Source organism: Vulpes vulpes, chromosome 14 (assembly GCF_048418805.1).
Source record: "Vulpes vulpes isolate BD-2025 chromosome 14, VulVul3, whole genome shotgun sequence".
Lineage (NCBI taxonomy): Eukaryota > Metazoa > Chordata > Mammalia > Carnivora > Canidae > Vulpes > Vulpes vulpes.
In genome coordinates, this window is record NC_132793.1 from 21,224,340 (window position 1) to 21,512,697 (window position 288,358).

The 288,358-nt window shown below is 44.7% G+C and overlaps 1 protein-coding gene across 3 annotated transcripts; it reads right to left on the reverse strand.

Moving 5' to 3' along the window:
• Window positions 1–24,594: 24,594 nt before the first annotated feature.
• CTNNBL1 (catenin beta like 1) lies at window positions 24,595–187,879 on the reverse strand. 3 transcript variants are annotated; one of them, XM_026009708.2, is made up of 17 exons: window positions 187,613–187,844; window positions 158,084–158,272; window positions 154,204–154,310; window positions 143,111–143,250; window positions 133,833–133,930; window positions 125,868–125,961; window positions 123,083–123,174; window positions 113,917–113,989; window positions 113,623–113,681; window positions 112,001–112,149; window positions 90,395–90,576; window positions 54,589–54,686; window positions 52,474–52,554; window positions 36,957–37,094; window positions 36,666–36,738; window positions 33,025–33,163; window positions 24,595–26,508 (listed from the first exon to the last, which is right to left on the reverse strand). In XM_026009708.2, coding segments are annotated over exons 1-17 (1,743 nt in total). In that variant the 5' UTR covers window positions 187,643–187,844; the 3' UTR covers window positions 24,595–26,507. The 3 variants fall into 3 exon arrangements, with proteins under 3 accessions (XP_025865493.1, XP_025865494.1, XP_072591981.1); XM_026009709.2 differs by lacking the exon at window positions 33,025–33,163 and having other exon boundaries at window positions 187,613–187,879; XM_072735880.1 differs by lacking the exon at window positions 187,613–187,844 and having other exon boundaries at window positions 26,315–26,508; window positions 133,833–133,928; window positions 143,109–143,250.
• Between the last annotated feature and the right edge of the window lie 100,479 nt (window positions 187,880–288,358).

A 288,358-nucleotide genomic window follows, 5' to 3' on the forward strand; every position in this document is an offset into this window, starting at 1 on the left:
GGCCCCGCGGAGCGCAGCGCAGCGCAGCCGGCCTCAGAAACGGAAATATCACCCAGCGGGGGGAGGAGAAAGACCAGTGTCCCTGCCGCCAGCCCGGGGCGCCGAGCGAGTCCCAACTTGGCCAGCAGGGCGGTGCCGGGGTAGGGGTCGGCGGAGGAGGGGCGGGGCGGGGGGAGGCCGAGGCCCAGGCCCAGGGGACCGGTGACGGCCCCGCCGAGGCTTTAGCTCCCCTGGGATCCTGCCCGGATGTCTATCCCCGTCGGAGCCTCAACGTTCTCATCTGAGAAATGGGAATAGCAGCCACCTCCAGGGGTCCTGGTGAGGATTTGTGGAGTCGTGTGTTAAAGCGCTTAGCATAGCGCCGTCCTCATGGCTGGGAATGAATAGGTATGGCTGCTAGTGTCCTCCTCTCCGCGTCTCAGTTTTCCTGTCTGCATAGTGGGAGCGAGGCAGGCCGGTTACGGGGGCTCCTTCCAGCGTGAAGACGCTGGGCCCCACGCGGTGGATTGGATCGCCCCCTCCTGGACTGTAAGCCTCTCTTCCTCGGACGCTGGGCCTAGATGGAATGGATGTTGGAGGGGCGGGCAGGTAACAAAGCCACTCCCGTTCCCAAGATCAGGAATCCAAAGAGAGTCTCCGCTTCCTTCCCTGACGGTTTTACTGGGGCTGTTGGGACAGACCTTCAGGACGGACGTGAGGGCAGACAGGTGGCCTCATTTAAAAGATGAGGAAGCGCATTAAATCAGAGACATAGCTTCTCCCAGGTGTCACAACGAGTCTGAGACGAGGTCCCTGATGCCGGGCCAGGGCCCCCTCCCGCTCTCATCCCGTGTCCTTCCTCAGGCCTCGCCCCCGCCCCGGTCCTGCCCGCCGCGGCTTCAGCACCGCGGGGGAGGACAGCGGCAGCTCGGCCCCCATCCTTTTGGCCTCGGGGACCTCGCCTGGGCGGGCGCTCAGATTCGAAGATTCAGCACCATGGACAGACCTTCCGGTTTCCTCTCCCGCCTCGCGGAATGGCAGTGAGCACTGCAGTCCACCCGCCTCTCCACAGACTACAGATAGATCCAGCATTGTGGACAGAGCCCCAAGTTTGAGAATGAGGCTAGAGCCCGAGGGACAGCTCCCCACCCCATCTTTATTCTGCCCTTGCATCCCCCCCCCCCCAGTGTTATGGCGGGCAGCACACTGGATGGGGCCTATGGCCTCCAGCAGCAATCCAGTTCGTTCAAAACTGTGGACAGACCCCTGACGCCGCCAATTACATGTGCTATGTTTCAGCACAACGGAGCTCCCACAGGACGCTGCTTTCAGCACCGCGGACAGATCCCCGCCGTAGCCCCAACACCTTCCTGCCCACAGTCCCTGGAGGAAGAGGTTGGTTTTGCCTGATTGACTCACTTCTTTTCACTTCCTTCCCACACAGAGATGGTACTTAGGTTATCCTGGCATGGCCAGGTGTCTTGGACTCTACAAATGCATTTTCTCATTCATTAACTTGAGCCTCACTCCCAATAGAAATGGGCTCCATAGCCCCCATTATAAAGATGAAGAAACAATCTTTGAGATCACGTAGCAGCACCAAGCCTGAAACCCAGACTCTCAATTCCAGCCTGAGATCTCTCCAGGACAATGTGGTGGTTGAACTGGGTCTCAAACCCAGCCAGGGCTTTTTCTTCTTAACCCACAGACTGCAGGCAGGGGGGCACAGGGAAGGGGACAGGGAGGAAGAGATTAGAAGAGGGAAAACGAGAGAGTCCACTTGGGGGCTTCCAAGGAAGAAGGTCAGGGTGGGACAGCAGCATACTGCTGCTCTGCCACTAACTCAATGCTTGACCTTCAAAAATCATTTCTCCTCATAGTTCTGGAACAGGGTTAAACACAGTGACCTCTAAGTCTCCTTCCAAGGCCAGACCTCCAGAGATTGTCTGACTTTGAAAAGGTGTATGCTGTGAAGGCTCTGCCCCAAACCTTCCAATGGCCTTTTTTATTACAGAAACCCCAACTTCTCTAGCTTGCACTCAAGGTCCCAGCCTCACCTCCTGCACATGCCCTCTGCCCAAATACCATTTCTGCCACGGTCCCTCCCTGAACATGCCTGAACTTCATGATATCCTTTCCCTTTCAGGTGTTCCCCCTCCTCTTGCGTGCCTTCCCCTTTGTCTAGTTGAGTCCCCCATAGACCAAGGTCCAGTCTGAGTCCCCCTGGAAGGTAATGACTTTCCTAGCCCCCAAGCCTCTGTTGGCCCATCACTGTGTGCCCAGCACCGGGCTAAGAACTTACCTTATCCGACTTCATCTTCAGAACAACCAGGCCACATACAGTAGAATAGTATGGTTGTAAGTATGGATACTAGTTTTGAATCCTGCCACTTGCTAGCTGTGTGACCTTAGACAAGTTACTTAGCCTTTCTGTGCCTCAACATCCTCATCTGTAAAATAAAGATTATAATATCCCCATCACAAGATGATTGTGAGGGCTAAATGAAAAGCACTACATGGAAAGCCCTCAGAACAGTGCCTGGCACATGGTAAATACACACACGTGTTGGCTATTATTATTATCATTATTGCTGTTATTATTTACAGACAAAAACAGATGCTCAGGGAGGTTAGGTATCTTGTCCAATGTCACACAGCAAGGCAGTTTTAGAGCTATTCTGAGGCTAGCTATTCTCTATTCTCTCTTCTATTCTCTAGTTTTCTAGAGCCCATGATCTTAGGCAAAATACCTAAGGACATCTAATTCAACCGCCCTCTTTGCAACATAGGAAACTAAGGCCCAGAGAAGGTAAGTGACTCCCTCAGAGTCACACACCCAACCATGACAGAACTAGATCCAGGTCCTTTGTCTCCCAACTCGGGGCTCTCTCACTATACCATACTGTCCCATTTGCGTTTCCTGAAGCACCTAAATTGCAGCTAATAAATCACATTCACATCTATGATCTCATAATTCATACAACAAACCCTGAGGCCAGTATTATTATTATTACCTTATTTCTTTTACAGATAAGGAAACTGAAGCTCAGAGAGATAAGGTAACAAATACGAAGTTGCACAGTGAGGTGAGGGGGAAGCTGGAGGTGAAAGGAAGAGTCCCCAGCTTGAATTTCTCCCCTGCTTAATTCTGTCTCTTCTGCTCATGGATCCACGTGCAGTCACTGTGGAAGCTAAAAGCCCAATGGAGGCAGGAGGTAACCAAATACCATCCCAGAAAATAGTTGCCACGAATTCACCTGGGTGGGTGATTCTTGTCACTCTCTTCACTCTGGGAATGCTCCAGAAGAGAGTAAACATCCCATCCCTGGAGGCAATTAAACAAGCATCTAGTAGTCACGTGGATGCCATGAGGCAAATATCACTGCTATTCCCATTATCCAAATGAGACTCAGAAGGTGAACATCATGTCAGGTATTGCAGGTGGGAAAGACAATCCTTTTATTATTATTTTTTTAGATTTTATTTATTTATTTGAGAGAGAGAGAACACAAGCCAGGGACAGAGAGGGAGAATCAGACTCCCCGCTGAGCAGGGGCTGGATCCCAGGACTCTGAGACACTTAACTGAGCCACTCAGGCGCCCCAAGACTATGTTTTTCAAGTTCACCCTAAGCAAGGCATCTTGCACTATCGCCTGCCTCTGACCCAAGCTCCCTGGAGAGCCTCCACCCTCCCCTTGACTCAGGGAGGCCACCCTCTCCCTCCCCTCCTTGAGAAGTGTCACTTGAGCACCATGGCTCTGTCAGTGGTAACAGCCGTAAGATTTGTCCTTTTAATCCAGAATCAATAACAAATTTCATTTAAAAATAAATTAAACCAGGCATTGGAAATCATTCACCGTGTGGGCCAGGGCCCTATATAGCGCCGTCTAAATGGCTTCCTTTCGCTCATCTATCAATGCCAAGAGGGGGGAAATACCTAAGCTGCCTGATTCATGGAGAAACTACTTAAATGTATCAGCCCCTAACAATGAGCAATGTGAGCCTGGAGTTGAACCTTTTAACACACCAATAACATGTGGAGCGCAGCTTCATGAGAGCTTATCAGAGACCCCACGGTCACTGGCTTCGAGGGAGCCCATTTATAAGGGGGAACAATGGCTTCAGGATGTAGTCGCCTAATTTCCAGAATGCATTACTGAGCTCAGAGGAGCACTGGAATTCTATTAAACTCTTATCTGCCAGGGGAGGGTGTGAAACCGGCAGGGAAATCCAGACTTGGCACCGACATGCCCAGAAAGCACGGGGGCTGACCCTAGGAGGTGGCCGAACAAACCCAGAGGAAGGGAGGTGGCAGGCGGGGCCCCGGATGTGTGAAAATATGTGCGTTAATAGCGCTCCGGTTTCCAGAGATTACGTTTACATCAGCGAATAAAACTTGGCAATAAAACATCGGAGCCGCGTCTCAGACAGCATTTCCTTTTACAGCCCGGTGTATTTCACTCATTATAACAGGAGGCAAGGAGCTTCAGGTGTCCCCATTTCTCCCCCTTTAATTAAATTTCCTAAATTACTGCCCAAGATTTGGATAAAGCGAAAGACTTACGGCTCCGCTAATCGCCATCGCAAGCTCCCGCCCCTCACGGTGGTGGCCCTGACTGTACCAAGCTCCAATATTATTAAAGTGAAATACTGTGAGCACTGCCTGCCTGGGCCCTGGTTTGTGAAAGGAGATGGAACCTCAGGAGAGGAATTGGTCCATGTCCAGGGAAGAGGCCTAGGTTCCAGGACTGGTTTTTCCATCACCTCACTGTGTGACCTTAGGCAAGTTACTTCCCCCTTCTCTGAGCCTCAAAGGTTCCCCCCCCCCCCCCTTACCCTAAACATCCATCTTGAGGCTCTTAGGACTGATCTGGGGCTGAGGTAGCCCTTGAATGCACACTGGCATGACTTGGGGAGCTTAAAAAATTTTAATGCTGAGAGATACTGACACAATTGGTCTGGGGTGAGGCCTAGGCATCAGGCTTTTATAACATTCCCCAGTGATCCCAGCACCCAGCTGGGGTTGAGCACCACTGGCCTCAACACAGAGCTATGAGATGTTCATGGTCTTACGCCTCTGAGGAGTCTGGCTGTGTCTGCAGAGGCCCAAGCCCCACCCCTGGGGCTTCTCTTTCAGTCTGACTGGAACATTCCCAGGCTCCTGGGAATCGGCTCACTCCCCAGGTACCCAGGTGGCACCCGGTGGGCCACAGTGAGGACTGCAACAGCTGAAAGGACAGTGGCTCTTCCTCTCCTGTTCCTTGAATTGGGCCTAGCCAGCCTCTTGGGCTGAGGAAGCCACCTGCCCCTGTGCTAACTGGGAGGGTGGCACAGGCGGCCAAATGGTGACTGCTACCCAGGTCTGGGGTGCTCCTCTCTTCTGCTGATGCCTTTATCTGTTCCCCCACAAGTGAGGCAGGAGCCTGGAGTGGCCTCTACAGTTGGGTCATGTCCCTGTCATGTGAGCCTCCAGGTTCTGAAGTCTCTGTCCATGGGTGCCACCCTTGATGCAGACCCAGGTTCTCGTCTGTGTGGACTCGGAGCCTTCATCTGTACTCTGCTGTACTCTGCCTCTCTCAGAGCTCATGTTCTGACCAGGAAGGGCTGAGGCCAGAGGCCAGGGGAGGGGGAGGTCATCCAGCCAGTCCCATCGCTGCCAGCCTGCATGACCCCATGAAGACCAAGGGGCCACTTGGAGGTTTTGCTTCTGGATTCCAGCCTGGGTGGACCACATAGAGTGAAGGCATCCTCTAAAGCTTAGAATTTAAAATATTGAAGGGTCATCCAAGATCAACCACTACTGCTCCCACTGTATAGACTGAGGCCCAGAGAGGGATGGTGACAAGCCTGAGATCTCACAGGGAGGAAATGGCAGAGCCACGCCAAGGACCCAGGGCTCCTGACTCCAGGAGAGCTTTTTCCTCCACGTGTCTTTGCCTGAGGAGGGCAGATAGGGCCCGAAGACCTCCCACCCTGTGGCTCCCCAAAGGGGGCACCTCTCCAAGGTCCAAAGAACCCTTATAGGCCTTACCCCTCAAATTGTAACCCAAGCCCATAAATTGTGCTCTACCAAGGCCAGAAAGATGTGCATGTGGTGTGTGTCTGTGTTGTCCCAGCGAGGAGCCTAGTGATAATCTCCATCAAAGGCAATTAATTGCATCAGAGAGACGGGGTTCCTGGGCCCTTCACCCTGCAAACCGGGTGCTTATTAAACACGACGGGACAGCAGAGCCTCTGCCAACTCAAGGCTCTGCTTGTAGGAGTGTTTTTTAAAAATCCTGAAATGACTTTAATGGCACGGTTAACGCCAGTCTAAATATCCCATGGCTGTGACTAATTAGCTAGACCAACACTGTCCAATAGAAATCACATGCAGACTGCACGCGTAATTTTAAATTTTCTAGTAGCCACTATTTTTTTAAAAAGAAGGTAAAACAAACAGGTGAAATTAGTTTAATAATATATACATACCCCAAATATTGTCATTTCAACACGTAATAAATAAATATAAAACATTGTTCCTGAGGTAGTTGATGTTCCTTTTGCATAGCAAGTCGTCAGACTCCGGCGTGTATTTTGTACCTGGCACCCCTGCGCTTGGGCTGGCCACGCTTGGATCCAGGGCCCAAGAGCAGCACCCCCGGGGGACTCTCCGCAGCGCTGCTCTCCTCACTCAGGCCGCGGCCAGGGCGCTCGCCACACCTCACAAGCCCGGTGCGCCCGGGCTGGCCCCCTTTGCCTGTCTGCCCTCGTCTCCCCTGTGCCCCCTGGGCCCCCTGGGCCCCTGGCTCTGGTCACACCGGCCTCCTGGCTGCTCTTCAAATGCTCCAGGGACGCTCCTGCCTCAGCACTTTTGCATTTGCTCCTCGTGTTCTTTCACATCTTCTGGTCTCTGATCAAACGTCACCCTGGCCATCTTCCCTAAAATGCTGTCCCTGTCCCTCTGAAGCCCCTCACCTGTCCCTGTCTCAATGCTCATCATTACCTGCCACTGTACGTGCTTATTTCTTGACCTGCCGTCTCCCTGACTGCAGTGTGAACCCCACGAGAATGAGGGGTGGGTCTGTCTCCTGCCCCAGCCTGGATCCTGGGGCACAGCATGCACCTGATACATGATTACTGAGCGAACACACAGATGTGGTTTTTGAAATTAATTTGTGCCCATCTCCCCGACAGCTCAAGTGACCATCGAAGGGGGGACCCAGCTGGCTTTGCTCATCACCTTGCTACTTCAGGGCCCAGTGCACAACAGGCCCTCAGCAACTGCTGAGGAGCTAGACACCCAACATCCTGGGAAGGGTCATTACTTCTGTGTCACCGTGACCCGCACTCATCATTTATTGGGGACCTAGGACGTGTCAGGTCTCATGCCAAGTGTTTACCATGTTTTTTAAAATTAAATCCCCACAGCAGTGAAAGGCATTTTCATCCCCATTTTATAGATGAGGAAACTGAGGCCCAGAGAGGCGTCTAAGATCTTACAACTGGCAAGTGGCAGATCCAGGGTCCAGTTTCGATCTTCCTGATTCCAAATGATAAGCATCACTTACTGTGTTGACCCTTGCTGGTCCCTGAGTGGAGCACACTGTTTCCCTTGTCCTTCCGGCCCACACTGACCCCGTGAGGTTGCACCACTGACATGCCGTTTGCTGAGGAGGAGTCCAGGACAGGGATGCAGAGCCCATGCTGAAGATGACACAGCTGGTGGCCACCAAGAGGCCTGAGCATTTCGCCCCAAGAAGGAAGTCTCTTTAGCTCCAAGGGTGTTGTATGGGGGCCAGATCTCAGCTGGAGGGAGGGGAGGAGTTAATCTCGTCCAGCTCCTTCTGATGTTGGGATTCCGTGCCCCCACTGGACGGACCGGGGACGCAGGCTCACCTGGCCCAATGAAGCCCTCTTGCTCAGAGTTCCAGCTCCAGCCACCCCCACCCCCCTTGCACCGCAGCTTTCCCCATCTCTACGGTGGGAAGGTACAGCTTGATCATTGCAGCAGAGCCTTTCCAGCTCAGTGCTTTGGAGGGAAATGAGGGGTAGTGACTTGACCAAAATACACAAGGTTTCCAACTCAGATCTTCAGAGACCCAGGCTAATGTTCTCCTCACTGAGGCAAATTCTTTTCAAAACCAGAACTATAGCATTACACCAAAGGAGTTACACTCTAATAGTGAAATTTCAGGCAAGGATGGGGTTGGGCACAGGCATGACCTACCTGACCCAGACTGCTGGGCCTGGGTCAGAGCAGAGGGGTCTTCCCAGGGGTCCTTGCTGGAGCAGAAGCACCAGTGGGCGTCCTGGGTCTCTTGTATGGATGATCTATTTGCAGAACCTGGATGGAGGTGCTGGAAATGGCTGGAAACTGCTCCAGTCTTTCATGGCACTTGCCAAGGCCAGTACATCAGACCACAGCAGCTCAAGGAGGAGGTAAAGTCCTCTCTAACCCAGGAGTATCTTTAGCTGTGATCCAGAAGGCAGAACAGCATCTGGGGCCTTCAGACCCTCCCCACCCCCAAGGGAAAAGCAGCCTTCTAGGAGCAAAGCCCATGATCCTGGGGCTAAAACCCCTCCACCTATCATGAGAAACCAGACTAAGAATATAGCAAGGCAGCTTCAGAGGGCAGAGAGTTCCCAGGGCTGCATGCACATTTTCATTTTTCTGTCCATCCATCCATCCATCCATCCATCCATCCATCCAAACACCCATCCATCCAGTATCTTCTCTTTGCTGGTGCAGTGATGAGAGCTTGCCCATAGGGTCCAAATCTTAACCCCTGGGACCCTGGGTGAGTCTCCTCACCTCTCTGAGCCTCCTTTTGTTGTCTGAGAGATGTGTGGTTCCTCTCCCGGAACCCTACGGCTGTTGCAAGAGCAGAGGGCATGGAATCCCAGCACCGGATTTAACAAGCAGGCTGGGCCAGCTTTGGGCATACCAGCTCACTGAAATAGCCCTGGATGGGGGGGGGGGGGGCATGATTCTTCCTGTTTTACTGGAAAGGTCAAGGGCCTTGACCAGAGATGCGTATTTGCTTGTTCTCACTCACTTCCACTCATACCCACTGCACTTTTCTCCCCATCTCCCATCCAGGCCCTTCCCCAAATACTGCCTGCCCCAAACCCCTGCAGGTGTGGCCCTGCTGGGGGTACCCATGCTTGTACCCATGCACATGACTGTGTGGACAGAGCGGACACTGGCTTCATCTGAAGCCAGACAGAGGTGGGCTTGAACCTAACTCCACCTCATCCCAGCTGTGTGGTCCTCGGAAAGCTACTCAGACAAGCCTCAATTTCCTTGTCTCTAAAGTGGAGATTCCGCCCCCTGTCTTATTGTGTTTCATGAAAATTAAGTCAGCGATGCCATGAGACATCCTTCCTCTGCCCCTGGCACACAGGAGAGGCTTGGCGAATGTTAGCTCCTGATTGTCTTCAGTCTCTCTAGGATAATCTATAGCTGCCAGGGACTCTGGACCCCCTCTTATTGCACTAGCCCATTGTACGGGTAGGGAAACTGAGGCCCAGGGAAGGATAGTGACTTCAGAGGCCACATATCCCAGAGGGGGCATAGATAGGCGTGGATCCTGGGGCTGCACTCCTCCCATCATAGTCCTCCACCCTGTGCCCCACTGGGCACTGTCGCCCAGAGGAACCAGAAGCCCCAGTATTGACCAAGGAGGGGACTGGAAGGCCTACGTCCCCAAGGAGGCCACCTCTGGTCAAAGGTCAGGTGTGTGACCTTTGAGCCCCCACTCAGCCTCTGCCTCAGCATCTCCTGAATCCAGTGTTCAATCCCTGCCCCTGCCTCCCTGCCCTCTGGAGTCTGAAGCAGGAGCTAGCTGGGTAGTTTCTAAGAGTTGTCACTGCTTCCTCTCCTGCTCCTGCCTCCCCTCAGCTGGGAGGGAGGCAGTGGCACCCTCTGAGCAGGAGCAGGGGCTCTCTCCCAACCCCCACCCACCCCACGAGGCTGGGAAGGCCCAGCTGATCACTCAGCTGGCTGGCCAACTGCCCCGAGCGCACACTGTGGCCTGGGTTTACATCCCGACTCTGTCTCTTCTGGGTTGTGGGACCTGGACCCCTTCCAGGGGTCCATCCCTGAGCCTATTTCCTCATCTGTAAAATGGGAATAAAAACAGAGCTTATCACGAAGGTTGTTGTATGAGTGAAACATCCATCACTCACGGTGCCTGGGAGAGGACGAGCACAGGCTCAGGGAGGGTAGCAGTGTATCATTTGTCACCCTCTGGCCATGGCCCACTTCCTGGGTCACCAGTCTGATTCAGTGGATGTTCCCCAGGTGGGCTCCTGTTCGGGTCTGGAGAAGTCTGAGGAGTGCGGGAAGCTGAGAGTTAGGCTGGGCCTCAAGGCCCTCAGGAGGCTTCCAGCCCCACCAGCAACCATTGGAATGAGGCTGTTGACCAGGCCATGTGGCCACTGGTAGCATTAATAGGAGCATATAACCTAAAACAAGGGAGGAGACGGTTTGTCCTGTTCTTCTCTGTCCAGCTCTGGTCTCCCTTGCCCCAGACTCTTCTGCCCCTTTCAGGAGGGTCACTGACCCACTGACCAGGGAGGGGGGCCTCGGAATGGGATGGTCCTACAGATCACATGTTTTCAGCATCTGGGAGGACGGACACGTCTGGCTCTGGCTCTCATCAGCCCTGACCCGGGCATCACCCTGTCTACAGCACACCTCCTCACACCCAACACGCCTCCATCCAAGGTTCTGCACTTCCCCTCAAGTCCTGTCCTACTCCAGGTCTTCCCTGTCTCAAGTGTGCCCCCTTCTCGAACCTCCACCCCAGGCCATCCTGCACCCAGAGATGGAACCCATCCCTGAGCCCCACCCACGGGACATGGCTGGTTGTCCCCGCTGTGTCCCCACTTTCCGTGCTGGTGGGTTGGTGGGCATCACCTGCCGCAGGGACCTCCTGTGTCCCCTGTGCCCACCCCACATCCCACCAGAAGTTGGAGGGAGCATTTTTACAAATGCAAATCCTACCATCCTCCCCCACTTAGAGCTCTGGATGGTTTCTACTGCTTAGAATAAAATCCAAACAGCTTCTTTAGGTGACCTCACCTCCCACTAGCTCCCTCTCACTCTTGCTTCCAGCAATTTGGCCTTCTGGCGGTTTCTGGAATGTACCACGCTCCCTCTCACCACAGTTCCCTCTGCCTGGAACATGCTCACACCTCTTCCAAAGTGGAAAGCTTGGCTCCTGTGCCAGTTCCTGCAGGGCCCAGGCTCCCCATAAAGGCTCTCCTGTAGCCCCTGGTCCTCTCCTTTGCAGCCCTGCCACCCTGACGGGGCTGTGAGCACCTCCAAGGGAAGGTGGGATCTTCCTCACTCCTTCTCTGGCACAGAGTCGGGCCCCAGTAAATCTTGCTGAATGAATAGGGGAGGGAAGTTGTGGATGGATGGATGAAGAGCTGAAACAGCTCAGGGAGTAGAGGATATGAGCCCTGGCGGGGTTTGATCGCTGTATTTCAGACATGGGGGAGTCAGGTCCTCCTGTGACACCAGCTCCCTGTGTCACTCTGGTGTTTGGGTCCTTCTCTGGGTCTCAGTTTCCCCCGGGAGAATGAGGGAGTTGTGTGAGACCTTGAAGGCTTCCCCTCCCCTTGGGGGGTCTCTGTCCTGGGATGTGAAGGAGGCAGGCAGGTGGCAGAGCCGTGGAGGTAGGGCTGGGGAGAGTTAGACTAGGTCCACACAGGCACAGACGTTCCTCTCATCAGAGCTGACCTGCCGCTGGACAGGCTGCCTTGGGAGAAAGTGAGCTCACCATTGCGGGAGGTGTGTAAGCAGGGGTGCCATGGGGAGGACCCCCGTGGTGCCTGGGCAGTTGGACTCATGACCGGGCACGCAGTCTAGAACTCAGAAAAGCACAGGCTCCAGAGCTCAGTCTCTGCTCCGTTCTTATTAGCTGTGGTAACTTGGGCAAGTTGCGTCAGCTCTGAATGTCTCAGAGTGCGTCATCCAGAAAACAGAGGAGCGGCATCAACCTTGCGATGTTTTGAGAAGATGCACAGGGCCTGGAGCGGTGTAAGTGTGTGGCAAGCACGGGCACCTGCCCTGGGCCGGGCTGCACATCCGGGATAAGAGTTCTGGCCACACACGGAGTCCAGCAAGCGCCTGGCCCCCGTCACAGGGCGTGTGGGTGCTCACCTGGAGGGACCTAAGAGAAAGGGGAGGCTGGAGCGGGCCCCTCACCTTGCTGGGGTCCCCCCCACGTTCATGGGCTTGTGAATGCTCCCTCCTGCACCCCTCCTTCTTCACCTCCGTGCACGGAGCCCCATCCTTTCCACGCCTCCCAGTCACAGCAAACTGCCTCATCAATCATGTTCTCTCTAATTAACTTCTAATTTACCTCTTTAGTCAAATCTGTTTACAATCAGAGACAAGAAAACACGCAGCAGCTAGAGGTGCGGACGTGGGGACCGGCTCCAGGGACCGTGGCAGATCAATCAGCCCTTGACCGGGGGTGGGAGCCCCGGCTCCCCTCCCCTCCCCGGGAGGCCTGAGGGCTTGAAAGGGCAGGGGAGGGGGGTACCACTTGGCCCAGCGCCCTGGCATCTGGCAACCCTGGCCTGTGAGGCCTCCCCGCACCCCTCAGCCTCCAGCAGCCTCCCTTCCCTCTGGTCTTCACACCCTGCCGGGTGGGGAGCCCCCCCATGGGCAGGCGTACTGCCTGGCTGTGTGGCCTCAGAAAATGCCTCTTCTACTCTGAGCTTCTATTTCTCTGTCTGCACAGTCAGGGGTAAAATAACACCCCCTCCTTGCAAGGCAGCAGTGAGTACAAAAGGAACCTCCATCACCAGCCCAGCCCTTCTGGGTCTGAATACCGAGCCCAGCATGGAAGGTTCACAGGCTTTGTTTGTTTGGTTTTAATGTCCATATTGTGGATGTTTTAAAGTTTTAAAAATCTGATTTCATCTTCAACTTATGGGGCGGTGGCAAGACCAGTATGTGGCACAGCACCACCTCCAAATATTTTAGCGTGCACTTTCTAGAACAAAGACCTATTCTTTTTCTTTCTTTTTTTTTTTAAACTCAACAAAGATATATTGACTTTAATTTTTTTTAGATTTATTTATTTATTTATTTATCTGAGAGGGAGAGAGAGAGAGAGCAAGTGTGCACATAGAGGGAGAGAGAGAGACCCCCCCCACTGAGTAGGGAGCCCCCCACTCGGAGCTCGATCCCAGGACCCCTAGATCATGACCTGAGCCAAAGGCAGATGCTTAACCGACTGACCACACAGGCACCCCCAAAGACTTATTCCTACATAACCACGGTACAGCCACTGGAATCAGGAAATTCGTGTTGAAGCATCACTACTGTCTAATCTACCCCAGGCCTGATGTTAATCCCACTGCACCACTGACCCTCGGCCAAGCCACATGACCCCTCCTGGGCCCAGCCCCAGCCCCCGCATCTGTGAAGCGGGTGAAGAGGTGATAACTCTAACTCTACTGTGCAGGGCTGCTGTGAAGTCAACAGCTGGTGCACGGGGAGCAGCACGCGGCAGAGGCGAGAGGTACCGACCGTCACTGTCCACGCTGGAGGCAGAAAGGGAGGCTCAGGGAGGCCAGTACTTGTTCCAGCAGCAGGATGGCTGGAGTCACATCCACGGCCTTGAAGGGCCAGAGCCCCGCGTCATGTGTGGGTGCATGTCATGTTCTTCTCTCAGAGATGGACAACCCGGGCCTCAGACAGCCAGGAGCCTTGACCTCCACTGAGGGTGCAAACCTCATGGGTGGAAAGACAGACGCAGGGAGGAAGGTGAGGGGCAATGATGATTAATGGCACACCAATAATACTAACAATAAATAATGAGCAAAGTCACCTTGGAGGAGGTCCGTCCCGGGGCGGTACACGGGTGGGGGCTGTGGCGGAGCGGGGCCGGGGGGGCAGGCCGAGGGGGAAGGAAGGGGGGATGCCCCACACCCAGGGCACAGTGCCCTGCTGGGGGGGGCTCCCCGGGAGGGGGGCGGCTGTGAGCCATCAGGTCACAGACCCCTGCGGCAACAGTGAGGGACACCGGCCGCCTCCAGGCCTGTCTTCCCGCAGCGCACGCCCATATACCCACTCGCTGGTTCATTCAGCTTGGGCTCACCTAGAATGTTCCTTCAGCTCCACCCCAGACTGCCCGCGGCCCGCTGGTCAGTCTCAGCTCAAACATCTCCTGAGAGGCCTTCCAGGACCATCTTATCTCCCCAGCTCTCTGATTTCTCTCTCTCTCTTTCTCTTTCTTTCTTTCTTTCTTTCTTTCTTTCTTTCTTTCTTTCTTTTCTTTCTTTCAATATTTTATTTATTTATTTGACAGAAAGAGAGAGGCAGCACAAGCAGGGGAAGAGGCAGAGGCAGAGGGAGAAGCAGACCCCCACTGAGCAGGGAGCCCGACTCGGGGCTCGATCCCAGGACCCCGGGATCATGACCTGAACCGAAGGCAGGTGCTCAACCACTGAGCCCCCCAGACGCGCCACCACCTCACTTATTTCTCTCTGGAGTTTGTCTTCTTCTGGTTGGTCTGCCTTGCTCATGTCTGTGCCCCCCTTCCACACTCGTGGGTTCCTCGACAGCAGGTGCCCTGTTTTGTTCAGTCCTGTCTCCCCAAGCCCGGCATGAACACAGGGCCGTGCTCAACAAATATGGCCAAACGAATACTGGATTCTCCTGTCATCACTGTCTGCTCAGGGCCCTGTCGAGGTGGAGGCTTGGAAAGGGAAGAACGGAATCAGACAGGGCCCCCCGCCCTCGCCGGCTCACCGTCCTGCTCGATACAAAATGACAGGTCCTCAGGGTGGGGGGACAGCCCCGCCCAGCCCCTGTTCCCAGCACTGCTTTTGGGACAGAACCTGCCGGGACACCCTGTAGCCGAGAGTCGGAGCCCGGGGCTCCAGGGCCAGGCGGGGGTGGCTCTGGCCCAGCTCTGCCCCACCTTGCTGCCCCGATGGCCGGCCTGGAGGCCTGGGACAACACCTGCTCCCCACGGGGTCAGAGGTGGCCCTGAGAGGGGCTCCGGCTCACACACCACTGTGCCCTGGCTGGTGGAGGCAGGCGGGGGTCAGCACAGCTGGGGGGCCCCTTCCCGGAGCGGGCACCTTATCCGAGGAACAGGAGGTGTGTCCTGTGCTCCCGTCTGGAGGCCTCGGGGAGATGACAGCTTCTGGCGCTGGGGGGGCACCGAGCTGCCGCTGCACTGTTTGTTCATATTCCCTTTCCCCTGCCCATGTTTCTCGTTCCAGACTGTGTAATTAGGTGTCCAGGGGTGTCTCCGATTCTGTTCCGATAGAATTTGCCTTGTTTAATCAGTAACAGGATGGCTGCCTCTGACAGCTGTTTTTCCTAGGGAAAAAAAAAAGAGGCTGTTAGGGGTGGGGTGAGTTGGGAGGTGGGCTGGTATCGGGCTCCTTGGCTTGAGTTTCCCTTTGTCACAGACTTGAGGGTGACCCCAGGGTCCGTCATGTCCCCTTCCTGGGCCTCAGTTTGCTCACCGGTAGAACGAGAGTGGGGGGAGTGGGACCTTGCGATCCCCCCGTGGTGCCTCTGAAACACGAGGAGTGGCTGTGGCCCCAGCGAGCAAGCGGTGCTGCCGTGGGGGCTGGGCTGAGCTCCTGGAAAGTCATTCGTGGATGCATTTAAATCCAAGGTGGCATTTTTTTTTATCACTGTGTTCTTAATTGTAATTGCCATTTAATTAATGATAATTAATAACGCTAATAACGTACTGTCCTTTGTTTGGGATGATGACATTGCAAACCCACCGTCCAGAGGTGGAGGGGGGCGCGCTGAGCCCCCTCGCCCCCCTCTTCTCTCCCTGCTCCCTCCGTCCCTGATCACGTGTGCTCAGCACGCTGGGTGGGGACCCCCTCTTGTCGCTGTGGTCTTCCCATTAGACAGAGAAGTGCTCCAGAGGGGCAGGGACCAGGGCAGGCGTTCCTGTATCCTACCCGCCTAACACGGAGAGGGACCAGCCCGGGCAGTGTGGGAGGTGGGACAAGCGGTGGGTGGAGAGTGGTCAGAGAGGTGGGTGAATGAGTCTCTGGCCCGGGGAGGTGGCCAAGCTAACTGACCCTCTTGGGGTTGCACCCTGTGCTCCCACCCCTTCTCCCCAACCAAGTCCGGCCCACTCTAACTCCATGATAGCTTTCAAACGTGCCCTCTCCTCCCGGTCCTCAAGGTCACCACCAAGGCCTGCCCAGACTACGGCAGCAGCCCTCCCCTGACCTTCCAGCCTCCTGACCTACCCCCTTCGGTCAGTCAGGCCGGAAACAGGAGGGACTTTCAGACTCTCCCACATGACCTGCCCCTCAATGGTTCAGAGCCCTTCCAGGGCCCCTCTGCACCTTCCAAATAGAGTACACCGCTTGGCCTTGGCATTGCAGCATGCCCAATCTGCCTCCTGCCCACCTGCCAGCCCCCTTTCCTTCCACCCCCTCTCCTCCCACCTATTCACCCAGCACATCCTCTCTGTGCTTCCTCCCTCTGCAACCTCCTCCCCTGCCCCCTTCTCACCCATCAAAGCTCACCATCCTATGTGGTTGGGTTCAAATGTCACCTCCTCCACCATACCCCCAAGATACTCCAAGAAGTTGCTCAGCAATGCCTGCAGTGTGTGTGTGTGTGTGTGTGTGTCTTTAACAGTATCCTCCCTCCTGCCTGCTGTGTGGACTCCCAACACCCACAGGAGGGTTGGGATACATTTTATTGATCACTCTTGGGCTTTCAGGTTAAGATTCAGCTCTTGCCCAGAACAGTTGTGTGACCATCCAGCCTCTTCCCTCTTCCAAGCCTTAGTTTTCTTATCTATAAAATGGGCACTGGGGAGCAGTGCAAGCAGCAGCTTGCCTTTCACAGAGTTGTGGTGACAATTACTTGGATTTGGTTTTAGGGACGCCTGGGTGGCTCAGTGATTGAGGGTCTGCCTTCAGCTCCAGCAATGATCCCAGGGTCCCAGGATCGAGTCCCTGCATCAGAGTCCCTGCAGGGAGCCTGCTTCTCCCTCTGCCTATGTCTCTGCCTCTCTCTCTGTCTCTCATGAATAAATAAAATCTTTTTTTGAAAATTGCATTTGGTTTTGTAAGGCCCCCAGCTCAGAGCTGGGCTCTTCCTGCCTCCGTGCCTCTGCCACTCTCGGCACCGCTCCTGGGAGCCCTTCCAGGCTTCTTACCTGGCGAATTTCCATCTGCCATGGCTGCTTCCCGAAGTGAAGCATCAGGGACTCCCAAGACATAACTCAGCTCAGATGTTCCCAGAACCGTCACTTCCCACCCTGACTCAAGTTGGTTTTGTGCCCGCTGCTCTGACCACCATGAGCCCAGGCTAGGCGCCGGCTGCTCAGACAGTGGGCCAGAGGGACATAGAGGTTAACGACAGGAGGGACCCAGATCCTGCTGCATCCATGGTGGGATCTCCTCCATGCAGACAGCCAGCGGTCCTCTGCCTTTTGCTCTGCCATTCATCCTTTCATTCCCTCCTCCTTCACCCATCCTCTCCCTCCTTCCCTCTTTGACTCAGTCATTATATTCCACACATATTCTCTGTGATCATTTCCCTCCTCTGCTTAAAACCCTCTAATGGTTTCTTATTGTGTGTGGAAGAAAATCTAAACTCCTCACTGTGGCTAACAAGACCCTGCCCCTGACCCAGCCTGCTCCCTGCCCACCTCTGCAAACTCATCTCCTAGCATTCCTCATTCATGTGGCACCTGGCTGTTCCTTAAATATGTAAATCACACTCCTGCCCCAGGGCCTTTGCACTTGCTATTCCCTTTGCCTAGAATTCTATTCCCAACTTCTCTTGGCAGCTGCTCTGCTTGTCAATCTTGTCTCAACTCCAGCATTACCTCTTCAGAAAGCCTTTCCCTGACATTCCAGACCAGAGGAGCTCTTCTTCCTATTTTATGTACAGCTCCCAGTGCCATCTTGAATTGCCTGGCTGGTTTGCAGGACAAGGAGCCTTGTTTGTTCTTTATCCCCACAGCTGCACATGGGGCCTGGCACATGGTAGGTGCTCAGAAAAGATTTGCTGAGGAAATGTTGCAGGGCATCCTGGTGGGTGGCAGCCCCGTGCTGGGCACTCAGTGCAGAAACGGAGGAAGGCAGCCCCCATGCTCAAGCAGCTCACAGGGCAGATCAGGAGAAGCAGGCTCAGGGAAGGCTCACTGGGGGCCTGGGCAGAGCAGAGAGGGGGCAAAAGAGGAACTGGGGGTCTCGGGGCCAAGGGCAGAGTGTATGGGGTTCTCAGGACCTCTGCTCACTGTGTTCTGGTTGATGAGGGGTGTACCTGCCGCTGTCTCTTCCAGGAGGCTGAAGCCCCCTGAGACCGGGCCCCACGCTCCCACCCCCAGGGAGGGTGGTGTCTGGCCCTGGGCGAGTCCTGAACAGTAGTAGAATCATCAGCAGCAGAGTGGGAAATGGGGGCAGGTCACAGAGCAAGAGCACATGGACTAAGGCCTGGGGCAAGGGGGCACAGTCAGGCCTGCCCAGGCACTCTGGTTCAACTGCCCAGCCCCTTAGGGAGCACCTGTGGTATACAAGTACACTGCTCACTCTTTGCTCCTAAAGGACCTTGGCACGGGAGTTTGCTGATGGAAGGACCAGTGCCCTCACAGGTTCGTTCATTCATCCTGGAAGGTATAAATAAAGATGAATCAGCTTACAGTCAAGTGGAGAAAGTGAATAAGAAAATCGTGACATAAGGATGTCACTTATGTGATGGTATGACCATTGATCAGCACATAACACCTAGTGGGTCAAGTGCTTTCTACGTATTAGCTTGTCATAGGCCTGGGTGGTGAGTGGTATTGTACAGCACTATCTCCCCATTTTTATAGACAAGGAGACTGAGGCTCAGAGCATGAAGTCACTCAGCCGGGTCACACAGCTGGGGAGGAGCAGGGCTGGATTTGAAGCCAGGAAACCTGTCGTCAGCACCCATGCCCCATTGCCCACTGGGCCATGGGGCCAGTCCGGTGAAGCTTGCTTGCATATCTTTTGATCTTTCTCTTTATTTTATTTTATTTTATTTTATTATTATTTTTGATCTTTCTCAATTACAGAGACACTGGCATGGCTGGTAAAAACAGAAACCTATCCTCGGGCCTTGCTCCCAAGAGGGTTGGAGCGAGGTGAGGAAGGAAGGCAGCTGGCCCAGGCCATGTCCTGTCATGGCCACTTAATGAGCTTAACTGATAACCATGGGCTCAGGCAGGTTGCCAGCTGTGCTCGTCCACTTGGCCAGGCTTCCTGGCCGTACACCACTGGCTGGGAGAGAGTGGCAGTGGGGCCAGGGGAGGGGGCCCGAGCATCCCCAGTTCTTCAAGTGAAGAGCTGGCATCCGTGACACAGCTGTGTGACCTCGGACACACTCTTTGACCTCTCTGTGCTTCCTTTTCTTGTTTATAAAATCGAGGGGAGGGGAGCATGGCAACATTGGAAGATGCTACGGGCATGCAGCAAGGTGCTGGGGACAGTGGCCTTCCGTTCAGAGACTCCTGGCATATACTCCATCAGTACATTTTCTACTCCAGTCTTTCGAAGGCTTGAAAAAAAACAATCCCAGTTCCGGAACGCTTGCATAAAGGAGGAAAAGGCTGCTGTGGTGGCGCGGAGACTGACTCTCATCTGGCTGTCACTGACGCGGTGACCTGGATCCATCTGCCAGAGGGTAGGGTGCCAGTCTCCACACCACAGGAATGTAGGGAGGGGTCAGTGAAATGGTCCCTATCAAGTGCTTTGTACAGAGCCAGGCATTTAGTTGGTGCTAAATAACGTAGCCGACACTATGGTAGTTTGGGAGGCCCGGATCGGCTGACCATGAGTGATCTTAGGACAGTCTCCTACTTTCTTGAGGCCTCTGTTTGCTTGTTTGGAAAACCGTCTGACCCCAGGTATGTTTTCCCCCAGCTCTGTCGTTCCTGGAATTCAGCAGTGTTGATTACTACCTTCTCTGAAACACATCTAATCTGCATTAGTGGGGAGGGGATGAAGTCTCTGTCATCCTGGGGAGGGGGTGAAGGCGGGGGTGGGGGGGGGAAGAGAGGAGTGGTAGGGGCAGTAATTGCCCTATTCCCAAGGGAGGTGAGGCTGTGGTTTTCAGTGTCAAGCTGCACATCCCTGCTCACAGCTGCTTCTTGCCTGTTCTGGTTGGGGGGCTGGGGCAGGAGAGGACCAGATTTCCTCGGAGCCCCAGGAAGGCCTGGGGAGGAGGGCCTGGGTCTGGATTCTCCAGGGAGTGGGGCTGAGCGGGCCCAGAGTGGAGGAGGGCCTGGGGGTGGGCGGGTAGATTTATTACAGCCATTCCTCTCCCCCTGCAGCGCCTGCTTCTAATGAAATTTTACGGCAGGTGGAAATGATACGACTCCGCCAGCCCTAAAAGCACTTCTATTTATTCATTAAAGATATTTATATACTGAGCAGCTCTCTCTGCCGGCCCCACCCGACTCTGGTTGGGCCGTTCAGTGGCTCCCAGCCCTCAGTGCTGGGGAAAGGCTCCCGGGCCAGGGGCCCCTCCCTGCAGGGTGACCCGTTGCTCTGCCTCAGTGCGTCCACCACCTCCTGGTCCACAGCATCAGCATCTCCTCCCCGGGTGCGTGCACCAGCCTCTTCTTGGGGCTCCTGCTTCCAAGCTATTCTCCACCATGGGTCCTCCATCAAGCACTGGGATCTTTTCAAAATCAGATCACACTCCTTCCTTGCCAAACCTGCTCTGTGGGCCCCAGGGCCCTGCAAGATCTGGCCCCTGCCCACCTCTCCGGCCTGCTCCCCCAGCAGCCCCTTGCCTCACTCTTGGGTCTAGTCACCATGGCTTCTGCTGGCTATTTTCTGGAGAACGATGGTGCTCTCTCTGCCCCAAAACCTTTGCCTCTGTGCCTCTGCTTAGACTCCTCTTGTCTTAGTTCAGGCCGCCGGGCTCCTTGGGGTCATTCACAGCTGAGCTCCAAAGCGCCTCATCCTCAGCCCCATCTCCATCGCCTGGTCTCTATCACTTTGTACCCTATTTGCTCAGTTATTACCAGGGCATCTGGGGCCTGGGTACTTCCTGGACACACTTGTGAGGCTGGATCCCGCTTTAGGGGCCAGAATCTGTTTCCCCATCATTCCGGGACTCTGAGCCTGCAGGAAGGGGAGGTGATGTGTCCCAGAACAAGCTCTGTGACTAGACATGACCTAAGCTCCCAGAAAGGACAGGGAATCAACATGTATGTGGGTCTCTCAGGTTCTGCCAATGCTGGGAGCTCACTCGACCCTCGCTCTGACCTCAGGGTAGTCTGGGCACCCCCAAAGGTCCCATGTTTTACCCAGTCCCCACCCCTTTGCCTGTGCAGTTCCCTCTGCCTCGAATGACTTTCTACCTCTTATTTTTCGAGACTCGTGACCATCTTAAGACCCCCGTGACGTCACTTAAGATAGAGACATGGTGCAGTGTCCTGTCTTTCCTGGTCCCTCCTGCCAGGTTTGGGGGCCCTTCCTGTCCCTCACTTCTATTAAAGCTTGTTATTGCTTCCTTGTGACACCCTGTTAGGCAGCTATGGGGAGCCTGGGGTGCATGCCCAACACGGCGCCCTGCACAGAGCAAGTGTGCAGCAGGCACACCCTGGGAGGTTGCAGTGACATGTAACGCAGGTTGGGGGGTACAGAGTGAGGAGTCTGAGCTCAGTAGACAGGCGGGGCGTGAGGAAATGGGGAAAGGTAGGCAAGGATCCTCACTTACAAGCTGCTTGAAGGCATTTCCTCCTCCCCACTGCTGCAGAGAGAAAGGCTAACTTTCCAGATGTTTCTTGGACTTCCTTCTCCGCATGGTAGAGCAGCCAGGGCCACATTCATGTGATCGCCCATCCCCAGCCAGAAAGCCTGGTGTCAAAGCCCCCACACAGGCGAGAATTGCAGCCAGCTGCTCAGATGCAGGCGTGAGGGGCTCAGGGAGCAGGGGCCCTGTGCAGACACTGTGGGCTTCCGTCACAAGGCTGCCGATGGGCTGCTTCTCTGGGGCTTCCTGTACAACGGCGCCCAAGGCTTCTGCTGCCCATGCGTTCTGTACAGACAGGGGCTCCCCAGTGGCGGACCGCTGCCTCTCCATTCTCACTTGAGCCCCTTCTCTGCCAGTTGGTTTGGAGGCAGAGCAGCTCTGAGGTCAGCAGCATGGAATCTGGAACCAGTTTGCTTATGTTCCAGGCTCAGTTTGGTCACTTTGTAAGCCACAGGCTCTGTCATCTGCTCTCATCTGTGAAAGGGGGCTGGTGACAAAGTACCTGCCCCTTAAGAATGAGGGTTAGATGAGCTAATTTGAGAGAAGCACTGAGGCTCATAGAATGAGCTCAATGAGTATTAGCTAATATGGCACGCACGCCATCAATTCATTCTTCTAAAACACTAAATGACTTCACTCATAAGAGAAATCCCAATTAAGATGACAGCCACTGTTCCCATCAGAAAGGCAGAGATGAGGGCTGCCGCCATGCAGAAGAGGGTGCAGGGTGGTGCCCGTAGATGCTGTCGATGGAGGGTGGGCAATGTGGCAACATGTGTCCCAGTGAAAAATGCACATCCTCTCTGACTTAGCAATTCTGCTTGTGAATTTAAATTCATACATGAATTTATGAAATGTGTGAAATGACCAAGGATGTTCACTGCCACATTGTAGTAGCAGAAAATGGGAGACCCCTAAATGTCCCTGAATGTGATTAGCTAAATTCTGTGTGGCCCTGCCATTGATAAGCTCAGCTATGGAAGGAGTGGGGCCACTGGGTGCATTTGGCAGGTGTAGAGCGAAAAGCCAGGTGCAGGATAGAGAACATGATAGGTTCCCATTTGTATTAAATATATTTTTATTCACTTGAAGACACAGCCTTGAAAGGCTATTCCAGCTGTTTCATAGTAGTTGCTTCTGGGGAGAGGCACTGGGGGGCCAGGAGATGCAGCTGGGAGATTCACACACTGGAAGCCCATATGGACCTTCTGAAGTTGACACCAAGGGCATGTGTCACCTAATCAAGAAAAAGATGGCTGGAGGAGCACTTGCCTTTTCTGCACCCCAGATAATGGAGGCCCACCACTCCAGTGCAATGGAGACACTTGCCATGTGCACCGAGGAAGGCCGATTGAAAAATGTGGGTCTGCTCTTACCGCTACTGTTGGGTGAGAAAATCTAATCCAGAAGTTTCTGCCTTTAGGAAAGTGAGTCTCATCTTCCTGTTGACACTAAATTGACGTTCTTGGTAATGGCCGAGGACATCACCTGGGCACAGGTGCTCCTGTGGGGGTGACCAAAGGGTGGCTTCTAGCTTGCCTAACAAAGCACTCCCCCCAGATAAAGGAGGAATGCAGCCTGCATGCAAATCCCTTTAAATTAGATGTGGCCCATCTTGCTGCCACTGAATTCAGGCGTGTGGACCACTACAAACAGAGCAGCAGGCTGTGGAGGAAGAGGCATGTGAAATCCTCATTTCCTCTATGAGGTAATTCTGGCTAATAGTGCTTATGGGCTACTTCATTGCCATGTTTGGACAGGAAAAGGCATACTGCCCTGCTGGGAGGCAGGCGCCGGGACTGCTCAGCTCTGGGCACAAGGAGGGCCACAGAGGGCTTTGCTTCAAGGGAAGAGCTTGGGAACCCCAAAGGAGGGCAGACACAGAAGTCACATTCAGAAGTGTATGCATGGCAAGGGCGGCCTTTACTGGAAGCCCAAGAAGTTCTTCTGGGGGAGGGGGTGCTGCTTGGTGAGGAAGACAGGGTCTCAGCCACGAGCAGATACAAAAGGTAAGCTCCACACCCCAGGAGCCAACGGGTTAGCAAGGCTGGTGAGAGAATATCTTTACCTTGCTCTCAAAGGCTTTTCTTAACCTCATGTGGTGGGTTGTTAAAATCAGACAGAGGGCCAACACTTCTCATCCGGTCTTCTGAACTGTGACCTCTTCTGAATCCTAAGGGATTATACCTTGTGTTCCCCCCAAACCCTCCTGTCAACAAAACTGATGGAAAAGGGGACCACTTCCTCATCTGTAAAGTGAAGGTAGGAGCTGAAACCTGCTTTTAGCAGAGGGACTCGCTGCACAAAGCTCAGGAGGCACCCTCTGAAGCAGAGCAGAGGGGAGTGACTGCAGTTGAAGTGGGGGGGGGCGTTGGGAGTGGCCTGCTCCCCCCTCCCCCCATGCAGGCTTCTGATGCGCTGGTGGAAAGCCTGGAGCTTCGGGAAGAGGAGCTGAAGAACCACTGGACAGAACTTCTCTGGATGGGTGACCAGGCGACAGTGGCTGCCTCCAGGGAGAGAAGACCTCTTGCTGCATACCTTTGTGGTGAATTTTGAACTTCTGTACCATGTACAAGCATTACCTGGCTAAAAACAAATACAATTTTAAGGAACACCTGGTGGCTCAGTGGTTGAGCATCTGCCTTTGGCTCAGGTGCTGATTCTGGGTCCTGGGGTCAAGTCTCACATTGGGCTCCCCATGGGGAGCCTGCTTCTTCTTCTGCCTCTGTCTCTTCCTCTGTTTCTCATGAAAAAAAAAATCTAAACAAAACAAAACAAAAAAACCCCCACAAATAGTTTTAAAAAGAGTGATGCTGAAGGACTAATGCTCTCCGAAGTATCATCCAATTCAAAAAATCTAGGATTCTGCAGGTTACATCTAGACATGCTTTATTCTTTGTGAATTCATTACACCACATATCGACAGTGGAACCGATCGAAGTGTCATGTCAGTCAGTGATCCGTGGTGGTCTCCCAGACAGAGCAGCGGGTGGAGGGGAGAGCATGGACTAGGGGGCAGGCAGACCTTGCTTTGAGCATAGGTGCTGCCGCCGATTGGCCCCAGGACCTTGCACAACTTCCTCACCCTCTCCGAGACCTCACTCTCAGCTTTAGTAAATGGGGGATAATGATGCCAGCAAGGCTGCAGTGCATGTTAAAAGAAAGGCTGTACAGCAAGGAACACATGGCAGGTGTTCAATACACGGCAGCTATTGTAGTTACAGAAAAATGAACTAAAAAAACTCAAACACCTGAATCCAAAATGAGACTGTAAGGCAATTCTGTAGGTCCCGTTGCACCTACCTGCCACCGCTCTGGTGGGATGCCTACCTCACGGGAAGGACGGGTACACTGTCTTTCCACCAGGGTGGACAAGAGCACCAGGCAGGCAGGGGTTGTCTTACTCGATGCCCCACCACCTGCCCAACGCTGGGCACGATGCAGGCGCCGTCTTCCTCAGAGTCCTCTCGGGCGGCTGCCCAGAATGGCAACCGGGTCTCCCTTGGCATGCTGACTCGGGCCAGATGGCAGTGGCGGCCTGCAGCCCTGTACCTGGTGTTCAAGGAGAAGCAAGAGCGGGGCTGCCTGGCAATGTTGGCCGTGGGCACGGGCAGGGTGTGCGGCATCCCGCTGTCGCTGCTGTGCTGACCCTGGGCAACACACTTCAGTTTCCTGAAATACTGCCTTTTTGAACTGCCGCTCTTCACTTCCTCACTCAGGAGGATGCTATTCTTTGTGACAGACTGGACACATGCTACGGGACCACTAGCTTCTATAAAGGAGGAGAGCAATCTTTTCATGTAAGATGGTTGTGGTTCCCATGCTGAAGCCCCAGCTGTGAGGGAAGGACACAGACAATCCCAATTCCTAATGTGTGCACCACGGGCAGCATGCTTAGGGGACTTAGTTCACCCTCTGAAGTACCAGATGGGTATTACCACCCCTAGTCTGCGGACGAAGGAAGGTAAGATGCTGTAGCCAAACTGCCACAGCTAGTGGGCACAGCTGGAATTTGGACTCAAGGCCTGTTTCCTCCCCAGCAGGGGTGCTCATCCTGATGCCTGGAACTGCCCGGGAGTGAAAACCCATCCCAGCACTTAGGCCACACCCCAGATCCTGATTTCATCATTCTGTGGTGGGGGGCCGACAATGGTATACTTGTTCACACTCCCCTCCTGACCAGGGATTCTGATGTGTGGCCAGGGTTCGAAATGCTGCTCCATGGTCTGTGCTGTGTGTGGCTGGTCTCACCGTGCCATGGAAGCCTCCCCAGGGGTGCTCCTGCCCGAGCCACGTGCCTTGTGTTACCCTTCTGGTCAGGGCTGGAAGCCCCAGAGAGGTCAGCAATCCACACGCATGCCCCTTGCCTGCTACAGATGGGCAGCCTCACTGCAGTACCACCAGAGTAGCCCTGTGGTCACTGTAGGCTGCTCTGCTTGATCATTGAGACGCTCTGTGAGCCTCAGGTTCCCTCATGGGCAGAGTGAGGACAACCACTGACCTTCCTCAGATGTGTCCCATGACAGCTGCTGGGATAGTGCCGGGTCAAGAGCACAGGGTACTGCTCTGCTACAAAGAATGCCAGCCAGGAATACCAAAACTAGCTTTAATTTGTCCAAAAGTCACATTGAGCGGTGTAAAAACTTTCTGGGACGGAGGCCCAGAGAGAGTCCATGCTGCCTGGGGCCCTGGGGTTTCTAGAAGTTCTCTAGCAGGCCCAGGATGCGTTTTTGCTCGTTCTCCCGGAACTCCGGGCTCCGGCCGTCCCCGATGTTCTCCGCGTACTCTGGGGAGACAAAGGCAAAGTGAGGCATGGATCCGAGGTGCGTGCTCTGTCGGAGCTGGGTCCCTTTGTGCCTTTCTCTAAATCCCAGCTCCCTCTACGACGCATGCTGTTCTAATACCTCCAATGGCTCCAACAGGGCAGCTGTGGCCAAACTCCTTGGTCTTGTATTCGAGGTGCTCAGTGAACAGGGCCCAGCTCATCTCTCCTCACCCAGAGTCCTCCCCAGCCACACTGCTTGCTTGCTCGCTCGCTCACTCACTCATATAGTCACTCAGCATGCGAGAAGTGGGTACCTGCCCTGGGTACCTTTGTTCCAGCCAGTGTTTGTCAGAGTGTGGGCCTGGAAGAGCAGCAGCAGTAGCAGTAGCGCACAGGGACTTGTTAGAAATGCGGCTGTGGAGGCCCCACTCAGAACTTAGAGGCCCAGTGGTCCATGTGAACAAGCCCTCCAGGTAACAGTGATGCAGTCTGAGAACCACTATTTGAGGTAATGGGGATAAAGTAATGATATAGATGAAAATCTCTGCTCCTATGAAGCCTACTTTCTAGTAAACAACCAAGTAAGTAACACAGATAGAGCGGCTGTTAGAAGGCCTCACAGAGATTGGATGGATGACCTGAAGCAAATTCCCATGGGCAGGTCTGGGAGTGACTGGCAGACAGCCGACCAGTGAAGAGGCTCGCCTGGCCTAGGGGAGGGTGAGTGTGGGGACATCCGTGTGGCCGGAGCTCAGCACCAGCGACAGAAGGGGCAGGCGCAGACCACAGGGCCAGTGGGCTGCTGCAAGGACTCTAGCCTTTCCCCTGTGACCAGAGCTGTGGGAAGGCTCTACGCAAAGGAGTGACAGCTCACTCCAGTGGAGGTGTGGGAGATGCCCTGGAGGGGACAAGGGCAGAAGGTGGGAGATGTGATTTGATTGCGGCTGGGACCAAGGTCATTGTGGGGGGTGAGAAGTCTTCAGATTTTACATGCGTTCTGAAGATAGGCTGGAAGTGGGGTGCCAAAGAGACACATGGATACTGACATCACCAAGAAGTATGACAGAGTAGTGGAGATGGTGACAGTAAGCCTCAAATTCCCCCCATAAGGGGAACAGGGTTAGGGTATAGTCCCCTGGTGTGAGATTCAAACAGCTGGGAGTTTTTAGGTAAATGGGGAGTTGGGAGAAACAATGGTCTTGAGATGCTCCCCACTGTGTTAGTGGCAGGGGGATGTGGGAGAAATGAGCCACCACTGGGGAAGGCCCACCCCCAGGAGAGGTGGGTTTCCGTTAGAGCAGGAAGGCAAGGAGAATGCTCCATGAAGGTGGAGGATACAGAGCATGACGGTGAGGACAGATCTCCAGAGAACACATCAGAGTGTCAAGGTAGGTCACCACGTGATCCATTTTACCTAGTTACCCCAGCACAATACTTACAGCTTTCCATTTCATTTTCAAAAGTATCCTCTCAAATTACACAGTCACCCTGGTTTTAGGAGGTAGGGGGGCAATGGTACAGAAACACCATGGAACTTAGGGATTGGAGTACAGGGTGTGAGGGTGGGGGTGTGGTTCCTGTAGTGACTCCCAGGAGGAGGGACAAAGGACATGTGTGAAGGGGAAGGGAGGGACAGAGTGCTTACTGCCCTCAGACCCACAGATGGGAGACGGTGTGACATCATGGGCTGGGTGTGAACTCTGTCTCTGACTCACAATCCTAAGTGACCTTGGGAAGGGCCTCCTCTGGAAATAACAGATATTCAAGACAAACTGGTTCCCTCCCTGAGCTTCCTTTGCTCAGGCCAGCAGTGTCACGTGCAGAGAGCCCACATATTCCTGCAGCCCCTCTTAAGGGCCGTCTTCTCGGTGAAGCCTACCTGGTCATCTCTTCCTCTGGCTCCTGTCCTCAGGCCAGGGTCCCCATCATAAGTCTGACTCTTAGACTCCCCCTAACTTGTTCTCCTTTTCCTCTAGATGGGTAGTTTCGGGAAGGCAGAGGCACGTGCCTTACTTTTAGCTGAATACCCAGCAGAATCTGGCCAAAAGTCAGCAGGCAGCATGGCATGGTGAACAAGCCCTCAGAGTAGTGGAAGAGGGTGACTGTTTGCATCCCTGCCCTACCCCCTGCTCCCCAGACTGGACAGCTTCAGGTAGAATAGACAACTCTGGGCAAGAGGCTTTCACATAATAAAACATCTGCTGATCTGAATCTGACAAAGACTGGGGAGAGAGAAGAAAGTGTGCAACCCCTCCCCTGCTCCCTCCCACCCCCCACTATGCTGGGGAATAACTCTGCTCTTGCCACTTCTTCATTTTCCCTCCTTCCTCTTTATTACTTTGGACATGTGCCGGAAAACGGGACTTGGGATTCAGACATGTGCCAGCTGTGTGTCTCCCCCTGGAAATCATCCTCTTCTGTTAGATGCATCCATCACCTCTACCAGCAAATGGTTGTGATGCCTTCTATTAAGGCCCATTAAAGAGAGGGCTGGGGTGATGAGAGAGCAGGATCTGGGCTGCGGAGACAGCTATGAGGCTGTATGTAAGTGCTATCTCTTACTCACATGTGAATGATCTAGTAGTTGCTGCCCCGGGAGACAGAGAAATGACCATTACAGCATTTAATACCCCCAGAGGCATGGTCTAGAAGCAAGAGTCTTAATGGATTGAACTAACACTTTGCTCTTCTAATGTATTCTCAGACCCAGGAGGGAGGAAAGTGGAGAAACAGTCTGATCCTTTGGGGCAGTGATTTTCCAAGTCAAGCCAGCTAGCTTCCCTGTAGGAACTAATCTCCTTTTAGAGACCCACAAGGTAGAGGAGGAAACCAAAGTCTGTATCGATTCCCTTGCTGAATCACCTCTGCCAAGGCCTTAGAAAAAGTACATGCCACCACAACACAGAGAGCACCCGTCCCACGGTGTGTCTCCCATCACTCTCTGGGGGGAGGGAGAAATCATCACATGAGCTGTTCTCTGGATATGGGTGGTGTGTGGGAGAAGAGCTGTCTCCTCCACAGTGTGTGCTGGGCATGTATGTATGGTGGCTCATCTGATGTTTGCAGCAATCCCACAAGGGAGAGAATGCCATCCCTGTTTGCACATGAGGAAACTGAGGCTTATTAGAGAACTGGAGCAACGTGCCCAAATCTGGGATGGCAGAGAGGCTGAAATTCAACCTGAAATGCGTGAGTCGGGAAAAAGGCACTTAAAGAACCAATGAGTGGGGAAAGGGGGGGGAATGCCAGTCCCCAAAGTGGCATCCACTTACCTAAGCAATATCCCCCCCTGCCAGTTCCCCATCCTCTAGGGAGAAACTGCTCTGTGAGCACTCCGGAGCAACCCAGCCCCACAAGGTCTCTGGCTAAAAAGTCCTCCAAAAGGGTAAGACTCCAGATGCAATGTCCTGTGGTAAAGGACCTCAGTGGCCACAGACGTGGAGTGGGTCAGAATGTCAGAACTGGCAGGGCTCTCAGAAATGTAATTTCTGAGAAACTCTGATGGGCAGGTGACCAGCCTGGGTCCCACAGCACGCCAGACACGGAGCCAGGTCTGATGAGGCCCTAGTACTTTTCCACTGCCACTGGCAGCTGGCACCACGCTATGCCCCGTGCCCTCACCCTCCGCCCCATACCCCTACTCATTCTTTGTTTCCAGAGCAGAATCCTATTTGGAGCAAATCTTGGTGGTGCCAGCTACCTCTGGTTATTATAGCTGCTGCAGCAGTTTATAAATATTGAACAGATTCCTCCCAGAGGTCTCGGGGAGGAGTTCTCTTTGCTGTGTGTGTGTGTGTGTGCGCGTGCCTGTGCACATGTGTGCAAACACGTTTGTGTCTGTGTGTATAAGAAAGGAAGAGAGAACGCCAGAAAAAGAGATGCTAGATGAAGGGGGATCTAGGAGTTGGGGAAAGGGAGACTGGGCTGGGGAGAGCGGGAGAGAAGAGGGTGAGTTGGGCTGGAGAGAGTGAGAAAGATGGTACACACATCAACTCCCTTCTCTACTGTCCCAGCATTTTCAAATGCTCTTATAATAAAGGCTTTGATGGAGCTCAAAAACAGGCAGCAGTGCTGAACGCATAAATATTAAAGCAAACTTTAGACAGCAGGTTTACTATTCAGACATGGAATACAAGCTGTTCTGTTTATGTTAAGAGGGAGAGGGAGGGGCCCTGGGGCTGGTGGATGGGGAGAACTATCTTCAGGGCATAGACTTGGGCCGTGCTCACAAGCCTGGTTCAGATCCTTGAGCCTGAAGCCTTAAATGCTCACCCTTTAAAAAATGTAGGAGGAAGGGGCTGGGGGGAGGAGAAGAATGCTCACATTTTCACACTGGAAAGTCTGGAAAATACAGACATAACCACAGATGAGAAACTGGGAAAGGAAATCCATGTTTAACAGATTCCTTTATGACAGTGATGAACCTGGAAGGTCTAATGTCATACTTCCCCTGGAGAGGAACACTCATTTGTAGCTACAGTACCTAAATGCATCAGGGATTCCATGAAAATGGCACTCAGTTAAAAGACAGGCATATGTATCCTTTGCTTATCCTGCTAACAGAGGTCACGTTCCCACAGGACCGAGGACACTTTAGCTGGTGGGAAAGCACCCTCCCCACCCCCACACCAGGCCCTGAGGAGTCTGGTCTGGGTGCTGGCTTTCCTGATCTCAGAGTCAAAGGATTAGGTTAAGGGAGCAAGGCAAGGTGTCTCCATTTGCTGAGCATGTACTCTGTCCCAGGGACCCAACTGCAGGTCAATGTGAGCCTTCCTGAGGCTCAAGTGCATATTCACTCCAGATCTGTGTTTTACCGAGAGGAAATCAGGGCTCACACATAATATCTACTAATGGACCCAAAGTTCGACAGAGAGCCAGAATTGTGGGGGTGTGTGTAGGTCCCATCTGTTTCTTACTGGATGAGCTCACACACGGATCACAACGGTAGAGCGGCTGACAGGTAGCAAGCACGAGCTATGCACCGGCCGCATATCAGGGCTGTGTGGGCATACGCTGCCTCAGCGGATACCCACAGGACCCGGTGAGGCTGGTTATCTCCACCTCACAGATGAAGGGCTATGGCTTAGAGAGGGTAAGGAGCTGCCTGAGGTTAAATGCATGCCTCTCTCCAGGATTCTCTCCTGCCTTCGAACACCCTAGTGGTCACAGTAGCTGTGACCTGGGGCAAGTCACATGCACGTCAACATGTTATCAAAAGAGAAATCCTGTCAGCTTCTGCAGCTTCAAAATCACAGAGGCAATGCTCAGGTTACCAAGAGCCCCAAATCAATATGGAAATACATGTTTATGAGCTTCTGGAGGAGATTTTAAGCCATAAAGAACAAAAGCAAATCAAAGGGCCAGGAGCCAATTTCTGAAGCACTTTGAAGCCTTTGGCTCAGTCTTTTTGCCATCAGTGAAAGAGTTTTGAGTCAGTAATCTGAGCTTTCCCCTGCACCACAGCCCAGCAGCCACGCAGTTTTCCGGACAACTTTTGCTACTGACTAAGACATTGAAGAGACTTGCTAGCAACTTCCACAGTAACCCTTGGCACAAGTATTTATATTAAGTAGTATTTACAGGTCACAGCTCCTATGCCACATCCAAGAAGGTGGCCCCTTGATGATGGACATCTGTATCTGCCCTTAGAGGTCTGTCATGTGCTTCTAGAAGCCACCTCCTTAATCAGTCATTAGCTTCACAGAGATAGGAAGGACAACGGTGGCTGCCAGGGACTTGAGGAAGAGGGGGAGGAGGGATTGGGAGGTGAGTGTTTAATGGGAACAGAGTTTCGGTTTTGCAAGATGAAAATTAAATGTGTGGATAAGTGGTGGTGGTGGTCCTAATGGTTAAAATGGTAAATCGGACATATATTTTACCAGCAAAAAAAAAAAAAAAAAAAAAAAGGCACTTCCTCTGTGCAGCCTCCCTGGATCTTCAAGTTCCTTTTAATCTGCAGCAGAATGAACCGTGTCTTTGTGATTCCCGCTCTGTGTCTTAGCACTGACTTCATACTGCTTCGCGTAGTGATTAGTCATTTCATCTGTGATGGGCTGTATGCCCCCTGGGAACAGGGCCTCCTAAGCATCTCATTTATCTTAGGAGCCCACCTAGTGCTCTGTCATGCCAAGTGGGTGCTCTATAAAGTTGGATGCCCTAAATTTTCTTTCTTAAAAGATGGGAGGACTGTATGAGCCAATCAGCAAAGTTAGAGGTTTCCTTTCTGCCAGATGAAAGACTGAATGTGTACAGTTCTGAGTTTTGATCCAGTTTCCAATATTATTATTGACTCAACTAATGACCCTCAACCTCTGCAAGTCTTGGTTTCCTTTTTTACAAAATGGAGATTGTAATCCTGCTTTCTAGGGCTGTTGTGAGAACCAGAGAATACATATTAGAAGTCTGGCCCAGAGGATGTGCTTGGGAGTGACCACTCTACCTACTGTGGTCCTGGATTTCTGGAATAGCACAGAGAAGCCTGAAGCACTACCTCAGCACATAACCCTGGGAAGCATTCACTGAGCCCCTTCTCTGTACCAGTCATAGGCCAGGCGCAAGATGACCGGCAGGAAGACTGTCGCTGCCCTCATGGAGCACATGGTGGGCCACAGGCTCAGACCTGGAGCAGCTGCCAGTTCCAGAGAAGGCTGGACTTTGGGAGCGCCGAGTAAGCAGTCTGCAGAAAGAGGGACTTTAATGAGCCATCAATTATTCCCAGCTCTCTTGGCACCCCCAGTAGAAGAGGAGGGAGGAAAATGGTGAGAAAGGGGACTGAGATACAACGGGAAAAGTCCCCTGCTGGGCTTGCCTCATCAGCGTTTTCCTGGGACCTCAAGGGATACATCAGCTGTCATCCTGCCAGCAAAACTTAGGAAATATGTAGGCCATAAAATCAAAGAAAAAGCTTGCATCTAATTAGTATGTTAAAAAAAAGGAAGCAACCCAAACTGAAAAAACAAAATTAAAATCAAAGAGGACAGACTGATGAGCTGGTTTTCTTTATGAGGCTTTGTTTTCCCATGCTTTTTGATGGAAGGAAGGGTGGAGGAAGAAGGGGGAGGGAGCGAAGGCTTTTGACGGGAAAGGCCTGAGCAGAGCCTAGCCATCCACCCTCGTTTTCTAACACCAACACTGCCCTGAGGGGCTGGCTGGCTGCAGACAACACCACAGGCAGAAGAGCTTCCCTGAGGTGGGAGTGAGCCAGGGCAGGTGCCTGCCGGTGGAAGTCAGGCTGAGAACCCTTGAGAAAGAAAAGAAAAGGTGCATCTGCAGAGAAGTGGTCAGCATTCTTGAGAGCCTCTTTGACCTGGGCAGTGGCACCATAGTATCCCCTCTATACTCCTTACAAAGGCCACTGATGTCCTGTCCTACTCCTGGGCCTCTACTCCCTCTGCCTGGGATGGGCCTTTCCCTCTCTTGGGAGTCCATGGAATGGCCGGTGCCTCCAGTACTGCTCTTACCACTCCGTTAGCACACCGTTCACAACTTCAACTAGCACTTATCACATTGTAATTAGTTTCTCGAGTATCTCTCCTCACAAGACTGTGAACATTTCAAAGACATGGCTCTTGGTTATTCTTTGCATCTCTAGTCCTCAACACAGAGCCTGGCACCCAGCAAATGCTAGCTGAGTAGCTGCTGGAGCGTGTCTTTCATTTAGCTTGAATTATGGCTGGTCACTTACACATCTGTGTCATGTGGCACCTAAGCACAGTATCTAGCCCTGTGCTTAGCCCTGAGGAAAGTCTCAGCAAACATCTGCCAAATTAAATTTGCATGAGGGTGGGGCTGAATTCAACAATACGTAAAATATTCACTGGGTTCCCATTACGTGCCCAGCATTGCTGTGGGTGCTGATGAGGTGACACTGAACAAGCTAGACAACGTCCCTATGTCAGAGCTTATATTTTAATGTATGAGACCCACAAAACGGTAAACAAAGACATAAATAAAAACAATTACAGATTGTGATAAGGGCTAGGAAGGAAATAAACTGGGTGGTATGATGGGAAGTAACAGATGGAAAGAACGATTCAAGATGGAGTCTAGAGGCGGAACTGGTGGATTTACTACTCCACTGGCTGTGCAGGGTGATGGAGGGAGAACCAAAGGGCTGGCTCGAGGCTCCGGCAGGGCTAGGGGAAAAGGAAAACAACAGAGGAGAGGACCAAGAGTGGTGGGAATGAATATGGCATCTATGTAGGCCGCTCCACTGACGGAACTCCACTCAGCACCCGGTCTGAGGGTGGGGCCTGATGCCCCATGAGGCACTGGGGGGCTAGACAGGGATCTGAGGGACATAGAGGCCGGGTCACGACAACTGAAAATACCGAATAACTGAAGGTTTATGTGTTAGGATTTCACAAAGGAAAACATCCACCTACTACGTGTCAGTACCCGTGAAAAACACCTTTTCTTTCTCAATTCACTGTTTTGATTGCAGGGATGGAAATGCAGGAAGCCTATATGCCAGAGAGAGCTGAGAGTGATAAAAAGTCCTAATTGAACAAGTGGGCGTTAGAAGTAAATGCCATTTAAGAACTGGAGTTGCAAATCACCATAGTTACACCTGAGGGAGGCGGTAGGCCATGCTAAGCAGTAATTCATGCAAATGGAGGGGAAGAAGCACCCAGGATGCCACCATGGAAGGCAAGGTGCTGGGCTTGCTTCATGAATTGTTTCCCATTCCTCTTTCTCTGAGGGAAAAGATAAGATTCCAATATCTCAAATTCTCCATCTACAAAATGGACATGGAGGTACCACTGCCACCTGCCCAGGGCGGCTATGCTAAACACAGGGTTTCCTGCTCCCATGCCTTCATGCACACTGTTTCTTTATTCTGGGATGTCCTGCTCCCAGCCTCTAAGACCCAGTTTGATGCCACTCACAAGACTTCCCACAAGATTGTAGCCATGCCTCACTTATAATAATGATGATGACAATTATCATCATCATATTTCATAATACTCATAATAGCTAACATTTACGGAGAACTTATTAAGGGTCAGACATTTCAATCTATCATCTTATTTAATCTTCTCATGCATCCTATGAGGTCACAGAGCAATTGGGTATCTCGCCCCAGGTAACACAGTAAGTAACAGAGCCAGGATTCAGTTCCAGGTGTCGGATCCAGGGACCATGGCTCTTAACTTCTCTTCACTTTATTATATGTACCATTTATCTTCACATTTCATCTCCTACCCATAATGGGAGTTATAAGCCACTTACGGGCAAACCCAGTGAGGACATCTAGCCTATTCCTTCACCTTAAAAATGGGAAAAACATGGGCCAGAGAGGGAAAATGAAAATCTGCTCAGAGTCACCAGTCTATCCTGGCTTTCTCTGAAACCTGGCATTATCACTACTGCAATATAGGCCAATACAGGCCTCAACTGCTGTTGTGTGTGAATCTGTGCTAAGTGGCCCACGGGCACAGACGCATCAGAGTCCAGGTCAGGTACACTTGTGATTGAGAGCCTGGTTCACTAATGGAGGCCTCGGGAGCCACTCCAGTTGAATAAGGTCCCAAAGATGTGATGCTATCTTGAGGGACTCCCTGCAGTAGCTGAGGGAAGGAGGGATGCTCATCTGGCTGAGCACTGGCTGTGTGCCAAGCACTATCCACCACTGGGCACTAGACTGAACGTGGTCATGTAGTATCTCCTGAACCTTTGCATACTTTCTTCTAGATCACACTTGCACAGCTGGGGGAAGGCAGAGTCGAGGCTGAAAGGCAGGTATGCCCTTTCTGTTACACTACAGTGGTACAGATTGACTTTCTGCTGTCTGGAATAATTCCAGGTATTTCCTGTTATTTCCTTGTTTTTTTCCCCCCTTAGAAAGCAATTTCATTCCACTGCATGTAGTTTGGAACTGGATTTTTTGTTTCGTCTTCTTCTTTTTAATTTTTAACAAAGATTTCTAAGCCCCACTGCCTCTTGTTTGTTATGTGTTTTTTAAATGCTGGAACTGAAGTGTCAGAGGCATAGAATACCTAGGTTAGTCTTTGGTATCCTGACAAAGATGACTGGGACACACAGTGCATGTGACAACACACTTAAGCCTGCAGTCACAGAATGCTGTGCACCAAATGCCGGGGATACTGATTCAGACTCAAAAAGTTAGCATCACCTAGCAATCCCGGAGTGCCAGACACAAACAGTGCCCAACTCACCCTTGATGATGTGCCTGACGATTTTGATGGAGCTCCCTCGCATGTTGAGGATCTGGTGAACCCTCTGGCGAATCTAAGAGGAAGGTGAATGGAGGGGAGAGAAAGGAAAATCACTGTTTGTCCTGGCAAGCACCAGCATATACATCATCTAGAAAGTATGAACCTCGTGCTGGCCCCTGAAGGAGAGGGCCCACGTGGAGTACAGGGAGTCAAGCAGAGTGGATCTGCCTCCTTCTCAGAGTCTCTACCCAGGCAGGCATGGACAAAAATGTCCAGGGTGGCCCCTCTTACCTGGGGCACATTGGCATTGCAGATCTCCGCCATGATGTAGCAGATGTGCTGAAGGACAAAGAGACCTGCGTCCAAGCGCCGGAGATAGAACTCGTCCTCCGTGTCATTGTCTATGATCTCCCCACGCCGGACCATGTCCTAGAAGCAAATGAGCAAGTAGGACAAGTGAGCTGGCCAGTGAGCCCACAATACACAAAAGAACAGCAACTACAACACCACCACCAGACTATTCCACACTGATGTATCTCCTGCTTCTCCCATATCTTCTAAAGTATCTTTCTTATATTTTCATTTTTAAAGATTTTTAAAAAGATATTATTTATTTATGAGAGAGAGAGAGAGAGAGAGAGGCAGAGACACAGGCAGAGGGAGAAGCAGGCTCCATGCAGGGAGCCCGACGTGGGATTCGATCCCGGGTCTCCAGGATCAGCCCCTGGACTGAAGGCGGCGCTAAAGCGCTGAGCCACCCGGGCTGCCCATTATGTTTTCATTTTTAAAGGACTAGAGGCCTAGGGAGTCAGATTAAAGCCCCCCTTTTTTTCTCTTTGCAACGAGTCAAGGCCAAAATGATCTCATCCAGATATTCAATCTAAAAAAAATAAGCTGACAGTGACACAAATCTCAGCTATTTATCTGCTTCCTCTCATTCTCTACTCTTTGCTTCTGGACCCCATAAATCACCTCTCAACAGGACCTCTGGAGGTCTCTTTCCCTTCCAAGTCAGGTCAAACTCGGGAAGAGTGGTCCTATCCCCATGACTGTCTTGCTGATGGCACGGGCATTCCCCATACATACATGTGTTCCTTTGGGCTCACGTTGCATCAGTAGCAAAATGCTACCACCCTGTCCACTTGGCTTCACCAGCAGGCACTCCCCTAGGCTAACGTCCCAACAAGCAACAGGAGTCTCTCCTCAACCATTACAACCCCAGACCTATCAGACTTGCTGTCCCCAAATCTATTCCTCTCTGGCAGATACTTCTACGAAAATAGCTTTATTGATATACAATTCACATATCATACAATATGCCCATTTAAAGTGCACAATGTAATGGCTTTTAGTATATTCAGAACTGTGCAACCATCGCAACTGCTGTAGGCCATTTTCACCACAACCTCCGAGCTCCCCAACTGCAGATTATTACTGCCTCTGTCAACAGAGCTCCTCTCTCTATCTCTGGGCCTTAGCTGCCTTCCTTCCTTGGGGTTCTAGGGTATCTCTGAAGCCAGCACTGCTTTTAAGCTACCTATACCACAACGCCTTTCCTGATTATGTAAGACTAACAACTGCTCCTTTCTGAACTTTCTGAGAGCACCTCAACACACTTGCCCCCCACGCAACCTCTTCTCACACACAATGCTCACACTGATTTCCATCATCATCCCCCTTTGTTGACAACTCCCATCTACAATTCCCTTTATTTCATAAGGGTAGACTATGAACTCTAGTAGGGCAGGGACTGAATTTTGTCTTCGTGTTCCCATTCAGTAAATATCCAAGCACTGAACGAAAGGGAAAAGACATCTGTTTTGGGCTGTTGGCTCTCAGGAGTAGAACTGGGTGAGGGACTCGTTCTGCATGACTGGCAGGCTGGCTTGAGAAGACAGGTGCCTGATACATGCTTTTGATGACAACAATCCATTTCTTTATTCCATCAGTAGTTTTATGGCCACAGTTCCCTCTGACAGCTCAGGCTCCTGTCACTGGTAGAAATCCTTGGGGACCTTGCTTTCTACTCTCCCAAACTTGAAGGACTTACCACTTGGTCATCAATCTCCAACAAGAATCCTTCAGAGACTATTTAGACGCAGATAATGCACTTCTTTATTTGCCCAAGGGGCCGGCCTATAGCAACAGAAGGCTACTTTTCATCTCACTCCTAAAGGCTTCTGTCTGAGGCAAAGGAGGGCTGCTCTGTCTGGCAAATCACCATTGCTAATTCCCAGTTTCATTTAGTAGCAAATTCCTTGGTAATCTGGTAATAGTGTTAATGTTCACAAGGCAGTCACGGAGCACTGGACTGATGTCTGAGGAGTTTAAAACTAGAAGGGTTGCTTTAGTTTCTCATTTACTCATAATTGTAACTTCCTGTTCCAGAACTCCTCAGTGTTCAGCAGCTGGGGGCACTGGCACTCGTGCAGAAAGCACTTGCTGCTAATATTTTACATTTCTATAACGCTGCAGAGTTTAAAGTGTTATCATATCATATATATGGTCCTTACTACCAAATATAGAGACAGCACGGAGGGGATTATTAATCCTATTGTACAAATCAGAATCCAAGGCACACAGAGGTTAAGTAAGTTGCTCGTAATTACATGATTACCAGTTATGAGAATATACAGACTCCCTGGGGACAGGAATCCTGTCTGATTCACCTTAGGTGAAAATGATTAACATTATGCTCGAATCCCAGCCCAGGTAAGCGCCCAGTGGCAAGGCCACCATTCTAAGCAATGACTTAAGGCTGATAAAGAATGAAAATGAAGGTAAGGGGATGTCTTGGTCTTAGTCACAGAGGGGCCAAATGTCTGGGGAGGCCACAGTGACATAGGAAGTGACCAGAGAGTAAGGGGATACAGTGTACACCCAAGTTTAAGATGACAGGTGGTGGGTGCTAATCAGGGTTGGCTAAGATGGGAAGGCATTTGGGAAGAAGGGACTCTCAGGTAAGGTTTCCAGGCTCCTGAGAGAAACAGAATGAAGGCCTTAAGGATGAGGGGTCTGAGGCCTTGTGCTGCTCATGCTCTCTGCTTACCAGCCACCCATCCCCAACCATGCACACAGCACAGACAGGCCTGCTCTCCGCTCTCTAGTCTCTTCACTTTTGCCTGTGATGTTGGGACTCTCCCTACCCCTCAATCTCTATCACAACATAGTTAAAGTCTAAAATGTGACGTTCCTTTCAGAACTTTTCCTGAGATCTTTGAAAACTTCTCAAAGCCTTCCAACTTGAAAACTTTTCCAATCAGATACAAGGATTTTTCAGACCTGAAAACTCCCCAAAATTGGATTTATACTTCTTTAAGGCATTTCCCATGACCTGCCTTATAGCAGGTATTCAGATGTGTGCCTCTTCCCTGTCAAGGTTCCTTGAAAGCAAGAGTGTGTATTTCAGTTTTCTTTGTACCTTAGAAAGCATCCTGGATAGTACTTTGAGCACAGTAGGCTCCTGGAAAGCATGTGTCAGGACTGAACAAATGCAGGTAGAAGTTCAGTGCTGTTTAATGAGCTGTGTGTGCTAAGACTCTTGTGGATGGGGAGAAGGGGAAGCATCAGGAAATGGTGAGGGACAGGACCCTGGAGGGCCAGCTGGTGGGAGGCCTAAATGCTGCTCAGAGATGTGAGACACGATGGGCAGGCTACATGTGCAGGACAATGTCATGAACAAGAATATGCAACATGTATGAGATGGACAGCAATGAGCGGCAAGCAGAGCACATGGCTGGAAGGGCACAGTATCAGCAAACGAAGAAGAGAAGAGGTGATGAAACCTTTAGAGGTTTGCAAACATGGATACTGGGAGTAGAACACATTTCATTTATCCACCTGATAAAGATTTCCTAAACACCAAACTGTGGGCCAGGTATTACATGATGTGTTGGGGGCAGAAAAGATTAATTAAAAAGTCCACATAATCAAGGAGATTATCGCCTAATAATGTTGCCAAATATGAACAAATCATTAATTTTTTAAAATATGGGAACGCCTACTATCAAGGACTTCTCAAATTGTACCGCATGCTGTGGGCACCCAGAAGGACACATACATTTATCTGGGGGTAGTCAAAAGACATCAAAGGAAATGTACATTTGAGGAGGACTCTGAAGGAGTCTGAAAGACTGGAAAGGACATTTCGGAGCAGAGGAATAGCATGGATCAAGGCACAGGAAAGTCAACTTGGCTAGGGTGAGAGAGATCAACAGTGCAGCATCAGTGTCACCAGAAGAAAGGTCAGAAAGGAGGAAGGCAGTGTGTTTTTTTGCTTATAAAGATCCTGGCTATCGGCAGATCGTAGTATTTTTGATTGATTGCTATATACGAGGCATTGTGTGAAGCAGTCTGAATAAAGAACACTGCCATCTAACCACTTAGGAGGAGCAGCCGGTGTTTACTGAGCGCTTGTCACGTGTCAGACTGAGTCTAAGTGCTTTTAAATTCCTTTGCTTTTCACAAATATCGGAAGGCAGGGATTACCACCCCTATTTTATTTTATTTTTTAAAATATTTATTTATTATTCATGAGAGACACAGAGAGAGAGAGAGAGGCAGAGACACAGGCAGAGGGAGAAGCAGGCTGCATGCAGGAAGCCTGACATGGGACTCGATCCCGGAACTCCGGGATCACGCCCTGGGCCAAAGGCAGATGCTCAACCACTGAGCCACCCAGGCGTCCCACCACTCCTATTTTAAATGAGGAAAAGGACTCAGCAGAGCAGCCTCCCCAAGGCTAGTGGGTGGCAGAACTGGGATTCCAACCCAAGTATGTGTTCTTTTCATACCTCCATGTTTGTGTGGGTGCAGATTTCGGAGCTATCTGCGAGAACAAAGTAAGAGTGGTAGAGGCTCAAGAATGGAGCACAGCAAAATTAAGTTTCTTCAAAGAGGTCAGAAGAGCCCTGGTGAGTTATCCTTTTTCATAGTGCCCCCCCCCACAATCTGACCTTCTTTTAACCAAGCGGGAATATACTGTATCTTCCCATTTCTCTAAATATTGTCATCCAGAAAGGATGGACCCAAGAGAGCAATGCCAAACTCCATTTTTTCCTCTTTCCTTAGAACTTCAAGACTCTGACAACGTTCATTTCAACATTCTACTTTTAGATATACGGCCAGATGATTTGAAAGTGAAAATTTCAAGTGTAGATCTGAGATATGACTTTAGCTCATCTCCAAGAAAGGCATCACCATTGCTGCGTTGAACATGCACAAAGATGAAACAGAGATTGGCTTCTAAGACGAAGTCTCTGCCCTGACAGTTATAGAAGCATCATAGAAACCAGCAAGCAGAGAAGGTGACTGCTGTCAGGATAGCACCTTATCTAGACTGTTACAACTCTGTGGCAGGGAATATTTACTGCTGAAAGGATTCAGAAAAGTTGAGCACAAACGTGCATTCTGTATTTAAAGGGAAATAAAAGAAGCAAGGTGGTTATGTATCGTTCTGAAGGAAAATAAGAAAGTTTGGGTACAGTTCTTGTAAGAACATCTTCTCAAGTTTTGGTCTGTCTTAAGAAGAAGTAGGACCATATATCACCTTTATTATATATGGATTAATGAGTTTCTGGCTCCTTTTCTGGGATTCTAAGACACCAGATTTAAAAAAAAACTGATCTGGAGGTAAGGAAATAGAACTACCGCTGAAAGACTTCTCAGGGTATCTGAGACGTGAAGAATAGCTGCCAGTACCACCCAACCCATGATCATCTGGCTAGGATTCAGCCTTTGAAGTAATATAAAAGTAACATAAACATCCTAGGATTATCACAAGTTTCTCCCAGCCCTATTATTTCCCTCATAACAGAACCTCTGGAAGAACCAAAGGAGTCTGATTAGGAACATGTGGATGGTTACATACTAGTAACACAGAAGTGGATTTGCTTCACTAGCAGTAGGGAGGAAATTGACTTATGCCCAACTGACCAATAAGACATGCTTCAAAGTGACCTGACAAAGAAAAGAACGAAGCTGGCTGGCCCATGTGCAGAAATTAAACCTGCAGCTCCATGTTCTTAGCACATGGGTACTGAACTTAGTACTTGGGTACAGCAGGCCACAGATACCTCATTCTAAAAAGATACCCAACCTCCTTGCTTTCTTTCCCTCTTAAGAGACCCTTTGACATTACAAGAAGCATTTAATTATACATTGGGAATTTTCTGAATTATGATGTGTTGATTCTACAAACAAGTTTCTCTGTCAATACAGGACAGAGTACTGAACAAACACTAACTTACTCCTGTCCTGAGGCAGGTCATCTAACTTTTCTTGGCCTCAGCTTTGCTTTGAAATAAGAGGCCTGCCCTGGATCAGAGAAGGGAAATAGGTTTCATTCTGAGTGCCCACTCTAACTCACCACAGTGGCTGTCAAGTGCTCTACGTGAAAAAGGGTCAGGGTCATGGGGCCAACTGGAGCTTGTGGGGTAGGAGCTTTGAGACCAGTCAACTGTGTTTGGGCTGACTGCAGGGTGGGGAGTGGCAGGAGCCCCACCTGTCTTCCCTGATATCGTGCTCTAGAAGGTTCCTTTTAGCTTTGATAACCTAGAGTGAATCTAGGACTGAGGCACCTCCATCACCAGATGGGATGGATTTCTGCCTGTATCTGGGTATCTATATGGACAGACTGAAGCTGTTGCCTGGCGGAGCTCCCAGACAGTCAGAAGAGCCACTGCGACAAAGGCCTCAAGTAGGAGGACATCAAGCGTCACCCTGACACGACACAGTGGTCAGCACTGACAATGAGCTCATCCTCTCACAATAAATTAAACTTCCCTGCGACAGAAAGACAAGCCCCTGGATCTGCTGCTACATTAGATAGGACATCTTAAATAATCTGAACATATAAATCGAGTGCTCTTCAAATGGCAATACTGTTAATAGAGATTAAAGAGAAATTCTAAAAATCAAGTAACTTCCTTAAGTATTGTAAACATATCTTACTTTAAAAACTTTCAGAGTGAAAATCTGTACATACATTAAACTGTACCTGAAATGAGACAGGAGAGTTAAGATTTAAAGGAAGTCTTTTACAAATTAATTCATTCAACTCTCACCTCTGAGGAGAGTGAAGGTGACTGACTGTCTTCTTTGTGAAGTAATGACAATTTGACATCCACATGAGCGCTTTCTACTTTTGAAAGCAGAGTATCTTCATTAACCCCACGTGCTTGTATGTGCCCTGTGTTGGGTATGCACATTTCAAATACCATTTTCAGATTTCACAGATGGAAAAATTGAGACAGATGTCAAATGACTGTCACTGAGTTTCGGTTAAAGACTCTGGTGAAACATGATTTCCTTGTCCAAGACCGTTTTCTATTTGTCCTTTTGCTCTGGCAAGAGATGGGATGCAACACATGGATAATGACAACGGTGCCCTTTCCTGAGTTCTCCCTGTGTGCTAGGCACTGGGCTAAGGCCACAAAGCTCACAGTTGAATAGGAGTTGGAGATAGGATGAAACCCACACAAGTTAGGTTCCGAGCCTGTGATTCCTTTCATAGTTCAAAGAAGGAAAAAAGAAGGAAAAAGTTTGTTTAATAGACCTTTTCCAGTATTAGCAATATGAACAAATAGACAGGACTTTTTTCTTGATGCCATTTCTAGGGTTTAATGCAAACCAGCTGCATTAAGGACATCTGGCCTCCTTATCAATTGAAGAAACTTAAAAAAGGGCGGGGGGCAGGGTGGGAGGTGGTGGGAATCTACAGCTTGGCCAGCAAATTCCACATGCTGTTTGGAAGAGTTGAAAAAACAGGAGACACTCTGAAAGCTTTTGTGTTGCTCATTCCATGAGAGTGGGCTAGAATAAAAACTTCGATGGTAATTCAGTGAATGGTGCATTAAGAAGAACAGATTGCAATTCACAGCAGCATGAGACTGTTTGGGGGCTGCGAGAATAAAGAGATTCATCTCCAAAAATACACAAGGACGTGGTACGGGTGGTGTCAAGGTGCCATTTCTGCAGGCTTGTGTGTTGTTGTCCCCTCCCCCAGCCACATCCTCACTTTAAATGTTAATCTGTCATCAGGAGTGCTACCGAATCACCACCTTTCTACGCACCCCCCACCCCCCCAGCAGGCAAGTCGCAAGCCTCCAAATGAGCATGTGGATGCCATTTCTAATCTGCCCCTGACAGGCAGCGAGCTGCCCCTTGCTGATGGAAGCAGACAGTCATAAAAGAAGCTGCTATGAAGCCAATAAGAATCCTTCTTGCCTTAATAAGAGGGGATGTGACTTGGAGCCCTGATGGGTCACAGCTACTGTCTACAGTCAGGGGCAAGAATTGTCCCACCATTTACAAAAGGCTCATTTCTTTTTTCTTCAAAAGCAAGGGGAGAATTTAAGCCAAGGGAGAGAGACAGGTAAGTGGAGGTGTGTGTGTGTTGGGGGGAGAGGGGGCTCTGTGTACAAACACAAGCAAATAAAACCTTCTTCTAAGAGCTTCTAAAATAGGGCAGACCATTAGAGAAGGATCCTGAAGACTGCCACTCATTTTTAGCTAGGGAAACCGAGGCTGAAAAAATAACAAAAGGGATTTTTTTAAAGAATGCATAACTACCTGACAGCAGCTCTGGTAAGAATCCAAGACTCTCAGGTCAGATCTTTGCCCCCATAGAAGAAACAGACTATATGTCAGGCCAACCCTAGCACATAAGCACATGGACTCGTTGCTATAAACAGTCTCATTAATCTTCAAAATGACCCTCTGGTAAAGTTACCATGAAAACTGAAACATGCATAGGGCAAGTCATCTCCCCCAAAACAGAGTTCTTGTGTGGCTGAGCTGAGATTTAACCTTGGGCCATATGACCTTAGGATTCATGTTCCTTCTACACTACCAGGATGCCTCCATGATGGGTTTGTCTTCCATTTCTGAATCTACCGAAAAAACAAAACAAAAAATACCCACGACTGCTCATTTGAATCTTGACAACATATAAGTCAGCCTTGAGAGAACCAGAGCTTCTGTGACAGCAGATATAAGAACACAAGGCCAGAAAGTAACAATCCTGTTTGGAGCACCGAGGAAGGAAGATCAGCCTCTGCTTGTGGAGACTCAGCTTTAGAGGAAGAGACAAGTATACAGGCCAAAAACACTTTCAATAATAGCTACCACTTATGGCATACTTCCTTGTGCCAGAAACTATTCTAAGTGATTTCTATATATTAATCTATTTCATCTTCCCTGCAACCCTTCAAGATAGGCATTATTATTCTCCTCCTTTTCCTGATGAGGAAACTGAAGCAGAGGCAAGATTTGGGTCTATGCTGTGCAGGCTGCAGCACACAGGGAGCTCCTGGGAGACACGGCAGGGGGTGGGGGGAGGGCAGGGGAGGCTTTCTGCAGGAACTGGCACAGTAATCCTAAGCAGCACACTTGGCACATGGTACATATTCAACATGCATCTAGTGACTTTTCTGCCAAAGCTCTTGAGGATACAGAAGAATTAGCTAGCTATAGGAGACGGTTGTGGGAAAGATGGCACAGACAGGTATTCTGGGTAAACAGCAATGGGCCTTCTCCTAGAAGGCTCCAGGAGAGAAAGGTTAAGAAGGCTCAGGTGCCACAGAGCGGCTTTTGCACATCACAAGGAGAGGAGTGGTGAGGGATGCAGCTGGGGGGAAGGGTGGTGCAGGCGGGGGGCCTGAGTGGGAGAGCCTGGCAAGGCCTGGAAGAAATTCAAAGCATATCTATCCTGCAGGTAATACAGAGCCAGTATGTACTGGGTTTGGGTAGGGAAGTGGCATAAGTGCATTTTCAGCTTAGAAAAATCTCTGGTTACTGTGTAGGAAATGGATTTGGAGAGGACAAACCTAGGGACAGGGAAACTAGTTAGTGAGGAACATGTTACACTCATATAAAAAGAAAAGACACTGGCTGCTGGAGTGTATGTAGTGGTAGTGAGGACAGGGGAAATGTGAAGAGGCCAGAGGTAAAAGGTATCAGAGGTAAAACCTATCAGGTGCATGTGTGGTGGGAGCAGGAAAGAAAGGAAGAAATGGATGCTGCCCAGGTTTCTGACCTGGTGAAACTGGTGACTGGCCCTGGTATGACGGGGAGGGGTTAGGGCCAGAGACGTGGCTTTGGACTCACTGAGTCTAAAAAGTCTAGGTGATGTCCTGTGGGAGGGGCTATGAGAGCCTGTAGATGCTTGGGAGTTGCCAGTGCATAGCCCTGATCTTACCAGGCCTGCAGCAAGCCCATGAAGACAGTAGCAGAGGGTCTAGGAACCCCTCTAAAACAGGAGGGCAGGGAAGATGAGAAAAGCCAGAGCACGCAGGACCACATTGCAAGGTAAGTGGCAGAGGCACAAGACCAGAACTGAGCCCCTCTGACTCCTCCACTGGCAGAAAGGATGATCAATTGGGAAGGGGGCAGGCAGGGTGTCTCAGGGAGAGGAAAAAGCACCAGGACGTACCCTCCTCCACCATAACTGGCTTCTACAGGCTGTCAGCTGTGTTCTGGCAAATTCTTGGACAGGGAAAGTATGGGAACTACTGGTTGAAAGAATAGCTGGAAGGAACTCTCAACAAGATTCTCTCTTCTTTAAGCATGTCCCAGAAACCTCCAGCATAGTTAGCAGAGGAATCAATGGCAGTCTCCTGTCTACATCCGTACCCAGTGCTCTGGGATCACATACCCCATGCATCCATTGCTGTGCTCCACCCCCTTCTGTACATATCTTCAAATGAGTTTCAAATGCTAAGGAAATAGACCAAGTCTGTTTCAGAAGTCAAGTCCTGTGGATACTGTTTCATTACAAGGAGTCCATCTTTCTCTTTCCAGGATAAAGCCTAGAATAATTTAACTGTGGCAAAATTAGCATGCAATTTGTAAGTCATTACAGTGCAAAGTATGTGGTGAGAACACTTTATTGAATAAACCTGCTGAGTATAATTTTCCCAGGAACTAAAAAAGGGAAACCTCTCTGCAAGGCTCTCCTCCCTCTTTTAAAATCCCTGCCAGTACCTATATAATTATGTCTCACTTCTGACGGTCAGAAGCCAGGCATCTCTGTACATTTAACCAAGAGAAGCCAGAAGGAACCAATGAGAAGTCAGGACATCTTCCCAATAATAGGGACCTTGGTGTTTTCTGGGCTTGGTGTTGTTTGGGGAGTCAGGTGAAATCTGCTGAGACAAGCATCCTGGATATTTACAGATCACGGAGAATTGCTGCTCACTAGAAGAGTCTAAGAATTACATGCCCTTTAAAAGTTCAGGTCAAATCTAGTTAACCAGGAGCCCCGAGGGCATGTCCAGATACACTGTGGCTCTGGAATCGAACAGTCACTGAACACAACATGAAAGCAGTGGGCCATTGCCCCAGATGTGGGAGTCTTTGACAGTCACAGATTACTGCAGTAATGTGATTCAAACTAAATGTGTGTAGAACTTATCAGCTTGTCCTGTAGACTCTTCTAAATAGGAGTGTTTTACCTTGGTGAACACTGCCACAGGTAGGCCACAGAATCTACAGAGATGTCCTTAGGTATTTTTGATGATGGGGCTAATCATAGAGCAAACAAAAAAGAGGATTAAAAATGAGAGTTAAGGAATAATGTAGAAAAAACCATGGACGTTCAATTTTCCTTAATACCCAGGGACAAATATTAATTTCATCTCATGAGTGATGGTCCTTCCTTTAGTGCATGTCGGTCACTATGTAAGTGCTGAGAAAATGATGAAAAAGAGAGATCACAGCCCCAGAGGCAGACAGTAAACAAACAAATACTTAGAGGTTATGAAGGGGCCTTGGAGATGGGGGTGACACCACCTTACATATGGTGATCACTGAAAACTCTGAGGAAGTGACATTTAGGCTGAGACCTGAAGGTGGAGGGAAGCACCAGCATGAGAAGAGCCAGGACAGTGGGGAGAAGCAAATGCAAAAGTGCTAAAGCAGGAAGGAGTGCACAGTGGCTGGAGAGGATGCTAAGGAAATAGGGAGCTCAGATCCTGTATAATGTTGCAGTACTAGGGGAGTTAGAAAGTATGTGTGTATGTAAGGGTGATGGGGTGCAGAGTCCTTAAAGAGACAATGAAAGGTTCTCCAGCCATGAGCTATGTGCCAAGCCCTGTGAAACAGCCTTCAGGTGTTATTTCACCAAATCCCTCCTTTTGTGATTCCCCAAAGTACACTAAAAAAGAAAATAAGATAAGTTAAGCTGTCATAGTCAGCAGAAAGAAGCCAGGCTCTAAAGCCCATGTTCCCCTTCTCACCCTCTGCTCCTGGGGTTTTAACTTCCCACTCGCTCCTCCTTTGCTCCTGCTCCTCTTCAGTTAGAAATGCCTGATGCAATTCTAACTTTTAACGTGTGGCTTGAACCTTGCCTCATGTAAGAAACTGCTGAGGGTGCCCCGGGCACAGTCAACTGCTCCCTGCTTCCTGGTTGCCTCTAGCCCTTGTCAGCAGCTCCTGGGCCCCTTCTTCCACAGGCACTTCCAACTCTCACCCCCTGCCAGTGGCTGGCCCAGTGCCTCGCATAGAGCAGGCGCCTGAGAAACATTTGCCAAATGACTGGATTCTCTCCAGTGAATCTTGGTCAATTGTGAACCGGGGCCATTTGCATTGTACCCATGGAAGTCTGAAGTGTGCGGGGAAGATAGGGGCTCTGAAACACTAAAACTGTCAATACCTGACCCCCCATTACCTGGGTCAGTATCTGACCCTGTTATCTAGGGTGTTTTCTGTTGCAGGCTTGGTGAAGTGTGGAAGTGTGGGAGATATTTATTCATTACTGATCTGACAGTCAATGTCATCAAAAGCCTGAGAAATAAGCCTTCAATCGAGTCAACAAATATTTGCTGAGTTCCCAATGGGTGTAGGACATCCAAGTTTAATGGAGATGAGGTGGGGTGAGGCACAAATTGTTTATGACTTAAGAGAGAAGAGTGCATGAAGGAGAGGTGAAAAAGAGGTCGTTTTGTTCTGAGTCACTTTACACCTGCCAGGCGGCTGCATCTGCCAGGACGGAGCCCAAGTGCTGGCAGAGAGCACGGCTCATAAATGCATCCCTCACCCCCCACCCTGCCCTGTCTCTCTGAGCAACACTGAGGCTGCTGAGCACTAATGGCCTTGGAATGTTTGCCAGTGCCCAGCAAAATGGCCTTGGCATCAAGGAGACAGATGTTTGTCGGGGAATGGCAGGAGCCCTGGTGCCCAGGGCACACAGCAGCTCTGTGAAGGCTGGGGGAGAGTAGCTGTGGCCATTACTCTCCGTCAGTGCTAATCAATTTCACACCCTCTTCAGTGCTGATAATAGATAATCTTGTGGGAAGCGGGCCAAGTTTCCTAACAGCCACATGCAAGCTGCTCCCTCACGCCCAACAGCTTACTTGGTCTCCATCAGAAAAACGTCTACTCCAGCTTCCCCTCAAATGAAGTCTATGATGGTGCCAACACTCTGGTCTGTTAGGGGGACTCCTTCTGGGACAGATGGCGAGGAGGATACCCTCAGGAGAAGGGCTGCCTGGCTAGCTTAAAAGCTGTAGAAGAATGACAAAGGAAGCTAGGAGCACCAAGCAGCAGCAGCAGTATGCTTTACACTTTGTCTTTATAACAACCCCAAAAAGGAAGTGTTATTTCCATTTTACATATGAGACAAAGTTAAGAGATCAGCTCATTTGTCCAAGGTCTCAGAGCTAGGACATGGCAGAGCTGGAATCCAAATCCAGGGATCTGTGACTCCCCACTCACCCAACCTTTTCTTGGAGGTTGCTGTTCCTCTGATCAACCCCTCACTGCACTTTAATCCACCCCGCTGCTAAAGCTGGCAGGGTTACCAAAGGATGTGCACTTGAACCTGAGAGACAACATTAAGTTGAAGGGATCACCTGAGAGATCACCTTTGCTGAAACCATGTTATAGCTAAGAAACTGGCTACATGAAGCCTGGTGACAAGCCATGGCCACACAGTGACCAAGAGATGGTACCTGCTTAAAATTATTAGGTTCCCTCAACTCCAAGTGCTCTTCCTACCCCTGAAAATCTCCAGCAGGCAACACAGGTCCTCTGTCAGAGCTGGAGTTCTGTCTTGTGGCCAGTTCCCTACAAAAGTCTCAGGAAATTTCAATTTCTTTCTAATTATCATTCAGATGAAGAGAGAAAGAAGACATTACTCTGGGACTTAAATAGGCACTAAGTGTCCAGCACACATAAGTTACTGTAAAGGGAAGAAAAGATGGAAAAGGAAACCCTGTCAAAGAATAAAATAAAGGGGGCGGGAGAGTAGAACTAAAGAAATGTGTTTGCCACATGCTAGCATCTGAAGTCCAGCCTCAGAATGCAGAGTCTCTGCCTTTCTTTTCTTTTTTTTTTTTTTTAAAGATTTATTTACTTATTTATTCATGAAGGACACACAGAGAAAGAGATAGAGAGAGAGGCAGAGACACAGGCAGAGGGAGAAGCAGGCTCTATGCAGGTAGCCCGACATGGGACTCAATCCCAGGTCTCCAGGATCACGCCCTGGGCTGAAGGCGGCGCTAAACCGCTGAGCCATTGGGGCTGCCCGAGTCTCTGTCTTTCATCTGGTAGGAGTATCACTGTATAAATGAAGAATGTCCCAGTCAGTCAATTCAATCAATCAACAAACATCAGAGGACTTACTAGGTGGAGGGAAATAACGAGAACAGTAACCACAGCTACCTGTCCACCAGCATTCATAAATGAAGGTATAGCTTATGAAAGGGGAGGGGTGGATACGAAGGGGTGAAGAGAAGCAAGACACAGACCCCAGGGTCACTCTCTCTTCCCAGGCTCTGGGCTCTCGCCTGGCCTGAGGGCAGATGCTAGTGTCGCTCCCTGTGCACATGGCCCCACCCCATAGCTTCACTGCTCTGACAGAGCCAGATGCAAGCAGGTGCTGGAACCGGCTCTCCCACTGATGAGGGTCAAAAGCCTCCAGTGCATCTTTAAGGCAAGAACGAAAAAAGAATGGAGTGATATAGTCGATAAAGATCACAAAGAAAATGAAGTCTATTATCAACTTTGAAAAAAAGCAAGGAAAGGATCCTTCAGCAATGTGACCTAAGACTGAGGAAGGTCTTATGGGGATGAGAATACAGACTGGACATTAAACAACATGAATGCTTGTCCTGATGAAGGTGATAAGTGAGAAGGGTAGAGGCCAGAGATGGCAGAGAACAAAATGGAAGCAGGTGGAAAGTACAGAAGGCAGGACACCAGCACCACAAGCACAGCTCCTCGAGAAAAAAACCTGACAGGTTTCATCTCCCTCAGCAGCCACGAGCAGAAGCAGTTCGGGTAGTCCTCTGAAACCTGACATGCAGGCTTTGCTGCAGTGCATCTAAGCCTTTCTCTGGGTCTCCAGTTTTACATCCATCAATGAGAGACCTCGAACATTACTTCCAGTCCTCATGCCCTGTGATCACCCTTCCCTCGATGCTTCCCTTATGGCTGCAGAAGCCAGCAGGAGTGTGAACCAATATGGACTCTGCTATCTCTGCCAACGTGGTACCAAGTCACAGCACTGCACTTGGCCAGATTTTCTGAGAGCAGCTCATGTCAGGGGTACTGGTGCTGTCCCCCAAACCCCCGGGGCCAGACAGGGATCAACCCAACACATCCCTCTTTAATAACTTGCACTGCTATTAGAAGAGCAGGTATAACCACTGGCAGACTGTTACCTGCTCTGCTCTAACAACAGGTTAGGTGGCATGGGAGGGTAGACGACACCTGTACCCTTGCCTGTCCTGTGGGCACAGAGAAGGTACAAAGGGACCCAAATGGAACGCAAGTCAATAGCCAGCAGAAGATAGGCAGGGATACGTACATGTTTTTCCCCTTCAATCTTCTTGTCCGCCACCTGCATTGCGTCCAGATACTTAAAATGCAACTCCATCAGTCTGTCAACCTGAAAGAGAGATATTTCAGACATGAGTGAGAAGGAAAAAGAATACCAAGGCAAGAGAACAGTGGGGCTCCCATTCATCTCACTGTCACTCTTTACAAGAGGAGAACCACTCTCCCACTTCTAACATCAGGGATGAGCTCTGCTTAAGGAACACGGCAGGAATAGGTTGAAGAGCTGGGGCAGAACAAGCCAACACCTGGGTTGGGTGTGGTGTGAACATGGGCCATTTCCCAAAGGACGCTGCATTCCCAGCCCTTCTAGGGCTCCTGTGATTTTGAGTTGTTAAAAGCAAATAAATAAATAAAAATTCAAGTCCCTTCTTGCAAAGAGAAGGAGCTTGAAGTTACATACTTGGTATTCACTTAGAACTTTATAGAAATTTTTTTTCGAACTGAAACCTTTCATGTTCAGATCCTACCCCAGAGCTGATCTTTTTTTAAAAAGGTCTGAGTAAAATCTCTTTAGTTGCTTTCGAGTCAGAAGAGAGTACAGGAAAAAAACTCTTTCAGCAACTTGAAAAAAGGCCCTGACTTCTGCTCACCAATAACTTAAAAATCAGTTTTCAAGTTAGCAAAAGTCATACTTCAAACATGGCCTGAGGAACATTTGGTGGGTTTGAAAAAGTTTCATTTTCCCTAAGACTTCCAAAGACTGAACAAATACTGTGAAACCAGCCTAGACTTCTAAACTATCTCTTTACTAGGTTGGCACCATCACGGCTCTTGGCAACCCTGGTATTTACTCAAGAGCTTATAGTGGTTAACAGCAGATGGTGCTTCAACACGGCTTGAGAGTCCAGGAGGACTGTGCCCAAACCCTCTCTGGATAACAATGATGACCCCAAGATCTTACATATTTCAGTTTATGGAGTATTTTCATGTCTATTATTTCCTTATACCTTAATAAAAAATCTGAGAATGTAGGCAGGAAAGATAGTGACCTTAATTTTAAAGATGAAACTGAAGCACAGATGTTAAATGTCAGCAGGGTGACACAACTGCTAAGGTGCTCTGTGCCTAACCTCATGACAGCCTCTTCCCTGTGCTATGCTGCTTAGTGAGGCTGGAAAAAAGCTCTGACGCAAGCTCAGAGAGATAGTCATAAACCTCTCTCCATAGGATGATGAGCTTTCAGTCTTACCTTGGACATGGGAAGGAAAGAAATTATGGTAAGTCATAAAAGGGGCTTTGGTCCTTGATTTTATTCATCTAGAATGAGCTAACTCATGAGATTGGTATGACTATGGTAGACTGTGATCATGGACAAGTGACATAATGTCTCCAAGCTTCAGTTTCCTCATCTGCAAATGTGGACAAAAGCCATACAGAAGGTAAACCCCACGGTGCTGGGAGAATACATGCAACAATGAAAGGAATCTGCTGAGTCTATCAATCCACAGGAATTATTAAATACATGGTGGCTCTTGTTACTGTTAAAACTCTTATGGTTTGGCCTGCTAAATCACAATGTGAACGATGCATCTAATCTCATTCACGTGATCATTCCCTATCCCCTGGGCCACTGAGGACAAGTTCACAGAATCTTAGCTTCACACCAGTATCTTCCATCGCTGCCACCTAGGAAGGCCTCATTTAGTCTCCCCCTCCTTGACTCTTCGATATGGGAATTAATGTGTCCATTTCAAAGACAGGGAAAACGAGGCTCAATGTGGCACACATGTTGAAAAGAGCAAAACCAGGTTCAAATTCAGCTATCTGAATCCAAAGCCTACAGTTCCTGATCACTTTGCCATGCTGTGCAACCTCCGACCCAAATCCAAGTTCATCCCACTCTCATTGGGTCTAAAAATCTCCCTAAGATACTAGTTGCTGCCACCCTAGGTGCTACTTCTCCCAGAAGGATGTATGTGGAGAAGAGAGGCAGGATCACCAGAAAAACCTGAGACCCAAAGCCATGCCGGCAGATATTTTAGGGCAGGGGTGCTCAGCTCAGCACCTCCTGGATTGCAGCATAAAGAGCAACCCCTGCCCCCCGCCCCCAGCTCCAGCCTTACCGCACAGCACGCACACCCACCTTCTCACTGTCATTTTCAGTGAATTTATTCAGAAGCCGGGTTCGCTGCTGCCCTCTCAGGTTCCGCAGGAGGGAGGCCAGGATCGAACAGACATGCTCTGGGTTGGGAAGGAGAAAAGGGAACATGCTGTGATCAGAGCGGTAATTATTACCTCTCTTCAAGCCTGGTCTGGTTCTATTGGAAGAGGAATAAGTAGGCCTTCCCTGACTGCTGCTATTGATTAATAAGACAAGAACTTAAATTGTGTCATTCGAAACCTGAACTGATCTTCACATGCTGCACAAGAAACGTATTCAAAAGGGGTGATATCCTCAAGGACAACTTGAGTGAGTGAATCAAAACTAAAAACTTCTAGTCTGCCTGGAATTAACTGATTTTTATTGTCCACAACAGAACCTTAAACTAATGTCCCATTTATAGAAATAACCTGTGAACAGAGCATGAATGTCAGCTCTGAGATGAGTACATAATGAACAAACAAGGGGTCTTCAATCATATTCTCAAATCACCTCATCATTTCCCCAGGTAAAAATCCCAGAATTAAGTAAGAGACACGATAGGGTGCCAGGGTTATCACTTCCATTCTGGTACAGCTAAAACTCCTTCAAGTTCGAAAGCAGCTGGCCAGTAAGTACTTCAAAATGGTAACAATGCTTTTTGAGTTCAAATAACCCCCAGGCTTCTATTATGAACTACTATTTTTCTACCTTGGGAAGAAGAGGGTAATTGAAGGGTATGTTATAGGCTTTAGCTGTGAAGAGATTCTTTTCTTTAAAAAGAATTTTTAAAAATCAAGAATAATGACCTTGAAAAGGAAGCGGTGAAAGTCTAGTCATGGAGAAATGGCAGAGTGAAGTTTATTTTGAAATAATGCCCACAGTGTGGGCAACAAATATTCTATTTGAAAAGTGACTGACGAACATCTTCACATGTCAAACCTCCCTTGAGTTCTCAGAAAGTCACCCATTAATTAAAGCCACTGGTAAGCATGCACCACCATAGCAGACAGGTGTTTCTCTCTCACTGTGTCAGACGCATTCCCTGCCTCTTCATGTCCCTAGTCCCCCACTGCTGGCAGTAGCCTGGCACCCTCCCGTCTATCTACACTCACCTTTCTGGGAAGCCAGAAGCTAGTCCCACAACTATAAAAACCATCTACATGCTGACGGTTCCGAAACTTGGGTCTATGGGCCAGTCCTGTTCTTTGAGCAAAGACTCAAGTGTTCACCTTTCTACCTGCTCTCTCCACGTGGTTGTCAATAGGTCGTTTAAACTGAACGTATCCCAAATCTAGCTCCTCATCTTCCTCCTCAAACCCCTTCCCCAGTCTTTTCCACCTGGTTAATGACCATCAGGTTCTCTAGTTCCTCAGGCTGAAAAAGGAGATGTCTCTTATTCTGTCCTTTTTCATATGTCCCACAGGAAACCTTGTCAGCTTTACCTTCAAATTATGTCCAGAATCCCACTTCTTCTTCCTGCTGCCTTCACTGCAGCTACTCAGGTCCACACCACCATAATCTCTTGCTTGAAATATTCAACAGCCTACTAGTGGGTCTCTGTTTCTGCCCTTGCCCTCTCTGGTCTAATCTCCAAGAGCAGTCAGAATGATCCTTTACATTAGAACCCAAAGTCAGATCCCATCATTTCTCTGTTTAAAATATTCTGTGGGCTCCCTGACTCACTCAGACTAAATGCTGTTTCTAACATCAGGCAAGCTCATGGTCTGGGGCCTCTGTACTTGTTTTTGCCACCTAAGATACTCTTCATCAGCGTACCTGCATGGCTCCATCTTCACGCTCAGTTTTACTCAGCTATCATTTTCTCTATGAGGCTCTTCCTTGCCCCATTAAAAGAGAAAAACCCACCCTGACATTGCCTAGTTCCAAATCTTGGCTTTATTTTTCTCTTCAGCATGATTACCTTCTAAAACATTGTTTTATTTATTTATTTGTTTAGTTAGTTCATGATCTCCCTTCAATTAAAATATCAGCTACTCAAAGGCAGGAATTTCAGCCTGCTTTTTTTTGTTGGTATATCCATCTCTGGTCCCAAAACAATGCTCCAGGTTCACCCCAATAATCTGTGTGAAGTTGAGACTGAGGTGGTACAATCAACATCTTGAACAAAGTGAAGGGGGTAGAGAACAGGGAGTAAGATGGGGTGAGAGCAGAAAGTCGGAGAGTGGACAGAACAGGATCTGTCTTCACAGGAAAGCAAAAAATGTCACGGAACCCAGGGTAAGGATAGTGAACCCAACAGCTCCACTCAGGGTAAGAAAGTAGAACAAGCAAAGGCTGTTTTTGGAGGCACATGTCAGGGAAAGCCCTCTGACCTCTGTGCATGCCAAGGAGAAGAGACAAAGTCAGAGTAGGGGACATAATCAGTTCTACAATCTTAGGCTCTGATCTCTTCAGCCGGTGAGCAGTGTGGGACAGGCCATAATCAATGCAGTGAATTCTAACAGCTCAGTTCTGAAAATTTGAAATAACTCAGCAATAACAACTGGCAACAATCTCCACCTGTATATAGGACAACCACAGAAGAAAAAGAAATTAGCGAGAGTTCTCATAGATTATCTGAGCCAAATCTCTCATTGAATAGACAGGGGGAAGAGCCAAGTGACTGGTCTAACTGGTGAAAGAGGCAGAACTCAAACTTCAGAATACCCAATCATTCACCGACCATTTTTGTGCTTGACAAGCACTTGGTGCTCAGGGCCTCCAAACAAACAACACATTATCCCTGAGCCCCTTATTTAGTGGGGAAACAAAACAACAATTACAGGGCAGTGTGACAAGTCCCATCCTCAAGGGAGGCAGAGGGGACTTGGGGAGCACAGAGAAAGGAATATCTCACCTAAAGGATTCCCACTAGAGGTAACAAACAACAGAAAATTTTCGAAAAGCCCCAAAACAACACCTATGGCTGACAACTAGGTAGAGAAGAGGAGAGAGCATTGCAGGCCAAGGAACAATACATCAAAGGCCAGCTTGGATAGAGTGTCATATCCACATGGAGGAGGTGGCAAGGCTAGATCATGCAGAAAAATGGCAAGGATCCATCCATGAATTTTAAGCTGGGGAAACACAAGATGAAATCTGAGTTTAGACCAACCCTTGGCACTAAAGTCCTTTTAGATACGAAGATCAGGAAAATGTTTTCTCTTCTCTTCTCTTTCTTTTCTTTTTTTTTTTTTTTTTTTTTAAGATTTTATTTATTCATTCATGAGAGAGGCAGAGACACAGGCAGAAAGAGAAGCAAGCTCCCTCCCTGTAGGGAGCCTGGCGTGGGACTCCATCCTGGGACTCCAGGATCACGCCCTGGGCCGAAGGCATGCACTCAACCACTGAGCCACCCAGGCGTCCCAAGGTTTCTCTTTCTTCTTCTTCTTCTTCTTTTTTTTTTTTTTTCAAAGATTTTATTTATTTATTCATGAGAGACAGAGATTGAGAGAGAGAGAGAGAGAAAGAGAGAGAGAGAGAGAGAAGAGAGGCAGAGACACAGGCAGAGGGAGAAGCAGGCTCCATGCAGGGAGCCTAATGTGGACTCGGTCCCAGGACTCCAGGATCAAGCCCTGGGCCAAAGGCAGGCGCTAAACCACTGAGCCACCCAGGGATCCCCTGTTTCTCTTTCTTGATGAATTTTTTGTGCTTATCAGGGTTCCCTCTTTGCTTCGGCTATGAGAAAGCTCAACTATAAGATGCAATTTCTTTTAACGCCTTATTAGTGATTTCCTCCATGATCCACCAATGGATTTTGAAATAAAAAGTAATGGGGGTGCCTGAGTGGTTCAGTTGGTTAAGCATCTGCCTTTGGCTCAGGTCATGATCCCAGGGTCCTGGGATGGAGTCCTGCATCAGGCTCCCTGCTCAGTGGGGGAGTCTGTTTCTCCCTCTTCCTCTGCATTTCCCAGCTTTGCATTGTATGTACTCACTCTTTTTCTCTCTCTCAAATATGTAAATAAAATCTTAAAAAAAATAACAGTAATGGATACACATGGTAAATCCAGACTATACCTACACAAAGGTATAAAATTCACTTAACAAATATTTATTAAGCATCTAATATTTGTCTTTTCCTATATTCCTTTCATTACCTTTTCTTCTCTCCCAGGGGGAAAAAAAAAAACCCTACAAGGTATCTTTTGGGGTACATTCTCAGAGGACAGGGGAAAAAATATATCTAAATATATATTTTTTACATTTAATATTAAAAATATTTATATATATTTTTCCCCATAAGTACATACTTCTTTTTCTAATGGCTATCTAGAATTTCACTGATCTTTTTATCATAATTTAACTAGTGCCCCACTCCATCATGAGTATTTTAGGTGGTTTCCAGGTTTTGGTTGTTTGTTTTGGTTTTGCTATTAGAAATAATGCTGTTGGGGATCCCTGGGTGGCTCAGCGATTTGATGCCTGCCTTTGGCCCAGGGCATGATCCTGGAGTCCTGGGATCGAGTCCCATGTCAGGCTCCTTGCCTGGAGCCGGCTTCTCCCTCTGCCTATGTCTCTGCCTCTCTCTCTCTCTCTCTCTCTCTCTCATGAATAAATGAATAAAATCTTAAAAAAAAAAAAAAAAGAAAAGAAATAATGCTGCAATAAACATCCATATACACAAATTGTGGCATGTGTGCTTTTTTTCTCGCATGAATACACTTCTGCATTTGTATTCTTATGGCGAATTACTAGCAGAATTGGGTGAGTCAAAAGGTATTCATATAGAATACACTGAAAGACACTGACAAATTATCTGAACAAAAAGGTTGTATCAATTCTATGTCCACTCTCAGTGTCTCACACACACATAGAATGGAATCAGAATATTATATATATTATTCTGTATAATTGTATATATAATTATATATAAATTATGTATTTATATACAATATAAATAAATTATATACAATATAAATACAATAAAAATAAATTATATACAATATAAATATATTTATTTATATACAATTATACAATATATATAATTTATATACAATTATAAAGAATATCTGTTTTCTCCTATCTTCACTCAGATTGGATACTATCCAACTTAAAAATTATGACAGCCAGCTGGTGAAAAGTGGATCTTCTTCTGATTAGCATGTTTTTGTTCTTAGTATGAACAAGGTTAAGCGGCTTTTCTGATGTTTACTGACCACTTGTATTGCTTTCTGAGTGAGCTGCCTGGCCTTACTGCCAATTTGATTTCTATGAGCTCTCTGTAAATTAAGAATATTATCCTTCTGTCATATATGTTGCAAATATTTTCCTCAGTTTGACATTTGTGTTTTGACAAATTCGTTTTCAAAGCTAAGGTTTAGTATCACCATACTGTTTCACTATAAGCAGCTTTGAATTCCTAGTTGAAAGTAAGTAGGGTACAATAATAACTGTTACCAATTGTGTATCTATGACAGTAGGCTTATTTGAGTCTATATATAATTTTCTCATTGAATCCTTACTACTAAGCTAAGAGAAAGGTACCATTCTCATCTCTCTTTTATAAATGTAGAATCCAAGGTTCAGAGAGGTTAATTAACTTACTTAAGGGTCACATCCTTCAGCCAGCAGTGGGAGCTTAGAACCCAAGATGCCTGACTCTAAACAGTAAGCTTTCCTACTATGTTGTTATACGCTTTCTAGATATAAAAGATAATCACCAAAGCTTTTAAAGAAGAAAGATAAAAGATACCAGAAACTAAACCATTCAAAGCCTGAATAATGTGCTTCATGTGGGGCTCATTGTGTCCAAAAGAGTGGCACTATGTAAATGTGGATTTAGAAAAATTTTAACAGTTTTAATGAGAGAAAATGAAGTAAAAGACCATATGGAATAAGATGTGAATAGCAACTCCTCTTCTTTTACTGAATTATTCTTTCCAGAAGTGATTTCTACCAGAGTCCAAATAAAGAAGACTTTGGGTTTTAGGCATTCTGCAAATACTGAACCAGAACTTATAAAATTTCCCTTTTAAGCTTGCTGATTAAGATGGAGCAGAAACAGCTGTAAGAGAACATTCTCTCTATCCCTGAACAAGATGGGAGGGTAGGGTGTCAATGTAATAGTGAGGGTATCAGGAACTGTAATTTTCTTTTTCTTTCTTTCTTTCTTTCTTTCTTTCTTTCTTTCTTTTCTTTCTTTCTCTCTCTCTCTCTCTCTCTCTTTCTTTCCTTCCTTCCTTCCTCCCTTCCCCTTCCCTTCCCTTCCCTTCCCTTCCCTTCCCTTCCCTTCCCTTTCTTTCTTTCTTTCTTTCTTTCTTTCCTTTCTTTCCTTTCTTTTCTTTTCTTTTCTTTTCTTTTCTTCTTTTCTTTCTTTCTTTCTTTCTTTCTTTCTTTCTTTCTTTCTTTCTTTCTTTCAGATTTTATTTACTTATTCATGAGAGACACGGAAAGAGAGGCAGAGACACAGGCAGAAGGAGGAGAAGTAGGCTCTATGCAAGGAGGCTGATACGGGACTCGATCCCGGAAATTGGGATCACATCCTGAGCCAAAGGCAGACGCTCAACCGCTGAGCCACCAAGGTGTCCCAGGAACTGTAATTTTCAAAGAGGAAAATGTAATATACAGAATAATCATCTTTTTTGGCACTGGATCATATTAGCATGCATTTCTACAGCTCATCCCAGCCTGGAGCAGGAGATACCTTGATCAATTGCAGTGGTATACATTAAGAACAAATGGCATTTACCTATTTGGGATTTTAAGTAAAGAACAAGTTGTCAATTTCAAGAGCCCTGAAGCTGCCTAAGTACCTTCTTTCTCTCTCTGGGTACTGTGGCTGGGTGTAGGTCACTGGTGCCTGACAGACAGGAAAACACTTCAGCCACCCCAAGTTTTACACACACACACACACACACACACACACACACACACACACACACACAGAGTTTCATTAGCCACTAATAAATGTAGCCTCCCTAGGAACAGATTTCAGCCCACGGTGGTGTCAATTTTTCATGCACCAAGAAGATGAGGAGAGCTGCCGGCACAGAGAGCAGGGGAGATAACAGGTTTATCTGCGGGCCAGCACTGCTCAGTGGCTCTGTCATTTCGACAGGATAAAATGGAGGCGAAGGATGGCTATGGAGCTGTCAACGCAGATGGGGTGGATGTGGTGACTCCCACTGCAGAGAATAACCTCTGAGGCAGGACCCAGGGAGAACAAAACACACACAAGGAATTCACAAAGCTTCCAAGAGGGTAAGGTCGAACAAATCTACATTTTCAAGTCACTAGGTAGGGAGGTTGGGATCTTGATGGAGTATTATGGAGCCAGTCTCAAAACACTGCCAGTGTGAGACCCTGCCTGCCCAGTGCCAGGCTCAGCAGTCAGACAACTGGCAGCCTCAGATACTAATTAGTGAAACTGCCTAGAGGAGTGGTTCTGGCCCCTCTTCCCTAGCTCAAATCTCTTTAAGGGCTTCTCAAGGGTGATAAGCAATGGGTTAGAGCCCTGGGTATCTGCAAGGGAACTAAAACTTTGAATCTCTGGAGTCAGTCAGAGCTCTGTTATTTTCAGAGCTGGAAGGAGAATTAGAAATCTTTGGTTCAACTCCTCTGGAATTTTGAGTATAGAAACAATAGCCCTGATAAGGGATGTGATTTGCTTCAGGTCAAAAGTACCGTTGTGGGCCACCGGAATCTAGATCTGCAATTTATCTTTTTTAAAAACCATGACAGAAACTTTTGAGAATCTGATGAATCCTTATGCATGCTATCCCTTGCAAAACATATACACAAATGTGACATTTCCATGGAATTTCAGAGTGTTCCCATCTCTTGGCGGTGGCTCCTTGGTTATGGGCTTATGATCTACTATACCCAGATCAGAAGTGTTTCTAGAATGGCACAAACTAGGCTGTGGCAGTCACTCCAACTAGTGTGTCTTACAGGGTGTGCTGCTTTTGTAAAGAATGAGATGGACTGTTTCCCATCCTCATTCTTAAAAAATGGTGGTCAAAATCCCAGCAGGATTTCCTCTCTCTGTGAGGAAAGCTATTTATCCATAGATAAGCCCATTAACAAGCAGGCCTACTAGTGGCCCACCACTGAGAAAGACACATGGGTAGGGGTGCTTGGGTGGCTCAGTGGTTGAGTGTCTGCCTTTGGTTCAGGTTGTGACCCCGGGGTCCTGGGATCGAGTCCCACATCAGACTCCCTGTAGGGAGCCTGCCTCTCCCTCTGCCTATGTCTCTGCCTCTCTCTGTGTGTCTCTCATAAATAAATAAATAAAATCTATAAAAAAAAAAAAAAAGACACTTGGGTACACCAAGAATTCTAACTTAGGAGTTAGAAAGGCCGACAGATTTTCTCAACAAAATTTTTATTTACTTATTTATTTATTTATGAGAGAGAGAGAGAGAGCAAGAGAGAGCACAAGCTGCAGGGGATGGAGGGAGGCTGAAGGAGAAGGAGAAGCAGACTCTCCCCCCAGCAGGAAGCCGTCACAACCTGAGCGACCTGAGCCAAAGGCAGACACTTGACTGACTGAGCCACCCAGGTATTGCCAGAAAGACCAACAATTAATTAATTAACTTTATGTGGAATTTTAGGGTCAGACAGACTTAGATGTGAATCTTACTAAACCATGGGCATATTATTTAATTAAGCCTCAGTTTTACTGTGTGTAAAATGGAGCTGTCCCTTCCATCTATTAAATCCATTGTACCAAATAAGACGAGTCCACAGTAGGTACCCAATAGACATTCATTTGAGATCTGCTGTACTAAAGAGGAACATCACAAGTGAGTCTTTTACCCATGCTCCTGTGGTAGGACAACACCTAGCCCCTTCCTTACTGATCCTGATCGTATGCCTGACACTGAATGTGTTTCGGCTGCCTGTGCCATCCTCACTAACCAATGCCGAGAAAAATAGGAACTTATGTGGCCTGACTTCCTCAGATGGTAGGGTTATTTTCTGTAACTTGAGATTTGTTCTAACCTTAAAATGGAGCAAGGCCAACTTCACTCAGACTCTTTAATCCTACAATAAATTAAAATAAAGTGCTTATGTGTGACTGCCTATAATAAAGTCAAATAATACAAGGTCTAGGAGACCTGCAGACAGCCCTGAGGTGGGCAGTGGCTCTTTACTAGTAAGCTGAAGGACACAGCATATCGAAGCAGAGATGGTCCTAACTTTTAATAAAAATAAATGTACTCGGCCATGGTAATCATTTGCCTTTTGATCTTGCTGTAGAACTGAAAACACAGCACGTGATCTGTAGAGGAAATGAAAAATATCTTCTCTTTTATGAATCTTGTAACCACAGGACAATTAATTACAGGGTATGAAGTGGTGCATACACCAGCTATCCTTTACTTAAACTGCTGAGTACCTACTATGTGCCCGGCAACACAGCAAGTGCTGGGGCTACAGAGAGAAAAGAAAATAGTCCACCCTAAGGGAACTCATAATCCTATAAGCAAGGCTAAGAACTACACAGCTTCAACTGAGTACACAATAACCCAGCACACAGGGACTAAGCACAGCACGTGTGTGAAGGGTCTCTCTTTCAGTTGGGGACAAGGTAGGAGAAAGGAAGGAATAGGTAGGGGTGGCTATACAGATTGAGACAAAAGGAAAACATCTTTCTCAGAGACCCCTAGGAGTGATGCAGAGCTGGGTGCATTACACTGGCAAGTGAACGGCTATGAGCTCATAGCTTCAAGGTCTCTGTGGTAAAGTTGGTAGAGAGACAGAGGCCAGGACTTGGGGTTCTATGGGCACATTTAGTTCTTGGCAGTACAGATCTAGATGTACTCTTAATCAGGGATAAATGGACTATAGTGCATTAACAGGTCTCCCAAGGTAGGGACTGTGGTGGGAGATGGGGAACAAGGGCAAGAAGATGATGGGGAGCACAGTGACAATCCCCAAACCACTTCCCTATCTTTCTGTACCAGATAAGGGCCTCTAGGTGTCAGAGGTGTCCTGCTTGCACCTCTTGAGGTTTTGTTTCCATAAGGCCACCAAAAGGAATGGAGAGGCACTAGTAAGCTGAACTGCACCCCAGGAGGCAGCCTCCAGGGGTCTTAAACACAGGGACGGACACAGATTCATTCATTCATTCATTCATTCATTCATTCATTCATTCATTCATTCATAAAGTAGAACCCTACAATGTATAAGATACAGTGTTTGTGGACAAAGACATCCAGACACTGAATCGGCCCTCCAGGTACTTGTAGTCCATCATGTCTAAAATTACTCAACAGGAAGTAGTAGTGAATGAGAAATGAGAAAGAGGCAGAAACTGAGAGGGCAAATACTCTCTTAGTCTGGGAAGACTGGTGGCAAGATGCCACGTGACCTGAGCCTGGGAGAAGAGAACAAAGCATGAAGAGCCTTGAACAGGGAAGGGCAATGGGAACAAGGGAACTCCAAGCAGATGGACAAGCATGAACCAAAGGAATTCAGCCGGAATGCATGGGGTATGAACAAAGAACCGGGAGAAGATCCGAGTAGTGAAGGGAAGGGGAGGATGAAAGGTGATGAGGCTGGAAAGGTGGGGGAGGAGGGTACATCATGGATAAACACAAATGCTGGACTATGGAAAGTGTACCCTGATCAGTGTCCTGATGGCCTGGCACTTAAATACTGGCCCAGCCTGGCTGTTTGGACAATTAATTCAGGGCCCCTCTGACACCCACCCAGCTTCAGAGCCTACAACTGTCTTCCAGCAGCCCAAATGGTTAAGAAAGATATGGGTCAGGCACAGCTCTATTCTTAGGATGGAAATGGTCCCTGTACTTCAACCATCAGCCTCATGCCTTGGCAAGATCTTGCAGGGCCACTTTAAAATTCAAGGCCATGTGTAGGGCTGCCTTTGTTTCCATGGAACATCTAAGGCCATTAGCTCTTTTGTCTTAAGGAGATCATACAGAAGTATTCTCTCATTTCTAAAATTAAAACCATCTCTGTCTTACTCCCTGTCCTTGCTGCCCACCTGCCCCTGAACTCCCCCGGATGGACAGATATCTTACGTTCTGGTAAGATTCTAGATGCAAACAGGATGTTTAAAATACCCTAATTAAACCGATCTTGACTTCAGCAGTGGTGTGCTGGAATACAGATGAATCTGCTTCATGCCCAGCACTAGCAGCTGAAGTAGCAGGAGGCCCTGTCAAATCAAGCCATAACATTACACTCCTCTGCCTTTATTAGTATTTTTTTCCTTTTTTTACATTCCATTATAATGGACATCTGCTAAGCAGGGGATGTGGTAACCCGAGAAGAGTCACGCGTATGTGCTCAGCCACTCCAATTGAATATTGATGCAAGTCAAATCACTCTTCTCAAGACAGATGGATCTGTGTTAGCATCTATATATAGCCCTTTAAACACATATACAAAATGCATATATTCCTATTCTTCATAAACATCCTGAATATGTGGTAGGCACTGGGCTAGTGATTAGGGACTTAAAGAGGGACTATTTATTATAAACCTACTATGTGCCTGCCTCTATGTACTCTGCATGTATTACTTCATTTAATTCTCACAACAATCCTTTCAAACATGTTTATTATTCTCCCCATTTTATAGATAAGAAACTAAAGACTCAGCCAGGAAAGGAAGCTTGCCTCCCAGGGTTTCACAGCCAGGAAATGACCTAATTAGTTCCACTATAATAAAACTTGATTATCTTCCTCATGAGTTAAAAATAACCCATAAGTGTATTTAAAAAGCATTCAATCTCACTAGTATTGTAGATAAAGTCATAAGGCAGAGTCATCAAATGAAATTTTCAAAACACTTGATGCCTGGAAGGCTGTAGGGAGGTGAGCACTCCTATACTGCTGGCCACACAAGTCCTAACGATGTCATACTGAAACCACTCTGCTGTATGAATCTCCACAATAGATGGCAAACTCCTCAAAAGTAGAGCCCGTATCTTATTCATCTCTATACCTTCAGCATCTTGTCTTGCGTTAGCAGATTCAACTAATACTGAATGTGACATCCGAAGAGAACACCATGGCTTAAGAGTCAGCTGTCAGAGATACATATGCATAAAAAAGGGAATAACTGATTCCTTGAGAGGGTGTGGATGAATCAGGGAATTTTCAGTCTCCTCTGAAGAACGAGGAATTTATCAGAGACAAAGGAGGAACATCATTCTAGACAAAGCACAAGAGGCTAAAAGGCATGGAGGTATGAATACAAGGTAGGAAAGGCTGCAGTGGGTGGGTGATGGGGTATAAGAGGAAGCCACAGAAGCAAACAAAAACCTTGCACACTCAATTAAAGAGGCAGGACTTTATCCCATAACACCTACAGATCGCATGATGGAGAATAAGCAGTATGATCAGATTTGTGTTCCAGAATGATCTTTCTGGAAGATTTACTAAAATTACACTGGAGGAGAAGCAGGACCAGATGCAGATTATTACAGAAACTTAGGAAACAAACACAATATACTGCATTTGGGTATATCTAACAGTTACTTCTCCCTGAGCAAAAACCGGAATAGTTAATGATCTTTCAGAAAGAAGCCCAGTTTCCTTGCCCCCTTCTCATGGGAAGAACGAAAGTATGACATAAAGAACACCAGAAAAGCATTAAGAGACAGGGATTTCTAGTCCAAACTTTGAAAAAAATCTCTTATTTGGCTCTGAATAGGTCTCTTGTCCATCTACTCTCTGGGTCTCAGTATCCTTGTCTGTAAAGGAGAGAAATGGCCTGGATGATATGTAAGTAAGGTCTTGGGCAGCCAGGGTGGCTCAGAGGTTTAGCGCCTGCCTTCAGCCCAGGGTGTGATCCTGGAGAAGGGGGATTGAGTCCCACGTCAGGCTCCCTGCATGGAGCCTGCTTCTCCCTCTGCCTGTGTCTCTGCCTCTCTCTCTCTCTGTCTCTCATGAGTAAATAAATAAAATCTTTTAAAAAAAAATTTTAAAGTCTTCCCTAAATTGAATTACAAGATTCTACTTATCAAAAAGAGATGTGAACCACTAAGTGCCCCAGCAATTCCACTCTTAGATATTATTCAAGAGACAATGAAAATACATGACCACAAAAAAGACTTGTACACAAAACAGTCCACAAAAACAATGTTCATGGCAGCTCTACTCAGGATGGTCAATAGCCTAAGATAGCTTGTCAACAAAATGGAAAAATATGCCCATGCAATGGAATACTACTCAGAAACAAAAAAGAGCAAAGTACTGATACACTCAACATGGGTAAATCTCAAAAAGAGTATGTTCAGTGAAAGCTTTATCCCCAAGGAATATTCATTCCCTGAGTCCACAGACATGAGGTTCTAGATGCAGTTCACCTAAGACATGGTGAATACCTCAGAACAGTGGATGCCTTTGTGAGATAGGGCAGGGACTTGACTAGGGAAGGGCATGAGGGAACTTTCTGGGTAGTGAGAACATTTGGACCTTAACAGAGTATGTATTTGTCCAAATCTGCCAAAGTGCACTTGAGATGTGTACATTTCACTCTATGTGCTTTTATTTTATTTTTTTAAAATTGAACTCTAGTCTATTAGCCTACTCCTAGGCTAATACTCCTGATGCGTTCAAGGTGAAGCATACTGATATCCGCAACCTCCTTTCTGCATCAAAAAATAAAATGGACAGATGAGAGAGATGGCACAGAGGTGCCAAAGCAAATAGAGTAAAATGCTAACTGTGGAATCTAGGTGGTAGGTATGTGAGCATTTACTGTACAATTCTTTCAACTTTTCTGTATGTTTGAAAATTTTTGTTAAGAATACATTGGGAAGAGGGCAAGAAAAAAAGTGAGAGATGAGTACTTGGAATATAAATGATGAGATTCCTAAAGGTTATTTTTCCAAAAGTACTTTTTAATATGTCTGTTGTTTGAAATTTTGAATGCATTTTCCATTGAAATAGGCCCACTGAAACCCATTTAACCTGAAATATAGCCAAAATTAATTCAGTATTCTCATTTTTCAGTTGCGATGAGATTCCACAAACACTGCCTAATCACCTACTGACTGCAAAGCAATATGATAGGTGTTGCTTTTGGTTGATTTATTTTTTTTTTCCCATGGGATTTTCCCCCTCCTTTCAGAGTTTGAGCACCACTATGGATTTAAAAAAGTGTTTAAGTGCTAGCTTAACTAATTTACAGCCTTGAAACTGTGGGAAAATATGCCTTGCAGCAAGAAAGGGATATATATGCTCAAAAAATACTTCTTTCTGCTATACAACTATTCTCCAAGGGCTTAGAGTGACAAGAACAGAATGATGTGGTAGCTGGTAACTAACATTCCCTCTCAGGGTTTGAGCTGAAAGCATGAAGCTCCCTAGGTCAAGTGTTCCTGTATCAGATAAGGCCCATATCTCAGATGGGTTGAAAGAGAGGTCAATGAAGCTTTAAGTGCCTGCTATGTGCATACCCAACCATCTCTGGTGGAAAATTACTCCGACCTATAGTTTTCAATGGCTCAGACAATGTGCTTTGTCAGTGAAGCCACCCCATCACTCTAGTGGCAGCAGTGGGGGTTGGGAAATGATGCTTGTTCTGGTGGACACCATGAAGAATGGCCACCAGGGACTTTAGGAACTCTGAGAAGGCTTGGACAAACTCTACTGAAGAGAGATATTCTATGCCAACTGGCAGCATCCTGCCAGTTATCCACCCATTTTCTCTGATTCCTTACTAATAGAACCCATATATATGTGGTAATTTACCCAGTTTAAAAAAAACAAAGGCAGAAAAACAAACTATAGCTTCCCTTATAGCCAGGTATGGCCATGTGACTCACTTTGGGTCAAGATTTACAACAAACGTGTATTTGGAACTTGTAGGAGGGGACATGTCCCCTTCTGCCCTGCCCCCTCCCCTTTTTGCTTTCGTGCTGTTTGGAATATAGACACAGTAACTGGAACTCCAGGCACGATTGAGACCATGAGGCAATTTTGAAAATAGAAGCCAGGCACATTTATCTATGTGTGCTTGAGGCACATTAATAAGCAAACAAATATCCCTGGCCCTCTGAGAAGGATGGCAGAACAGAATGACAGAAGGAACCTGGGTTCCTGATGACATCTTAAAGCTGCCAGGCCAGGCCTGACGTCTGGACTTGTTTTATGTGAGAGAAAAATAAACCTCTATTTGATCTATTTTACTTAAGTTACTGTTATTTCCAGTCTCTGTTACTAGTAATCAACTGCATTTCCTACCTGATAAAACTAGCCTGGTAAGTTGTTTTCTAGAAAGTCCAAAGAGACAGTGTGTGCCTAGAGGTCAGGTATTTACTCCAAGAAAGCGGAGTATACAGTTTCACTCGTTTTTGGAACTAACCACACATCCCAGTGGGGAAAGTCCTAGAACCAGGAGTAACTACTAGTAAGAAGGTACATTCCCCCCCTTTTTTTTTCACCTCTTTGTCTCGAAGGGTTTATTATCATTATTTTTAAATATTTTGTTTATTTGACAGAGAGAGAGAGAGAGAGAGAGAGAGCACCCGCGCACGAGCAAGCAGGCACACAAGCAGGGGGAGTGGCAGAGGGAGAAGGAGAGGCAGAGGGAGAAGCCAAATTCCTGCTGAGTCCAGAGCCAGACATGGGGCTGGATCCCAGGACCCTGAGATCACGATGGGAAGCCGAAGGCAAACACTTAACCAATTGAGCCACTCATGTGCTCCTTTCAAAGGGTTTAAACACTTTTCTACTATATTCCAGAGAACCTGGCTGTAAGCACTAACATGTTTTTGTTTTTTTAATTATTAGTAATTAAATCCTCATCCTTGTAATGACAGAAATAAATGCCTGGGGTTTCAAGACCTGTTTCCTCTCTGCGTTCCCACCAATACCTGGGTTAGCAGCACCCCCCACAACCGGCAGTATTTTGAAGAACTGTTATGAGATGATGGTCAAGACTCAGGGTTTCTGACTTCCCAAACTTATATTTCTAGTGATGAAGACAGCTGGATGTCAGGGGTGCAGCTGGTTACAGCTTATTTTTCCGTAGTATATCACCTTTAGGGGTATTCTACTTAATATAAATGGATTCTGTGGCCTAGAAGCTCTCTTGGGGTTTGAAAAGGACATTATATAGTTACCATCACCCTACCCACACCCAACCAAAAACAGAAAAAAAAAAAAAAAAACCCCAAACCCTTTAGATCCTAAAATGAGACAATCCTCCTGAATATGTGTAGTGTGATTTTTTTTTTTTAAGAGTCTTTTACAATGGTTAGCTTACTGTATTCTTAGATGGTCCTGAAAGTCAAGGAAGGCACAGCACAATCCAGGCAGGTTCTTGACTACCTGGGTTTGGATATACCTGGGCCTAAGCCATGGTGCCAGAATTCCCCCACCTTCTCCCCTCTCCACGATCTCTCCACCATTCCAATTCCCACTTTCCAAGTATTCACCTGCGAAGGCAAAGCACAGCTGATCATCACAGCCCCAAAGCAAGGGCAGTGTTCTCACACTCTGAAAGCCATTCCTTGGGATCCCTGGGTGGCGCAGCGGTTTGGCGCCTGCCTTTGGCCCAGGGCGCGATCCTGGAGACCCGGGATCGAATCCCACGTCGGGCTCCCGGTGCATGGAGCCTGCTTCTCCCTCTGCCTATGTCTCTGCCTCTCTCTCTCTCACTGTGTGCCTATCATAAATAAATAAAATTAAAAAAAAAAAATTAAAAAAAAAAAAATTGAAAGCCATTCCTGGATGCCTGCTTTAGATGAGAAATCAGTTTAGAAAAGAAAAAAAAAAAAAAAAAAAAGAAAGGAAGAAAGAAAGAAAAAGAAGAGCCTGTTTCCAGGGCCTTCAGGGAATGATCTAAACCTAGCTCTTCACTCCTTTCATCTGGTTCTCCAGGCCTGCCTTAGTGCTCTTCAAACAGCCGTGGGCTCCTCCTCCCATTCTTCCCACAGTTAGCAGCCAGGCCCTCCTTCCAGCTGCTGAGCTCTGCACACTCTTCCTCCAGACTCCAGGGCTTTGGCTGATTTCCACAGAAACCAGAAAACCCTGCTTTCAGACCCAAGGTGGCCTTATGTTCATTTTCTTGAAGTCTGACTTTTTAACCTTCTTCCATCAGCCAGTAACACAGCAGAGTGAGAGGACAGAAGCATCTCAGTGCCACACTAACACAGTACTTTCATTTCCAGTTTGAGGCTAACGAACTAAACTGTTCTCCAATCTTGCACACACAAAACCACTGCAGAAACATGTGGTGATCTCTGCGAATATGCTATCCAATCATATTCTAACAGGGAAGAGACTCATAATAGGGAGAAGATAAAGGAAGCTGGTTAATCCTAAGAAACACTGCACTTGTGAACAATGACTCCATGCTTTCGTTTACTAAGAGACTATCATCACCAACTGGCAAATAGACAAAGTAGCCTGCCACACCCAGTACAACCATTTTACAGTTCAAATAGTGAAGGGCCTGAAAGGTCTACATGCTTCTCCTAAAAGTCTTTCTCAAGAGGAAAAAAGCATTTATTATGAGTCAAGTTCCCATGCTAGGTGCTTTAGATGCTCTTTCTCACTTAATATTCATGATAACCCTGGAGTGAATTATTCTCCCCAATTTAAAGATGAGAAAAATAAGGCCCACCAGCCTTACCCAAGTTCTCAGAGCTAGTGAGAAACTAATCTGACCCCCAAGTCCAGCTTTCTTTCTGTCCTCCAAATCCGCCTTTCCTAATGGTGAACTAAATTTACTAGCACCCAAATTTTCAGGGTACTTCTTAGCAAACTGAGTTGTGAGAAATAAACAAACAGCCCATTTTGAACAAAGCTACAAACTGAACTGCCAATGTACCTTTGCTTTATATTAACAGATGGTTTCTCGCAAAAATTGACTTCAAAGTAATTTCCGTGAAACAAATCCTACTTGTTTACCACTGTGGAACCCAAGATGCATTCCCAAGGAAAGAATTCCCTAGCCTGCTTCATTATAAATATTTGGTAAACGGGAATGATGAGCAGCCTCTGGCAGATACTGGGCATGGCAGCAAATCATCAGCAGTGGGTCCTTGCTGGTCGTGGTATTCCAGGAAACCCCTCAGCCCAGCCATGTGATCTTCCCTGCTCAGTGAGACACCTTGAGCAGGCCTCTGACATCACCCAGGTAGCTCCTAGAAACTATGTGTGGTAGGAGTGGGACACACATTGACGCAGGGATAGGGAAGCATTTCATTCTCCAACATGATATTCATAAGCATAGTAATAATCAGAATGACATTCACTGTTCCTCTCTGGGACCTCCAACTCCAGTTTCCCCAAGTGTCTTTTCTGAATAGTCCTCTCAGCTCTCAAAATCTACAAAATTCTTCTCTTTCTCTATTTTAAAGGTTCTCAATGGAGGGGTGGGGTGAAAGGAAGATTCTATTGCCTGAAACGTTCTGCAATTTTTATGTGTGTGCTGGTGACATGAGGGGGGCTACGGCATCTACTGGGTAGAGGCTAGGAATGCTGCTGAACACCCTACAATGCACAGGACAGCCTCCCACCACAAAAGTATCAAGTCCACAGTATCAGTAGGGCCCAGACTGAGAATCCCCATAATCTAAGCTACTTCTAACATCTAACTGTATGAGACTAAACTATCAGCAGATCCCAATGTAAGTATATATATTCTAGCTAGAAAAATGCCTAAGGCCAAAACTCTCATTCATATCACTTATTAATTTTGTAAATTACAAATTCCACACATAAGGTGAAATTACAAAATATCTAGTATTATCTTAAAATATTCCAAGGAAAAAAAAAAGGGAATGAAACAAGATTGGCAAATGCTAATCACTGAAGTTGGGTGATAGGTACATAAAGTTCAGTGTATAATTTTCTCTACCTTGTGTTTTTGAAATCTTTCATAATATAAGCCTCCTCCTCCTCCCCCTCCTCCTTCTTTTTTAAGGACACTTTGACCCCATATGACCAACATGGGGCTTGAACTCACAACCCTGAGTCAAAAGTCCTATGCTCTGAACTCTGAGCCAGCCAGATGTCCCTGAAATCTTTCATAATAAAAGTATTTTTTTTCTTCCAAATGAGTTTTTATTCAAAAGTATATAAAAGATAAAAGGGATTCTATACCCCCCAATCCACATACTCCACAGCAGGGCAAAGCTCACAGATGAATGGAAAAGAGCCAGCCAATGACCCCCCCCCCCCCCAAAGGATGTTACTGAGAGCCTAAGAAAGGGACTAGTCTAAATACAAATGAAGAAAACCAGGGAATGCTTCAAGGAAGAAGCCGGATTGGGGAAAATTCCAAAGAATAAGTAATTAGTCTTACAGAGAAGGGAGTAAAGGAGTGTCTCAAGTAAAGGAAAGCATCAAGTGTCAATACATGGAGGTCAAGACATGGAGGAACTACAATAGTTCAGGCTAGAGAGAGGACAGGGGATGATAATGGGGGAACAGTAACAGAACGCTAAATGGGCAGGTTTTCAATGTCATGCTAAAAAAATCTAGACTTCATCCTAGACCTGCATGAAGAAGCCCTAAAGAAAGGAGCAGTGGAGTCATGTGATCAGGTGTGTGTTTTGGAGGTACCCAAGCAGTTCACCTGTGCTTTGCAAGGGTTTTGGAAGAAGCAAAGACAGACTGGAGCAGGGCAAGAATTCCAATAGTGAGCCCATTAGAGGAGAAAAATGTTATAGTCATCTGAGAAAGGAATTAAAGGGGATTGAGGGTTAGTGTGGACAGCAGGAATTACACTGAGATTAACTTCAGGAGGTATTCATGATTATAACTAATGTCATCAAATGAACTTCAAAGAGAGAGAAAGAGAGGTATGCCTTAAGGATACCAAAATTGGGATTAACAAAGAAGACTCTACAAAAGATCTAGAAAAATAAGATAAATTTAGTAGATTTATAAACCATAGCCAAGGAAGACCATGATACGTGCTGTGGCTCTTCCTTTCTCAGTGATACTGCAGCTAGGAGTGTCTGCTGGGGCTAGGTTAGGAGAAGGCTGTCCTGGTGCAGGTCCTCTGCCCCCTTGGTCACCCCAACTAGCCTTGGTCAGTAATCTGTTCATTGTGCTTATTAGACTCTAACCCTAAGACCACAACACTGAATGCCTGCCTTTTTCAGAGCACCACTGACACATCCTCTGGTACCTTTGTATATGTTATTCTCCCCCGACCTAAAAGCTCTTCCTTTTCTTGCCTACTTGGGACATTCCTACTCACTCTCAACCTCCATTGGGATCAGTGAAGGTAATTAATGTGCCTCAGGTGACTGTGATATTGTGATTTATAATAAGATATTTACATTTGATCTTTGTCCACCTGCTGGCATAAAACTCCAGGAACTTCCTAAGTGAAGAGAGCCATAAAGGTGTCTTTTGTTTTGTTAATTAGGTGACTTTTGGAATACTCCTAAGGATGGGGAGCTGACTGCCATGGAAAACCAACCCTGTAATTAAAGGTTATAACTTTCAGTCCCACCCCTAAACTTTTTGGGAGGGGAGAGAGGCTTCAGGTTCAATCCACCATACCTATATAATGAAGCATCCTTAAATACCCAAAGGACAAGGTTTGGAGAATTTCTGGGTTGGTTTCTCTTGGAGGTACTGTGAGAGTGGCAGCTGGAAAGGGCATGAAAGCCCTACTCCCCTTCCCCAACCTTGCCATGTGCAGCTCTTCCATCAAGCTGTTCCTGACTCATCCGCTGGTAACTGGTAAGTAAAATACTGCTGTGTTTTGTGAACTGTTCTAACAAATTAATCAAACTTGAGGAGGGGGTCTTGGGAACCTCTGATTTTATAGCCACTTGGTCAGAAGAACAGGTAACAATTTGGGCTTGCAAATGGCGTCCAAAGCAGGGGGTGGGGGTGGGGTTAGTCTTATAGGACTGAGCCCCTAACCTGTGGAATCTGAAGCTATCTCTGGGTAGATAGTGTCAGAACTGAGCTGAGTTCTTGGAGACCATGCTGGGGTCCAAGAATTGCTTGTTGCTGTGGGGAACCCTCCTACATTACACTGGAAACTGAGTCTCAAAACACAACTGGCATGGGATTTGAACTCAAGTCTGCATGTTCTTTCTGTAAGGCTGTGCTATTCTGTTATTAAGAACCATGCCAAGCTTCTGGCTTAGAAAAACATATCTAATTTCATATAAAATGTATAGAAAAAACTTGGGATCCCTGGGTGGCGCAGCGGTTTGGCGCCTGCCTTTGGCCCAGGGCGCGATCCTAGAGACCCAGGATCGAATCCCACGTCAGGCTCCCGGTGCATGGAGCCTGCTTCTCCCTCTGCCTGTGTCTCTGCCTCTCTCTCTCTCTCTCTCTCTCTGTGTGTGTGACTATCATAAATAAATAAAAATTTAAAAAAAATGTATAGAAAAAACTTTATTATTAGAAGGGTCATTTTCTCAAAAAATGAGATTGAAGTCATAAAAAAATTTTACACTCCCACATTACAAAATACACCCTACCCTAAAAAAAGAAAGAAAAAATTCACATACCACATTATCAAATACCAAAAAACCTGGTAATAGGACTGCCCTGCCAGTATTATAAATCTTCCTATTTTATTTCTAGAAATAACTAAAGTTATTGGATTGTTGCTTTGGTGATTAAAAGTCATTTAACTTTTTGGTTTTCAGATGTCTCCTTGGGAAATTGAAGCAAAGGATCAAGAATATGACTTTGAGTTCCAGCAGATGTTCATTTAAATCCTGTGCATGATTTGAAAAGGTACTTAAAAAAAAAAATGAAAAGGTACTTAACTTCTTTGGGGCTGTATCCTCAGTAATAAAATAGGCTAATGACACCTGACACTGGGCTGATGGTAGGGATACTGATATCACCTATACAAGGGAACACAGCAAATATTCCATAAACATGACACCATTGCTGCCTTCATTGGCAGTAGTAACCTCACATTGCCTGACACATCATCAGGAAAATCAGCCTGTTACTGAGGCTAGCAAACACTGTTATTCTGCAAGTTTGCCAGCCAGCAGGTGTACTTAACAGAGACATGATTTATTAGTAATCAATACATTTAAGAAAGTTGTAGGCATATTTTTTAGTGATTATCAAAATGATACACTTAATTTATTTTATGGTAACCCTGCAGCAAATAGGGAACAAATTAACAATCATTTGCTTTCTATTTTCGGGCCAGGACAAGGAAGAAAAGTATGTAAAAAAAAAAAAAAAAAAAAAGCAAGGAATGCAGGAGACCAGAGAAAGATCCATGTGATACACACCACCACACTAGACCCTGCATAATTTTATGGTATACAAAGCACTTTCTCCATATATTATCTTATCTGATTCTCACACACTGAAATGTATTTGCTTCCTTCTTAAAAGTGGGGAAACAGGGTGAGAGGGGACAAAGTACTTAACCCAAATCACAAAGCCTGAGCCTGAGTTATGGCAGAAAACAGATCCCCTGAACCCAGGCCAGGGATCCTTTCTAATAGGCTACTTAAGGGATTTAAAGTTACTAATGCTCAGAGGCACTCAATTGCAGAAAATTACCCCCATGATGGTTCACAGCAAGACTCTCTTGCCCCATTCCCAGTGGTGATGGTGGAGGCCGAGAAAAATCAAGGCCATTCCACCTCAAGTTTAGCATTAGCACAAGTACAGCCATCTTAGGCACCTGTGAATAAGAGCTCAGAATTGCCCTCGGCAGAGAATCCCATATCAGAAAGACAACAGAGCCCACGCCCATGGTAGAAAGTCCCATATTAGAATGAGAACAGAGCTCAATGTCCTTGAAAGCCTGTTTACATCAGAATGTAAACAGAACTTGAGAAATTCCTCCACCCCTTCTGAAAATCCCCTAGACCAGCCTATAAAAAAAAACAGCTGTAACCCACTTTGGGGTCCAAGTCCCTGCTCCGCTGTGTTGGGTATACTTGGACCCAAGCTCAAGCTTGCTAATAAACCCTCATGCATTTGCATCGGTGCTCCTTGGTGGTTTCTCGGATTTGCAATCTTGGGCACAACAGTGATCTCCTCAACTAACACTCCTATCCTTTAATAGACTCACATCTGAAAGAGAAAAGAGCTGCTTCTCTTGGACCTGATACCTGAGAATAATTTCTGTTTGGGGATCTCTGGTTACTAGAAAAGAATGTTCAACATCTTTCCAACCTCCTTCTTATGCTAATTACAGCTCATCAGCATCTGGACACCCACAAGCAAAATCAATCTGACTAAAAAAGCAAGCCAAAGACATTTTCTTACCATAAAAAAACCCAAAACAAACAAAAAAACCAAACCAAACCAAACCAAAACAAAACAACCCCAACCAAATAAGACTGCAACATGATTAAATACACAGAACATTTCTCCAGCAACCTGCAGGCTGTTGCCTATAAAAATCACATCCAATATCACAAGAGTCCTGGAAGGTGGACACAAACATCTCACACATGTAATCGTATTCTTTATGAGCAGTGAAATGTATACAAGTTTGTTTTCAGTTTATCCCCTTCCACATATCTACTGCTAGATGCCAACATGTCTAACAAAATAGCCACACACGCGCGTACACACACACACAACCTTTTGAAAGGCCTTCTCACCTCTTACACTACATCCAAGGGGCCTTAGATGTGTTAGCCTTTAGTCTATGCCTCATTTCCTTACTATCCTGAAGTCCTAGCACATTCACAATACTTGGGAGAGCCAACATGACCATCCAAGCACAGCTCACCTTTCCAAACTATCACCTCCACAAACTGATCATGTAACCTGAAATCTAGCCTGCCTCCTACAAACATAGTCTAGCTTCCTAACTATATTAAAAGACTTATTACCCCAACAAATATGCCCTAGACGCACTGAGTAAAAACAGGTTACAAAACAGCATAAACACCATGATTCCATATACACAAAATGATGTGCATATATACAAAACCCCTACCCCTAACACAGATGTCTGAATGGATGGTGTCCATGATGCTTCCAGTAATTACTTCTGGGTAGTGAGACTGGGGGTGATTTTTACTTTTCCTCCATCCCTTCTCATGATGCTTGAATTTCCTACATTAGGTTATTTTATTCACCCTCAGAAAAAGCTACAAAGCCATTTCTACTAGCAAGCCTCCTCCTAAGACCCACCATGTCAAGAATCTTCTTTTGGCACAGAAAGCAAAAAGGGCACTTCTCTATGCTTGTACTCTGAACATTCTGGCCAGTGGTTCTTAGAACTAGCTAAGTGACAGCTTCTGAAGCTGTTTAAAATATACATGTTTGGAGTCCCTGTCCTCAGAAATTCTGGAAGTGGGGCCCAGGCATGTGTATTTTTTCAAAGCTCTTGGAGTCATACTGATCAATGGGGGTTCAAAAACTATGGATTTATGTCTCATTCCTAAAAGGGGCCCAACAGAGGGAGAAAACAGACCAGTGCTGAGTAAAGTGTTTAAAGGCCGAGTTTGCAAGGGAAGCAGACAGGAAAGTTTAGGAATAGAAACTGGTGAAGTGGTGTTGAGCTTCAAGTCTGGGAGGCCATGAGGAGAGAAGAGGCTTTCAGTAGATAGATACACTCAAAGTTGGAAGCCAAGAAGAGGTGAATAAAGTGTGGCAGGGCAAAATGTTCAGGACGGAGAAACAGAGGTTATTTATACAGTACGGGGGTGGGCAGGGGGAGCAGGGCTACTGAGGACTCAAACTGATTAGAGAAGACAGTGAGCAGTTTAAGTTAGGCCCTGATTTATGAATTTTAAAAAAGGAGAACACACTGTTTATGATTCAACTTTTGAAAGCCACAGAAAAATTCCTAGTAAAGGCTATGTACTAGCTGTGTGATTTTTCAAGACAATAACTTCTCTGTGCTTCAGTGTTCTCACCTGTAAAATGTGGGTAATAACATACGTTTCACAGGGTTATTGTGGGGATTAGGTGAAATGAGATAATGAATGTTAAAACTTTCCAGAGTACTCAGAACAAGAAATGGTCCTAAATGATAATATTAGGAAGCACATCCGAGTAAAGATTATGTGCTGAATTTCAATAAACCAGAGCCCACAGTTGTTTCCTGGCCCCTAAGTTAGTACCTTACTTTGGCACCACCTAAAAATGCTGGCAAAATAGCCTAAAAAGGTTTGGTTACTTCTCTATTATTGCTTCTACACCTGGTATTTGTCTGTCTTCTATAAAGGCAATGCATTGCATGCTAAAACAGTTCTATAAAACTTAATCAAGATATAAATGAAAACTAACAGAGTTATATTGACAAAATAATAAATGTACTGGTGGAAAATTCTATATCCAAAATAAGAATTCAGCTAATGCTGTCACTAGAGAACTAAGTTTCTACCTGGCAAAATGAAAAACACAAAGAAAAACAGAAATGATTGTTTCTCCTTCATCCTCTCCACTCAGATTTGTGCCAAATTAGATGAGATAGCCAAAATAACCAAAAGTACTACTATATCTATGATCTGTAAAAATTGGAGGGAATTGTTTCTTCGTATAACATAATAAAATAAGAACAGCAATAACCACCCACATCAATGAAAGCTTCCTCTGTTGCAGGTACTCTCCTAAGCAGTGTACACGTATTACCTAAGTCCTCACAACAGCTCTGCAGTATCCTTCAAGGTCTGGCTTCTGCTTAACCACCTTACCTCCGATTCTATGCTCTTCTCACCAAAGGTTGGTACCAGACTGGTCTCAGAGAGTACTCCTGGGAAGCCTAATAAAAGTATAGATCCACCAACATCATGCAGACCAGTAAAATGGGAAAGTCTGAGAACGTGTCCCAGAAGACTACATTTGAAACAAGATTCCAGATGATTCTTATCAGCAGCCAGGTTTAAGGCTCACTACAGTCTTATCCCTTCCAACCTTTATTAATACATACTGCTTTATTCACTTGACACTCCTTCACCTGGCTAACTCATACTGAACACTGGCTCAAGAGCTATGTGTCTGAGTTAGAGTGGTTTCTAATCTCCACTTGCTTTCTCACCACCCAAAACAGATAGGAAGCCCCTGCTCCCACAGTGCTTCACGCTTGCTTCTGCCTTTTACCGTGCAATATAAATACAGGTTTCTATGTCTCCCTAGATGAGAGGTGAGCTTGTTCACCTTCCATCTACAGCACCAAGTCTGGCACAAAGCAGGGACTAGTGGTCTGTTAATAAAAGAATGAATGAAGCCTCATTAACCTACCTTCAGGGCTGTTAACCATAGAAACAGACCCTTTACTTGTGAGTCAAACTCAAACAGAAGGGTCTGGTACTTCATTCAAGACTTGATACATTTTGACAGGGCTAGCATGATCAGAATTATAACTGAGGGTCCGTGTTAATAGGCCATCGAGATAAAGAGTGGCTGCCCTATCTCTTTGAAAACTCTTGTTATGACACAGCCTGTCCATACATGAAGTCCTGGTCAACTGAGCTTCACACCCACAAAAGCTAATGAACTGGCATCCCACATGTAAACATGAAAAGTAGAAGAGGCTGAGAGGACTATTTTTTTTTTAAAGATTTTAATTATTTATTTATTAATGAGAGACAGAGAGAGAGAGAGAGGCAGAGACACAGGCTGAGGGAGGAGCAGGCTCCATGCAGGGAGCCCGACGTGGGACTTGATCCCGGGTCTCCAGGATCATGCCTGGGCTGAAGGCGGCGCTAAACTGCTGAGTCACCAGGGCTACCCTGAGAGGACTATTTTTGAAAGGAAAATGATACGCAGTACTATATTATCATTAAACTGTTACAAGCTAGGCTATGTAGGATGATCACTCTTCTTTTTTTTTTTTTTTTTTTTTTTGATCATTATTCTTCATACAACTCTTTTGAGAAAGAGTTTATCAGGATTGTTGATTGAAGAGGAATTCAAAATCCAGAGAGAGTAACTTGTCTAAGGCTACCTGCTCGTTTGGGAGTAGAGCTGGGATGTGAAGCCAGGTCTCTCTGCCTCCAAAGACAATCCTCTTCCCTCTGCTCTGTGTTGCCCATGGATGCCAATCAGAAGACCATTGGAGCCACCCTGGTGAAGGAGCTTTGGAAACAGACCAAGGCTCAAATTCTGCTTTTGTCATTTACTTGCTAAAAAGTATTTGGTAATTAACAAACTAACACTCATTTCTAAAAAAGAAGATTAAGATGCCTAATTCATAAAGTATAGACACCTACAAAGCCCTGAGTCTCTTAGTAGATGCCCAATAAATGTGAGCTGGCCATAAGCCTATTTTCCCTCTTCCTCCCCATAAAAGAGCAGTTTCTTCCAGGATGGCAAATAAAGCTTGTTTCACGGTCTTCCTCATTGGCAAACAACTATGTTGTGCTCTAGTTGGGAAAGGCCTATGGGTAAATCCTTAATATGACTGGAACCAGTTAGCAAACCAGATGTGCAACACTCAAAATCATCCCCTGTAGCCTGATGAAAGGAACCCAAACACATTGCTTATTTCAGCATCCCTACATTTTGTCATCTGAGGTCAGGAATGAGACAAGTAGCTGGAGGGAGAGAAAAGGAATTGATCCAGAAACAGTTCAATTATGAGGTTTTCAAACAACAAAAACAACAGCAAGACATTTCCATCCTTGTTTAACGTAAAGTGCCCATTAGCACATGACTTAATGCTATTCTTAAAATTAAATACGGTTTGTTCTTCACTTGCTCACTGTTCTGACCACTATAACCAACCTTTTTTCATTTTCAAGTTTGGGGAATATAAGGGGGACAAAAATCTTTGACATCTCTTTTTACAGACAGTATAGAGAAGTGGGGACATGGAGCTGCCTTGGTATGTCTTCTCTGGAGAAGGTTTTTGTGTTACTTTCCACATGGGACTGACATGTTCACAGTCCACCTCTATGAATGGCAGATTCAGGGAGGGAAGGCATTTCTTTAGGTAGATACTTTAAAAATCACCCACAGAATGGAAAGAAGAGGAACACAAATGGGAAAACCACGTTCATCCCAGCCACTAACATTAAGGAAGCAGAAACTGTGCTAATAAGCACTTGATTTGTATTATTTCACTGAATCCTCACATAGCATCCTTTTGAGATAGAGTCTAATATCACCGCAATTTTACAAGTGAGGAAATACAAGCTCAGAAAAGTTAAGCAACTTTCCCAAAGTCACACAAACAGTAAACAACAGGACCAAGACACCAACATAAGCTTTGTCTTAATCAAAATCCCATATTCTTAATCATCCATATCACAATAACTAGCTATATATGTCTTAGCGCCCACTCTCCACTCTGCCATTCCCCTCACCGGTATAAGAAGGAATACTATGTATCTTTTAAGGAACAGAATGTCCATCTCTTCTCTTAAGCATTCCCAGAACTCTAGAAAACTCCTTCCTAGACTTCTACAACCTCTAATATAACAAGTATTAGTATAGTATGATGTCTAGGGTCAGTATTAAAATAATAATATATATAAGCTAACATTTACCAAACCTCTACACTATGTTAGACCTGCATAAGCCAGTCACCTCACAGTAATAATTCTCACACTAACCTAAAGAGGCAGGTATTAATCTATTCTTACAGGTGAATAAACAAATATGTTTTAAATGTTACTGTGGAACAGTAAGAATTCCTTAAATTATGCAATGCTCTTTACTACTGATACATGCCTCGATCCTGACTATTGATGGTTAATGCTATACTGGTGTTAAATAAATTCATTTATTCACTCCACCAATATTTATTTATTTATTTATTTATTCATTCATTCATTCATTCATTCATGAGAGACACACAGAGAGAGAGAGGCAGAGACACAGGCAGAGGGAGAAAGAAGCAGGGTCCATGCAGGGAACCCGACGCGGGACTCAATCCTGGGTCCCGAGGATCATGCCCTGGGCTGAAGGCGGCGCTAAACCGCTGAGCCCCCAGGGCTGCCCTCCACCAATATTTATTGAGCACCTACCATGAGTGAGCTCCATGAAAGGTATTAGAAATGTCTAGACACAGTCTTCCTGCGTTATTTTGCTATTAGCTTCTAATAACTTATGCAATTTGAAAGGGTTAAGTAAGAGTCTCCACCACAATCATGACCTCCCTGGGTCAAAGCACCAAGATTAGAACCAAGGTCTTCTGATCAAGAGCTTTTGATTTCACCAGCAACCTAGAGAAGAGCAAGCTGGCTTCGATCCAGAAGAGCACATACCAATGGCGTAGCTTCATGAAATGTGTGTGAGATTTGTGGTCACAAGCTGAGGGTGTAAATCTTAGTTTAGACACTTACCCACTATATTACTTGAAGTCATTACAATTTCCTCATTTTCAGAATGAGAAATAACACCTCCCTTGTATGGGGTAGCCCTAAGACTCAAACATGATCAAATATGTAAAGACACTCCTACAGATGCTGAATACAGGTTAACGACAAACTGGTAGGCTGAAATTCTGGCACCGTCTGTTCTTAGCCTATAGCCCTCCTCTCCCTTGCACCAGAAGTGCCTTCCTCGCTAAGCATTACTGTTCTCCCATTCCCCTGAATAATGAAGTAATTCTTGCTTGGTATGTTTTTGTCCTCGCTAATATGGTTTTCTGGTAAATACATGTAAGCTTGCTTTATTCCCCATGTTTATTTCCGTCCTTCCATAAACTGTAATTTTACAGTTGTGGGCTGGGAGTGTCTCTCTCATTTGGGTGGTGGCATGCAGGACAGACTGAGGGGACAGGAGAGCTGGGAAGCTAGGGCAGAGAAAATTATTAAGGCTATAGTGACAGGAGAGATGATAAGAGCAGTCAGTGGTACTGGAATCAGTGGAGAGGACTGATTAAGGCAGAATTTATAGGATTTATGACCAATTACATGTGAGGACTATGAGAGTCAAGCATGGATCTCTGCTTTGGGTGGTGGAATAGAGCATGGTGCTGTGGTGACCATTATCCCATACAGAAAAAGCAGAAGAGCCTTGGGCAATGAAGGAATGAATATAGTTTTCAATGAGCTGAGTTGACCTGTCTGATAGAGTTGTCTGCTGGTTAATTAGGTGAACTGACTAGAGCCTGGGAGAGACACAAGGTTGAAGATTTGGGGATCAACAGCAAAGAGATATGGGTTAAAGCTGCAGTAAGTAGACGAAATCAAGGAGAGTATATAAAAACAGAAAAACAGTAAAACAGTAAAACAGAAAAATAACTGAGGGAAGACACTGCCAATCCAAAGAAAAGAATCTGGAGATGGAACACTGGGGAAGAGCAGAGTCCCCCAGGATTTCATTCGTGTCTTTGTTAAATTTTGAACAAAGCAGGAGCCCTGATAAAAGGCACCTCCAAACGATGTCATGTCATTGCCACAGCCCACTGTGGAGGCATTAAAAATGTTTCTTTTACACTCATGCTGACCAAACTTGGTTCTCTAATGACTATAGGAAAGGTTTTGCCATTTCCCTCTTCCAACGCTGGTAAGTGGCAGGAGCTCTGGTCTACACTCCCTTGGTGTTGGGAGTCTGAGAGGCACCAGGTAACATGCTTCCAGATGATTCCTGATTCCTCCGCAATCACAATTCTTTGCAGATGACAGAAAAATATTCTTTAGAGCAGTGACCTGTTATCAACTGCTGTCATATGCTGAGCATGCACACCACACACCTACACACGGCTTTGTAGCTCACCCCCCTAAAGCTCCTAACAGCCTCCGGGGGAACCATGTTAAAACAGCGCAATTAACTAGAACTGCTACAAACTCAATAACTCACCTACCTAATGAAGCAATACAAGGAAAATTGGACCTATTTTAATAAGAATTTTAAAAGAGACAAGAAGTAAAAGGTCAAATGCCACTTCTGGATTCCAGTTCTTTTCTTCTTCCCTCCCATTCTGAAGCAGTTAATACCAAGGAGACAACTCATTCTGTACTAATTCTTATAAAACCTAGGAGGCAGCCAATCATGCTATTATACCCAAGGGCAAATTTTTCTTTCCAACCCATCCCCCAAGCTAAGTGCCTCCCCTGATCTATTTCTGAAGGTTTTATTATGCAAACCTGAAAGGATTTCAATTATAATAATTCTTGTCCTTCTCCAGCCCAACCCACAAAAGCGGAACTAAATTACCAGCAATTCTAGGCCTTAAGGGTGGTTTTTGCTTTTTACCTCCTCTCTAGAGTCACCTTAATCTAGATTCTCCTCTCAATCCCTTGTGTTGATTTGAGGAACATAGCTGTTTTTATGCTACCCTCTATTTAGCATATCATGACACTTGACATGCCCATCAACAATCAGCTTGCCCAGTCTCATGCAGCTACAGAGCATGGAGCTATTACACCACAGGGCGGTAAAATCCAGTCATAATCTCCTAGTATCTACTCCCCCCCCGCAGGCATGGGCAGCCTGGCTTTCCAGTGACCTCTCAGGAGGATGAGTACATGGGACAAAGGCCACAATGGGCAGAACTGAAGACAGGTTTGGTAAGAGTTGAGAACTTGAACTTCTTAACGTGCCTACTCTATTTTGGCATCCACATTAAGTTTATATAGTTCTTTTCACCGGACCCTCACAACCCCCCATGTAGTAGATCTAGCATTTCACGGGGGCAACTAAGGCCCTGAGAGTTTAGGATGATCACATGGTTGATAAGCAGTGGATCTATCTGTACCATACCAGGCTACACTGCTACCTCTAAGAGTTGGGGAAGGTGCTGATGTTGGGGAACAGAAGGCTAGCTGAGGACAAAGCACAAGCTCACACCCTGCAAATGCCTCCCACCCCCCCCGCCCCCCCCCCCCCCCCCCCCCGACTCCTGGGTGGGATATGTTTGACATTCCTCAGGCACTCTTGGCTGCCCTAAACCTAAGGGAAAGGAAAAACAAATATTTACCTTATAGAGATTACAGATTATAGTCCTATAGACCTAAGTCTCCCTCAGTTTATAAAATATCTTAGTGATTTACAAGAAAAAAGCATTCTTATCAATAACCTAACTTCCAGAAGGAAACTCCCAACTATCTTAATGTTAATGCCTTACTAGGAGAAAAACCTTTAACTGGACAATGGCAAGGCCTTCAGTATCTTATAGGTCCTCTTTAATATATGAAGGCTATTTTGAAATCTCCCTTTTCCTTATCTTGGGAGTTGAGACTCCCAAGTATACAGTCAGCCACCCCACACAAGCCCAGGACAACATCACTTCCTGCCCACGGGTCTTGTCCCCATGCTTTAATAAAACCACCATTTTGCACCAAAGACGTCTCAAAACTCTTTCTCGGTCATTGGCTCTGGACCTCTCCCCACCAAACCTCACCTATATTCCAAAACTATATTACTGAGAGGTGACAAGTGCTGAGACTGGACCTGGTTGAACTTAAAGCAGTTACCTCTCATATGTGATAAGTCTGTGAAGTTGGACAAGAAAGGCAGGAGTGCAGAGCAACCATTTAGAGGTTCTAGACCGGCAAGCTAATTCCCAGCCTATAGTGCTTATTTAGGAGTTGTTGGATTACCAAAAGCAGCTTGTCACAGGGTGGCCTCACTTGTACAAGGAAGTTCTATCCATAATGTATGTTAATCTTAAATATAAAACTGTTAGCTATTTTACCAGCAAAAATAGGTTTACTAAGGAATAATAGGGAATTACAATTCAGGCCATTCAAGCTATGGCAAAAACTATAAGCAAATCCAGAACAAAGGAGAGGACTGCTCTTTTATGGGGGAAAGGAGGTGTTCTGAGGGGATGTTATAAACAAAAATCTACCCAAATAAACCAGGAGTTCAAAGTGTAGTGGCTTTTCATTGGCTAGGCTGTTGCTGGGCAAGGGGAAAATCTTCCTCCTACTAGGGTAGTTAAGTATAGGTGTTTTCCTGTGGGGAGTACAAGATATGTCTCTTCCTGTGGGGGTCTGCAATTAACAGCAAGTGTTAGGGTGTGAGAGCTCCCCCTCCTGGCCTCCTTGCTCCATTTTAAATGAGGTTTCCTTTATTCCATTTCAGACCTGATTCTTAAGGGCACGGCTCTAAAGAGGGGGCTTCTACCATAATTTCAAAACCAATGAGACAAAGTAAAACTTATGGCTAGCAATCCACCCATTTATTTTTGCTTTCAAACAATCTACTAGGGTCAACTGCATTGACTTCAACCATGCAGTGTTCTAGGGAGAGCCCCAAATCCATGTTTGCTCTTACTGATCAGTCCTTCAGAGAAATGATTGTTCATTCATGCAGTCAACAAACATTTATTGTGCATCCACCACCACGCTGAGCATGAGACTAAGCCCTGGCACCCAGAGGTGACAAGGCCATTGGTTCTATATTCTAAGTGCTATGAAGGCAAAGTCATAAGACCAAGTCTCCATGTAATAGGAAGCTCTATTCTAGTCTAGGGGTTCATCATCTGCTTCCCTGAGAAAGTGACATCAAAACTAAGGACCTGAAGGCGCACCTAGGTGGCACAGATGATCCTGGTTTTGGCTCAGGTTGTGATCTCATGGTCATGAGATTGAGCCCTGTGTCGGGCTGGGCGCTCAGCCGAGTCAACTTGGGATTCTCTCTCCTTCTTGTACTCTATCTCTCTCTCTAAAATGGATAAATAAATCTCTAAAAAAAAAAAAACAAAAACAAAACAAAACCCAAAACTAAGGACCTGAAGGATGACTGAAAGGTATCCAGACAGCAGACAGGTTAGAGAAAATTTTATAGATGGAGGGAAAAGCAAAGTAGAAGCCTGGGGGCAAGAATGAGCTGGGTAATGTCTATAAATACTCCTGGTGGTCTGAGGCTGCTGTGTTATAGTTTTTAATCACACAAACCTGGTCGGTCCTCTTGCATCAGAAGGGCCAGCATAGGGAGAATAATCCAGAGGATAGAATGGGACAAAGAAACTTGCACAATGTGCCCCTGCCCTGCTCTGCCTCCATTCTCACACTCCCATCAAGGCCTGAGGGCCAGTTTGCCAGGAGCAGCAGCAGCAGGGGCAGGTAGAGGCCCAGGGCTGCATTTTCTCCCTGGAGTTCATTTTTCTCTGGGTGCTGGTGTATTCAGAATGCAGAGCTCATCCTCACCAGCCATTACAGGCCAAACATGCCTTCCAGGAGCTGTCTTACCAAGCCATTGCCCTCACTAATATAATGTTATCAAATTCCTAATGCTGGTACTCTAAAGCAAATGTACTGTTACCAGCACGCCACTGGGCACATTTTTCAAAAGGAAAACAGCTGCTCACTGAGTCTGTCACTTTTCTTCTTCTCAGTACCATGCACACAGAGCAAAAGCCTGCTAAGGGCTGTTTTCCTATTGTACCTTTCTTCAAGCATGCTGAAGATGCAGCATCAGGTCTCTCAACAGAACCCAGCAGGTCAGCCATAGCATAGTTCCTGAGGAGTTTCCTGGATCACAGGACAAAACCTTGACAACTAGGGCCTGTGCCTCAGAATCATAAGGTACAGATATCAGAGCTTCTAGTTCACTAGTCTAGTTTCCTCATCTGACAGACCTGAAAGGAGAATGCAGTCCAGAGAAGTTAAGTAAAAGGCTGTTGTCACATAGCCAGTGAGCTATAGAACCACAGGTTGGTTCCTTTCTCAGCTGATTTCCTTACCTAAAAAAAAAGTCTACTTCATAGGATGTGAAGCCTAAATAAAACAGTCCACAACCCAGTAGTGCAGAAATGTGGCAGGTATTCAATGACTGCAAAACTTTATCTGTTAGATCTCCAAAACTATCCATTCCCTTTCCCAGGGCCTTGTTTTGCTCAATTCCCATTGAGGAAAGAAAACAGACTGGCAGTGGGGTTAGCATGTCCACAGCTTGTATGTGGCCAATAACTGACCAGGGTGAACAGAACTCTCTCCTTGTTCTCAGATCTCAAGTCCAGTCCTTTGCCCTGCCAGTTCCAACCCTGCCAGACTTTCTGTTGTCTCTGGAGAGCTCAGGTGATCAGAGAAGACACCACTGGAAGTGACCTCTGAAGACAGTCACATCACCTTCCCTTTAGCCACTCTGAGTTGATAGAGGCTAAACCAAATTCATCTGAGAAGGGATAGACAGGATCTCTCAAACTTTTATCTAGGAGGGTGAGGAATGCAAAAGACCCTGTAGATATCCACATCAATTCTACCAATCACTGACAAAAAAAATCACCCAAACCATGGGACAAATGTTAACTTCTAACAAGACAACCAAATGGGCCAATCGGCCCAGGTTTTTCTCCTTTCTCATACACACCAGTTCCTTGGCTCCCCTTCCCCATGCTTTAAAATAACCATCCAACCATGTCAATTCCCTGGTGCAAGTGTCTGTTAGTTTCCAGCAGAACTGTCAATGCTCATAAATTCCTGGCCTTCCAGGTTGCTCTGCAGCTACTTACTGGGGGGAGGGATGCAGCAAGCTACCAGACAATAGCAGGAGGAGATTGGCGAGCAGTAACTACTCCAGTTACAGCATCGCAATTCATGGCAGCATTTTGCTGGGAGTGTGCACCATCAGGGAGGAGAAACATAAAAAGGGGAACCTGAGCTGTAAATAGTTTATTTCGGCAATTCCTGATGTTGGCTGAATCATACTCTAATACAGAAATACATGAAAGCACCGCTCTGGAGGTGAAAGCACTGCTCTGGAGGTGACATGTGTTGCCATCTCATTACTCTTTTCAAAAGGGTCTTCCATCAGAGAGACAAGTCACTACAAATTACAGTGAAGAAAACAAAACCCTCATGCACAGACTTATTAATAGGCCAGGAGGAAATGGAACCACTAGGATTTAAGGAAGCAGAGAACGAATGCAACAAAGACCATCAGTGATCTAGGGTCTCCAGGCTGTGTTTCCACACAGAAAACAGAAAGAAAAGAAAAAGGTAGCACTCTTGGGCCTCAGAGTCTGCTCCTCAACCTCACATCAGTTTTTCAAAGTCGCTCTCATTCTTCCCATTCCTCCTATACACCTAAAGTAGGCTGCCTTCTCCAGTGAACCCTACCTTCATGTTCCTTCTCAGTGGTTCCCACTTTCTTGATCTTCCTGGGAGATTTCATGAACAGGGGAAAGATGGTTCGTAAGCCAAGAATATCAACAAACTTATGGCAATTGTCTGTGCCTTCGGGTCCAATCATGGCATGGTCCAGCACTTTCAGGGCACTGCTCCGGGAGATCTTCTTTTCTCTAGGAACAAAAGAGGTTTCATATAAGGCATTCAATGGGGATGTTCTAGTTTCCAAAAAAAAAAAGAGAGGGGGAGTATATACTGCAGTACTCATTATAATGGGGGGGGGGGGGATGAAACAAAGAAAAAACAAAACTTAAACGTCTACCAGTGAGAAAATTATTACATAATGATAGATTTACATGGAGTATTACATACTTTTTAATAATTAAGAAAGTCTATAATAGAATGAACAAATTTCTATGGTCAGAATGATAAGCATATAAGGTAATACTCAAAATTCTATATGAAGCATTACCTCAAATATGTGAAAAATATGCATTAAAAATTGGGGGAAAAAAGATTGGGAAGAAATAGCTCAAAATGCTAATAGAGATTACTTCAGGGTGGTGGGATTATGAACTGCCTTATTTCCTTTTTCTTTAACAGCTTTATCAAAATATAATTCACATACCATCCAATTCACCCATTTAAAATGTACAATTCAATGAATTTTAGTATATTCACAGATATATGCAACTATCACCACAGTCAATTGTAGAACATTTTTATTATCCTGACAAAAAGTCCCCTACTCTTTAGTGGTCATGTTCCTCCCCTCCCCACTCCCACTCCCTTGCAACCACTGATCTACTTTCTGTCTCTATGGCTTTGCTATTCCAGACATGTCAAGGTAGGGGCATCAAACAATATGTGGACTTTTGTGACTGGCTTCTTTCCCTCAGCACAATGTTTTCAAGATTCATCCATGCTGTAGCATGTTTCAGTACTCCTTTCTTTTCTGTGGCTGAATAACAGTTCATTGTATGGATATGCCACAATTTGTCTATGTGTTCATCCACTGATGAATATTTGGGGTGTTTCTACCTTTTGGCCATTATGAATAATGGTGCTAAAAACATTCATGTACAAGCTTTTGAGTGGACATATGTTTTCATTTCTCTTGGTTGTATGTATACCGAGAAGTGGAATTGCTGGGATATATGGTAATCCTGTGTTTAACCTTCTGTGGAACCATCAGGCTTTTTTCCAAATTGGCTGCACCATCTGACATTCTCACCAGCACTGTGTATGTTTTCTGACTTTCCACATCTTACCAACACTTGTCAGCTGACTTGCTGGTTCTAGCTACCCTAGTGGGTATAAAATAGTATCTCACTGTGGTTTTAAGTTGCATGTCCCTGATAACTAATGCTGTCAACCATCTTTTTATGTGCTTATTACACATTTGTATATCTTCTTCAGAGAAATGTCTACTCAGATCCTTTGTCCACTTTTAAAATTAGCTTACTTATATTTATTATTTGGTTGTAAGAGCTCTTTGTTCTGGATACAAGCCCCTGATAAATGATTTGTAAATATTTTCTTCTTTTCTAGGGGTCACCTTCTCACTTTCCTGATGGTATATTTTGAAGCACACCAGTTTTTACTTTTGAAGAAGTCTAACTCATCTGTTTTGTCATTTGTTACTTGTGCTTTTGGTGTCATAGCTAAGAAACCATTGCCAAATCCAATGTCATGAAGATGTACACTTACGTTTGCTTCTAAGAGTTAAAAGTTTAAGTTCTAATATTTAGTTCTTTGATTCATTTTGAGTTAATTTTTGTATGTGGTGTGAAGTTATGGTACAACTTCATTCATTTGCATGTGGATATCCAACTGTCTCAGTACCATTTGTTGAAGACTATTCTTTCTTTCTCTTTGCATGGTCTTGGTATTCTTGTTGCAAGTCAGCTGACCAGAGAAACACATTTTTATCTTTGGATTCTTAATTATATTCTATTAATTTATGCCAGTACCACAATATCTTAAGTAGCACTGCTTTGTAGTAACTTTTAAAATTGGAATTCTAGGGCAGCCCTGGTGGCGCAGCGGTTTAGCGCCGCCTGCAGCCTGGGGTGTGATCCTGGAGACCCAGGATCGAGTCCCGCATCGGGCTCCCTGCATGGAGCCTGCTTCTCCCTCTGCCTGTGTCTCTGCCTCTCTCTCTCTTTCTGTGTGTCTCTCATGAATAAATAAATAAAATCTTTAAAAAAATAAAAATAAAAAATAAAATTGGAATTCTACATTATTTTTCTTTTTTCAAGACTTGGGCTATTCTAGATCCCCTGCAATTCCATATGGATTTTAGGATTAGCTTGTCAATTTCTACAATGAAGTCAGCTGGCTTTTTGATAGGGATTGTGCTGGATCTGTAGATCATTTTGGGGAATACTGCCATCTTCACATTATTAAGCCTTTTGATCCATGAATATGAAATATTTTTCCATTTATCAGCTCTCCTTTAATTTTTTTCAACAATGTTTTGTAGTTTTCAGAGTATAAATCTTGCATTTCTTTTGTTATATTTATTCCTAGGTATTGTATTCTTGATACTATTAGAAATGGAACTGTCTTTGCAGTTTCATTTTTGGACGTTTCATTGCAAGTGTACAGAAACACAACTGATTTTTGTATATTAATCTTTATATTATCCTGCAACCTTGCTGAACTCACTTATAGTTCTAATAATTTTTTGGTAGATTCTTTTAGATTGTCTTAAAAATGACAAGATAACGTCATTTGCAAACAGAGATAATTTTACTTCTTCCTTTCCAATCTGAATTCCTTTAATTTCATTTCCTTGCCTAATTCTCCTGGCTAGAATGTCCAGTATAATGTTGAATATAAGCGGTGAAGGAGGACATCCTTGTCTTGTTGCTGATCTTAGGGGGAAAGCGTACAATCTTTAACCATTAAGAGTAATGTTAGTTGTGGATTTTTTGTAGATGCTCTATATGAAAGGTTGGAGAAGTTCCCTTCTATTCCTAGTTTAGGTATTTTTATCATGAAAGGTGTCGGGTTTTGTCAAATGCTTTCTGCATCTTATTATTCCTTTTTCTATTTTTCAGTATCTTTTATTTTTCCATAATGAACATGCATTATTTTTTAGAATTAGGGAAGTTAAATTGTTTTCAAGAAACAATAAAGGTGATATTTTTCCCCCTGAAGTCCAAAGGTCATAAAATAATTCTGCCACTGGCTACTGTTCTTGCAAATAGTTCTCTAAGGAGTGTAATTTTCTCTAACTATACAGTGTTTAACACACTATGTGATAAGAAGAACAAATTAGTCATTTCATATTTTAGTATACCTGGTAAATCAACCAACCAAGCCAATATTTAATATTTACTGAGCACTTACTCAGTACTGTGGTAGACACAAGAAAAAAATAAAAATTAAGACATGACTTCTGCTTTCAAAACCATGTAAATCTATTTAAGGAGACTAAATTAGTATGAAATAATCAGGCAAAAGCAGAAGACGGCAAATAACTTTTCCCCCCACTCAATCTGCAAATATTTACTGGATACATCTCATATGAATAGGATAGATGAAGTTCTGGTCCTCATGGAGCTTACATTCTAACTGCAGGAGACAAATGGAAAATCAAGATACTTGGTAGTGTTAAGTGTCATAGAAAGAATGCAATATAAAAGAATGAATGGAGAGGCTATTTTAAATTAGGTTATTAGGGAAGGCCTCTTTAGGGGTAACATTTGTATTGAAATCTGAAATTGGTGTTGTACATTTTAGGGGCAAAACATTAAAGGCAGAAGGAACAGCATGTGCAAAGGCCCTAAGGTGGAAATGGGTTGGCAAGGTTAAAGAACAGACAGAAGGCTGGCATTCTGAGGCATAAAGGAACAGTATCCTAGCTTAGATCTGGGAAGAAAACACAGGCTATACCAAAGGCCATGCCACCTTGTATGACACAATTTAAGACCTCCCAGTAAAGAACTAGTTCTAGGAGTTAAGAAGATATAATTCAACATACTTGTTCTGAGACCATTATGTGTTAGTTACTTTAGAGGGAGAGAGGTTACATGTATTTGGGAAAGTATAGGAAAAGACAGGTATATATGTAAATATTTGAAAGCACAGGTGAGAGAGTAAGAGGGGTGAGCATGGGCTACTCCTAGTAAAGCCTAGAGAAGAAAGTCCATCAGCTTGAGAGGGAAATCAGGGTAAGATTTTTTTAAAAAATTATTTTTAAGAATATTGATAATTCGATCACATTTTAGAGTGTCAAGAAGCCACTGGTAATGAGGATACTAAAGCTATAAAAGGGGAATACAGACAGGTGGAGTAAGGTGATTATTAGGCTGGGGGAGGCATGCCTGACCAGAAAGGTTGTAATAGCGTAACCCAAAGCCCTTCAGCCAAGTTCTTGCCTTAAAGCTAAAAACAGGAATCAGAGATAACATCCCTTTGAACAGTCTTTTGTAGAGGAAACAATATTAAGACATTGCATTATTAAAGTGCTAAGGATGACAGAGCATGTTTATCCAAGGTCAGACTAGCCAGCCAATATTGGGTCTCAATGGGTGAGAAAAAGGAGAGTATGTAAAAAGCCTGCTGACAGTGCCCATTAGTGCTAGCTCATTCCAGTCTATCTGAGACTGTTGCATTTTTGGCAATGAAAGTACCACATCCTGGGAAACATCTCAGTCCCAAGCAAACCAAGACAGTTGGATATCTTACTTGGTGCCAACCTCAAAAGACCATGGACATATTGTAATTATTCCTACCTTTACTCTTCTTGCCATAGAATTAATCAAAACAACCCACAGATATTCACAAATGACATTCAACACAATTACTGAGTTTAAAAGAAAAAAAAGTTTACTACTGAGCACGTGCCTTCATATAGCAGGCACTATACTAGCTGCTGGGAATTATAAGCTCTTTGTCTTTAAGCAATTTAACAGTTAAATAACGATAATTTCAAAAGCCCAAAGCAATGGAAATTAAGTCCAAGAAGGTGAGAAGGTGGAGATAATTAATTTTATCTGGGAGAAGTCAATGAAGATGTCTCATGGAAGGTAACATCTCGAACTGAGTCTGAAGAATGAGCAGGCATTTGCTAGGCAGAGGAGAGAGTGACGCCATTGGTGACAGTGTGGGTACACAATACATGCAAAGGTACTGGAGGCCATAATACCATGCCACCTAGGGGAAGCTGAGGTAGCTGTTAATGACTGGGGTGGGCAGATGACTAAGGAGAGGCAGACAGAGGTCATAACAGGCCCTAGATGTGCTGCCAGGACCCCTGGGCTCCATGCCACAGATGCTGAGAAGCCACAAGATGTTGAAGAAAAAGAGGGCTCCAGATGGATACATTCTAAAAAACTGTGGCAACCATGTGATGAAGGGACAAGAGCAACAGAGCTGGGGAACAGGAAGGACAGTTAGACCATGACACTGGAGTAAGTGAAAAAATGACAAAGTGCTTTGTGCACCATACTGGTATAAAAAAGGGCATGCACGTGAGACATGAAATCTTAAATATCAGGAGCAGGGTAAATAAGGCTCCAAATTCAACAGAAAAGGGTTTTTTTGCACAAAGCTGAATTCTCACAAGAAACGAGACAAATAATGTATTTGTTTTCACTGCAACTGGACTTGAGCAACCTACTTCACAAACCTCAATTTGCAAAGGTTATGACTAGGGCAGATAATGATGTGAGCAGAAATTAGAAACTGAGATATAATACCCTCATTGTTTAGTCACTCAGGAACAGGCCTCCTGAAATGAATGATGGTCATGTACCAGGACACCTTCAATTACCACACAGCATACGTTCAAACCATTTCACAAATAACACAGAATTGCTGGAAGTGCTAAAGGTAAAGGACTCTGATTTAGCCAAGTCTCTCTCTCTCTTTTTTCTTGCCTAAGCAAATCTAACACACAAAGGATTTAAAAAGTAAAACCCTTCTTCACATAGGCAGTGTGAGACACGTTTAAAGGGGGGCAGTAATTGCATATTGATCACCATTTAGGCAAGCTGCATGGAGGTGAACTTTGGAATATTCATTGGGCTTAAGTTCAGGCTTTTAGCAATCAATAGCTGTTTGGCCTGACTTTCTTGGGTTGACTTTATTTGAAATATTTATTCTACTGGAGGACAAGTAGTTTATCTTAGTCTTGTCTGGGTTCATCAGGTTGTCGATCACGCCAGGACCAAAGTGAATGCTAACCTCTATAAAAGTGGGTGGTAGTGGGAAATGATACAGAGTCGTCTACTGCTCCTTATTCTGCCAAAGCAAACCTTCTGATGAGGAAGGGATGGGGAAAGGCAAGTTTCCACTGTTGTTTTAATTAACTTGTTCTTTATTATATAAAAACACTTTTGCAATGAACACGTGTTCTAAGTATAGTTTTTTTTTGTTGTTCATTTCTTTCATCAAATATTTATGGGGTACCTAACAGATGCCAGATATAAGTTGAGGATGTAGAGGCAGGCACAGCTCATGTTTGTGAGGAACTCTGTTCACAGGCGAGACAGATATACAGACAATGGGTATACCGAGAAAAGCCAAGCACCACAGTGAAGGTTTTGTTCTACAAAGTAGAACATGAATGCAGAAAGGAGGGCTGACTGTGACTGAGTCAGGGAGGCCTCACAAAGATGATGCATGAACCAAGCTTCACTGGATGTCTTTCCCAGACAGGCAAAAAGGAGAGGGTATTTCAAGCTGATGGAAAGTACAGGATATGCAAAGACAAGTAAGCAGGGAGCATTCAGGGAAGTGGTGTGTGGTACTGCTAGAATACAATGAGCAAGAGGGGGAGCAGCATAACATGAAGCCTGCTGATTTTGTGTTAGAAAGATTATACCTGCCACAGTGGATAGAACAGTAGTTGGGGGGGGGGGAGGGGAGAAGAAGACAGAGGGAAAATATATTAGAGGCAGATAGATGCGGAAAAAAAAAAACAAAAAACAAAAAACAAAACAATAGTAGATTAAGAGTGAAAACGACTGAATTCAGATTGAACCTGAGATGCCTATGAGACATGGCGGCGATATCCAGTGTTATGGGTCTGAAGTCCAGGAATGAGATTAAAAATAGGGGCAAATCTGGAAGGATTATTAAATCTATGGGTAGTGTCTGAATCAGTGGTGTAAATACGACTACCCTCAAAGGGTGCAGAAAAAAGGGGAGGAACCCTGGAGGAAACTGACTTGAAGAACAAGTAAAAGAGGTAAAGTCCACTCCTCCCTAAGTGAAAGGGACTGATGAATGGGGAGAAAAAAGGCGACAGGAAATCTTTAAAAGATACTGTGAACCACAAACTAATCCTGGCAAGAAATTTGGATAATACCTATGAAGTCACTTTTGTTTGCTTTACAATGTACATGATAAAGTTCATTTCCTTTTAGCTCCCAGAATACAAGATCACTTTCCAGTATCCAAGACTTCTATGAATGAGACAGTGAGATCAATGTAACTAAATTCATAGTTACTCTCAAACCATCATGCCAAAGAACACTGGTGCTCTGGGAGATACTAAGAGATACTCCACTGCTAAAATAGAATAATGGTGGTCTTCTATGTTGCTAGACACAGTTTTTCAATTTTCCATTTCTGTTCCCATTCATTTTTCAAAAACTACTGGTACCAACTACTGCTTGACTAACTTTGCCAGAGAACAAAACAAATATGTAGAAAACAGAGGTTAAGTTTTTGGTGTGTAGCACTATGGTGGGTCAGTTATGCAGAGAAACTACTCACAGTATGGCTGAGCTGATGGTGAAATAAGATGAACAATCAGTGACCAAACCCAGGGCTCTAGAGAGCACAGGTTGGCAAACTTTATGCAAAGGGCCAGAGAGAAAATACTGTAGGCTTCTGAGCTATTACATGGTTTCTGTAGCACATTTTTCTTTGTGTGTGTATATGTGTTTTAAAATATATGTGACACTTTAAAGATATGAAAACTATTCTTAGCTTGCTGGTCACAGAAAAACAGCCCTTAGCCAGATTTGTACCACAGGCCTTAGATGCCAATTCCTAATAAAGAGGATTAACAAAGCTTAAATCTAGTTCTTCAAAAAGACCAATATACCTCTCTCTCTCTCTGTGACTATCATAAATAAAATAAAATAAAATTCTTTAAAAAAAAAAAAAAAAAAGACCAATATAATGGACCTTTGGCAAGAGCAAACAAGAAAGAGAGAAAAGGCATAAACAAAAACCCCAATAATGGGAATGACCAGAAGGGAAGAGAACTACAGATAGAGCAGATATTAAGACAACAGTACATAAGGAATAATTTTATGCTAAAAACTCAAAAACCTGGAAAACAGGTGAGATGGACAAACTCCTAGGAAAATATAAATTTCCCCAACTAACTCAACAAAAATAAAAAGAAAACCTGAATGGGTCTATAACCATTCAGAAAACTCAATCAGTTTCTTTCTTTCTCAAAGAAAATTCCAGAAGCAATCACTATCAAATATTCAAGAAGGAAATAATTGTAGTATTACTTAAACTCCTAGAGAAAACAGAAAAATAAGGAGCATTATTTGACTCATTTACTAAAGCTAAAACAAACAAAACATTTCTGAGAGTAAACTTACAGGCCAAACTCACTCAGGTAGAAGTATCAAATTCCTAAATAAAATACAGAATCCTAGAAAACATAAAACAGATGGGCTTCTCCCAGGGATGCAAGGTCGGTTCAACATCAGAAAACCTGTTAATGTAATCTTCACCATATTAACATTAAAAACTATCTCAATAAATACAGAAAAAGCATTTGATAAAATTATTGATCATTATGTAAAATCCGTGACATCAGAAAGAGAAGAAATTGCCTTAATCTGATAAATGCTATCTCCAAAAACCTCAAAACAAACATTACACTCAATAAAATACATTTCCTTTAACACCAGGAATAAGAAAACTCTGCTGCCAATCACTACTCCTTCCTATTCAACACTGCATTAGAAGTTACAGCTAGTAAAATTTAAACACACACACACAAACTAACAAATTCTTGAAATGAAATGTGACAGAAAATAATCTTGTTCTCACCTCTTAACCGCTCCTCTCCAAAAGGTGCATATACACAGAGGTTTGCGACTAAAAGTTTAACAATTAACTCTCCAGGAAAAAAAAGTGCTGATTTGTTGTATTTTCCAATTTACATGGTTTAAATACTCCCACCATTACCTACTTTCATTCAAATTACCAGTGTGATACCACTGGACATGATGTTGGAAAGAGAGGTGCACAGTGAGCTTTCACGAGCCTATATGAGATAGTTCAAACATATCACAGCTGATACATCCCTCCCCGCACCACAGACATCAGGCTTGGCCATGTGACTTTTTGTGGCCAATAAAATGTGAGCATAAGTAATATATGTATCTTTACAGGAGAAGTTTAAAGATTTATTACGTTATTCAGTCTGTTCTCTCTGCTCTGAGAAAGTCATGTTCCATTGAACACTGTTCTTTAGCATGAATCCCAAAATAAAGATGTGGAGCAGAACTTCAGATGGCCAGTGATGGATGTATCGGGAGTGAAAAATAAATATCTGTCACTGAAAGTCCTTGAGGTTGCAGAATTGCTATTGCAACAAAACCAAGCTGATACGTGATATAGTAAAGTTGCTTAATATAAGATCAGTACATAAAAGTAATTTGTATTACTTCCACGAGCATTAAATATTAAGAAAATGTATACTAGAAAGTATTTTAAAAAATAGATAATATGCTCTTTGACTTCCACTTTGGGCCAAAATGGAGTAAGAGGGACTAAACTGATATTCCCTCCCACACCTAAAACAAAGAAACAAAAGAACAAAATACATAAAACAATGGTTTTTAGACACTTGACATAAGGTAGCCCAAGATAGTGATCCTTAAGAGAGGGAAACACAAGGAATGAGCCCAACTGGCTGCTTGGAGAGTCTCCAGGGCTCAAAGCAGGGTGGAGACACAGGGTAGAGTAGGGGGGACCAATGTACCTGGAGCTCACAGGGCAGGGTACCAGACCAAGAGCTGCACAGAGATGTGCAGAGGGTCTCTTTGAGTCTTCAGTGGAGTGCTAATTAGGACATCCATGGGAAGAAACTAACCAAGGCTGCTGAAAGGAGCCACCTGAAAGAAGAAAGGGAAAACAATGCCTAGAACTCACTGAGGGCCAGGAATAGTTTGTGTTCCCACCAGCTGGAGTGGGAAAAGCTTTGTGAATTCATAGTGCATCAGGTGGAGTACTCAGGAGGTACTGCTTCAGTCCTGAGGCAAAATTAGCCATAGACTTACAGTGAGTCTGGTCCCACCTAACAGAGCTTTAAAGTAGGCCTCCAAGGAAGGAAACTACTCCCAGTAATTTAACTATATCCTAGAACAAAGCTCAAGAATATTTATAAGGAGACATGGACACACACATAAACACGCACACACATCCAGAATCCAACAAGTTTGTAAAATTCACAATATTTAAATTTCAGAAACAGGCATTTAAAGAGGCAGGAAAATATTTTATTTTTTTAAGATTTTATTTATTTATTCATAGAGATGCAGAGAGAGAGAGAGAGGCAGAGACACAGGCAGAGGGAGAAGCAGGCACCATGCAGAGAGCCTGACGTGGGACTTGATCCAGGGTCTCCAGGATCATGCCCTGGGCTGCAGGCGGCGCTTAACCGCTATGTCACTGGGGCTGCCCAAGGCAGGAAAATATTAACCACAAAGTGGACAAAAATAAAATAACATAGATGACAGAATCAGAAGACATTAAAATGGTTTTATTATAACTATATTTGATATATTCAAGAAGGTTAAAAAAACTTCAGTATGCTAACTAGAAACAGGGAAACCAGAGAAGAAAAATACAATGTCTGGTGAACAGTATACTGCATGAGATTAAGTGCAGAAGAAAAGAGTGAGTTTGAATATATAACAATAGAACTATTTAAAATAAAACACAGAAAGAAAAAAAAGACTGAAAAAAATTAATAGATTACCAGTGAACTGTGGTTGGACAACTTCAAATAGCCTAATATACATGTAACTGGGGTTCGTGACAGGAGAGTGGGGCAGGGAAAAAATTTAAAAATATAATGATTGAAAATTTTCCACATTTGATGAAAACTATAAGCCCACACATCCAAAATGCTCAATGAAGCTAGACACAAGAGACATGAAGAAAACTACATCAAGATATATCATAATATGGGCAGCAATCAGGCTGCCCAAAATCAGCAAGAGAGAACCTAAAATCATCCAGACAAATGGGGACGTATTACATACAGAAAAACTAACATATCATTCAAAAGTGAAGAAGGCAAGTATTTTTTCATACCCAAGCTGATGAAAGACCTCACCAGCAGACCAGCACAAGAGATGTGGAAGGAAATCACTTGGGAAGAAACTGATACCAGATGAAAATCTGAATCTACACAAAAGAATGAAGAGCACCGACAATGGCAAATGTGTTGGTAAAAATAAGACTTTTCTCTAACTTTAAAAATCTCTTTAAAACATAATTGATTTAAACAAAAAGATAAACAGTATGTATTGGTATTTATAACATATATAGGAGTAAAATATATGACAACAATACCACAGAAACCAGGAGGGAAAAATGGAAATTTATTGTTGTACTACAGATGAAATGGTGTACTACTATTTGAAGACAGTGATACGTTAAAGATGTATACTATAAATTTGGTAATAGATATATTATGCTTATAGTAATCAGAAAGTTGCGGTGGCTATGTTAATATCAAGCAAAGTAGATTTCAGATCAAGAAACATTATCAGGGATAAAGAGAGTCATTTCATAATGATGAAAGAGTCAATTAAGCCAAACAGCATATACTCCTAAATATTTAATCACCTCAAAGAATTTCCAAATACATAAAGCAAAAACTGACAGAACTCAAAGGAGAAACGGACACATTTACAATTATAGTCAGAGGTTTCAACACCCCTTTTAATAAGTGATAGAATAAGTAGATAGGAAATCTGTAAGGATAGAGAAGATTTAAACATCACCACTAACTTAACCTAGTTGATATTTACAGAATATTCTTTTTAGATGCACAAGGAATATTTAGCAACATAGACTATGTTCTGGGCCAAAACAAATCTCAATAAATTTAAAAGGATTCAAATCATATAGAGTATGTTCTCGGACCACAATGGTATTAAAGTAGAAATAAAAAACAGAAAGATCATTTGGGAAATCCTCAAGTATTTGGAAACTAAATAACACACTTCTAAATAATTCATGGGTCAAGGATGAGATGAAGAGAGAAATCTGAGTATTTTGAACTGAATAAAAATATTTTGAACTGAAAATACAATATATATCAAAATGTGTATCACACATTAAAGGTTTAAGGCAGCAATTAAGAGGGAAATTTATAGCGTCAAACATATTAAAAACAAGATCTCAGGGCATCTGGGTGGCTCAGTTAGTTAAATGGTTAACTCCTGATTTTGGCTCAGGTCATGATCTCAAGGTGGTAAGATTGAGGGATCCCTGGGTGGCGCAGCGGTTTGGCGCCTGCCTTTGGCCCAGGGCGCGATCCTGGAGACCCGGGATCGAATCCCACGTCGGGCTCCTGGTACATGGAGCCTGCTTCTCCCTCTGCCTGTGTCTCTGCCTCTCTCTCTCTCTCCCTCACTGTGTGCCTATCATAAATAAATAAAAATTAAAAAAAAAAAAAAAAAGGTGGTAAGATTGAGCCTCACATTAGACTCTGTGCTCGGGGTGGGGGGAGGGGGGAGTCTGCTTGAGATTCTCTCCCTCTCCCTCTATCCCTCCCATTGCTTGTACACTTGCTCTCTAAAATAAATAAATCTTTTAAAAAATACAAAATCTCAAATAATGATCTTCAATTTCTATCTTGAGAAATAAGAAGAACAAATTAAATCCCAAATAACCAGATGAAAAAATAATGATCAGAGCAGAATCACTGACATAAAAAACACAAAACAGTAGAGACAAATCAGTAAGAAAAACCTGATTCTCTAACAAGATCAACAAAATTGATAGCCAGCCTGATTAGGAAATAAAGACATCAATGCCCAACCCTGGGACTAAGGGAGGGCACATCACTACAGAGTCTACAGATATTAAAGAATAAGGGAATATTCACAAACAACCTTAAGCCACTAAGTTTGACCAGTAAGATAAAATGAATTTCTTTTTTTTTTTATTTTTTTTTTCAATTTTTATTTATTTATGATAGTCACAGAGAGAGAGAGAGAGAGGCAGAGACACAGGTGGAGGAAGAAGCAGGCTCCATGCACCGGGAGCCCGATGTGGGATTCGATCCCGGGTCTCCAGGATCGCGCCCTGGGCCAAAGGCAGGCGCCAAACCGCTGCGCCACCCAGGGATCCCTAAAATGAATTTCTTGAAAGATACTACTTAAGTTTACTCAAATGCGGGGGGCGGGTGGGGGGGGAATCACTGGAACAAGTTTAAAAATTATTTCATCAAAATTTAAAACTTTTCAAAAGACTAAAAATGAAAAGACAAGGGATGCCTTGGTGGCTCAGCGGCTGAGCATCTGCCTTCAGCTCAGGGTGTGATCCAGGAGTTCTGGGATCAAGTCCTACATCGGGCTCCCTGTGAGGAGCCTGTTTCTTCCTCTGCCTATGTCTCTACCTTCTCTCTGTGTCTCTCGTGAATAAATAAATAAAATCTTTAAAAAAAATGTTATGGGCTGGGAGAAACTATACGTAAAACATACATCTGACAAAAGATTCTATGATGTATAAGGAACTGTTATAATTCAACAATAAGACAAATAAACCCCCTTCCCCTGCCAAAATGGGCAAGAGATTGAACAGCCACCAACAAAGAAAATATATGAATGGCAAATAAGCACATGAAAAAAAGCCCAATTCATTAGCCACAAGGGAAATGCAAATTAAAAGCACAAAATACCTATAGATACCCACAAGAATGACTAAAACAAAAATGCTGACCACACCAAGTATTAGTGAGGATATGGCGAAAATGGAAGTCTCATACACTGCTGGTGGGAATACAAAAATGATATGGTTTAACAGTCTTGTAAAAATAAATCGATAGTGTCTTAGAAATTAGCCATAAGCCTATCATATGACTCAGAAATTCAACTCATAGGCATTTATCCAAGAGAAATGAAAAATACATTTACCCAAAGAAATGTATCTGAATATTCATAACTATGTTCATAAGAGCAAAAAAATGGAAACCCAAACGCCTATCAACAAGTGAATAAAACCACGATACATTCATAAAATGGAATGCTACCCAGCAAAGAAAAAGGAATGAACTATTGATACACATGAACAAATCTCAAAATAATTATAGTTCAATGTGCCAGACCAAAAAGAGTACATACTGAATGACTCCATTTACATAAAGTTCTCGAAAATGCAAACTAACCTATAATGGACAGAAAGTAAATCAATGGTTGCCTAGAGACTTGAGGTAGAGGGAGAGGAGTTATGGATTACCAAGGGGGCACAAGGAAACATTTGGGTATGATAAATATGTTTGTTGTCATGTTTGCAGTGATGGTATGATAGGTCGACACACACTGCAAAACTCATCAACTTGTGTACTTTAAATATGTGCAATTTAGCTGTACTGGAATGATGAATAGCTATGAAGTCTGATGGAAGGGCTCAGACAGGTCCTCTACCATTTCCTGCCAAGTAATCTTGCTTCAGTTTAATCTGCCTTCTCAGCCACAGCACTTTCCATTTATGAAGAGGTAACGCCAGCCTGGAGGGCTGTTGGAAGGATTACTTTGTGCTTTGAAGCGTTTTTCTGGTTCCCAGAGAACAGGTGCAAACTACTATTATCCATCTAAGAAAGAATGATAATATTCAGTGAATGGGGAAAGGGAATGCTTGTTTGTTGGACAAACAACAAGCAGGATGAGTGTGTGCAGCTTGGAGCACAAACTGTATATAACCCCACTAGGAAGCATAGCTGATTTCTAAAATGTTTGCATTACTATTTTGCTTTTGTAGTTGAATCCTGGAGACTGAAAGTCAGAAGAAAAGGCTCTAGCTTTTAAAAAACAATGAACAAAAACCTGAAAAAGATCACAAGAATAAAAATGCAATTAAGTTTGAACCTTCCCATGTTCATTAGGAGCAAAACCAATACAGAACAAGGTGAAAACCAAGGAAATAAAATTTCAAGGTTTAAAAGAGCTCCCCAGGCTGGCCTGCCTACCTTTACACTTTGGTACAAGCTCACAGTCCAGAACCAGGCCTGCGAAAGCTTACTTTGCAGAGGGTATACCATAGCCATTCTATTTGTTTTCTTTGCCAGAGACACTTTTCTTTAGATTAAGGAAAATCTTACTGAGAAATCTCAGGGGGAAAAAAATGGTGGTTCCTAAAGGGATGTGTCTATGTACCCTTCTCTTTCTTTTTTTTTTTTTTTTTAATCTATACAGTTAATAACCAAGATGGGTTCACTCTGTTTCTGCTACACAACCCCAAGCTGCATTTGTACACATCCCTTGGGATCTCAGTGGTCTCTTCTCTTTCTAACTGGAACAGGGTTTTACAACAGAAGTAATAAGCTTCATGTCAACATTTTCAAGGAAACTGACAATGTAATTCTTCTGTCTCCCACTGGCTTTGTTGTTTCTTAAAGAACACTGAGCCATTTGAAACAAGGGCATACTGTTGTTGTTTTTTTTTTTTTTTTTTTTAAAGTGCTTTGTGGTGGTAAGAAGCAAACAATTTGGAGTACAGTCTATAATTAAAGCTGATATATTGAAATCTTCAATTTGCAGCAGCCATCTTACCAGGGAGAGACACCTGTAACCAAGAGTGTAGAAATGGCAAACCAGTCTCCATTCAGGGGGCAATGAGAGCATTTCTATAGCTCTACTCTCATGTCCCACTAAATTCTAAAATGTCCATTCCCCTATAAGTATAAATTAGTCTTATTTCTAAGAATTGGACACTCTGAATCTGATCATTCTGTTAAGTTGTATAATAAATTGTGACTTTCCTAAATTTTCTTTTTTCTCTCATCTATCCCCAACTCCAAAAATACCACTGGGTTCATATTTGTATCTTAACTCTTACTACTGGCCAAAGACCACGCAAACATCCTCCCTGTACTGTAACCCTTGACACTCAAAGCAAAAGAATGAGGACCCACAAGAAGCGGTATTTTTCTCTATCGGGGGAGTATATATTATATACACACAGTATATACTGTCCAAGAGGTTCTGTGCCTTCTACTCTCGTCCCATCTTTTCTCCTTCCTTATCAAAACACTTTGACTAAATGAGAAATTCCTTTTGGGAGGGCGGGGGTTTCCTAGATGCTAGAGGATGGCTATCTGCTGCTTTTTCCATAGCATGAGTACCATTTTTAAATATCACCTCAAAAATCTTTTCTTCTTTTCCAAAATGTCTTCATCTGGAAGAAGAAAAATAAAAAATAAAAAGCTTTTTTTTTTTGACAGAAGAAAAACAAAAAATGAAAAGCTTTTTCTTTTTTTTTTTTTTTCCTTATTGATTCTGTCAAGCACTGTAAAATCCAAATACTCTTAACACAGGAGTGAAAAAAAGTCACCTGACAATTAAACTAACACCTGGGTGGGAGGATAAAGCAGAGGAGAAAGGCCTGTCCAGTAAGGGCAAAGAGGTAGTAGACTTCCTTACAGTCCCTATAAACAAATGCTGAGAAATTATAAATCTGGATGAAGAAATTCTCTGGACCTTGAGTAGAAAGGTTGTAAGAAATGAATGCCTAAACCATAGCCCTCAAATATCTCAAAGGATGATGGCAGAAGATTGTTGAGAGGTTCGAGTGTCCCAAAGGGGGATAAATTGAAGTGTGGACACTTGTGCTGGCTTCTGCTCTGCAGCATAGCAGGAGCATGGGCCAGACAGGGCAGCAAGCCCAGGACTGCAGCTGACACCTGGCTTCCCCAGAGCCTTGAAGATCAGATTCACAACCACCCTGTGGCCTATACCATGTTCTTCACATGTTAAAAGAATCTAATAGGGAGGGGTGCCTGGGTGGCTTAGTCAGTTGAGCAACTGACTCTTGATTTCAGCTCAGATCCTGGAATTAAGCCCTACATCAGGGTCTGCACTCAATATGGAGTCTGCTTGAGGATTCTCTCTCCCTCTTGCCCTGAACATATATGTTCTCTCTAAAATCAATCAATCAATCAATCAATCAATCAATCGATCTTTTAAAAAATCTGACAAGGAAAACCAAGACTAAATATATCTAGGTGGAAGACTGAGCTCTCAACTATAATGGCTTTTAGTAAGCCATTCCACATTCTTTGGGTCTATGAATGGGATTTGCTAGAAATTCTATAACCTGATGATTTAAAACAGCAAAAATGTTTCTCAGATTTTTCTCATTCATTTAGAAAATATTTACTAGGAACCTTAATATGTATCTATTGCTAGGTACTAGGGACAAAAGAGGAAGAAGACCTGGTTTCTGTTCTCAAGAGTCTTATAGTACAGTCAGAGATAAACATACAGGATGGCAAATGCTCCCACAGTGGAAAGCCAAGGATGCTAGACCCTAATCCTCAACGTTTGGAAGTGGGTGGGTGGGTGTAAGGGTAGGGTTGAGGAAGTGACATAGTGAGAGGATTCTTAAATAGATTTCGCCTAATCACCAAGTGTTGAGGAGGCTAGAATTCTCATGTCTTATTGGGGTGGGAGGAAGGCAGGGAATAGAAAATGATACAACCACTTTGGAAAACGTCTTGGTGGTTTCTAACAGTGAACTTACATTTCCAATATGACCTAGTCATTCCACTCCTAGGTATTGATATGAAAATATATTCAATCTAAAGACTTAAGCAGCTTTATTAATAATAGCAGGACACTGGAAACAACCCAAATATTCATCAAAAGGTGAATAAAGTAAAAAATGGGTACACTGGAATGCAGAAATATAATGGAATACTATTAAACATGAACAAGAACAAATTACAGATACATGCAAAATGAATAAATCTCAAAAACAATCTGTTGAGTGACACAGGCTAAACAAAACAGATTCAATCAATCTAAATTTAAAAACTGATACTTGATTCAGATTAGGAAACATTTAAGTATGTCTGAAGAAACTCAGGTGTGAGAATCTACCTTTTCAACTGTAAATTTTATGAAATCTAAATACAAAGCAAGTACTTTATGAAAATTTAGCACTGAACTGAGATGTAAATATGCACTGGACTTGAAAGACTTCGTAGGAAAAAAAAAGTAAAATGACTCAATAATCTTTTTTATTGATTACCTGTTGAAATTATTTTTATTAAACTAGGTTAAATAAACTGCATTATTAAAATGAATTTTGTTTCTTTTCATCTTTTTTCCATGTTACTACAAAATATAAAACTATACGTCTTGCTTGTAATATATTTCTATTGGACAGGGCCATTTCATATCTTCATTGTGCTGAAAACAAAGATGCACACATCTGTCAAAATTAAAACCGTACACTTAAAATGGGTTTATTATAAATAAATTATGCTTCAATAAAGTCGATAAATATCAAATTGGGTAGTATACAGGGGTATGTGTGTGTGATAATGTGTGTGTGTAAATGACTACCTTGCTAATGACTTTTGCTTATCAATAATCAGAAATGTAAAAGAAAAGTCACAGACATGCAAACACTTAAGAGGAACAGTTTATATAACACATTAAACTATATTGCAGTTACTTACGTCAGCCTCCCTCACTAGCAGTTAAGTTTCTCAAAGGCAAGAATCCTATCTTGTTCAGCTCTGTATTAAGCCTAGCATTTAACATAGTAAGTTAACATGGTACTTTATCAGTGTTTTAATAGCTGCAGAACTGTCCCAGGCACATTAATTTAATTTCCACAAAAATCACTGCAAATTTGGCATTGTTATTTCCATTTTTCAGATGAAAAACTGAGAGTCAGAAAGGGGTCAGAAAAACTGAGAGGTCAGAAAGGTTAGCAACTCACCAAATATCCACTAGTCAGTGAAAGAGCTATGTTCCAAACCCACATTTACCTCAACTCCCAAAGCCCATGCTTCCATGCTGTCCCACACTGCCACCTTTCCAGGAGGGTATTTCATGACTGCTCAGTGTCTGAATCACAGTAAGAACCGTACTCAGGAGCAGTGAGACCACAGAAATTTTCCTGAACTTCTAGAGCTACAGCCTCCAGGTCCTGAACGGGTCTCTCTCTAGACAGAGAGCAACTTGGCAGCTCTTGCTAGAAGATCAGGATCAATCTAGTAGGAAAAAAAAATTCCCTCCCAATTAAATCTTCCATTTGGGAGTCTGAAGAAGTAAAATAACACAGAACAAAGAAGCATGGGAAAGAGAAAAAAGGGAATGCTGAGTCTGCTAAAATAGCTAGTTAATGCACAAGAATTAATCTAACAGTAACTTTGGCATTCAAAAATGAAAAGTTAGGAGATCCTACAGAGGTACGGTTTCTAAGGCTTTTGGAGCACCTTTTTAATTAGGCTCCCAGAATCTCAGCATTCCTGTTTGAATAATCCATATTTCTGGTTATTTATTCAGCTCCCGACTGCTGCACATTACCAAGCCATATGCTACAGGAATACATCACTTATATTTGTGCTCAACCATCCAAAGACACTGGCAGTTCAGACCTTTAAGAAGCTTAGGGAAAAGTCCCTGTAGAGTACAGTTTTAAGGTTAGAAGGCCCAGGAAGCCAAATGCATCTTCTTTATATGCTATTTACTTGAGAGAAGGTGGGTCATTTCAACAAAAGGACAGGCAATTAGAAGGGTAAAGGAGATAAACAAAAGACTCAAGAGAGTAAAGCTAGCAAAAATCAGTGAACACTAAAGGCCTCTGAATAATTCCAATACTCCTTTCTGCACTTTGAAATAGATTTTTTTAAAGCAATTCCACAAAAGAAGATTTTCAATCAATTCAAGGTCTGGAATGCACTGGACAAACGAAGAGGTCTACTGTGCCCCCAGCCCTACATAGGCCTTTAAAGAGAAGATATTTTAGAAACATATACCTTGATAATTTTAAACACAAAAATAGTTTTAAACAAAAACATGGTCATTGTAGAATTTGTCATAATATCAAAACAACAGAAATTGTCTCAGTATCACCAACAGAATACTAAGTAAGCTCTATTTCCTTAGAGTCCATTATGCAGTTATTGAAAACTCTCACAAAGATCATGTCACAGCACAGGAAATGTCATGTTAAGTTTAAAAAAGTACTGAAATTACATGTGTAACAGGACTAAAAAGCTGGTAAAAACAAAAAAATAATTACAGGAAAAAGGAGTGAAAGAAATCTACACCCAAAATTGGGTTGTGTTTTGGTAACATGGCTGCTTTTTAGCTTTGCAGAGGCAGGAATCTTGTCTCATTCCTTTATAAGCACAGCAAGACACTTAACAATAGTACCTTATCAGCAGTTTAACAGCAGTTTCACATGTCTATATTCTAAATTATATTTAATAGATATATTTATTGAATTATAAACAATTGTTTTCAAAGAATTAGATTTTTTTTAATAAGATTTTATTTATTTACTAAGGAGAGAAAGCACGCAAACACGCACAGAAGCAGGGGAAGGGGCAGAGGGAGAGGAAGACTCCCTGCTGAGCAGAGAGCCAGACTCAACACAGAGGCTGGATCCCAGGACCCTAAGATCATCACCTGAGCTGAAGGCAGACGTCCAACTGACTAAGCCACCTAGGTGCCCCTCAAAAGAACTAGTTTAACAGAAGTTTCAAGAGCACAATCTCTAGCTGGATTTCATGAAGAATAATAATATTTAGCATCTTCCAGGCACACAAACTCACTCTAGTGGCTCTCAGTTTAAAAAATGGTCCCTTGACCCCATCATATATTCTGGTCACCCCCCACTCCCATTTTCCTATTCCTCTTCCTAGCCAGATTTCCCAAGAGTTACTGATACAAGCTACCTCCCATTTACTTCCAACATTAGGATTCTATGAAATATACTAAGCACGATAACCATTTTAAATACCTTAAGGAATTAGAGCATAAATAATAAAAGATCTAAAAGGAAAGTACTATAAAGAAAAGTTCTAGAACTGTCTTGCACACTTTCATATCTCCTATGCTAGCCACATAGCATATGAGCAATTCGCAAAAAAATCATATATAATGAAAAATATGTATAAATAAAAATGATACATAAAAACCAAAAATACAAATATATGGCATAGGTAGGTCTACGTGTGATATAAAGTTTAGAAATTGACATAGTTTAGAAGGTCATGACTAGATTTTCCAAAGCCAACGGAGTAAACTGAGGAGGAGCAAAAAGACATTTCCCTTCAATGGAATGGTCATATCACCAATTGACACAACAGGGCACAAACAGACCAAAATGTACTTTCTATTCATCCACTCTAACTTCAGAGAGGACTCCCCACCCCCCCAACACACACACCCACACACAGAGAGGCACACGCCACATGTGCACATGTACACACCCCTAAAGGCCTTACTGTTTTACATATCTAGGAAATACAATGGACTAAAAGACCACAGATATGTGTTCTGGAATTTGGGCCAACAGTGAGGAGCTGGACGAAAAAGATGGAGCACTAGGAACTAAGAAACATACCTGAGCATGAGATTCATCAGCTGCAGACCCTCGCCCTTCAGGAAGCGCTCACGATTGGAACTGAGCATTAGGCAGGAACAGAGTGAATCAAACAGATTCTCCATCATCTCCTGCTCCTCAGCAGTGCTAGGATTGTGTCTTTTAAACACCTGTCCAGCAAAAACACCAGAAAGCACAAAGCCTTAAGTGAATGTCAGCCAGCACTCAACAATTTCCAAAGTCAGCCTGTCCTGATAATCCCGACAACTTGAAGCAGAAGCTCACTAAACAAAATTCTCACCAGCTTCCACTTTAGACAAACTTGACTTTCTGAGTCACAGGTATTAGATAGCTATCAGTTCAAACAAAAAAGCAAAACACTCAACTGACTACTGGGTCCACGAGTGATTGAGTTCCACTCGTGTTTTTTTTTTTTAATCTGCCTCAGATTAAAAAAAAAACAACAAAAAAACCAAATGAACAAAACCCTCTTGCTATGAAATAGAACACAGATAGAGAAAATTCCATAAAAGGCATGTACAGCTAAAAGCACCATCTCCAGGTCAAGGAATAACTTTGCCAGCTATCACCAATGCTCTCTACTTACCCAGACCAACCATGACCCATTTCATTCCTTCTAAAAGAAACCACAATCCAGAAGGGCCACAACCTAAGGAAGATATCTCTAACCATCAGGGCTACTGAGCTGTCTCACACAGCAGGTGTGGTTCTAAATCATGGGATTAAATGAAAGCCGAAGTTCTGTCTCTGCCAGAAATATATGGCAAGTTAAAAGGAAAGCCTTTTTAACTGTATATGCATACCCATAGAGTCTACAACAAAATGATCAATAATCTTGCAGAACAGGACTAAGCACCTTCCCAGAAAACTGGAAACATATTCACATTTCAAAGCACTATGTTTTGGGGTAGAGGCCAAGCCACTCAGACTGCTGCTGGCACCAAGATGGCAGCTGTATGCAAACTGACATCTCAGACACTCCCAACACTCAAGATTTTATCCAAATGATCTATTTTCAGTCTTGGTTTTGGAATAGCACAGATGAAATTTGTTAGAAGAAATCTTAACAGTGTTTTCAGAATGCCAGCAGAACATTTCAACTAGACTTACATTTCTTATAATGAGAAAATGGCATTTTCTGATTTCTTATTCCAGCTTCTAGAACCACATCCTTCCCTGTCCTCCTCTGTGACCTCTATCCCACTGCATTGGAACTTGTACTCCTTGAGCTTATCTGGATTCTAAATGAATAGAATCCATTTTACTGGCAGATTGAAAGGAAAGGAAGTGAATAGTCTTGGGAGTGGGTCAACTGAAAATAATTTGGTATTCTTGGCCCAAGAATATACACTTGAGCTGGAAGCACACCTCTCCTGAATTGACAAATATCAGAAGATGGAGAAAATCCATAGCAGATATAGCCAGTGATATCTGGCCATAGAGAGCAAATGACTAAGAAAAGGAGGTAAACTATGTAGCTCCACTGTAACCTCAAACCTGCCAACATACTCCATATGGTTTGCAACACATGGCCTATTTCTTCCCACAATTTCCAGCTCCACCTCCCATTTAAAGCAGGCCATGTATCTTCATGGCAGACAGGAAGCATAAGAATTACTCACGGATAACTGCTGAAGAAGCACATCGATTCCATCCAGCTCCCCAAGCAATTCCCTGTTTTCTAAAAGGGGAAAAAAAAGAGGAAGAAAAAAATGAAGCTAACTGTCAGATTTTACAGCCGTCTAACACTGATACATCAGCAAACAAAATCAATACAGCTTGACAGAGTACAAAAGCTGCACAGAGAGCGAGAGGGAGAGCAAGGGGATGCCAAAGGCAAGAGAGCTTGCTGTCATGATCTGAAACAAGCCTGGCTCCTATCCTAACAGAATATCAATACCGAGAGGGAGCCTCACCATCATTGTCCTGGAGCAGTATGGCCAGCACTTCACTACAATACAGTTTGTTGGCATCGAAAGGCATCTTTGCCTGTGGGGAAATAGGAGAAATAAGGGAAAAAAAAACGTTAACAGGCCTTGCTTACTTCCCCAGAAACCAATTTTTCATAAGAACTAGGATCTGAGTTAGAGAACAGAAGTTAGAAAGCAAAAAGGGAGGTTAAGGGAAAAAAAAAAAAAGTCTGCCTCTGCTCTCAAAGAGATCAGACTCAAATACTACGCAGTAAAACCAATGGCAGATGTACACAGTGGCTCTCACATTGCTAATGCCCAGGGATGAAAGTCACCTCCTCAGAGAAGCCTTCCCAGATTTCCCATTTTGAGCCCAGGGACTGCTATCTAGCTAGCACATAGTATATACTCAAATGTGAACTAGTGGAATACTTGAAAGTTTTGAAATTGTAAGACTAAAATCCATTATGAAGTTTTGTTCACATATTACAATCATAAAATTAGGCTGTAAATTAGCTGACAGATGATCAGAGAAGGTAAAAAGAAAGCAAGTTCTTGTTTAGATTAGTTGAATGTATTTATAACAAAGTAGTTCCTTTTGGATTTTTTTTTTAATGCTTAAAATTTAATTTGAAATCATAAACCTATCTGCTCATGTGCCATAATCTGCCTACTATTTAAAAAGGAAACCACATTAAAAATGCAGAAATGTGTTAATATTTTAACACCCAAATTACTACCCACAATTCTTTCCCTGATGCATGCTCTGCTACTTGGTGTTTCAGAGGGAACATATCTATTGCAGAGACCATCTTTTATGGCTGTCCACATCGTTGCTTCAGCAGAGAGATTCAAATATCTCACCATTAATAAGGTACCTTCGGATAAAGGTGCACAGAGAGGAGCAAATCTCACTGATATGTTTTTATTTACTGTCCCTTGATCCTTAAAATGCAGGCATGTAGACAACAACTGTTAATCAGCAGCAGCCTTGTTACCTATCCAGGTTTTTGAAATGACAAATAATTTCTGTCCCTGGAAAGGACAGGGAAGTGTTCATCTTACAGCTAACACCTCCGTCACCTTAGTGCTATTCACAGTTCTGTTTGGACATTGATTTTGTACTCAAGAAGGAAGAGTGGCCCCTAATGAAGCAACGCCCAGCAACTTTTCAGTTTTCTATGCACGTCTTTCTCGTCAAGCTTAAGTGCACCCCATAGAGTTTCAGGAAGCTGACCATCTTAGGTTAAAAGATCTGTTAATGCAAAGTCTTACGTGTACTGACTGCAAGGTATGCTCCCTGGGCAAGCTTGAGGCCTTGTTTCAAGAAATTCAGTATAACAGCCAGGGTTTAAATGCAATCTATAGTGTGTTCCACTTTAAGGAAAGCAGTTGTTTAAAAATCAAAATTCAAAAGTGGTAAGCCTAGAGATGAGCAACTCTTATCACATTCAAGTATTTGCTAATAAAATTATCTACTCATATTATTTAAATCACAAGTATTGGAATTTTAAATTATTTAAGCCACACCACTTTACTTATATACAGTTTTTAAGTACAAGTGTTCTCTTTTGAAACAAGATACACGGGGATCCCTGGGTGGCACAGTGGTTTAGCGCCTGCCTTTGGCCCAGGGCGTGATCCTGAAGACCCGGGATCCAATCCCACATCAGGCTCCCGGTGCATGGAGCCTGCTTCTCCCTCTGCCTGTGTCTCTGCCTCTCTCTCTCTCTCTCTCTCTCTGTGACTATCATAAAAAAAAAAAAAAAAAGAAACAAGATACACTTAACTAAAAGAAGCCAAAAGACATCAAAGCCTGTCTGTGGTTTCAAGGTCTCTTGTCCTTTATTTGATTTTATAAATCCTGTCTCCAAGATAAAGGGGAGATTTTCTCTCTCTTTTTTTTTTTCAATGAGTATTTATTGGGCATCTGCTATACACAAGACAAAGAACTAAACATGAAAGTACACAGGTAAATAAGACATGAAACTTGTCCGTTGTTACGGCATTTAAAAATACTATTAAGGGCAGCTCCGGTGGCACAGCAGTTTAGCGCCGCCTGCAGCCTAGGGTGCGATCCTGGAGACCCTGGATGGAGTCCCAGGTCAGGCTCTCTGCATGGTGCCTGCTTCTCCCTCTGCCTGTGCCTCTGCCCCTCTCTCTCTCTCTCTCTCTCTCTCTCTCTGTGTCTCTATGAATAAATAAATTTAAAAAAATCTTAAAAAAAATAATAATACTGTTAAAAATATTATATGGTTACGTTAAAAAAAAAATAGAACATGAATCTAGGATCAATGCACCTATGTCTGACTCATGAGCATGTACTACCTATGGGACACAAAGTCTGTAGTTTCCAAACTGTGTGCCGAGGTACCTGAAGTGTGAAACTCAATTGACAAGGGCACTGCAGGATATTTTAAAATTTCCAAAGAAAGCACAGTGACATTTGACATCTGTTGAGCACTGCATTAACTACTAGCTCCAGGTAAACTCTTTTGATGACATCCTATCTTTGTGAAGCTGGGTTTTAGTGGTTGCTGTAATAAAAGAAACTGTGAAAATCAATGTAGAAAAGGAATGAGGGTAATGGTATTCAACTGGATTTCAAGGTTTTAGTTGTGCAGTACTCAAAAGGCACACATATCTATTAGTAAGTAACTGTGGTATTTAAGTATAAAAGAAAAAAGTATTGTCTTTTAATTCATGTGTATTACTTTTTCAAATGGCTACTAGACTGTTAGGACATAAATATGCATTAAATTCCTTGGACCTAAAACAAACATGATTGTTAGGTCCTTTCTGGCATAGGAGCACTGTAAAAACAAAATTCCCAAGACATCCAGGGCACCATGAACTTAAGAGTGGCCATTTATGACTCAAGAAATATTTCTCAGTCTCGTTTCCTTATCTGTAAAAAGCAAATAATAAAAGAACAACCTAATAAAAATTAAAAAATAAATAATAACACAACATCAGGAGAGTTACTATGAGAATTAAATAAGGTAACATGGAAGTATCTAACACATATTAGGTACTACCATGACTGGAATCAGAAATATCCAGGTTAGAATCTCAGCTCTAATGTGACCAGCTATATGATCTTGGCCAAATTACTCTGTCTCTTTCACCCAATTTCTCTTATGTTAAGTAAAAATAAGTAATAATTTCCCGTTGGGGTGGTTGGATTAAATTAACCAATATACAACATCATCGGCACTCGACAGCTAGTTCTCCTCTATTGAGAATACCTGATTCCCCCAGGAAATCTCCAGTTTTTGCTGTGATACTTCAAGGAGTTTACAATTTGCCCAAAGTAAATTTTTAAAAATCATAATAATCATTATTTCATCACTTTTTCTATTAAAATATAGGTCCTTCGAAAAACTGGTATGAAGGAGGAAATCTAATCAGAAAGTCAAAATGATTAGACCCCCCACTGAGCCCTAAAATGATTAGACACTGAGCCCTAAAATGCTTCAGAGCCTGAAAGAGGTACCAGCTGGGAAGCACCCGGGCAAGAGAGGGAGGCTTTCGAGATACCCAGACCAAACTGTCACGGGCTCTGCCACATATTTCACATGGAGTTGGGGTAATCACTTCCCCTGTGTGGAATTCTTCCCACATCTGTAAATGGAGGATAGCAGCACCCACTTGGAAGGTTGTGAGGATCAGAAATAATGTATGTGAAGTATCTAGAATAGCAATTCCCATATAGTCAACAGCTAATGCATTGACACTCATAATCAGATGGGGAAAACTTATGGTGATGGTAATGACTACCAAAAATTTTAATCTTGTGGGAAACAAATAAAGGAAACTGTGGGCCAGGTGGGAAGGAAGTAGTCTAATCTTAAACATTTAACCAAAGACAAAGAGTCATCAAAGAAGTTTTATTTCTATTTAAATCTCAGCCAGAGGTGATGGCCTCCAAGCCTCCAAAATATCAAATTGCCAAATATAAAAAAGCTATTTAGTGAAAATCAGGAGAAAGGAGAATTCATTTAGTAGGTACAGTCTATTGGAGTTTGCAAAGTTAACCGATGAGTCCCATCGGGACTTGAAGCTTCTGTGGGCTCTCTTCTATCCAAGAACGTGGTGATCCTAAATCTTTCAGCTGTCAGAGTAATTATAGAGTCAAGCATAGGTTTGTACTCAGCATGTACTAGCCTTGAATAAAATTAAACTTCACCTCTTTGGGAACTGCTGCTTTTTTGGAAAGTACAAAACAATTATGTTGCCACCCGCAGCCAGAATCTGCAGGTTATTTCTGCAGCTCACCTCTGGTACCTGGAACACATGGGGCAGGTTCAGACACATCTAGAGCTCTATACAATTGCTGAAGCAGATTGTGCCCTGTAAAATCCCAGCTCCTGGTCATAGGAGGCTAAGAACTTCCCATCAACCAGTTGTACGTGTAGTATAATGTAGCCAATTCTCAATTCATTAGCTCATATGCTAAATGTTGCAACTGTTTTAGAAATGGTGATTTAACTGGGAAACAAAGGGCTTTTTAATTGTGTTTTTTAGAAAAGGAAAAACAAAACTTTGGGTTTTGGTGTTATTTTCAATAGTACACAACATCCTAATAAGCTTGTATTTCCCATAAAAATGAACTGTGATGGTCTCATACTCCTGTTATCTGCTCACTTGCTAACCCATTTAATGCAATACTCTGCAATGGGTTTCATCCTCTTAGCACAAATTAGTGAAATTTCATTTAGTGGATGAAAAAAATCCATGAGTATCTCTATATACTGCTAGGCTACCAGTGCAAAAAGAGGCCTCATCAAGGTACCACTCACTGAAGAATTACTCAAAGACAACTGAATAAATATGGGATGATCAGTTAAACAGTAACGTTTAACAAGAAACGTAAATGTTAAGTATTCGAGGATGGTGGTTCTCTGATGTTAACCTGCTTCCAAGTCACATGGAGCGCTTGTTAAAACAGATTGCTAGTCTCACACAAGATGGGCAGAGTCAGTGGGTCAAGGCATAGGTTCAAGACTTTGCATTTTTAACATGTTGCCGGGAACCACACTTAACAATTGGGAGGAGATGCAAATGTAATGGAGACCCAGATCTTGCTTTTAAAGAGTTGAAGGATACTTAAAGAAAGACAATAAGCACGCATACCAAAAAAGTCTGTCAGGTGATAAAGAAAAAAATGCTTCATGAGGATAAATGTCACAGTTATAGTACAGGTCAGAACCCAGATCTGCTGCCTCCCACAAAAGAACCAGGATGGAAAAAAGTAAAATGGCTGAAATTCAGACAAGATAGAGGGTGGTATGGGCTGGAAGCAAAGTAGTGCCATGGAAATAGTGTACAAAGAAAGTCTGGAGTCTTGCATTTAATTCTAGCTCTTCTCTAATTAGCTGTATGAATTTGGGCAAGGCATTTACTCTCTATAGGTCTTGATTTTTTTTTTAATCTGCGATAGAAGTTATAAATTTCCTTTCAGTTGTAAAATTGATGGTGGCTACATGGAAGAGTAGGGACTTAAACTGGTTAATGAAGGCTGCGTGTAACTGAGAAGTATATAAGAAAGACAGGACTCATTCCTGGTAGAGGGAGGGGAATGAACAAAGACAGATACAGAGGTCAAAATAATTCTGACCTTTGCAGATCAGGGGGTAGGTAAAAAAGATGTCTGAAAGGTAGCAAGGCTAACGTTTAAAAAGTGAGACATGAGAACGTCAAATGAGGCCAAGTACAAGGGGACTTTAAAAGTAGGCAGAGGATCTGAGGCAGAGGTCATCAGCATCGTATAGAGGGAGGTCCTTGAACAGGGAATAGCACACTGAAAATGGGAGTTTTTAAATCTAGTCCAGTAGTGCGGAATTAAACTGGGTAACAATAATGTTCACATCTCCAGAGAGCAGAGGGTATTAGTGAAGGCTGTCCATTAGAATCATAGGTGGAACTTCTCTAAAATATACCAAAGACAGAGACTGAGACAACGTGTCTGGAAATCTGTATTTTTTAGAGATCCAGCACTCAAATTCAGTATGTTTATGGTAGTGAAAATTATAACAAGCACTTTCCCAGATTATGAGAAAAAAGTGAAAGGCATTATTTTTAAAAACATACCTTCTTGCTGGCTTCACCCTTAAGCAGGATTCTCATTAATGTTCTGGGCAGACAGGATTTTTCTAAGGGTATTTGCTTACTAGTAAAATAACCTAATAACATTTTAATGTTTAGATACCCCGAAACCTCAAAAAACTGTTTTAGAGAGAGCAACATGGCTATTTATGCCCTGAGGATTACATTAACACTGTGCCTAAAAGGCAAGAATCACTGCCTTGCTAGACTATTGAGTGGGACTCTTTATTACTCTCATTAGGGTAATGGAATCCAAGGAAAACCCCCAAAGGTCTCAATTTCCCTTCCTGTTACCGTTTCAAAAAAAGACTGGCAAGTTTCAACACCTTTCGAAGGGCAGAGGCGGCCTAACATCCTGGTTTAATGACGGATCCCTGAAGCAAATGAAGGAACTCTCAAGGAACTTAAAGAAATTGGTCTTGACTTCAGAGACAAGAGCTATTGGATTGTTTTGTATATTTTAAGGTTGGAGCTCTCACCTATGGCCACCCCAGCAACAACTCAGGTCCCTGCCGTCTATCCTGTCCCCTCAATTCTGTGTTGGGACTTTCTTCTCCTCCACTCCTCACTCCCAAAATGTTTTAGGCTTTGGAGAATAAAAACGTGTTGAATGTTGAGGAAAGAAACTGAGAACTACATAGGAAAACAAGTCTAGTCCTAAAACCAAAGGACATCAAGACCCTTGAGAGGAGGTCAAAAGAAGTTCCAAAGATGACAATGCATGAATTAATCAGACCTGATTTTTTTCCCCTAAAAGGTAGGAGAGAGAGAGTGTGTGTGTGTGTGTGTGTGTGTGTGTGAGAGAGAGAGAGAGAGAGAAAAGGAGTTGTAATCTACTGAACTATGCACTAAGTTTATACTCTGTAAGGCACATGTGCCCATATCCACTGACGGTAGTATCAGCTGAATATCAAGTCAAGCTGTAGAAGTCTGTTATAGATTTCATGAGAACAAATGGTTAAATAAGGAGGACCATAGAAGACTTCAATTGTCAAGAAGAAGAGTAATTGTGGGGCATATGCTATTTTAGGCAGAACATTCTTCTTGAGCCCTGCCAGACAGTAGGGGGTAATCTGACCTGACATACCTCAGACTTTCTGGATCTCTGTAAGGCTGTGAAGCATAGCAAGGCCGTGAATACTTCTAGCTGTAAAATGCCTCCTTCTCACAGAAAAACTGGGGATACTTGCTTGCCTGAGGACCCATTCAGTAGCATATAAGCAGTCCCAAACTGCCTCCCATCACACCTGTGATTAAAACTACTCTTTTTTTTTTTTTTTTTTTAAGATTTTTATTTATTTATTCATGAGAGACACAGAGAGAGGCAGAGATATAGGCCGAGGGAGAAGCAGGCTCCCTACGAGGAGCCCGATATGGAACTCGATTCCAGGATCACGACCTGAGCCGAAGGCAGATGCTCAACCACTGAGCCACCCAGGTGCCCCTAAAACTACTCTTTTAGGAGAAGCTCTGGCCTCTCTCATTTCTCATTTACTCTATGGGACAGCACTAATTGTTAAAAAGACAGCAAAAGATCTATACGAAGAAAAGAGAATAAATAATCTAAAAGAAATATAAATATGAACAAAGGCTATAAATAGTAAATTAAAAGAGATGAGTAGCTAACAAACAAGCGGTAGCCAATATTCTTTCCCTGATTTTAAAATTCCAAAATAAAATAAAATCTCAGTTTTCATTTAGCAGATTAACAAAATTTAAATCTGATAGTATCAGATGTTGCTAGGGGAAACAGATACCCTGAAATCAGTGGGGCAGCTTTTATGCAGGACAACTCCCCCAAAATATTAATGTGTGTATCCTCCAATCTATCAATTCTACTTCTAGGAGTTTATCCTACAGAAAAACTAACAGAAATATGCAAGGAAAAAATGTGTATATGAATATTCACTGTAGTACTTCTTACAACAGTGAAAAATTATTATGCAACAATGAAAAAGTGTTATAAAAAGGGGAATGGTTAAATTAATTTTGATATGTGCATAAAACAGAGTACTGGGACATTTGAGTGGCTCAGTGGTTGAGCAGCTACCTTCAGCTCAGGGTGTGATCCCAGGGTCCTGGGATTGAGTACCACATCAAGCTCCCCGCAGGGAGCCTGCTTCTCCCTCTGCCTAGGTCTCTGCCTCTCTCTCTGTGTCTCTCATGAATAAATAAATAAAATCTTTAAAAAAAAAAAAAGAATATTAGGCAGCTCTTAGTTCAGTGAAAAAACCAACTTGCAAAATAAAATACTATATAATTCTATTTGTGAAACACACACACTCCCAGATACCCAGAAAACTTCTTGAAGGACAGGTAAAATATTGCTAATAGTGGCTGCCTCTGGCAGGTGGAATTAGAAGGAATCTACTGAGGGGAGCTTTTACTTTCAGTTTTAAACCTTCTGTACCATGGGATCCCTGGGTGGCGCAATGGTTTAGCGCCTGCCTTTGGCCCAGGGCACAATCCTGGAGACCCAGGATTGAATCCCACGTTGGGCTCCTGGTGCATGGAGCCTGCTTCTCCCTCTGCCTCTCTCTGTGTGACTATCATAAATAAATAAAAATTAAAAAAAAAAATAAAAAATAAATTAAAAAAATAAAAATAAAATAAAACAAACCTGTACCACATGAATTCGTATTTAAAAATGTTTATAATATTTTCAGAGATATTAAAGGCTACTTTTTTTTTTAAAGGGTTTTATTTATTTATTCATGAGAGAACAGAGAGGCAGAGACATAGGCAGAGGGAGAAGCAGACTCCCTGCGGGGAGCCTGATGAGAGACTGGATCCCAGGACTCTGGGATCACAACCTGAGCCAAAGGCAGATGAGCAACCCCTGAGGCATCCAGGTGCCCCTAAAGGGTACTTTAAAGCCTCTTCTTTAAAAAAACAAAAACAAAAACAAAAAAAACGAAGAAGCAAGAAAGAGACAAGAGATACTGAAAGATTCCCAAACTAGATCCCAAAGCAAAAAGGACAAACATCTGTGCCAGTGACCCAGCTTTAGCCAGGCCCAGAGCAAAGAACAATGTGAGCTAGGGTCCCACAATGCCAAACTGACCTTCAGCCTCTTCAATAGCCACTGCAGAAGACCCTGCTGGGCAGCCTCAGTACACATCTCAGGTCGGAACTCTGCCATGTTTTCCACAATAGCTGAAAGGAGACAGGCGCAGGTCATTTGGGAGGGCAATTTTGTTTCCATCTGCAACAAGCTTGCTTCCTTTCCCATGACACGCCCCATATTCCTCTGACTTCCAGTATTCCTCCTAGCCAGATGCTGTATTGTCATTATTAGATTAACCAGGGAGATTCTATGGTTTATTTTTAATTCAAGTAACATTGCAAGTAAAACTCATAACTGAAAATGATGAAATTCACAAAAGGAGTAAGTGATAGATGTTCTGTGCTAATAGGGAACCACACTAGAGCAGAACACACAGAAAGGTGGCTATTTGCCTAGGAAGGCCTTCTTAGTCCTCACTGTACTGCAGTCCCAGGGACCTGTAACCAAAGACACAGGGGACTGGGCATGAAGCCTTAGGGAAAAAAATCAGGGGATGGTGAATTCAGTCTCTTCCCTTTCTGATTCATTCATTTTCAGTTCTCTTTCTCTGGATATTACAAGAGAAGCAAGCATGATCTTCTTAATTGAACAAAATAATGTGCACAGAGGGGAAAGGCCATGCTGGCAGGGGTAACTGTCAGGTACTCGGAAGCAAATATAATTGGTCCTGCTATATCCTACAATGGCCAAATTGCTGCTTAATAGAAAAATTAAAACTTAGGAGGCCAAAGGAAAAAAAGTTATTACATGACCACAATATTAAAAAAGGGAACTTTTTTTTTAAAAACCCCTATCGTTCCATTCTAACACATCCTATGCTTTCATTTCCATTGGGGCCCCTTCAGCTCCCCATCCCAGGATATGTTACTATTATAAAGGAGATAGGGTTAGTTCCAAATTCTCTAAGGCCAATGCCCAGAACACATCAGGTCTGAGTTTTGAAGGAGAAAGAGCTAAAGAAATCACCGTATGTCTTAGGTTCTTCCTCACTCCTCTGCCCGTGTCAGCCAGTGGCAAGTTAAAGACTCAGTGGGCAGCCCTCTCAGGTAGTGGAATACAAATCCATGTTAGCAGAGTAGCAATGAGACCCCTGAGAGCTGAGGACCACCACAACACCCTAAGTTACTTTCTCACATTTTCCAGCAAAATCAACTCATTCATTTTAATCTCTTATGCCCTTATTCTTCTGCTTATACTGTAGATGGCTTCCTGTTGCTCTTTAGAGTTGAATCCAATCATCCTGCCTTGGTTTACAAGATTGTCTTCCACAATCTGGGCAAACTCATGCCTCAGGTCCCATCTTCCACTACTGCTACCTCCTACTGCCACAATACATACCTACTCTTTTCCCAAGCCCATGCCCATGAACAGCTTTGCAATTGTAACTCTCTCCCATCCAAGGGTCCTTCTCACATTTCTCTGTCAAAACGCACCTGTCTTCACGTTCAGCCTCAATCAGCTACCTTTAGAGACCCTTCCTCACTTCCATACTGCTGTCCACTGACTCCTATTATACCATTTGTCATTCTGTATTATCTTTCCTTTCTGTTTAAGACTTTCCCATCAGTCTGCTTCTTAGGAAGATCATGCTTAATTCATCTTTATTGTACCCCAGCATCCAGCACAGGGCCTCACAAATAGCAGGCATTCAATAAACGAGAGAGGGATGAACCTCCTGAGCTGATGGTAGGTGACCAATTTGAAACTAGACAGATCTCTAAAGCCTGCCAGCCTGGTGCTGTTTTCATTATACCAGGCCCTTTTTATTAAGTCAGTTAAGACTTTTGATAAAGTTTCTATTCAGCAAAATCCAGCATTAGGCTAACAGATGGTAATGCCAAATTCTAGCTCTAGACTGAAGCCAACCCCCAAAGTTACAGATTGTTGTGTTCTCTCTTCTCTTAGTCCCCTGGTGCCATGTCTTCCCTCTTCTTTATGACAATGCTCACAGAAGAGAGTATAAAACAAGAGAAATCTGTGGTAGACAAAAGAGCTGAGAGGAAAATCTAATCTAATCAAAATTTCTGCTTCAGCTGGGCCTCATTCATTTCTCAAGCTCTGTTTAAGATATGTCACCTTTGTTTTTTTTTTGTTTTTGTTTTTGTTTTTAATAAGACAATGACCAGTGTTAAAGAGGACTACCCAAAAGCATAATTTTAAATAGGCTAATGGTTTGGCAACTTTGCAAGGAAAAAGACCTGGGAGATTCAAGGAGGAAGAAGGGAAATACTGCAAAGAAATCCACTTAAATTAACATATGATGAAGGTGCACCCAAGTTAACAATAATACTTCAACTCTGGTTACATGGCAAACTACACATAAGACAAAGAAACACTTAACTCTTTTTAAAATAAACTATCTTATAAGGGTACTCCACTGTGCCAAAGTTTGTAGTCCCACTGAAGGAAAGAAGGAAGAAAAACCAATATAGGGGGATTAAAAATTATAAAATACACACTTTCTAAAGCTTAAAAAAAAAAAATCACCCTGCATAGGCATGACTCTAACATTTGGAGGCAAAGGCCTGCTAACAGAAGTGTTTTTGTCCAGGAAGTTATCTACTTAATGGACTTCCAATTTTATTACTGCAAGCCAAACCAAACCAAACCTGCAGTTATATGAAATTTACACAAGGGTCTTCATTTTTGGAAAAGCAGTCTGGGAGCAGAAGGAAAGAAAATACCACTACTGTTGATTCTATTATGAAGGAAGAAAGAAATGAGCACAAAGCCCCAAAACAAACAAGACGGTTTCAGGATCACTGGTCGCCCTGCCCCTCACCTAGAGTATTATGGACACCATCCGCCTCTTCTTTCACAGATTCATCCAGGCGCTCCAGATTCTGCACAAGCAGGGCCACCACTTGCCCATCCACCTTCAGCAACAGAGAAGCAAAAGGAGGGATACATGTCACAAAACAGTCTCTCAAATGCTCCCATTCCCATACTCTGCTCTCCTGCATGAACAAAATAATTGACCACCCATGGTTCTACAGTGTGTTCTCTCATCCCATTATCTCTTTGAGTCTTGAAGTGACTCCAAGGTAAAGAAAAGGCAGGCTTCATTATCCCTAATTTATGATGAGTAAATCTAAGCTTAAGGAGACAAAGTAAAATTCAAGGTTACAAAGTTAGTGAGTGCTAGCACTAGCACTTGAACCCAGGCCTTTGGAAATCAAGTTTAGCACTCTTTCTACTTCTCTGTGGTACTGAAACAAACACCCTGGAAAGCACCATCTGAAATCAGGTCAATAGTTTGTTCCAGGGGAGCCTGAGTGGCTCAGAGGTTTAGCGCCTCCTTTAGCCCAGGGCCTGATCCTGGAGACCCGGGATCGAGTCCCATGATGTTGGGCTCCCTGCATGGAGCCTGCTTCTCCCTCTGCCTGTGTCTCTGCCTCTCTCTCTCTCTCTCTCTCATGAATAAATAAATAAAAATCTTTAAAAAAAAAAAAAAAGTTTGTTCCAGTCAAAAGCATGGTTCTAGACCACAGCACCAAGAGATGTTTAGTTAGGAAGTTTACTCACCATACTTTACACAGACCTCAAAATTTAGGGTTAAACTCAAAACATTCCTAACATTCTATACTAAGCTATTATGAAACTATTACTTCTGATGAATTTCTAATTCCTTCTTGAGAAGAGTATTAACATAATAAAATGCCTGACATTTGTATTACATTTAATGCACAGAACAGCAATTAAATTTCTTTAATTTGATTCACACAACCTTATAGAAAACTCTCAGTAGCCACATCACAGAGCTGATATTCAGAGATTAACGGTTTAGCCAAGACCAAATGGCTACTGAGCAGTGGCAGCAAAAGCAAAAAACAAGCTTCCTTCTTTGGTAAAAGAACCCTTATATTACTTCACGCTTCCCTCTGTGCACAGTTTGTACTTTAGGGAGACTGCCCTTTGGGTAACCCTGATGCAAACCTAGGAAGGTAACTAAGGAAACACTACAGTGATTATCCACCTGGTAATGACTTCTCATCAGGAGCCAGTCAAGAACCTGTACAGGAACATAACACCTGCTGTGTGTCTGTGGTATACCCTCTCTGACTGCCTCACTGAGGAAATGGGAATAAGTTATAAAGATTAAATAAAATTATGTGGCATGCCTTACCCTGGGTCTAGATTAAACATTAACTAGAGAGTTTGAAAATAGTTCTCGACCCTTTCTGACATCTGATCATTCACTATTTGCATCTGCCACAGACCAAGAAAAACTCCAGTCCTTTGAAGGAAGTCACCAAACCCTTGTTCATCCTGGCATACTTTTCCAAGGGTAGTACAAGGGTACGGTACGTGACAGACAGTCATTTTGCTAAATTCAAACAAACTGACAAAACACTTACTTTGTGTAAATGCAATCAGGTCTTTTATAAAAACTGTTCCATCTACTCTCATGTAATCCTCATAACTTTTATAGATGAGTAAACAAAGGTCCAGAGAGATTAACTAGCTTGGCCAAAGTCACAAATGTTGTGGCAGTAGTGATTGGCTCTAAGCGCCTATTTTTTCCAATCAGATCCTGTTACTTTGGGGAGGCGAAAACAAAGGAGAGAGAAGGAAACATCTCATTCGACTGACACTGCCGGAGCACTTACATATAAGACACCCTATAACACAATTCAAACTGAGCCCGAGAACAGAACAATGGCAAGAGAGACAGATCTTGAAATAAGACCCCTTTATTCTTTATTGGTGATACTTAAAAGAAGCAGCTATCAAGGAGAAAAAACTGAAATTATTGACCAATATGCAAACCTGAATCATACATGAGGTAATTTCTAGGCTCTGCCGTTTATGGTGTGAAGAACAAAGCAAGACACTAGCTGCAGATTTGAGAGGGTACTGATGCCAGAATTGAGGGTGCCCATAAATACAAGAATGAGCTGTTTTCCCCTCTTATTCCAAGGAGATACATAATCTAGCTCTCAAATCTCACAGCCAGCAAAAGCTTCACTGAAGAAATCCACTGCAATGTTTTCCTTAATTAATTGGACAATTTGAGGATGTGAGAGGAAACAGAAAAACATCTGGGGGGAAAATATGAACCATGTCACAGTTTGTTTTTCCCTAAATCACCCTGATTGACTTATAATCTCCCTGAATCCTAAAGCAGCAGACACTGCAAATCCACTGGGTATCACACTGCTTGTCGGTTCTACAAACTGCCTCACTCATTTCAATTGCTTATTACTGCTTTATCTGCATTATTTTTCCCTCTTTCCTTGATTCTTAGTTAACGTTTCTCATCTCTGCTGTCTGGAAAATGGTGGGGGGCGTAGTGGGGGGAGGACAGTGGCAGTACACAATGCATTCGAATCCCAGAACTGAATGGGTCTTTGGCTGAAGGAATATCTTTTTCCTTGCCACGGAAATCTAACTTCTAACAGACAGCTTTTTCAAGCTTGCAAAATGTGAAACTTTATGTTTAGCTGGGTTAAATGCAATTTTATCTGATTTTAGGAGGGCCAAAGCAGTCAAAATACATTCAGCTCAGAAAACTCTTGGGAAAATATTTGTATTATGCATAGCTCTGGATATCACCTAGTAGGAGCACAAAGTAACATTCTGTCTTAACCCCCTAGCCCCTTGGGTCTACCACATTCATGCCAATGTTTTGGACCTGTGGCTAAGCCTGAAACCAAAACAAATCCTGGTCAGGGACCAGAGCGTCAGCCAGAGCAACCCTGGCCTTGGAAATCATGACTGTCTGAAGCCTGATGTCTTCTGGTAAGTCACTGGATACTTCAGCTTGTTAGCAGGTCTCCTAAACAATATTCTGGCAGGTCCTACTGAGACCAAGTTCAAGGGCATGTTCAGATATCCTTTTCCACTTGACCAGGGAAGAATAAAGAGAAAAGGAGGAAACTTTTAAAAAGGACAGATGAGAAGGTTCGAAGGATTCTTTTTCTATCTTGTACAAACTGCCAATAACCTTTCTTAAAGAGTGTGGAGTAAAATTTTCTACCTGCTATGAGTTCTGGAAATTTCATATTTGAAAAACTAGGAAAAAACTTTCCATATCCACTGAATCTTGATCACCCAGTAAGTTTTGAGGATACATACGGCAATATGGTCAGAATGCAAAACTTCATTCCTGCTGTCATTTATCTAGAAATATTTTAGCTTCCCCTGTTGCTCCTCCAATTCATTATCCACACAGCTGCCAAGAATAGTCTTCCTAAAATGTTAGGCCAGACTATGTTACTACTCCCTTGCTCAAGATACTCCAGTTACTCTCCTTCATACTGGCAATTCCACTCCACCTTCCTACCAAGGCCTACAAAATCCTGAGCAACCTAGCCCTGGCCGTGCTCTCTCCCCTCCCCCAAGCTGTCTGTGCTCAGACAATTTTTCTGTTCCTTGAATCTGTCAAGCTCATTCCTGCCTTAGGTCCTTTGCACTTGTCCCATCTTGCCCTCAGTCATTCTGAATGGCTGGTTTCCTCTTGTCATGCTGAGCTCAGGCCTTCCCTGACTGTCAAATCTAATGTGACTTCCCAGTCACCATACATCACATCACTGTATTTTAATCCTTTATGTAACAGAGAATCACTAACTAGTTTCTGATCTGTTTACTGCTTCTCCCTACGCTAGAATTTGAGCTCCATAAAAGCAGACTCTGTCTCTTGCTCACCACTATATACCCGATTCCTGGAATGTGGAACATACAAAGCACTCAATAAGCATTCAATGAATGAACGAACAAATGAATTTTGCTTGGGACAAATACAAATGAAGGTGAAGACATTAAAAGAAATGAGAAGGGATAAAAATGATAGGATCCAGACATTTACATAATAAATGCCTTTAAGGGCAACCGCAAACCTGCCAAGCTCAGCCTATGCATTGCCTGTGCCTCAGTAGCACAAATGCATTGCCAACTAACCCAAGCCAAACCACCACAGAACCTCAAAGTTGAATGTTTACGTAGGGTTAATTGAGTGCAAGAATGGGTATGGAGAGCAACCCCTGGGTCTCCATATCAAAGCCACTTTGTGAAACTCTTTACCAAATGGTGGCTCCTAGCCACCATGGCCAATGTCATGGCTCAGCCTCAGAGAGTCCACCTCTTCTCCTGGGACACCTGCATGCATCCTCCTGTTAAAGTTCCCTTTGAGGCCACAGAAAGTACCTGCAGTCTTTCCTGATTCTTTCCCATCACAAGTGATTTGCTCCTTCTTCCCCACTTCCAGAGAAGCTTCATCTCTCACAACTGTTCTTAATATTCTGCCTCACAGTATCATTACTTATTTCATCTTTTTTTTTAAATCAAACATCTATCGTGCCTTATTTTGGTCCATTCTCTTCAAAAAATTTTTTTGAGTATTTATTCAGTGTTTTTTGAACATTTTTTGAAAATGAAAAAAAAAATGCTTGTTGAACTCAACAAACATAAACCTCTTGCTACACGGTAGATGATACAAACTGTTTCAACTTGACACTTACTAAGTACTTAGTATGTCCCAGGCATAATAACACCCTTATGAAGATAATGGCCAACATTTACTTGGTGTTTATACTGTGTTGGACACTGTCCTAAAGATTTATTAAATATCTCATTTATTCCTCACTTCAGTGTTATGCAATAGGCACTACTGGTACCCCCATTCTACAGAAGAAGAAACTGAGTACAGAGAGATTAGGTAACCTTCCCAAGGACACACAGTTGGTAAATGATAATTTGGCCATTCCTTTGATGGGAATCACATCTCACGAAAGATTAACTTATAAATAGATGGTCTCTAAGCCAATGTGACAAGTGCTATTACACATAAAGTGCTAAAAGAACACAAACTCCAGTCGGGGGATGAGCTTAAAAAACACTAAGAGACAAGCTTTAAGTCAGGCTTTAAAAGAAGAGTGGAAGTATTGCAAGTAGTCTAGGAGAAGCAAGGCTTGCCATGCTGAAAGCAGGTCTATGCAAAGGCATGGGGCTGCCAAACACATGGCAAATTTGGGGACTAGTAAGTAAGAAATGACTGTAATCTAATCATAACCCTCAAGAAGTCCTAAGACTTCTTTAGAGAGGTATGCCAAAGAAGTGTCATTAAAGCAGTATACCCCTGCATTTACTACTCTTCAGAAAAGACTCTATTTTTCCAGGCTATCAAATCAGTTTGTTACAAAGCACAAATACTCACCTTTTGCTTAAGTAATAACTGTAGATACGGACCAAATTTTAAGCCCCAAAGATCCCCTAGAATGCCAGGACAGCACTCTCTCCCCACAAATGTGCTAGTCTATTGCTTAGGACTTCCAACTGGGAAAAAGACCAAGGCAATAACTGCAAACTGCACACCACAATAAATTCTGCTCTGTGCCCTCTAGCCTCTGCTCATGCAATTCCAAGCCTCCGATATTGGCCCCAAATTAAAACTACAAAGACAACTCAACTCTTGTAATATGAGAATACTTATCAAACTTCTACTGAACGCAGTGCAAGGGTGGAGAAAAAAAAAACAAATGAAAGACCATCCACCAGTTCTATTCTCTGTTATTTACTGATGGCTTCTGACTGGCTACAGACAAGTAAATAATATATAGGAGTCTAGGAACACTCAATTGTGATTCACACCAACCCCACCAGTATAAAGCTGTTAAGAGTCAAAATCTTAAAATGATAATAATAAAAAAAAAAAAAACCCTAAACAAACAGAAAACCCTGTGTAGCAGCTACCTAACAGCTCCCCAGACTGAGGATGAACTGTTTCTTTCCAAACAAACAATAAAATCTGCACAATCCAGCTTTTGTTGGTGGGCTTAGCAACACAGAAAACACAAAGGGGGCTTTTGTGTGAATTGCTGTTTCTGGGTACGTTTTACAGGCAGCAGCCAGGCTAGCTGCTCTCTCTCTCATCTCCCCTATTCACACAGGCAAAGGACGGTAATTAAAATCAGCCCAGGGACCAGGCAGGAAGGCTCACTCAGGGCCACTATAATTAACCTTTAGTAGGTAAGACTGCACAAATGCCACTGTGGGGACCCAGAGCAGGAGCAAGGGGGCCACAGCCTTCCTTCAGATGCTCCTCAAAACAAAAGGACAACCCAACATCATCCTTTTCTTTCTGCACAGTGGTTCAAATGAAAAATAAAGGTCCTGAATTCTACAAAAGTGGCAGTTCGCTCTAGGAAGGAGCTTGAAAGAAAAATGGCAATAGAAATTTTCATCAAACTCAGTCACAAATAGCCCTGCTGGACTCCAGCCTCATGCTCTGTAGGAGACAGTCCTTCATATCCAGTGGGTTCACAGCCTTTCCATTCACACCAAATACCAGTAACAAGCATGGCACATGGAAAATTTCTAGTGTCAAGGACCTTGAGAGAGAAAGAGTGAGGAGAGGGTGGGTGGAGCAGCAATGGGGTGTCAGAATCATTTGGGGCCCCAGTCGCAGCCATTCTGATTCAGTGGGTTTGAGATGGGGCCAGAATATAGCCTAACAAACACTCCAGTGCTTTTAATACAACCTACTGCAGCCATCTTTGATAAACTATAAACTACATCAAAACCAGATTTTACAGACATTCTTAGAAGAAAAGACAAGATAGCAGAAGATAACAGAGGGAAACTTAACAGAGCCTAGAGGGAGACAGCATGCTGGGTGGACAGAGCCCCACAGGAAGTATCAGGGTATCAGGGTAAGAGGCTGGACCAGACTCCCTCCACCACTTGCCAGTTGTGGCACCTTTCCAGTCTTGGAGGCTTCTACAATCACTGGCTAGAGAGGGAAGCTGGTGTGGTGGGGATCTGAACAAACAGGCTCTGGTGTCAGGGCCTGGCTGATTGACCCAGTGGAGGGCTGTCCTTCTGTATCTGGGTTTCCTCATGTGATGAGTTAAATTCTATGTTTAACTCACACAGAAACTCCTTCTGACTGGCTGCTGCCTAGAAGACTCTGAAGCCTTGCCCAGGCTCCACAAAAAAAGCACAGAGAAAGCCATCGGCCCTGTCTCTACAGGCAGGGGATGCAACTCTGGCTGGATGAGCTAGAACATCTGTCCTTACTTTTAACGTTCCCCAATTCCCCATCTGTAAAATAATAATGGTATCTATATTCACTGGTGCTTGGAGAGGAGAGAAAAAACATCTGTGAAAAGGTTAGCAGCACCATGGTTAGGGTTAGAACAGGAACACGGAGTCCAGGAGAACACAGAGTCAAGGAGAACATAGGTTCAAAGCCCAGCTATGTGACCAGGGCAAACTGTCTTTGCCTTTGTAAGCCTCAGTGGCACAGCTGGAAATGGGGATATGGTAATATCCATGTGAAAGGATATGGTGAGGATCACATAAAGTGAAAGAAATGAGAAAAAGGGGATGCCCTGAGTAGCTCAGCGGCTTAGCACCTGCCTTCAGCCCAGGGAGTGAACCTGGAGTCCCGGGATCGAGTCCCACATCAGGTTCCCTGCATGGAGCCTGCTTCTCCTTCTGCCTGTGTCTCTGCCTCTCTCTCTCTGTGTGTCTCTCATGAATAAATAAATAAAATCTTTAAAAAAAAAAAAAAGAAATGAGAAGAAGCCTGCCTACAGTAGATATTTAGTAAATGCTAGGCCTCTATAACTCCTTCCTTAACACAGTTCCAGAGTTATCAAGTACCACCCCCCCAAGTTGCATTTCTACTTTCTCACTCTCCTCATTCAGGAGTCTCACCACAGAGCCCACACCCACCTGCTGCCACTCACAGACACAACAGGGATGATGCACATACCCACAAAGTCAACCTGGATGTGCAACTTACCAGAGCATCAATGAGTACTTCCGCTCCCTCTTCACTCTCATGAAGGGTGTCTATATCTGTTAATTCCTGAAGCAAATCAACCACAGCTATGGACACATGTGAAAAGTGTTAAGGGTATCACGTACATATTGAAACCCTACTGACATTTTATCAAACTCTTTCCTTCCCTCCTGTTTCCTTGTCAATCATTTTATTACCATTCACCTTTAATACACTGTGGTTTTATTAACATCTCTTCAACAGGGTTCTACTCACAGTGGGTGTTCAGTCAATGTTGTTAACTAACTCAGTCTTTTTCCTTATGCTGCTTTCCTGGTCACTTATTCCATAGGTTCACCGCATTTTCATAAATTTCAAATAAATTGCTCTGGAGGCCAACACCCTTAACCCTATCTCACAATTTAAATTCTTAGAACTCAGTATAATCTGCACTATCCTGTACAGTTCACCTTCGAAGGCAGTAACGATTTCTGAGATGAGATGGCTGGTGTTCACCAAGAGGTCGGCAGAGAGCAGGGCACAACGAAATCAGTTTCAGATGTAGAGGGAAGGCTTTACACTGGACTGCGCTAAACACTCCCCCCCACCCCCCAGCTCCCTCTCCTTAAACACTGAGCTACTGTGGACATAAAAGGAAGAACAATGAGAATTAAACACTAGGCAAAAATAGAAAGAGGAAAATATATATGAAAGAAAACATGAAAGAGAGAACAAAGGAGTTATGTTTGGAAACTGTTTCCCTTCTTCACCCTGGAAACACAATCCCTCTCTCTCTCTCCCAACACATACACGGACACCGATACCGTGCTCTGCCGACCTGCATTTCTGAATGTCTACAAGAAGAAAGCACCGTGATGGTGACAAAAGCAAATCCATTATTCTTATTCAATGTGGGCCTCAGTTCCCTCATCTACAAAATGAGGAAGTTCAAAAATCAGAGTAATTTAAAAATTACACACCACAGGCAACTGCCAACATGTAACAAATGAGGAATACAGACATCCTAGAAAAGGGGCTACCAAACTGAACTTGGAAATCAGGAATGATGTGCTAGAAAATTGGTCAGAAAACAAGAAATTAAAAAGGATGAGGAAAAAATAAATAAATAAATAAATAAAAAATAAAAAGGATGAGGGCAGAGGGACAAGAAAGCCACACAGAGAGACTGGAATGTACAAAGGTACATGAAGAAGAGAATAAAGAGGATCAGGGAAGGAGGGGAGGACAAAGAAAGGGGAGAAGAGAGAAAATTACAACTAGAACTATATGAAGAGGGGATCCCTGGGTAGCTCAGCGGTTTAGCGCCTGCCTTTGGCCCAGGACGTGATCCTGGAGTCCCGGGATCGAATCCCACATCGGGCCCCTTGCATGGAGCCTGCTTCTCCCTCTGCTTCTCTCTCTCTCTCTCTCTGTGTGTCTCTCATGAATAAATAAATATAATCTTAAAAAAAAAAAAGAACCACATGAAGAGAATAATATTTTGAAAGAATAAGCTAATAGCTGTGTGCAGGCTGCATGAAAGCACCTAGTGCAGGGGGTGGGGGTGGGCAGATGGGAGGCAGGATGAGCAGGTAACTGTGAGGGCTGGGCGGGAGCCAGGTCTGGAGGAAAAGATACCATGAACCCGAATTCAGAGTGAGACAAGGTCAGAACCAGGGCAGTTTCACTAGAACTGGAAAGAAAAAATAAAAGGAAAGATATAGGACACAGTAATAAGAATGATAGGACTTGCTCAGTGCCAACTGATATTCCAGGTATTTTATGAACATTTTTTGCTGAAAGAAAAAATATTAGCAGGTTTGTTTTATTCATCTGTAACTGACCAGTTGACCATCAAGCACAAGTAATTAAACTCTCTGTGCCACCTTCATTCAGTCTTTAAAGTGATATTGACCCAAAACACCAGAGTGCTACAAAACTTAAGACAACTTTGGACAAAACTCCTTTATGTGCTAGTCTAGTTTTCATTAACAAAGTAACCAGAAAGCAGGTGACACAGAAGACCACACATCATATTTGACATATAGTAAACCAAAACACTTAAGCTGAATTAATTAAGAAAAAAAAAACTGGCTACCAAACTAACCTCTAGAAGCCCCAGAGCTACCCCTGACTTGTAGGAACTAGTAGTAAAGACTGCAGTGGTCGCCACTGTAATAACTACCATGTCTAAAAGTCATTATGCCAAGCACTGTGCTACCAAATTCACACAAGGGCATTATAAGATACGTGTGATCCCTATTTTACAGATCAGAGAGGTAAAAAGCTCAAAGTGGTTAAGTACTTTAGCTAAAGGTCACTGTAATACTAAGGGAGAATGTTAGGTCCATCTGGTTCCAAAAATGATACTTTAGCCACTACACTTCATATTACTGCACAGGGGAATACATACCAAGTTTAAACAGGGCTAGGTTCAGGTAAATTCTAGCTAATGACTCTATTGTAATTATAGGGAACTGTCACAGATTTCTACCAAGAATTATTAAAAGTTTCAGGAAGAAAAAAGATGCTGAAAACTCCCCCTCACCCTCCTCATCTAAGAAACTCCCAAATATATGCTCTTAAAAAGTTCTTCCATATAGAGTGTAAAAATCCTATTATCTATTCACATGCTTATTTAATATGCATGGCATTTCATCTCTCCATCCATCCATCCATCCATCCATCCACTGTAGAGTTAGTTAGAGGTCTGTAGGACAAGAACATCAGGCATGTAGAGTACTATCATTACCTCCCTTGAATAACGCCATGCAGAACTAAGAACTCATATATGATGACTGTTCATTAAACAAGAGCCTCAAGAGACAGGTGGGGTATATATGAAAGAACAACAGATGAAGAGTCAGAGCAAACATGAGGACAGGAGTCATGTCGTATCCATCTTTGCTTTCTATCTTTAGTGACCTGAACTATCCCGAAATTATCTCTAGTTGTATAATTCTGTCCAAGCCCCTTCAACTCCTTACACCTTAGTTTCCTCACCTGTAAAACGGTAGCAATGATCTCTGCTCAGCCCATCTCACTGAGTAGCTAGAAGGAATAAATAACATCATGTAATATCAAAGACCAAGCAAATCAAAGTACTAAGAAAACATGAAAGTATCTTATAATAAAGACTGTTAGCCAAGTCTTCCCAGAGAACAGCGAAAGCCCAGCCCTCACTGTTGCCTTCACTTTCTCCCGAAGCCTCTAAAATCTAAAATGTAAGCTAACAACAGCATGGTCTTCCTATCTGGGTCACAATGGATTGGAAGATCTAATTTTATATTTCGGCTATGCCATAGACATTCAGATTGATCAAGTCCTTTTTCAGCCTCCAAGGTCTTATGGGCCAGATATCATATTTTTCTTTGATTAGTCTTATACCATGCTCACAGATGTGTCACATTAAACCTAGGAACTTTTTATAAAAAGGAAAAAAAATTGACAATGGTGGTAGTTTTATATAGGACAGGATAAATGTCTAACTTTCACCAAGGAAAGTCATTTCTTAAAATGTTCCAATGGTTATCTCCTTGCCTATTCTCCTGCCTCAGTTGAGAAGTCAAACGTGAAACCAGTTATCAGCTACCATGACAGGTAAACATCTCATCAATTCTACTGCTAACTGATTTTACATAAATTCCTAACTTTCACCAAATAACCTTTCAGCAAGGCAGTAATAAGTCCATAATTTTAATTATCAACTCCGGGATAATGTAATATGACCCAGAAGACAGGAGTCATTTGAAGACCAGAAAGAGGAATGAGAACCAAAACTAAAGATAGACAGGCAGACTCTCAATCTTGATGAGAAAATTCAGCATGGTCTGCCGCCCATCCAACATTTCTTCACAAGCAGACTCTGGGCATGGGTGATAGGTTTTTCCACTGTAGTTACAATTTCATTTCACAAGGTAAAAGGCTCTCCCGTCCAAGTATAATAGGAAAACAGAGAGCCTGTCTCTCTGTGAATTACTAAAACACAGTTTTTGATAGCCTATTTTGTCATGTCGAGTAGAAAGGCCACCCCGCACACTCCCTCCGTACCTGTCCACTACTGGGGCAATAAGCTAGTGTAATAAGAGGTGAAGTAGAAAAGACCAGCTGGGCATGAAATGGTCCAGAATACAAAGGCTCTTGGAAAAAGAGGGTATTTACTTCCACTTTTTGGCTTTAGATATTTGCTTTTGGATATGATCCACGTAGAGTTTGGGTACAGAAACTAAACATTAATCTCATTAATCTCCAATGAGATGTGTCCATAAGGAACAAAGTTATAAGATGTAATAAGCAGATGGCATTTTTTTTAAAGTCATTTCAAAAAGAATTCCTTAAAAAAAAAAAAAATGAACCAGTCTAGATCCAGAGACTATACCCAATTTAATGGAACAAATGTGGGTTTTGTTTTGTTTTAATCTTTTTTCTTTTACTCCTAGGTTAGGACAGTGATTCGATATGGCTCAATTAATGCAGATGTATTTCAAAACACAAACACAATGGTCTTTTTCTCTTTTTAAAATAGTTGGCACAGAGCTACCTAGAATAAACCTGGACTCTTAATTTTCTCCCATTCCTAGATTAAACTAATATGAGGGAGAAAATGCACTCATTCAAGATTCATTAAATACCTACTACATGCTAATGGGCACTATTATGCCACAGGGGAGATGTCCAAAGCAGGTTACAAACCACCCTATCTTCCAGGGGCATGGAATTCACCTAAATCTCATAAATAAGATCAAATGTCAACATTAAGAGGTTCTTTTCCTAGATTACCATTTTGGCACTTTTTACCTGACCTGACTTTCTTCAGAGCATATTTAAATGGCTCCAGAAAAATGGGTGACTTATCAGCACAGATTATCAGGCATGTCAAACTACTGAACGAGAAAAAGAAGTACTTTCTTTTCAATGTAGTTTTGATTCTGGAAATATCAAGATGAGAATAGCTCCCAGCAAAACAACAGTTCAAGATACACAGTCTTGTTAGTGCTTGTAGGAATGCACTGGAGCAATAGCCAACTCCCTCCCAGTCCAATTAGAAGAAAGCCCTTAAGAGGCTCAAACACTTCCCAGCCCTATTCCTGCTCATTAACACTGGGGCTCTAACACATGGCACCCCTGACTATTGTACACATCCTCTGGGACAAGATGGTGTGTTGCAGTCAGTTTGTTCCACTTTAGCTTTCTCACACCCAAACTGCTCAAATTCAATTGATCCCTGCTGGTCTGAAAAAAGCCTGTCTGCTCTTTATTTTCCAATTCCCACAGTAATTCTTCACAAAATCCAACAGGACAACTTTGCAGGTCTTCCTGGCTTCCTAGAGTCTAAGCAAAGCAGACAGTAATTTAGGAAAGAATAGTTCTAATAACCTAAAATTATCCCAGACAAAAAAAAAAGCTGTTCCATCAGCACCAATAATCTCCCCTATAACTAACAAATTTCTCTCTCCTGCATATTAGTATGCAACCTGCTATAATAATGCCTTAAGCTACCATTACAATGAGACCTCATTTTTCTGAATCACAAACAGGTGGAGAGAAAGCAGACTTTGAACGATTTGGTTTACTCAATGTATATATATTTTAAAGAACAGAGCACCTACCTGGGAAGCAGTAGTCTTGATGTTTTGGGTTTTGTTTTATTTTCAAGAAAAGTCATGAGCCTGATATCCTGGTTAGTTTGTACCGACTACATGAGCACATCAGCTTCTAGCACGTAAGAAATGGCAATTTCCATTGCCAAGGTACAGACCATGAAAATAAACTTGAAACACACTCTAATCTCCACATCTATCAAAGGCTTACCCATCTCCAATGCCCAATTCCCTAATCACCCCCAAGCCAGAAATGACTCACACCTCAGAACTCCAATGGCATCTCGTGAGCATAATACTCCAAGGGCACTTACCACACATAGCAAGTAACTTGTAAGTAAGTGAGTGTTTTTGCTCGACTAGAGTTATTATTTCTTCTTTCCCCAAGAGGACCCAACAGAGCTTATCACAAAAAGGAGGAAGCCAATAAATGCCGTGATCTACCACAAGTACTTCAGAAAGGATTCCACGGACTTGTCACTCAAGTTGAGAACGAAGCTAATAACATACAAAAATAGGATGCTTATGGATTTGATGCTGTGGTCATTTATTATTTTTGTTGGTGGGAAAAGGGGTGACAAGCCACCACCTGGGGTTTTATCTTCCCCTGTTTTATTCTTCCTTGTTCCTTTAGGCAAAATGAGTAAATATGGCTAAAACTGGGCCACAAAAACTGTTTAGCAGAACCTTAAGAAAATATCTTTAAATGTACCTTTGATTTTATGTTTTTGTAGAAACACTCCAAAAGGTTCACCAAAAAAAGGGGCTCTAAACATATTTAAATCACTTACTTCAAAGGAAGAATGGTTTTAAAAAGCAGTATTTCTAAAAGACAGCAGCTGTTGGATCCTATCTTGTGTTCCCTTCTAGCACATTCAGAGTGACTCTTCAATACTGTGTGAGGGGTATGCCCCTCCCTCTCTGCCCCTCACCCCCAGAAACGCTCTTCACAGACCAGAATTCCACTCTGCAGCCAACCGATGGCTGGGATCCAGCCTCTCAAGGGGAGAGATGAGGCACAGAAGCGCTGACAGGCCCTCACGAGCAGCAGTGATGCAGAGCGCCAGAATAAACTCTGAAGCTGCTTCTCACGGTTGAAAGGACGAGGCACAAGCTGTTTTCTCGCATCCTCTACCTCTTAAGGTTACAACAAACCAGCCTCTGATCCAATTAAAATCCCTATAGTTTATGTTTTCTCAGAGAAGGACAAAGCAAAGATGACCTGTGCTTGCCAGGAGCATAACCAGCCACATATGGTCTTGGTTGATAAATGAAGAGTTAAAAAAGATGAAAGATTTAAGTCATGACTGCCATGAAATTGTTTATTCATGGTAAGGTGTTTCGGGCAGTTACAGCTGTACAACAGTAAATTGTTAACAAGCATCTCCTGAAGAAAAATCTCCATTATAGATCACAGATAAGACAAGAAGCAGAGTGCAGTGCTACTGGGAGATCAGCGTCCTGAAATGGGAGAGGATGTGTCAGATGCAAGTCAAGAGGGCCTACCCTTTCCTGAAACCACTTTCAAGAAAAACTGTACTTTGAGAAGGATGACATTTACCCTAATTGCTGCAGCTAATTAAAATTAGGTAATTAAAAAAATTTCAAATGCACTTTAAATTTGATGTAGGGCATAATTAAAAATCAAATTTAAAAAAAATATCATTAGGGCAGTAGGGTGAAGGTTGGCATATGAGAGGGGGGAAAAAAACACAGTTTAGCTCTGAGAAAACAGGAGGGAAATGGCAGTCTGTCAAAGTTATTATAGGGGGACTTGTTTTTTTCCTTTTTAAAGACCAGAACTTAACAACTTGGAACATCTGTGCCCTTGCCTTTCCCAAGTATGCCGATGTCGAACAGCACTTCTTGTGTCAGTCTTCTCCCCAGCAGGAACCAGGCTGGTGAATCAGCAAAATGTCAGGATCTTCGGAAAGCTGCTACTATTACTTTGAATTAGCAGGAACAGAAAAAGGGAACAAGAGTTGTATTTCCAGAAACAAACTTGGTGATTCCTGTGTGAATACACAAAGTAGCAGATGACACTGTGCAAATCTGTCAGAGATGCAGTCAATCCTAGAGGGGAAGGCTCAAGGTACACTTGAAACAACACTGGACTGGAAATCAGGGGCCTAAAGACCCAGGCTCAACCTCAACAGTTAGCTGTCCAACATGCAGACCTCTGATTTGTCACAAAATAAAAAAATAAGGCACTGGGCTAAGTCATCTCTCAGGTCTGTTTGGATTCTGAAAATCTACCATTCTGTAGGTGAGTTAAAATGTGAAGTCACAACTAGAACTCTGTGAGGACTAGTCAGTATCTTGAATAGGGCAGATACCCAAACATGTAATTTAGTGACTGATGCTGCTTGAACATCCAGTCTAGTCCATTGTTCCTAGGGGTCTAGTATAGTGCCTGGTGCATAATAATAAGCACTCGAAGCATATCTACTGAATTAATTCATGAGATCCTATACTAAGCTGATCCAGAAACAAGCTAATCAACCAGGGTTTTCATACAACCCAGAATCCAGCAGTACACCCAAGGAACACACTCAGCAACCTGGGGACTGACAGAGTGATTCTTAATACTATCTAACCTTACAAGTCTCAGAAATGGCTTAAGATCACCCTTCAAGAAGCCTGCATTAAAATTATTCACTGACTTATTTCTATGAGAATTATCAGGCAGGAAAGAATCTAGTCAGACATGCTCTCAGGAGAGAGATTACCAGGAAGATGAAAACCACATGAAGCAGCAGCAGATTCCCTGTGAATATCATTCAGGCAGACTACATTTGTCTCATACCTTCAGAAATCTGGATTCAAACAGAACAACTATTGGAAGAGAATTTGCTTTAGTGAACATATCCCCAACCACAGGCACATCAGAAACCATTTGCAGAAAGCTGCTGCACATCTAAGAGCAAAGACAAGGTATAAAACAGTTTTGGAGGTCACCATTCAAATTCAGTTAAAAGTAGTATCTACTAAGCACCTACTGTGTGTTAGAAACTGCTTAGCCTTTACATGGTCTTCCTTAATACTCCCTAACAATGAAAGGCAACTCCACTTCCGCAGATGACAATTCTGAGGGCTGGAGGGGCACCAAATTTCATATAAGAAATGAAGCTAGGGGTCAAACCTAGGTCATCTGTTTGGATCTAATGCTCATTCAATAAATATTGCATGTTTCTGTGCAGCAAACCTTTTTTAAGGTATAGGGAATACAGCAATGGACAGAAGAGATTAAATCCCTATCTTCCCGGACATTCCAATGTGCTTTCTACCACGGTTCACTGCCTCCTTTTGTCTCATCTCCACTGGGCCATCTGTTAGCAGAATGATGTCTAGATCAACAGATTCAAATCCTATCTGGCCTTGCCGCTATAATGGACCTGGAAAACCAAGATCCCAAGAAATTAATGCTATTAAGGTATGAACAGATACATCACAACGAGTTCCAGCACTAATAAGAGAAAATAGAGGACAATTAAGGATTGCCCAAGATTTATTCATAGATAAAAACAGATTTTCAAATAAGTAAAGAGCAGCGTGTGTTTCAAGATGGGAGATAATTAGAATGAAAACAGAACACCAGACGTGAACAGCAGACATCAGCAGAGACAGACAGGAGTAGAGAGTAAACAGTATTCCCTCACTCTGTCAGCCTTCCTACTGAGGACATATCTGAAAGGATATCTGTATTATCATGTCCAAGTAAGCCAAGAAGAGACTGCACAGCATTCAGCTCCACTAGAAGGTGGTACAGGTCTGGCATGGTGGCCACCACGTGCATCTCCTGAATGATGTCATTCAGGTCCAGCTCAGACTCCATAAACCTAGAAGGGAAAACAAGACAGCATCAGTGAAAGGAAAGGGATACTCTCAGCAATGAGGAGCAAAGAGCAACATAATCCAGACAGACAATCTGTCAAAGTGTCTGCAACAGACCAACCAGGAAGTACACTCATCCAAACATCATACTGTCACACAATTTCCTTGAGAAATCAATTTCCTCATTACAAAAATCAATCTTGGATTCAGATCTCATTACAGGGTTCCCCTTACTCTTGCAGTCACAAGTTGCCTTTTAGAGGCTCCTGAAGCATTTTGTAGCATTAAATGATCTGCCCACCAGTCCTGTAGATTAGCTACCATTACCGCTCAGTGTGGCAATCCACCGTGTTGTCCTGACACAGTTATCCTACTAATCCAAAAAGGGTTTCTCTTACCTGCCACTTCAGAGCAAGGGCCAATTATTCTCCTTGCCCAAAGGAAGATATTGGGATTCTCCTGCCATCCAAAAATACCCTGCCTTCCTCCAAACCCTCTCAGTGAGCTGATTAGAAGGTAGATACCAAAGTAAAGCAGAGCTAGTCTCTGGCATCCTATAATCACCACCAAACCTTACACAGTATGATACTCCACTCACATTTTCACACCTGAACCTTTCAACAAATCTAGGCCCAGGCGCTAAGAACAAAACTGCTCTGCATTCACCTCTCCCAGCCCTCCCCCAGTATTTGACATATAAGAAATGCCCACTAAGCCTTTGATGAACAAGACAGGAAGGTTTGCCCTGAGGAGGAAGTGAGCCAATCCACATAAAGCAACTGAACAATACCCAACTGAGAGTAACTGAAGGGAAGCAGTAGTTATGTCGTTGTTGTTGTTGAAGTAGGCTCCATGCCCAGTGTGAAGCCCAATGTGGGACTTGAACTCATGACCCTGAGATCAAGACCTGAGGTGAGGGGCACCCAGGGGCTCAGTCAGTTGAGCATCTGACTCTCAGTTTTGGCTCAGGTCGTGATCTCAGGGTTGTGTAATCAAGCCCCATTATCAGGCTCAGCATTCAGGGTGCAGCCTACCTAAGATTCCTTCCCTCTCCTTCTGTTCCTCCCTGCTCACACATTCTCCTTCTCTCTCCGATAGATAGATAGATAGATAGATAGATAGATAGATAGATAGATAGATAGATAGATGATAGATAATAGATAGATGATAGATAGATAGATAGATAGATAGATAGATAGATAGATAGATAGACAGACAGAGTGAGCGAGCTGAAATCAGGAGACACTTAAGCAACTGAGCCACCCAGGTGCCCCAGGAGTGGTTTAACAGACTCTAGAGTCAGAGTGCATTTGAACCTGACTTAGCCACTTACTTCACTTCTCTATGCCTCAGTTTCTCATCTGTAAATAAGATCATTAAGTTACCTATCTCACAGAGCTACTGTAAAGAGTAAATGAATAAATACATATAAAGCACTTAAGAAAAATGCCTGGCCTATAAAAAGCACTAAGTTTGCTCTCATTTCTTCTTCTCCTGGTATTACTATTATTATTATGTCTATCTTTCCTTCTAGAATGTAAGCTCCTTGGGCAGCCCTGGTCGCTCAGCGGTTTGGTGCCGACTTCAGCCCGGGATGTGATCCTGGAGACCCAGGATCGAGTCCCACGTCAGGCTCCTTGCATGGAGCCTGCTTCTCCCTCTGCCTGTGTCTTTGCCTCCTCTCTCTCTGTGTGTCTCTCATGAATAAATAAAATCTTAGGAAAAAAAAAAAAAAGAATGTAAGCTCCTTAAAGGCAGAAACATATCTTTGTCTCTATACCCACAAATGCCTGCTTAATCAAAAGGCCTCAATTTAATTTTATCAGGGTACTTTAACTTAAAGAAAAAGAACATAAGCAGGGACTCTTAAAGTTATACATGCCTCATTCAGATGCTGAGGGGCTGGGCAAATACCACCTCTCCAGAAATCTGGATTATACAAAGAGGAAATTCTGGAGACTTGTGGGGGATCCCTGGGTGGCTCAGCGGTTTCGCGCCTGCCTTTGGCTCAGGGCACAATCCTGGAGTCCCGGGATCGAGTCCCACGTCAGGCTCCTAGCATGGAGCCTGCTTCTCCCTCCTCCTGTGTCTCTGCCTCTCTCTCTCTCTATCATAAATCAGTCAATCAATCTTTTAAAAAATAAAACACACCTGTGTTTCAGACCATATCCTTACCATTGTTTTTTCCCCATTACTGCTTTTAATCATAACATTTGTATATGTTTTTTCTAATTATAAAATGCCAATTTTTATAGAAAACTGGAGGAAAAAAAAAAAGACAAGCTTTCAAAAAAATAAACAAATCCTCCATTATCTCAATGACCAGAAATAACCGCTGATAATATTCTGGTAGGTTTAAGTAATTTTTCTCAACTCATAGCGTTCCTCCCCACCCCATCCCCATCCCTAAAAAGTAGCCTACATAGTATAGAGTTCTATATTCAATTTTTGCCACTGTTGTTAACATAGGCTGAACAATTTCCCTTATCATTAAGCATTCTTTGACAACAGGAAAAGCCAGTATCAGCCGCTGCTGCCAGTCCTCCTCCCACAGCAAAGTCCCTCATCAGACCCAGCACACTCCCCTGGTGAGCCAGACATGGCTTCAGAATCCTTCTCAATAGTGTTCCAAGAAAAAAATCACTAATCGATCCCAGAGTGGGTGTAGTAGATTTAGCCCATCTGAAATTTCTATTCTAAATAATACATTTTAAAAAGCTACATGGAATTCCCTTGTGTGGCTCTATCATAATTTATTTTACCAATCCCTCTTTATCAGACATTCAGATGGTTTCCAATCTTTTCCCTTATAACAAAAGGACACTAAGACATATGTACTCATAATTATTGTGTTAGGATAACTTAACAAATTTTGCTATAGCTTGCCAGAGAGGTACCAGCAGTGCCTATCCCCGTCCTCAAAACCAGTATTATTTAGAATCTCCTCCAATTTGAGATGAGAAATATACTTTATTTTTTATTTTGCAATTCTGATACTAAGTTAAAACTCTGTTAATGTTACTAGTTATTTGTGTTTCTTTGACCATTTTTATATCAGGGTGCTCATCTTATTTATTGATTTATAAGCACTTTATATATTAAGGAAATTAATCTCTACCATTATGTTGTAAAAAAAATAATAAAGCAGCAAAAAAAATTTGCCCTTTAATGTGTACATTAAGAGTTTTTAAAAGTCTAAATAGCCAAATCTTTGCCTTTATGAACTCTATTTTACATGTACCCCTGAGTAAGGTTTTTCCTATGCTAACATCAAATATATTTTATGATACACTACTTCAATGTTTATACATATTTAAATGTTTAGGGGTAAGTAGATATATTTTAGCATATGATACAGGGCAAAGATGTAACTTTATTTTCTGCAAATGTTTGGCCAATTGTCCCAATACCATAATCTATCCTTTTCCCACAGATCTAAAGAAATACCGCCTCTATCATACACTAAATTTTAATGTATACTCTAATCCTTTTACGGGCTTTTCACTCCATTTCACTCATTTGTTTGCAAATTCCTCAGCCAGGACCACACTTCCACATTATCACAGTATATTTTACCTCTGTTACCACACAACATTCTGTTGTTTTTCTTTTCTAATCCTTCCTTATCTGCTCTCACCTGCTTAGTATCCTAATTTCAAAATTAGCCTTCTCAGGATTCTCCTCCACACTAGTTTTTTTAAGGCTCCTTCTAATACACCTTTTAGATCACTAGATTCCCTATCACCTAAAGTGTGCAAGCCAAATCAGAATCACGACTTGGAAGGTCTGGTGTAGAATTCAGATATTGGGGCAGTAGATTTGTATAAGCTTTGAACCTAAAAGGCTCAGCAAATCTCTAGGGTTTATTTGCCCTACATGAGTACTTTTTAAAAAATCTAACATGTAGGGAGTAACTTGACAAAAGATTTCTACAGTTCATCGGGAAGCACTGGCAAGGGCACTAAATAGTACTAAACAAACCAAGTCACAATGCGTACAAGGAAGATTTGGGGACTTGGGGTATAATCAATGGATGAATGGAGAGAAGGCTCTGCTGGTATCCTGCATGGCTCCATCCTTAGGCCTGTTTTTTGTTTTTTAAAGATTTTATCTTTAAGTAATTTCTACACCCAGTGTGGGGCTCAAACTCACAACCCCAAGATCAAGAGTTGCCTGCTTTTCAGACTGAGTGAGCCAGACACCCCTTAGGCCTGTTTTGATGAACAACTTGAGTGAAGATACATAAACGGCAAAGTTAACAAATGTCATATAACACAAAGCTTATACAAACAGTGAACACAGCAGCTGACAGAATCCATCCAGAAAGTTCCTGACAAGGGCGGCCCGGGTGGCTCAGTGGTTTAGCGCCACCTTCAGTCGCCGCTGATCCAGGGCCTGATCCTGGAGACCTGGGATCGAGTCCCAAGTCAGGTTCCCTACATGGAGCCTCTTCTCCCTCTGCCTGTGTCTCTGCCTTTCTCTCTCTCTCTCTCTCTCTCTCTCTCCCCGCTGCATGGAGCCCGCTTCTCTCTCTGCCTGTGTCTCTGCCTCTCTCTCTCTCTAGTTCTCATGAATAAATAAATAAAATATTAAAAAAAAAAAGAAAGAAAAATGTTCCTGATTCTTGACAAGCAATAATGATGGGCCAAATCTAACAGGAGGAAAATAACCCAGGATCCACACTGAACACTGCACTGAACCATAAAGTCAGGTACAAACAGCATAGGGTAAGAAAGATACAGTTTAGTAAGAGCACATGTGTAGAAGGGACTGGATGGTTTTAGTCAATTTTAACTGCAATACAAATCAGACCATGAGACAGTCCTGCCAGGACGGAAACACCCAGCACCAGGCACACTCCCTGGTCCACCACCAAAATCTAGCAGGTACTTGCCAAAGGAGGGAGCAGAGGAAAGTAGCTGCCACAAAAGCTGCTGTGGTTTTACCATGCTTAGAAGAAGATGAGCTAATGTATCATGCAGATCAGATGACCCTTAAGGTCTCTGACATCTGTTATAGGAACCATACTTTATTTAGGAGGGTTATGGAAACTAATTTGGGGAAGCAACTGAGATTATAAGGAGTCTAGACATCCTCTCATGAGAGAATGTGCTGAAATTCTTTTTCATTCCACGTTGAAATCTTATGAGTCAGAGCTGCCAAAGATGAAACAGGTTTCTTTGTAAAGTTAGATCTTTGTCACTGGGGATAATTAATACAGGGTGACATGAAAGAAACTCAAGCAGGAGGACTGTACCTTTCAGTCCCTTCCAACATGGAAATTCTTCTTCCAACTATGTAGTTTTAACCCAGTGTTTTTAAGTTAGAAAGTCATAAAATTACCAAAACAAGCAACTTTTGTCAATTGTGAGCAGGGAAGCCTCACAAAAATACCACTGGGATCCAGTGTTACACAAACAATAAGCTAGAGTGGGAAATGCCTGGATGTGGGAATGAGGCTGACCTGGATCACATTCCCAGCCACATTTACAGGCTGTGTAACCAAGAGCAGGGTGTCAACAAGCATTCACAGGGCATGTACTAGGTGCCAGTCACTGTGTTAAGTACTGTGGATATAACAAATAACAAAAGCATCCCAGCTGTCTTCACTGTTCTCGTGGAGCTTCTAGCAAGGAACAGATCTAAAAATTTATTCAATGTAATTAATCATAAGAATTCCAGTGTTGCCCAAGAAAACTGTTATTAGAACACAGAGCACAGGGCCCCAGTCTGGACAAGGGAGATGGAGATTATTAACTAACCTATCTCTAAACTTCAACTTCCTTAAACTTCCTAGCTGAATTATAGTGAAGATTAAAAGAGATAATAAATATAATGTGCCTAAAACAGTTGGCACATAACAGGTGCTCAATATATCTAGGTACCCTCAAGTCTGCTCTGCTGTAACAAAGAAAATTTTCTTCTCTTTTTGCTAAGAATAAGCCTACTCATTTAAAGCACACACGACAATATTTGTAGAGGACTGACTGTCTAGGGATTAGGTGTACCTTTAGCAACAGCTGACACACAGCTGGAAGAAAGGATCAAATTAGAGGTCAATGGGAAAGCAACAGAGCAACATATTAAAACAGTAACCCAGGCTGAAGTGGGGTCATCGATTCCATCTGGCCTGACAGAGAATATTCTGCTCGTCTGCCCATGTGCATTTGTTTCAGACCAGCAGGATGTTCTCCTTCAACCACAAGAGTGAATATTAGCAAATGACCAGTGAAGTCAAAAAATACCATAAAGGCAACAGAAACCAATGAGTCCTCCTGCAATCATAAAACCAGCTATCAATGCATAGGAAGCATGACATTTCTTCCACCCACACAGATCAGCAATTCTCGAAGTATGGTCCCATGACCCCAGAATGGTGCAGGAGGTGGCCAGAGACCCTTTCAGGTGTGTATATGATCAAAACTATTTTTATAGTAAATCCAAGACATCATCTGCCTTTTTCACTCTCATTCTCTCAGGGGCATACAGTAGAGTTTTCCAGAGGGCTGCACAACATATGCTTTCATTGTCCTGAGGGCTAATGAAATGTGTTCTGAGGGCTAATGAAATGTGTTTTTGTATATTCTAAAATTTCCTAAGATAAGCATTTTGGGGTACTCAATAATTTAAGAGTGCAAAGGGATCCTGTGACTAAAAAGTTTGAGAACCACTACACTAAGTAATTCCACCCCTACAAAAATGAAGAGAAGGAGGGGAGAAACACACTCTACTCAGTGTGATGTTTGGGAGAATGATCACACAGTGCAAAGTAGACGCTGCATAAAGGAGAACCATCAATTGAATCTGAAATGCAGCCAAATGAAGAGAGGCATTTTTGGGTATGCAATCAAAATGACAATTGCATATATGGGAAAATAAATTTGAACGTTTCTGATCTCAACCGGAAAGTTTCATTCAAATATGCTCTAGCAATTTTCATCTTAATTGCACCTCACTGGCTAGAGAATTATAAAAGACACCGCAACAGTAAGAATTCAAGAACTCAAGGTTAAAACACAATGTAGTTTCCTAACTGCTTTTGGATATGAAAAAAAAAAATGTTCTTTATGCATAATTTCAAGTTTCAAATGTTATGACTTAAAAATTAAAACAGTGTATAAATTTGTCTGGATGGAAAACACTGTTTATTTTTTTTTAAATAAAATAACATTTTCAGGGTGCCTGGGTGGCTCAGTCAGTTAAGCTCTGCTTTCAGCTCAGGTCATTATCTCAGGGTCTTGGGATCAAGCCCCACATTGGGCTCCCTGCTCACAGTGGGGAATCTGTTTCTCCCTCTATCCCCCCCCCCCCCACTCGTACTCTTTCCCTTCTCTCTCTCTCAAATAAATAAATAAAATAACATTTTCTTAAAGCCACTTTATAAATTGTAACACTGGGGGCACCCAGGTGGCTCAGTCAGTTTAAGCGTTTGCCTTCAGCTCAGGTCATGATCTCAGGGTCCTGGGATCAAGCCCTTCATCAGGCTCTGCACAGCAGGGAGTCTGCTTCTCCCTCTCACTCTCCCTCTGGGCTTTCCCTCCCATTCTCTCTCTCTCTCTCAAATAAATAAGTAAAATCTATAAAATAAATAAACAAATTGTAACACTGGAGCCCATCTGTGGTACCTAAGATGTAGATGGTGAATATAACCCAGAGAAACTCACTGCTCTAAACTGGCAGAAGTAGGGCAGCCTACTGATGCCTGGGTGGCTCAGCGGTTTAGCGCCACCTTCGGCCCAGGGCGTGATTCTGGAGTCCCGGGATCGAGTCCCGCATGGGGCTCCCTGCATGGAGCCTGCTTCTCCCTCTGCCTGTGTCTTTGCCTCTCTCTCTGTGTGTGTCTTTCATGAATGAATACATAAAAAATAAATAAAATAAAAAATAAATACCTACTACAAGCAGACAAAGGCAATTTTGGCTTTCCAAAAAGTACCGTGGTTCTTGCATTTCTAGGGTTAGCAACCTACAGCATAGCTTCCTCATAATGTATCCTCAGGTTCTAAGCAATGGGAATGTAATAAGGATGACCTCAACTACAGAAGATCTCTCGTGTATACTGAGCACCTACAGTATGGCAGGTACTATGCTAGGTACTATAAACAGAGACAAATAAGACACAGTCTATCTCCTACAAGATACAAAGAGTATAATGAAGGAAAACTGAGTAAAGAAATAACACTAAAACAAATGACAAAGATGTTAAAGACTGATTACATTCACTGTGAGCAAGATTTTAGGGAAAGAGACCTGCCACAGTAGGGAATTTGGCAGTAGCTATCAAAGTTTAAAATACATCCCCTTCAAAAAATACATACATACATACATACATAAAATACATCCCCTTCAATTGGAGAATTCAACACTTAGGTATCTATCCCATAGAAATAATGTGCATTAAGACAAATGTACATGGAGGTTCACTGGAGCATTGTTCATAAAAATCAATATTTAAAATAATCAAATTTGAAAAATAGTAAAAAAAATTATGGTATCTCCACATCATGAAACACTCCATACCAGTCACAAAAAATAAGGTAAACATGCATGGAAAGATCTTCTGTTATGTAAGTAAAATCATCAAGGTTCAGAATATGGGGCACCTGGATGGCTCAGTCAGTTCCACGTCTGCCTGTGGCTCAGGTTATGATCCCAGGGTAATTGGATGGAGCTCCATGTCAGGTTCCCTGCTTGGCAGGGAGTCTGCTTCTGTCTCCCTCTGCCCTTCCCTCTTCTCCCCCTCTGCCCCACCCAGCTTGCTCTCTCTCTGTCAAATAAATAAAATCTTAAAAAAAAGGTTCAGAATAGGTACAGTATGATTTAGGTAGGGGGAAAAATTACATATATAAATATATGTATAGAAAATAATCTAGGGATCCCTGGGTGGCGCAGCGGTTTGGCGCCTGCCTTTGGCCCAGGGCGCGATCCTGGAAACCCGGGATCGAATCCCACATCGGGCTCCCGGTGCATGGAGCCTGCTTCTCCCTCTGCCTGTGTCTCTGCCTCTCTCTCTCTCTCTATGTGACTATTATAAATAAATAAAAATTAAAAAAAAAAAAAAAAAAGAAAAGAATCTAAAAAAATACTCACAGAGACTATCTCCAGGTAGTGGAATGGAAAGGGGGTCTGTGCAATGAAAGAGAACTTTCATTTTTTCCTTCACTTTTGCACTGTTTTTTTTTTATAATGACAGTCTATTTGTGTCTTATTTGTATAATCAAAACACACACACACACACACACACACACACACACACACCCATAGACACAGACACAGTGCAGTATGACAAGTGCTATTATCTGGTAGAAGTTAGGACTGATCAGTCCTATTAAAACTGATAGGACTCTGGCGTTGGGAAGGCTGAGCTCTGACTGAGCTACTCCTCTTGTTAAAGAGGACCGTGCCCTGGGTGGGTCCAGTAACCAGGTTCTCCTCTCTCCATACCTCCTCATCTACAACACAGAGAGGACATAATGAATCACAATAGCCTCACTAGGTTGCCGTGAGGACTCTATATTCTCTGATACCTCTGTGCCTTTGTTCATGCTAATCACACTACCTGACAGGCTTTCCCATGTTCTTTTCTGCCTATTAAAATAAAAATCATTCTTCAAGGCCCAGTTCAAATACCACCTCTTCTGTGAAGCCCTCAATAGCCCCCAACCTGGTATTCATGGTTTCTTTCCCTATGCTCCCACAGTGCTCTGCTTGTTTCTCTTTTAAAGTATATTTCCTTCTACCCTGCATTTATAGACAGTCTCCCTAGTAACCTATAAACTGGAGTACAAAGACTGTACTATTCAACTCTTAATTGCCTAGGGGCCTTGGGCCTATTAAGATTCATTAAAAGTATATGTCCTGGGAGGCAGAAAGACAGGGAAGGAAGAGAGATTTAGAACATTAAAATCTATATAAATATGAAAATCCCTTTAGTTAGAATTCATTTTTCCCCCTATCTAAATCATACTGTACATATTCCACACCCACATGACGGGTGAGCTTCCCATGTCAGTCCTGTCAAGATGAACTGAAAAATACCAGATTCTTCACAACAGCATCTCACAGGACACAGAGGTGCTGGTGGAGGCAGCAAGAACATAGACTATCATTTCATGAGCACTTATTGTGTGCCAGCCAGCCACCGAGCTAAATACCTGCCATCATGCTCACCGAATCTTCACAACAACCCTGTGCAGGCGGTATTATTTCTTTGTACAAATGAGACATCTGAGGCTAAGAAAGGAAAAGTGACTTATTCAAGGTCACATGGGAGTCACACCCATATCTGTCAAACCGAAAAGCCCTTGACATTTTCTCAACAGAAAATCTATCATTAATGACAGGCATGGTCAGTTTTCTCTGCACCTTGAGAAGAATAATGCAGAAAAGAGTTAACATAGCAGACTTGACCTTTAGAAGAGTCTAGTCCTAGTCTGGTACTTGGCTTTTGAAAGGTCCCCTAAGTGGTAAGAGTGTTTTGCCCAAATGGAGCAGCACTTAACATCTGCTTTCCTTCTGGGAGTGCAGAATTTTGATAGTCATTGCTGACAGAGAAGGCCTATATAACTTGTCCTCAATAAATATATCCTGGACTCTTAGGTCTCAAATGTGCTTCCCTGGACAGAAACACTGCACACATGTTGATGCATTTCACTGTTGGGAGAAAGGAACATGTCTGCATGTAACCCAGTCAGAGAAAAGACAGGGAGCCTAGACATGAATTTCTCCAGACTCTGTCTGACCTTTCTCTCTTCCTGATCCTGTTGTGTGGCCCCGAGTACCATGACTCTGAGCCCTATGAGTCTTTCCAGTGATTTCCCTAACACGTGGGTCATTGTGGGACTCCTGACATAAAGCACAAAAACCAACACAGGCAAAACAAACGAAAAACAAAACAAAAACAACAAACAACAAACTTAACGCATAGGAGGAAAGAGGGTATTAGCAAGACAGAGCCTTACTTTTCTGGATTGTCTGGAAACTTGATCCGCAACTCTTGGTTTTTGTATGATCTTTTTTCAAATGTAAGGATCATTTTCTTCACTGAGCTCTCATCTAGTGGTTCCTCCTGGTTAAAGGGAACAAACAGCAACAATTTTAGTCCAAAGGGATTTCTTATTCACTAATTACTACTTCTTTTCCATGGCTCTTAGCCATTTGCCACTTACCTTTCTGGGTTAAATATACAGTACATAGTTTATCTTTCCACTAGAAATAAGGTTAAGGATCTAGACCACATGCTATGTTATATCACTGTCTCACAACTAACTCAGGAAGCTCCATTTAAGGTTTTAAAGATTAGCTCATTCAACAAATATTTCTTGAGCATACTGGATAGCATGTACTAAGCAACAATATTAGATAAGGATTATTTACTATTTACCCATCCTTCTCCTTGTTGTAGAGATAATACCCAAGTTTAAAAGAACTTGTTCAAGGTCAACACCTGAGTCAGTGACAGTGGACCTCAATCTTTTCTGCATGCCAAGGATCAGCAAACTCCTGACCATAGGCCAAATCCAATGCATGGCTTATTTTTGTACAGCCCATACCATAAGAAAGATTGTTAATTAGCAACAGTCACTGCTTGAGTTTCTTACACATTACTGTTTCGGGTCCTTATTAGCTGCTGAGAAGAAAATCAGAGAGGTACCTGTAGGCCTGATATAGTATCAAGAATTTAGTAACCACACTCAGGAGAGGCATAAAAACTAGGAGACCATACAGTTTTCTTATTTCAAAAACTGGAATAATAACTACAAAGGTAAATAAAATGAATTTTTGAAAACAGAATCATCTCCCCCCCCCCCCAAAAAAAATCTACACTAAAATTTCAGGAACATTTTCTCTTCTGTTTCTTTTTGAGGTTAAAGTCACATGCTACAACACTCTCTGCCTCTCCAACACTCAACTCCTGGCATCACAGCTTTTGTGACCACTGACCACAACTCACACCTAAAAGTACTAATTTTTTTTTTTTTTAAAACCTTGCTATTAAGAGAACCAGAAACAGATCCTTTTGGAAAGCAATGAACCATCCCTAACTGTGTTAAGTACTCCAAAGTGTTAGCTATTACTTTATTAAATTTCAGTGTCAATATATTGGGTTTTAAGTAGGAGTTATCTATAAATTCGTTTTGGGCATGACAAGATTTCTTAGATTTTATCAATGACCCCTGGCCACTGAGGGCCTCTATTGGACTCCCACCCCATCCCCAGTATCTACAGCTTAAAGAGAATCTTTACAAACTAAACTCAGTACCCTGGGTCAGTCAGGACTCAGAGTGGAGCTTCACTACATACTAGCCATGTGGCAATGTTACTTTGCTGAATATAATCCTCAAGTTGTCACCAAGTCCAACTGACCTTAGGAGTCTTTCTTGAATTCATCCACTTGGCATTCAGAATAAAATTCTAAATCCTTCTCATGACCCAGATATGGAAAAGTCTGGCAGGATCTGGCCCAGACAATCTCTCCAACCCCAAACCAGAGTAAACATCCCTTTTGGTGGCCCATGTCCACTTATTCACTATTGACTCTCCAGTACCGATCACAGTGCCTGGCACACAGCAAGTGCCCAGTGAAGATGTAATAGAGGAAGGAAGGCAGGTAGGAAGAGAGGGAGGGCAAAAATATACCTGTCTCTTTCAAGGTCAGGGAGATGACCTAAAGAGATGAGGTACATTAAACTGTTTTACAAACTAGAGGACGCTATATTAACCTAAACTCTTATTATTGTTACTATCAACAGGCACAATGTACCCAATGTACTACGAGGATTTCACTAAGTAATTGAAATTTTTAGGAAGGGTTAAATCATTTTCAAGTAACCCCAATCTCCACTTCTTTTCCTTCCCTTACCTAACATTTTGCCCACCCTGTAGAAAAAAAAACACATTAGCGTTGATACAGCTCTCACAGGATGCCCCAAATCTTGGCCTCTCAGGGTTTGGCCTTCCCTCCTTTAATTTCCCTCCAATGCTGGAGTAAAACTGAATTATCAGTCTTAGTCATCGACCACAGCAGTATCTCCAATAGCTCAACGTCAGAAACCAGAGGGAGATTTCAGAAAGATGAATGCTGGTGATGTAGCACAAAAAGGACAATAATATTTTACAAGTCCACGTGACTTTACGGGGGCAAACATCACTTGTTTTTCATCAAACAGGACCTTGGTGGCAGTGAGAAAATAACTCCTAGACTTGTAGTCTTCCATGTGTCATTTTTACAAAGCGATCTCTTTTTCCCTTGTCCCCTAACAGAAGGCCTGGTCCCACACTACATTTCTGTCTCCTAGGCTAGAAACCACTTACCCATGACAGCTACTATCCTAATCCTCCAGTACCAGCCTTGCCCTACATGGGAATTATACCTGCCAATTAACTGCTGCTGCAGGGCTAACAGATTGAGCAGAAGCTGGGGGGGGGGGGGGGGGGTGGAGAGGCAGGGAACAGGGAAGGAAGGAGGGAGGATATGTTATACACACTGTTTGTCTAAGCCTAGCAGGGCTGCTGCCCTTAGAGAGGAAATTCAGGACTGTCTCCCACCACAGATTTCCAAAGCACCACCATCTTTTAGGGGCAGATCCCCAAATTAGCTCTGCTAATTTGGGGATCCTAATGAGGAGAGAGTTATTGTCACAATATAGTAAAGACCTTTTTGGAATATGAATCCATTTTTTTTCCCTTCTCAGATTCACACTCAGGCTTCATTTTTTATATCCAAACTTAGCATCATGTCTTTCAGGGAACCAAAAAACAGCTGGCTCTTAAGAATCTATTTCCATAATTCATATTGAACAAAATGCCAGAGTGAAATAACATACAAGTTAATACTTAAGGATATAAAAAGACACTTAGGTAAGGTCATTTTATTTTTAATCACTGGTATTTTACCTCTACTCTTTTTAGCTTCGTTCATTTATTCATTCAATAAATATTTATTAAGGGCCTACCAAGAGTCAGGCATTGCACCGAGTGCTAGAGATACAGCTGTGAACAAAACAGAGCCAGTCCCTTTTACCTAAGAGGTCGGGGAGAGAATAGCAAATGAGTAAAATAAATAAACCAGGATCTCAGATCATGGTAAGTGCTGTGAAGACAATATACTGATCGAAGTGATAAGAGAAAGAGAGAATGATTTACAGGGCTACCTCAGAGATAGGAAAGGCTTCTCTGTCTCTGAGGAGGAGACATCTGAACTGAGACCTGGATTTCTCAGTTCAGAAGAAAGCTGTCTAGCAAAGCATTAGGGGAAGAGCATTCCACGAAGGGTACAGAAGTAAAAAGGTTCAGCAGTAGGAACGAGTATGCCTTAAGGCATCTTGTGGAACAGCACATAGCACTTTTTTTCCTAAACTGTATTTTTCAATTATGCCTAAAAAGCTAATCTCTTAGCTCCACCTTTGAGCTTCTCCACCTTTGTGGCCTTGCTAATGACATCTCAACTGAAAAACCTTCTTCCACTAGTTTGATAAAATTCTACTCCTCTTTTAAAGACTACTAACTATACTAAAAAATGGACATGCCTTCAATGTGTCTAGTCTAAGAAGCCTTCTGACCCTCCTCAGTCAATAGCAACAGCCTCACAGTTCAGTGCTCGGGCCTCGATTATGACACATAATCCAGAATAATTTAAAAACTCTATCTATAATGATCTTTACACTTTGAAAATGCTTCCTGACTCCATTATTGCACTTCACCTTCATGTTAATACTGTGCAGTAAGTATTCTTAACCCTATTTCACAGATTAAGGTGAAAAGCTCAGGGAAATTAAGCATTTGGCATAAAATGAGCCTCTACAGATATGGTGTCACGGCCAGCCTCGTCTGCCACCTTACCTCTTCCTCTTCCTCCTCGCCCTCTCTGTCAATAATCTGAAGCAGTCTCTTTTTGTCATCGTCTGCTTCTTCTACCACTGTCATTTCCTCTTCCCGATAGCGGCCACGGTCTCTGGGACCAGCTTGTCTCCGACGCATTTTCAGCTCTTCCTCTTCATCATCCCGGGGACGTTTTGTGCCCCTGTTGGGCTGAGAAAGAGAAAAAAGAAACATAGGATTCCAGAGCTGGAAAAGATCTAGAAGGGCATACATAGCAGCCATTCTAAAAGCTTTCAAGGATTCACTGATGAAAAACTCCATACAAAATGGTTTCTCTCACAAAATGAAGCCAAATTCCAAGCGGTCATTTTTTCAGACCTGTAGCAATTTTATAAATACAGGACTGATGTCACCTACAAGGTTGTTGGCTTTTTTTTTTTTTTTTTACAGAATTTAAAAAATATGCGTAGTTTTACCACTTCACAAAAGTTACTGTATATATAGAAATCACAGGGAACACAGCCACTCTGAGACACATTCGGCTCAATTTACTAGTTATGACACAATCCCCAACACTAATCCCTCTGCACACGGTTGTAATTCATGTCTAAGAAAAGACTACAGTCACTCACAAGTTCTCATGGAGAAGATTACACATGCAACATCCAAGGGGCTACTGCACTCCGAAGTCCCTACTTTACAGAAGAGCAGGGTAGAAGAAGGCCCAGAGGTAGTATTATCCAAAGATGCAAAACCAGCAGAACTGAAAACACAATGGACACTTCCCGACTTCTGGTCCAGAGCTCTGTCTGCCCTACTGTTAGGTCCTCAGTCTGCCTTTGACACTGCAGTCCATGGAGGAGTTCTTAACAGTGCCCTTCCGTTAAATTGGAATAAAATCGGGGCAGTACTGAAATGGCCTTCAGAGCTAAGGAGAAACAGCACTGCACCAGGGCTCAAACAGCTCAAATTACTACTGGTACAGCTCTGGGCATGTCATTAACCTCTCTAAACCTTTGTTTCCTCATCTGCAAATAGCAAATGGAAATTATAACCCTTTTCCTTGTGAACTTCAAAGGATGCTTCTCTGTGTGTGTATATTTACCATTCTTTTTCCAGCCTTACTGAGATATAATTGACATATAACTCTGTGTACATATGTCACTGTGTACATATAACAATGTATTTGATTCATGTATATATTGCAAAATGATTACACATAAGTTAGTTAACACTTCCATCACCTCTCATAATTACTTTTTTTTTTTTTTTTCGGTGATGAGAACATTTAAGATCTACTCCCTTAGCAACTTTCAAGTATACAATACACTTGCTAACTATAGTCACTCTGCTATATGATGGATTCCCAGAACTTATCCATAACTGGAAGTTTGTACTAAAAGGTTGCAAACTTGAGTGAAAGAACGCTAAATAAACAAGAGGTGCCTGGGTGGCTCAGTAAGTTAGGCGTCTTGCCTTCAGCTCAGGGCATGATCCCAGGGTCTTGGGATTGAGCCTCCACATCAGGCTTCCTGTTCAATGGAGTCTGCTTCTCTCTCTTCCTCTGCCCCTCCCTCTGCTGGTGCAAGTGCAAGCACTCTCTCCCTCTCTCTCTAATAAATAAAATATTTATAAAAAAAAGAATGCTAAATGATTACAGTACCAAACAAATATAAAAGATTATTACTATAAGGTAATCCACATGATTCTGTCTCCCTCAACACATTTGTGCTAGGCTCAATGAGCTTTTCTTTTTATATTATAATAACCACACACACAAATAGTGTGCTAGGTGCGATATGGTTTATTAAGACCAACAGAAGAGAATGCCACATTTGCTGCCAGCCTGCTAAGTTGTTTCGTGGTTATGAGACAAATTTCTACTATACACATTACATATCTCACCTTTTGACTTATAACCCACAATGCTACTGAGTTCCACTATTCCAGTGGTGCAAAGTCACTCCTCACTCCTCTCTATATTCACATACCCTGCTGGTTCCACATACCAGGTGCGCCAGTAAGTCTAAGCATATGACATTGCTTAGAAAACTCACATTAGACAATTTGGTTTGTAGGCTACCACCTGCTATTTTTCACTCTGTTCCTAGCCTCCATAAGATAGATTACAATTTCCTATGATAACACTCTACTTGCATAAATACAAAAATTAGAAGAACCTATTGTCATCATCACTGGTCTGCACTTAGAAAAACAGGAGAAAAAGAAGAAAGAAATCAACATGCCAGTTACCATGGACCACAAGAAAAAGGAGGTTGTGGTGTTCATGCAAGAAAGGAAGGAAAGGTAGCTTGATCCTAAAGGAGGGCAGGCTTCAAACCAGAAATCTGTAGCTCCCCAGCAGGTAAAAACTTTAGCCCCCAGGGAGCACTAATTCTTTCAGGCTCATAAAATGAGCCCTGCTGCGATTCTGATTAGCGTTGAGCCTGCTGCAGCAGTCAAATCAAAGCATGAGTTCCACAGTTCTCCACGGAAAGGAGATTTCTGGATTGTTTATCTCTGAGGGCAGACAGAAAAGCCAGTGGACCACAATTAAAAGGAGAAAGCTAAATACCGCCACACTTAAGAAAATGCAAAACTGAAAGAACATTGTCAGTGTCTCTTTGGAATACATCTTCCAATCTTGCGTCTTCCAAACTACTATTAAAAAACAAACATTTCAGAGCTAGGGGAGGAGTTTCACTTTTACCTCTAATAATTTCCACTGAAAAAGCACTTTCCTTCTGCAGAACTTAAAGCACCTCTCTTAATCTTCACCACACCTCTGGGGAAGAAAAGTAGGTTAACAGTTTTATTTTCTAAGCAGGGAGGCGGGATGCCTGAGATCCCTTAATAAACTCTTGCAAAGACAGTCTTGTCCATTCTCAAAGGTGAACCCGAACTCTCGGAAGTTTGCTAATCCAGGTCTTAATTCCAGCACTCTAACTAAGACAGGTTCAAGGGACTTTCAGTCAGGAACCTATACCCATAAATATAAGTCATGTAAGACCTCAGTAAAGTTAAAATGATAGTTGTTAAACCATTAGTTCAACAAATAATGTATTAAAGAAATGTAAGGCTTGAAGGGTCTTCAGGTAATAAAGTGGCCCATGGTAGTCCCAGGCTTCCATTTGGGTCTTGTCTAAATGGTGACACGGGCACAGACAGGGCCAGGATGGATTCTTGAGAAAAGAACAGATTTGTTAATCTTTAGGAAAAGTCTGAGCACAACATCCGTAAGAGGGGAAACTGGTTCACGAATTGTTTTCTACACCTCCCTTCTCTGTTACACAGGGCATTCAGCTGGAGTTCCTCTCATAACAACTCTCCAGCAGAGCAGAGCCAAAGCCACTAGGGTCCTCTGCCATGGTTGCTTCAGCAACATTATCAGCTCCTGCCTCCAACAGATAGGTAAACTGTTTAGAGGCCCCAAGATATTTTGTTTCAGCAATTTTTTTCTCCCAAGGCAGGATTTTAAGAATTGTTGTTCTTTTCAACAAGGGTTGTTTCTTTTTTAGATACTAACACTCCCAAAGAAGTTTCTACTCATTTCTGAATCTGACCACTCTGAAGGATAAAGGTTAGGATTCATTTCTTTAACAAATACTTACTAAATGCCAACTATGTATAAGGCCTATGCTGGTGACTGGGGACGTAAATGTGAATAAGACAAATGCTACCTTCCTATCAAGGGGCTTAATGGTCTAGGACATAGTTGCCCAATCCAAATGAAATGGAAATCACAGATGTAATTTTAAATTTCTTAGGGGCCACATTTTAAAAAGTAAAAAGCAGGTGAAATTAATTTTAATGTTGTTTTAATCTAATATATTTAAAATATTATCATTTTAAGATGTAATCAATATTTTAGAATTACTAATGTGATATTTTACATTTTTTTTTCATACTCAATAAGCTTCTAGAGTTTGGTAGACTACATTCAGAGTGTATCTCAACCCAGACTCAGCTCCATTTCATGTCCCAACAGCCATATACTGCTAGCGGCTATCATATTGGCTACCACAGGTCTAGAGGATTTTCATCTGAGGACTTCCTGTTCCCTGATAAAGCAAAATGGAACCATCTTTCCAACAACATTGTATAAAATATGGACTCAGAAAGCTTAAGTACTGTTTGTGAAAGGTCCCCACAAAAAAAAAATCATGAAGCTAACAATATCCTCACCTGGAAATAAATGTCTACATTATATTTACCAATATTTGCTACTGAGAGAGTGATCAGTTACACAAAACAAAGCAAGAATACATAAATGGAGAAGAATCTCAGAGCTGTCAAACCAATTCCACTATAGAAGAGCCAAAGAGCTCTGGATTCAGGAAAGGAATATAACACTCTTAGCCTGTCAGAGAGGTCAACAGCTCACACATGAGCTCTCCTTGTATCTTACAAAACCAATCCCATGAGGATTAAGCCATTCTTACCAGTCACCTTTGGAGATTAATTTGTTTTGGTATCTGAAAGGTGTTTGGAATCCCTCAAGATGAAGGAATGACAAAAGAAACTGTTCCTCATAAAGTCATTTCTTTGTCTCTGCTGCCCACAGACTAGAGAAAAAATGATTAACTCTTAACTTCTGATGTTCCAGAACATCAGCCTTTAAGGATTTAAAAAATCTTCTACATTCCCTGCCTTACTCCCAATAGGTAGTGAGCAGTATAAATGTTAAGTATTTGCCACCGTCCAACCACGCAGTTGGTAGCCTTTCTAGGTTACATAAAAGATTTCCACTTGTTCAAAGCTTATAGTAAGCTTCAAGATTATATATATAAGATGCTTTTACTTTCCAAAAGTCTTGAAGCCTATTCTGTGTGTACGTGTGATGGATGATATATATATATACATCCCCCTGGAAACAGATATCAAGACATCACCACAAAAGCTTGGAAAGAGTTAAAAAATTAAATAAGTAATCTGCCTAGGATACTCCCTGCGTACCCAGACAATATCCAACCTAAGCTGTAGGTTTCATTTTTCCCTCTCTCCCTCTCTATTTTTTTTTTTTTAATTAAAAAGCAGTGAGAAGTTGTAGCTATAATGAGGAGCTGTGGGAAAATGCAGTTATATTGGGCTCAAAGTAATGTACCATAGGAAGACGCTACATCACCAGAACGAATCCTAAATTAAAACTCCACTATGAAACCAACTCCATTTCCTCTGAGCATGCAATCTATATTATCACATTTATGGTCTTGTCTCGACCTCAATTAGACTTGGGGGTAGGGGTGGGAGAAAGGGGCCTTCTATAATAAGCAATAATAGCATCATTATGATAAATTATGAAAACACACAGCACAATTATTAATGTGAAAGCACATCTATACCAGGATATAACAGTGAAGATGTGTATGGGGAGGGGGGGGGGGGTGTCTACATAAGTTCAGTATTCCAAGTTACCGGCTTAGGAAGGTAGTGATTTTTATAAAATGTACTTTTATGTTATTGGAAGAAAAAATATATTCAATTCTATTAAAAGATGGAAAAAGTCAAAGGAAATCTTCTATAACCTAATAATAAACCAGGAATGTTCCATCTAGTACCAAGAAGCTTCAGAACTTCAAAAAAGGGCCTTCCAAAGGAGCGTAAAGTATTATTTCCTAAATATCAAACAAGGGGGAAGACTTAGAAATTTGAGCTCAAAGGGATAATCTAATTTATACCTCTCTTTATAGACAGGGAAATCTAAGCCTAGTGGCTCTAAGCAATTTGCTTGTGATGGACAGTAATTCAAGGCTTCTAATTCCCAATATAGTGCTTTTCCTTTCCTACTTTGCAATACTCACTAGTCCTTGCTAACCTATTTGCAATTGGTGATATCCTATATGGAGAATGAGTTTTGGAGTCAAATTTTCCTAAATTCAAATCCTAGTGCCTCTAGTTAGTTAGCAGTCCTATAAAGTAACTTACCCCCTCTAAGTTTGAATTTTCTCAATCTATACGCTAGGAACAATAACCACTTTCATACACTTACCTATATATGTATATATATACATGTAAGCACAAAAAGGCCAATGTTTCTGAAGTGCCCAGAGGAGTCTGGCTCATAGAAGACAATACATGTAGCTTCCCACCTATTTTTGACACACCTGATTTAAAAAAATCAAAGAACCTAAGGTTGGAAAAGGTGTTGACCATTAACAGGTTTTAAAGGAGGATTTTTTTTAATGTCAAAATATGACAAACTCCATCCCTTGCTGTACCTCTTAATGTCCAATGATTAAGAACACAATGACAACAAATACTATCTCTTTGGTAATACTTTCCTTGAATTTGTTTATAACTCCTACATTTATGAGAGAGAGAGAGAGAGATGGATTAGTTTTGAGAGAGATTTTGAGACTGAGATTCATTCTACAGAGAATGCCTGTGTACGTCTGTCTGGATTCACAACCTCCTGTACTAATTCTGAAGCACTAGAGACATCTAGACTAGGAAGCCTTGATCTAAACCAATCACCTATCTGAGGTTTGAATCCTCTTTAAAACATCTCCACTGGGTATAGGCTGGGGCTTTCCTAACACTTCCAGTAACCAGAAACTTACCCCCTCCCTAAATCATGCCCTTCCCATCTTGGGATCACTCAAAGAGTTTGTTAAATTGAGGAGAAACCTTCCAACTTACAACTTTCTTCCTTGGTCCCTAATCTTTCCCTTTAAAGCAATATAAACACGATTAGTCTCCTGTTGTATTTTTTTAAAAGATGTTATTTAATTATTCATGAGAGACACAGAAGGAGAGGCAGAGACATAGGCAGAGGGAGAAGCAGGCTCCCTGTGGGGAGCCTGATGCCAGACTTGACCCCAGACCCCGGGATCACACCCTGAGCCAAACACAGGCGCTCAACCACTGAGCCACCTAGGCGTCCCTCACTCTCATATTTTAAAAAAATCCTTGAGATTATTTCAAGACAGTAATCCTATTTCTTTCTTTCTCTATCATTGCCTTTTCTTTTTCAGAATAAACACTTTCAATATGGGGGGAGGAGTGCATGCAATGCATGGGAGAAAAGTAGGTATACAAATAATTAAATTCCTTCCTGCCATTAGGTTTCATAATTTTAAAGGTTTCTGATACCTCTTAAGGTAATTAGACATATGGAATGTCACAAATCCAGACTGTGGATGGATTGGTATAACCAATTTGAAATGCTCAGAAATCATCTGCTGTTAACCTCGCCTGATTACATTTTGTCAGAATAAAAGGGAGTTTTCAAACATTCATTTTTACCAGATGGTAGTGAGTGGCCTGACCCAGAAGTTACAGATGAGCTGCAGTAATGAGTTTTCCCTTGCCTTTGCTGGCTGCACATTCGCTGGTGACATTTTACAACTAGGACTTCTGGCTCAATCAATATTTGCAGGCATGAAACCTGCCAAAGTTAACATCAGGGCTCCCTTGCAAATTTGCTTAAGGCACCAGAACTGAAAAAGCTCACAATCTCTAATGCTGCAACTACCATTAGCCAAAGTTCATAATCAGGGATCAAAGCCATCAGAGACAGACCTCAAAAGGTTGTTGTGATGACTAAAACATCTTACAAAGGAGCCCTATGTAAACTATAAAGTGATACATTAACAAAGGATTATTGTATCATATTTTTAAGAAATATCTGAGAAATATTCCAGGTATTCAAATACAATTACATATTATATGTTTACAAACTTAAATCTTAATAAAAAATCAATTAAAAAAATCAATGAATCATGTCAATTTACTACGATTTTTTCTGGAAGAAAAACCAAGTACCAAAAACTCAAAATCTCAAAGAAAAGTTATTGTAAATGTGAAACAGAACTCTCATTTACTTAATTCCCAATTAAAAAAAATAAGTATTGAGAACACAATAATTACAGGAGAACATCAGTTTTAACAGTGCCCACAAGGAGGAGGGAAAAATCAATGTATCAAAAATTAAAATCACCAACACTCCCACTTAAAATCTGTAATCTGATTGGCTGACAAGTAACATGGATGTGATTTATGATTTAAATCAGCAATCATGAAGACTCTACTTAATGAATTATTCCTACCAAAAATTCTTACTTCTTGTTAAAGCCTGAATATATATTCCTCTCACCTCCAAAGGGTGTGTGGATTTCTTTTTTAAAAGTACAAACTATACTTTAGCATCCATGATTTACTTTGACATCTTCTCTGATTAATTCTGCAGCTGCATCAGAAAGCTGAATGTTGATTCAGTTTCTTTATTTATCAAGGCTAACAGAGGCAGATACTTGTAAAATCGTTGAAAGGTAAACTACCTCCATTTTAGCAGACTTATTATGAATGTTTTGTCAGTTACACCAGAACTATCATCATTCATTCATTCACTCAGGAAGTGTTTACTAAGCTAATAGAACCTGAACATCACTCCATTAGGTGCTAGAAGAAATACCAGACATCAATCCAACAACAGTAACAACAGAATCACACTGATCTGAAAGTACCATAGTACAAAACAAAAAGCAACAAACCAATAATCAGAAAAATCTAGGTTCCTGTGAATCACTTAAGAGTCACATGACCTTAGATAAGTCATTTGACTTATCAGTGCAGCATTTATAAAATGCTCTGCTCTTGTTCTACCTCATAGGATTGTTTTAGTAAGATAAGGGAGAATAAGATTAAATAAGATAAAGATATAGCATTTTGAAAAGAAAACAGAACCTAAGATTCAATTTCTCTTAATGATTGCTAATGCAAGATCCTATATATACAATAGACTTTTAGAATCACTTAAAACCAACTTTTGACAAGGAGTATCATCACGATTGTGATCACAAAAGAAAAAATACTGAGCAGCCCCTAGGCATAAAAAAAAAGGATCCAATGTCCCTAGAAATCAGAAAAACGCACATAGGGATGCCTGGGTGGCTCAGTGGTTGAGTGACTGCCTTCAGCTCAGGGCATGGTCCTGGAGTCCAGGGATCGAGTCCCACATTTGGCTCCCAACCTCTAAGAGCCTGCTTCTCCCTCTGCCTATGTCTCTGCCTCTCTCTCTGTGTGTGTCTCTCATGAATAAATAAATAAAATCTTTTTTTTAAAAATGCACATAAAAAACATAAGATATTAGATTGGAAAAAAATGAAAAAATTAAAATCTAATCATATGTTGGTGAAGATGTGGAGAAATAGGAACTGTTAAAACTTGCTGATAGAAAAAAAAAAACTTGCTGATAGGAGTGTAAATGAGTACAAAACTAATTGGTGATACCTAATAACACTGAAAATGCATACATTCTGCGTACCCCAGAAATTTTACTCCCAGGTATGTGTGTGTATGTATATATATATATATATATACATACACACACATTACAGAAACCGTCAGACATATGCATAAAGATACTTAAAGAATGTTCACTGGAACATATTTGTAATAAGAAAAAAAATTTCGGGATGCCTGGGTGGCTCAGCGGTTGAGCGTCTGCCTTCGGCTCAGGGTGTGATCCTGGAGTCCCAGGATCGAGTCCCACATGGGGCTCCCTGCATGGAGTCTGCTTCTCCTTCTGCCTGTGTCTCTGCCTCTCTCTCTCTCTGTTTCTCATGAATAAATAAATAAAATCTTAAAAAAAAAAAAGAAAAAAATTTCAATTATCACTCGTTGTACACATAAGTAGTAATAATAAAAAAGTGTGTGGGAACAATAATCACCAAATTCAAGATGGTAACTGCTTCTAAAAAGTGTAATAAAGAAACTGGATTAGGGAGGGGCATACAAGGGACTTCAACTGTATTTAAAAATTTTTATTTCTTAAAATAAAAGATCTGAAGTAAATTTTGCAAAATGGTATGGTTATGCACACACTCAGAGGGAGAAATGGGGGACCACCAGAAGCAAGCAGGGAATCATGCAGAACAAGTCGTACCCCACTGGTTGCAGTTCCCTTATGTTGTTGCAGCTCACTAAGGTTCAGGGTTTATAACACAGATTGGGTACCTTTATCTCAACAAGATCTTTCACAAAGTTACTCAAGAAGGCAGAGAAATGTGGATGAATGGTAGCACAGACAGGCAGAACTCTTAACTGGTTGAACCAAAAGAGTATAAGCACTACGGAGTCCTTTGTTTAAATTCAAAATGGCAAATATATAAAGTCCCTGCCTGGGGAAAAGTGACTTAAAAACAATTTAGTCAGAAAAGAGCTGATGGCTTCAGTAAATCTCCAATTCAATGAATCAACAGGATGACCAACTTTAAATATTTTTAAAGCTAATGCATATTAAGGTCATACTATTAGAAGCATAACATCCAATTTGGCTACAGTTCCACAGCACTGAATTAGCGACCACACTTGAAAAAGAAGGATTAAATCTAGATAATTCAAGAGCAGTACAGGGTCCAGAAACCCTGCTATCGGAAAAGCCAGTAACATATTCAAAGATTCAGAGAGGGACCCAAGAGTCACCTTGGGCTATTTAAACAATGCCTTGCAACAGGGTGAATACATACAGTGCTACTATGAACAGCAGATCACTTTCCTTTCTTCCTTCAAACTAGGGAAATGCTACTCAGCCTTTCTAAGAGTCTTCCCAAAACTCCAGTAAGACCTCTGAGCTTCCTCAGCAGTGCATCATATCATACCTTTATCGACACATATTGCATGCATTAATAAATCTCCATCTCCTCTACTAATTCATAAGCTGGGTTCTCAAAAGCAGGAACCATGGGATTGGACCCTTGCTGCTAACACCCAACATCAGAGCAGGCACTCAACCCATGTTGATAAGTCAGTGAGAGAGTGGGGAGAGGACAACTAAACCAGTAACTCCCCAAGAATCATAACTTACTATTAGCAAACATTATAAGGTACACATATTCTCAGAGGTCCTTGGGTCATTAGGGTGACTGCAGCCAGGCAAGATTCATTCACACCTACATAGCTGATTATTTTATGCCAACCTAGGTTATATTTTATGTACCACTTAGTTAATTCTCTAATGGTACCAAGTGATAGAAAGGGTAAGAATAGTAAAACTCAGGTTCAGACAAAGAATATCAGTACAACCTCATAATTTACCGATGAATAAACTAAGATTCAAGGAAGTGACAGGACTTGAGCCTAAAGCTATAGACAGAACTAGGTCTGAAATCTTTTGCTTTTGCAGGAGCAGTACACACAACCTCCGGATCCTTTTCCTTAGTCACAACCTCAGAAACTATCGTGGTAAAGGCATAATTTTCATCATCTCTCCCTGCTGCCATTATCTTTCAACTAACATTAAAATCTCTTCTGCTACTTTTCTGTCCACGGCTTTAACCAGGAAAGCTCTTTTCTGTCCTTGTTCTTTGCCCATTTGTAAAAGCTTTGTGCCATCTGTCTATATGGAGATTTCTGTAAGACCTTCCTCTCCTCCCCCAGACCATTTGGGGAACCCACCCAGTCCACTCTGAATCCTTAAACATTAAATAACAAATTAATATGGCGACACTATTTTTTTATAAAGATTTTATTTATTTATTCATGAGAGACACAATGAGAGAGAGGCAGAGACATAGGCAGAGAGAGAAGCAGGCTCCATGCAGGGAGCCTGATGTGGGATTCGATCCCAGGTCTCCAGGATCATGCCCTGGGCCAAAGGCAGGCGCTAAACCACTGAGCCACCCAGGCATCCCATGGCAACACTATTTTAAATTATAGTTTTAAACCAAAGCTCAGATACAATAAATTCACAACTATTATTTCAGGTGACACAAAGGTTAGATACTTTGTAAGTGCTTGTCACGGAGGTGGGGAAGAGGTAGAGTATTCATTCAGCAACCAGCAGACCCACAGAGTGGTTTTGCATGTAATATGGCACACCTGTTACATGTAATTATGCTGACAGAAGATTCCAGCCAGTGGAGTATTGCCTCTAGCAATGGGCAATTTCATTAAGACTATAGTGGGGCAAGGAAATCTTTAATTGCTTTTTCTGTAAGTTGTCTCTGAGGTCATTGCCAAGACTTAAAACTTCATTCATCTTTCAAATGGAAAGAGTGGATAGGGAGAAAGAATGTACACTTGCAGAAAGACAGATAGGAAAGAAAAAAGTGAAGATGTTTTGAGAAAATGGGAAGGAGAGGTAAGAATAACCTGGCACTGAATTAGTGAGAACCAAATCGTAAGTAAGAAATAAATAATTTTATTCACTTACATAATCCAGATTTTTCACAGTTGCTCATTAAGTTCTTAATGGTTCTGACACAGTTTTGATCTCAGGAGCCTAGGACATGAGCTTTCAGCCTTACCTGTTTTAAAAGTTAAAACTTATCCACATAAGTCTGTTACACAATAGCTCACACATTTATTTCAAGAAGACAGAACCCACATGAAGCTTTACCCTGAGTATCCTGTTAGAGTATTTTTCAACATTATGGGTAATATTTTAAAGTCTGAAAACATAGCATGATTATATAATATACTTTCTAGTACCGATTTACCTCTTTCAGCTTGAATGAAGTATTTGGTGTTATGGCCTCAATACATGCCTGTTGATGAGTCCATCAAAAACAATGAAAAGAGATGCTTTCATGTCTACTTTTGTCTAAGATGCACTTTATTTTCCTCAACTCAAAGGTTTAACTATTTCTAGAAGCTTTACAAACCGCTGAAGTTAGTAAAACACCTCCATTGCCAATAAAGACAAGTACAGGGAATGAGTTATTCTTAGAGTCAAAAATGCTTCCTCCACCTAGAGCACAGAGAGATCAGTGACCACCTGGCCACATGGAATATGATCCATAGGAATTCTCTGGGAGCCTGGCTAAATGCCTCTTGCCACATACAAATTTCCCCTGCAAGCTCTATCCTCACCACAACTCTCTTGCAAGGAGGCTATAAAACTGACTTTAAAGTGATTTTAAACTAATAACTGTTCACTTCAAGAACATTTTAGGACACTCAATTTTCTAGCAGTAGCATCTAGTAGACCAGATAAGGCAAAATGCATATTTTGCTGGACAGGAAGGGATTCTACCAAGAATGAAGATAATGAAATGACTGTCTTATACAGAAACATAAATAAAAGGATAAAATAATGTGAACCATCTCTCCCCCTTTTTAAAGTTTTCTTTGAAGCTTGGCAGGCTTATGGTATCAAAATACCTTAAGAATTGGCTGCCTTAGAAAAAGGTATCTTAAAACAGTGCAAAGGCAACTGTTTTTTTTTTGCACAATGCAAAGATATTATTACACGGTATAGTAGCTTTACTTTCTGAAAAAGGAAAGGAAAGTGAATTTTCATAAGCAAGTTTCTTCTGTGGGTGAATCTCTAGTCAGTTACAACCAACTCAGAGAGAGCCATCAAGGCAAACTACCCATTAGCTGTCAATTTAGAATGACTCCAGAAAGCCAGTCCCAGAGCTCCACTGATATCTTCTCAACAACTTCTTAATCTTGTTTATAACACCTGTGTTAAAGCAGCCTGACATCAATCCAACTCGCCTCAGACCGAAATTACTTAGAAGCTTGAGAATCCCTGCAAACATACCAAAAAACAGAGAGAGACACTGGCTGAAAAACCCTGCACACAAGGGAATTCGGTCACGTCCTTTAAACAAAGCTGCATAAGTAAGCCAGGCTGGGCCTCCACAGGCAGCGTCATACATAAATCTCACAAAGGGCTTCATAGGAGGCACCAAGGTAAGAGAATCTTAGGGTTTAAACCATAAAGATTTCCTCCACAGCTTCCTTGCCAAGTGATTATTATATACCAGGACCATAACATCTCATTATCTTTTTACTCCTTACACAGCCCTGCTAGGTAGGGAATACACATTCCGTTTTTTCAAGTGAAAAAACTAAGGCACAAGTGGCTTGCTAGGCGATTTGCCTAAGGTCAAACAGCCAGAAAACAGAGGGGCCAGGATTGAAACCCTCGGTCCACTGCATCATACTACCACCATGTGATTGGGAAATCATCCTGCCTTAACTGGTTTCTGTGCCTACCACATATCTATTTCCCGAGGCTACTTAGGTGAACTTTTAGCAGCTCTACTGCTTTCTGTTTTAGAAACCAATGTGTGTCCCTGCCCTGCACAAAACATAAAGCAAATAAGAAACTGATGCTAAACTGGTCCCACTAAAAGGGGAACATGGTGCAGTGAGAAGAAAACAGACTACAGTAGTCAGACATCCAAGTCTGTTACTAGAGTGTATCCTGAACAAATCACCATCTCATCCTGGAAAAAGCCCTCCTAGTGAGAAAGCACCTAACTCAGAAAAAGTACTTAATAAATGTTAAATAAGAAAAAAAAAAAATCAAATGAAAATGGGTATGCCAGATGCAACCAACATGAAATAAAAACTAATCTTGTTTGTATTATCTCTTCTCTTTCCCTATAGGGTTGGGTAAAGAGAATACAGCAATTATGGCTCACAGTAGACTTGCAGCAAATCTTTGGCAAATAAATGGATCAATCAATCTGTTGTTTTGGAGTCAGAGACAACTCCAGTCTATAAAAAAAAAAAAAAAAAAAAAAAAGCCTGCCAACTCTCAGGTTACTACAGTATTAGAATCAAGTTTTTATGAAGATCATCTATTGTTTTGTTTAAGGCAATTATCAGGTCACTGTCACAAACATATCTTAATCTACTCTCCATCAAGAAAGAAGAGGCAAGAAGGAGAAGGCAACTGTGGAGGTGCTAAGTGTCAACACAAAAAGATATCTAGAAGAGAACTAAATTCGGCCACTGCTTTGTTCATTTCCTTTCTCCTTATTCATTTCCCTTATTCTTTCCTTTCTTCAGTCAAGAGACATTTATTGAGCATTTACAACATAGCATGCACTGATATCACTGTCCTTGAGGAACTCAAAGTCCAATGAGAAGAAAGACACATAATCAAGTAATTTCAATACTGAATTGTTGGGAAAGGCAGTCCATGCATGTAGTATTTCCAACCCCACCCAGCGCTTAGGAATGGACCTCAGGCCTGGACCACTTCCTTACCAAGAGGTAAGGAGCCCATCCATACAGCTTGTGCCAGGCTTATCTTGTGTGGCAGTATCTGTCTCTGCTTCATGCTCAACGAGTATCCTTTGCTCTGCTTAAGCATGTACATCAGTGCTCCTCAGGCACAACACTAGCTTTCAGGTCAGGGCCCTTCTACTGCAAGAGAGAGGGCTCCACATAGGCCACTGCCCTGCAACAGCTTCAGAGAAAGTGGGAGGGCCCTACTAGCCACAAGGGACTAACACACATCCCAGGAGCTGATCTTGCTTTGGCTCTCCTCTGTGTGAGCAAAGCATCATTCCATCCAGTACTTCACTGTGTGGTGTTTTCACTGGCAACTCCAATACCAAGATGCAATAGGCAGAAGTGTTTGGAGTCCTCCCCTAAGACAGGTGACTGACAGGAGTGTTCCGCTCCCCTGGGTTTGATAACCAGTGCATGGTGTTCTGCTGGACAAGAATGATACACACAGTAGACTCAAGGCAGATACAAGACTGGGTGATGGTAGCATTCTGCTGCATTTTATTTCCTAAGGCTTTCTGTTTTTAAGCTCCCTTCATCCACCAGAGCCCTCTATTCGGAAGAAGATTCTGGCATCTACTTCCTCAGGTCTTCAGGCAAATTACTTAACCTCTATGAACTTCCTTTCCACATCTATAAAACAGGAATAAGAATAGTAACTTCCCAGGGTTGCTTTTAGGATGAAATACAGCAACACATATAAATTGAGTAGAGCACAATACATGGCTCTTAGTGGGCTGCTAGTTCCTAGCCCTTTGTTTTGTTCTTTTGGTGTGGTGGCATAGGGAGGAGAACATATTTTTATTTTTATTTCATTAAAAGTATGACAATTTCTACAGGCTCCTCTATGAGTTGCTTTTCATTCACCTCAAATTAGGACCATGCTATCCCTATAAGTAACCCTCTTTTCCCACAAACACAATCTGTCAATTGAAGGCAAATCTGCCATTAATGCAGAGGCAATATTTCAAGCCCAGCTGTACACCGTCTCCTGATATTATCCTTTTAGGCTCAGTGTCATGCTCCTGAAAAAAGCAGTACTCATTGTACTCAGCAATCGAAAAGTTCACATGGTCAGAAGTGCCTCTGCCTCACACAAGGTGGACCATGGCCAAAATTGCTTTTTTAATTAAAGTAAGACTTCCTCAACCTCTTGCTGACAATCACAACTAGCACATGGAGCCCAATATCAGACAACCAGTCTCCATCTTGTTCTAATGGTGATTTTAAGCACACAGAGGAAGTAGGGGGAAAACTACTAATTTAAACAAAATGTTTAATCTTCAATTATGGGACAGGCTCCAAGAAGATGGAGCGATTTGCAATCTTCATTATGGAACCCACATGCGACCACTGGCATAAGTCATGTCAGCCAGAAGGCAGACAACATCTCTTCTTCCCCCACTGAGTTTTCTTTGTCCTGTAAGTTCTGTGGGAATAAAAGAAGAAATTTTTGGCAAAAAAAAAAAAGAGGTAGAAGAATCATAATTTGTCTTCCCAAGTTCATTATGCTGAATGAGGTCTGATCCCCAGGAGGAAACCAGGGAGATAATATTCAGTGACTTTACATTGGCAGATTGAGCAGCCTGAGGGCCTTTGAAACTCAAAAGTCTTGTAAAAACTGCCCAGCTCAGGTGGTGCTTAAACAATTCTTTTTATTTGCTGAAAAGTCCTGTCATCAGTGGTAAGAGATGCATTAAGAATTAGGGTGGTGCCCACCAATGGCACCTCTGGTCAGAAGGAAATCTGTTCCTCTGCAGATACGCTTGTACCACTGCTAATTTGTGTTATCTCTGCCCATTCAGATCTCTGTGCTAACTCAGGAGAAAAAGTCCCTGCCAACCAAGTCTGACAAGTCTGATGGCAGAACTCCCACCGGAGAATCAGCAGAGACAGCAAAGGCAGGCAATTATTCCCTTTCATTAGAAAGAGTTCTTTTTAAGTTTGGTTGGCCTTTTTTTTATTATTTTGAAAACAAAAAGTAGCCATTCACAGCCACTGCTCACTGCAGTCACTTACACAACTGCCAGAAACTGAAATTTCCCCCTAAGCCAACCAGCAAGAGCTGTGCCCCTGTAATTACCCACTGCAATGTAAAACCACACTCGGAGAAGACAGCCATAGCAGATCTGGGCAAGACAGCAGTGATATTTAATCATCAGTCCAGACCATCTGCAACTGTTTTGCAGAAGCACATAAAGTTTATGGATTCCAAAGCTTCCTACAAGTTACCAGGTGCTGAAGGTCAGCTGCACTGTCCTCAGGTCTACCGGGGCTGCTTTCTTCCTTCTCTCCAGGCCAGGGTGCTCAACAAAAGGCACCATGCCCACGTTTTCTGTGCCAAGCCTGGCACGAGGAGAGTGTTGCTTCTTGATTAAGCCAGAACATAGATTAAATGTTTAGAACTGGGAGATTCTGAAAACAAGCTAGGTGGGAAAGCAATTATCCTAGAGAGAGCACAGCTTCGGCTGTGGCCCCCTGCAGCACAAAGGTGAATTCTATCCACTCTGAACACCTAAGCTGACCAGACTGCTCCCCTACAATCTATTCTACATTCTGCAGATGTATTGCTCTTTTCAAACATAAACCAAATGGTGTCACTCCACAGCTTCAAACCCCTAATGGTTTCCCATTGTACTGACAACAAAATATAAACATTTTAAGGCTACCCTCCTCCCCACAGCTGACCCCTGTCCTTAATTGTCTCTTTCTCACTCACTGTGCTCTAGCCAACTGCCTGAAACATGACAAGCTTATTCCCACCTTAGGGCTTTTGTACTGGATTTTCCCTAGGCTTATGCTGCTTTCCCACAGCTCTTCATAGAGCTGGATCTTTCTCATCACTCAGTTCTCAATTCAAATGTTACCCTTCAGAATGGCCTTTCAGAACCTTCTGATGCTTCCCCATCACTCTATCACATCAGCCCATTGTTTCCCCTTCATATCCCTATTTGAAATTACCTTGGTTTTGTGTATATAGTATATGTTTGCTTGTGTGGGTGTTCTTATTTATTTGTATTTGTTTTCCTTGTTTATTGTCTGCCTTGCCACCCTGAATATAAGTTCCATAAAGACAAGGTACTGCAAATGTCTTGTGCATCTCTATTATCAGTGTCTAGTATAACAACCTGCATTCACTAGGCATTTTTACATATCTGTTGGATAATTAAAGAAGGAAAGGTTCAATATGGGTCACTAATCTACATAAAATTTACCAACCCTCAAAAAGCTAGACTGGCTCACAGGCTGTCAGCATATGTCACAATGCTCCAGAAACAACAGTTGGTGATTTGCCAACACCTGGTGAATGATCAGGAAACAATGGCAAAGACAAGACCAAGATGAACCTGTAGACTCTCAGAGCTGCAAAATTTGAAAATCTGCAAGCCTTCTGGGTAGAGTCTTGCCCAAACTGTCCCTTCACAGGATGATCAGATGGGCTAGTAATAGTGATTACCAATGGCTGAGGCCAAGACCCAAAGTTTGAGTATTAAAGGTCCAGCAAAGGCAGGGTATACCATATGATGCAGCCCCAGTCTCAGCCAGCCAGAGTCCTTCTGGATGAGGCAGCAATTGGGACTCAGAGAATAGATGTATAAACTTGGGAGGACAAAAAGAGAGACAGGAAATGAGAGACAGAGCCAAGAGCCAAGCACAGACAGGAATAGGGCAGAGGTATGAACAGGTCAGGAACAAGCACATGGGTCTCAGATAAGTATTATGATTCGGATTTCATGGGCTAGTGGGTGTGTGAATTTGGATATAAGACTAGCTTAAAGATATAGTGTCAAGGCCATCAGACAGATAAATGGCTCCCTTCCAGAGATATAAGCAGCCATGAAGGAAAGGGACATGCCACAGAAGACCAGATTAAGCTTCTGTTTGTGAGTGCTAGTTTCTCTTGAAAGACTCATGATTAGTGAGCTCAGATATTCTTTAGTCTCCCAAGTAGCGGTGGGCAAAGAGATCTAGAAGAAATGCTGGATAAAAAATGAACACAGGTTACACTATGGTCTCTAGTATCTTACAGGCGTCAGTAACTAATAGAAGAGCCCTAAAGTTTTACAGTTCATCCAAAGATGACCAAGAATACTAATGCTTCATTCATCCAACAACCTCAGCCTTTCAGGACACTAGGAAAGAGTGCAAGCAGGGCCTCAGAGATTAGATTTTATCCTATTTTGGGCACCTGGGTAGCTCAGTTGGTTAAACGTCTGCCTTTGGCTCTGGTCAGGGTCCTGGCATGAAGCCCCACATTGGGCTCCCTGCTTGGTGGGGAGCCTGCTTCTCCCTCTCCCGCTCCCCTTGCTTGTGCTCTGTCAAATAAATAAATAAAATCTTTAAAATAAATAAATAAATAAATAAATAAATAAATAAATAAATAAATAAAACCTCAATGTGGGTTTCTTTCCATGGCAACCCCCAATTCATCGATGGTAGTATCTTTTTATTTCTTTATTGCTGTATTTTAGCATTCTGTTGATTCTTTGGCATCTTTACCTTCCTCTGCCCAGCAACTGCTCCTGGCCAGAGCCCCCACTCCATGTTTCAGCTTCTCTGTCAATAATTACGTAGCCTTGAAATGCTCAAATTTCCTTTATCACTAACATGAGAAGTTACTAGCTGTTCCCATGGAAGGATTAATGTTTGAAGAGGCCACTAAAAGATAATAAGACAAACTCTAACCACAATTCTTTTATTTTTATCCAAAGTTGCAAAGAAAATAGCATTCCAACACGACACACCAGCAGAAGACTGATGTACTGTTAATGCTTAAGTTTATTAAAAATTCCAAAAGTAATTTTATTTTTTTTAAAGATTTTTATTTATTTATTCATGAGAGACACAGAGAGAGAGGCAGAGACATAGGCAGAGAGAGAAGCAGGCTCAGGGAGCCCAATGTGGGACTCAATCCTGGAACTCGAGGATCATGCCCTGGGCCGAAGGCAGGTGCCCAACCGCTGAGCCACCCAGGTGTCCCCCAAAAGTAATTTTAAACTCAGTTCCTCTTAACTGGGAGGGGGAGTCAAACTTAAAAATGTAATCAATCCTCAATTCTACATATTAACAAAACACATTAGTAATGCCAAATAATCTGTTCAATAAACAAGCATATATGCCTCTGGAATAGTCAGACACATTCAGAGGGAAGTGTAATACTCTGCTTGATTTCATATCCTTCTCAGTTCAGTCAATGGCTTTGGACATTGTGGGGTAGTTGAGAAGTCTAAGGAGCCCAAGCAGATGATCTGCTCACAGGCCATTGATAATCTAAAATGAGTTAACAGATGAAAATGCACTGTGGTAGTCTAACCAGATCCTTCACTGAACTTAGGATGAAGATAATCTAGTTTCTACTTACCAGCTCACAATGGAGATGGTGTTTTAAAATTTAGGTCAACACACTTTCAGATCAGTCATTCCTAGAACACTGCAGAAAAGAAAATGACTTTGAACTACTGAGCTGAAATACTAGAATCAAATGGCTGCTGGAAAAAGTAAGAGAATCTCTGCTATACCTTCTCCTCTCCAATTTCTCCATAGCCAAGACTTAGGCCAAAACCAAACACTTCCTTCGGGAATCTTAGGGAGAAAAAAAGAAAAAGAAAGGAGTAATTTGTAAATGAGATTTCTGGCACTAGAAAAGGGGAACACTGAGATATCTCAGCAATATTAAAGAGACCTGGGGAAAAGAATTACTGTGTTGATGACATAATTCTTGATATCAATGACTGCTAACTGTGGTGGAAGAGGGCTGTGCTTTAATCTACTGAGAACAGTTCTACACTGTGGCATGTGTGGGTGACAAACTGTTCTCATTTCCTTTTATAGCATTCTGAACCTTAATCTCCAAGGGACCAATGACCTTGGGAATACTGAGGCAGCTCTGTAAAATTCAAAAAACCATTTTTTTCCTTTTCCTACAGCATGTGTGTTGTTTGTAATTATATCAACAATTAAAAATTAACAGCTAACATTTGCTGGGCACTTACTATGTGTCAGGCACTATACTCCTTAACACTACCCATTTTGTCTTATTTAATCCTGTATTTTAAAAAAAGATGGTAACAATAGAGTTGTTTTTTTTTTTTTTTTAATGCTGGGCAAAGATACACTTATTATAAAATCACCATTTTAAAGATTAGGACCTGAGGCTTAAAGAGGTTAATTAACTGACCCAAGGTCACATAGCTAGCAAATAGCAGAGGTGGATTTCAAACACAAGCAATCTGACCCCAAGTTAATGTTCATTCACTACACTAACATTAAAAGACACCTAATGGGCACACTCAGAGTGCACGTGCTTTGAATTATTCTCTCCAATAGAGCTGACAGGCTTTTCTGAGCCATCCACATTCTCCTATGTAGTCATTTTTACATTTGAAAATTTCTCTATTGGGGCAAGTTTTACAAATTCAATCCCCGAATTTATTATTTTTTTTAAGTAAGCTCCATGCCCAACATGGGGCTTGAACTCAAGACCCTGAGATCAAGAGTCACATGTTCTATTGACTGAGCCAGGTAGGTGTCCCTCCTTCCCCTAATTTAAACAATACCTAGAGAGGGACTGCAGAAAGGAATGGCTGTCTTCCTCAAGTTCACCTCCAAAATTAGGCATCTCAATAAAACCTACCTCCAAAGAAGCTGAAATACGCAGGACCAATGACCAAAGAAAAGTGTTCCACTGGCCTATAGAGGAAATAAACCCACATCACCATGCCAATACAAGATGCACAAAAATAAAAAGTAAGACCAACCAGAAAGCTATTTATTTAACAAAGTCCCAACAGTCTAAACTACGAAGCTAAAGTAGGAAGGAAGGAATAAGGAGAAAACTGAAGAAGCAACAATTTCTCTGCAAAGCCATCCCAATGACAGAGCTGCTCCTGCCTGTGCCACCAAATTTTGTTCATTCCTCTGTAACAGCAATGATGCTGTGTACCGGAGTATCAATTTTCAAATCTGTAGGATGCCACTATTAAGAATGCAAGCTCCATTAGACCAAGAACTGTGGCTTAAACATTTTCAAATCCTGACACCTTCTTGACCTCTAAGGAAGAAGCTACACCTCTTTGTTCAAAAGATCTTATGATCCATGAGGGAAAGGACCTTGTCTTTCATCTTTGAGAAACAGCTCCAAGGAGACACCCTGACTAAAATGCAAAACCAGGGGGCAGGTGGTGGAGCAAGTGGAGCGATACAAAAAAATTACATGATCCCAGAACATCTAGCCAGCATGGTGAGTAGACAAAGCCTAGGTCAGGGCTAAGAAGCTAACAGTTGTCTATGTTGAAGTTCTGAAAGACGGAAGAATGGGTGAGTTCATCTAAGATCCAGAACAGTATATTACAGAATCAAACTTTAAGGAAGAGTCAAAAGTAATGAGGCTCAAGAAAATCTTTGGCAGAGGGTACTGGCAACTTTCAAGAATGCAAGTGTTAGACATTTTATAAAAAACCGACCAGTACTCTTCAAAAACATCAAGATCATAAAAGCCAATGAAAATGACAGTGACAACTAAGTGCAATGTGGGATCCTGGATAGGATCTTAGAACAGGAAAAGGACATTAGTGGGGAAAAAATGGTGACATTTGAATTAAGTCTGCAGTTAGGTTACGAGCATTATGAATGTTAATTTCCTGGTTTTGACCATCACCCTATGGCTATAGAAGAAGTTAAGTTTAGGGGAAGCTGGGTGAGGAGTATATGGAAACTCAGAAACTCTCTAATATTTTTGCAAATTTCTGTAAATTTAACATTAATTCAAAATAAAAGTTTTTAAAAATGTAGATCTTGCAGCAAGAGTAGCAAGAGATGATATGGAAAAGGAAGACAATTCAGAAACTGAAGTAACATATTTGAAGCAAACATTCTTGAAGTCTAACGTAAAAACAAAGGCATACAAGTCAGAAAGCAAATAAGATATTAGAACAAAGCTTTCCAAAAGGGGAAATAACCGGAGTGCATTTGAAGGTATATACTGGTTCACTCAATCATTAAACAACCATTCATGAAGCATCCATTATGCGTAAGACACTTTGCTAGGTGCTAGTCCCTGACTTGAAGTTAACTGTGTAGTGTGCAAGGAGGCACTTAAATATGGTTTTATGAATATGAAGAGAATGCACCAGGAAGAAAGAGGATGAGAAGGTTGCAAAGAGAGGAAATGAACTTAAAAAAGAAATCACTCGGGAGGTGAAACAGAAAACACTCTGAAATGGGAATAGCAATAGCAATGAAAATAGTGCTTTATCTGTTGTTTATAGTCCCACTACTAACAAAAAGCAACTTCGAAAAGCACTAGTCTGTCATGCAAAAAGAGCTTATAACCCAATGTTATAAAACATCATGATGAAGATAATACTCTCAGTGTTATAGGTGAAATGGGGCCACTACAGAATCAGCACATGAGTTCTGGATTCCAGAACATTTCCTAAATTTACACCACAAAAAAAAAAAAGAAAAGAAAAGAAAAGAAAAGAAAACTCAATTACAAACTACAACACTACCTTACAGAGAAAGAAGCAGATGATAAGAAATACAAATGATAAAACACAAGGGAAAAAAATGCTTATTACAGCAAACTTGAACTAACACTTTACTTACCTACTAGATTAATGAGACAAAATTAAATTATGACAACAAGTAGTATCAAGATTGTGGTAAAACTAGAACACCTACTACTGTTAGAACTGTAAACTGATACAGGATTAATTCCAAAGGAGCTATGTGTTCTTTAATGTATCTGCAGCTGAGCAGACCTTATCATCTGCCACTCCCCTTCATTTACTCAATGCTCTGACATTTCACTCCCATGCTTCTGTTCTCACTAATCCTGTCAAGAATGACTTCCCTCGCCTCCTTCATTACCCAGAGAATTCCTATTCATTTATCGTGGCTGATTCCAACATCATCATCTCCCTTTTCTTCAAATGACCACATTCAAATTCACCCCCATTAATATATCCCTTCTCCAGGCACATCCAATCATTCCTTCCATTGTGCTCTCATAATATTTCATTCACACAGTTCATTGTTGAAATGGCGGTCTCATTCCTCAAGTTATGAATTCTTTAAGGTCCAGGACCATGTCTTAATAATTTTTGTACATGCAATACTTAGCACAGGAGATAACACGTGGTAATTTCTTTTTTTTTTTTTTACTTTTTTTTTTTTTTATTTATTTATGATAGTCACAGAGAGAGAGAGAGAGAGGCAGAGACATAGGCAGAGGGAGAAGCAGGCTCCATGCACCGGGAGCCTGACGTGGGATTCGATCCTGGGTCTCCAGGATCGCGCCCTGGGCCAAAGGCAGGCGCTAATCCTAATCCACTGCGCCACCCAGGGATCCCCCACGTGGTAATTTCTAAAGGACAGGGGGAGGGGAAAAAATGCCTCATAAAGTAAAAAGTTCACTGCAATAGTATTTCCAAGAACAAAAACCTGAAAACCAAATAATTTAAAATAATTCCCCTAAATAATTACACAGGAACAATTTAGGGGAAAATGGCTGGTTTATCACTTGAGGAAAAAGCATGAAAACATTAAAAATAACATGAAGGCTATATAGAAACAGAAAATATTTCTGGCAGTGTTAAAAACTAAAAACATAAACACAAAACAGTATAGACACAACGATAATTGCCATGCAATATATATAACTGTGGGAATATAGAAATATTTGTTAGATTAGGGTACTTTTCCCTTTTCTCAAATACCTTCTTTTAATACTATTCTTGTCAGTTTATTGTCATTAAAATTTTTTTATTTCAAAAGAAGGACATAAGGGGAAAGGAGCAGGATTATAAATTCCTATAAGCCCCCTCAATCCAAGGAAATGCTATGATATTACTGATAGGTAACAAGAGGAGTGGGTATCTGCAGTATTGCTAAAACCAAGGGTCCCTGACCCCAATCTGCCTCAAAGAGAAGACTTCTCATGTCACAAAGCAGGTCATTCTCACTGAGCCAAGCTGCACTAAACGTGAATTCTTTATTGCAAAACTTCGAAGGTAAGAACTTTTTCCAGACATCTGTGGAATTAGTATTAATGAGAATGCCCTGAAGTTCATATGCACGCCAATGCAGCAGAAACTTCTCAGCCAAGGAACTGCTGGGCACACTTCTTGATGAGATGTCTAAGCCTGAAGGCATCAAAAAAGTACATTTCCATACTGGGAACATAACTGGCTTCCTCTTTAAGACTTTTTCCACCACCTCCTGTCCACATTGTAATTCTCCTGTCTTCTCAAATGAATAGTTAACATATGTCAAGGATATAAGGCATATACTGAGGCACTTACTGCCTAACTCTATTACTAGAAGAACCAATCTCAGCAGAAAATTGGAATCTTCCCACTAAGCTGCCCCAAAATTGAAATTTAGGAAGCACCCAAAAAATATTAAATACTTTTAATAAACATTTCTTGACATTACATATTTTCCTTGCTTACCTTAATCTCTGAGTTCCAGGAAAGGAAAACAACCACAATTCTTATAGCTCAATACCCCCATTTTAGAGGTGGTTTAAAAAAAAAAAAAAAAGAAGAAGAAGAAGGATATACAGAGAGGGGAAGTGACTTGTCCTGAGTCACCTAGATAAGTAATGATAAAGGGAGGATTAAAACTCAAATCTCCCAGATTTTCAGCCCCGATTCATTCCCCTACATCAAGCTTTTTTATCCCTTGAAAACTCTAGAGCTCTTGGCCTAAATAATTAGTATCACAGAATATAAAGTTAGAAGAGACCTCAGAGAGACTTACTTAATCCTCTCATTAGGCATATGAGGAAACTGAGGCCCAGAAAGATTAAGTGATTTGTTCTCAATAATTTGGATGGCAGGGAAAAAGTATAACTTAAGCTTAAAAAAACTAAAACTAGCAGTTATGTAAAGGGAGGAGAATCTCAGTTGGGTAAAAAAAAAAATTTTTTTTTCAGTTGGGTAAAATTTTTAAAGAAATATAGATCATTCTAGACCAGGGGCAGTTTCAAAATGTAGTCCCTGGACCAGAGCTTCAGCACCACCTGAGATCTTGTTAGAAATGCAAATTCTAAGATCCCATTAGAGATTTACTGAATCAAACTCTGGGGGTGAGGATATTCAAATTTAGACAACATGTCCCTGAGAAATGAACTTCAGTGGTCATATTGAGTCCATTTTGTAAATCATATCTATAATCAACAGCACTTAAAATTTATGCATTCTTCTATAGGTGTATCATTCTTCAATTTTTTAAGTTTTTAAAAATCTTAAAACAAAACAGAAAACCAGGTTGGGTAATCATTCGGTTCCAGTTCTGGCTCTGCTCCTGGCTATTGTCCTTGGGCAGGTAACTGACCTCCCTAGCTCAAGTGTCCTTTTCTATAAAATAGGCATGCCCCTCCCTCACCTCAAAGCATGTTGACAATTAAATATAAGAATCCATCTGAAAGCACTTTATTCAGCATCTGGCACAGAGTAGGCAGGCACTACAGCACAGTCGCTAGGAGCTTCAGTTATGAGGCAGGTGCTTTTCTGTACCTCAGTTCCCTAATCTGTACAACAAGGATTAAAGACAGTACCTTCTTCATAGGGTTATTAGAAAGATTTTGAGAGATGGTACAGTAAATGATGCATCTTTCATAGCTATAGAATGTTACTGTTTTTGAAGAGCTTTTGCGTTCATTAATTCAAATGATCTTCACCTATTTCCACAAGAGGATGGGTACATTTGATTGATTATGAACTAGATTCCAGACTGTACCATCTTTTAGGAACAGGAGGAGTGGACATCCATCTTACGAAAGGAAACTGCATGAATAGTTCATGTGGGGAATGAACAGAGATGAAAATAAGGAGATCAGGATTCTGGTTTCAACTATGCCAGTACCTTAGCCCACAACTGCAGAGAAGTGCTTTATCAGAATGGGGTTCACTCCTCATCTGTAATGAAGTGGGCTGCATAAGGTTATCAATATAACATCTCTCCAAATAAAATTTGAACTCCTTACCATGGCCTACAGGAAGACCTACATTGTCTGTCATCTGCTTACATCTCTTATTCATCATCTACCATTCTCCTTCTCACTCACCATATTCCAGCACCATCAATCCTCTCACTGATCTTCTAAAAGGCCTTGATCCTTCTGCCCTTTTACATGATTGGCTCCTTCTCAACCTTCAGTCCTTTAGCATCCATTCCTCAGAGTCCTTCCCAGACCATATTACCCAAAGGTAATAGGTCCTGTCTCCTACTGCCAGGGGTTATTTTCTTTTTTTTTTAAGATTTTATTTATTTACTCACGAGGGACAGAGAGGCAGAGGCATAGGCAAAGGGAGAAGAAGGCGCCTCACAGGCAGCCCGATGTGGGACACAATCCCAGAACCCCGGGATCACGCCCTGAGCCAAAGACAGACACTCAACCACTGAGCCACCCAGGTGTCCCTCAGGGGTTATTTTCAATCATAGCACTATCTAATAAAAATATACTGAAAGCCACAAATGAGCCACATATACAGCCACATATAACTTTAAATTTTCTAGTAGTCATATTAAAAAAAAAAAAGTTTAAAAGAAAGTAACATTAACTTTAATAATATATTTTCTTTAAGCCAATATACCCCACATATCATTTCAACATGGAATTGATATAAAGATGATTAATATATGTTACATTAATTTATTTCACACTAAATCCTGGAAATCCAATGTGTATTTTACACATAGCTCTCAATTCCACACATAGCTCTCAATTCCAACTAGCCACATTTCAAGTAGCCACAGGTGCCAGTGGCTATCTCACAAAACAGCACAGGTACAGAGTATACTCTGCTTTTAGCCTTCAAGAGCCTATCACAATCTGAATTTGTTTACACACTTATCATCTTCTAACTTTCTCACCAGACTACAAGCTCCACAGAAGCAAGAACGTTGTCTGTTTTGTTCAATATTGTATACTCAGAGGATTTGGTGCCTTGCACAGTAGGCGTTCAATAAATGTTTTTTGAGCAAACGAATGAATCTCTTTTAGCTTCAATATTCTGAGTCAGTGGGCCTGCCATTCTACAACTCCCAAACAGACATGTAACCACTCATTCAACAACCTTATTTCCTTTCTTCTTTCATGTTCAATAACTGTCTTAAAAAGAGAAATCTCGGGCAGCCCCGGGGGCTCAGAGGTTTAGCACCTGCCTTCAGCCCAGGGTGTGATCCTGGCGACCCTGGATCAAGTCCCATGTCGGGCTCCCTGCATGGAGCCTCCTTCTCCCTCTGCCTGTCTCTCTCTCTCTCTCTGTGTGTGTGTGTGTGTGTGTGTGTTTCTCATGAATAAATAAAATCTTAAAAAAAAAAAGAGAGAGAGAGAGATAAATCTCTTGGCTATATATCTCCCGTTGCTTATAAGTTCTTTTCTACGACGTCTCCAAGGTCTGTTCTTCATATACTGGCTGAGGGAGTGGTGACATGAATATAATTGTTAGTGTTTGCTGAACTTTTACTCTTTGACAAGCATTGGCAGACCATAAGAACTTCACGACAGACTTATGTGGCAGGTACCATCTTTGCCCCTAATCACATATGGGGAAACCAAGGCACAAAGAGTTAGTTAAGTAAGTATTCTGTGCAACGTTACAGCAGCCAGTTAATAGCAAAAGAGACACTCCAAGGAACAAGCAGCCCCGGCCCCTAGTTCTTAACGACCTATTCTCTACTGCAGACCTGCCAATGGAAATACAAGACCGGTTATATATGCAGTTTTAATAGCGACACTAAAAGGTAAGTAGCTACCTGAACAACGTGGACAGCGGGGCTCTACTGCCTCTCACAAGGGGCCCCTGTAGGAAGTCAAGGAGGGGGAAACCTTTGAACTGGGAGCCAGGAGACCTCAGCTCCAATCCCAGCTCTTACTTGTTGAGTGACTCTGGATAAGTCCTTTCCGCCCTCTGGGCCGCGGATTCCCGCCAAGTAGCCAGAGCAGGGAGGACGAGAGGATTCCACGCATCTCCTCACAATGGCATGGGAACAGCTCTTACAACCAGCTTTACAACCAGCGTTCACACCCGGTAGTTTGCAACAGAGTCCTCAAACAACCCAACGGGAGGGGTAGTACTGTCGCCGTCTTACAGATACAAAAACTGAAGCTCAAAGAGGGGGAAATGACTCGTCCGAAGGGCACATGGCCAATTACTGGAGAAGCCGGGGTCGAAGGCAGGCAAGGCCAGTGCCCTCCCACCGCCGCCACCGACACAACGCCCGGGGGACCGGAAAGCCGACGAGATGGTTGCGAAGGTGGCCGGGGGCCTGCAGAAGAGTTGATGGGGACCAGGCCCCGACCCAGGGTAGGGCAAGAAGAGGCCCAGGCTGCAGCTGAGACGAAGGAGCCTGCGCTCTGAGGAATGAACCGAAAGGGCCCAGGAAAGTCTCAGGGGAGTGGAGTGAAACGAGGGACTCGGACGCCGGAGCCTCAGGAGCGCGGGGGACACGGGCCGGGGACAGAGGCGACGGGGGAGGTGGGGAGATGAAGGGGCTCTGGTCCCGCGACCGCAGACCCCTGCCTGGGTGAGGGGATGGCGTCCCGGCCTGCCTCGCCCGTCATACCTGGTAGCTCAGAAGTTCGCCCACATCCATGGTACCAGGCCCAGCCAACACCTACTACTCAGCTTCCCTCCACTCACGCCCAAACCGCGGGCCCCTCCGCGGCGGCTCCGGCCACACTGCCGGAAAGCGCTGTGAGCGGGTCGCACGGCCAATGAGGTAAAAGTGAGAGGGCCACGGAAGCCGGCCACACTGCTGTAAAAGGCAACGCCACCGTAATGCGCGCTGCATTTGCGACGGTACTGCTTCCGCCCGGAGCCTGAAGGAGGCGGGGCGTGGGGGGAAGGGGGCGGAGACTTGGAGGAGGGCGGTAGGGTGAGAGGAAAGACCCAAAGGAGCCAGGATTTGTTGGGCGCCCCCTATGTGCAGGGCGGAGCAGCGAGAGTTTCACTTGTGCTCTCCTAGGTCTTCCATGACCTAGCCAATTTTTTAAAAAAGATTTTATTTATTTATTCATTCATTCATTCATTCATTCATTCATTTATTCATGAGAAACACACACAGAGAGAGGCAGAGACATAGGCAGAGGGAGAAGCAGGCTCCCTATGGGGAGCCTGATGCGGGACTCGATCCCAGGACCCCAGGATCATGCCCTGGGCCACCCAGGCATCCCTATGACCTAGCCAATTTTATCCTCATTTCACAAAGAAGGAAACTGAGGCATAGAAATGCACTGTCCAGTTCTATATCTACTAACCATATGTGGCAACTGAGGGCTTGAAATACAGCTAGTCTGAATTGAAATGTGCCATAAATGTAAATAAAATACACACCAGATTTCTAAGATTTTTTTCTTTTTAAGATTTTATTTATTTATTCATGAGAGACACAGAGAGAGAGGCAGAGACACAGGCAGAGGGAGAAGCAGGCTCCATGCAGGGAGCCCAATGCGGGACTCAAACCAGGGACTCCAGGGTCACGCCCTGGGCGCCCAACTGCTGAGCCACCCAGGGGTCCTGATTTCTAAGAGTTCTGTTGATTACATGTTGAAATTTTATTTTGAATATAGTGGGTCAAGGAAAATATAAAATTAATTCACCCTTTTTTTTTTTTTTTTTGACTTTTTAAATGTGGTTAGTAGGAAGTGTAAATTACCTATGTAACCGTGGCTCCCTCTGTGTTTGCTTGTTTGTTTTTGGACAGTGCTGTCTCAGAAAGTGTGTTTCCAAGGCCTACGACTACTATTGACTGAGAAACTGTTGGCGATCACATCTCCTCCCTCTCTGGGCTTCTGTTTATTCATCTAAGCGAGGCCGGGTGGGAACTGGATGATCTTGTTTCTACCCCAGAGATATAAAAAGGTTTTCTGTAGGAGGAAGTTGGAGGTGATTTGGAAGAGAATCATTTAAAGAGTGGATCTGGATCATTTAAAGAGCTTCTGAGGTTTAAATAAGTCTCTGTCTTCAAAGGGTGTTAAACCTCTCCCGTAGTCTTCTTAGCCATTTAGCCCCGTGACCTTCACGTTCATGACATTTGTCTTAGTTCGTTCAGGCTGCTATGAGAATAATATCATACACTGGGTAGCTTGCAAACAACAGAAATTTATTTCTCCTAGTTCTGAGGCTGGGAAGCCCAAGGCCAAGACACCAACAGATTTGTTGTCTGCAATGCGGTTCACAGACTTTCTCACTATTGTCCTCACAGGAGGAAAGGGGCAAGGGAGCTTTCTCCCTCTTAGAAAAACGCCAGTCCCATTCATGAGGGACCTAACCTGAAAGCCCCACTTCCTTATCGTCACCTTGAAGGTTAGGATTTGAATTTATGGATTTTGGTGGGATACAAACATTCAGACCAAAGCAATATTTTTAACCATCCTCCCCAACCCATCTCCACTTGTCTTCAGCTACACAGAAGTTTTATATAACTTCTCAAAGAGCCAAATCCCCTCCTCTTCTCCCTGAGCCCCATACCTCATCCAACTCCTTCTCATCCTTTACGTCTCAAAGGTCACTTTCTTAGAGTAGCCTTCCTCAACTCCTCTCCAGTCCATGTAAGCAGCCCCTTCTCATTCCTCGTAATCCTCTTTCCCAGCACCTCCTCTATGGCACTTATATCTCCATCTGTAATTTTCTACTTAATAGTTGATTACTTGTTTATTGGCAGCCTTATATACAGGACAGGGGCTCCATGGAAACAGGAACTGTGTCTATCATGGTCACCATTATATCCTAGTACACAAAGCCTAGTACAGTGCCTGGCACAGGAGGAGGTTTCACGGTGTGCCTTGTGGGCCAAGGTAAGGAGACTGGGTTTATGCTAAGAACATTGGGGATAAATTGAAAAGTTTTGGGACACCTGGGTAACTCAGCAGTTGAGTACCTGCCTTGGGCTCAGGGCATGATCCTGGGGTTCTGGGATTGAGTCCCACATTGGGCTCCCTGCATGGAGCCTGCTTCTCCCCCTGCCTGTGTCTCTGCCTCTGTGTGTGTGTGTGTGTGTGTGTGTGTGTGATGAATAAATTAATTAAGTCCTTTTAAAAACTTGAAAAGTTTTAAGCAGAAATTTTTTGTGATCGGATTTATGTTTTTAAAGAATCACCAGTGCAGTCTGCTTTGAACTGAATGATTTGGGTGCTCCCCCCCTCCTTAGCTGGATGGACAGTGCCTAATTCAAGGATGCAGGATGAGTACTGGTGGGAATGCACCTTTTGGAACTATGTATCCTTTAGAATTATCCCCCAGTACTTGGCATGCTGGAGCCAGCTTGTATAAACAGGCTAGTAAGAGCCTATGGTTAAATTTTCAGGAAATTTTCAAGGTGACAGCAGCTTGGTTACTTAAAATTGGCCACAGTGGGAGTATTTATACCATGGAAATCAAACAAATGCTACAAACAAATGCTACAGGGTTACAGGTGTTTCAGAGAGCTGATTGTTACATGTTTACCAACACACCACTGATTCTGGCTCTCCCCAAAATTGTACCACATCTACCTGTGTGCTCTCCCCCAAGTTACTTTCTCTTTCTAAATTGTGCTCTCTTCATCTATAAGGTGACTCATTCATTTATTCAACAAGCATTTACTGAATGCCTCCTCAATGACCGACACAATTGTAGGCTCTGACGATACAGAAGTTTGTATGAAGAAAGCTCCTGCCCTCTTGGAACCCACATTCTGGTTGGACAAAGTCTAATGAGGAATATAATGTTATGATGCTCATTTTTACAGCTGTGGAAACGTTGTCGGCTGACTTCACCTCTATGTGCCCACTCACTCCCTTGCCTGCAAAGTGGAGATTCAATTGAATTTACCTCTTAAGATTATGGAGAATTTACATAAGATGCTGCATGCAAAGCAATTAGCAGGTGCCTGGCACAGAAAAGTACTCCAACACCGTTTGGTGTTAATATTATGTGGATTTAGGTGGGAATTGGAGGGGCAGGAAAAATGAATCATTCCTATACCCTTTCTTTTCCATTCAGTCTTGTCTGTGTGTTTTTAGAGACCAGGCATTAAAACATAGAATCATGAAGCAAAGCCCTATGGGAACCAGATTTGGTGAGCACCCTGCAATGTGAATAAAATGCTCTGCCAGGGAAGGTTTCCCAGAGAAGGTGCCATTTGGACTGAGGTTTAAAGGATGAAAAGAGTTTGCCAAGAAGATATGGTGGGAGACTTGTGACCCAGGCAGAGGAAGCAGCGTGAGCAGACGTAGAAGTTGGAACACTTATAGACAGGCATACGATATAAAGGAAAAAATGGGAAGTAAGTCAGGAGAGGATGGCTGGGGAAGATCTTGGATAAGGTTGCCAAATTTAGTGCATAAAAATATAAGACATTCAGTTAAATTTGAATTTCAGTTAAACAATGAAATTTTTTAGTATGAATATGTTCCATGCAATATTTAGTAACATACTAAAACCTTTTTGTTGCTCATCTGAAATTCAAATTTAACTGGGCATCCTGTATCTTATGGCAATCCTAATCATAAAGCATCTTGAATATCATATTAGGGCATTTCAATTTTATCTTGTCCATTAATACGTTCTTGGGAATCTCCAGGGATAAGGTTTGAGAGACTCATCCTTCAGATCTCAGGTTAACGTCACTGCATCAGGGGTCTCCTCTGATTTACAGGATCTAAGGCAATTCCTCTCCTTCCCTCAATATACTCTATTGGGGTTCCTAACCATTATCATAAAAAATATTTGTGATTGGTGTTTCTATATTGATTTCCTCTTCATTCATTTGAAGTCTATTTTCCCTATCATATTCTAAGCTCCAGAAAGCCAGAGATTGCTGTATTGCTCACCACAATAACCTTAGAACCTAACAAAATACCTAGCATTTAATTGGCACGCACTAACTAGTGATTGGTTTATGGATGAGCCAATCAGTCCACAGACTGATTGACTCATTCCTGGCAATAATACTAATACCTTCAAATCCCTACCCCAAATCCTAATGCTATGCTATTCCAATTTTAAAAATGCAAAATGGGAGTTCAGAAGATCTACAGTGTATGCTAAGTGGAATAAGTCCAACAGAAAAAGACGATAAGGTATTTACCTTATGATCTCACTTATGTGTAGAATCTAAAAACAAAAACAAAATAGGCTCATGGGGCACTTGGGTGGCTCAGTGGTTGAGCATCTGCCTTCAGCTCAAGTTGTGATCTCAGGATCCTGGAATCGAGTCCTGGGATCAAGAGAGGCAAAGAGATCAAGAGAGAGAAATAGGCACATATCTCTGCTTCTCTCATGTGTGTCTCTCATGAATAAAATCCTAAAAAATAAATAAGCTCATCATTAGTGGTTGCCTGAGTTTGGGGCAGAGGAGGGGCCGGTCAGAGAAATGGATGAAGGGGGTCCAAAGGTACAAATTTCTAGTTGTTAAATGAATGTCATGGGGATGTAATGAATAGTATGATGACTGTTAATATTGTATTGCCTATTTGCAAAAAACTAGAAGAGTGGGTCTTGAAAGTTTTCATTACAAGAAAAAAAGCTTTTTGTAACTATGTATGATGATGGATGTCAACTGTACTTATTGTGGTGATCATTTTGCAATATATACAAATATCAAATCATTACATAGTATACCTGAAACTAATATAATGTTAAGTCAATTATACCTCAAAAAAACTAACAAAGGGGGACCGGGGGGTGCGGCTAGGAGCGATGAACCAAGCAGTCCACAAACATGTCGTGATCTTTATGATTTCAGAATGGCATCCAGAGATGAGAGAAGGGCACCACCCAAGACACCAACTGCTGAGCTGTAATCTTTTTTAAAAATGTAACTTGGAAGAATTATCCCTTTCAGAAAGTTTTTAAATAGCTGTGGGCTGCCTAGCTTCCTTAAACTCCAAGCTTTAGGTACTCCAAGATGTAATCAGACTCACTTCCTCCATCTTTCATTGCTTCAGTAAATTATTTATTGGAACAGCCTTTAAGAAAATATCCTCAAAAAGCACTCATAAAGTATATTTATCACCAATATTGAACTCCTACCCTGCAATTGTGGGCTGGTTGGAAATGTATAACAGTGCCTGACTCCTCTATTTAGGCACTGAATGAGTGGGGAAGAGTTACACGGTGGGCAGTGAAAGGGGAATGTGTTTTCTAGGGAGCAGAATGCAATTGCTGGGGCTCAGAGGAGTTCCTGTTCTCATTGCCTCTCACCACCCAAATCCAGATCCCTGGATTCTCCCCACTCTAATATTTTAAAATAACTGTAAAAACTGAAATGCAGAGAGTTTAGTTACTTGCCACAGTCATAGAGTTAGTAACTGGCAATACCCCCAAACCAAGCCTGTCTGACTATGCATTTCACAGTAAGGATTTGGGCTCAGTTAACCTTTCAAATGTTACTGACACTTATGGTCCAGGCACAAATTATTATTGAATGCCAAAGAGTAATTACCTCTCCTAGCAGATCTTGGTCTCGATTTGACACAAGAATTTATATTCTTAGATACACTGTGAACCAAGTAAGAACTCAATAGTCATGGATATACAATGAAAAGGAGTTATTTCAGGCTTTTTTTTTTAATGTAAGATGATATAATTGGATTATGTTGTTGAAAGAGTCCTAATCTTTTAAAGATCCATAATAAATCTATATATGAAACAATATAATAACTAGAATTTGCTTCAAAATCATCCAAGGTGGGGGCTGGTGTGGTTGTGGATGGAAGTAGAGATGAGAGGGTTATTGGTGGACTGATGATTGTAGAAGCTGGGTAAAGGATACTTTGGAACTCGTTTTCCTGCCAACAGGATGACGGCAACAGCCCCAGGCACACAACATCAAGAATAAGAGAGATCATTTTTTTTTCTGAGAGTTTCTCTTAGGAATAAAGGAAAAGGAAGAAATGATGTGGTTATGGACCAACTATGTCCATCGCACAAAGAAAGGATTCTGCAGTCAAATCTGTATGACTAGAAAAGCTATGGAAACCAGCACTGACAATGGCTCATAAGAATGTAACGAGTTTCAGGACACCTGGATAGCTCAGTCAGTTATGTGTCCAACTCTTGATTTCTGCTCAGGTTATGATCTTGGGGTCATGGGATAGAGCCCCACAATAGGCCCAGTGTGGGACCTGCTTAGCATTCTCTCTCTCTCTCTCTTTCCCTCAGGGGAAAAAAAGAATGAGTTTCATAAACCCCTAATTCTGAGGCGCTGCCCTCATCAATGCCCTACACCAGTGATCCTCATGAGTCAGACCTTCCAGAGATGCTTTCATAATAAGAGAACTATTTATGCAATCACTATTTGGGGTCAGTGAAAGGACATTGGTCAAGACCACTTCTGGCTTGGGAAGTAAGCAATCTCCTCAATCAGTGAGCTGAAGCAGCTGTTTATTACCCAGCCTTAGCACTAAGGATGTGTATTAGTTATTAATTGCTGTATGACAAGTTTTCCCAAAACATAGTGGCTTAAAGGAACAATGGGGGCACCTGGGTGACTGGGTGGTTGAGCGTCTGCCTTTGGCTCAGGGTGTGATCCTGGGGTCCTGGGATGGAGTCCCACATCAAGCTCCCTGCAAGGAGCCTGCTTCTCTCTCTACCTATGTCTCTGCCTCTCTCTGTGTGTCTCTCATGAATAAATAAATAAAATCTTTCTTTAAAAAGAACAATGAACATTTATTATTTTGTACAGTTTTTGTGGATCAGGAATTTGAAAGAAGCATAGCAGGATATTTCTGGATAAAGGTCTCCTGAAATTGTAGTCAAGATGCCAGTCACTTCCAAGATGGCTTGTACAAAGGCTGATGCTGGTTCTTGGCCAGAGACGTCAATTCCTTTCCACATGGATCTATCTGGCTGTCCAGGTGTTCCCATAATATGGTGGCTGGTTTCCCCAAGAACAAGCAATCCAAGAAAGACCAAGACCGGGCAGAGGCCACAAGTCTTTTGTGACCTAGTCACAGAAGCCACAGTCCATCATTTCTGCAATATTCTATAGGTGGCACATGCTAGACTTTTCATTGTGGGAAGGGACTACATAGGGTATGAATGCCAGGAAGCGAGATTCATTGGGTCTATCCTGGAAGTGGAGCCTTGGATTCCAGTTAAGCTTTCAGATGACTGCAACCCGGGATGACATCTTCACAGTCCTCTCATGAGACATAGGAGTTAGAATCACCTATCTAGGATACTCCTAACTTCCTCATCCATAGAAACAGTGAAATAATAAATGCTTTGGTGGTTTGACCTCCTAAGGTATTTTGTTATGCAGCATAGATATACAAAGTCAAAGCAGCTTAGGTACCAAAGAATGACATTCCCGTCATTGGCAGCCACTGTGACTTATTGATAAACCGAGCATTCGATTAGTACCCATTAGGCTCTGTGAACCATTGCCAGCAGATATCAATGAAAACAGTGAATGGCCATGTACCCCAGATGGCTAGAGGGGCAGCTGCTGAGTCTACACTTTCTCATAGAAGATCACAATGCATGTTAGTATATTGAAAGTTCTGAGTAATCTTACAGGGGGAAACCTGTTTCACCTTGTTCCACACAATGGTTTCCAAGCCCATTTGAACACTGAAGCCATTTTCCACATAATATCTGTTAATGTGCTATGGAAATAATGTTATGAGAAACACACATTAAGAAAAAAACTGATCAGAGACACCTGGGTGGCTAAGTGGTTGAGTGCTTCTGCCTCCAGCTCAGGGCGTGATCCTGGAGTCCCGGGATCGAGTCCCACATCGGGCTCCCTGCATGGAGCCTGCTTCTCCCTCTGCCTATGTCTCTTCCTCTCTCTCTTCCTGTGTCTCTCATGAATAAATAAATATGATATTTTAAAGCAAAAAGAAAAAACTGATCCATCTCAGTTTCAAATTTTTGTTTAGAAAAAAAAATCTGTATGTATCCATGTATATATTTAAAAGGCCTAAATTTCCCCAAGGTTGACATCCTAAGCATATAAACAATGCCCCATCCACATTAAGTAATATCTCTGACTCAGAGCTTCCATGTCCACTAGTAAAAGCCCCTCATCCCAGCTCTTATAAATGACTGAGTTCTTTCTGGGCATGCATATGCCCACGTGTTCTCTGGGACAATCTCCTCAAGGGATCCTCTGCTCCAGCCTCTTTATTGGCACCTGCCACTCCCAAGTCACTGGAAGGAGAGCCTCATCACTGCCACTGCTACCCTGCCCAGGGCATTGCTCTCTGGCACTCGAGAAGCTACAGGACCTTGGAGGTGCCATGATCTCCTGATTGGATCCTCACAGCAGCAAAGTCAGACAGCGTCCTACAGAGGTATGGGTTCCAGGAAGCTCTCTTTGGTGTTGTCTGAGCCCCAAGGCAGTTCAGCTTATACCCCAAACCTTACTTCTCCACAGCATCTCTCCCAATGGAGGTCAGATCAGACTTCAGCCCTGAGTCAGACTAGGCAGTAGACACCACCTTGTCCTCCAAGCTCCACATCTACCCACACAGAAGACTCTTTCTGTTCTCATTGCTCTCCCCTTCTTTCCCTCTTCTTCTTTTCCCTCCTCTCTGTCCTCCTCACCCCCATTACCTGGCTGGGGGGCATTAGTCCATCAGACTCTAACCCCTATTAGACCTGCTGGGACTTCGTCTCTGAATCCTACATGAAGAAGATGCAAAGGTGGTGATGGTCTCTGAGTATTGGGCTATTAGTAGCTTTATTGTTCTTGCTGTTTATTTGTATTTTCTCAATTTCTGGCCTGAAGAACTATTACAGAAGTAAATAATAGACATATAAAATATATAAATATCTATAAAAGTAATAAAACTAATTTTTAATCTTCACACTAGTTATTAAAGTTATTTGTAATGCCACACCTTGGGCTTCGTATAATCACGTAGATCTACCCCCTCTGGATTCCCTCAGCATACCTCTAATCACCTTATTTATTTCCATGATAAAAAAAATCACTGTTGGTATTTTAGGAATAGGTTTTTATAGAGCTTGTTACATTTTATATTTAGGTGATATGTTTTTATTTATACCACCACCTCCTTCCAGAAAGGATTTAAGGTGGCTTACAAAGATACATAAAACACAGCAAGGTAGCATAAATTAAAAGAATGTGTAAGAAAAAGAAAAACCTGGAGAAGAGCATAAAACAGAGATAGAGGCTGTTGGCTTGTTCTGGGGAGGCCATTCATTGCTTTTAAGCAGCTAACTAGCAAATATTAAAACAGAAAATTTGTCCATTAATAAATTGGTCCTTTCTATTCCAACCAACTCATCTAGTGGTTTTTAAACGATGCTCCCACTGGGACACCTCTATGAGCTGGCCCCACCTGTTCTAAAATTCAGTTGTGGTGGACTGGTGGTTGTAGGCCAATTCATGGAGGAAAGGTTCATGGGAAGAATCGCCTTTATATGAAACTATTCCTCAGTGCATTTCACCCAACTTTAGCACCTGCTTCTGCTTTTTATGGTGGAGCCTAGTACAAGATGGTATGGGATTTTAGTACAAAATTATGTATTTACTCACTTCAAAATTAATTTGTCACTATTTCATGGTATTATGCAAAAAGGACAATGATTTCAAGGTATTTCTCCACCAACTGAACAAATTGGAGGAACACCCAAATTGTGTAACCTGTGAGAATTCAGTTGAGCAGCCATGTTTGAGCACTCACAATATACCAAGCATGGTGCCAGGTGCTGGGAAATATGTTAAAAATAGTACAATAAAGGGGTACCTGGGTAGCTCAGTTAATTAAGCATCTAACTCTTGATTTCAGCTTCAGTCATGATCACAGGGTCATGAAATCGAGCCCTGCCTCGGGCTCCATGCTCAGTGTGGAGTCTGCTTCCAATTCTCTCTCTCCTTCTCCCTCTGCCTCTTTCCCACTCACGCTCTCTCTGAATTAGTTAACTAACCAAATAAAATCTTTTTTAAAAAATGAGTACAATAAGGCATAGCCTTCCAGAAACTTACAATATAGCGAAGGGGATCCATACATCTTGATTTTTTTTTTTTTTTGGTCACTCTGCAATTTATCTTTAAGTTAATTTTCCCCTAGGTTATTAACATTAAGACTAGGAAATCAAGACTCTTAATTGCATCCATTCAACAAATATTTATTGAAAGCCAACTAAGGAAAGCAGCCTCCCTCACATTTGGGATATGTTCTGGCGTCAGAATCCTGGCTTTGCAGCATCTCACTGGACAAGCTTGGGAAAGTCACTTCACCTTCCTGAGGCTCTTTTCTATCATCTTTTAAATGTGAGTAAAAATAGTGGAATAATCAAAGTGGTCTAACTTCTGAACAAACAACAAAATGGATGTTTATTTCTTGCTCATAAAATAGCCGGAAGCGGATGTTTGACACATGGCCTGCTGCACATGAACTCGGTCATCCAGTTTCTTTCTACTCTGTGGCTTTCCATCCCCTAGAGCCTTGGAAAACTTAGCCTCTAGTCGGTGGGTGAAGAGAGAGAGTGTGGAGGCTCATGAGAGATGTAATATATAGGAGCATAGCCTGGAGGTGGTATGTTTCATGTCTGCCCTCATCCACTGTCCAGAAAGTAGTCACATGGATACTACAAAGTACAAGAAAATTAGGAAACGAGGTCTCTCCGTGGGCTCAAGAAGAAAGAGTAAGATTCAGTGAACTCTTAACTGTCTTCCTCAAATACTTACCTCACAGTGTAGCTGAGGGTTTGATAAGAATGAATATGCCTGGCATGGAGTAGGTGCTCAGTTAATGTTGCTGTATGAAGTCATAAACTATGTTTGGGCAATAATAGCATTATTTATCAAACATCCAAACCGTGTAGTGGGCACTGGGCTTCTGTTTGGTCCCTGAGCCTCCCAACAATCATACAAGGCCAGAAATTACCCTTTCTTTACAGATGAGAAAACCAACATTCAGAGAGGGTAGATAATCTGCCCAAGACCACACAGCTAGAAAGAGCTGAGCCAGGATTCAAACCCAAGTTAGTGTGACTCAAAAGTGATTTTTCACCAAATCCTGATACTGATGGAACACACAGAATACACAGGTATGGACCACAGGAAGCAAGCTGCCTTGGGCCAGTCTTCATAAAAAGGTGACATGCAAAAGGAACCCATACATACAGAAACCAAACAAACCTTGGAGAATCCCTGGCAAAAACGCAAAGAGCCATTATTGAAGGGCAGACATGGGAATGTCCTAACTATCCTCCTCCTCCATTTCTAGACCTCCTGTCTAGTCTACACACCACCAGCCCAATCTTTCTTCTCTTATCCTTCCCTCTAGAATCTTGTCTGCTTCTTCCCTTGTCTCCTCCTAACTATGGCCTTCCTGTTAAAAACTTAGGCTCTTAGTTTCTTTTCTTTTTAAGATTTTATTTATTTATTTTTAAGAGAGCACACAAGTGGGGCAAAGGGAAAAGGGGAAGCTGGCTTCCCGCTGAGCAGGGAGCCCCACATAGGGCTCGATCCCAGGACCCTGAGGTCATGACCCGAGCCAAAGGCAGATGTTGAACCAACTGAGCCACCCAAGCACCCCGCTATTAGTTTCTTTTGAATTCATTGCGATACCCAGTATTTCAATGGGTACAAGAAAGGACTCCACAGAATCCTCATTCATCCATTCATTCGGTCAACAAAATATTTATCAAGTTCTTGCTATACACCAGGCAGTCTCCTGGGCTCTGGAATTCAGAGTCTAGTAGGGAAGACAGACATTAATTGCATAATTACACAAATATAGACTCAGAGGAGAAGGAATCCAGTTATCTCAGTGGAGAGCAGAGAGAACATGACCAGCCTGGGAGACACAATTGTGCGGCCTGGAAACCTAAAGGATGTGTAGGAATATCTGGGTGATGTGGAAGGACCAGGCAGTGGGATCGGCATGTGCAAAGGGCCTGTGGTGAGAGATACTACATTTGAGGAACAGAGAAAAGGCCAGGAAGGCTGGAACCCAGAGCTGGAGAGAGGGAGGGGTGAGGTGAGGCAGCAGAGGTAGGCAGGGGCCAGCCTACTGAGACCTTGTAGAACAGAGGAAAGCATTTGAGTCTTTAACCCAAATAGCAAAGAGTAACCATCAGTGGACTTTAAGTCAAGGGATGTGTCTGTATGGAAGAAGTGCTATCAGTGCTTCCCACCCATGTGCCCTTGCCCTTCCTTACATGTCAGTGTACACTGGGCAGACTTCCAGTTCCAAATGCCAGCACCTGTGTTTTCTACCTGAGGACTTTCTCTGGCCACTGGAACCTGCTCTCCTGCCTGTGGAACAGGTCAGAGATGCCAGAAAATTAACACCCCTCCCCATCGTCCAGAACAGTGTTCAACCTAATGAACTGAGTAGATAAATTCCCAGCTTCCTCACTCCTCAGGTGGGATAACTCTGAGTTATGTGCTGTTCACTTGCTCCCAGAGTGCACAGTGCAGTCAAGCCCAGGTGTCCACAGTTTGACCTGCTTGATAACCCTTTGCCTGGCTGCCATCCTACTTTTGCTTGCCGGCAAGTGCTTCCTGGGATCACTCCCCAAATAAAATTCTATACATCCAAACCCTTACCTTTTAGGAAATCCCAAATAAGATCATCTATCATAAGGACAATGGGTGTGAGGGCAGCAGGGGAGGATGGGGTAGACCAGTTGTCGAGGCAGGAGGTGTTCAAGGTTTGGACTGAGTGGCACTGGGCAAGGGGGAAGAGGAGGGAAACACAGCAGGATCCAGATACACAGTGGATGTGCAGGAAAAGGAAGAGGGCGATGTGAAGGCTGCCTCCTGGGCTTCGTCCTCCTGAGAAGGGAGGGCAAGGGAAAGGTCAAGAATACATATGTTAATATTTTTGTGCGTGTCACAGAACAGCTTGTAACCACCAGATTTTCTGGAACTCTCTGCTGTCTTCTCGCCCTGCCTTGACTCATCAGACTCTAGAACATCCTAGCTGCCATCGTCCAGGGAAGCCTGCTTTTTCTCCTGCAGGGCAGGATCCAATAACAGTGTTCTCATCCAATAAAGGAGTCTGGCACACAGGGACAAAATATTGAATTAAAAACAATACCAGAGCCGCTGAGCTCACACCACCCCTGAACTGCCTGCGTGTGGCTTTGCTCTGCAAATTGGTAACGGGAGCCCCAGGGAAATACTGTCCAGGAGAGCAGGAAGGGGAAAAAGTAGGGGAAGGGCGGGTGAGGGGAGTGGGGGAGGAAAGCAAAGTCAACTCAGCCACAGTGGGCTGAGCCAGCACTTGGGAGCAAGGATTCAGCTGCCAGGACCCCAGCCCTGAGGCTGTAGGCCCTAGCCTCCGTCCTGTCTCTCTGAAGCTACCCTTTGGGGAGGGATTCTGAGATCCTCTGAGATCAGGGATTCTTGGATTTGCAGCCTGCCTCCCCCCATGCTGGTTGACCCAGGGCCTCGGATGAGTCCTTAGGCACTCTGAACTTCAATGTTTTGTTGTTGATGTTGTCCCAAGGTGCAACACATGCTAGCACTTACTTAATCCTAACAACTACTCTGCTCCCATCTTACAGATGATGGTCCCAAGGCTCAGAGAAGTTAGCTAACTAGCCCAGGGTTGCATAGCCAGGTATAGCCAGATTTCAGATAAAGCAGTGCATACTGGGATGCCTGGGGTGGCTCAGTTGTTAACGGTCTGCCTTCAGCCCAGGGCGTAATCCTGGAGTCCCAGGATCAAGTCCCACATCAGGCTCCCTGTATGGAGCCTGCTTCTCCCTCTGCCTATGTCTCTGCCTCTCTCTCTCTGTCTCTCTCTGTCTCTCATGAATAAATAAATAAAATCTTAAAAAAAAAAAATCATTGTAAACCTTGCACACGCTCTGTTAACTACTACATGTTTTCCTTCAGATAAGAAATCCCCCATCTTCAAAATGCTGTGGTAGTGGGGGCGGCTTTCTTTCTTGGTCTTTTCTTAACACAATATCCAGTTTCGTACCTTGCTCTCCCTTCCCCTAGTCCCTCACAGCTGCCTCTGAACTCTTCACTGCTTTTCTCTAACCCTTCACCAGCTCAAATACTTAAATTCCTCCACCTGGCCCCTGCCTCATCACTTTCCAGCCCTTCACCTGAAATCTTAGTGCTTGCTCCCATCCATGCCCTCAGGGGCTTTACCTGCTCCCAAGGAAGCTTATCAAGGTATCCACTCAACCCAAATAGTTGTTTTCAGGAAGAATTCTGATGCCTGCTATTAGGGTGATCAACAAACTCAGCCATGTTTGAAAAGCCAGGGGCTCAGATGGGGTCCAGAATGGAGCTAGGGGTTTGGAAGTTTAGAAGTTATAAGCAAATTGAGGTTGTTGAGGCTGAGCCATGGAAGTGAATGAGGTCACTCAGGGAGAGTGGGTGGAGCAAGAAGGACAGAAGCCATGCCAGGGCCTCAGGGGCTAGTTCGGACTCCTGGCCAAGGTTGGCAATGGAAAGAGGGAGGTGGTTGTGAAGAGACCCTGAAAGGGAAAGGGCAAGTAGGCCCTGGGCCAGAGCTTCAGAGGGTGTCAGTCAAGGTTCTTGTCATTGGGATCGAAGTTCAACTTGAACTAGCCAAGGCAAAAAGGGGAACATATCGGCTTCTGCTATTTAAGCAAGATTGACTACTCCCGGCTGTGGCCAGGCAGTGGTCCCCCTTTGGTCCTCAGGAAATCAGGCACAGTGGGTGTTGAGGGGGCCGGGATCATCTGGTCATCATTTGTCTCTGCTTTCCTCATTCTCTCACATTGTATTCTGACTCCTTCCACATACTGGGAAGCATGACGAATGGTCACCTCCAAATTGAAATCCCACATCTTCTACCTTAGGAAGAAATTGGCTAAGGGCACCTGGGTTGGTTAAACCTCTGGCTCTTGATTTTGGCTCAGGTCAGAATCTCAGGGTTGTGAGGTCAAGCTACTCATGGGGCTCCATGGTCAGCGGGGAGCCTGCTTACCCTGTCCCTCTCTCTCTGCCCCTCCTCCTGCTCATGCACACATGTACTCTCTCTCTCTAAAATACATACATACATACATACATACATACATACATACATACATACATCTTTTTAAAAAAGAAAGGCATTGGCTCTGGCCCTAGGTTGAAAAATCCCATGGAGGGCCATCTGGGTGGTTCAGCTGGTTAAGCATCAGACCCTTGGTTTTGGCTCAGGTGGTAATCTCAGGGTGGTGAGATCGAACCCTGCTTTGGGCTCCACATTCGGCAGGGAGTCCACTTAAGATTCTTTCCCCCTCACCCTCTACCCCTCCCCGCCATGGTCTCTCTCTTGCTCTCAAATAAATAATCTTAAAAAAAAAAAAAAACAAAAAATAGGGGATCCCTGGGTGGCTCAGCGGTTGAGCGCTTGCCTTCTGCCCAGGGCATGATTCTGGAGTACCGGGATCGAATCCCATATTGGGCTCCCTACATGGAGTCTGCTTCTCCCTCTGCCTGTGTCTCTCTCTCTCTCTCTGTCTCTCATGAATGAATAAATAAAATCTTTAAATAAAAAAATAAAAAACAAAAAATAAAAATCCAATGGAAGTTTTCTGACTGTCTTAGCTCCAGTCAGGTGCCCACCTCTGGCCCAATTAAGTATGATCAGAGGCATGCAGCTGAGGAATAACATGCCTGCTTCTTTGGGAGCCATATGGACAGAGGCAGGTATGGCAGGATGAAAGTAGGCCCATACAATGGATATCCACAACACTTGGAAATACTGACTTCAGAATTCAGTCTAAGGGGTGTCTCTCAGAAATGAAAACCACCACCACCAGCAATGGTGGGGAGCCAAACTGAGTCAGACAGAACAAGGGGGGAGAACAGAAGCTTGATCCAAGCCAAAAGGCAAAAACAGTGTGAGGTGTGCCTAGGACTTAGCTTTATCATCTGCTGGCTACAGGTGTATCTGTTGATAAGGCCTGGGTTTGGTGGGGGACATGCTGCTCCTTTAGTGACACCTGCTTCTCACCACTATCAAGGACCTTGAGATGCAGAACACTTTAGTTGCTTGAGGATGTGAAAGGTCCAAGCAGCCTTGGCTGGGAAGGAAGTCCCTTTTGTAAGTCCATCTGGGGCTGAATTATGGCCACAAAACCTCAACCCTACCCATGATAACTCCTGCCAGAACACGACATTGTGTGGTGAGTACCATGACCAGACTCCAGGCCCTCCCTTCTCCCCCTCCAGGATGGAATGCGGTTCCAAGACCACAAAACCTACACAATCACAGTACTATGGGAACTAGATGTGGGTGAATGGGGATTAGCCAACTCTAGTGTTAGTGTGAGTATATGAGTTAGGGCAAGTATGTGAGGTGAGCATAAAGGTTTCCATGGAAGCCAAAAAATTCAATAATGATAATAACAGCTACGACCAGGTGACATAATGAGTACTTAATATGAACCCTGCCCTGTGCTAAGGAGCCCTTTTGGTGCATTATCTTATTTTATCATCAGAGCTCTATGATAGGAGTATTATTCTCATCCCCAGGAATTGAATCCCACGGACATTAAGTGACTTGCCTAAGGTCACACAACTAGGAAGTGGCCAAGCTGGAACTTGAAGCCAGCTCTGTCTAACTGCAAAGCCTATACCTTTAGCCCTCATCTCTACCTCTTCTCCAAGCCTGAGCTGCGGAAACAACTATGTGCTTGGTATCCTCTTCAGCTCTTGAACCAGTCAGAATGCTTTAGGCTATGAAATTGAAACCACCAATTAGTTGAAAACCACCAATTTAGCTGATTAACAGTGAGAAACATGTATCAACTCAAAGATTAAGTTCTAAGTTTTGGTGGCTGCAAGAGCCATTGACTCAGCAGCTCAGTGATGCCACTCCCGTCTTCCCACTGAGCCATCATCAGTGTGTTATTTTCTCCTCCTGATCACAAGATGGATGCCACACCTCCAGGCATCAAGTACAGATGTGACCATATCCTGCAAAAGAAGAGATTCTTTCTCTGAGAACAAGAAAACCTTTCTCAGACTTCTCAGAAGTCCTTGAGAAAACATTTCTTATATCTCATCAGCCAGATTTGTTCCCATTCCTCTTTCCAAATGAATCACTCACAAGGCAAATGTAAATTTAACAAATGGTTTAATAATGTCTATGGCCATTGTAACAGGATGGAGTATCTCCCCAAATTAAGGTTCCGTTAGAAGGGAGAAAGAGGTCAGTGACTGCTTTGGGGCAAGCAAATAAAAGCGTATGTTACTTCTCTCTTTTCCCTCCTCAATTCCAATATCCTCTTTTTCTACCAGTTGATATTTTATTCACCCTTCAAGAGTCAACTCAAATATCTTCTCTTCCAGGCACTCTTCCCTGATTTTTCCCCCATCTGATTAATAACTCTCTGCACTGTGCTTCCAAAGAACTTAGCACATGCTACATACATGGTCTTTATTACATCATGTTGCAGAGAGGTCAGGGTTTGGAGTAACTGGATCCAGGTTTAAATCCCAGGTCCACTGCTTTTTTTCCAGGCAACTTAGGGTAGTATCCTTCCTCTTTTCAAGCCTCAGCTTCCTCATCTGTAAAAGCACACATTCCTTTTTAGACAGTTTTGAAGATTAAGGCAGGTAATGTGTCTGGGATCAATAATCTCAATAAACTCCTTGGAAGAAGGGAGGGAGAAAGGAAAAGACACCATCAGGCTGGACCAGGCAAAACTCAGCTCTCAGGGAAGAAAGTAAAAGTCGTTCCAAGGTGCCGACCACACAGTCCCCTTCCCCTGAAGTCCCTCCTCCCTGATTCTCCCAAGAAAGTCATTTTTCATCCCCAAAGTCATTTGGCTTAGAGAGAAAGGGGAGATGCAGTGGCAGGGTCTGCATTGTGCCTGCCCTGGCTCCATCCATCACCCGGCCGACAGGAACTCACCTCCCACAAATAAAGTTATGACAAGCGTCCCCAACCCATTCTTTCAGCCATTGCCTCCCTGTTTCCATCATCTCTGACATTATAAGCCATCAGCCAAGCTGTTTGTCACGCCTCTGACGGGGCCTTGGCATCATGGGCAGGAGGGCTGTGCTAAGGTGCTGCTGAACTCAAGGATGGGTGTCCTGCCGCCCTCCACCACTGGTGATCTCAAACTATTTCACACATGCTCCCAGAAAGGGTTATTCCCCTGAGGGGCAAGGGTCCATAATTGGGGCAGAACTGGAGGAGAACTGAACATGTGTCCATTTATCCATGCAGCAAGCATTCGTGAATATCCCTGCTGTGCCTGAACCTGTGTTAGGCACAGCTGCAGCCACAAAGAGGAATCCTGCACAGTTCCTGCCTCTGAGCAGTGCCCAGTCCGACGGGGCAGTGAAAAACAGTCCACGTCAACAGATACTGCCAGCACAGCTGTTGTAGAGGCAATGTAGGGGACTGTGGAGTCACAGAGAAGAGTAGGAACGGAGGGAAGTCTTCCTGGAGGAGGTGGCATTTGGGCTGAGATCTCTAGGGCAAGGAGGAAAGACATGTGAGGGGGCAGAGTGAGTGATTCCTTGGAAGGACTCCTTTCTTCCGTGCAGGTTTGTTTACTTATAAACCCCAAAGGGCAGGAGTGCAGATTTGGGGAAGGGAAGAGGATTATATTATAGGCTAATGGAATGGCATGTGCAAAGGTCCTGTATTAGCTTCCTAGGGCTGTCATTACAAATTACTATAAACTCAGTAATCCAAAACTACAGTAATTTCTTCTCTCACAATTCTGGAGGCCAGAAGTCTAAAACCAAGGTATCTGCAGGGATGGTAGTTTCTGGAGCTCTGAGAAAGAATCCTAGCTTCTGGTGGTGTAGGCAAACCTTGGACTTCCTTGGCTTATAGATACATGGCTCCAGTCTCTACCATTGCTGTCTGTCTTCACATGCTCTGCTCTCTGTGTCTCTGATGCAAATTTCCTTCTTTCTCTTATAAGGGCGCCTGTCATTGTAATTTAGAGCCTGCCCTAAATCCAGGATGATCTCAAGATTCCAACTTGATTACATTTTCAATAATCCTATTTCCAAATAAGCACAAAGTCGAAAGTTCCTGGGGTTAGGACTTGGCTTTTTTAGGGAGGGGGAAACTATTCCACCCAGTGAAAATGAAGAGGCAAGAGAGTATGGCATATTCAGGAGGCAGAGAGTGGCTAAACGTGGCTACAACACTGACACTGGGTGCAGGTCAGATCCATATCTGCGGCCAATGAGCCAGATGACCTAGATCACATCCTTCAACCTCTCAGAGCCTCAGTTCACTCACCTGCAATGTTCATTGCCCTCTGGCCCTCTTAGGACTCTGGTAAGAGTGAAATGTAGTCATATCATTAAAGGACCAGCTCCTCAATGGGAGTATATCATCAGCCAGGACCTTGAGGTAGCACGAGACAGAAACCAACCTACATTGGCGTATGGAGGAAAAAAGTGTTTATTAGCTTACATAGGTAAAAAGCTCAGAAATAGAGCTGCTTCAGGTTCTGCTGGATTCAGGAGCCCAGATGAGGTATTCAGAATCCAGTGTCTTTCCACCTAGCCTCTTGGGCCTATGCTAGTTCATTTTCTGATTTCCCAAGAGTGGTGCCTAGTGCTGGATATCTTCCTTGGGTCCTGCAGACTGCCTTCTACCCTGGTCCTCTCTGCTCTGGCACTTGGAGGCTGACCTGCACGGATGGCATCTGCAGCATGCCCTGCCTCTGGCTTCTAGTAGGGTTTGGCCAATGTGAAGCAATGGCAGGCAATCAGAGAGAAGAAGAAGATCAAAGTAGACTATTTATCCCTCCCAGGTTCTTCCCTGTCATCTCCCTCTACTGAAAGCCCCAGCTCCTACCAAGTAGCTCCCTCTTAGAGCCACAGCCCCTCTCTGGATTCTAGCAACCACATCCTGTTCTTGCCCTTCAGGCCTTGGGGTGTCAAAGGCTCCCTACTACTATTAGCCCAAAGGAACCAACCTTTGGGGAATTCTCTAAACACCATCGACACCTTTGTAAATAGCCTCTTTATTATAGTCTCCTGAAATTACAGTTTGAGTGGCTCTATCTCCTTTAAGGACCCTGCCTGACACACACCGCAGCTCATGGCTCTCCTTGACCCTCCTTCCTAGGGGGTAGGGAAGGCCCATGTGGCAGATTGCTGCCTTGCTGGCATGATAAGCCATGCTTCCCAGTATTACGTCCCGTTGGGTCCCCTCCAACATTTAATGCATGACCTGACCATGTGAGTTGCTCTGGTCAATATGAGATTAGTATATGTGATACAAGGGAAGGCTTTATATGCACTTGGACATCTGCGTGTTCCCTCTTGGACTCCTGCTGCCATGCTATGAGGAAGTACAGACTATCTTGCTGAAGAGGAAGACTGTGTGAAGAGGTCAAGGAAGATGACATGCCATATGGGAATAGAGGTCACACATAGGAGAACTGAAGTGCCCCGGCTACCAATCATTGAAAACATTCCAGACTCTGAGAGATGCCTTTTTATTAATGGCGGGGGTGGGGGGGCATGGGTAGGGTTGGAGGTGGCCTTAGTGGGAGAGGGTGGGGTATTTAGCACTAGCATTGTTTAAGACCACCAGCATGCAGTGATGATAAAAAGCGGATTGACTTTCAGTGTTATTATCATTTTCATGCTCAGCAAAAAAATACTCCTTTTTATTACCTACATTGGGGGCTAACCACTCCTCCCTCCTTCCCCTTCAACACCCCTCCCTCTTCTCCTCTCCTCCTAAGTCTACTGCTTCTTGGACCTTCTGGTCCAGCCACAGCTGTCTGCAGCCTCATGAGTGACTCCAGCCAACACCTATGGAACAAAACACCACTATCAACCTACAGAATCATTAAGAAATAATAGGTCATTGTTGTTTTAAGCCACTAAGTTTTGAGGTGGCCTGTTACCCAGGGATGAATAACTGGGACCGACCAACAGCAACAGTTCTATCCTGTTGCAGGTTCAAAGTGCAGCTAGAAAGGGCAAGATTTTTCTGGCAGTTACTGCAATAGTCCTAGAGTAGACTCTGATGGGGGTGAGGGGTGGGGCGTCCCCTTCAGTCACGTGACAGCTATGGACCTACTGCCCAGCTGACGGAATGCGACATACTGATTAGCTAAGCCTGGTCACAGGCTTGGTCCTGGAGCAGGAGGTGGAGACCCACCTGGACCACAGGGGCGGAGAGTAGGGGAGGAGGATGCTAAATAGATGAGGAACAAGGAAAGGCTGAGGGGAAAGGAGGCTGAGGACACTGTGGGGCTGAAGCTCAGAGCAATGATCCTTGGTGCTCCCCATCCAGCTCCCATTTGCACCTACAAGAAACGGGTAAAAATGGGTCCCCCCTGTGCAGAGGACAGCTAACCTACGGTGAGGAGACCCTGAGACTTTGGTCATGGACAGACCTGCCTTCCAACTCTCACTTCTTTTTTTGGAAGCTGCTTTGGGCAAGCTGCTCAAGCTCTGTGAACTCATCTCTAAAGTAACTTTGTGAATTCCTATACCAATGGGTGGTGGCAAGGGGGCTCCGGGCGGATCTCGGCTGTTATGGTGGACAAGCAAGGCCCCTCTTGGACGAAGGCCTTGCTACCTGGCTCTTTCAGGTCTGCCTCAGCTGCAGAGAGCGTGTGGCCCGAGGTCACACCCTCCCCGGGGCAGTCTGCACGTGGTGACTAAGCAGGGGTCTAACGGCTTGGCCATTTGGCCTGGTGCAGACCGGTACTGCCAGGCAGTGCTCTCTCCAGAGCTCCCCGCAGGCCTGGAGAGGCCTCCAGAGCTTGGACCAGTTGCCTTCACTTGTCCCATCCTGCCTCCTCCCTTCCCTTTCCTACCTGTAGATCCCTGATAAATATCTTACACCCCATACTCTGCTTGGGGGGGGGCTCCAATCCGCAATAGATGTTTCAAAGGCTTAATCTAGTGCTTAGCCCTTAGTAGGCAGCTGATAGAGGATTGCCCAGAGAAACTGGCTCCTTGATCTGGAGAATGAGGAAAGGAAACAGGAGGGAAGGGTGAGGGAGGCTGGTTAAGCAGCTGTTGTGATATGGAAGAGGCTGCAGGCTGGCAGAGGCGGCTCCTTCCTCCGAGGGGACAGAAGGGTCTCTCCAGGGCACCCTCTCCGCCCCAGAGCATCTGCAGCCCCCTGCTCGCCAAGCAACTGGATTAATTATGAATGGGGCCTCACATGTCATCGCAAGCCTGGAGACAGGGGCACTTCGGGCTTTTCTCCAGGATGGTCCCAGCCCCCCGTGGCCTATTTGGGGTCCCGAGGCCTGGTGGCACTTGGCTAGGTGACAGAAGCCACTCCAGTCCTAAAGCAGAAACTTCCTCCCCATTTTGTGGAATCTTAAAAATTCTAGAATCTTGGAAGAGGAGAGTCTGCCTTCTAGGGCCATTGTCACAGAACTGCAAACTCCTAAAATCTTAGAATAAGGGAATCTCTGGCTTTTAGGATGTCAGTATCTATAGGAAGGGGCCCAGCAGGCTCTTTATTTGAGCTTTTCTCTTTCCAAGGAAGGAAGAAAAAAAGAGGAAGGGCCATGGAGCTTGGGGACCCAGGCTGGAGAACATCTGGGGCAGCTGAGAGTGGGAGATGCTGTGGGTGCCCGGTGCTACACCCCACATCCCACCTTTCAGCCGTAGGCGTGGTTCATGGTGTGCATGCACACTGGCAGCATCCTGCCTCGAATGCCTGGCAAGTCTCTTAATTTTTCTACCTCAAGGCTTTTTTTGAGGCCCTAGCCTCCTGCTCAGTCCGCCCACAGGCACAGCCCACAAGTGTGAGGGAATTAATGCCACCTGGGGCAAAGCTCAAACCTTGAGGGAATGGGGGTTGGTGGGTACATGCCCCAGCCTCCCAACCTTTGGGTGACTGAGTCTACATGGTAAGCAGAGGGTCTGCCAGGATTGAACCTCAGTGGTCCACAGCAGCAACCAGCTACCTCCCTGTCTCCCTCATTCCTGCTTCCTGTGATTACTTCCCAAACAAATTACTTGTACCCATGTCCTTGCCTCAGCCTCTGCGTTTAAGGGAATCCAATCTAAGACAGCCTGGTCACTCCCTAAAGTCTCTGAAGTCCCCTTTCACTGATTCTCTGATCTGAACCCCAAATTTCACCTGCCCTGCTATTCCCAGGTGACTTCTAGAGAAATGTCCCTCCTGCAGCCTCCTCCCCTTGTTGGGCAAACTAGTAGATCTTGACCATCTCCCAACCTGACCCTAATTCAGAGGAATTCTAATGAAAAACTTTGGCTGGGCACCAGGGGTCCAAGTGCTGTGGAGGAAGCAAAGAAGGGAAGAGATTTCCCTTAATGAGTCTATAATAATTAAATCCTTCACTGTCCCCTGCACGCCTCCCCACCTCTTGTTCTTTGGCTGAGGTGTTGCCTCCAATCCGCTATGCTCCCTCCTCTCGCTCTCCTCAGCCCACCTGCCACCTCAGCAGGGATGCGGAGCTGGGCTGAAACAGTAGGAAAGCCCGATGCGGGTACAGAACTTTACAGTTTGCAAAGAAATGTCCTGGCTCAGAACTATTTACAAACCCTTTTCTGTTTACAAAATAATTCATTAGTAGTATTATTGATGTTTTAATTCAAACATTTATTAAGTAAATGTTTAGTTTATTCTCTTACTAAATAAGAGGAAAGTCGGGCTAGGAAAGCCACATAATCAGAATGTTTTCATTCACTCACTCATTCATTCACCTTTTGGTATTTCTCTGTGTCCAGGCCATTGGGGATACGAGATAGAGCCCTTTCCACCAGGAGCTGACAGCTGAATAGGGAAGTGTATTGCTCAGTGTCTAGCCAGGAAATACTTGAATATTTATAAAATAAGAACTTTAAGAAATGGAAAATGGCAGAAGAGCTGAGAAGCCACCTGGGGACAGTGAAGCAGCTCAAAGTCTAGTAATGGCAGGAGGCTGCCACCGCTCTGAGACCTTAGAGACAGAGGCAGAGGTGGTGTTGCCTGCCCAGGAGCAGGGTCACGGTGGAATCTGGAACCACAGCGGAGCTACAGGGGAGCTAGAGATATGGAGGAGAAAAGCCACTGTTGGATTTGCTGGCCAAGGCCTGGAGGAAGAAATGCCCCAGCTTCTCCCTACCTCCCAACCTCCAGTCTCCCAGCAATGCCTCCCATGGGCCAAACCCAGCTGGAAACCAGTCATCCCAGAAGCCTGGAAAACACAGCCTATAGGAATCAGCCCCCTGCAAAACAGAGCAGAGTTAACCCTTCTGTGCTCTACCACAATCAGAAATAACAAAAACATTAATAATAGCATCACATGCTAACTGAGCTTTTATCTGAGCCAGTATTGGGCTCAACACTCTGCACTCATGACACAGAAATCCCCTGATTCTCTTTATACTGAAGTCACCGAATCCTCACAGCAACTCCACAAGGTGGATATTCTTATCCTCACTCTGCAAGTAAGGAAATAGAGGCCCAAGAATCAGTCAGTCAACTAGTCAACAAGATGATTTATCAGGGGACACCTGGGTGGCTCAGTGGTTGAGCATCTGCCTTTGGCTCAGGGCATGATCCTGGATCTGGGGATCGAGTCCCACTTCAGGCTCCCTGAGGGGAGCCTGCTTCTCCCTCTGCCTATGTCTCTGCCTCTCTCTCTGTGTCTCTCAATTAATTAAAAAAAAAAGGGGGGGGGGCAGCCCAGGTGGCTCAGCGGTTTAGCGCTGCCTTCAGTCCAGGGCGTGATCCTGGAGACCCGGGATCAAGTCCCACGTCAGGCCCCCTGCATTGAGTCTGCTTTTCCCTCTGCCTGTGTCTCTGCCTCTCTCTCTCTCTCTCTCTCTCTCTCTGTGTATGTGTGTCTCTCATGAATAAATAATAAATAAAATTTTAAAATAAATAAATAAAATAAAATAAAAAATCTAAAAAAAAAAAAAAAGATTTGTCAGACACCTTCTCTGTGCTGGCCCTTGCTGGATGCTCACCATACAGGGAAGACCAGGAGAGCCAGGGGACCTGCGCCCATGCCACTGGAAGTCTACTGGGAGAAAGAAACCCTGAAAAACTAACTAGAAACCATTGTGTGAACACCCACATCCTGGCTGTGTTAGGAGGTGACCTAGTCCAGGGAGCAAGGGAAAGCTTCCTAGAGGAGATAGCAGTTAGGCTGAGGGTGAATAATGAGCGGGCATTATTTAGATCCCATGTCACACTCTCACCTCTATGGGATCCCGTGATCAAGTCCTTGGCAACGTTGCATGTCCAACCTGGGCCAGCCCCCAGCGCTACCCCCAGCCCAGGAAGGAGCCACCTCTGGAGCCACCGCTCATGGGCACACTCTTGGCAAGGGCAGCGTCCTGGCCCACTGCTGGGGCTGGCGGTACCTCCTAGGCCACCGCTGATGGCAGATTCCTGCCGAGGCCAGAGCACCTGGCATTGGTTCAAGCCCAGCACAAGCTGACGCCTGTGAGCAACAGCCTGACCCGCTCGGAGGCCTGTCCCCCAAGCCCTGCTGGGCCTGGAGCCTTGGCAGACAGTCAGGAGGAGGCGGCTGCAAGGGAAAGACAAAGAGAATTCGATTTCCATTTTGCTCCTGGTTCCCTGTTTCCAGTCCAGATGCCTCCAGATCTAATTCCGAATAAATAATTGTACTGAGTAACCCGGGTCCCTTGGTGATTAAGTAAACACGCCGAGGCGGTGGAAATTGAATTAGTGCGGTGTGCTCAGCCATTATTACCCGCCCCTTCTCATGAATATTAATGAGGAGTTATTAAGAAATGTAAATGCTGCCTCAGGGGGTGGGGAGATGGGAAGGGGGGTCAGGGTGAGAGGACGCAGTGTTCAGAAGGCAGCGTGATTGAAGGCATTTAAAAAATTATGTCAGATCTTTCTCTTCCGAGCAATGTTTCTGGATGCTTCATTTTTATGAAAACGAGGGTAAGGGAACAGATTTTAATTCGAGGATAAAATTAGCATTTTCCAAGCAGCCTTGGCGGCAGCAAGGACACATTTTGCCAGAAAATGGACATTCGGGGCGGGGCGGTACAGGGTTGGGGGAGCCGTGGCTGATGGACGATTAGTTCTCTCAGTTCGTCTCCAGGCAAGGGAGTAAACAAATTAATCTCTGCACAGGGAGCAGCCTGGAAGATGACGGAGGCCTGGAGGTGTCATCAAGGCCTAGGATCATCCTTACAGGTGGTTCAGAGAGGTTAGGCCCTGTCTGAGGTCACACAGCGGGGTGAGGCACTCTGCCTGGGTACTGTGGCCAAGACCAGAGTAGGGAATGGGGCTGCGTCTCCCAGACAGACTTTGGGCAGAGATGCAGCCCCTTCCTTCCCTACCCTCTGGCCAACTCACTTCTGTGGCTCCAGCTACTTTCCCAATCTGGGCTGCCAGGTTCATCTCCCTCACTTTCACTATATGCTATTTCTGCTCCGCAACCTTCAGTAGCTCACTGTTGCCCTCAGACTGACCATCAAGCTCCTTCTCCTGACGTTCACGTCCCTCCAGTATTATTTGACCACAATCCATTTTTCCAATTTCAGCTCCCGGTGCCCCTTGCAGCTGCGGTCAGATGCATCTAGAAAAGTGAGAAGCAGAGAAGAAAGGAAGGCAGGAAGACAAGAAAGAAAAGGAGAGGGAGGAAGGAAGAGGAAACTAGTGTTAAGTATCCGAATATTCCAGATTTGCTAGAAATGTTATACAATAATGATGATGATGACAGTGATTTTAGTAATCGCTGCTGTCTATTGAGTGTGTCACTCTCTGCCAGCCTCTGGCTCAACCCCACTTCATCGTCCTCTTGTCCCTGTGAGGGTGTATTGTTATCGCCGTTTGACAGAGGAGGAAAACAGACATCACACACATCACAAATGAAAAACCAGCCCAATGGATATCGAAACCTGGATTTTCAACTACCTCACTGCCCATGTTATGTGGAAGTCATTATCCCCATCCTACAGATGAAGACAAGGAGGCTCAATGAGGCTAAGTGATTTGTGCTACAAATACAGAAAGAAACAAATAAACAGAAACAAGAGAAATCAAAATTCCCTAAGCCAGCCTTGTTCTCACTTCACAAGTGATGCTCCTGGAGCATACAGGTAAATGCCCTGCACAACCTGGTCCCTACTTCCTGCAGACACCTCAGGGGAAACTCACAGACTCTCAGAGATCCAACCCAGCCATGCCCCCAACAATGTCCACTAGACGAAGCCTCCAAGTTAGTCTGACCAGTTCCCATAGGCGTCCTTACCCAGGACCATGAACCCCAGGCCTGTGGAGTGCAGCCTGGGTGTGGGGCCGAGGGGGACTCAGCCCCCTACACTCAGGACAGGAAAGAGTGAATATGATCAAACTCATGCATTTTAACGACATCTTCAGCATGCCTCACTCCATGCGCTTGCAGGAATAAAGGCTGGCAGGTGCAGCTGAGTTAATCAGAGTGGATAATAGAGGGAAAGACAGGAATCACTGGCCAAATTGCAGCAGAGAAAAATGGGGCAAAATCATGAAACGCAAGTCAAAAGTGCCCAATTAAAGTGTGATGATGTTTAAAGGGCAAGAACCACATTCTCAGCCCCTTGGAAGTTCTAATGTGGCACCTCTCGTGGGGGTGCATGGATCAGTGGTATGTAAGATAATTTGTGAATATACACAGATGGACTTCTTTTTATTTGAATAGATATATTTGATTTGTATTAGAAAAAATATAACTAGCCCATAAAACCTGTGATTTGATGTGTATTATTGCCTAAAATGAGTCTAAATTTTGCCCAGAGAAAGTATTTAATTGCTAGTCAATTAAAAGGAAAAAATTTTAATAGTATAGATGGAAAAAGAATATGGCAAAAAAGATATGAAATTGGTACTTACATGACCGCAGTTTGGGAAACAATATTCTAGTTCCTTATTACTCAAAGTCGAGTCCCTAGATCAGCAACAACAGCATCACCCAAGAGTTTGTAAGAAGACCCTCCTTAGACCTATAGAATCAGCATCTGCATTTTAATGAGATTCTCTGGTGATTCATATACATGGCTATACATGTTTTTAAAGAATTGATCTATTGTATATATTAGTGGAGACGATGAAGACCTTTTCAGACTTGGTCCCAGGGAAAGAGCCCTGGACTGGGAGTATATTCTAGCCATGAGACTCTATGACTCTGAAGAGTTTACAACCTTGTAGCTACAGAACAGGGGACTCCGGTCTAGAGAGGCTAAGTTTAAGATTGCAGTGTGTGATTGTATAAACACTGGGACCAGTTCAGATCTCCCAACATCTTGGCTGGTGCAGGAGGGAATTTCTGACAACAAAATTGCTGTCAACACTGTGAGGTGGCTTTTAAAAAAGTGATTGTTAAAGATATCACAAAGAAAGAAAACTATAGACCAATATCTTTTATGAACACAGACATAAAAGTCCGCAACAAAATAGTAGCAAAGCAAATTGAGGAGCCCCGCAATTGGTAAAGCGTGCAACTCTTGATCTCAGAGTTGTGGGTTCGAGCTCCACATTGGGCATAGAGTACTTAAAAAATACATAAGTAAACTTTTAAAAAGCCCAAATTGAATGATATACAAAAAAGGATTATACACTATGATCAGGTGGGATTATTTTAGGAATACAAGGTTGGTTTGATACATGAAAACAATATAATACACCATATCAATAGAATAAAAGACAAAAACCACATGATCATCTCAGTAGATGCAGAAAAGCATTGAATAAAATACAACACCCTCTAATGATAAAAACATTCACGAACTTGGAATAGAAAAGAATTTCCTCAATCTGTAGAAGGATGTTTACAAAGAAAACATACATAACATACTAACATCACCAAATGCATTTCCCCCCACTGAGATCAGGAGCAAAACAAGGATGTTTTCTCTCACCACTTCTATTTAAGATTATATTGGAGGTCCTAGTCATGGAAATTAAGCAAGAAAAAGAAATAAAAGGCATCCAGCTTGGAGAAGAAGAAGCAAAACTATCTCTATTTGCAAATGACATGATCTCATATATAGTAAATTCCAAAGAATCCATATTTTTAAATATTTATTAGAACTAATAAATAAATTCAGCTAAGTCTTTTCAGATTGTCTTTTTAACGAATGGTACTGGAGCAACTGGATATGCACATCCAAGATAATGAAGTTGGACTCCTGCCTCACACCAAATGCAAAAATTGACTCAAAATGGATCTTAGTCCTAAGTGTAAGAGCTTAAACTATAAAACTCTTAGAAGAAATTATAGGAGCAAATCTTCCTCATCTTGGGTTACACAAGGTGATACAATACCAAAGCACAAATAACAAAAGAAAAAAATAGATAAATTTAACTTTATCAAAACTAAAAACACTTTACTGTAGATGATACCATCAAGAAAGTGAAAAGACAATCCATAGAATGGGAGGAAATATTTGTAAATAATATATCTGATAAAGGACTTGGATTCAGAATATATACAACTTTTATAATTCAATAATAAAATAACTCAATTTTTAAAATGGGAAAAATATCTGAATAAATATCTCCAAAGAAGATATATAAATGGCTTAAAAGCACATGAAAAGAGGATCTATATCATTAGCCATTAGGGAAATGTAAATAAAAACCAGGAGATCCCACTTTCTACTTACTAAGATAGTTCTAACTTAATAACAAGTAAGATAGTGAGGATGTGCCAAAATTGGAACCTCATACATTGCTGGTAGGAACATAAAATGGTGCAGCTGCTTTCAAAAACAATCTGGTGGTTCCTCAAAATGTTAAACACAGAGTTACCATAGGACCCAGCAATTCCAATCCTATGTGTATACCTAAGAGAAATGAAAACACATGTTCACACAAAAACTCGCTTATGAATGTTTATAGATACATTTTTTGTAATAGTGAAAAAATGGAAATAACTCATATGTCCATCAACTGATAAATGGAGAAATAAAATGTGGCATATGTATATAATGGAATATTAGCTGGCAGTAAAAAGGAACAAAATATTGACAAATGCCACAGTATTATGCTAAGTGAAAGAAGCCAGTCACAAAGGACTGCGTATTATATGATCCCATTTATATGAAGTGTTGACAACAGTAAATCTAGAGAGGCAGAAAGTAGGCTAATAGTTGCCAAGGTGAGGGGAAGGGAAAGGCTTGTGTGGCATTGGGAGGAAGGGTATTTCTTTTGGGGGTGATGAAAATGTTCTAAAATTGATTTTGATGGGATGCCTGGGTGGCTCAGTCGGTTAAGTGTCTACCTTTGACTCTCAGGTCATGATCTCAGGGTCTTGAGATTGAGCCCGGTGTAAGAGGGGAGTCTGCTTCTCTCTCTGTCCTTCTGCCCTACTCATCCTCATTCTCTCTCTCTCTCTGTCTCTCGTGGTTTCTCTCAAATAAATAAATAGAATCTTTTTAAAAGAATAAATAAAATTGGGACACCTGGGTGGCTCAGCAGTAGGGCATCTGCCTTTGGCCCAGGGTGACTCGATCCAGCATCGAGTCCCACATTGGGCTCCCTGTATGGAGCCTGCTTCTCCCTCTGCCTGTGTCTCTGCCTCTCTCTCTCTGTGTGTCTCTCATGAATAAATAAATAAAATCTTTAAAAAAAGGAATTAATAAAATTGACTGTGGTGACAGTTTCAACAATTCCATGAATAAACTTAAAACCATTGAGTTGTATGCTTTAATTAATGAATTGTATGGTGTAGTGGACAGAATGATGACTCCCCAAAGATCTCTATCCTAATTCCAGAACCTGTGAATATGTTAGGTTACATGGCAAAGAGTTAAGATTGCAGGTACAAGTAAGACTGTTGATCAGCTGACTTTAAGATAGGGAGGTTACCCTGGATTACCCACTGAGCCCAATATAATCACTAGGGACCTTAAAAACTGGAATAGGGAATCTGAGCAGAGAACGAAGGAGACAATGTTGTAAGAAGCACTTGTCCCAATGTTGCTTATTGGAAGAGGGGAGCCATAAGTCAAGTAACTCAGGCAGGCTCCAGAAGCTGGAAAAGGAGAAGAAACAGATTCTCCCCTGGAACCTTTAGAAAAGAACACAGCCTTGCTGACATTTTGATCTTAGCCCAATGAGATCCATGTCAGACTTCTGATATACAGAAATGTAAGATAATGATATCTTTGTGCTTTTTAAGCCTCTAAATGTGTAGTGATTTGTTGCAGCAGCAGTAGAAAAATACATATTGTATGTGAGTTATAGCTCAATAAAGCTATTTAAAAAAATAATTATTGTCTTAGGCTGTATAAGTAGAAGTATGGTGTCTAGAAGGAGGGAGGTGATAGTCTCCTTGCAACCTAAGTCTGGAGTTCAGGTCTTGAGGCCACACCGTGCAAACAAAGAGTATGGAAAAACCAGGGTGGGTCCAAAGAAAGGTCTCTGTGATGGTGAAAAGGCCTGAGATGATTTGGGGTAAACATTCATCAGGGGACTTGGGGGCAGGTCAGCTGGAAAAGAAAAAAGCCTAAAGATCTCCAGCCTGTCCCTGGAGGCTATTGTGCGGCCCCGAGGTGGGGCTGCCTTCTGTGGGGCACCAGAAGGCAGATTTAGGGACAGTGGAATGTGTTACCTACAGACAGGGTTCAGCTTGGGATGTGTTTTCAGAAACATTTTATTTCACCCATCATACGCATTTGCTTAGAAAGATGAGAAAATACAGAGAAGCAAGCAAAAACAAAACAAAACAAAACAAAAGAAACAAAAAATAATCACTCAGCATACTGTTACAAGTTATTAACGCTTCCAGCTTCCCTGCTCTGGGAAGTGAAAACCCTGTCTTTTTCATCATTAAATTCCCAGAGTCTAGCTCCAGGTAGATGATCATGGAATTCTTGTTGAATGAATACATAAAGCACACACATATCTTTAATTTACAAAAAATGGGATCCTACTGTACATATTGCTTTATAACCTTCTTTCCCCCCATTACCAATATATTATGAGCCTCTTTCCAGTTCAATAAATCTACATTTACATTAGGGATGTAATAGATACTGCCAGACTACAAGTAGAATTCAGGGGGTCTGTGGATTTGAATAGGGAAAGTTAAACCCTTATTTTCCCTAACCTCTAACTGAAATTTCAAATTTTCTTTGACTTGAATATAAGCAACAAGCCATGGGTACCAGCAGTATCTGTGACTTCACCGCCAGTAGTGCTCACAAATAGATATTTTCATGTCAAATGACAGTTGTTGCAGATATTTTGAAATACTGTTTACATTCCTCACTACCTTTAAATTACAATGGTTATCATACCTGCCTCTAGACCTTGCCACTGAATATGTTCATCAAGAGGTAGGTATATTACTTTGTTGGAAATTTTAAAATATTTTGATAACTGTATTCTAATATTGTCCTCTTGGAAAGCTTAAACATTTTATTTTATAAGTTTAAAACCATTATTCAGAGAAAGGGTCCATGGGTCACACGTAAAAGGTCCATGGCACCACGAAGGTTAGGAAGCTTGGAGCTACACCATCATCTTTTCTCCTTGTTTTTATTCTGAAATAATTTTAAAGGTATAGAAAAGTTGTGAAAATAGTACATGTATTCCTCAGCCAGCTTCCCCTGATGTCAATATATTACATAATCATGGAATAATTATTGAAGGCCAGAAATGAACACTGGTAAAATGTTATTTAGTAGAGCTGACCCTTTAACAACTTGGGGAGTTAAGGGCACTAACCCCGCCGCTTATACAAATTTGACTCCCCCAAAGCTTAACTACTAATAGCCTTCTGTTGACCTGAAGACTTCAAGCTGATGACATAAACAGTCGATTAACACATATTTTGTATGTTACATGTATTATATAACAGTATTGTTGCAATAAAGAACCCTAAAGCAAAGCAAATGTTATTAAAATCATTTATAATACTGTACTGTATTTATTGAAAAAATCTGCCCATATAAGTGGAACCCACACAGTTCAAACCCATGTTGCTCAAGGGTCAACTATAATCTTCAGGTCAAAATCAAATTTTGCCTGTTTTTCCACTATGTAACATCCTTTTCTTATTCCAGGATCCTACACTGTATTGATTTGTTCTGTCTCCTTGGTCTCCTTCAATCTGTGATAATTTCTGAGTCTTTCCTTGTCTTTCAAGTCCTTGACACTTGAAAATTACTGGTCAGTTAATTTGTAAACTGTCCATCAATTTGGGTTTGTCTGATACCTCATCATGATTAGATTGAGGGTATGAATTTCTGGCAAGAATAACGCAGGAGTGCTGTTGTGCCCTTCACAGGGCATCCTATCAGAGGTATGGGATGCCAGTATGTCTTACTCCTTACACAATGACTGCAGAGCATCCACTGTATATTTAATTGGATGTAACATAACTTACTTAGTCCGTCCTCTTATTTTCTCTTAGGGCTATCACAAACAGCACTACGATGAACAAAGAAATACTGTGTGGTGGGCAGAGCTGCCTGGAGATGCAGGTGGCAGCCAGGAGTGGTGATGAGCATTCTGTCCCTGGAAGCATGCAACAGCAGAATGGCATCAGATGCTGTCTCCGTTTCCCCACCAAAGAGTGTCTGGTGACACAGAACACTAACATAAAGTAGTGAATGCTCCCTCATCTGGACCTCCACTCAGGCACCCCATCTGCAAGGTGGGGCCTCAGCCTGGGTGGATAGTAAAAAGTGCTCCCCAGGATATGCCAGGTCTGGTTAGTATTCTGAGCTCCCTGCTCCACTGATGGCTAATTACCCCTAAGAGCTGAGATCACTGGAGGGGAAAATGCAAGGTGGCCTAACCTTTGCTGGGCTCAGTGAGCCAGCCAGCCTCCCAGCAGAAAGGTCTGCACAACCACTCAGCTTGACCCCCTCTCTCTGCTGTGACTGCTAAAGGGTGGCTCAGGGTCCCAGCACCTGGCAGGCAAAGGAGTCATTTTGCAATTTCTTCAATCTTAGGAAGGACGGGAGCTGCTGGGTTCCTAAAATGTGCAAGGAACAACCATTCTAGAAAATGATTTGCTAGTATCGAGGAAAGCCAACCACACGCCTACTCAGCAACCCAGCCATTCTGTGTCCAGGTGTATACCCAACAGAATGAATGCTTATGTCTACCAGTGGTATGTTCCTAGAAGCTTTATTAGCAATTGCCCAAACCTAGAATCAACAGAAATGCTTATCAACAGAATGGTTAAACAAATCATGATATAGTCATACAACAGAATACTATCTGGCAATAAAAAGAACAGGCTGCTGCTAGGAGCAACAATATGGATGAATCTCCTGATACTGTGCGCAGAGAGAGAGAGGTCAGACACAAGAGGACATTCTGATGGGTCCATGTATGTGAGGTTCAAAAACAGGCTGACCATGGCCCTATAAATGAGAAGGTAACCATTAGGATACCTTTGGGAGGGAGGTGGTGTTGCCTGGGAAGGGATCCATTTTGGGGGGAGCTTTTAAGATGCAGGAAATGTCCTAGATCTCAGTCTGGGGGAGGGTTCTGTGAGTGTGTAACACAACTAGAAGTTCATCCTGGGGAACCTGGGTGGCTCAGTCGGTTAAGCACCTGCCTTAGGCTCAGGTCGTGATCCCAGGGTCCTGGGATTGAGCCCTGTATCAGGCTCCCTGCTCAGCCTGGAGCCTGCTTCTCCCTCTCCTCCCTGCTCATGCTCTCTCTCTTGCTATCACGCTCTCTCTCTCCCAAATAAATAAGTAAAATATTTTTTTAAAAATAAATAAAAGGGGCACTTGGGTGGCTCAGAGGTTGAGCATCTGCCTTTGGCTCAGGTCATGATCCCAGGGTCCTGGGATCCAGTCCTATATCAGGGTCCCTGCAGGGAGCCTGCTTCTCCCTCTACCTATGTCTCTGCCTCTCTCTGTGTGTCTTTTATGAATAAATAAATAAAATCTTTTTTAAAAAATTAAAAATAAATACAAGTTCATCCAACTGTACACTTAGGTGTTATGGTGTGTAAGTTACACATTAAAACAACTACAAGAAGAAGATGAATGAGAGCCAGGATCAGGCTCTGTTGACCCAGGGAAGTAAGAAAGGGCACAAAAGGACAGTGACAGGTCTCACTCAGCTCTGTTGGGACTTGCTATGTGATCGAGGCAGCCGGGTCCACTTCTCCAAGTTCTCCAGCTGGACAGAATGCTGCTGATGCCCGCTGTCATTGCCAAGTTATTGTCTGGTGTACATGAGGAGGTGTGTGAGAACCCAACTTCTAAGCTGGAAATCGATGTTCAGGTACTGACTCAGCCAATATGTATTAGCCTCTGTTCGTGCCAAGCTCTGGACTGGGCCCCTTGGACAAGCACACAGATTAGATGCAATCCCATCCCCAGCAAGAAGTCTCAGACTAAATAGGGATAAAGGACCATTACAAAGCACAATGAGGGTTACAGAGAGGCTACCAGGCATGGAGATGGTAAATAATTGAGGGGTGGGCATTTGGGCATGGCCTCTCAGTAGAGATGACGCAGAAGCAGAGACTTGAAGGACAGGATGGAGCCGGTCCCGCAGTAAGACATTCCCAGCAGAGGAGTCACCAAGGGCAGAGACCACACAGCTGGAAAGAGCCACACGTGCTCACAGAACTGAACGGAGGTTTGAGCGACTGGAGGGCGCAAGCAGAGAGTGGGGTGCCTGGTGGGGGAAACCCTGCACAGCTTGGTGGGCAGGGTAAGGCGTTGGGGTTTTGTTTAATGCTTATTGGAAAGACACTGGAGAGCTTAGAATCAAGACATGACTTGATCTGATTCGTGTTTTCCAGGGATGACCTCCATAACTCACTAGGATCCAAACAGAAAAGGTTACATTCTGGATGGTTCTATTTATGTGCGATCCAAAAATCTCACAAAACTAGCCTGGAGTAACAGAAGTCAAGATAGTGATTAACTTTGAGGGTTATAGTCCTGGAGCTGAAGGGCTGGAGATGCATCAGATCCTGATCTGGATGGGAACCTACCAAAATGTAAAAAGTCATCAAGGTATACCCATAAGATTGATGCACTTCAAGGCGTGCTACGTTATTTGTATGCCACACCACAATAAGCAAAATAAAACTTTAAATTAGCTAGCATTTTTACTGGTCACCATTACTTTTAAAAGGTTTATTAAGGTATAATTTCCATGCAATAAAAATCTCTCCTTTTCAAGTGTGTAGTTGGATGACTTTTAACAGACACGTATAGGCACCACCACAATCAAGATAGAGAACATTTCCATCACCTCAAAAACTTGCCTTGGCCCTTTGCAATTGATCCCCTCTTCCAACCCTAGGCTCCTGGCGACCACTGGTCTGATTTTTGTGCTGATAGCTTGATCTTTTCCAGACTGTCATTAAAAGGAATCATTTAGTATTTAACCTTTTGAGATTAAGAAGATTCTGCTTCTCTCCTGTAGCAAAATGCTTTTGAGATTCATCTATGCTGTGGTGAATGGCAATAGTTCCTTCCTTCCTTCCTTCCTTCCTTCCTTCCTTCCTTCCTTCCTTCCTTCTTTCCTTTTTTTGCCAAGTAGTATTCCAGTGTATGGATGTACCACAATTTATGTATCCATTCACCAGTTGATGAACCTTTGTTGTTTCCAGTTTGGGACAGTTATGAGTAGAGTTGTTATAAACATTTGTGTACAGGTCTTTGGCGGACATAAATTTTCATTTCCCTTGTGTTAGTACTGGGATTGCTGCAATATAAAGGTGCATGTTTAACATCGTAAGAAACTGCCACAGTGTTTGTTCAAAGTGGCTGCCAGGTACTAGATACACCATCTCATTTTATTTTCAGAGTAGTTGAGGAAAATGAGGCTCGGAGAGGCTTAGCAACTTGCCTGAGTCCCCACAGTAAGTAGGTGACAGTGTGGGGGCCCCAGAGCCACCACAGATAAACCCTCAGTCTCAAGCTCCCCCTGCAGTCGGCTGCTCCCAAGAGCAGGGCCAGTGGGGGAACACATGTTTGCCCAGAGCCAGGCAGACACAAGTCCAGGACTGAACGTTAAGAACATGACAGAGAAGACGACAGTGGGCTGTGTTACCCCCCAAGTGAAAAAATAAGAAGAAAGAAGAGCCAGGTGACATGAAATTAGGGAAAATTGCCAGCTAGGAATCAAGTATTAATTCATTTGAAGCCAGTTGTTTCCTTCTACTCCAACATCCCACGGTCCCCTGGCAAGTTTTCAAATTAAAGTGCTGAGGACCCACCTCTCTCCCTGGACCCCCAGGAGGCGAGGGCTGTCCTGGGCTGGGGGATGTGGCTGGAATATTGGGGACCAGCACAGAGCCCCCACCCCCCGCCCTGGACAGACCTGGCCCCCAGCTTCCTGGGGGAAGGTGGCTTCCCCCAGCCGGAGGCGGGCCTGACCCCTGCAGGGCCACTAGGGGATGGAGGTTAATGAGATTTTGATGAACCTGCAGAGTTTCCATTTTGCCAGGGAAAAGGCTCAGAGCCTCGCTAATTAAAGGGAACTGACCTGTAAAATGAGTCTGGGGATGGATGGCAGGGCAGGAAGGCCAGCTGAGCGAGGAAGGCAAGAGTCGTGGGACCCCAGCAGCCTTGTCAACACATCCTAGTTGGAGAAGGAGAATAGGCCCAGAGACTGGAAAAGATTTGCCTTAGGACACACAGTGAATCAGACTGGGCCTGGATCCTAAAAGAAGCACGGAGATGCTTCTTAGGCAAAGAGACAGACAAAGGAGCTCATGCTAGCATGTCCCTGAATCCTCGTAGCGCTGGGAGGTAATGCCACCTACATGGGGAAACCTTGAGACTCAGAGAAGCTAAATGACTTGCCCGAGGGCACCAAGCCAGCCAGGTCTACCTACCCCATGCTCTTGATCACCCTCTCTATGCTTGGGGTGACCCCAGGTCCTAGCCCACGTGCTGCCCTGGTATAAATATGAATAGTGCCCCTTCCACTCTCCAGTGTGACTCCACTTAGGCAAAGTATTATAGGGCTACCCTACCCAGGCTGCATCTTATAAATTGCTTCCTGCATGACCTGACTAGTCCAAGATCCCACACATGGTCATCAAACCTAGACACAAACTATCCTGTCACATCTTAGAAATGAGGCAGTAAAGCACAGTGACGAGAAACTTGGGCTCTGGAATTAGCCCACCCTAGGCTCAAACCTAGCAGTGTGACCTTGGATCAATCCTTGGCCTCTCTGGGCCTCAGTTTACTCATCTGTTAAGTGGGATGACCATGACTACTTCCCCAGGTTGTGGGAATGACATCAGGAGAAGGTTATAAAGTGCCAGCACACAGTTGTCCTGACGGCCTGGAAGATGTAAGAGTTGACCCTATGCCCTTCCTGCGGCATCTGTGAATTCCCACAGAGTGTGCCTGGTTTGCGTTTGTCCTGGGCTAAAGCTTGTTTCAAGACCTTTCTCCCACTTCTCACTTTGTGGGTCCCTGCCTCAGGGCCTTTGCACATACTGAGGCTTTTGGTTTGCTTGTTAGCTAAAAATCGCATGCCAGGCATCACTCTAAGCATAGTACATGTGTTAACTTACTTAATTTTCATAAGAACTCTATGTTTACAAGCAAAAAAAACCCCTGAAGCACACGCAGATTAGTCAACTTATCTAAGACCACACAGCCAGTTAGTGGCAGAGCTGGGATTTAAACCCTACCAGCCTGGCTTTAAAGCCTACCCTATATGGTACATCCTTCCATCCCAGAGGTGCTATCCCTTTCCCACCACTAATCACTCACTCCTCTGCCTTTGCCTGGATAACTCCAGCATACCCTTCATGTCTCTGCTGAAATATGACTTCCTCCAGGAGACCCTCCCTGACCGCCCAGCCTAAATCACAATTCCCACCCTGTCTGAATTCAGTCTGTCTCTCTCTATTTATCTGATCATTTGTCTTCTCCACTAGCCGGAATATTCCAGGAAGGCAAGGACCATTTTTATAATCCCAAGTATCTGGAACAGGGCCAGACACATGGTAGGTCTTCAATAAACATTTGTTGAAGGAAGGAATAAATGCAAGGAGGAAGGAAGGGAGAGGAGGAACCAGAAGACCCCTAAGGACAAGCGCTGCCCCTGACAATGTTTTATTGTCCCAAGAGCCCAGCCCGAGTCTCCTGTGCGTAGTAGGGCTCTCGGTGTTGGTTGATTGACTGTATCTGCAGCCTGGCCCACCCACCTCCTGGAGCCCACAGGCTGTGGGCAGCCAGTCGGGGCAGGGCTGGGTTCTAGCCAGTGGCAGGCTCCGGGCAGGTGGGGATTCTGCCTCTATAACTACCAGCGTTTCTTCTGCCCCTCGCCCCCACCCTTCCTTTCTCCCTTCTTCTTTTCCTTTCTGAGATGAAGCAGTGAAATGATTTTTCTACTTGAGCAGTTTTCAATTTAGATTAAGAAAAATGTGGTCTGCAGTCACTCAGCAAAGGGCCCCAGCAGCCCCGTCCCTTCAGGGACTGAGGGTTTCTCAGCCGTTGACAGAGCAGAGCTGGTTCTGGAGTTGGGGGAGGGTGGTGGTTAGGAGGGGATCTTCCACCCCTCCGGCTCCTCTCCACGCCCATCCCCATGACATAGCCTCCTCCTGCCTTCCTGGCCAAGGGACTGGGATCTGGAATCAGACAGAGCTTGGTGGGTGCAAACTCTAACCCACGCAAACTGTGTGACCTTAGGCAGCTTCCATACCTCTCTGAGCGTTCTCAGTTCATCTATAAAAGGGTCGATGGTAAACCCTCTCATTTGGACCCTGCCTCTCACCCAAATCAAAAGCTCCCCTCCTCCCAGCCTTCCAAACTGCGGAAGAATAAAGACGAGGACAGCATGAGGGCGTTTAGCTGGGGTATGACACGGGCAGAAAGCAGGAGAAAAGCTGAGAATAAGGGAGGCTTGACAGGCCCAGGAAGAGACGGAGGGTTCCCAGGAGGCCCTCCAGGGACCTGAGATCAACTCGGGTCAAGGGCAAGGGCATCTGTGTGTGTCAGAGGCAGAGGAGGAAGGAGGAAGAACTCTGGGACCACTTAGCTCCTTTCCAATCTGAAATCTTTATTTCTGAGATAGATTTTGTGCTACTTGTGGATGCTGCCTTTCAAAATGGAAGATACTTTTTTTTTTTTTAATGTGGGTAAATAAAGGGCAGGTGTTAATCATAGTGGACAGCATCAATTCTACAGTCACGCATACCTGGGTCCATTTCCTGCTCCTCCCTTGGTTAGCTGTGTGATCTTGGGCAAGTTACTTAACTTCACTGAACCTCTCCAAAATAAATGCGTCATTTTCATGCTGCTCTGCTTTCAGTGTTTGGTTTTATTTTGTTTGATATATCAACTTTATTAAGATGTAACTTACAACTGATGAAATGGACCCATTTTAAGTATACATTTCAATGAGTTTTGACAAATGCATGCACCCGTGCAACCATCACCATGATGAAGAAAACGAACATTTTTTATTATCTGAGAAAGTTCTCTTGTGCCCCTTCCCAGTCCTTCTATTGTTTTTATGTGAAAATAATAGGTTCTCCAGCCCCCATAACGACAGATCTTGGCATCAAATAAGCAATACAGGAAAGTGTGCAGTATTTACACTGTCACTCTTCCTATCTGCTCCCCACGCTCACACACGTGCTATCATGTAGACCCAAGGACACATGTGATCCTTGTTAGAACACCCAGAACTGCAGGACGCGAGGGGGCTCCCCCAATGCTGACTGCTCACAGTGAGCCACTAGACAGCCAGTCCCTCAGACAACAGCTCTGACTGGCGGCTCCCAGGGCCACTCACACCGTGTGTCTTCCTATCTGACACCCTGTGCGTCTGTGAGCCGCTCCGAGGAGAGCCCGTGGCTGCCAGGTGTCAGCCTCCGCTGTGTCCTCTGTGCCCTGCAAGGGCTTGACACACAGTAGGTGTTCAAAGGTACCCACAATGAATGGAGAGAAGGGGGCCGCCCACCAGAGGACCCCCCAATGAAGAGTGTGAGAAGCATCATACATCTTAACCAAGAGCTCCTCAAACATCTACCCTTCCAGTCCTGCATTTACAAATGTCACCCTGGGAACTGTTTTTCAATAGTCTTCACATTAGCTCAATTAGTCTGTATTCTCTCTGTGTTTGTCTTGCCTTCAGCAACCATGGCCCCACGGCATCACGGTTCCATCTGATACATATATTGTCCGATCTATCATATACATGCAAACATGAACACATATCCTACGTAACAACACACCATATATACAGAACTATTAATTTTAACATGGTCTCAAACTTTACAGAGCAGTTGCAAAGAACACCCATACCACCCCCTTACCCAGATTTACCAGTTGTTTACAATTTGTCCCATTTGCTCCATCTTTCTCTGTCTCTCTCTGTATGCACAGATATGTATTTTTCAATTATACCTTAAACTAAATACTTTAGTAGATTGTATTACTATTTAAAAACACTCGTTGCCCTCCTTATCAGGTGCCTCCCTACAAAGGATTATACGTTGAGTTAGGCCACGTGACTTGCTTTAGCCAATGAAATGTGGGCAGAAGCTCCCCCCTCTGTATTGAGGCTGTAAGAGCCATCGCAGGGGGCACAGAGCGTGTGCCTTTTGATCCTGGGGTCATGAGTTTGAGCCTCAGGTTGGGTGTAGAGATTACTGAAAAATAAAATATTTTTTCTTTTTTAATAAAAATCTTAAAAAAAAAAAGAGCCATCGTGTGATCTTGCTTTTGTTCTTTTCCTGCTGCATTCTAGGCAAGGGCTGCCCCTTGCTTGAGCTTGGTTCTCAGAACGAGGACGTGGTGTAGAATCAAAGCAGACCTGTGACTGATACGCTGTGTGAGCAAAAGCTAAAACCTTTATTGTTGAAAGTCATTGAGATTTGGGGGAGGGTCTTTTTTGTCACCACAGCATTACTTGATTTAAGCTGACTGGTGTCCCCAAAAGATGGTGGAATAGCCCATTTAGCAGAGGAGGAGACTGAGGCTTGTAGCGGTTAGGGAGTTTGCCCAAAGCTTCTGGCCAGGGAAGATGGCACAGGTGATTCGGGGACTGCTAACTGGGGGGGCTCGGTCCAAGGGAGAGGTGATGCAATTATCCACTGGCTGCTGATGGCTCTCAGGATGGTCTCTCCTGGACAATCTTTCTCCTCTCAGAGCTGCTTTTCCTCCCCCCTCACACCACAAGACCATGTGGAGTCTCTCCTGGCTTCCTTCCGGAAGATTCTTCTCTCAGCTAAATGCTAGGTGGTTCCTATCAAGGAGTTAGCTGCTAACTAAAGGTGTTAACTGCTCCTGAAAGTTCCAGCACTAACTAAGGTATTAGCCAATAAGGATTAACACCTCTCAAGGTGATGGCATATTAATGAGGGGCCTTGGGAAGACCCAAATGATTTCAAGAGCTGGGGGAACAGAGCTCAAAAGGTGGCAGAATGATTTAGTTCTGCGATTCCTTCTGCCCCTGTTGTGAGCTTGTCCTAAGCTACGACACGCAGCTAATACGTTGAATGCACACAGGGCTTTACAGTATACATGGTACTCTACAGCTTATAAAGCACTTAACAGTTTACAAAGCACTTCTTCACCCATCCACCTCCCTTGCTCTTCACATCCATCCAGTGAAGTAAGCCTTGTTATCCCCAATTTACCAATGAGGGAGCCGAGGTTCAGAGAGGGGGTGAGTTAATCAAGGTCACCTACTGGTGGGCAGAGGGACTGGGCTTGCTTCCAGGATCATCTGACTCCCAGCCCAGAGTGCCTCCTGTGGACCCCAATCCCCTAACGAACACTTTTAAAAAAAAATATTTTATTTATTTATTCATGAGAGACACACACACAGAGAGAGGCAGAGACAGAGGCAGAGGGAGAGGCAGGCTCCATGCAGGGAGCCTAATATGGGATTCAATCCTGAGACCGCAGGATCATGCCCTGGGCCAAAGGCAGACACCCAACCAGTGAGCCACCCAGGCATCCCCCCAACCCCCTAACAAAAGGGAAAGAATAACCACTAGAAGCCAGAGCATCTCAGTTTACTTCTGCCCTCTTCCTGGGCCTAAGGTCCATTCTTATCTCAAGGAGTCAATGCAGAGACCAGGCTGGTTTGGGGAGCACCCATGACAACAGGACCCCTCTTTCTTGGTAATTTCTATTCACCTTTTCATATTCTGTTCCACATTCTACTGTATTCAACTTCAGATTCAGCATCAACTCCTCCTGGAAGACTTCCCAGATGGTCCCAGGTAGGCAGCCTCTCTGTGGGCTCCCAATATATAGGACCCATTGATCCTGCACATTAATTAAAATGGTCTCTTTACAAGCTGGAGAAATATCTGTACTTCCAGTGCTGGGCATATAGCACAGAATGGAGGAAGCTGAAATAGATGCTTGTTGAATGAATGAATGAATGGCTCACAGTTTGTAGAGAGACTTTACCAGAGTGAACTCCATTACCCACTGTCCCAGAGCAAGATTTATTAAAAAAAAAAAAAAATGTGGTCATTTGAGAGTGCAAGAGACAAGCTATTCTCAGTTTCTAAAAGATTTTATTTATTTATTCACGACAGACACAGAGAAAGAGGCAGAGACATAGTCAGGGGGCGAAGCAGGGACCCTGGGACCATACCCTGAAGGCAGACGCTCAACCACTGAACCACCCAGGTGTCCCTATTCTCAGTTTCTAAAAGCCCTAATTCATATTTCACTATCTAGCAGAAATAGTTGATATTTGTATCTTTGAGTGCCTCTGTGTGTGAGTGTAGGTACAGATTTTATCCCCCAGGGATCCCTGAGTGGCTCAGCGGTTTGGTGCCTTTGGCTCAGGGCGTGATCCTGAAGACCCAGGATCGAGTCCCACGTCGGGCTCCCTGCATGGAGCCTGCTTCTCCCTCTGCCTGTGTCTCTGCCTCTCTCTCCCTCTCTCATGAATAAATAAATAATATATATATATATATATATATATATATATATATATATATATATATAAAGATTTTTCCCCCTATTGGGCATTTCCAAAATATCTTTTATGGGTGTCATAGTAAGTGTCACAGAATGCGAATTCTGTGGAGGAAAAGGACCCTAATATCAGAGAGACAGAGAGAGGACAAGATGTTATGAATGCCCAGGAGCTGGGTGCTGCCTGGAGGGAGCTGGAAACACAGAGGGAAGGGCTGTCTTTGCAGGACCAGAAACTACCAAGGACATGCGGCTCCTGAAAATGCTCAGAATAGTTAAGAGCAGAAAAAAATAGCTTCTCCCTCACTCCTGCCCACCCATCTCCATGGACTAAGATCAGGAGGGGACAAATTGAAGACGAGGGAGTGTATCCTTAAAGTACGCAGAGTGCAAAACACCATTTCACAAAGTATGTTCCTCAAGACGTAGTCCTGCAAGATGCTTCTTGAAAAAAAGACTGAGTCAAATCAAGTCTGGAAGTGCTATTAAGATCCTGGAGTACAGTGGAGTTCTAGAAGCCTTCCTTGTCTTGTAGTGAGCCTTCCTGGTCTGGAGGTATGCAAGCAGAGGTTACAGCAACACTTCACATAGTATTTGAAGGGAGCCTCTTAGACTAGTCATCCAGTTGGACTAAATGGTGGTTAAGGGCCCCCGGAGATCTCCTCCCCCCAGTTCTGTTAATGGTTTTACCCTTCCCCTAGGCCCTTGAAACACGAAGCCACCTGTGATGTCATCAAGACAGGGTCCTTTGACACCCAGGTCATATACCACCTCCCTTATGAAGTCACCCCCGAAACCCCAGCAGAAAGGAGAGTGTCTTTCTATCACTCTGTATAGTTTTTTCCCCTGCTGAATATGGCCAATCCTGAGTTGGCTGGCTTGTGTTTGTATCTTATCTAGCCTGCTGGACTGGAAGCTCAGAGAATATAAAAACCAAAACTGATCCATGCCCCTTTATAACTCAACCCAGTGCCTTATACATAATAGTTGTTCAAATAATGTTGGATGAATGGATAGATGGCTGAATAGCTGGATGAGTGAGTGGATGCAAGGGAAAATAAAAAGAAAGAAGGAAAGAAAGAAAAAGGAAGGATGAATAGATGGATGGGAGGGAGCAGGGATGGGCAAATGGATGGATGGATAGATGGGTGGTGGGAGTATAGATGAATGGATGGATGAGAAGATGGGTAGAGAGAAGGAAGGATGGTTGGATAAGTGGGTACATTGATGAAGGGAGGGAGGGACAGATGGAGGGACGGAGGAATGAAGGGATGGAGGGATGGAGGGATGGGTGGATGAATGGATATACGAAGACAGATGCTGTGCAGTGGATACTCAAAGAATTTGAGACTTGGTGCTATTTTTGCAGAACACCTTACATAAGATTGGGATACTATCAGTTGCCCTGTTAAAGAACGGAAGAAGAGGAGATGGAAATTATGGAGAGTTCAAGCCCTGCTGCACCACCCCTCGGCATGCCCCCTACAGGTGTGACTAAAAGAGTCTAAAATAGCGAGATTCTGAAGATCCGTGTCCCTAAGAAGATTCAAAGGGTTTAAGGTTCTGCATCTCTACAACTTAGAATTTAAGACTCTGTGTCTTTAAGAACTCTTTAATCTCCCCTCACATGAGCCATGTACTTTGTGCCAGGGAACAGTCTAAGCACTTTACCAAAAGTAACTCCTTTAGTCACTACAACTGCCGGCGGTGTAGATGCTCTTACCTTCATAAGGAAGCACAGAGATGATAAGTAATTTGCCCTTGATCACACAGCTAATAAGTAGTGGGACTGGGATTTGAACCCAAGGGCTAGGCAGGGTCCAGGGTCTATGCTCTTAACCACTGCACAGTCCTGCCTAGAGGAAGAGAGGGTTCTGTCCTCTCGAGGCCCAGGGCTTGGAGAGTCCGCAGCTCCGTGGCTCTGAGTGCCCCCATACCTGGGAGGCCAGGTCTTCCCTCTGGGGAAGGCTGGAAGGAGCCTTCAGAGGCTGAGGGAGGAAGGGAGGGGGGCCTGGCTGGCTCCTTCGAGCACCAGCCCTGCTGATGTCAGGTGCTTGGCCGTCACTCTTCCTGTTAACCTTGGGGGAAAAACACATTTGTGGCAGATAACAGGCGCGAGGGTGTGCCGGCCCTCCGCCCGCTCCCGGGCCTGATGGATGGGCTACACGGGCCCCCCCTGACCTGTGTGTGTACCGTTATCTGCTCGGCCAAGGGAGGCTGTTCATCATGTCGACAGCTTGGCAAGGCACACCTGCTGGGCCTGCGTCAGCCAGAGCCGCCAGTGTCCCAGGAGAGAGGGGAGGTGACAGGAGGGGTAGGGCAGGAGAGACACAGAGAGGACCAAGAATCCCATGACGGTGGCATCCCAGATCAAGGCTGGACCCAGAGGGTGGCACTGAATTCTGGGAATGAGGTCCAGCTTCTGTTTCTGGCAGTACCATGGGTGTGCTGTGTGACTATGGGCTAGTCACTTAACCTCTCTGGGCTATGAAATGAGATTCAACTTTACCAGAAACCTGAAGGTCATATTTCTTCTCCTTTTCCTCATGTGGCACATCCAATAACTAGGTTCCGTGGGTTTTACTTCCCAGTCCCATCTGTTTCTCAGCATGACCCGCTGAGAACCTCCTGGCTCAGACCACCATCATCTCTCACCAGGGCTCCCTGCTTCCTTTCCTGCCCCTGCTCTCCATTCTCCACCCAGCAGCCAGAGGGAGCTTTATTACAAAATCAGTTCACATGACTCCCCTATAAAACTGCCAGTGGCTCCCTATCACACTTGGAAAGAAATCCAAACTCCTTGCAGGGCCCTACACAATGTGGCCTCCCCTCCCTGTCCATCATCATGTCACACCTGCTTGCCCACACCAAGTTTCAATCACACTGCAGGTCCTTCCCTGCCTCTTGGCCTTTGCACATGCTCTTCTCTCTAACGGGAAAACTCTTACTCTATTTCTTTGGTTGCCTGGCCAGCTCCTTCTCATCCACAGATCTCAGCTCACCTGCTGTCTCCTCTGAGAGGTCTTCCCAGCCTGAAATAATCCCCCAGACCCTAAGCCTCTTCTATCCCAGCACCCAATCTATGCCCTTCTCCGCACTCATTACGACGCCAAATTGTGTTGTTTATGCATTGTATATTTAGTTGTTGTCTGTCTTCCCCTACTAGAATGTAAGTTCCTAAAAGACAGGGATTTTGTCTTATTCACCCCTGTGTCCATGAATGCTTCCTCAATTCTAAGCCGGATATGCTCTTCTCCCCACGGTCTTTGCACCAGCTGTCCACTCTGCTTAGAACCCTCTTCCTTCTCTTCTTTCCCTACTTAACTCCTCCTCATGCTTTAGATCTATAGCAGATTGTATTTTCCATAGACAATATCTTTCATCCAACATGTTCTTTATAAAGTGTGACTTTGACACTCCTCCCCTTGATTGGGGGGCGGGGGGCTTGTGACCAATTGGATGCAGTAGAAGTGACCCTGGGACATTTCTGAGTTGAAGTTAAGGACACTGGCTCTGGAGCCAGATGATGTCACGTTATGAGGAAGCCCAAGCTAGCCTCTCCAGAGAGACCACATGGAGAAGCCCTGAGGCGACATGCAGAGAGACAGATGCCCGGGAGCCCCAGCTGCACCGGCCTCAGCCACCATGTGAATGAAACCTCGGGAAGGCCTCAGCAGAGCCCTTGCTGGATTCTGATCTACAAAACCACGAGCAACAACAAATCCATTGCTGTTGTTTAAGCTACTAAGTTCATTTGTTATGCAGCAATAGATAACCAGCTCAAGTGTCACCACCTCAGGGAAGCCCTCCCTAGCTAGGAACATTAGGGCAGATCTGTCCAGTTCCATTTTATGTTTCTTCATAACACTTGTCACCATTGGTAATTATACAGTTATTTGTGTGATGGTTAATTTAAAAGATTTAAAATAGGAGGTCTGTGAAGGGGGAAGGAATCATTGTTTCACTCGCCAGCCTGAGGCTGTTGTACACCCAACACCCTGCATAGTCCCTGACACATAATAGGTGCTCAGTAAATACCACTGAATCCATGATTTTACTAAAATAACACACCAGCCCTATGAAGTGGGCTTCATGACCTCCATTTTGCAGGCAAAGAAACTGAGGCTCAGATATATTCATTCGTTGCCCAGGGACATGCAGCAGAGCAGGATCCTAGCTTGATTCTCTCTGACCTCAAAGCCAGAGGCTGGGATCCTGGAAATGAGGGCTAAGAGCCACCATAGACGTCTTTGTATTTTACACTTGGAAGAAGAATGGCCCAGAGAGAAGAAGGAACTCCACCAAGGTCACATAGCTCATCAATGTCTAAACTGGGACAAGACCTGGCACCCGAATTCCTGGTCTTGAGTTCCTCTAGCTACATTCTCAAAGCTGCCCTGAAGGCCTGCTGTCCACAGAGGCCAAGACAAGACTCCAGGAGGGACAGAGATGGGAAAATACACTGTCCCTTTAGGGAGAGGAGAACCCACATTTCAGGTGGGTCCCAAAAGGAACCAGAAGAGCAATTACCTATGGAAATCTGTCGGGTGTCAGACGAGCCTACTCCTCCCCACAAGTGTACATTACCATCACCACCTTCCACAGTGAGGCTCAGAGAAGTCAGAGGACGTACCCAGGGTCACCAGGCTTATTAAGTGGCAGGGTCAGGTTTAGAAACCAGACCTATCTGTCACCTGGGCTTCTTCCAGTATGCCCGGCTACCTCACCAGGAGCTAAGGGAGCCTTGAGGTCACCTGTGAATGGGGAATCAAAGAGGGTGCATGGAGAAGGGAGCACCTGAGTTGGGCCTTTCTAAAGAGTGATCTGGGGAGAGGGTTCCAGGTGGAGGTGGGGACAGTGGGCAGAGTCTGGAGGTGGGACGGGATGGACAGGCCTGGTGATCCTGAGGGAGGTGTGCGGGCAGAGGCTCAGAGGGACGGACCGCGGTGGGCCTCAGGCACTGGGCAAGGACTGGACCCTGCCCCCCAGCGCTTCGGCAGCCATCCCCCATCACCTTCCCCAATTCCCAGCCCTACCGCCCCACCTCAGCCAGAGCAAGGACTGGGAAATGGATGAGTCTGTTTATGAAGCCCATAATGTTGCCAGCAAAACAAGGCACTCAGCAGAGCAGCTCGGCGCCTCTAATGGGATATTATTTATGTCATTTTCCTCCTGGCGCTGGAGCCATTACCGTCCTGGATGGCGTTCCGTCACCCTCCACTCCCCCAGCGATGCTCCAATGTCACGCTGAAGGATGTGCGCTGCTGTCCTCGCGGCTGTCCTCACGGCTGGACCTGCGGGAAGGGGTGCTGGGGGGAGCCAGTAGGGCAGCCCCCGAACTCGCCAGTCAGAACTCACTGGGCCCACTCCCCCAGCGGGACCTAGCGTGTCCTGAGTCACAGTGGGCGCGAGTCATCCTGCCAGGCGTTAAGAATCCTCCCATGGCTCCCCACTGCCCTGCAGATGAGGTCCCCCCTCCAGTCAGTCAATAGGCCTCTCTGGGCTTGGTCCACGCCCACCTAGCCAACCTCAGCTCCGGCCACTGCTCAGGAACTTCTGGAATCAGACACACACCACGCACCAGACCCAATTTAGGCATCTTCACAGGCTGACTTGGTCCTACCTGTCCCCTCTTGCTCAGGGCAGAGCCTGGTCTCTGCCTTGTGTCTCATCCTCCAACCCCACAGCCTCAGCCTCCCCGGGGTGAAGACCAGCCTTCAGCGTGGCTTCCATCAGGCTGAGCTGCGGCAGCTGAGCCTTGGGTCCAACCTAATCCAAGGGAGGCTCTGGCTCCTTCTGCCATTTTCGAGTTCAGATAAAGCACCAGCTGTAGGGCTTGGGGTCCAGCTGTCCTGGGGGCTTCTGGGAGGTGCCCAGTAGTGGCACTCATGGAACAAACTGAGAATCCTCAAGTCAGGAGAGAGGGAGAGCCGTGTCCTCAAGGACCGTTCCAAAGGATGGAGGGTCCGTGAGGCTGGTGCAGGTACCACCCACACGACCCAGCACCCTGCTTCGCTGGAGGGGGATGCCCAGTCTTCAGCTCCCACGGGAGCTGCTGAGGAGGGTGGGGCTCTTAGGTGACCCCAGGCCACACTGGGCAGGCTCCCAGCTTCATACCCACATGGGGCCAACAGCCTGCAGAGGGAGAGGTCGGCCTAGGGCTGGTCTATGGGGGTTCAACTAGAGGTGGAAATAAACCAGGAGAGGCTTCAGGGATGCTCACTGTCAGGCAGCGGCAGTCAATGCTGGACTCCGAGGCCCTCAGCAGTACAGGGCTTGGGCCCCTGAAGGGAAGCTCAGCTGAGGCTCAGACCCAGTACACAGTTAACGAGAGTTAACTGGGAACTCGGAACAGCATTTAAGAGCCTTCGCTTGACAGAAAGGATGCTCGGGATCCTGAGATAGTAGGATGTGCCATTTTACAATGCAAAGAGCACTGGTACATACGATCATGTTGTTAGAACCACCCCCTCCCACCTCTCTGTCTCTCTCGCGCGCACACAAACACACACACACACACACACGAGCACAAGCAAAACTGGGAAAATCTGTGTAAGATCAGTGAATTGCATGTCAAATCCTCATTATGATATTGTGCTATAATTGTATAAGATGTTATCATCTGGGAAAACTGGAGAGAGGGTATATGTGATCTCTCTATATTATTTCTCACAACTGCATTTGAATGTACAAGTATCTCAAAATAAAAGGTTTAATTAAAAACAGATGAGAGAGACTGGACCCTGGACTCCTAGGCTCAGATCCCAGCCCTGCTGCCCTTCCTCATGTTCTGGTCTTGGGCAGGTCCCTTTGCCCCTTTGCCCCCCAGTTTCTTTATTTGTAAAATGTGGATAAAATATGAGCCACTTAGAACTGAAAGGTAATGACAGTATGTCTTATTCAAACTGGTGGCAAGCAGACAAGATAGTATTCAGAGGAAAATGTTTAGCCTTTAATGCATTTGTTAGAAAGCAGGATTTTTAAAAACCCTCATTAAAATGTCAATTTAAGATGCTAGAGGTGTAACAAAATAAATCCAAAGAAGGAAGGAATTAAAAAGGTAAAAGCAGCAAAGGACAGATCAGCAAATCTGATGGAGATGATAATCCCTATAATCCAGGGTGACAGCAAGAATTAAATCAGCTAATCATTCATTTACTCAAGAAAAGGAAGTGCCCTCACTATCTGCATACCACATACCCTATTCCAGGCACTTCGCTGAGTACTAGTGCTTTTAAGGGGAGCACAACCCACAGCTCTGCCCTCGAGAAGTTTTAGGTCTGGCAGGAGAGGTGAACGGTGCAGTGAAATCAGGGAGGAAGCCAAGAAGACCAAGAAGACGGGGAATCCAGAGGAGAGCCCAGGATGGGTGGGGGGAGCAGAGAGTCCTCCCCAGGAGACCACCCCAAAGGTCAACATGAAGGATCAATGGAGATGTTTAGAGTGCTCCCAGCAGGGAAAACAGCACGAGCCAGTGTCTGACCCCAGGGCAATGCAAGCTCTCCAATGCTGCCACAATCCTCCAGTTATAATTGAGGAACTGAGGCTCCGAGAGGTTCCTTAACTTGTCCCAGGTCCTTCAGCAAGATGAAAGGAAGTTGCAGTTGAATCCAAAGGCAGAAGCAAAGTTTTCGAACTTTCTGGGGGTGCAATCCTAGGACCACAAGAATGAAGGGGAGAGGGAAGTGAGCTGGGGAGGAGGGTAATACAAGGTGGCATGTTTCTGAACTGCCCAGATGTGAGCCATGCAGCAGGGTGCTGGTTGTGTGGGTGACACCTGCACCAGCCTCACGGAGCCTCTATCCTTTGAAACAGTCTGTGAGGACTCAGCTCTCCTTCTCTCCTGACTTAAGGATTCCCAGTTTGATCCATGGGTGCCACTACTGGACACCTTCCAGAAGCCCCCAGGACAGCTGGACCCCAAGCCCTACAGCGGGTGCTTTATCTGAACCCGAAAATGGCAGAAGGAGCCAGAGCCTCCCTCGGATTAGGTTGGACCCAAGGCTCAGCTGCCGCAGCTCAGCCTGATGGAGGCCACGCTGAAGGCTGGTCTTCACCCCGGGGAGGCTGAGGCCATGGGGTTGGAGGATGAGACACAAGCCAGAGACCAGGCTTGGCCCTGAGCAAGAGGGGACAGGTAGGACCAAGTCAGCCTGTGAAGATGCCTAAATTGGGTCTGGTGCGTGGTGTGTGTCTGATTCCAGAAGTTCCTGAGCAGTGGCTGGAGCTGAGGTTGGCTAGGTGGGCGTGGACCCAAGCCCAGAGAGGCCTATTGACTGACTGGAGAGGAGGGCAGAGACTCCAGGTTTTCTTTCCCCTTCCCTTGCCTGTATCCTCTTGCGGAATAGGGGCAGGGGCCAGTGACATCCCAGGATGTATGAGGCAGGAATGTGGGTCTGAGTGCCCCAGACCCCGGCTGCCTCGCTGGCATTCTGCAGAGCTTCAGCTTCTCCCACCTGGAATATCAGCCCCTGTTTAGAAGCCCTCTCCGCCATCTGTCCCACTGTCCCATGCCCCCAACCTCATATAGATGTTTAAAATCCCAGAATCTGCCATGTTCCACCCCTGCTCAAACCCCTTCAGTAGCTCCCACACCCCTGGGATAGGGTCCAAACTCCTCCTCTCAGCATTCAAGGATCCCTGATGTCACTCCCCTCCCCTGCCTCCTCCACCTGACCTCCCCGCACTGGCACACACATACCCCAGGAGCCCACAGCAACTCTGACACCTCTCTGCCTCTGCTCCTGCTGTTTCCTCCACCCAGAACACAGGGACACAGAGCTTCTGGACCCCCCTGCTTACATGCTGCTTCCTCAGGGACTGCATCCTGGACCTCCCCCATCAGGATCACTTGCTACAGGAATTCTTAGCAGCCCACAGCACATGGTTTCTTCTATCATCAGAGCACACGTAGCAGTCATCGTAGGGCAGTATCCACTGTTTGCTGAGCCATCCTGGTAGCTGGTGCTATGCTAAAGCACATTTGAATACATCCCTCATTGATGCCTTATGCCTCTGGCCATCCCCAATTTTACAGATGAAGAAACCGAGGCTCAGAGGTATAGGAAATCCTCCCAAGGCCGGCCAGGTTAAGGCCAGGCATTCTGAGTCCAGAATGAGTAATCATACCTCTTCTGCTGTGCCACTTTGCTATGAGTGCCCCAACTTCATGGGGGGAGGAGGGGGAGAGGACTGCGTGGGCCACTGAGATTCCACCAGCATTTAACCCCGGGCTCAGGAGTGGTAAGTGCATTTATCAGCATCAAGGTGCTTCGAATGGGGGCACCTGGGTGGCTCAGTGGGTTAGGCACCTGCCTTCGGCTCAGGTCAGGATCCCAGTGTCCCGGGACTGAGCCCCATGTCTGGCTCCTGGCTCAGCGAGGAGTTGGCTTTGTCCTCTCCCTCTATCCCTCCCCCTGCTCTTGCTTGCCCTCTCTTGTGCTCACTGTCTCTCTCTCTCAAATAAATAAAATCTTAAGAATGAAAAAAAAAAGGTGGTTTGATGGAGTATGAGATAAAAAGTGGCTGAGTCAATGCATTCTGCACTTTCGTGAGCACCTACTACGTGTGGGGCACTGTTCTAGGTGCTAGGAATAGAGTCATAAGCAAAACACAAAATTCTCTGCCCTTGGGGAGTCTGGTGACGGGGGACAGCCTGCTGGAGAGAAGCAGGCCCCAGCAAAAATAGGCGACTAAGGGCTGGAGCCCGTCAGATGGCCAAGGGGTAAGGAGAAGGGTAGCAGCATGATCAGGGCTGTGTCCCCAGCGGAGCGGTGAGGCAAGAGAGCAGCTGGGAGGGATGGAAGGAGGGAGAGTGGGTGGGCCCTCGCCCCTCCCCCCACCCTTGCCCTGCACCCTTCACCTCCCTGCCTGGCATCCAACAGGCTCCGAACAAGAACAAACCACGGAGGAGCCAGCCGTCCCACTACCCCCGCCGCAGCCTCGCCAGTGACTCCCACCGCCCCCGCCGCAGCCTCGCCAGTGACGCTGGCAGCACTAAAAGTAGCAGCGTGACGGGAAATGGTTGCCGGATTACTGCTTCCTCGTTGGCGTTATTTATGGCCCTGGCTGCCTTTGCTCCTGCCCTCCAGCCCCAGCCCACAGGGACAGAGGGCGGGCCTGCTCTGACCTGCCTGGTGACCTTGGGGACGCTGTCCCGAGGAGCGAGGAGCGGTGGGTTTGGGGACCTGGGTGACTGCGGTCAGCCCCAGTGCTAACTAAGGTCACTTCCATCAGGAAGCCTCAGATGTCTCAGTTTTACTCAGGAGGGGAGCCCAGAGGGGCCGGCCCTTTGTCGAGACCTCTGTGCCAGGTGCTTCGTGCATCCTATTGCTTTATTTTAGAAATGAGGAAACTGAGGCTCAGAGAGGGTAATGGATGGGCCCCAAGTCACACAGCAGGTAAAAGGCAGATCAGGATTGGAACTCAGGGTCTGATTCAAAGACTTTCAGTTTTCCCTCTAGAACTCTGGGTTCCAAGGTCACTTTTTCTGTCTCTTGCAGCTCCTAGCAGAGGCCAATGCAAATGATGAGCAGGCTGCTGACGGGTATAGAGGGGTCTCATCGCAGCGTGGGCTGTGAGACGAAACAAGCCTCAAGTTCTGGTCTGGACTGTGCACGTCATGGCCCTGACACCTCAGGCCAGTCTCTTCCTTCTCTGGGCCTTCCTCCACCTGTAAAGTGGACGTGATAATATCCTTCCTCTTGACCTGTTGCTAAGGGTGGACCAGATGCCAGGCAGGAAAGTCTTCGGAGAAGGCGCCGCCTAGAAACAGTGCAGTCATGGCACCATTTCAATCCAGGAGAGAGTTAAAAAAAAAAAAAAAAAAAAAAGGAGCTTTTATTGTTCGAACAGCGGTGGCAGCATCTTTGCGGCAAACTTCACCTGTTTACAGTCCATTAGAAGCCATTATTGCTGTGTCTGGGGCAGATGCACACCCTGACCTTGACGCGTGTCTGACAGCCGCAGGCAGCAATCTGGGGAGCAGGAGTCATTTTGGCAGCATTTAAAGGGCCACAGGGGCCCAAGGCCTTTTCCAGTGCCCTTGCCTCCCCCCAGGTCCTGGGCCCCAACCTCTGCCGGCAGAGGGCTGAGGAAGGGGCCCACCTGGGCTCCAGCTGTTCAGGTGCCCCCAGCCCCCCTGAGGAGCCTCCAGGTCACCAGCTTGAATTTGCAACCCTAGCGGGGCAACAGGGAGGAAGGGAGGAACACATATCGAGGACTGCCAGGACCTCAGAAGAGTCAGGTCCAACTCCCTCCTGTGTGCAAGAAAGGAAGGGGCAGGGACGTGCCCAAGGTCAGAAGGAGAGAGCCAGAGGGAGCTCCTGGGACTCCCAGCCCAGGCTTTGAGGTGCCAATGGGGGGAATATGGGGCCGTGGCATGTTGGCAGCGGGATGGGGCAGAGAGGAGGCTTCCATATCATGTTGCATAAGCAGCTGCCACCTCTGGCTTCCAGAAAGGCAGACCAAGCTTCTTCCCACCAGCTTCCATGGCCTGTGAGAGAGAGGAAGAGAGGTCACGAGAGAAGGTTGGCAGCTGCTGCAAGACGCAGAATCAGCACATTTTTCTCAAAACTCTTACTTTCCTTTTCTGCCCAGCTCCCCCCTTCTACTTTTTTAAAAAATAACTTTTCTCCAAAGTATTCAGTCCCCCCAAGAGTTTCTCTTCATTCCCCTTCAACAAACTCTTTTCTCAGAAAAGAATTTTATTTTTATTTTTATTATTATTTTTTTTTTATGATAGTCACAGAGAGAGAGAGAGAGAGAGGCAGAGACACAGGCAGAGAGAGAAGCAGGCTCCATGCACCGGGAGCTTGACGTGGGATTCGATCCCGGGTCTTCAGGATCGCGCCCTGGGCCAAAGGCAGGCGCCAAACTGCTGCGCCACCCAGGGATCCCAGAAATGAATTTTAAATTTCATTCATACTCCAGTGCAAATGACTGACAATGGCTCTAAGGCCGTGGCTCTCCCTTATATTGCAGCAGAACTATAAGAAAGAAGCAGGAAGGGCAGCCCGGTGGCTCAGCGGTTTAGCACTGCCTTCAGCCCAGGGCGTGATCCTGGAGTCCCGGGAGTCCCGGGATCGAGTCCCGCATTGGGCTCCCTGCGTGGAGCCTGCTTCTCCCTCTGCCTGTGTCTCTGCCTCTCTCTCTCTCTCTCTTTGTGTGTCTCTCATGAGTAAATAAATAAAATCTTTTTAAAAAAAAAAAAAAAAGGAAGAAGTAGGAAGAGAGCCACACATCTGCCCTACCCCACCTAATCACAAACCTATCTTTCACTGGTAACCTCTCATCCTTCAGACCTATACTCAAAAGTCCCTCCTCCAGAAAGCCTTCCTTACTCCACAGGTGGACCTTGGTCCCTCTGTTACACACCCTCACAAAGCTGAGTTCCTTCTCTTCAGGGACCTCTGTCTTTTTGTGTGACTATTGGATGAGCATTGTCACCTGCGCTAGATTATGAGATCCCTCACCTTTTTTTGCTCTCCAGTGCATCTCTAGGGCTTAGTAAAGCCCCCAAAACACAGGAGATGCTCAATCAATATCTTCTAAATGACTAAATGAATTACCAAATGCGTGAAACTTGAGGCAGCTATGAAGTCTAGACCCTGCCTTCATTCCGTGAAGAAGAACCTCTCAGTCTCCTGAAAGTATGACACTGTGGTTGGTTCTGCTGTGCCCCATCCAGACCCTTCCTCCCAGGCAGGCACACCTCCCCCGCTGCTCCTGAAGGGTTGATGCCTCCTCAAAAGCTACTCCCTTCTCTGCAAAATTTGCCCTTGCTGACCAGGGCCACCTCCCCTGGGGGTTATAGCCTCCATCTCGCACCCTGGGGCAGCCCTCGGCAATGATGGCTGACAATGCTGCGCAAAAGGCTGGCCCCCTTGTCTTAAGTCAGGGACAACGGTGAGGTGCCCACTGTGGGCCAGGCTAAGGGTAGACCTTATCTGGGGTAGCATCTCTGCCTGTCCCCTTCCCCTTCTCTCTCCTGCCTCCCTCCCTCCTTTACTGATTTTTTTCAAAGAGCCCTTTGTCAGTCAATCCCATGTACCAAATCCCTCTCAGGCTCTGCCTCTAGGACGACCTGAGACAGGCACTTTCTAAGTCTTCCATGCACTCTAGGTTAATGACATGTCCCGACTAGGAATTGATATTCATTGAGCACCTACTGTGTGCTTGAATCTGTACTGGACACTTTATATTTATCAGGTAATCCTCACAACCAGGTAATTATCATGCCCATATGATAGGAAAAAAAACTGAGGGTCGGACCAAGTACATGACTTGTTCAAGTTCATACAGTTGACAAATTGTAGAATAGGGATTTGGACCCCATTCTGGCTGGTGGGGTAATGACAGCTACTTATTGCACTCTAGGGTGACTACAGTAGTAATAGCGTGCACACACGTGCACACACACACACACAAGAAACCAACACTCTCAGGAATCAGGGAGGGTGGTGAGGAAGGTTTCTCAAAAGAGAAAACCTGAGTCTGGGGGAATGAACAGGTGCTCTTCAGGTGGGTGAAGCAGAGGGAGGGCACACAAGACAAAGGGAACAGCATGTACTGTTGCAAGAGCAAGGATGCAGAGAGAAGCATGTCTTTTGTGTGGTTCAGCAGAGTGTGTGGTACATGGAGGGAAGTGCTGTGGGCATAGGCTGGGATCAGATCTGGAGAGGCTTTGGGTGCTCAGGTAAGGAATCTGGACTTAGTCCTACCGGAAGTTGGATGCCACTGTTGGCTTTTAAGAAGCAGAGTAACATGGTGTCTTTCTGTTTAGGAAAATCACTCGTATCCAGGAGCATTGTATTTTAGGGCTACGGGCATAAAGAAGAGAGAGTGATAGAGGAGATAAAAATGGCAGGTTTGGGGGGCTGGACATGGGAGGTGAGGGAGAAGGAGGGGTCAGGGTAACGATGCCCAGCTGTCTGTTGGGGTGAGGCCACTCACTGAAGTGAGCAAATAAAGGTGGGTTGAGGAGGAGGATGGGGAACTCAGTTTGGAACCTGTCCAACCAGAGGGTCCCTCAGGGGGACTGCTCAGGAAGCAGTGGGTAAGTGGCCCATCTCCCCTGTCGCTCAGGACAGAGGTGGAAGTTGAGGTTAGTATCAAAACCTCTGATACACTTTGTGAGGTTGTAGACACGGAGGGGGCGGGCAGCAGAAGGAAACCTTGGTCATAAGTATATTGAGGGCCACCAGTCTTACCCAATCTTTGCTGTTGAACTTTTCTGTCTCAGGTGAGCTGGCCAGAGCTGTCAAATTCAGCTCTTTGGACTTCTCCAAATTCTTTAGGATCATAGCTTCCTGCTGCCTGGTGCCACCCGGAGCTCCCTACGCTGCCCCCATCCTTTCTCCACCCCTCTCCCACGTCGCCTTTCCAAAAAAAGAAAGGAAAAGGGGAAAAAAAAAACCCAACCCGGTGGAATGGATGATTTGGGAGCTGAAAACCTCCAAATGGGGAGGTTATATCCTGGAGACAGCAGCATCAATCACCACATTTTCATTATTAAGTAACATCGCGGTATGCTGGGCTGATTCTGCACCTTATCTGAACCTCGCAGCTGTGCCCTAAATTCCAGCCGCGGCGCCTGTCTGCTGGAATTCAGTTGCCTGTGTTTAAAATGAGTGTTAGCATCTATCATTTCCCCACACCAAATGGTTTTGTGTCGGTGGTTGGCAGGGCTAATCTGTCACTGGGGTACTCCATTGCCCGGCTCGATACCCTTTTGGTCGCTGTTGGTGGGGAGAGGACCAGGAGGCCCCCAGGATGGGGGAAATGTCACTGTGAGGACAATTGCAACATTTGGGACTCTTTCACAAAATAAGTTGAGGTGGGGGAGGAAAGCCATCTGTGTCTACTGTGGGCTCTGACTTCTATCCCACTGATTCTGGGCACTCCGAGATCTTCCATCCTCCATTCTTCGGGTCAGTATAGAAGTGGTGGGATTTTGTTGCAGAAGGCTTCAGGTCTTGGCTCCGTCCAGGGCCCTTCAGCTCCCAAGGGTGAAGAATTCCAGCACGTGTGTGCTGAAGAGAACCACAGACCATTCTGGTCTGGTATGTCTCAACCTCTTTTGGGAGTCAAAAACTCTTTAGGACCCTCTAACCCAGAAAAACATGCAAACCTTGCTAATCCATACCAAAATTAGCCCATTATTTTATGGGGTTCACAGACCCCTGTTTAAGAATCTCAGAGGTAGTTTAACCTCCTCTTTTTACAAGTGGAGAGGCCTAACCTCATGGCGAGGAAGCTATTTGTCAACGTCTTCAGAGTGAATAGTTAGAATTTGGGGCAGGGTGAATGACTCTAAGGCAGTGAGGTACAGTTGAAAATATGAGGCCTTAACAGCCCAAAGGACCCAGGGTTTGAATCAGCTCCACATCTGTTCCGTTACTGGTTGTGTGGCTGGGGGTAAGTGAGGCAGCCTCCGAAATGCAGTTTTCTCATCTGTGAAACTGGCTAAGGGCATCTAGAGTGCAGGATGCATTGAGGATTCACGTCCATGGAGGCAGCATGCTGTGGCAGATGCTCTGATGCACACCCACAGCCCCCTTCAGAACTGAAGGGTTTATCTCGCCAATGGGGGTGCCATTGACAGCTAGCCACTGGCTCTTGGTCCCCGCCGGGGAACAGCTACTTCACTCAAGGTGGGCAGCCTGCATCCAATAACTGGTTCATACGGCAGCATAAGGACTCACCCCAGCTCTGGACCACTCTGAAATCTTACCCCTGCTTCAGAACCACCCAGAGAGTTGGCTGGGGCCTCCGTGGAGGCAGTATGGCAGCTCAGTCTTCCCTCTGCCCGGTCCCCATTCCATCCACAAGGGCTGACTGTCACAGAGCTCCCCAGCAAGCACCCGGCATGCCGATCTCCATTTCAGAGGCTGCCTCCCTGGGAGCTCATCTCTGGGTCCTGTGATCCATCTGTGACCTATCTGAGTATATGTGTGATCTACGACTAGATAAGATCCTTTGGTCAGAAGGCTCTTGGTATTTTCCTGACATTCTTGCTGTGATTGGAATTTAGAAGCCAGGACTCCTGACTCCCGCTTAAGTGCTCTACTGGACCAAAAAGCTATTAGTTCCAGTCTTTGCACCACTCCTGTCCTCTTCTCTCCCAGTCCACTGGCTTGGCGGCTGGTAGAAGAAGATGATACATGAGCTACTGTCAGATTTTCAGTTCAACCCTCTGCCTCCAGGCATCAGAATGCCTTAAAGTGACCAGGCAGAAATGCCTGAGCTACTTGGCCAAGTGTCACTAGGGTGGCCCCCTCACTTTGTTCCCTTCCCCCTTTCATATCCACTAGGTTCTCAAGCAATATGTGAGCAGTCAGAGGAAAATCTGCAGCCAGAAAACTCACATATTCCACATTCAGCCAATGGGTGATGAGCACATACTGTGCGTAAGGCTCTGCGCTCTGGGGAAAACCATGTCTAGTCTTTCTCAGGGGCGCCAGGAATACATATACTCATTCATTAAGTTAGTTGTTCAACCAATATGTCACGAGTCAAGCCCTCTGTTGGGCCCTGGGGAGATACGGTGAACAAAAAATGATGTGATCCCTTGGGGTGTCTGGTTCAGTCGATGGAGCATGTGAATTTTGTCCTCGGGGTCATGAGTTCCAGCCCCACATTGGGTGTAGAGCTCATTATAAATAAATTAAATAAACAAATTTAAAAAGAGAAAGGAAGGAAGGAAGGAAGGAAGGAAGGAAGGAAGGAAGGAAGGAAGGAAGAAAGAAAGAAAGAAAGAAAGAAAGAAAGAAAGAAAGAAAGAAAGAAAGAAAGAAAGAGAAAGAAAGAAAGATGTGATCCCTGCCCTAAAGAGATCATAGCCTAGGACCTCCTATTCCAATAGGATTTTACCACCAGCTTTTTCCCCTTAGGTGTCAAGGACTCTTCCTTCTGCTAATCACAGTCCCTCTGACTCTAGCTTAAACTTGTCCTATGATTCTTTTCCCATCCACTGTGGCTCTTATCTCACCTTTGAAGAGCCAACTCCCCACCAAGCCCTTACATATCTCTCAGCTACTCCTGTTTTTAAAACCTGGCTAGGATAACTCTAGGCTGAATCAGGCTGAAAGAGGCCAAGGTCAGGGGGGAAAAAAAGAGGCCAAGGTCAGAAGACCATTCACCACGGTTGCTTTATTGGCATCACTTGGTGACCAGATGGTGCCTACTCTTAATCTGTGCCCACCCTCCAGGTTGAACCCAGAGGGCAGGAGAGGCTGCCCATCACTGGTGGGAAGCATCATTTTCCATTATGAAGGGCTGTCTTGCTCTGCTTGCAGTGTCCCTCTGCAAGGAGTAATTATACTTCTATTATGAAGATTGGAAAACCAAAACACAATGTTGAAAAACGACTTGACCAAGGTCATACTACTCTCCTGAGGTTCAGATTCTTCTAGTGAAGCAAAAATGAGAAATTGACACATGATAGCACACAGACAAGAAGTGCAAGCGACAGACCAGAAAAGAAGCAAAGACAGGAGTGGGGGGGGGGGGGTGGAGGTAGAGAGAAATGTGGATGAGGGGCAGAATGAGGTGGAGGCAGAGGATAAGAGAGAATTCAGCCCCCATGATGACTTCTTTGCTTTCCGGAGGCATTTATCTTTCATTTGACCTTATAAGAGTCTATTTGTGTTGAGATTTTAAATTGAGAATTTCTTCTTTTCAAAAAACATCCCTGTGCAGTTAGCACGGCTCTATATTAATTTCTATTCATGCCAGTGGCTTCAGTATTTATTCTCCTCCAAAATCATTGAGTTGGAAGGGACAGAGTGAAAGTCATTTGGCTTGTGTTTGTTTGGATTCAGAGCCTGAGGCCCAAGGGGCGGGGATGAGGTGGGGTGGAGGTTGGAGTCAGTGCTTCAGCCTGAAAATCTAAGGGCTATGCCCACAGTGTCCTCTGGCACCTGACTTCTGTCCAAACCATATCACATCCTGCATTGTCAGCTCTGAAGTCCCAGGGCAAGGGGGCTGGTGGACAGGCCAGAGCTCCGAATCCCCCAGGATTCAGCCATTCAGCATCCTGGAGGTGGTTTTTGAATTGGATCTTAAAGCTTTTGGAACCTGAAAGTCACTGTAACCAAACAGTTGAGTTTGGGCCTGGGCCTCTGACTGCCTGGGCGAGTGTGTGTCCTAATGTCACCCCACTTACTGGCTGCATGATCTTCATTTCACTTCTCTGGGCCTCAGTTGTCCTCATTCGCAAAATGGGCTCAGTAAGAATGCTGACCTCCTAGAGGATTCAGGAAGTGATTGTTCATGAAGACCCTGGCACAGTGCCTGGCACCCCAAACATTTGTGCATTGAATGAATATAGTTCATGCACTTGCATAGGAATCCTGCAAGCAGAGAGGCTTGGAGAGGTGGCTAGGAACATGGGCTCTGGAAACAGACCTGTGTCCAAACCTATTGTCTCTTTCCCTAGTGGCTGAGAGTCAAACTGCCTAGATTTGTGTCCTGGCTTCACCACTTATTGGCTGTATAACCTGAGACCAGTCGACTTACTTCTCTGAGCCTCAGTTTATTCATAATTAAAATGAAGAGGATAATGCCCACTCTGTGGTGTTGCTGGGAAGACAAAATTAGAACATACATATGCAGAGAAACGCGATGGCAGACTTGGAAAACAGATGGAATCATAAGTGCAAAGGCCCAGAGGCATGAACAGGCACAGTATGATAAGGGGACTGGAAATAATAAGACTTGACTAAGCGCAAAGAGTGAGTGGCAGGAGGTGAGCTGTCCATGTAGGCAGGGGCGGCCATGAAGGGCCTTGAATGCCAGTCTAGGGGGCTCTGAGTCCTTCCGAAAGGCCACAGGGAGCCACGCATGGTTAAGCAGGGAGAGAACATGATTCTGTTTGGATAAACTGAGTTCTTAGTCCCTGTGGTTGTTGCCTATATGGCTAGGAGGGCTTTAGCAACCAGGGTGAGATGTCTCACTACATGGATGGGAAAACCAAAGACCCATATGGGAAAGGGTTTACCCAATTCCTAGAGGGCAGCCTCAGTGGATCCAGAATCCTGGGCTTCAGCCCAATCATTTCTCTTCCCACACTCCTGGGCTTGGGTAAGGCCAGAAAGGCCCAGCGTCCAGGGACACCGTTAGAGCAAGGGACTGGGTGTTGCATAACAAACAGCCAGAAAAATCTCAGTGGTAAACAACAAGGAGCATTTAATTAGCTTGCAAATCCATGGGTCAGCTGGGGTGGCTGTGCTCTGCTCTTTCCTCCTCTCGGGACCAGCAGGCCAGGCTGGGCATGCTCTTGTGGCGATGGCAGGGGTACAGCAGGCAAGCCCGACCACAGGAACGCTTTTCAAGCCTCTGCTTGCAGCACCGCTGCTAGCATCCCACTGGCCAAATCAAGTCAGACAGCTGAACAATGTCACATCAAGTCACAGTGGCCACACGGCAAAGTGGCCAAGGGTGTAGACATCTAACTGTGTGTGTACTTGGGAGGGTAACAAAGAGTTGAAACCATAATCCAGTCTACCACAGGTGCTTTGGGAGCCTGTCTAGAGCTCCGGGTCCCCTTCCTGCCCTCAGACGCCCATTTCATCACCCCAGCCACAGGCCTGAGAACAAGTGCAGGGTAGGCCACAGCATTTTCTGACCATGCATGCCGAGTGCCGTGGTATGTGCTCTGCAAGCGGGTGTTTCATGATGCCCACCACCCTCCCCCCAGCCTCTCACGCCACGCCTCCCTCCTCTGCCTGTCGCTCTCTAGCTTCCCTGCTACTCCAATGTGCCAAGCTCTCCATGTGCCTTCGCACTGCAGGACCTCTGCCCACACCGCCCCCTCTGCCTCCTGGCCCCTGCCCCTTCCAAGGCTAACTGCCTCCGGTTTCCTCTGAGATACCTTCCTGACTCCCCTGTCGGAGTCTCTGGTTATTATCCGTCACTGAAGCTTGTTTATTTTCTTTAGAGCTCTATCCATTGTCCGCAAAGGTGTATTAATTTATTGGTTTTGATCCACATCTCTCTCTCAAGACTGTAAGCTCCTTGAGGGACCCTATCTCTAGGACCTTGTAGAGGACCTTCCACAGAGTAGATGTTCAATGAATATCTAAGGGAAGGAAAAAAGGGGGGAGGGAGAGAGGAAAGAGATAGATCATGAGGTAAGAGTTCTTTGTGGCCATTTTACAGATCTAAAGACTGATCCAGCAAGTGAGGGCCCTTGTCCATAGCCCACAGCCATACCACTAGGAGGCTGTGACAGAAACCCTGGCCTAACATTCCCTCAATCTTCCTTCTAGACTGGTGACCAAAAATGATCTTGACCATACAAATTACATAATCAATTATGTAGTGAATGTCCATGTGTCCAGGCTGTAGCTTAAACAATAGGACATCACGCAGAAATTTGAGATCCCCTAAGTTTTCCTCCTGGATCCCATCCCTTCCTCCCTGCCTCCCCAGAGGTAACCACCATCCAAAACCAGCTGTTGAGGGCACCTGGGTGGCTTAGTGGTTGAGCATCTGCCTTTGGCTCAGGGCGTGATCCTGGAGTCCTGGGATTGAATCCCACATCGGGCTCCCTGCAGGGAGCCTGCTTCTCCCTCTGCCTATGTCTCTGCCTCTCTCTCTCTCTCTGTGTCTCTCATGAATAAATAAGCAAAATCTAAAAAAAAAAACTGGCTATTGAGCATTCATGTGCATGTTTTTATACTTTCACTCTGGTATGTTCAAGCAGTTCAAGTATTGCTGGATTTTTTTGTTTTTGTTTTTGTTTTCCTGAAGGCCACTGACTTTACTGATTTTACAAACTTTATAAAGGCAGTGACCGTTCTGCTAAAAAAAGGAGGCAAATGGCACAGAACAGACCAGAGGTGGGGCTGAGGGTGAGGGAGGCGGCCAGGAATCCACTCAGAAAAGCTAGTAAGTGTTGACAGAAACTGGCAGGCGAAGGAGAGGAGAGATGCATGTAGGACTGAGAATCCCAAAGAAGCTGGAATGGTGAGAGGAGAGATCACCCCCAAGACCTGGGAGGCCAGTGGAGGCCAGGACACCAGCAATCTTCTCTTGGAGAGATGGGGGAGGAAGCCCCCTCGCTGCACACTCCGGAGACTCAGTGCCGGGCCTGGGGTCAGGGGCTCACAGGATGGTGTGGCACCGCGCTCCAGGCACCTGAAGTGGCCTGGGTCTGCCTGCCGTTGGCACCGTGTGCCTCAGCCATTTCTGAAAGAGGTCTCCAGCTCTCGTGAGCACCAGACACCGGCCAAGGACCACAGAGGACTTGTCAAAGCCTGCTTCCCCCAGCTTCGCCTGGGACTTCACCACCCTGGGGCAGGCTTTTCCCAGCGTGGGCTCCACCACGAGGTGCCTTTGGGAGGCTGTCATCCTGTCCAGGCTAAGTCCCCTCTCTGGTTCCCCCGAGGGCTGCTCCCACCCATCCCCCCTCAAACAGTATTGCTTTACATTTTTAGACTTTATATAAACAGTATCATCCTCTGTGTATCTTTCTGCAACCTATTATTTTTTAACAATGTTAGGCTGTGAACTTCATCCCTGAGTCTCTATTTCATTCATTTCATTCATTTTCACTGCTGTGTATGGTTCCCTGTATGAATAACCTATGGTTTATTTATCTCTTCTCCACATTGATGGACACGTAGGTTGATCTCAGCTCAATGCAATGTGTGAAACTTTCTTCAAAAGAAGTCTTTTGTGGAAACTAAACATAAAAAAGCAAATAAAAGCAGAGCTGCCCCGTTTGCATTGGAAAAGTGTGGCCCGCCCAGGCCCACAGTGGAGATCCCCAACCACCCACCCAGAAGGCCTGCCAATATTCCAAGGACCTGCCTTCCCGGCGGTCAGTCATGGGCAGTAGGCCGGAGGCGAGGCAAGGTGAGGTGAGAGAGGCAGGATGGTAAGAAAGAGGTTGACACTGCCTCCGATTTGAGTCTGCAGATTCAGAGGAGGGCCAGACATCCGTTGTTGAGTCTTTTCTGGGTCAATACACAGATACACACAGATGGACACACACACGCAGGCAGACACAGATGCACGCTCATGCACGCACATGCTCATTTCCTGCAGAGACTTTGTCATTGTCTAATTATGTACTTCTCTTGTTTATTAATATCAGCTTCCTGAGGGCAGGAGTTTCTGTCTGCCTTACTCACTGCTGTATACACGGAACCTAGAACAGTGCCTGGCCCCAGAAAGAGCTCGATATATATCTGTTGAATAGATGGCTTTCAATGTCTTCATCTGTCAACTGGAAACACCTCCCTAGGGACACCTGGGTGGCTCAGTGGTTGAGTGTCTGCCTTTGGTTCAGGGGGTAATTCTGAAGTCCCGGGATCGAGTCCTGCATCAGGCTCCCCTCAAGCAGCCTGCTTCTCCCTCTGCCTATGTCTCTGCCTCTCTCTGTGTCTCTCATGAATAAATAAATAAAATCTTTTTAAAATAATACAAAGAAATACCTCCCTAAATCATGGAGCTATTATGAGGATCACATGAGTTAACAAAAGTAAAACGGTTCTTAATAAATGCCCCCTCCACTTCATCTAGGTTCCCTGCTGACTCAGAGATTCTACGAGAGGTCTATAAGGAGTTGGTCTATTGTGAGTCGCTACCCTTGCAGTGGCTGCTGTCCTAGTGGCAGCTGTGGGAATTACAGGCACAGCGCCCTGGAAGCACTAACCTGTTGTTGGGAAGAAGCCCAGGAAATCCTCTCTTAAAGCTAGCAAACACACCCAGAACTCCTGGACAGGGCTCCCGGGAGCAGAGCAGCCACCGAGTGTCTCAGGGACCTCTCCCACGTCTCTCTGCCGTGGGCCCCCACTCTCCCCAGCACCTGCCTCTCATTCCTGGGTCTGGTTTTTAATTCCGTCTCGCTGTCTGCCTTTGCCTTCATTATCCTCTGCCTGCCATGGAGGGGTTAGTTAAAGTGTCGGAACGATGTCATTTACAGCCTCCTGTTGCTAAGCAACGGACCCAGGTGAGCCCTTGAACTTCTTTCTTAGCAGCTGAAATGTATCTGGTGGAGTGATGGGGGCCCTGGTTGAACTATTTCATCACCTGGGACAAGCTGCCAGCCCTGCGGCCCTATCCCTTTTGGGACCCAGACAAGACTGACCCAGGTCTCTGGGCCCCACAATCCTCAGCATCCCCCTAATTAACCAGCACTGCTAGGGCCTCCTGGGTATCCAGCCCCAGGGTGTACATTCCCAGCAGAGATGCCTTCCAGGCCTCCTTGTCTCATCGCAGAGAGAGATCCCCAAAGAGGTCACTTCAATCCGGGGTGGGGCATCATCTGACGGAGTCAGACTCACTCTGCCTGCCTGGGACGCTCCAGAGAAAGTGACTTTGTTTGGGTCTCAAAAGATGAACAGGAGTTGGCCTGGGACAGTCAAAGGGAAGGCTCCCTCCATGGGAGGACACCGTCTATACATGTAGCCAGAAGTAGAAAAAGCCGTGGCTGCTTTGGGCCCAGGCTCACGCCCCAGAGTAGTGGGAACAGGAGAGTGTCAGGACTCTGGGATCCAGCACTGGCTCTGCAGCTGACTCTCTATGTGACTTCAGCTCTGTCCTTGGTCTTCTCTGGACCTCAATTTCCAAAGGGACCTGGCAGGGGCGCCTGAGTGGCTCCTAAGCATCTGCCTTCAGGTCTACTCATGGTACCCGGGTCCTGCTCAGCAGGGAGTCTGCTTCTCCCTTTCGCTCTGCTCCTCCCACTGCCCCCCCATCCCTGGCTTGTGCACTCTCTCACTCTCTCTCTCTCTCTCTCTCTCGAATAAATAAATGAAATTTAAAAAAAAAATACAATCCGACCTGGCAGGGGCAGAGACAGGATAAGATCAGCATTGTGTGCATGCTGCTAGGGGGTACATGTTAGGTGTTGTGTATTTGGGGATCAAACCTTTTTATTTGCACAGCTTTGAATTTACTCTAAAGAGTGTTAGAAAAATATACAACTAGTACATCAGACAAGTGATGTGACATGATTTCTCTAAAATAATTTTAAGTTTTTTGCAAGCACATTATTTTAAAGAACAATATGAAGTAGCGGTGCAGGTGATACCTAAAGGGAACCACCGGGAACTCCGGGAATGCTCAAGATTTCAGAAACACTACAGCAATCTTCGGAGAGTCTTTCCTGCTCTGCCCGCCACAGGAGCACTCGTGCTGCCCAGTGTTCTGTTAGTCCTAAACCACAGCCCCTCGGCATGCCAGCCGAGATTATCACCAGCATTTCCCAGGGGGATCCCATAGGCCCAGAGGGGTTACTCAGCAAGTGTGTGGCTTGGAGAGCTGGGCCCTGAGCCTGTGCTCATTCTCCACGTCACCCTGACGTCACTCACTGGTCTCGTCCAGCCCGCACTTCCAGCACAGGCGTACACTGTGCATTTTCACTGAAGGTATCCAGAAGCACATCTGCAAAGTCAACCAGGCTGGAGACAGGCTGCCATGAGACCTTGAGCCAGTTGTTTCTCTCTGGACCTTGGTTTTGCCATCTGTACAATGTGAGCATGCTCAGTGAGATTGGGTGGTGGTCAGAGTCTTTTCTAGCTACATGTTCATAGAGTCAGAGTTTGTAAGAGCCCCTAAATGTCTAGAGAACTGAGGGAGGCAGCTCAGCACCTCAGGCCTCATTTCTGTGCAAATTGCTCTGAACTGTAAAGGGCCTAAAGACCCAGAAAGATGCTTCCCATCACTGTCTTGTCTAGACTCCTCCATCTCCCTGGGAGATCTGGATTATTTGGGCCTGATTTATGGGGTCTTCTGAGGATACTTCCCCCCGCCCCCCCCCCCCCCCGCCGCTGCAGATATGGGTGCTCCCTGATAGGACTGTCCAGTTTGCCTGGATCCTACAGATTCCTGAGGAGTGAGACTTTAAGTTTTAAAACCAGGATGCTCCTAGGACAAGTTATCTCCCTACTGCCTCATGCCAGGCTCTGTGCTGAGAGCCTGACTTTCATCTCCTCCTGGAGTTCTTGTTTTACAGATGAAAAGAGCAGAGGCTCAGAGGGGAAATGACTTGCCAGGCCAGGCCCAGAGCTGCTAGTGAGGGAGCTGATTTTCAAATCCAGGTCTGGGGTCACAGGGGTAGAAGCGCCTGAATCTAAGCATTAGTGCACAGGTCAGGATGAGGTCAGGAAGGAGGTCAGTGACTCTGAGTCAATATCAAGTCCCTGCTTTCTGGGGCTCTCTGTGTCCAAAATGACACTGTCCTCTTTTCCATGAAGGTCAGAGACTTAGGCTGTGGTGCCAGCCCCATCCTTAACTCATTGGGTAAGCTTGAATAAATTACTTACCTCTCTGGGTCTCAGGTGCTCCTTAGTAGAAAATGGAAAAGTTATCTTGGACCCTCTTTTTTTCTTTAAGATTTTATTTATTCATTCATGAGAGACACACACAGAGAGGCAGAGACATAGGCAGAGGGAGAAGCAGGCTCCACGCAGGCAGGAGTCTCCAGGGTCTCCAGGATCACACCCTGGGGTGAAGGCGGCACTAAACCACTAAGCCACCAGGGCTGCCCATCTTGGACCCTCTTTAAGACTATAAGGCTATAAAAGAGGCTTAGAGATCACAAGGTTGAATTGCCTCTCCATTTTATAAATAAGGGAAATTGAGGCCCCAAAAGACTAAGTCTTGTAATTGCCCTTGCCTGTGGTAGGGGAAAATCTGATCAAAACTCCAGAAGAAGCAGAGTCGACATGAAGAGAGAGTAACAGAGAGAGAGGGGAAACGGGAAAAGGGAGAGAAGAGAGAGAAAAAGAGAAGGAGAGAGAGAAGCTAGAATTAGGATATGACCTTATTTGGTTTCTGGATCCAGCTGTACCTGAAGTCCATAGGGCATCTTAATGATTAAGTCAATAAAATGCCTTCTTTTCCTTAAGTCAGCTTGAGATGTGTTTCTCTCATTTATAACACAAAGAGTCCTAAGCAATTTATACCAGTTCCTATATCCTTCCATTCAGGGATCTAGGGATGCATGTTTTAAGTAATTAATTCACTCACCCATTCAACAAATGTTTATTAGTGCCCACCATCTCATAGGTACTGTGCAAGGTACATAGTGTGGATATAGCCATAAATAAGATATAGTGGGAGGGGGTGCTCAAAGGACTCACAATCCAGCTGGGAGGGGCATATAGGAAAATAAATTAGTGTGATAACATGTAATGGAAATCTGCAGAGAGAGACCATAAGCAGAGAGGGAGAGGCCGAGGCACCACGGTGGCCCAATGCAGGCAGGCAAGGAGATGGAAACCATGGTGTGCCCTGTGGGAATGATGTAAAATGTTTAGGGAGGTAAAAAGGGGTGAGAGGGACCAAGGGAAGAAGAGCCTTCTGTGCATGGAGGCGATTTAAACACAGATGAGCCCTTGCTCTGTTACTTAGGCCTGGGTGGACCTGGGGGTTTCCAAGATGAGTAAGATATGATCCCTCCCAGGGTGGTAGGGGAGCCAAAAGCCCGAAAATCAGGGCACTGGGATGTTAGAGAAGTCCGCCTGTTGAAATCTGAAGGTGTGGCCAACTCTAGCTGGGGGAAAGGGCGGCAGACAGATGGGCTTATAAAAATGATCTAAGCTGGGTCATTTAAAGGAAGGTGAGGTAAGCACGGTTGGAGTGTATTCCAGAAAGGGCTTTAGGGGCTGGATGGGCAGGGGCATGGAGCTGGGAAACAGGCAGCCATGCAAGCAGCCCCAGACAGGCAGACAGTGCAAATCCCACTCTGCTGCTGCTGCTCCGTGTGGGTTTTCCTCCAAGTAGATCCTGAGACAAGGGTTTGGGCACAAGCGGTGTCTCCAGGAGGTGATCCCAGCACAGCGGGGGGCATGGGAATGTGAGACACCCCGCCTCCCCCGAAGGAGAAGGAAGCCAGGTTGTGTTCATGGGGGGCAACTGCTGTGGATGCCCGGAGTTCAGCTCTGCTGAGACCTCACCGAGTGTGCAGAATGCGTTGGGATCATCCCTGGGAGGGGGGGGGAGGCTGGAATCTTTCCTTCGTTGATTGAGGGCTGCCCCTGGGGCTTTAACTCCCCGCATGTCCTGCCTGGCCCTGATGTCTCAGCACCCTCCAGGAGGCCAGACAATACTTTTGGGCAAGGCCAGAAGATACCTTGGATCTGTCTCCAGGTAACCCACCCCCCCACCGGGGCAGGGCACTGCCCTGCCTAAAGCACCTGTCTCCACCATGCACCAGCTGTATGGACTCAGCCTCTGTGCCTGCTTTTCTCACCTGTAAACTGGGCTGATAATGATACTTCCTGCACAGACACCCTGAGGCTGTAAATACTTAGTCTAGGGACATGGAAGTGGCTCAGAACATGATAACTATTTTTAAAAAATATTTTAGTTATTTATTCACGAGAAACACAGACAGGCAGAGACAGAGGCAGAGAGAGAAGCAGGCTCCCTGCGGGGAGCCCAACTCAGAACTCGATCCCAGGACCCTACCTGAGCCAAAGGCAGACACTCAACCACTGAGCCACCCAGGTGCCCCAGAACATGGTAACTATTAGCATTTTTAGGGAACTGAGAATAGCTCTGTGTGTCTGGGATAGAGAGGGGGCAGCAGAGACATCAAGAAACGGGTGGCAAGGGGGAAGCTGAGGTGAACAGGATGGGCCTTAACTGTCAGCACAGGTGACAATGTTTGAACTAGAACAGTAGCTGAGGAGATCTAGGGAGGGGGATGAGCAGGCCTTGGGGGCAGATGGCAGGGAGAGTTCAGGATGGCTCCCTGGACAATCACCTGGGCCAGGCCTAGGCCTTTGTTCATTCACAAAGGACCTCCTGCGATTTGTCTGTACCAAGCACTCGCCTGGGAGGTGAATTCTGGCCTGCAAAGAGCTCTTCGCATAGGCAGAGAGATAACACTTGAGCAGAAATAATGAGAAGTTGGGTAAAAGCCATCAGAACAGCCATCAGAGCCGGACCCAGGGGCTGAGGGTGCTCAGGGGGAGGGACGCGTCACTTCTGGGTGGAGAGGTCAGAAGGGGCTTCTTTCAGTCGAGGGGGTTGGGTTATATAGGATCTCGGCCTTACGGGAAGGGACACACACAGACAGGTGAAGTAGGGGGAAGGTGCAACCCAACTGAGGACAGAGAGGTGGGAGTTCTCAGGGATACTGGCCAAAGGGCAAGTGAGTAAGTGTGACTGTAGCTCCAAAATGCTACACCTCGGGCAGCCCCGGTGGCGCAGTGGTTTAGTGCCGCCTGCAGCCCGGGGCGTGATCTGGAGACCCTGGATCTAGTCCCACGTCGGGCTCCCTGCATGGAGCCTGCTTCTCCCTCTGCCTGTGTCTCTGCCTCTCTCTCTCTCTCTCTCTCTCTCTCTGCATCTCCATGAATAAATAAATAAAATCTTTAAAAAAAAAAAAAAAGACAAAATGCTACACCTCACTGTGGAGCCCTCTTTGGAATCCTTTATCTTGGCATGTCTTGTTTAAGATTTGTTATATGAGCAAGGCAGTGACCAGGAGCCTAAGTACTGGCCTCCAAAGAAGGCGAGAGGTGTGAGTCAAAGCTCACAGGGGCACCTGGGTGGCTCAGCAGTTGAGCGGCTGCCTTTGGCTCTGGTCATGATCATGGCGTCCTGGGATCGAGTCCTGCATTGGGCTCCCCATGGGGAGCCTGCTTCCCCCTCTGCGTATGTCTCTGCCTATTTCTGTGTCTCTCACGAATAAATAAATGATCTTAAAAAAAAAGCCCTGGGCAGCCCGGGTGGCTCAGCAGTTTAGCGCCGCCTTCGGCCCAGGGCATGATCCTGGAGACCTGGGATCGAGTCCCATGTCGGGCTTCCTGCATGGAGGCTGCTTCTCCCTCTGCCTGTGTCTCTGCCCCTCTCTCTCTCTCTCTCTGTGCCTCTCATGAATAAATAAATAATTTTTAAAAATTATTTTTAAAAAAAGCCCACAGTAGTTGTGGGGACACATGCTCAACCAGGAAAAGCGATCCAGCAGGATCATGGTGAAGCTCTCACAGTGTCCCCTACTCGGGGGTGTTTGAGAAACATTTGTCAACATAAATAATGTCAGAACCCTTTATCCTTCAGTCTCACTTCTAGAAATTTCTCCTACAGACACACTAAAGAATCAGCCTACTTTTCAGTGGGGTCTGCATTATGGTCCATTGTGGCCATTCATATACTGGATTATTACACAGCTGTTAGAACTGATATGAAAAGATCTCTCAGGTATAACATTAAGTGAAAAAAGCAGGTGTAAAATATTGACTGTGTGGCCGAGGAAGGAATTATTTGTATATGCCTATACTCGCAAAGGGATGGAAATTTCCAGGTAAGATAAATTATTATCAGTGAAAAGGGAACTGGGAGCCTGGGGCGGGGGCAGGGAGACTTTTCATTCTGTCTTTGGTAATAATTGAATATTTAATTGTGTGCATATGTTACTTTTGTAATAATTTCTAAACTGATTTTCAAACAAAAGAGACTGAATCTGGTAACTCAAGTCCCTGGAAACCACACATATGTTTGTGACTCTTCCAAACGCCTGACCCCCATGCTCTGAGGACCCAGCGGAAGTGGTTTCTCATCCAGCCCAGAGGTCGTCATTGGGAAAATTTTAGTTTAGTTCAATGAGATTGTTTCATCTGTCTCATTTGTTTCTGCTTCGTGCTTTATAATTTACTCTGAAGATTAGATTGTATTTTATATCTCACTCTAAAATTTTTATAATAGCCATTGGCCAAAAGCATTAACGATCTGATTTTGACAGCTGTGTAAATTACCAGCCTGCACCAGCCTGTCCCTGTCTGGCCCCATCTGGGGCCTCATCCTCCCCACCACCACCCCTGGAGCTCTAAAGAGCAAGTCCAACCCCAGGACCCCCACTGCTGCTGAAATCTCCCCAGGATTGTCACTTTGAGTTTTCACGAAAGCCCTGGGAGGCAGAGATCATCTAAGCCCTTTTAAAAATGAGGAAACGGAGTCACAGAGAGGCGAAGTTGTTTTCCAATTTCATACAGCCAAGATCTGGCTGAGCCTAAATCCAAAATCCTATTTGGTGCAAAGGGCTAGATCTGTGTTGAGAAAGCACAAATAAGGCTGGGGAGGTCAGTAGGACCAGCCCAGGAAGTGCCTTGAATGCCAAGGCTGAGGATAACGGGAAGCAAAGAAGGTTTTATCCTGTCTCCTCTATTCTCTGTTTAGAAGGAACTTAGGCATCGTCTTAAGACCTTCATGGTCTGGGACACCTGGGTGGCTCAGGGGTTAAGTGTCTGCCTTTGGCTCAGGGCGTGAACCCGGGGTCCCAGGATGGAGTCCCACATCAGGCTCCCTGCATGGAGCCTGCTTCTCCCTCTGCCTGTGTCTCTGCCTCTCTCTCGTGTCTCTCATGAATTAAAAAAAAAAATCTTAAAAAAAAAAAGAGACCTTCATGTCACTTCTCTCCAAAAAGTGTTTCTTGGTTGTCTAGCCTATGAGTAAGGATTCATTCATTCATTCAACAAATGCTAGAAATTGTTGAGTCTAGGGACACAGGCCCACATCAGCCATGATCCCACTCCCCAAGGGTTCTCAGTGTCAACCAGCAGTGACAACTCAAAGATCCATGTTTTGAGCTGGAGGAAGCTCAGGGGGTCATAGGAACACAAAAGGAAATAGCTAAACAGTCTGGGGAGAGGGTAGTCAGAGAATGACTGAGGGGTTTTAATTTGGGGACCAAAGGAAGTTCCTTGGTTTGATTGGTTTTAAAAGACCCCCAGGCATACCATGTGGACAGTTAACTGGAGAGGACAAAGAGGAGGCCACAGACCAGTGAGGAGGCTGATGCTGTCATCCAGATAAGAAAAGATGACTTAGAATCTGACCTTCTAACCGGCTACCACACTGTGCACCTGCCCACTCAGGATTCCTGAGAACCCCAGAACCTTGCCCAGTTCAGTTCCATCCTCCAGGTTGACTTCAACTGGCACAGAGGAAATCCAGATATCACCCTCCCAGATCCAGGCCCTGGACCCCTAGTAATGTAACCAAAGATGGCACTTGTGTGCAAGTGAGCATGAGGTCTTCTTCATACCTTTCGAACTAACTGAGCTACACAGCACATCAGTTATTGTCCAGAGAAGCAGAAACCAGATATTTCAAGCAGAGAGAAATTGAATGCATGAAATTTACAACAAAGATGTCAGGGAGCAGAGGCAAGATAAGACCCACTTATCCAAAAGCTGCTACCCCTGGGGCCGGGCTCACAGGCCAGTGCTCACTGCTGAGTGGCCGAGGGCTGCCATCGGTAGGAGCCACCTCTCTGGCCACTACTGGAGTAACCGCTGGAACTCACATTCACCGTGGTCAGCTGAAGCTGTCTGCTGCTGCCATGACTATATTTAATCTCCTGCTAGGACCTCCCCTTGGCAGGACCTACTCCCCCTGGCTGAGGAGCTGATCTGGGAAATGTAGTGTGCAGGCTTCTAGCCCCAGTCGTAACAGGAGAGTAGAGAAGAGTGAGGTGGGGCTGAGAGCCCTCCACAAATAACTGACCCACAAGACCTCCCGATGCATTGAAGCAAATAACAGAAGAGCCCCTTTGATGACATCAAACAGAAGCAAAAGGATTTATGTCACTTGCAGCACTAGAGTGGGAGCCAGACAAAACTTTGAGATGGATGAGTCCTTAGGACTACATTTTGTATTGTTTTGTTTTGTTTTTTTTAAGGAGCAGGAAAACTCTTTTCCCTGATGTGGCAGCTGCATGTGTTCCAGAAAGCAGCTCTGGTGGAGGCCGGGGAGGAGACCTGAAGCACCCACTCGAGCTGCCTGTCTGCAGCTGGCCCCTCCTTGCCGTGGCTCCCCTGGCAGTCCCAGGGGACTTCTCATAACCACCTGACTCCGAGGGACTGGCTTGTGGCTGGGTCTTAATTTATAAAGATGACTGGGTGACAACACAGAGAGGTTAATGCCCCTGAAAGAAGAATTTATTACTCGTGGCTCCTGATGGAAGGGAACATAGACAGCTCAGGACGGGTTAGTCTGCATAATTCCAGTGGGCTTTGGGCCACAGGGGCTGTCCTTCGTTGTCTGGTAGCCGGTCCTGGGCTAGTTTAGGGCAGGGAAAATACTGGCTTGGTGCGTGTGACAGCTGGATTTGGGGGGTGCTTCAGAGCATGGGCTCTGGATCCCACAGCAGACGTTAACAACTTTGGCCATTAGTTTGCCTCTGTGACTGATGGATGCCAAATAGACAAATTCAGAATCTAAGAAAACAGAGTTAGAACAAGAGCCCAGTGGGAAACCACTGATCTTGTCTTACTCTCACACATATACCCATTTTACAGTTGGAACAGGGAAAAGGACCTCCCCTAAGTTCTACATTGAGTTTGGGTGGAGACAAGAACTGAAGCTACCTCCTGTCTCTGCCCAAGCCGCCTTTCCCTGACTCACGCAGGCTGTTAAATGGGGGTGGGGTGGGGGGGTGGGGGTGGGGGTGGGGGGTGGTATCTATAGGGAGAGGTAGATCTTCTTGCACCTTTTGTGGCCCTCCCCTCCCCACGCCAGCTGTCTGCACTGAGCCTCCAGCCTTACCAGCTTTCTTGCCCCTCTGCAAACTAGCCAAGTCCCACTTGGCAGTCTGCAAGAAATCACCTGTCCAGTGGTGGGTTCTGTATCCACGTGGCTCGTCCATCCCAGGAACATGTGAGTCCAACAGAGCCAGCTGCAGAATGACATGCACAATAGGGGACCACTGTCCAGCAAGGCTCTTTCTGCCCACCTCCCTCCTTGGAGAGGAGGCCTTCCCTTGCCCCTTTCACACACACCACCACCACCACCACCACCACCACCGCCACCACTCCCAGTGTATCTCCTCCCTCAGGCCTCAGCTCCCAAGTCCCTTGCCCAGACAGCCCCCGGAGGTGTGATCTCCCGCACATCTCTGGGAGATGTCTCTCTGGGCATCTCTCTAGTAGTTAGTTGCATTTGTTGGTTTTCTCCCCCCTGGCTGCTCGGTTCCTGAGGTCGGGACGTGCCTGCCCATCTCAGCTCTTCAACTCCATCCCCGTGCCCGACATACAGAAGGCGCTCAGTAAATGAGTGTTGAGAGTGAGTGCGGGAGTGTGGGAGTGAGCGAAGAGAATGGGACTTACGGGGGAGAAACTGCAGGGCCTGGGAAGGCTGCACGGCCAGGGCAGCTGCGGGGCTGCTTCTCCCGGAGCTCACGGACCGGGCGGGGATTCAATCGCGGGGCTCCCCGTGCCCCCACCCCCGCCTGGGGTCTCCCATCCCTGAGAAATAGGAGGGACCAAGGGTCCTCCCCGCGACACCTGCCGCCCCCCCACACACACACAGAAACGGGGGAGAGGGAGAGCGCGCAGCGGCCCCCCCCCTGCAACCCCCCCCCCCCCCCCAGGCCCCGCAGCCGCAGCCCGACCTCAATTAGCCCGGGGGCCCCGGGGCCTACGCGAGCCAATTACCGCGTCAATCACCGCGCGGGAGGCAGGGAGGCCGGGCGGCGGGGGCGGCGGGGGGAGCGCCGAGGGCAGGGAGGGCCCTGGGCGGGCTGAAACCCGTGGGGACTCCCAGGGAAGAGCTGCCGGAGCTGCTGGGGCCTCCTCCGTGCAGCCCTCAAGCTCCAGCGGCCTCTCTCACTGCTGATCTGGGCCCCTCTGAGATGGATGGAGCCGGGGGGCTTCCCCCACCCAAGCGCACCCACCGCCCCGTGCCCCACGCCTTGCAACGCTTTTATAAGCCTCAGTTTCCCCATCCGAGAGTGGTAAGCTCAGTTAAGGAGAGCCAATGTCTTGCCCGTCTTGCACACCCTAGACACTCAAGAGTGAATAGTGACAAAAGGGCAAATCTGTTAATATAACAATTAAAATAATACCACAGAAGGCAGTTGTTCATATTGTTAAAAAGAAAACCATAAATAAATAAAATCTTAAACAAAAAAGGGACGCCTGGATGGCTCAGTGGTGGAGCACCTGCCTGTGGCTCAAGTGGTGATCCCGGGGTCCTGGGATGGATCCTGCATAGGCTCCCCAAAGGGAGCCTGCTTCTCCCTCTGCCTATGTCTCTGCCTCTCTCTGTGTGTCTCTCGTGAATAAATAAATAAAATCTTTAAAAAAAAAAAAAAAAAAGGAAAAAAAGAACATTACAGGCCCAAAACGGAGTTACTTGGGCTTGGCCCACATCACCGAAGTGGTCTTTTTTTTTTTTTTCTTTTTTCTTTTTCTTTTTTTTTCGAAGTGGTCTTAATACCTAACCTAATTGCAGTTTCCACCTTCCCCAGGACTGTGATCTTAACCAGTCACTCTGGAACTGCTCGTCGTGGCATCAGTGAGGTAATCCGCATAATAAAACCCTTTTATCCCACAAATGGAGATGACCCTACCCGAAATAATCCTTTTTGCTTGTGTGTTTATGACTTCCTCCTGCTTTTTCACACCTTTTCCCTTTCTGTAGCCCTTTGGAGCTCTTTTCTATTGCTAGATGGGATGCTGCCCAATTCATGAATCTTTGAATAAAGCCGATTAGATCTTCAAATTTACTTGGTTGAATCTTTGTTATTTAACAGGATAAAGCAAGATGTCTAGAGAATTATAGAGAATTGGCCCACAGTGAGTGCTCGAGAAATGCTGTTATCATTTCTATCCATTTAGTCAAATAACAGCTAATAGCACCTTCTTTGCACCAGGCTCTGGGCGGGATGCTGGGGCTGCAGCCAGGCTAGCCTGATATACGCAGGACTTCATGGTCTGCTAGTTTTGACTAGACTGTTAAGGTTTGTATTCTCCACACGATGCCTCCTTTTTCAAGCCCCAAATCTTTTTTGACCTTGAAAAATATGAGGTGAAGGCACAAAGGGCGGGATAGAGAAATAAGACAGGCAGGTTAGACAGCACCAAGGAGATAAAGCATTTACCACCACACAGGGCAGACAGCACACAAGGTCCCTTAAAGTTGTCTCCCCAGCATTCTTTTTGTCTTCCTTTTTCTGGTTCCTTTGGGGAACCCCTTCCCTCCCCAACTCTAGGCTTCTGGAGGAGTTGTAGTCGAGATACTGCTCCAGCCATGACCAGGCTGGCCACTCAGAATCCCCATCAGCCTAGCCATGGTTATCGGTCCAAAGGCAACAGGTAACCTGAGCACAGCCAGTCAGAGTTTGCCAGGGCGTTGCCATAGAGCCCGGTAGAAAGGCTCTCAGCTAACGTTGCTGAAATGGGGCTTACATCTAGAGTTGCTAGTAGCCATAGTATTAGACAAGGAGAGAGCCTTTTTGCATAGACAAAGCCACACCTGGGAAAGATGAGAAAGAGAGAGAGAGAGACATTGTTTGAGTCCCTCGTTCTATCAGTTACCTGAGCCAACACATTGAGTCTTGCTCAAGCCAGCTGAAGTTGGGTTTCTGTCAGCTGCAACCAAGGGTCTTTTGTTTTCAAATTTCCACAATGGGCATGTCTCATTATTATAATAAAAAAAATGTGAGAGGATCCTCTTAGAAGTACTCAGGTACAAAGTTGATAGCTATTGCTTTCTTTTCTGTTCATTTGTGCTTTGTAACGTTTCTCTAATGGCAAGTGTTACTTCTGTGTTAAGGGGAAAAAAGGCAATTATTTAAGGACAGATAATTTGCCTCTAATATTGAAACACAATAATGAATGAAAGAAGGCATGCCCAGAAGTTCATACTGTATGATTCCATTCATATAAGATTCAAGAATAGGCAAACTGTGTCTACTGTAGAGTACCAGAGGTCAGGAAGAGGGGTTACTCCTGGGAGGATATGGACTGGGTAGGGCACAAGGGAACCTTCTAGAGTGATGGAAACATTCTCTATGTTGATCTGGGTATTGGTTACATGGATGTGTACATATGCAAAAAGTTCCTGAGCTGTGCATTTAGAGGCTTCTGTATTTTACTGGGTGTATATTAGACCTCAATAAAAATGTTTGTGTGGTTTATTATTTTTTTTAGATCTTATTTACTTACTTATTTTTTTAAAAAGATTTATTTATTTATTCATGATAGACACAGAGAGAAAGAGGCAGAGACACGGGCAGAGGGAGAAGTAGGCTCCATGCCGGGAGCCCGATGCAGGACTCGATCCCGGGACTCCAGGATCACGCCCTGGGCCAAAGGCAGGTGCCAAACTGCTGAGCCACCCAGGGATCCCCCTGCTTACTTATTTTTTAGGTAGTCTTTACCTTCAATGTGGGGCTCAAACTCACGACCCTGAGATCAGGAGTTACATGCTCTACTAGCTGAGCCAGCCAGGTGCCCCAAATAAAAATATTTAAATAGGCAAATAACATGTGTTTATATCTCAGAGCACTTAACAGCTCTACAAGCTCCCCTTAGCTTAGCACACAAGCCCACTGTAATTTTATATGGAAAATAAGTCTTTTCTTCATTGGGATTCTGAAATACAAGGACAATTTAGGTTAAACATTAAAATAATTAAAGACACTATCATGGGGGCCCTAACCTTCTCTCATCACCTCTGGAAAGCCTTTCTCCCCTCCTGAGCCCTCCAGGTATTCTCATCGCCCCTGAGGTACTATCTCAGAGGAAGATGTGAATAAGAGGCTAGCAGAGGCAACAGCATGCATCATCTTAGAACAAAGAACAGCCTGGCATTTGAAACAGAAGAGCCTTGCTTCCCCAGCAACTTGGCAAAAGTGATTTCTAGTATTAATGGGTGGAACCTTCTCCTGGATTGATCCCCCTTTTCACAGGACTAATTATAGATTTATTAATATTTATGGGCCTCTCGTCACAGCCGATAGCTCTTGTTTGAGGACATTAAGCCTTATCTCACTACCTCCAGGAAGGGGCATGTGAAGCCAGCTCTAATTGGGTGACCCGCAATCAAGATAGAAGGGAAAAATGACAATAGCTCGCCTGTTGCCATATATTAAAATACGATCCGCCCAGCTTAATGATTATCTTTAGAATTAATAATCTTGCTAGCCCAGGTTTGGGCCCTAATAGTGGGAAACCGTATTAAATACTTTGCTAAGAGCAATCAGCTTTTTGATAAGGCTAATGGCCCTGCCTCTGGATGTTTCTCATCTCTGAGCTCTCTGTTTTCCTTCCCCAGTGGAAGGCCACTTTGTCCATATCACTTGTCATCTAAGTCAGCATCACCTGGTGCTGTCTCCTGATGGGGCTCCTGCTGCCTCTCACCCCTGTCCAATCCATCTTAGGTGCTACAATAAGATTTATCATTGGACACTGCAGCTCTGGCCCTGCCCATGCCCCTACTCTACAATCTTTAGTGACTCCCCATTGCCTACCATATGAACATCCTGAAAGGGCATTCGGCCTCCGCAATCCAGCCCCGAATGCTCTATATTTTGTTGCCTCAAGGATCCAAATCTTTAGCCACACTGGCTAATCACTTCTCTGTTCCCCGGCCACACCCCTGGTGTCAGAGATATGACATGGGTTTGGGAATCGGAACACCTAGAGCACTAATGCTACCACTTTCTAGCTGTCTGACCTTGTGCAAGATGCTCAACTGCTTCGGGCCTCGGTTACTACACCTGAAAAATGGAGAGAAAATGTCAGTCTCACATGATTAGTTACGAGGATTGCCTGTGATCGAGTGGGGTCCGGCATACCTCCAGGACTGGTGTGCAGCCTATGTTGTGTGCCCACCCTCTCTTCCTACTTCTGCCACTTTAGATCCTTCTCAGAGTGCAGAAGACTGCAGGGCTTCAGAGCGGAAGTAATTGAGAATTCAAATTCCCGCTCCCGTGATCTTGGCATGTGTCTTAATTTCTTTCAGCCTCAGTTTCTTTATCCACAAAACCGGTATAATTGTCCCTACTACCTACTGCTAGTGTGAGTTTTATTTTATTTTTTTTTTAAGATTTTATTTATTTATTCATGATAGACATAGAGAGAGAGAGAGAGAGAGAGGCAGAGACACAGGCAGAGGGAGAAGCAGGCTCCATGCAAGGAGCCCTACGCGGGACTTGATCCCTGGACTCCAGGATCGTGCCCTGGGCCAAAGGCAGATGCTAAACCGCTGAGCCACCCAGGGATCCCCTAGTGTGAGTTTTAAATGACAATGCAGACAACTTACCTACAACGCCTAGCACAGAGGGAGTTCCTGATAACCATTATCATCCTGTTTTTGCATTCCAGGTCATCAAAGTATCTGTCAAAGGGAGCCCTTGAACACCTCACTTTTTTCTGACCATCTTGTAATGTTTGGTACTTTCCATGGGGTCGTTTGTTTGGATGGTTCCAGCCCCACCCTCCGTCCGCCCCCAACTGGGCCCTGAGTGCTTAGGGACCAGAGCATGCCCAGTTCTGCACTCCCTGAGGCCCTCAGTGTCTGGGATGAAGTTTGGCACAGGGCAGACACGGAAATGTTGGTTCAATACGACAGCGATTACAGCTAAGTACTGAGCGCTCACTGTGTACCAGGCACTGTGGTGGGTCCTTTACAGATAGTAATTCTTAGAGCAATTGATTTTTAACATTCATAGCAATGAACAAATAATTCACTCCTATGGCAATTGATAGCAATACATTCTTACGAACAACCCCACAAGGTGGGTTCTATTAGTATTTCCGGTTTCTAGGCCAGAAAACCGAGCTGTAGAGAGGTGGAATGACTTGCTCAGGATCACACCGGAAGTAAAGGAGTCGGGTCAAGTGTAGGCTAGGGGTTACAGGAGCCCTTGCCAGTATGAGTTCAATGAGCAGAAGAGGGACCCCAAAGCCCTGGAGGGAAGGGAGTAGGAAGTGCAGGGAAGCATAAGCAAGTGGGGTTGGGGAGGGTGGTGAGGCCAGAGACAAAGCCAGTGAGATCAATCCACTAAGGTGGAGTGGGGAGGGGTCTGTGGTTCCAGATGTACAGGAACCAGGGCTCCCCCTTCCATGTAGAGGTGTCAAGGAGCAGTGGAGGGAAGAGCCCTTGGCCCCAAGAACAGCTGCCCCACATCACCTTCTCCCTCCCTCCTAGCAGCCGTCACCAGGACAGCGATTAGGTGCTGCCGACAGGTGCCAGGCAAGCTCCCGCTATCACTGGCAAGGCCCCTGACAGCTGCTCCAGCTGTCTCTCATCAGAGAGAACACACATCTGAGGCCAGACTGATGAGGTTGTCTCCAGAGAGGCAACCGTGGAGGGAGAGGGAGATGAGCGCTATTACAGTGTACACCCTGCCCATCTCCCCAGTAGCACCCGACAGGAGGCTCTCAATCACCAGAGAGCATCAGGGCCCTGCCTGGGCCCCCTTGACCTCGCTGGTACATGCATGTGCATAAACATGTACTTAAACAGTTCTGAGAGCCCATCTGGGCACCACAGGACAAATATATACATGCACATAGACACTGGTGTGCATGAGTGCCCAACAGATGCATCTGCATCAGTGTAAGCGTGCACAAGTGGGTGCATGACATGTACATTCCCACTGATTCTCTACATTCACACCAATTCTCTAATACAAGGGCTCCCACAAAGTGCAGCATTCATGCTTTGATTCCTTCACATTCAGGATCATGAACATGTGTGCACCCACTTTCACACATGTACACACAGCATCTAGATCTGTGTTCTCTCAAAGGAAGACTCTAAGACGGGGATTTATTTATTTATTTATTAACTTATTTATTTATGAAAGACGCAGAGAGAGAGAGAGAGAGAGAGAGACAGGCACAGAGACATGGGCAGAGAGAGAAGCAGGCTCCATGCAGGGAGCCCGATGTGGGACTCGATCCCAGGTCTCCAGCATCACACCCCGGTGGTGCTAAACCGCGGAGCCACCCAGGCTGCCCTAAGATGGGGATTTAGATGCAAGTAGTTGCTTTGAGATCCCAGTAAGTACAGTGAGGAAGACAGGAGAGGAGGGTGTGTTAGTGAGTGTGTTGTCACTGGGGGAACTTGGGGTGCAGTCCTGCTAGACAAGGCTCTGGGAGACTGTGTGGCATGCACTTTGACGTTGTGCCACTGAAGGGCAAAGAATTCAGGTCGGTTCTCTGAAACTATTGACCCTCATTGGTTGAGTGTGGCTCCCGGGCGTTAACTCTCCTGCACTTCTAGGCTGAGCACCCCCAGGAAATGCGGTTCGAGGAGACACAGAAAACCATAGCATGTGCGGGAGCTCTCCATAGGGGGCCAGGAGTACAAGTGGGATCCTCAGGGTGTCCACCACCCACAGCACATACTTTCAAAACCATGTACAAAAAGGAGTGAAAGGGCAACCTGGGTGGCTCAGCGGTTTAGCACCTGCCTTCAACCCAGGGCCTGATCCTAGAGACCCGGGATCAAGTCCCATGTCGGGCTCCCTGCATGGAGTCTGCTTCTCCCTCTGCTTGTGTCTCTGCCTCTCTCTCTCTCTCTCTCTCTCTCTCAATCTCTCTCTGTGTCTCTCATGAATAAATAAATAAAATCTTAAAAAAAAAGGGGGGGGGGTGTTAAAAAAAACACCTCATGAAACAATGAGATATCACTCCCTGCCTGTTAGAATGGCCATCAGCGAAAAAATAAGAGAAGGGCACATGGGTGGTTCAGATGGTTAAGTGTGCAACTCTTGATCTCAGCTCAGGTCATGATTCCAGCATTGTGAGTTCAAGCCCTGCATTACTGGTGTGGATGTGAAAAAAAAGGGACCCTTCTCCACTATTGGTGGGAATGTCAATTTGTGCAGCCATCCTAGAAAACAATATGGAGAGGCACCTGGGTGGCTCAGTGGTTGAGTGTCTGCCTTCAACTCAGGGTGTGATGCGGGGGTCCTGGGATTGAGTCTCGCATCGGACTTCCCACAAGGGAGGCTGCTTCTCCTTCTGCCTATGTCTCTGCCTCTCTCTCTGTGTCTCTCATGAATAAAATAAAATCTTTAAAAAAAAAAAAAAAGAAAACAGTATGGAAGATCCTCAAAGAATGAAGAATAGAAATAACATATGATCCAGCAATTCCATTTCTGGGAATATATCCAAAGGAAACAAAAACACTAACCCCAAAAGATATTTGTACCCCCATGCTCACAGCAGCATTATTTACAGTAACTGGATACAACCTAAGTGTCCATTGATGGCAGACTGGGTAAGAAAGTTGTGGTATATAGATACAATGGAGTACTCTTCAGCCATACAAAAGAGGAAATCCTGCCTTTGCAACAACATGGATTGATTTTTAGGGCGTTGTGGTAAGTGAAACAAGTCAGAATAAAAAGACAAATACTGTATGATCTTACCTATATGTGGACTTAAAAAAAAACACAAAACAAAAAAAAATCATAGAAAAAGAGAACAGAGGGGCATCTGGGTGGCTCAGCAGTTGAGCATCTGCCTTTGGCTCAGAGCATGATCCCAGGGTCCTGGGATCATCCCGCAGGGAGCCTGCTTCTCTCTATGCCTGTGTCTTTGCCTTTCCCTGTGTCTTTCATGAATAAATGAATAGTCTTTAAAAAAAAGAAAAGAAAAAGAGTACTTATTTGTGGTTACCAGAGGGATTGGGGGGGAGGGAGAAACTGGAAAAAATGGTCAAAAGGTAGACTTCCAGTTTCAAAATAAATAAGCCCTAGGGATGTGATGTACAGTGTGATGACTGTAATTAACGCTGCTGTATGACATATAGGAAAGTTGTTAAGATTAAATACTAAGAGTTCTCATTACAAGGAAAAGAAAAATGTTTTCTTTCTTTTTTTGCTTTCTCTTTTTATTGTATCCTTAGGAGTCGATGGATGCTAACTAAAACTTATTGTGGTAATCATTTCACACTACATGTAAGTCAAGCCATTGTGCTGTATACCTTAAACTTATACGGTGACATATGTCAATTATATCTCAATAAAACTGAAAAAGAATAAAAAGACCAAGAGATCATTAAAGTTGAAAAACATGAAAAAGACACACTGTATGCACTGCATCTAAGAGGTGCATTTTAAGCATGCTAATGCCTTCCAGTAAAAAGAAGCAGGAATTTTCAGATTGCTTTCTGGTACATAAAATGTTGTTATATGCCATCGTTGACAGATTCTTAATATTTATTGGAATATGATATATTCATATGTGCTGCCATGTGCCTAGAGTATCTTTTGAATGATACACAAAAACCTAGGGAAATGGCATAAGAAGGACACCAATGTGTTTTATAACAGCTTTATGGAGATGGAGTTCACTTGTCATAAAATCCATTCTTCCAAAGTAGACGTTCAGTGTTTTCAGTGTATTCACAAAGTTGGGCAACCATCAGTATTATCTAATTCCAGAACATTTTCACCCTCTGTCCCAAAGAAACCCCATACAAATGAGTCGCTCATCAGTCCCTCTCTGCTCGCAGCCCCGGGCAATCACTAACCTACTTTCTGTCTCCAGAAATTTGCTTATTCTGAATATTTCATGTGAAAGTAAACATATGGTATGTAGCCTTTCGTGTCTGGCATTTCACTTAGCGTAAGGTTTTAAGGTTCATTTGTGTTGTAACATGTGTCAATACTCCGTTCCTTTTCGTGGCTTAATAATATTTCACTCTATGGACACACCACCTTTTGTTTATCTGTTGATGGATATTTGTGCTGTTCCCCCTTTTTATGTTATGAATTATGCTGCTATGAGCATACATGAACAAGTTTTTGTAGGGACATATGTTTTCATATGTCTTGGATATCTACCTATGAATGGAATCATTGAACCATGTGGTAACTTTAGAGTTAACCTTTTGAGAAACTGCCAAACTGTTTTCCAAAAGATTGCTCCATTCTACATTCCTATTAATGATATATGAATGTTTCCATTTCTTCAAATCCTGGCCAACACCTTTTATTATTCTTCTAAAATTATTATTACTATTATCCTATTGAGTATGAAGTGATAGCTCATTTATTTCCTCTCTAGTTTTATTATTTACTTCCTTCTGTTTGCTTTGGGTTTACCTTTTCTTCTCTTGCTAGTTTCTTATGATGTAAGGTTAGGTTTTTGATTTGTGAGCTCTTTTTCAATAGACGTGTTTACAGCTATAAATTTCCCTCTAGGCACTGCCTTAGCAGCATCCCATAAGTTTCATTATGTTGTTTTTTCATTTTCATTCACCTGAAAATATTTTCCTAATTCTTCTTGTGATTTATTCTTTGACCTATTGATTATTCAATAGTGTGTTATCCAATTTCAGTGATTGTGATCTCCCTAAGTTTTTCCATTATTAATTTCTAATTTCATTCCCTGTGGTCAGAAAATATATGTTGGGGCAGCCTGGGTGGCTCAGCGGTTTAGTGCCTGCCTTCGGCCCGGGGCATGGTCCTGGAGACCTGGGATCCAGTGCCGCGTCGGGCTCCTTGCATGGAGCCTGTTTCTCCCTCTGCCTGTGTCTCTGCCCCTCTCTCTCTCTGTCTCATGAATAGATAAATAAAATCTTTTAAATATATATACATATATATGTTGTATGATGTAGATTCTTTTAAATTTATTGAGATTTGTTTTGTGACCTAACATATTGTGTCTCCTAAAGAATATTCCATGTGCACTTGAGAAAAATGCTGTTGCTGAGGGCAGTATTCTATAAATGTCTGTTAGATCACTTTAGTTTACAGAATTGTTCAAGACTTTTTTTTTTTAAGATTTATTTATGATAGACATAGAGAGAGAGAGAGGCAGAGACACAGGAGGAGGGAGAAGCAGGCTCCATGCCGGGAGCCCGACGTGGGACTCGATCCCAGGACTCCAGGATCGCGCCCTGGGCCAAAGGCAGGTGCTAAACCGCTGAGCCACCCAGGGATCCCCTGTTCAAGACTTTTATTTCTTTGTTGATCTTCTGCACAGTTGTTCTACCCATTATTGAAAGCAGAATACAGAAATCTCTATCTATTACAGTTGAGTTGTATATTTCTACCTTTAGCTCTGCTTTTTTTCTTCATATATTTTGGGGCTCTACTGTTAGGTACATACGTGTTTATAATTGTTATGCATTCCTGATAAATTGAGCCTTTTACCATTATAAAATGTCCTTTTTGTCTCTAGTAACAACTTTTCTCCTAAAGTTTATTTTATCTATGAAAGCCTCTCCAACTCTCTATTGGTTCCTGCTTGCATGTTATATATTTTTTCATCTTTTTACTGATAAACTAGGATATATATCTGCTATTTTGCTTTGTTTTCTGTATGTCTCATATCTTATTGTTCCATTCCTCAAATACTGCCTTCTTTTGTGTTAAACAGATAATTTCCAGTATAACACTTCAATCCTCTTGTTGTTTCTTTTATTACTTTTTAAAATTCTTCTTCAGTGGTTTCCCTGGTGATTACAATTAACATCTTAAAAACAATTTAGTTTGGATTAATACCAATTTAATTTCCATGGTGTACAAAACTTTGCTCAGTGTAGCTCCATTCTGTCACTTCTTCTTTATACTATTGTCATACAAATTATGTCTTTATACATTATAAGCCCATCCACATAGTTTTATAATTATTGCTTTACATAGTTGTCTTTAAATCAAGTAAGACAAAAGTTACAAGATAAAACTACAAGAAAAAAATTACAATTTCAAGAAAAAAGTTACAGATAAAATTACATTTATATTGTTGTATACAGTTGATCCTTGAACAACATGCAGGTTAGGGGTGCTGACCCCCCTCATAGATGAAAATCTGTGTGTAATTTTTACTTCCCCAAAACTTGACTGCTAGTAGCCTACTATTATCTGGAAGCCTTAGCAATAGAATAAATAGTCAGTTAACATGTATTTTGTATGTTACATGTATATATACTATATTCTTACAATAAAGTAAGCTAGAGAAAAAAATGTTATTAAGAAAGTCATAAGGCGGGATCCCTGGGTGGCGCAGCGGTTTGGCGCCTGCCTTTGGCCCAGGGCGCGATCCTGGAGACCCAGGATCGAATCCCACGTCAGGCTCCCGGTGCATGGAGCCTGCTTCTCCCTCTGCCTGTGTCTCTGCCTCTCTCTCTCTCTCTGTATGACTATCATAAAAAAAAAAAAGAAAGTCATAAGGAAGAGAAATATATTTCTAGTACTGTACCGTGGAAAATCCACATATAATGTGGGTCCATGCAGTTCAAACCCATGTTGTGCAAAGGTCAGCCGTGTTTACCTATATATTTATCATTCTTTGTTTCTTCATACAGACTTGAGTTACTGCTTAATAACTTCATTTCATTTCAGCCTAAAGGACTCTTTTTAGTATTTCTTGTAAAGCAGGTCTGCTACTGATAACTTCTCTATGTTTTTTTTTTTTTTTTTTAATCTGAGGATGTCTTAATTCCTTCTACTTTTTTGAAGGATAGATTTACTAGATAGGGAACTCTGAAAATCCTATCTCCCCTCCCAGGGCTTTAAGTTGCTGCTGCTGTTGTTTGCTTGCTTAATGACTCTCCTGGACTAATTCTGTAAAGTATCCTTTGTCATTTGTGGCCAATGAAGTCTCTGCTCAGTTAGCTCAGTGGTCTGCTCATGATTGGACAAAGGTTTTCTTAAATGCCCTGAACCAATAAGTCTCACAGCCTTTGCCAAGGGGCTTTGTGTATATGTTGGGGGAATTTAAATTCTGCCTTGGCCTTCACTTTTATACCGAGCCTTGAGTCAGCCAGAGATGAAAAATTATGGCCTTGTCATGTCTTTCCTAGGCATGCACAAGCACATAGCATAGAAATGCATAGATTCCTAGGAATATGTAAGCACTTTCAAAATCCCTTATTCATTCCCTCAGTTTCAAGATTTTTGGTTAGTCTCCTCTTTGTTCCAACTGGTAATGCAGCCTCAGGCAGCTGTGACATTAAACAATTGCCTCCGATTGTTGTCAACAAATGTCCTTGGACATAGACCTTTTGCACAGAGAAAGCCCTAATTCAGACAAAATAAAGCATGCCCTGAAAATGAAACTTTTGAGTAAGCTGCCAGACTGGTCAAATAATGAAAGTTTTCTGAGGATAGGGCTACTGGGAAGCTCCAAACTCCCTCTGTCCCCTCTAATGGGTGCTAGGCTGCCGGTTTACAGTTACTGTGTTTGCAAGGCCCTTGGTTTTCAAGTCTACTATGTAGCTGGGGAGAAGGGATGGGATTAAGGCAAATTAAAACATCAAACTCACTATTCTTTTCAAGATTCAGCCATTTTTCTTGAACAAACACTCCTTGGATTATTTTAAGTCTTTAGTTAATTTCCAAAATAACAAAAAAAGTGTATCTGTGTATTTCCAGTGTTCTTGGGGCTTTCATGCAGGAGTAGCTTTTTGCAAGTCCTTCCTCTACCATTCCAGAAGTCAGCCATTTAAGACACTGTCTTTTCCCATGCATCTTTTTGCATTGTATGAAGTTTTTACCATGTGCAGGTGTACCAAATCAAATAGTAAAAAAATATATATGTAAAGGCAAAAAAGCATATGCATACACATAAACATGTTCACTCACAGTGATGCAGAAACCCACATGCATAAACATATTAATCTATGATAGATATTTATTCAGTAATGTAGGGGAGTGACAGCATCAATTCTGGGCTTCAGAAAGGTCTACCCCTCCCCCCTGCTTGTAGAATGGAGCCCAGAGAGAATGAGATGGGAGGCAGAGAAGCCAGGAAGAGGCTAGGAGTCATCCAGCAACAATGTGGCCTGGACTAGGTCCAGGAGAAGCTGCACATGTCCATAACTAATTATCTCTGGATAATGGAGAGGACTCCATGTGAACACAGGTCCAGGCACATGCATATGTAGGTACATGGTCCATGTGTTCAGGAATGCATGCATCCTAGAACATGCTATTGATATTAAGAGAGATATGGTACATATATGTCTCAGAGGGCTGGAAGACTGGACTGTGAACCATAGGGGAAATAAAATTCTGGAGGGGATAGGACCAGAGAGGTGTGGCTTTCCAGGCCTGCTGCTCTGGGTCTACCAGCCTCCCCTCTGTCAGGCAGGACTTATACCACATTCTGCTCTGGAATTCACACCTTTTTCCTCTATGCAGACCCCTTCTGGGTCCTTCTAGAAATCTATCTCTAAGGCACAGCTTTAACAGCCACTAGGAATCCTTTCTTGCCCCCTCTCCTGACTTGTTATCAACTCTCCCTGTATCATCCTAGGTCACCTCCCATCCCTGTGAGCAATTTCTACAGATGAGGGTTATGTTTGTTTCTTGACCTGATTGACCCTTGAGTTCATCTTGTCTTCAGCTCTGGGCCACCCCATTGCAGAGAGTACACAGACAGAGGCTAGAAGCCAGTTGGGTGAGTTCTTGGGTATAGACACTCTAGATCATCTCAAACCTTCCTGACACCAAAGATCACAGGTCTTCTAAGTCCAAGATGCTACAACTCAGGATTTTTTAAAATACAATTTCTTTCTATTACAAATTATTTCAAACATTGAAAGAATAATATAATGAAAACAATGTACACACTACCCAGTTTAACTTCTATCAAAACCATGCCTGACTTGCTTTAGTCCTGACCTTTTATTTTTGCAAATTTCTTTCATCAGCAAATGAATATATTCATCCACTGGCAGGCTGGTGAGCATTGGAGTTGTTTCCAGGCTTTTGCTATTGTAGGTAGAAAAAGCTACAAGCGTTCGTATCATGTGTCCTGTTGTATATGCGCAAGTTTTTTGGGGGTATACATATGCCCGAGTATCCAGCTTTATAAGAGACTGCCAAACTGTTTTCCAAAGTAGTTGTATCAATTTGCACTCCACCAGCAGTGTCTGAGAGGTCTTGGGGATCTGCAACCTCTGGCATCTTTACACAACAGAATGCTATCCAGCAGCTAAAATGAATGAACAAAAGCAGCAAGCTACAATAAATATGAGCCTCAGCAACATCAGAGTGAGCAAGAGAAGGATACATAGAGCATGCCACTCTTTAAACAGCTTTATAAACAACTTACATACACAAACATTCTGTATATATTTACATATATACGCATTTTATTAGTTATTATATTTTTAAAAGATTTTTATTTATTTATTTGACACACACACAGAGAACACACAAGCAGGGTGAGAGGCAGGCAGAGGGAGAGGGAGAAACAGGCTCCCTGCTGAGCAGAGAGCCCCAACCTCAATCCCAGAACCCTGGGATCATGACCTAAACTGATGGCAGATGGTTAACCCGAATGAGCCACCCAGGCACCCCTAGTCATTACCTTTTAAAAGAAATGAAGTGTCACAACTACAATTGAGGGGCCTGCATATACCAGCTCCCAAGTCATTTCCTTTCTCTTTCTCCCCAGCCCAGAGGGAGAGGTGTGTAGCCTTCCCATCCCCATTTTTTAATTTTTTTTAAGATTCTATTTTTAAGTAATCTCTACACCCAATGTGGGGCTCAAACTCACAACCCTGAGATCAAAAGTCACATGTTCCACCCACTGAGCCAGCCAGGTCCCCTCCTTGTTTTTAGACTTTAATGGCTTATGAATACATCTACACTTTGGGGGAGATATTTACATAAGTGGTATCAAATCATAAGCAGTCTTCTGCCATTTGCTTTTTTCCTTCTATTCATCATCATAGCTTTGAGATTCAACCGGGTCAATACATGGATACAGGTAGATTCAATTTACGAATTTGCCATACTTGATATATCCATCCTCCCATAGATGGGAATTAAGTAATACTTAGGTTTTGTGAATTTTTTTTAAGATTTTATTTATTTATGAGAGACACACAGAGAGAGAGAGAGGCATTTCTGTGTAAAATAGAAATGACATTGTATTACACAGGCAGAGGGAGAAGCAGGCTCCATGCAGGGAGCCCAACGTGCGACTAGATCCCGGGTCTCCAGGATCACGCCCTGGGCTGAAGGTGGTGCTAAACAGCTGAGCCACCCCGGGATCCCCCTGGTTTTGTGATTTTTAAGATTCTGAGATCTCCAAACTGTACCCTCTAATATTTCAATGTCATCAAATGTTCCTTTTGCAAAATATGAATCCATTTTCTTATCTTTTTATTCTTATTCTTCCCACCATCCCCCTCAACCCCCACCCCCACCCCCACCCCTCCCACCCCCCCCACCCCCCCCACCCCCCCCACCCCCCCCCGCCTCCATTGTCCAGTTGGTTTCCTCTTGGTCTTGAGTTTGCAAAGCCACAGCCCTGAGGGGAAGAGGAGGGATTGGAATTGAAGACAGTTGGGGTAGGAGGGAGACCCACCCACAGTGCAGGGAGTGACCAGGCCCTCAGTCAGCCTGGGTGATTCTAACACAGTCTCCTCATCAGGACTTTGGGAGAAGAGTCGAGGGAAACCAAAAGCCCTAGAGACTGCAGGCCTCTGAGAAAGGAGTCTCATCCCAGTTCTAAGGTTGAGGGTGATGATAGAACCCACAGCCGGGCCTAGAAAACCTGAGAGCAGTGGCTATATGTGCCCCGCTCCAGGCTGAGCCCCAGAGAAGAAAAGTCTGGGTCCAGAGCCCTGAAATGGCCTCACAGAGACCCCTGTGGCCCGTGTGTACAGAAGCATAGGGAAGACTCGCCAGACCCAGAGGAACCTGGAACACAGCAGCTCACTGTGGTGACCAGCCACAGAGGGGCTGTGTGTCCAATGAGTGGGCAATGACTGAGGGCCACCTAGTCCCCCTATGACCTGTGTCAGTCCCAAAATGTCCTCCAAACCCATGAAAGTGAGACCCCAATCTGCCTGGGTTTCTTCCACTGTGGCAGAACAGGACCACCAAATAGAAATGACATTGTATTACAGAAATGCAAAGGAAGCAATGTTCCTTGCACACCTGGGTGGGGGCGGAGAATTATACCCACTGCACTCAGAGTTGAGGAATCTGGGTCTCTAAGATAATAAACTTTTCAGGTTCTAAGATTCCAACCTTTCCAAACATTAAGGCCTACGGATGATTTGGAAGTAGGGAAAATCTAGCTTTGGGGCTCCCGAGGCCTCTGCCAGGGTTGTGTCCTCTTTCCTGACCCTCTAGGTCCCTTCAGGACAGCTAAAGAATCAAGAGGCTGGGCAGGGAGGCCCCTGATCTTCTTGCCCCAACATTTCGCCAGACCTCAACAAGGCAGGGCCAGCGACCCTGGTCAGTCAAGCTCTAGAGCCTTTCCTTGCAGAGTTCCTGGTCTGCTCACCTGCCAGAGGGGAAACTGAGGCCCAGAGAGGGCCTGATTTGTCCTGGTCACACAGCAGCACAGATCCTTACACGCACATCCCTCCCTTCCCACCATCACTCCTTCCTAGTCCCAGCTGCCACCTGGGGTGGGAGTTGGAGGTTGGGCTGGGGGTGTGCTCCCCGCTGCCTGGGCCTCCATGGCCGCTCCTCTGGCCCCAGGCCCTCTCACTGCCGAAGGTTGCCATCCATTTTCTGTCCACCTCATTTGTCTGCAAACCATGAAGAAAAATCACTCCCATCTCTCCGCCTCGGCTGCCGCTGTGATATATGGCCTCCATCAGAGCCCCCTTCCCCAGCTGGCACCCTCATTCCCCCAAACTCCCCAAGGCTGAGGGTCGTGGGGACAGAGTGAGATTGGGCCAGCTAGCAGGGCACGCTTTCAGAGACCATTCAGGAAATGAGACCTGTGCCTTGTCTTTGTGGAGGAAAGGCAGTGTAGACATCACTGATCATTGGTGTGTGGCCTTCGGCAGTTCATGTCACCTCTCTGTACAATAACTCTCTCTCCCCACTGCACCACCTCCACAAGCCACGTGAGACTGTATACAACTCTTGCTCCATTTGCTCTTTTCACCATCTCTGCAGGGTACCAGATGAGAATAATCTTAGTTTCTGTTTACCCTTTGTGCCAAGCCCCACCCTGGACGCTGGGGACCCACAGCCACTGCCCTTGATGAGCTTTGGCATCTCACGAAACAGTCAGACATGTAAAAACTAAAAGCATCACCCCAGTGCAGAAATGCAATAATCAAAGTTTTCCTGAATACACAGGTGCCTGAGATGAGGAAGGGGGTCTCTGCCACGAAGCCGGGGTTATGAGAATGGAGAATCATGTGTGTAGCTGGCAGGGAGCTCCAAGGAGGTGCTCTCTGAGCCAGATTCTGAGGCTCTGAGATTAGGATCAGAGGCTCTCCAATGGGGCTGCCTTTACTGGCACCCTGCTGTGTGACCCTGGGCAATTCGCTGGGCTTCTCTGAGCATATGCTGCTTTCTGGATTGCTGGTAATGGGAATGAGTAGAAAGGGTCTCTATTAGGAGAGTGGCAAGGTCACACTGAGTGTTGGAAAGACTCCAGGGATGGGGGTGGGGAAGAGAAGTTGAAGGGGTCAAGCTGGGATGCCTCTGCACATTCCCAGTTAGATGTCAAATCCTTTGTGTCAACCAGAGCCTGATTTTCCTGAAGGCCCCAGGCACTGGCAAGGTTCCCATCTCAGATATACGTGTTAGGGTGGGGATAGTAGAGGAGTCCGGCCCCCAGCAGGAGGGATTGGAGTCCATGAGGGGGTGGGGGCTGGGCAGCCTCCAGCTCAGCTGGCCCCTCCAATGCTGCAGGCACGGCAGGCAAGCACCGGTCAAGCGTTCCTGCTTCGGAGCAGCAGCGGTGGCTGTCAGGCGTGTCCAAACTGCGCTCCTGGCTGCCTCAATTTCGCATCCCCTAGGTAGCGCAGACACCGTGAATGGACCGGAAATTGAATGCAAAATCAAAATGCAGCAAATAAATGGATGCAAAAGTCATTTAGAGCCAATAATAAGAACCACCTCCGGACTCGAAAGCTGAGAAACTTCCGCAGAGGCTAAGCTGGCCTGGCTGAGAGGGCGCAGGAGATGGGGCACCCCCGCCCCACATCTTCCCTGGCCCCAGCTCTCCTCCCACTGACCCACGTTGCTGGGGGAATCTCAAGGTCACCCCTGGGCTCCTCAGCTGTACAAACAAGGACACACTGAGGCTTGGGAAGAGGACAGGTCACTTTCAAGGTCCCCAGATAATCAGGGTCTTGGTGTCAGACAGCGCTGGGTTTTGATCTGGCTCGTCCACTTTCTAGCACATGTGACCGTGAGCGGGTCACCTGATCCTCAGTGTTCTCATCAAACAAATGGGGAGAAGAAAGCCCTCCTGGGTTCTGGAGGCCAGATTGAAGGAGCGATGCTGCGTGTGGAAGAGCAGCCAGCTGGGAACTGAAATGGACCACTGAATGTGAGCCCCCTGGAGGGTGCTGTCCTGCTGGCCTCGTCCACTGTGTGCCCAGCACCCAGTAGGTGCTCACAGCAAATCTGTCGAGTGCCCGGATGGTGGAAGTGCTGCCAGGGAAACTGGAAGCAGTGTTCTGCTTGCTTTGCTCCTATACTCCCCGAATCTTGAACAGCACCTGGCACATAGTAGGTGCTTAATAATGCACACACGGATGGATTTAATTTTAAACTTCAATTTCTTCCGCCCCTCAATTCCCCACACTGAAGAGCGCCAGCACCCCGAGTCCCCGAGCCTGAGCTCCCTGGCCACTGCAAACTGACTTTTTCATTCCCCCAGGGCTCAGCTCTGGCGGGGTGGGGGGTGCAGGGAGTGTTGCCCTAAAATCTCATAGGCACAGACGCCAGCGAGGCATTTAGCCAATTACAGGGCATGCTCCTATGGCATGCATCAGGCCCCTGCCAGCTTCATAGATGGAGAAGGAGAAACTCAGAGGACCTACAGACGTGACTTGCCCAGGGACACACGGTGTTGAGCAGGGATGGCAGGGATTAGTATGCCAAATTCCTTTCTCTGTGTCCCTCACTCCTTCAGCAAAGGTACAATAAGAACCTGCTGGCTGGGTCAGGCTTAGGACTTGGGAGCATCATGCAGACCCTGATCTCTGCCCTAGGGGCTGCGAGGGTCCCAGGTCTGCAGGCTGAGTGCCACAGCCCACCCCGGGACCACCAGGAGCTGTGGGAAAGGAGGAGTGAGGGACAGCCTCTTGCTGGGGCACCACCTAGCCAGGACGCAGCAGGAAGAGGAGGAGGGGCAGAGCGAAAGGCATTTACACCAGAAACACCCACTGCATCCCAGGCCCAGGCAGCCAGGCTACAGCAGTGAGCACAATAAATGAGACAAAAGCAGGCACAGAGCTTACACTCTGGTGGGAGACTGACTTTAAATGATCCCTCTGATTTGTAGTCGTACCTCACAAATAGAGGTGAGAGTTCTCAAGGGAAGGAACATGGCTCTAGGAGTGACACAGGGACATAAGCTGGGCCTGGGGTGGGGGTTTGGGAGGGCTTCCTGGAGGAGGAGGTAGTGCTTGGGCTGAGAGGTGGAGAATGAGAAGAGAGGGAAAGAGGAAGGGAAAGAGAGGCAGAGACAAAAGAGGGGGGACAGAGGAGAGAACCAGAGAGCCAGAGAGTGGGAAAGACAGTCAGAGGAAGAGTTTGAGAGAAGGGGTGGGCAATGAGAGAGGCACGTAGACAGCATAGACAGCGAGGCAGGGAGAGGTGAGCCAGACTCAGCCAGCTGGACAGACTGACAGGGAGACAGAGAGTTGGGGAGTGAGTGGGCTCACAGAGAGACAACAAAGCCGAGAGGAAGGGGGGTGAAGGGAGAAACATGAGAGCTCCCCATCCACTGGCACCTGGACTTTCATCTCTGACACGAGGGGAGCCTGAGCACCCCTCGGGGAAGAGTGGGGCGTTTAGGCTGGGGCTGAATAATGCATTTCACGTTCCAATACTGTTTCATCTTTCCCTTTGTAAGCTGGGACTCTGGAGTGGAGCTCAGCTTGGCTGCAGCCAGGGCGGGTGTGGGGTGGGCAGAGGGGTGCTGCTGGTGGGGGGGGGGCGGGCTGGCGGACCAGGCCTCCAGGGCAGAGCCGGGCCTGAGCATCCTCCCCTTCCTCAGCACCCTCAGAAAGCACCTCGTCGTCCTGAGTCTCCTCTGCGTTTGAGTTCCTGCCAAAAAAGTGGCTGTCGACTAAGGTGCTCGTTGCTAAGTAGTGTTAACTGTTAATAAAGGAGTTGACTGTTAAGTAGGATGTGTTCACTGTTGACTGGAGCGTTCATTGTCAATCAAGGTGTTTGTTAAGCAGCACATGTGAGGTTTACTGGGATGTTAGCTGTTCATAAAATGTATGTCGTTAACCTGAGTGCTCACTGTTAACTAGGATGTTCAACAGCAATGAAGGTGGTTGTTAGTGGGGGGGTTGCTTCAGCCCCAGCTTTGGTGCTTGCATGGACAGAGCCGTCTCTCCTCCTCACCCCTCCAGACACTGGAGTGTCTCCCTTCTCCCAGGCTGGGGCTCCTCGGTACCAAGGCAAGGACTGGCTGGCCCTCAGGGTGCCCCTGCCTGCCCACACATTGAACTGGTTCCATAAAGAGTCCCAGCCACTCCCTGGTTCTAATCTTTTTTTTTTTTTTTTAAGATTTTATTTATTTGAGAGAGAGAGAGCGCGCGCACGCACTAGTGGGCAGAGGGGCAGAGGGAGGGGGACAAGCTAACTCTCCACTGAGCCCGAAGCCAGATGCGATGCCAGGCAGGACTATCCCAGGACTCAGAGATCAGGACATGAGCCAAAGGCAGACATTTAACAGGCTGAGCCACCCAGGCACCCCTCCCTGGTCCTGATCTTACTTGACAACCAAGAATGGAAAGTAGAACACTTCCTGGGAAGACCTACATTTTTTTAAAGGAACACCTGAAATACACACATAGCCAAGTGACTCAATAATAGTGGAGTGACGGGAGAGTGGAAAAACTGTTTCTCGGCCCTGGAATTCCGGAGAATGGACAGGCTGTGAGATGGAGTGGTGGGACTTCTATGTCATTTCAGGCTTGGAGGCATACCTGTGGATCTGCCAGAACACCAGGAGGCATTATCTATGGGTCTTATCCCAGCCTGAAGGGCTGGAATATTCTGTTGGGCGATGCCCAGAGAACGAGAGCCTCGTGCCGATGTTCCAGGATTCCTGAGAGGCCCTGGGTCAGGTGCCAGAGGAGGTCTGAGCTCTGACCTCTGAGCAGTCACTCGCCTGCTGGGCAATACTCCTCAGGTCACTGCCCTTGTTGGGCCTTGGGTATACAGTGGGTTTGAACCAGCAGATGTTTGGAGGGTCCAGCCAACTTCATCTTATGGGGCTGCTCACAAAGGCCCATTTCACAGATACAGAAATAAAGGCCCAAGGAGACGGCTTTGTTCTTGGTGTGCACTCAGCTCCCTCTAGACCCATCCAGCTCTAGTCACCATCCTTGTTCCCCCCAGCCAGGCAGCTCTCTAGACCCTGAGAGCTCCCCCCCCTCCCAGGACAATGGTGATGATGGGATGGACTCTGTAGTCACCAGCCCTCTTCCTCAGTCAGGAAATCAGCCATCTTGAGTGGAGGCTGGACGGGTTGCTAAGGCCGCCCCATCAGGCTGCTGCCCAGGCCCTCCAGCCCCTCTGCCACCCTAGCCTTCTGGATTTGGGCCGGACACACCCACACATTTGGAAACACACACTGAGACTCTTGGGGCAAAGACCAAACCCTGCCAACTTCCCCACCTCAGTCCACTCCTCATCTCCCCAACTCATCAGCCACACCAGCCTCCTCATAGAGTCTCTTGAGATCCATACTTCTCCAGCCCCAGGGCCTTGGCACATGTTGTTCCCTGGCTTAAACATATATCTTGGGGATCCCCAGGTGGCTCAGTGGTTTAGCGCCTGCCTTTGGCCCAGGACATGATCCTGGAATCCTGGGGTCCAGTCCCACATTAGGCTCCCTGCATGGAACCTGCTTCTCCCTCTGCCTCTCTCTCTGTCTCTGTCTCTGTGTGTGTGTGTGTGTGTGTGTGTCTCATGAATAAATAAATAAAATCTTAAAAGAAAAAACATATATCCCTCCACCCTCTTCTTTGCCTCTTGACTAACTCCTACTCAACTCAAATGTCAGTTCTCTGGGAAGCCCTCCTTGAGCCCTGGTCCAGCTCAGCGATTTGTTTTATGCTCTCCTTAGAAGCACTGGGTAGGGTTGAAATGACTATTGATGTGATATGGGCTGTTTTCCTCTCATCTCCATTAGAGACAGTGTCAGTCTGGGTCTCCTTTACATCCCCAGGCAGAAGGGCATAAGGCATGGCATGGGGGGCACTTCATGCTCACTTAAGCAATGAGTGAATGGATAAAGGAAGGAATGAATGATGGTCAAGTATTCCTTAACACACCCAGAGAGAGAAGGAGAGAAATGAGCAAACACACACGCAGGGCTTGGCATTAGGACACTTGAAATCAAATCCTACTTGCTCCTCCCTGACTTGGTGACACAGAAATGACTTCACTGCTCTAAGCCTCAGTTTCCCCATTTGTAAGATTGGGATAAATAACTAACCCCCACAGTGAAGTGGGGAATGAAAGACCAGTGAATGGGATGTGCACCCAGAGCTGGTCTCATCACAGGGGCGCTGACCATTATACACACACACACACACACACACACACACACAAGACAGGCACTCAGGCGCGTGCGGGGCTAGGACAGCCTCATTCCCAGGCCAGAGGCAGAGCTCACATCTGGCACCCCAGCTGGTGCCTCTTGGCCAGCCAGAGAGAACAGCTGTGATTGTCAGTCCTCACAGTGGGCCACCCCGGACCAAACACTTGATGGGCACTTTCTTATTTAACTTTCTCAACAGCATCATGAGGGAACAGGTACTCCAACTCACCCCATTTTACAGGGAAAAAGACTGAGACTCAGAGAACTGGCCTAGGATGTTTAGGGGAGGGGAGAGGGCCCTGCGTGAGCCCCTCCCCTGCAAACCCACTCTCATACTTCCTTTACGCTCCTTTCT

What these genes read in the sequence shown, in the direction of transcription:
- CTNNBL1 (XM_026009708.2), bottom strand. Translation starts at nt 187,642, where the DNA reads ATGGATGTGGGCGAACTTCTGAGCTACCAG. An exon ending in TTTCCAGACAATCCAGAAAA is followed by an intron (nt 143,251 to 154,203) that starts GTAAGGCTCTGT and finishes TTTCCCTTCTAG; the next exon opens with GTTTATGGAGTCTGAGCTGG. An exon ending in AAGTACTCATTGATGCTCTG is followed by an intron (nt 125,962 to 133,832) that starts GTAAGTTGCACA and finishes CTGTTGCTGAAG; the next exon opens with GTGGATGGGCAAGTGGTGGC.